This window comes from Cydia fagiglandana, chromosome 13, assembly GCF_963556715.1.
Source record: "Cydia fagiglandana chromosome 13, ilCydFagi1.1, whole genome shotgun sequence".
Classification (NCBI taxonomy): Eukaryota; Metazoa; Arthropoda; class Insecta; order Lepidoptera; family Tortricidae; genus Cydia; species Cydia fagiglandana.
Genome location: NC_085944.1, coordinates 7,644,597 through 7,876,751, shown reverse-complemented (window position 1 = coordinate 7,876,751; position 232,155 = coordinate 7,644,597). Strand labels below are relative to the sequence as shown.

Genomic DNA, 232,155 nt, shown 5'->3' with positions numbered 1-232,155 from the left:
AGAACCATTAGCTATACTCGAACCTCTGAGACATTCACGCGTATTCGGGAAACGAGATAATCACAAGATCTAGAAACGATATAGAGATCAACTAGATTTACAATAGATATCGACTAGATGTGACTTGGATATCTAAGTCATAACTTGTCGAAATTGTTCAAGAGGACCTCCAGAATCGCGGAAACGTCAAATTTGACATATCTATCTTACAAATATCGTTAAATTATCCATATCGTAACTTGTTGAGGTCTAGTAGAGATCTATTTCATTTCCCGAATCGCGCCGATTGACAAGTAGCTATGTATCTAATTATAAATGTATGCAACAACAAGTACGTATAGGCATTTAAGGAGCGTGTCGATGCCTACCTATATTTTAATTTAATGTATGGGTATTATATCATAATTTACTTAATTTAAATTACTTTTCTTCTTCGTTTCCATAATAGTCACTATCATGACAATAAAATGTTTTTTTTTAACATACCTACATAGATATTTATGTACCTACTTAGTATAAGACATCCAGGCTGTGGCCGGCGTCACATGTACCCGTGCCGCCACCGATCGAGAATTATGGCATAGTATGGAGGAGGCCTATGTCCATAAATGGACATCCAATAGAATTTAAATTATTATAATCGCAATAAAAAATAATAAATATTTCAATAAGATATCAAATGTACATATAATATAATATAATCGCAAAAAATATATAAAATAATATAGTTACATGAAACTAGATCATAATTAGATAATTTTACTGAAAAATGTAAATAGTATAAATTAATGTTTTAAAATGAATCATGCATGATGTACCGTTTTCTATTGGAATTAAATGGCTAAATTATTATTATTATTATAAATTATTATTAATTATTACTTAGTATAAATTATCAAGTCTCAGTGATGCATCTTCAAACTTTTCATACTCTGTGTTTCAAGGAGTCCTCTTTTGCGCCTGCGCGCATGACGTCAGAGCGTCGCGTCCCGCTCTCCTCCGGCCGCGCTCCGCTCCGCTCCGCTCGTCGTTCCGCTCACCGCTCCGCTTGTCACAGGAGTGCACAAAGCACTCGCGCCCACACGCCATCGCGTCGCTAACGAAATTTATTCAACTAATAATAAAAAGCGTAAAAGACTCGGGACAATGCTCTGTGGATGAAATACGCCACTCATATTTTGAAAGGGCATATTTATAAATGATCAAATAAATTTAAAAGGTGCACTAAAGGTTTATTACACTTTAAAGTAAATATGACTCACGCTAGACCGGGCCGGGGCCCGTTTTCCGTTTCAGCCGTCATAGTAAATGACATTTCGGACGCCTCGGCCCGGGCACGGACCAGTCTAGCGTGAGTCATCCTTTAAAGTGTAATAAATTGAGCGGCGCAGAGCGGTTTGATAAAATTACCTACTTCATACTAAATTCTCACTGTCTAACAAAGCAGTTAACTGCAAGTCACTAATCATTTTGTCTCTCTCTAATGCATGGCACGTTCTCTTTCTCTTTCTAGACTGTGCTCGGACCTATCGCAAGCAGTGGTACTCAGGTATTTTAAAATATAATAACCTTTTTGTTTTGCATACCTACACTCCTTTTTTTGCGCAACCGCGTTTGTAGCGGTTCACAAAAACAGCGTACGTAGAAGAAACTCGTATTATGTTGTAATAATTATTATTTTTATATATACTTACACATTTTATTACTCCAAGACAAAGGTGCCTTTTTATCCTACTCACAGTGCAATAACAGCGAGGTATTCTCATAAAGACATCAGTATTAACAAATATGACGTCTTTTGTTTTCATATGAAATACCATACAGAAAAAAAACGAACTGGCATTCGTGGCTATAACAACTGTAGTGAAGCTACTGATTTCCTTCCTAATCGCTCACGCATACACTATGCTGTTCTTAAAAATGAGCTTTATTAAGTAAACTTAAAGTTCTTTTTAGATTGAGAACATTGAGAAGCATATGAGCTTGTGAAAGTAAGGAAGGGTCTTGCTCTGGGGCTAAGCGGTATTCTATGAGGCTCGTATAAACGGAGGGACGAAGTTTTCTCTGGGCCCTTTCTATTTGGGGTTGTCATTGCTCCCCCGCTGACCCTCCGCGAGGGGACGCTATCCGTTGCCCTAAGTCACAAGAACCGGGGAATTTCTGTCCCGTATTACTGCGTCTGGAATATTGGATTCTATCTCTAATTAATATTTATTAGTGTGTAATAAAACTGCACATGTTTATATTTATGTCGCACAAAAATGTGTTTAAGTAAGCCGGTTTTACATATATTGCGAGATTTGCGAGAACAAATGATTTATTATTTTTTTTAAATCTAGAAACAACCTTTAGTCAGGATGATTTGGGACTAAATTAAGACTGTACCTATTATGCTTCATTGCCTTCCGCCCACTCAAAAAATATTTGTAACCTATATGTATTATAATGATTATTAAATAATTTTATTTCCATGGTGATTGTTCATAATAACATTTTAATTTTTAATATTGTTATTAATTGTCTAAACAGTGTATCGATTTAAGTTACTTTTAATTAATGAAAAGCTTTGCAATTAATCCGAATCCTGTACAAAGCAACTGAAACATTTGATCATAAATGCATTCGATGTATCAAAGCTCGTGCGCTTTTAGAGCGCTAGTCGTCATAATATCATTTGATGTCGGCAGATGTGAGCAATTAAGCTTAGTGCTATAACTGGAATAGCATTTATTTTATTAAATTATGCATAATTAATCTTCAAAGCGCATTATTTTAATACTAGCGACCCGCCCCGGCTTCGCACGGGCTAACAAATTATACACCTAAACCTTCCTCAAGAATCACTCTATTGGTTTCCACAAAACCGCATGAAAATCCGTTCAGTAGTTTTTGAGTTTATCGCGAACATACAGACACACAGATGCGACGGGGGACTTTGTGTTATAAGGTGTAGTGATTATAATTTCCACATAACTTGTTACGCTGTCGAATATTACTTAGTACAGTTGGTAACCGATATTTAAACCAAATATACAATCAAGTGCAATAACAAACATGATCGTGTGTCTTTGCTTTTGGATGTAGAATCTACTAGCATATTTAAAAAAAATACACAAACGTTTAGAACTCGTTTACGCGCTTACATCAATGAATCACTCGTAATCTGCGTAACGCTACGTCTTACGTAGGCGAACAACGCGCGAACGCGGCGCGGCGCGGCGCGGCGAAAGCGGCCGCCGCCGCGCCGCGCCGCGCCGCGCCGCCTGACATTCGCGTGCAAATCGCGCCGCACCGCGTTCGCAACGAGATCGCTTACGTAGGACACTTCTATGGGCATCAAAGGATTGATTTCGCCGCGCCGCGCCGCGCCGCGTTCGCGCGTTGTTCGCCTACGTAAGACGTAGCGTAATGCTTCAAACTTGCATTACATAACGGTCCCACATATGGCGACAGATACGAATAGGCATTGACATATATCTCAGGACGGGGCCTTATGGACACTAAAAATGGTGTCACTCACGTATTCGAGCCAATCATGCAGTCTAACGCAACTAGTTATGCTACGCTAATATCTCTCTGTCGCACTGATATGGAAGTGATATGATTACTTTTCAGGATGGCAGATATATAAACGATGGATCTATATCTGATTCTCTAAAGCTTTTTCTCCTATCTTTGCATTCCCTAATATTGTTTGTCATAATGATCAGTTGTCCTAACACCCTATACCCTAATTTTGCTTTCCTTAACACTAGGATAAGTAATACGATTAGGATAAGTAATCAGTAATCAATTATGATTACTTATCCTAATGTTATTAAGCATAATTTTTCTTTTTTGCGAGGGTCGCAATTCTAACCTAACCTAACCCACATGTGGCAGCAAGTTCTAACCTAACCATTTTTCAGAACAATTACTTAGGTACATTATGGAAAATAATCGTTATGACAATTGATCGTTAGGGCATGTGCCCATTAGGACTAACCAGTTAGGGCAAGTGACTTTAGGACAAACTTTGTTAGGATTTCAGAAAGACACCCAGAAATAATCGATCATAGAAATGAGTAGGTATAGTGCATTTTACCAGTGTAATGTAATGACGTTGTGTTTTATGCAACCACTTGTCGCGAGGATAGTGATTGATGACCGATGAAGCTTAACAAGTGGAATTTGGTGTCATCAAATTTATTGAGTGGGAAGCCAGTCAGAAACGCTTCATCAAATTGACGGGAAACATAAACTACATGACAAGCCGTCCTACGTAACGGATGTTATAGCCAAATCACTTACGGGTGCGATTTTTTTGATAATACTTTTTTGATGGACCCGGGTATGTCCTTAAACTACGTCCAGGACCCGGGTATGTCCTTAAACCACGTCCAAGACCACCGGTGGACGAGCAGCAGCGTCGCTCAAATTCGGTGTACTCGACTGCAATCGCCAGCCCGCCTGCCAAGCGTGGCGATTATGGCATTCACCCCCCAAAAAAGGGAGAGGCCTATGTTCAGCAGTGGACGTCTTATGGCTGAGATGATGATGATGATGACTTTTTTGATGATAATGTACAGAATGCGAATGAAAATGAAATGAATATTAAAGTAAAATGCTTAATACGTAAGTACGAAACCTTGACTTTGTAAACTTTAGACCTTAGCGGTTAGACAGGTTTCTGTGTTTATACCTACTTACGGCGATAAACTCGCTCGATATTTGATAGTAATAAATAGCATTATGTAGATTATCTGATTTAGAAGAGATAGATCAGATAGAGAGCATCAGTAACCAACTGCTGGAAAATCCCTAACATTCAAAATTACTGTTAATCTTATACTATAGAAAGTGCATATCATAACAACTACTGCACAAATCACAACAAAATGACATTTTATACCTAGTGATATTTTCTATCTCAGTCAAATATAGAGCCAAATAGAAATCCGTAACGGTAGTGCAAGGTCAAAGATATAAACTACGGCCGGACCGGCATTTTTACTGCTCCGTACCCGAAGAGTGCGAACGGACCCTATACTAATCCTCAGGTGTCCATCGGTCCGACCTTCTCTTTATCTTCATACACCTGCAACATTGCTACAGTCACCTGCAATAACATATTATGTTACTCTTCGAATGCCGCAAAAATTTGTGACACGCTCTACAAATGAGATAGTTGTGTAACGTATTGCAGGCCCCTATTTCACAACGGCGACAGGTGCGACAATTGTTGACATCACTGTTACTGACGTCACAGGCCTCCATAGACTACGGTAACAGCTTACCATCGGACGGGCGGTGTGCTTGTTTGCCACCAACAATGGTCGTTTTTTGGCGGACGTCCGACGTCCTTACGCCATAGGGCTGAATACCGACCCCTCTTGGTCCTGTCTAATCCGATAACAATTTGAGGTGACACCTTGATTTATGGTTTCAATGTCGAGACCCACTTCTCGGCGAGGATATCGTTAATAGTGCCAGGTAATTACGGGCATCATCAAATAAATGTTATACTAACCAATACACAATAGCCTGTCAATGGACCCGTAGTGGCTTTGCGGATTAGTGGCTTATTAGTTAAAGTGAAACCATCATGTTCCGTATTTGGTAGGTAATTATTAGTTATTTTTAGTTAATTTAAAGGTTTTCTTCGTATGAAAAGCAAATGTTATGTAGGTTAAAAAACTGGACAAGTGCAAGTCGGCCGCGCCCGCCGAGCATTCCGTACTTTTTAGTATTTGTTGTCATCTGTGAAAATTTCAACTGTCTATCACGGTTCACGAGAAACAGCCTGGTGACAGCCAGGCAGACGGACAGCGGAGTCTTAGTAATAGGGTCCCGTTTTTACCCTTTGGGTACGGAACCCTAAAAACGACTTACATTAACAGAAAGCTGGTTTTTGTTTTCTTAATAATAAAGTCAGCTGATAACTGTTTGTCCGTAGACTTCCATGAAGATGTGCAGTTGTGCACTTTATATAAATATACTAACATAACAAAATCTGTAACATCAAAGGTACAATCATTGTACCTAAGTTATTAATAATATTTTTAACTGCCTCCGAAATTCCGAGTACAGAATAAATTAATCGTAACTCAAGGAGCTTTATACCTACTTATCTAAAGCTCCTCCCAATGCCACCCAATGCAATACAAGAAAGTTACATTGACTGTATCAACTCTCGTTTGCCAAAATCAAATATTCCGAGAAAAATATATAACGAACTCGTTTCATCCGAACTGCCTGACAAAAATAGGCACAAATTGCTCAGTGAACAAGCAACTAATCAGAGAATACCTACAGAAATAACCACAAAGCATGTAAAATTGCCCTCGTCTACCCCGGTTGGGGAAATAAGTATGTAACTAAAAGAAACATTTGGGATATATGTTGTGAACCCGCCCTCGAATCCCGGAGTCCCGGCTAATTTAATTCCTTCCCGCGATCTCGCCTTATACAGAGCGAGGGATTTTTCACTGACTTAAATATTTATTTCACCAAATCCCCCACATTTTTGTTCCGTTGTCTAATGTTAGTAAATCAATTTAAATCTGGCGTTTGGAAGCCTGTGATGTTAATATTGAATCAGAGCGCGATCTACGGCCTGGCCCTTTGTAATATTTGATTAATTATCCTACTCGTACATCTGTGGTTGAATACTTAATAATTATTATGTTTTGTATGTCCTCGCCAACACGATTGTACGTGTTAATTTGATTGTAATAAATGATAAAGCGAATTCAAATAAAACACTGTTACGAAATCTGAATACAAAACTGATGCTGTCATTTAAGTACTTTTATGTTTGGTAATTGGTGCTCTCTCATACTATAAGTAGGTACTTGCTTATTACCTAGTTACCTACATAACTAAATGTTATGTTTATGTTTCACTAAATGTTATACATTGTATATTTGTCATCTGTGTTTGTTTGTCATAAATAAATGTATTTCTATTCTATTCTATCATATATAACGCCACACATCGAGCATAGTTTTCATATCAAAATGTCAGAATTATAAGAATGCGTAACATTTTCATTACGTAAAGGATGACTTACGCTAGATCGGGCCGGACCGGGCCGGAGCTTCCGGCGCTTCAATTTCTATGGAAAGCACCACGTGATCACCGATCAGCCGTCATAGAAAATTACTTGTCGGACGCCCCGGCCCGGGCACGGCCCGGTCTAGCGTGAGTCTTCCTTAAGAGTACTTTTCATTGTACTACTACTCCTTACATGACATAAAAATAGGAATTTGATAAGTTTCGAAATTGTATTATGACATAGGTACTTGCGTGAAGTTCGTGTACTTAGTAACTAAGATATATACGAGATATTTATAAATTAAGTTAGCCATATGCCATATGTGTGATTACCCAACTTTCCCCCACGTATATTCATTAGTGAAGTTGCAGCGAATAGTGTACATGGAGCGCAGATGCAAGATGTTGCCTCGCATTATCTTTCATTACCGTTAACACGTTCACTGCGATAGAAGGTCTAAAGACCCCGTGCTAGTACTCCCGGGCTGTGCGGGCAAAAATATTGTGGTTTCGCTCTGGTGCGGACCTCGTAGCTTATAGAATTGTATAGGTAGAAAAGAGTCCAATATATGGTTCGATTTCTATTATAACGTAGAATTTTTTGATACTTTAAAATACGCAGGAGGTCTTAAGGCCTCTCATCGCACTGAGAGTGGAAAGTGTGCGTCCAGTGCGAATAGGGGGTCTAAAGACCTCATATAGGTAGTACGGGCTTATCCGCCCCCTCCCGCACCTGTCTGTGTCTATGATAATCGAACTATGACCCAGTGATGTGCACGAGTCGATGAGCAATTATGTACCTACGTAATGTATTGCATTTGCTCGTGAGACAAAATACGTACATTCTAAGTAGTAAGCGTCAATTGTGTTCAGTGTTTAGGTTAAATACCCAAGAAGTGCTGTTGGTCAGTGAGTGATATTAACAATAAGTATCGAATGTGATGAATCATTGGTCGTGTAAACAAGAGATGTCGGAGAATTCTACAATTAGCACAGAATCAGAATGAAGTGCAAGACGCAACCTCTGTGCCAAAATATCGCCGAGTTTACCAAAAAGTTACTGCAAAAGCGAACACAGTAGTTACTAAGTGAGCCGTCTTCTATACTGCAAAACGTAATTCAAGACCAAAAAAAGTAAGACAATGTTCCCATTACAATAATTTGTTTATAAAATTGTAAATTGATTTTGATAAATAATCACGCTAAGATAATTTATTCATTAGTAATTTTACTCCTACTATTTAAAAAAGTACTTTTATTTACTTATTTGTACATAAATACAAGACGCGCTAGTAAAAAAGTGGCAACATTTATTACTTTTTTGGTCTTGAATTACGTTTTGTAGTTTAGTAGAAATTAAATCTTACTGCTATGATTGTAACAAGCCTCTGTGTCTTAAATGGTTAACAGTCATATGTGATTCACTTACCTACAGTATATAATAAAGTTATTTGATTTATCGATAAAATGCATTTTTACTAGGAACATCACTAGAAGTACATACAAATGTACCTCAAATTCAGTGCTGTAAGAGGTCTAAAGGCCTTCTAATTATTTTTAGTGATTATTCCATATTCTGACATCAGAACTTCGGGCGAAGCCAAAACAAGACAAAACAGTCCTTTAGCAACAGCATTATATAAATATCATTCACAAATTTGTGAATTTCATGAGAAAAAAAGGATTTTAATATTCTTGTTTCTTGAGTGGTCTTAAGGCCCCTAACCGCACCGGTGAAATGGTACAGTTAAGGCGTAAAGACCTCTTACAGCACTAGTTGAAAGTTAGCAATATTTTGAGCCGCAGTGAACGTGTTAACAAGGCGCAGGTTGGCTCAAGGCGACAAGATACATTCGTGAGTCAGGTCACAGACAACAATCAGCGATCTGCATAAAATTCAAAATGATATGAATATGATGGTTGTATTTGTCTAGGTGACAGCGTGATAAAGACAGTGTCCTGTAGGACTAAGATGGTCGGTTCTTATCATTTGTCTGTCTCACCATGCCTGTCGCCTGTCACGTTCTAACAAATATGTAAGCGCGAAAGTGACGCATGGCATGGCAAGTGATAAAAATGCGATCATGATACTGCTGCGTCTCTATCAATCGCATGGTATATGGGCTCGTATTTTATCGCGGGGATAAAGCCATCCACAATTCGCCAGAATACTTTTACATAATTATTATATTAGCAGGCGTGGTGACCCTAGGTATACCGTTAGGTATATCGACAACTAGCTGTTGCCCGCGACTTCGTCCGCGTGGACTTTTATCTTGAACATTTTACATCTTGAGTAGGTACCTATAATTTTCATCGATGCAAACTTTATAATACAAACTTTTAATATAATGTTAATGCCCTTTTACCAAGTTTGAAGTTCCTAGCTTGAAAGCTTGAAAAAAAATGTTTGATATTCATACAAACTTTTAACTCCTTTTGCACCACGTTAGGGGATGAATCATCAAAAACGCTGAAATGAGTTCTCTTGTAATTTAATTTAATACCTTTTTGCAAAGTTTCAAGTTCCTAGCTTAAAATCAAATTTGCATCCCAAGACGAACTTTCATCCCCCTTTTAACCCCCTTAGGGGTAGAATTTCCAAAAATGTTGCAATTACTTTTTTGTAATCAGCTATTACGCTTTTCTAAGAAGTTTCAAAGCATTTGTAATGGATTAAAACTTTCAACCCCTTTTAACCTTTTTAAGGAATTAATTTTTAAAAACGCTGAAATTATTTTTCGTCTTTTAATAATATCCTCAAATACAAAAATTCAAGTCCCGCGTTCAAAAAAAATTTTGATATCCATACAAACTTTCAACCCCCTTTTCACCACCTTAGGGGATGAATTTTCAAAAACGCTGCAAGCAGTTTTCTTGTATTTTAATTTAATACCTTTTTGCAAAGTTTCAAGTTCCTAGCTTAAAATAAAATTTCCACCCCAAGACGAACCTTCATCCCCTTTTTAACCCCTTTAGAGGTTGAATTTCCAAAAACGTTGCAATAACTTTTTCTTGTAATCAGCTAAAACGCCTTTCTAAGAAGTTTCAAAGCATTTGTGTTGGATTCAAACTTTCAACCCCTTTTTATCCCTGTTAGGGGATGAATATTACAAAACGCTGAAATTACTTTTCCTGTCTTTTAATAATATCCCTAAATAAAAAGATTCTAGTCCCGCACTCGAAAAAATGTTTGATATCCATACAAACTTTCAACCCCTTTTTCACCACCTTAGGGGATGAATTTTCAAAAACGCTGAAATTAGTTTTCTTGTATTTTAATTTAATACCTTTTTGCAAAGTTTCAAGTTCCTAGCTTAAAATAAAATTTGCACCCCAAGACGAACTTTCATCCCCTTTTTAACCCCCTTGGGGGTTAAATTTCCAAAAACGTTGCAATTACTTTTTTTTCTAATCAGCTATTACGCCTTTCTAAGAAGTTTCAAAGCATTTGTAATGGATTCGAACTTTCAACCCCTTTTTAACCCTGTTAGGGGATGAATTTTACAAAACGCTGAAATTACTTTTCCTGTCTTTTGATAATATCCCCAAATACAAAGATTCAAGTCCCGCGTTCGAAAAAAAATTTGATATCCATACAAACTTTCAACCCCTTTTTCACCACCTTAGGGGATGAATTTTCAAAAACGCTGAAATTAGTTTTCTTCTATTTTAATAATATATCTTTTTACGAAGTTTCAAATTCCTAGCTTAAAATAAAACTTGAACCCCATACAAACTTTCATCCCCTTTTTAACCCCCTTAGGGGTTGAATTTCTCAAAATCGCTTCTTATCTCTTGTACACTTTATAAATGTAATCTAGTGTGCAAATTTCAACTTTCTATCTTTTGTAGTTTCGGCTCTGCGTTGATGAATCAGTCAGTCAGTCAGTCAGTCAGTCAGGACACTTGCATTTATATATATAGATAGATAGATAGAAGATTAAATGGTATAACCATTGAATAGTTATATCAGAGATTTTTCTTGATCTTTCAGACATTAACATAATACGAGTATATATTAATGGCGGTATTAACTTGAAATAAAAACAAGACCTTGATTAGTAACGGATTCTTACTTCCTTACTTAGGTTATAAAAATATGATAAGGTACCAAGTACCTACTACCTACTCATCTTATTTTCACTTGTAAAGTAGAAGTTTCCAAGTTGCAGCGAATGGTAAACATAAAGCAAATGGTATGGTAAATACAGGATGTTTTTTTAGTCACCTGCAATAAATAATTCAGCGGTCCCATAGTAAAAGTTGCTCAGTATGACCTATATATTCACCCCGTAAATTATTGCAGGTGACAAAAAATTCTCTGTATATTATACAACGCACTATGGGCGACGGTAATCGCTTACCATCAGGCGATTCGTCTGCTTATTTGCCTCCTAAGTATATCATAAAAAATTGGTGCATCTTTGATAAATACTATACTTACAGATATCACACTGTGTGTTAGAGACAGCGCTACACATATAGCAATGTCTCACTCGCATCCAATGTGAATACAACTTTAATAAGGTGTAGGTTGACTCAAGACGAGAATATACCGGTGGGTAATGGTCGATCGGATCGCGAATCTGCATAAAGTATAAAAGGCTCGTGACGTCATTTGCTCGGAATAGGCTAGTTTGTGGACGTCAGGATGACTAGACCATAACTGAATTTGTAAGTTAATTAGATTCTCAAGACAAAGTTTTATAACCTAACGGAGTGGCTACGTTATGCTATTTCCATGTTAAATTGAGTCATATATTTTAATCACAAGATAAAGCCCGAAAGTTGTTAATTTAATAATGCATTTTGGTTTGGTTTGGCTTATTCATAGCCACCGCAATACGTGTACTAATTACTTTGAGCGTTCTATATTAGGGAAACTCAGAACAAACCGTTGAACATTTCTACTGAAAACTTTTTAAAGAGGTTGGTGTGATCCAATAATATGATAGGAGTCTAAAAGAGGTTTTATTTAAAATCGCAAGTATAGTTACCCCCGCCACCGCTATCGCTACACGCCCGCTAAAACCTTAGCCAGACTCAACGCCGAGCACAAATCCAAGTTTTGTTTGTAAGTTTTGCTGCGCACCCTGACAAGTAGGCTACGTGACTAGGTTGATGCAGCCGGTTTTAAGTGTCGAGCCGTGAACATTGAACAAGCCGGATTTGTAAGACTTCAAGAAATTTAAATAAAAGGGAAAAAAGAAACGGCAAAGTACATGCACTTATGCTCATATTTCACTAGTTTGCGTAATTTGTGTTTCCTAGCTTCCGTATGCGCTTTTGACTAATATGTACTTACTTTCTTAAAAAAAACGTACAACGACCTCAATGACCACGACTACACTGACAAGAGTATGAGACTAACGGCTCGATTCGAGAAATGAATTAGAGATTCACTAGATATGAAATAGTAAAGTTATGTGACGTTCCACGACAAAAGGTACTATGGCGGCTGGCGCTTACATCGCATAGCGCCGCAACAATATTGGAGCGACGTTAATAATCGTAAGCGCCAACCGCCATAAGGTACCTTTATCCGTTTGACGTCACATATTTTTACTATATCTTATCTAGTTAATCTCTAATTCACTTTCCGAATCGTGCCGTAAGAAGAAGATACGGTCGTTACAAAACGATTCAGAAGCGGAGACTATTGTTGGTAGTCCAAGCCTTACATCAGTGTTAAGTATTTAGCACGTCCAATAACCGTATCAATATACCCAGATTGAAAAACATACACATGCGGAACGTTGTCTCGAACTCGTAAATTCAAAAGCTTTGTCCCGGGTTAGTGATTTTAAAGAGTACCCTCGATTCCTCAGGGACGCTGGGGTGTAATTCCGAGATGGATCGCTCTCCTCTGTAAAGGCCATCAAGCCCTATTCCGAAGCACGTTTGGGTCTAGTTATCGCCAGAGCCAAAATAACGTGACTTGGAAATTTATCATACTGAACAACAATAGTTGCATTTGTTGCATGAACCCTCGAACTATGAAATAAATTACTGACAAAAGCTGTTGATACTCGCAGGCCAATTCAAACGTGCACTTGACATCAAACCGATATTAAAATGATATTGGAATCATATCAGGCTCAACTCAAGTCCATACTTGAAGTCGCGCTTGATGTATGGAGTAGCGCGCGAGATCACAACTTATGCTAGCAGGTCTGGTGTCATCAAGAGCACTAATTAGGTAATTATTATAATATTTATTGGTTGGCATGTGTATTGGTTCGCCCGTGCTCGGTAAGCCAGTGGAATGATCCCAGGAGTAAGACGTGACCGTGTGACGCAATTACAGAAGTAAATGATGCTTAACCTTAAAGAGCTTTTATGGACATCATTTAAGTATATTTTCTCTGACTCGGAGTATTATTATGAGGATATGTGTGAGCCATTTTTAGGGTTCCGTACCCAAAGGGTAAAACGGGACCCTATTACTAAGACTTCGCTGTCCGTCCGTCCGTCCGTCCGTCTGTCTGTCACCAGGCTGTATCTCACGAACCGTGATAGCTAGACAGTTGAAATTTTCACAGATGATGTATTTCTGTTGCCACTATAGCAACAAATACTAAAAACAGAATAAAATAAAGATTTAAATGGGGCTCCCATACAACAAACGTGATTTTTGACCAAAGTTAAGCAACGTCGGGAGTGGTCAGTACTTGGATGGGTGACCGTTTATTTTTCGTTTTTTTTTTGCATTATGGTACGGAACCCTTCGTGCGCGAGTCCGACTCGCACTTGCCCGGTTTTTTAAATTGTACACTTCACTGTTTTATTTATTTGGTCATATTTTATGTTATTACTACTCAGAATCACGAGCTTTTTCGACCTTCATAGGAGAAAAAAAGTGTCCCAAGGTTTTGATTTCCATTTTAGTACCATTATTCGAGCTTTTTGACACTAAACATTGTGACACAGGCCTTTCTGGCAGTAGGGTATTATGCGAATTTATGAAGCATGGATCCTTTTAGACAGCGACTTTATCACCTGAGCTAGAAGATTCAAACTATACAGTTGATCAACAATTTAACATTACTAATTACACCTGTTTTTAATTTGGATTCCTAGTGACAATTTATGACCTCTTTCCTAATTTAGTTAAATGTAAGACATAAATAAAACCTAATGACAAAAACATGATGACGCCTATACATTCTGGCAATAGAACTATCTATTATACATTTGAATACTTATCATACATAATATATTACATTCTGGACTTTCCGACACTTGGACATTATATGCCCCTAAAGGATAGGTAGGCCGGATGACGTCAGATCGCTAAAACTTCTTTACTATTTGATCTTATTTACATAAACCTTTTCTCATAATGTGAAAGAGCATACTTATGACAATATTTCCTTAAACTAAACGGCAAGGAAAAGTACTTATATCACAATTTACAAGCCACTGACTACGGAATACGAATCATTATAAAAGCGGATAGTAATAAAATCCTTGTCAATCATTCACCAAACCTGACGAGCGCATCGTTTCGAATAAAACGTAAAATTTTGCATTATGTAGGTATAGTTATTGTGGCTCTTCAGGTCAAGTTATACTAGACGAGCTCACGGTTATGAATCTTATAATGCAATAGGTTTGGTGAACGCAGTAGCAGTAATGACCGTAGGAGAATGTCCAGTCCAGTCGCTTTTTTGGAGCAATTGGTATTATAAAAGTATATTCACGGATGATTTATTAGTTAAGGGTAACTCATTCAAATATTTAAGTGTATTTTTGAATAATGTAAGTTTGCTCTAGTTACGTAATAAAACTCATGAACACTTTAGCACACTTAAACCGTTAATCCCGTATGAAATTGTACTGGTAACCATGGTAACTCCAGGTTAACCGGTTAACCCCTGGTTAGTGGGATGGTCCACGTGCGGCTAAGTATCGCAAACCCAATTTGAACGCGAAATGGTAAGTACTCGTAATTATTGAAATAAAAGTTTTTTTCCCCAAGCAAAGGATGAGTGATTGGCGCAAGACGTCTACTGATGCTGGTAGCTTGCAATTTATGCATCCATCCGAACATACTCAAGTATCAAATGCTCTATCTATAGGTTTAAAAATTGAAGTATATAAGGACCCCCATTCGACAAGCGACGTTTGACGTATCGTGTTGATCTCCCGTTGATGTGGGAAAAATCATAAGTTCTCGAATACGTACAATGTCAAAATTTGACATTAACAGTTAAGGTGACAGGCAAACCAAACCGAACCACCCTTAGTTTAGAGTTGAGTTTTGGTTGTACCAAATGATATTATCCACCGTTGATGGAATCAACACTCAGTATATGCAATAAAATCAACTGTTGAATTGACGTGGATGCGAAATCTGATAGTTGTACATGTCGAATTTGGCCCCAGGCTCAGTATGACATAGAATCAACCAAGCTTGAGTGTGGTCCAAATCCGGATTAAACTTAATAACTCTCTTCATAGCGAATATTTAAAACAGACACGCGGTGGCCAAAAAGAGACGTGAGGCAAATATGTAAATTTGTTTGGAAAAGTTATAGGTCCAATCTAACCGCACGGACAGCGGATTAAAAGGATCCATAGATTATCTCCCATAAATTTCACATAACAAAGATGGAGTCCGACTAAGTTACTTTTACACCGTTTTGAATACAATAAAGTTAGGGAGTTTCATATTATAATAAACGTCATATTTTCATAGAAATTGCCAATAGCCTTTACAAAAGTAAACTAAATGACAAAAAATAAACAAAAAAAAAATCTTATCTGATTTTAGTAAGAATAGGGCATTAAATTGCTCGTTGTTTATGGAGTTAGAAAAACATATTACTGATCACGACTTAAATGTTACCCTGTATACAGTGGTACTACTAAACGAAATTAATAATGTCATTTCTACTCTTTGCCATTGCAAATGCCATGCAGAGACCATCTTAGACCAACTCTTAGGCCCAGCCATCCAGACGTTAGCTAAGAACTACACGAAGACATTACAAAGCCACACCTCGGTCGCATCCTTTCTATATTGTAATAGGAATAACTAAAACCGCTTATATTTGTTCCTAAAACGTATATTTTATGCGATCTCACAGTTCCTGAACGTTATCGCAACTGAAAATTCGTCAAAATTCAAGAAACCAATTCTAAAACTTGGATGCTCAGTCTAGTTGCGAAGCGATCAATGTAGGGAACACTAAGGAGATTTAAAAAGGTCTTTTTGTAACAAAACCGACCGCATTCAGGCGGGTCGTTTATCTTCATCCAATAGCCGAGCTATAACAGAAGACGTGTAATTGTTTGCGGGCATCGCTCCGACTCTTTTGTGGTAGCTTATTGTTAACTTAACATGCTTAGCGTTTATGTACCTAGCTTTATCGCGATGTGGGCTGAAAACGTTTTAAGGGTCGATCCCGTGAGATGTAGGTTAGCCACCTACATCTGGAGCTTACACCTACAGCCGAAGTGGAATAGAGAGGAAAGTACGTAATCAAACCCAAAATAATGTATTGACTGCACTATAAGGTTACAAAAACAGTAACGGTACCTACCTATATAATGAACGCCATTGCCAAAAATCTTACAGCACACATACCTATAGGGTTAACCGGGATAAATGCGTCTCTTGTGGTAAATGCGTCTTTTGAAGATATCTTCCAAACGCAACATATTATAACTATTATAGCTGTTAACACTAAAATTTCAGTAACCACACTTCAAACATAGGATTGCAATAGTTCAACAATGTTCCATTTAGAAGAAAAGTTTAAAAGACGCATTTAACTCAAGTGATGCATTTAACCCGGTTGGGCCTAATTTAAAATACATATATAGTAGGTACTTTTAGTGTACTTGAACAATGCCTACATACTTAATATAATAAAAATCTCGTTTTATTTACTTTTCTCTTCAAAAGCTTTCAGCGATTCGATAAAGCCTCTCTTGTATTACAAACAAACAATGTTATTTTAGGACCCGTCTTTAATTTACGTTAGCATAAGGGCAACAACAAAGGAATATGTAATATTTGTGGTCGTCTGTACTTAACAAGAGTATAGAACGCTACGCAGATGGACCCAAACATTTATTTATATCACGACACAGATACAAGAATGAACAATAATTCAATTTAATTTGCCAAAGTATGCTGCTGAAAAAATATGACACAAGTTTTTATGTAGGTATATTGTATGTGGTCCAAAATTAACAAAAACATAAATAGATATTCAAAGAAATCCGTATATACATATTCTATAAAGACCGCCGTTTATAAATAATTAGGTAATTAATTTAAACGTAACAAATATAAAAGCCTCGGTAGAGAGTACCATTTTGTACCATTTGGAGTTGAAGCTCTAGGTCCATGGGGTCCGAGCGCGCGTAAGTTGTTCGCAGAAATCGCGAAGCGTCTGGTTGACGTAACTGGTGACCGAAGAGCTGGCGGCTACCTCGCACAACGTATCAGTATTGCGATACAGCGGGGAAATGCCGCCAGCATCCTTGGTACAATGCCTCAGGGGCCTATTTTAGATTTAAGCTAGTTATTAATTTCGTTTAGTTGTACCACTGTATAGGTATATATTGTTTGTAAATAAATGATTTTATAGATACGATAAAAAATTAGGTAAGTATAATACATTTTATATTCCAATCTTGTGTGCAGAACTTGCGTTTGTGACGCTACGCTCTGGAATGAACTGTCACCTGTGGTATTTCCGGAGCGATATGACCTTCAAACCTCAAGAAAAGAGCGTATTCTCATTTTAACGGCCGGCAAAGTAGCGTGCGTTTGCGTCCAATATCATAAAAAAATCCAAGATGATATTTTTAAAGTTCGAATGGCTCTTGAACTTGTTATACCTTATACCTACCAACGAACTAAAATCGTTAATTCAACTCCAACTTAATTTACAGAAGCATACAGAAACCCACAGATGGACTACGAAAACTCTATCCCATCATCCCAATGGACCACATAACATTAATCCAATTATCGCCAATGTTCCAAAACTGGAGTTCTTGTTCTAAACGGCAAATAATTTAGGAAACAATTTTAATTAAGGCCTCACACTTGAGTCACATGAGCGGGAGTGTTGAAACGAAAGGGTTGTAATATCAGCCGCCAAGTTAGAATATTTAGGTTATTCGAAGGTCCGCATTATTTTACAAAATTTCTTGGCATTTTGAAATAAATTACTTGAAAATTGACATGTCATTTGTATTATTGTTTAATCGTGTCACTGTCAGCAGCGGGGCTACGATCTCGATAAGTACGAGTACGTATCATATTAAGAACGTGAAGAGGATATTTCATAAAATTTCTCACAGAACACTATGAAGAAACTATAGTTCATGATTGTTGCGTCTATAAATTAAATATTGCCCTTACTATTGCGTTATATAAGGTAGGTACATTGTGCAAGTGTGCGCATTCGGTAGTAACAAAGCATCTTAGAAACACAATGTTTACAATGAATCAAGTTGCAAAATTAAAACCCCCGAAATATTCTCAGTCAAAGTCAAAGTGCAACAAAATAAAGTAGATATGAGTCAGAAGGCACGTATGAGGCCACATAAAGGCAACTACATGAAAGCATATTCCAATTTGTGAAATGCATTTTCACAATTATTTAAGTACGTATTAGCAAAGATTGATTGACTCCCCCTCTATGTCTTTTTGCAGATCGGCTGGCGACGCTCTTAGTAAAATGTGGAAAGCAGTAAAACGCAATCTGTTTCCGCTGTAAACTATGGGGCACACACAGTTCTTAGGGTTCCGTACCCAAAGGATTAAAACGGGACTCTATTACTAAGACTCCGCTGTCCGTTTGTCCGTCTGTCTGTCACTATATAGGCTGTATCTTATAAACCGTGATAACTAGACAGTTGACATTTTCACAGATGATGTATTTCGGCAACCCGCTATAACAAAAAAACTAAAAACAAAATAAAATAAATAATTAAGTGGGGCTCCCCTCCCATACAACAAACGTGATTGTTTTGCCGTTTTTTGCATAATAGAATGGAACCCTTCATGCGCGAGTCCGACTCGCACTTGGCCGGTTTTTTTAACTCTTAGACTTGAATTTACCTCTGCGAGCGATACTACATTTTTATAATACTGTTTTTTTCTAAATACATGACGTTCGGTAAGACTCAAACTTGCGACCTATATAGCAATAACTATTTCTTGTGCTCAAGTATTTCGGGGAGCGCGCGTATATTAAAATCGATTTGATATAATATGTAACGAATCTGAATATTCCTTGCGTAAAATGCTCGTGAACAACTTTGTAACTAAACTTCTTCACTTGGGCTAGTTTCCTAATAGTTGGCAAACTATCCGCGCTGTCTTCACTTCAGCAAACCTCAATTTCGTTACAAGACAGAAGATTCTCGCCCTTGTGTACTAAATTGATTCCCAACTGCCCTTTGTTGTGTTGTAACATAATAGAGCGCTTACACAACGGCGACTATAGAATGAATATTCAATTTAATTTAGTTGGCCGGCGTAGGTAATCTAACTTACCTTGTTAATAGGCACCAAACGATCTCAGTGTAGCTAAATGCGTGCATAATTGAAGCTCCATAACACAATATTTGGCATTTAGTAGGTTACGGTATGTTTAATGAAAATCTAAATGATCATATCTAAATCAATATTATTGATAATCAGTTAGGTATAATTTATCCGGCATTCAAAGATTTGAACCCAATGGAGTAATCAGTTGCAGCTTGGAATGATAAACTGCATGTCGTCAGGAAATTTTTATATTAATTATTGTACATATATTATAGATAGGTATACTATATTTTATACGCCGCGAGGCAAAGCATGAAGAACAACTTTGGACAGTAACATCTCTATATTACTTTACTCATGTTTGACAAATAAATTATCTTTATCTTTATTATTTAACATATATTTATATAATATGGAAAAATAAAACACTGATTTAATTTCACGATTTTTACTCATTACTTACCTTACCTTTACTCGCGCGCCTAGAAGATGTTCATGTCAATTTTAGCCAGTCTTCTCCGAGACCGGAGACAAGAGAGAGAGAGAGAAAAGTCGGAGGTAAATTTAAAACTTCATTTTACACGATTAAATCCCGTCGTTGTGAATAATAATAAGAGGAAAAATTGTAACAATGAGCACATACTTAAAAACGGAATTAAAATCAATTTCGCATGAGGCGTGTAGTAGGTACACAGTGGTTTTCAATTCGGGGCCGCACAAACGAATCGTTTTTCAAGATCGGAACCCATTTAAGCCACAAAACCGGTAATCGGAGGCAATTCCAGTCAAAATTACGTTCAACAGCTCTCGACGGCTCGCTCTAGAAGATTCTTTCGTAAATGTAATAGTACTACACAGTAAATTGCTTTTCTATTATTTACTAGTTAAGTGTTTTGACCATTTGCTCAATATTGTACAAAATAACGTAGTGAAAGAATTCGTACACTTTTAAAAAATAAATCTTGCAAACTTTCCTAGAGCCAGTCATTGTATGCATTAAATAGGTGGACATATTCAGAGTAAAATTATATTATAATCATTTAAATATATAAGAACTTTTAATAGTACATTACAATACAAATGTGAAAAGTAGGAAATTCGCAACGAGTGGCGATAAATTGAAACACGACACGATTGAAATCGACACGAGTTGCGAATTACCTTTTCCCACGTGTATTTTACAACGCTCTACAGTACGTACATATGGCCCTTAAAATTTTTGGCATAATCCCGCCCTAGAGCGGTAAAGTGGCACCATATACTCGTATACCTACTGTAAAAATATTATAATCGAGCGATGCCCCGAGCCGAGCCGGGGCTTTGTCAAGTCTCTTCAAACGCACTGTACTCGGTAAATTTCTCGTGGATGGTACACCCACACACTTTACAGGATTAAGACGTTTTCCATTCTGCTGGTTCGCCCGTTCCTTCAACTCGCCCATGTTGAAAAGCGATTGTGCCACTCAACATTTAGGTAGCGAGCGCGAACACAAATGTATTTATCATGATATCTGACGTTTAGTAAACATTACTACTGAGGTAGAAAAATCAGAGTGGTCTCAAAGCAGCACTCAATACAAATCTCCGTTTCACGCCCTAGTAAACCGGTAGGTTTCCGTTCATTCTCTTACATACATCACAAGTCCCGAGCCACTCACACGGAGCGATATTCTTTGAAGTCACTTCTCGAATATCGGTGTTTATTCCAATTCCCATATTTACAGTGAATAATTTTACGGATTGCGCAGTGAGATATGTTAAGGGTTATTTTTTGTTGATGTTTATCCGGATGCTCACGCATTATTATAAATAACGATACTCGAATCTACTTTGAAATTATTGGAAAGATCGGATCACTTGATCCGGTTGGCCACCCTAAGGGTTTTCTGTTCGTAGGCGCTTTTAGCTAAAAATTGGTAAAATAAACTAGTATCGGCTACAACCGTAGCGCATAGCTCATGTTGCCAGTAACTAAACAAACATTAACACTCAACAAAGCTTACTTTTAGCAATAGAAATGGAATAATTTCGCTAGTAGGTTGGAGGTGCAGAGGAAATTACATGCAGCGCTCACCGGGCCGCGACCGCCAGGTCAGGTGCTCGCGGAAATTATTGCCCTTTACGGCCTTTACAGACCGGGCGATAATGGAGCGTTTCACGGGCGCTGCTTGCTCATCTGAGTGACCATCTGAAGCGTAAAGTATTAAGAGTTGCAGTTCGTAGAAATACTCCAATAAAAACCGACCGACCCTGTCTAGTGCTGTCTAGCATGTATGTTTAATATGCTTCTACGTGTAACTTATTGAAGAAAACTATTCACATTTTATGAATTTTATTAAGTATATAAAGTAACCCGATTGCTCAGTGGCTGAGTCTGATAATCATGTATTTATAAAATATATGTTTAATTTTAACAGTCGTGTGTTCTAAAATTCTGTAGTATAGGTAATTAATAGTGATCGGTACGTAACAATGGTTTAATTTAATTTCATGGCAGCGTAGTCGAATTAAAGTAAAGGAAAATAAAATTTTTGTAGGAGACAGTTAATTAAGGTTCTTATGAAGGTTATTGACCTTCACTCATAGTTTCCAATGTTTTCATAGTATTAATAACTCCGGAACTTGTAAATGTCAGCCCATAGAAAGAGTTAATAGTTTTACATATGTTAGCATGAAAATCGACGAAAATTTCTCCTGGACGACTCATGTAGATTACATTAGTAATAAATTAAGAATACTTTTAAGCATATTTTACCATCTTAGTTTTAAAGTTCCTGCTAGCACGTTGAAATGTATTTATACTTCTTTAGTAGAGTCTATTATTAGTTACGGTCTTGACTGCTATGGCCTCACGTTTAAAACTAACATAGATAAATTAGAAATGTTACAAATTCGTTTTCTAAAGTTACTAGTTAATAAAAAGATAAAACACAGTTGCAAATCTGACTATAGACAATTATTTAAAGTATGTAAAATTTTACCAGTGGGATTAAAACTCAAATATATGTTAGCTGTAAACAGTCATGGCAGCCAGGAACACAGGGATCTAGTCAATCATAGTCATAATACCAGAGCACTAACTGCGGGCAAATATGAAGTACCTAGGGTGTATAATTATTATGGCGATAGGACACTAAAGAAACGTTTACCCTATTTACTGAACACTTTGCCCACGGATATAGTAAAAGAGCCCAAAATAAATAGATTTAAAATCAGTCTAAAAAGGTATCTCCTGAATACTCTATAGGGGATGTGTTACCCTATAGTGTATTCATGATATACCTACCTATTTCAACTACGAATGTAAACCTATTCTAATTTTTAAATTTAATTAAGTATAGTATTATAGTATACTGAGACTCCACAGTCAAACTAAATGTAGTTTTGTGGAGCATTGTATGTAACAATAAAGTTGTAACTTCTAGTATAATAAATAACTAAATAAATAAAATAAATAAAAAATTAATAAATTCAGCTAAATTTTACTTTACAGATTCTTTTAACTCAATAACGCTGCCATGAAATTAAACCATTTTTACCGATCACTTATAGTAATTAATATAAAATCTGTGGTAGGCATAGCTAACAATTGTATTGTAATTTGTACCTCCCTTATAAAATACAAAAGGTGACCTATTGTAATTTAAATATTGGGTTGATTACTATTGTTTGTGGTTGTATATAAATAGAGGTCGAAAATGCGGGATCATTAGTATTTCATAGAATAACAAGCACCGCGGTCGTCAAACTCACGGAGTATACGGATCGTGCCTACTGGTTCGTTAAACTGTGCACTGTTTTTGTCTCCCTTTCATGATTTAATAAAAAAAAAATTGAATTATTGATATGCCGTCGGAGTCGCAATATATTTTTAATTAGGAAACGTGTCTCTCTTTTGTGTGGGAACAATATCATTTTTTTTCATCAAATTTACTTCAGCATATAAATCAGTATATTCATTAGCGGTAATAATTTGAAATAATTTATATGTATTGACCATGCTTCATTAGATAATTCAATAATTATTAACAATTAAAGAGCCTGATAAAAACTGCACGCTTGCTTCTGTGGAGTTCTTTCTAATGCTAAAAAAAATGAACTATACCTATACATTGCGAAGTGCTGCAAAATGAGGCTGCTGCATAAGTAATTAAAAGTATTTTACATTAATTGACTTTAAAAGACTGTGACAAAATCTTACAGTAGGTAGGTACATCTTATCGTAGATGCATGAGCGATGCTCTGCAGTGTTAGTGCCTAAATAGGAGACCTAAGGCTCTCCATGATAAAAATATAATAAAACATGTCGCTGTTATTTTATTTTATTTTTTATTGTTATGAAATTGGCTAGTATACCTTAAGATACCGTAAAATTAGTTTATTAAGAAACGTTTTATCTGTGCTATTTATCTTAAAAGTAGAAAAACTATTATTAACTATTTCCTACATTTGTTATATTTCTATCTGCAGATATGCCGCCCCAAGTAGGCCCGATTCCCAGCGGGGTCGTGTTCGAGTCCGATACTCAGACCGCTGACTTAGGCTTGGACAAAGATGTCTCCGTTTTAAAGAAGGCGACGCCGAAAAAGCACGAGTATGTGTGGGGCAACATCGTTTGGTTCCTGTATCTACACATCGCTTCTCTGTACGGATTGTATCTGGTGTTCACGTCAGCGAAATGGCAGACCAATGTCTTTGGTAAGTTTTGTGGAATATTTCTCGGAAGCCCCGGATTTTAACTAATATTTAGGCGTTCTACAAATAAATTCAATAAGCTGACACAAATGGTACATACATACAAAGAAAAAGTAACAAAGGCCTCCAGTGCCTCAGACTGGAACCGAACCAGCGTCCTCTGCTATCGCGGCAGGTGCCTCAATAAGCTCTAGGATTAGTTATTAGACTGAGGCGTCACCGTACTCACATTTCCGCTATTTGTGATAGAACCGGTCACTCAGTTCAAACTTTCTGATAGCTTTTTGAACATATTCTAGTAATAACATTCTTATTGCTATAGTGTTAAGGACGCATTTTATAAGTCCACCAAATTTCAGTTTGCATTGGGTACCTTTTTTGTTGCAGCATTCGCAGTCCACCTGATGTGCGCCATCGGCATCGGTGCTGGATCCCATCGCCTTTGGACTCACCGAAGCTTCAAAGCTAAAACCCCTCTCCGGATCGTTCTGATGTTGTGGCAGACCATGGGATTCCAGGTAAAATTAAGTCATAATGACTGAATAAGTACTAGTCATTACAGAATTGGGTGTTTTGACTGTTTTGTTCCAATCACACAGTCACGTTGTCTCATCATTGAGTTTGAACCTCCTAACTCTTCAACCAATAGTTTTATTAATAAGTACTCTTGTTTCCCGTAATGAGCCATGTCTGATCATATCCAAGTCCTATCCATTATCTAATACCTTCACCGTCTTATTCTTAGCGCCATATCTCACCGGGCCACTAACAAAATGTATACAGCTCTGTGGAAGGCTATTTCACCAGACGGTCTAGCATGAGTTGGTTCTAGCGCGCGAGTGAAGTCGCGCTAGATGTATGGAGTCGCGCGCGAGAACGCAACCCATGCTAGCAGGTCTGATGTCCGCTTGGTTGCGCAACTAAACGTGGTGTCCGGGTGAGATACTCGTATGGCCATTGGAGACCATGTTCTATCTTTATCACTCGACAGGACTGCATCTTCGAATGGGCGCGCGACCACCGCACTCACCACAAGTACGCGGACACAGACGCCGACCCGCACAACGCCGAGCGCGGCCTCTTCTTCTCCCACATGGGATGGCTCTGCGTCAAGAAGAGCCCGGAGGTCATCGAGGGAGGCAAGCGCATCGACCTTAGTGACCTTTACGCGGATCCTGTCGTCATGTGGCAGAGAAAGTGAGCACAGTTTGTTTTTAATACCCCATAACTAGGTCCTTCAACTTCAATTTCAACTTCACCTTTTTTTTCAATTCACCTTAAATTTAAAAGAAAGGCGGTCTTTTTTAAAAGAAAGGCGTCATAGGTACTGTTCTAGTGTCCGTATTTTAATTTGTAATCTAATTGCAGTATAAAGATAACATAAGATAATGAAAGCATTAATCACATTAAAAACAGATGAAAGGAACAACTTATAAACCGCAAAGCCGTAAATTTTTACAGATACCAGTGAAATATCAAAAATACTCCAAATTTTCTCTTAAATGTTTCGTGATGAGTGCCGGTACTATATTATTTATGGGTCCCAAGTGTTCCAACTGATTATGTGGTGAAACTCAAAATTGCGGTGGTAGATTGGATTGAGTTACATCAGATATTTTTATATAGAAATAATGACTTTTCACAAATTCACATATTACCACGAGCCGATGATTAGGTATTAGAATGAACGTTTTATACTTTGGTAAGATTATTAGTTCAATAAGATTACATTACTATTTTCGTTTCATTATACTGTTTGTTCCCAGACATTACATGAAGCTGATGCCTCTCCTCTGCTTCGTGCTGCCCACAGTAATCCCCGTGTACTGCTGGAACGAGACGTGGCTGAATGCCTTCCTGATCCCCACTATTCTGCGGTACACCTGCGGCATTAACGTCGTGTGGAGCGTCAACAGCTTCGCTCACGTCTTCGGCTACAGGCCTTATGACAAGTCAGTTTTATTCTTAATTACCTTCTCAATGTATTCAAAATCGGAAAAAATATAGTTGACAACTCACAAGCGTTGAATTTCGGGGCGAACATGTCCCCTTGCCCACCTCACCCAGAAAATATTATAAGACTTAAGTATAACTCCATCTAGCCCCACAAAAACCTTAAACGGAGTTACAATTTACCTCTAAGAAGATAGCAAACCTATGCTTTGTTTGACTAACTACTGGGGAACTTTTGAACACCGGGACATAAAGGAAGACTTTTCCCCACCCTTCTACTTTTCCCCACCGCACTATTTCAGGAGATATAACATACTCGATCTTATACAGTACAGATGCTACGACCGTGCTCAAGCTAGACGTTCATCATCATCATAATCTCAGCCATAAGACGTCCACTGCTGAACATAGGCCTCCCCCTTGGACCTCCATACGTGCCGGTTGGAAGCGACCCGCATCCAGCGTCTTCCGGCGACCTTAACAAAGTCGTCTGTCCACCTTGTGGGTGGACGTCCTACGCTGCGCTTGGTAGTCCGTGGTCTCCACTCGAGCACTTTTCGACCCCAGCTCGACGTTGAATAACTTTAATACTTGATATATGGAATAGTAAAGTTTATCGGATTTGTTTTGTCACGTAAGTTATATATATACAGAGGTTGCTTAAAATCATTTTTAGACTTATTTCACGTAGGTAATGAATGGACGTACTATATATCTTGCATTAATGATGTTCTGTGGAAAACTTTCGCCCTGGCTAAATTATGTTGACATTAGAGAGTCAATTATATTACCATACGATACCATTCCACAAAAACAAAAGAAAGTGATACATTAACATCTAATTTAGACATTATAGACAATGACTAAATTGGATGTTAATGTATGCTAATTGCCAAAGTCCTACGGATGTCCTATAAACTGAAGCACACTTCAACTGTTTGAATTACTGCATAATTCAATACATTTACTTACACTAACTACGTAATTAATCCAGCATACAATTGAATATTAATCGAGCTGACACACAACGATGATAATTGTCAATAGATTGAGTATTAGTTTTGTTATAAGTTATGGCTAGGTACAATCACCTGCAATATTATGTTACTCTGCGAAGGCCACAAAAATATGTGACACGCTCTTATGGCTATACAAATAAGATCGTGTCAGATATTTTTGCGGCCTTCGTTGTGTAACATATCATTGCAGGTGACTGTACTCATACTTATGCACCATAGTTATTTAGTTTTCCATGTTTATCGTGTTCATTATGTGTGATCTAATATTATTTCTGACGTGAAACGAATGACCTATATACCTAATTCAGTCAGAAAGGGAAAGAGAAAACACGACTCCAAAGTGAGACACAGCAGACCTCATCTGCACTTGAGACTCCTTTTTAAAGGAATAGCTAAAAGTAGCTAGATCCCTAGTATATTTACTCTGTGATCTCGGTTTTTTTAGAGTGGTAGTAAATTGAGAAAGATTTTGCTCGGCATTAGAACCCAACGGGTTCGTAAATTGACAATTTTCCGCCGAAATTAACGAGTATTAAAAAACTTACCTTTCCAGATCACTCAACCCTCGTGAAAATCTAGCCGTATGGATGGTGTGCGTTGAAGGTTTCCACAACTACCACCACACCTTCCCATGGGACTACCGCGCAACGGAGCTGCCTCTCTACAACATGCTCACTCCGACCATCGTGTTCATTGAAGCTATGGCTAAGGTATGTTCAATTTTATAATACATACACTTTAACGCGAATGGGCGTTACCTCTCAAACTGATTAGGTACAGTCGACGTCAAAGATATTATGTTTACACTTTTGCACCTTACTCCTTTGTCATAAGGCGAAAAGTGTAAACATATCTTTGACGTCGACTGTACTTTTGGGGCCAAGATGCGCTGTACATGATTAGCTCATAATATGATGGTCAAGCAGATCTTGTCAGTAGAAAAAGGCGGCAAATTTGAAAGATGTAGGCGCGAAGGAATATCGTTTCAAAATTTAAATTTCGCGCCTATTTCTACTGACGACCATCTATTCCTAGCACGTAACGCCTGAAGTTCTAGGATACTCGTACTATTTGAATTGTATTCAATTCTCTGATTTTTTTTCAATCATGCACAGAATTATTGATGCTTCGAATATACTTCGAATTGACAAGCAAAAATAATACAAAATGTAACTCTCCTTCAATGCTACTAGCATATAACATGACTAATTTGTGCTCTGTACAAAATGTTAAGGCTCCTCTTCACGTTGGGCCAACGCCAACGCCAACGAGGGACGCATTTATGCGTTAGAGGGAGCAAGTGATATTGCTATCTCATTCTACCGCATGGCTGCGTCCCTCGTTGGCGTTGGCGTTGGCCCAACGTGAAGAGGAGCCTTTATCCTATAGAACTTGTGAAATCCTTAGTATTCCGAGAACGCGTTTTACATAATCGGAGAGGTAAGCACTTATATATACATTTTGTAAAAAGAACCTTTGTGACTTTTCAGATTGGACAAGCATACGATTTGAAGAGTGTCACACCGGAGATAGTGAAACAGCGATCGCAACGCACTGGAGACGGTAGCCACCAACTCTGGGGCTGGGACGACCCTGAATTCACGGAGAAGTTGAAGGAAAAACTTGGCGCCGTCAGCAACACGGAGAGAGGAGAGAAAATCAAATGTGGTTAAAAAACGTTACCACTGGGACATCAATTCCAAAGAATCTATATTTTGTATCTAAAATAATATTTATTCCGACTTTTGGTTTTCTGAAAACCCTATTTGGAAGATTTTTTGTTGTTTAATACCTATATATTATTTGTAACATAACCTACTCACATCTTACTCTGGCAAGCCAACTTACCTAGTAGAAAAAGGCGCGAAATAGGTATGGGAGATCGAACATTCGCGCCTACATTAGCATGGCATGCCAGAGTATATCTATTGAATTGATCTAAGTTTAGGTATAGGTATTTTACTTTAGCGCTGTTTGAAATCTTGGTACGTAGGTAAATATCCGCGGTTTTTTAATTTTCTTTTTGAATTTGGAATGAAGTGTCCCAATTTCGACTCCAACTTGGCGTTAAAATTATGACACGTAGGTATTTGTTTTCAAAACTTCTCCCAACTCTAATATTTGATCTCATGAAACATCATTAATATAAATAATAATAATATTATACATACTTGGAGCATATTACGATTTAAAAAAGTTTTGCTGAGTTTTTTTTTTTTTCAAGTATTTAAAGCTTAAAGTTGGAGTTCTAAGGCTAAGTACCTAGTTTGTATTTGAATATAAATTATTCTATTTGTTATATTATGCTAAATTTTACCAAAGCAATGTTTAAATTTGTAAATTTAATTTTTATATTAAAGTAATAAATATGATTGTATTTTTTTATTCTTTTTTAACAATCAAGTTAAGGTGTATTCGGATAATTTCGAAAATTAGCTTGATAGATAGAAATGGATGTGATTATGAGGTATTACCCCATATGTAGAAGTAGGTGTTCAATATTAGGTACCCAAATGGATCGGTCTGCACAAATATATAAGCAATGGAATGTGTATTACAAGGGGTTAATAATACTTATAATAACTATTTTGCAGTAATACAACAGAGACAATAGTGCTGAATTCGCATACACATACATATTGTACACTTGATGAATTTGTTTAACGAATTTATAAATTATTAATTAATAATGATTATAGTTCGTTTTTTTTAGCATTAGAAAGAACTCCACAGAAGTAAGCGTGCAGTTTTTATCAGGCTCTTTAATTGTTAATAATTATTGAATTATCTAATGTAGCATGGTCAATACATATAATTTACTTCAAATTGTTACCGCTAAAAGTGCCGGATTTGGAACCACAAGCTTACTTCTGCGAAGTTCTTTCTAATGCTAAAAAAAACGAACTATAATCTCTGGAATTATTTAGATCGTTCGAAACAAATCATTGTAAACACAGATGAAAAAAATAAGGTCTTAGGTAAATAAAACGAACGTAATAAGCTTGAAAAATCTTTCTCCAATGTTAATCGCAGCCCGCGCAGCGTGTAAGCGATAAGCGAAAATCGATACGTCCATCCATTAAGGAACAATAATTAATGCAATGCAATCGTGTTGCTAAGGGTGGCAACGACAGTGGTCATCTGGGTCAGCTATCTATACTCTACTGTGCGGGCAGATAGATTAACGAATGAAATGAACACGCGATTCGGATTAGAATAGAAGTACCTTCCTAGACTCTTTTAGTCGGAGCAGTGGGGAGACACTCCTGCCTTCGGGCATTCTCGGCTCCATTCGGCTCAGCATTGCTCCGAGCCGAGCAATTATTAGGGTTGACACATCTTGAACTACTTGAAGTCCCTTTGCGTGCACGACCACAGATAATAAAATGACTTGAATTTTGACAACCCTAAATAGCCGATAGGGATAGTGCCATACATTAGAAAAGGACAGCATGATTGGTCCCTGAACCGCTGTCAAACTTCGGTTTTGTAGGAAGTTTCCTTTCTGTACGGTAGTACTATTATTCTGTGGCCACAGAAAACCTGTGTCTGTGGCACTATGCTCGTGAGCGCATGTTGTTGTTCACTCTAAATGTAGTGGAATGACCGCTGTTGAGGTTTTGTCGAGGGACTATATTATGAGATTCTTCAAAACAGAAGTGTAGGTATAGGTTTTAAAGGCATATTATGGGCAGGCGTTCATAGACCGCTGACGCTCACGATGACTGCTTAACATCAGGCGGGCCTTATGTTTGTTTCCTACCTACGTGGTATATTTAAAAAAACGCAACGTTGTTTTAATCGCTAGATTGAGAAATACACATTTTCAGGACTTTCAGTTCATACGTTTTATATCGTTAGCAGGAGCGTGTGTAATTATCGTGATATCGGTCCGAGCTCGGTTCAGGCTCAACCTATTATACCCCCGCATCAGTGTTTAAGTACTGTACGTAGTGATTATATGCTCTTTGCTGTAAACTTGATAGGTAAGTACCTAGCTGTTCAGGCCGCGTAGCCAAGATGCTAATCGCTTACGCTTCGTAGCGATCGAAACGCAACTGTCACTGTCACGCTAATATGGAAGAGTGATAGAGAGACATAATGCTTTTCGTTGTCGAAGCGATAGCGATTGTAATCTTGGCTAGGCCGGCTGCTTGGCCATATCTATCTATTGGCAGGTAGCGTGTGGCGAAACTACCTTAGCTTAGCGTAGGTATATCTTAAGTTACTCAAGTTACTCAGTAATTTATTAACACAAGTAGCAACGGTAGATAGGAAAGATTTTAGCTTCTTATCAATCTTATCATACGCATTTGAACGTTGTATTTAATTTATCAGGTAGGTTAATGCGAGTAGTATTTTTATTTATTTATTTATGTATTTATTTAAACCCCGCAGTGGCACCCAAGCGCTGTCACAGAAGGGCGCTAAAATCACGTCACGGGTCACGGACAACTCGCCTACTTTTTATACTTCTATCCGATGTATTAAATAGAAATTATATTTAAAAATAACTGTTATATATACTAATAATTATCTGGTGCTCTATTTCATCCATGGTGTGAAATAATTTATTTTAAATACAGATAAATACCCTATTGTGCCTATTGACATAGTCTCAAAAATGAAATTCAAGGACATTGGCTCGCCAATCCCACTATAGAAATACACAGGGTGGTCTGGACGCTAGTTCTATTGTTTTACAGACTCAGTGAAAGAAATGTTAAATTCATGTCCAATGTCGAGGGCGGAGGGATGAACGAAAAAATGGCAAGCCAAATTGAGCAATGTGCAGATACCCTTTTCAGTGTTCACACCTGTAATAGTACCTACATTACGATAAGTACAAGTGCGAAAATTAGGAAATTCGCAACGAGTGGCGATAAATTGAAACACGACCGAAGGGAGTGTTTTAAATCAACACGAGTTGCGAATTGTCTTTTCGCACGTTTATTGTACAACGTTTTACAGTACAATCAGGGGTGCGAATCTCCTGACTTCGGCCAAACTCGGCTCCGCTCGGCTCAGCATTGCTCCGAGCAATTTTTAGGGTTGGCACCACTTGACTTCCTTTTGCGTGCACGACCACAGATAAGATAATCACTTGAATTTTGACAACCCTAAATAGCCGAAAGGGATAGTGTCATGTATTAAAAAGGGATAGCATGATTCGACCCTGAACCGCTGTCAAACTTCGGTTTTGTAGGAAGTTTCCTTTCTGTACGGTAGTACTATTATTTATTCTGTGGTACAATGGCCTTTAAATTTTTGACATAGACACGTAATTGTCCTTAATCCCGACCTATGGCGGTAAAGTAAGGGTAAAGTAGACTAGCACCGTGCTAGCACCATCAAATGTACTCTCAATGTACTGCAAAAGCTACAACAGACGGGCGTACCGACCGCGGTCCGGTGCAAGGCCCGTACGATCGTGTGGAAGGATCTGCCGTACGTCCATCAAGGGCGCTACTATAAGTGAGACCGAGAAAGATATATGCTGACCGGACCAAAGTCAGGTACGCCCGTCTGTTATAGTTTTTGTAACACACAATATTTCTAAACGTATCCCAAATGTCAACGTCAGATGTCAATGTCACGTCATAAAATCTAAAATCTCTATTGCTTATGCTTTGCTTTTCTCACTTTTCTGTATATCTTGCATTGCAGTTTAATTCTCATTCTCTTCTCTTCTTCAGAGTGAACACCACGTACACTTAGATCCAATTTCTGACAGGAATGCGATACTGAATACGTATAAACAGAATCATGTTGTCCTCGCTAATTAAAGAACATCAAACAAAACAAGCAGCGAAGAGAGTCATACAAGGTAAACAAAAGTGGCTTGTTTCATGTTTTTAGGGTTCCGTACCCAAAGAATCCGAAGAAAACTGGACCCTATTACTAAGACTCCCCTGTCCGTCTGTCTGTCACCAGGTTGTATCTGATGAACCGTGATAGCTAAACGGTTGAAATTGATCACAGATGATGTATTTACAAAAATTACTGAAAAGAACGGAACCCTCGGTGGGCGAGTCCGACTCGCATTTGTCCGGTTTTTGTTTATTTTGAAGTCTCAATCAGTAACTTACATTAAACACTTCAATCTAATATTTCAGAACAAAAACGCAAGGAATGCATAGCTGCAGCTAATGATCTAACACAAGCTTTAGTTGATCATCTCAATGTTGGGTGAGAAGCTTTATTTTTATTAGTACTTAGTTTTAATCTTGCATTCCATCTTCATCAATTGTGAATAACTGAATCTTCCATTCCATATTATGTATTTATGAAACAGTTTATTGACATTTAGAAGCCAGCCAGAGTTTATTCTTCATAGTTTAGCTAATTCTACTGCCAGAGGAGATCAGACGGTCTAGCATGAGTTGCATTCTCGCGCGCTACTCCATACATCAAGCACGACTACAAGTATGGACTCATGCACGAGAACACAACTTATACTAGACCGCCAGGTTTAATAGTAATACTTTCCCTTGTTTTGTAAATTTTGATGGCAAGATGTTCCTTTGGTAAGGCATCTATTGAGCTTATTTCCTAAAGGCTAATTAGCATATACTCCATATTAGGCCTCAAAGAAAAATTAAGATCACTGTTCTCCAGGTTTGTCCGCCATCTGAATATTGGATGCATTTTCCACTGAAATATTATTATATTTCTACATTATTTCAGTTCCCCCCATACCTACAAAGAAAGTAACCTTTATATTTGGTTTCAGTGTTGCTCAAGCTTATTTAAACCAAAAGAAGCTGGATGCCGAAGCAAAATTATTACATCAAGGAGCCATTAATTTCTCAAAACAGACTCAACAGTGGTTGGCATTGGTTGAGAACTTCAGTAGTGCACTAAAAGAGATCGGTGATGTAGAGAACTGGGCCCGCAGCATTGAAAATGATATGAAAATTGTTACTGACACACTAGAGAATGCTTACAAAATGGCTCAAGAACAGCCGAGTACTACACAAAACAACCAATAAGCTAATGTTTACCTTGTGACAATTTGTAATCGTTATCAACATGCAGTTCATTTGATTTCATAACGTAAGAAATACAACGTTAATAGATGAATGTTGTAATTGGATGGAATTTGCCTAGGTATAGTCTCTCAATGCTTTGTATTATGTGATTTAACCCAATAAGGCCATCATATAAGAAAATTGGCAATTGAATTTGAAATAAATAGTAAAGGAAACATGGTTATGATGGCCTTAGGAGCTTTGCTTAGGAGGCTAATAGGGGAAAAAGCACACCCTTTTGGATGTTTCATAAATAAAAAATAAAATATGTAAGTTAATCTAAGAAAACCATTTAAATATTTTTACTATAAGTTGATATGTTTTAAGTATTTAATAAAAATTAAATAAAGCACTGGTATTTATAGCCGACTTTTAAATTCCTTATAACTAATTTATTGAAAAGTCTTATAAAACTTTTCCTATTAATCTAATCTAGTAGTAGATATGGATCAGTCATGAGGGGTGGGGGGAAATGACCGAAAGGAATAGTCTTATGTATCTTTCAGTAGTAGTAGCAGAGAAAGCGCTATTATTGTTTGTCCTTGCACATAATAAATAATAGTACTGCCCTGCCGTACAGAAAGGACACTTCCTACAAAATCGAAGTTTGATAGCAATTCAAGCATGAATCATGCTATCCCTTTCGGCTATTTAGGGTTGTCAAAATTAAAGTCATTATCGCCGCACACGCACTGAATTTTCCATAGACATAATATATATATAGACGGTGTCTCAGCGAGCTGTCACTGTTGCCACTTTTGTTTAGTGTACGATTAACAATGAGGCCCACGTTGCTGTAGCCATGTCGATAAAGTCATATCGATAAACTATCGACATTTCTTGCAATTTTAATTTTACTTCAAAGGCTTAACGATACCTAAAATGACCAAAAACGCTTTTATTCTTTATTGTGGTTATCAGATCACAATTTTATAGTCACGCCCCAGCAGGGAACCAAGGGAAAGTTCAGATATTTAATTAAAATACATAAATACCTCCTAAAATATGTGTTCCGCAATAATTGAATTATATTATTATATTATAATATATTCATTATCCATTAGCATTTCAATTATGTTTATGTTTAACGAAGATATTGAAGCTTCAATTAATCGCTATTTCGTTCCGCTGTGTAGCGTTTATCGATATATAACATGATTAAAATCGACTTTTCACATCCCTAAAAGAGCACACATATACGCTTTTACGCACACATACACAGCCTGGGCGCATCAAGAAAGGCAACACTTGATTTGAAGTCCACCTTGTCAACAGTATGGTTGTCCTTTTTTGACAAATGGCATTTTAAAAGAGCGAGGAGAGAGAAATGATACTAGTTGCTGCGTCGTGAAAGAGAACAGAAAAGGTTGGGCCCTTGGAATTTTCAATCGGGTTCCATGCGGATTGACAGATGGGAGCGGGACGTTGCATAGCGCTGTTTCGCTTGCACTTGTCATCAAATAAACTTGACCAATCATAGTGTCGCATTCGCATTGCGTATGTTACCTCACGGATGCACGTGTATAGTATAGCTCGTCTATAGGATCCTACCATCTATGGTTCTGCGACATCTTTGGGGTCATCCATTAATTACGTCACACGAATTTCTAGGTTTTTTGACCCCTCCCCCCCTCCTTGTCACATTTGGCAAACCCCTCCCCCCCTAGTGTGACGTCACATTTTTTCTACGAAATCGCCAAATCGGGTTAAGTAAGTACCTAAGTATTATTAATATTTTATCAAAAACATTTTGACGATATAAATATTAGTAATTTTATAACCCAAAACTGCTTAGGAAAGAAAATTAAACGAATAAAAACGATTATCGTTTTAAAAACTTGTTATTAAATGTACAGCGAATAAAAGAATTTAAATAAATTTTTGGTTACTGATGAAGTTAAAGTGACGCCACAAAGTTTCTGTCTCCCCCCTCCCCCATGTCACAATATGTCATATTTTCTTGACCCCTCCCTCCCCCTAAACGTGTGATGTAATTAGAGATGGGTCGCGGGTATTTACCCAATTTACCCACCCAGGTAAATACCCGGTAAATACCCATCTACCCGGTATTTACCCGTATCTACCCAAATGGACGGGTAGATTCATTTCTTGTTGCACATGTCGATTTGTGTTAAATTGGAGATATAAACCGAGTTATATATATTTTTGGCCTAAAACTATTTGACTTATGAGCTTCCCAAGTTGTGATACTGCACATTTTTTTTTTATTATCATTCATAAGTAGTCTTTATTTTCATCTTTCTTATGTATATCAAAAGCGTTTTAAAACATTTCCTAAAGCCAGGGAATGATTTTACACGATTTTTATAATTGGATTGATATGTTAAAATCGAACTTCACCTCATATCAATCTTTTCGTAATTAGTTTGAACATACATTTAATGTAACATTATAAAAAATACTTAAATTAACCTTATTTACACTCACATACCATAAAACACATCAAATTTAGAAGAAAAACGAAAATACCCGCGTATTTACCCGCGGGTAGGTAAATATCGGGTATATACCGGGTAAATACCCGCTCTTGGGTATTTACCCGGGTAGTTACCCATCTCTAGATGTAATTAATGGACGACCCCTTTGCACTCGTTCATTCATTCATTCAATTACATTCAGTTTTGGTTGTGTTGTGTCAGTGTCAGTGCTGCAAACTCTCCTGATTTATCAGGAGATTACCTGATTTTTAGCATTGTCTCCAGGGCCCAGTTTTATAAAGTTACAAGTTACAAGTTTACAGGCGTTTACTGGCAACACTTCCTCCGTTTTTTACAATTTGCGTTTTATAAAAGTACCGTGTTACAATTTTACAGGTTACAGGTACAAGTGCCTGTAGCTCAACCATAGACGAAAATATGGGAGATTAATAGTTTTAAACTCATAATCGAACAAGCGTTTTATAAAAATATTGTAAATTACAAGTGTAGATTGGTAAACTTGTAACAAAAACTGACATACGTCTTGAGTCCTGTAACAGCACAACAGCAGCTACTTGTAGTGTGTCTGATTCGCTCTTTTGCTCGTAATTCTTAAGTTTAATTAAAGTTATTCGTTTTCTGAGAGATTTTAAACTGTACTCTTTATTGTTAGGCACTAACGCCAAAGATTGCGCCAGGGCATGCATACTTTTCCATGCACTGACCTTATCAGTTTTTGTTAATGTATCTGAAATATATAGTAAATAGGAAATGAAGTGGCAATATGTTTGAGATTGATTTTATTGATGATTCGTTTTATTTTATCTACTAGGAAACGGAAAGGGATTGGTGCCGATATTTGTCGTTGATTTATTAGCATTCGTCTCTTTATTTAAGTATAGTGCATTCACATTATGGTAAAGTGTACTATTCATAATTTTCGATACACAGGGTACTTATCTTTGAGCCACTACCGAAACGATACATTGTAATGTGAAACAGTACTTATTTACTTATTAGGTAAATATTTCATTAAATCTAACTTAATCTGAATCTGAAAACGGCCCGAAAAGTATATCCTTGGCATCAAACACCGCTCTCAACCACTCGATTTCTCCTTCATTTCAGGCCATTTTTCCAATACTTAACAGCAAACAATAACACAGCATTTAGTAGAGTACAGAGTATCTATGAATTCTATGACAGACATTTTTTTTAAATAGTGATGTCCTTCGCACCTGTAAATTTCACATGTAATCGAGATTGACCGTGGTGCTTTACAACTGTAATTATCTATGTGTATTTATAAAACACCTGTAGCCGTACACAGTGCATTACAGGTGCCTGTAGCCTGTACTCTTGTAACCTGTAACTTGTAACTTTATAAAACTGGGCCCTGATCTACTGCTTTGTTTGGAGAATGGTGTAAAATCTCCTGATTTTTAGGGATTCTTACCGAACTTGGTAAACAAAAATATTTTTTACTTATTTATTATTACTTTTGTTAGGTTGGTGAAGATGGATTTATTAGACATTTCATTTTTGTTTGACAGTTTGTTATCTGTCCACTGTATTTTCGCTCGCTTTTTAAGCTGTCACTGTCACTATAGTAGTCAAGTCAACTGTCACTGTCACTTCACTTTTTCGTTTCAAGTTTTTCTTGTCTATTTTATCGCTTTGCCGCGCTCTCTTACGTTACGAATCCGTGAGTCTTTCGAGTTTCGGTAAGAACTGTAAAAAGTTAAAAAGTCTTCTTGCAGTAAAAGATATATTTTTTGAATTCAAAGTTTATAGCAGAAAAGGGGTAAGTCAATTCGTTTGTTTTGCGGACCAATTCGTTTTTGTGTGTTGAGTGTGTTTGGGTCGAACTAATACATAAGTAATAATCGGCATGAATTGGTTTTTACTTTAAAAGGTGGAGGTTCATCACGATGGCTAGTTCAACAAAAAAAAAGAAGTATTCACAAAAGTTCAAGGATGAGTGGTTACATCTTGAGTCATACAAAGGTTGGCTTTCTGCGAGTGAAAGTTGTAACACGAATGCACATTGCAAATGGTGTAGGTGCGATTTTTCTGTCGCTTCGGGGGGGGAAATCTGACGTTGAAAAACACAAATCAACAAAAAAACATACAGACAATGCAAATAGTTTTATCAACCAGAGAACATTGACAGATGTTTTTGCATCAACTTCAGGGTCAACATTAAAAACAAAAGTTAAAGAAGCAGAAATACATTTAGTTTCTTATATAATTGAACACAATTTGCCATTTACAGCTGTAGAACATTTGCCAAAACTTTTGTCAGTTATATGTCCTGATTCTGATGTTGTTAAAAATATTTCCCTGAGCCGAACCAAGGCAACATATATTGCGAAAAATGTTCTGGGCAAATACAGTAAGGAGATGCTAATCGCTAATATGAAAGAAGATAAGTTTTCAATCATCATAGATGAGTCAACAGACAGAGGTGTTGTCAAACACTTGTGCTTAGTGGTTAGGTTGACTATTGATAATGAAGTTTGCGACTACTTTTATGACCTCATACCCATTGAAGGGGCATCTGCTATAGATCTTTATAATCATGTGGTAAACTCTTTTGATAAGGACTCTATACCTTGGAGAACCAACTTGATTGGTTTTGCGTCAGATGGTGCCAATAATTTAATGGGAAATAACCACTCTGTTAGCACCCTGCTCAAAGATGAAGTTCCAAATATATTCATTTTAAAGTGTATATGCCACTCTTTTGCACTTTGTGCTTCATATGCGTGTGCGAAGTTGCCACAAATGGCTGAAGATTTGGTCAAAGATTTGTATAACTATATACAAAGTAGTCCCAAAAGGATTGGTGACTTAAAAATGTTTCAAACGTTTTTACAAATCAAGCCTCACAAGCTTCTGCACCCAAGCCAGACAAGATGGCTATCGCTACATGCTGCTGTTGCTAGGGTTCTCGAACAATATAATGCCCTCAAGCTGTTTTTCATAGACGCAGTATCTCAAGCAGGCTCCTCAGCAAGTGCCCGTCATATCCTAGACAATATGAATAACCCATATATAAAACTTTACTTGCTTTTTCTAGACTTCATTTTGCCTCACTTTAACAATTTAAACAAGTTGATGCAGTCTGAGACTGTACAAATACACAATCTGAGAAAAAACATAATTTCAGTCTTGAAAACCATATTGGAATTTTATATAAAGCCTAGTTACTTAGAATCTACAGATATTGAATCGGTCAACTACCGTAACCCATCAAATTTTCTAGAGCTAAAGGATATATATATGGGAGCTAAAGTAGAGGCAGTATTAAATACAAACAATTATCCGGACAATGATATACAAGCATTGAAATTAAAAATTATGAATTTTTATATAGAAGGGGTAACCCAAATTTACAAAAGATTTCCGTTTACCAGCCCTGTGCTGAAGCTAATAGAAGTACTGGACCCGAAAATTGTAAAAGAAAAAAAATATAATTCTTTGGCACCATTAGCCATGCAATTCCCTAACATTGTTGAAGCATCAAAATGGCAGGAGTTAGATGATCAATGGCGATTGTTAAGAAATACCACTAGTATTAACTTTGAAGAAACTGACATTCCTAAATTTTGGCATAATGTTGGAAAGGAAAAGATAGGAGATGAGGAGGCATTTCCCACTCTGTCCAAGTTCATGAACTGCTTGATGGTTTTGCCACACTCCAGTGCAGCAGTAGAACGCGTTTTTTCGGCCATAAACTTGAATAAAACTAAACAAAGAAACTGTCTGAACACAAAAACATTATGTGGCATCATGCACAGTAAGAGGTTATATAACAAAAGTAGCTGCTTTGCCCATAATATAAATAATAAAATGCTCTCACTATTCAATAAAAATATGTATGAAGATGGAGATGGTCAGCACGAGGAAGACATAAATTAATTTTTAATAACTCTACTAACTACCAACTGATTTCATTTAAAACACAACTAACAATCTTAAGATGGTGACAGTGACAGACTTAGATTTACATTACAACACAAGGCATGTCTTAATGCGTTTTAATATTCCGCTTTACTAATATACTAAACCTACATTTAAAAAAACAAAATAAGGTACCCAATTTTTTCTTATGATTATTTTGGTGGGTCTATTTTTATATTTTATTTTTTCTATATTATTCCTTTTCTTTTCAGAAGTTTACCAACCATTATAACAAATTACAAATTTATGATGTCATGCGTCATTCAGTTCAGTAATACCCTGTCAAATTTGAAATGCTAAAGAAATAAGTGTTGTTAGCAAGAAAAAACGCAACAAAACCATTATTTACTAATCAATTGCACGTAAGTTTAACTTTTAATGCCTAAAAAGGTATATTTTTTAATCTACTGATTTTTTTTGTAGTCTCCTGATTTTTTTCACTATGGTCTCCTGTTTTCTTGCAGGTTGTAGCACTGAGCATATAATCACTACGTTTTAAGAGTCGGCACTTTCGAACAAGCCTTAAACCGAATTATGAACGTACATTGTGCCAACACACCAAATACATGTCAATATTGCCAACACAAAAAAAAACAACACTAGGGCTTGCCACTACTGGCGTACCTACTCTTTATCGATATCGATAAATGTGCGATACAGTCGCCATCAGATATATCGGAGCGGCCGAGGTGCTCAAAAATATCTGAACACGCACCTAGCGCCATGACAATAGAGGCGTGTTCAGATATTTGTGAGCACTTTGGCCGCTTCGATATATCTGATGGCGACTGTACATGCTGCTGTACTGTACTATAGTAACAGTAAATTTTGAGTATCACTAGGATTAATAAAATAAAAGCAAAATATAAAAATAATTTTATTTAACATATTAAAGATATGATACAGATAGTTTATTATTACAATACGCTTATGTTATGAACGTAAAGTTTGTATGGGGTTAAAGTTTTCTTTTGAGCTACGAATTTGAAACTTCGTTAAAAGATATATTACTTAAATACAAGAAAACTAATTTCAGCGTTTTTGAAAATTCAACCTCTAAAGTGATGAAAAAGGGGTTGAAAGTTTGTATGGATATCAAACATTTTTCGAGTGTTGGACTTGAATCTTTGTATTTAGGGATATTATTAGAAGACAGGAAAAGTAATTTAAGCGTTTTGTAAAATTCATCCCCTAACAGGGTTAAAAAGGGGTTGAAAGTTTGAATCCATTACAAATGGTTTTGAAACTTCTTAGAAAGGCATAATAGCCGTATGCAAAAAAAAGTGATTGCAACGTTTTTGGAATTTCAACCCCTAAGGGGGTTAAAAAGGGGATGGAAGTTTGTCTGCGGGTGCAAATTTTATTTTAAGCAAGGAACTTGAAACTTTGTAAAAACGTTTTAAATTAAAATACAAGAAAACTCATTTCAGCATTTATGAAAATTCATCCCCTAAGGTGGTGAAAAAGGGGTTGAAAGTTTGTATGGAGATCAGATATTTTGTGAGTGCGGAATGCGGAACTTGAATCTTTGTATAAGGGCATAGGTACCTATTATGAGAATACAAGAAAAGTAATTTCAGCAACCAACATCAAAATCCACTTGACTTAAAACTTCATACAACTTGCTAAAAAATGTCAACATTGCTTGGATATGAAAATTATAGGAACTAAAGATGTAAAATGTTGAAGATAAGATTCCACGCGGACGAAGTCGCGGTGTTGCCCGCGACTTCGTCCGCGTGGAATTGATATTGCATACTCGTAATTACATATATTATTTTGCAGCGCTTCTTAGTTGAGCTATCTTTGCAGCGTTCGCAGAAATTTCTTCTGTTTTAATAATATCCGAATTTAATATTTGGCACTGTCTTCTAATTAAGATTTTGGTCACAAACCAAAATAATTGTTTTTTCATGAAATCCTCATGTTCCTTACATGTCCACCAGGTTATGTTAATGTTTGCCGCAAAAAGTGTGCAAAACATTTGCCCGACATTTTCTTCATATAATAAATGACTATTTTTTTCAAAATAGTTTTTCGCTTCCTCAATTGTACGACACAGCTGGATAGATGGGTACGTTAATGATTTCTTTTCTTGCCACCACTCCCGCAAGCTTATAAATTTATACATTGGGTGATCTGTAACATCTTCCAGTTTCAGCAAATTAGAACACATTTGACAGCCTACGTTCTTCAACAGTCTATAAGCTATGTAACCGCTTAAATATACAATAGGTTGATTTTCTATGTCTGTTAAATCTGTTTCAATTTGCTCCTCTAATTCATTTTCAGGTATCATTAAAACAGGATATTCTTCTTCTTCATTGGTAGTCATTGATGTGAGTTTCTCATCACCATCAACATCATGTTGGCATAATGGATTGACAAGCAATAACTTGTTCAAATCTTCTTCGCAATTAGATCCTCGGTTATGTGGTGCATTCATTCCAGAAATATGAATTGATTTCAATGCACTTACAAAATGTGTGCAGGTAGGATTTCGATTTGTAGGGCTATTCTGTCGTATAAGTCCGAATAGGTTTTCAAGAGCGTCTTGATTCAGTGAGCGTAAATTCAAATAGTTAAATCCTTGATTCTTACAATAACACCAGATATCTTTAAGCGAATTTATGGTTACAATATAACCTTCCACGCATCTGACTCTTTTTAATCTTAACCTGCTATCTGATTTCATGAAGTCCATTGACTTCAGCTTTTTCAAAAAACTATTCCAGATTTCTATGTGATTGGTTTTACGAGACACATTTTGTCTTCGTCCCTTTATTACATCTTTTGGGTTTGATGGGCCATTAGTAGAATCAAATAAATTATTAAGGTCCCGTACTACCTCGGATGTTTGTGCCACTTCTTTTCCGTACTCTGTGTCTTCATATTTTTCTGCAATCATCTTTAGAATAGCTGCGAAAGTATTACTTAGAGTTTGAGCGGCATATTTCACTTTCATTTTATGTTTTTGTTTTGGATCTAGCATTACAGAAGATACTTTATGAAAGTACAACATTCCAGTATTTATGGCTTCTGCGTCACGTAAGTGTTGCCACTTAGCCACTTTACCGTCAAATTTCATAGACCCGGCTTCATAAAAGTTATTTCGAATTGACATTTCTATGTTGCTGTAGCCATATTTTGGCGGTGTTCCTCGTATACAATCTGTGGTTTTATTCGTTTTTACCCTTGAAGTCGAAGCATCATCTAAAACAAAATGATTTGTTAATAATAATTATGATTAGTAACAAATTGTTCATCACTACATAGTATAAAACAAAGTCGCTTCCCGCTGCCTGTCTGTATGTATGCTTAGATCTCTAAAATTACGTAAGCCCCCATTCGCACGGGAGCTTTTTCAACACGCGTTAAAAAGCGGCCAAGTGCGAGTCGGACTCACCCATGAAGGGTTCCGTAGCAGCAAGTAACATAATAAAATTGCGGTTTACGATTTATGACGTATTAAAAAAAAATACTTACCAGACCTGTCTCTGCGTGCCCATTGGCGTGAACAGCCGCAGCAACCTCGCGTTAGTCGCACACGCGACGACGTCGCTGCCCGCCGTGACGCACAGGATCTCCTCGGTATCGGGCATGGAAACGCTCCACTCCTTGCTGCTGCCGACCAGCGATATGCATACTAGTTTGCTGTAAGATATAGATATTTTTTTAATAGATTAGCTATTGCGTAGTCTATCTATAATAATCACCATTAAAATCTTGTGCATGTCTTATTCAACATAGGAGTTGGCATTACACACAATTCCGATGTTCCGGAAAGGTCATACATAATAAAGGATTTGATTGTATAATCATCTTTTTGAAAGTTGCAAGCCTAACTCTGGTACCACCTTTTTTTTAATACCAGCACTTGTAGTCTGTATCTTTAGGTATTTAAATAAAAGTAAACAAACAATTTTTACATTTTCGGGTAGTTATAAGATTTATTGGTTAACCAACCAAATGCAAAACCGCCTAGATATGTCACCAAACGACCTGACTTTAACCTACGTTATTTGATCGTGTAATGTTTTTGTTGTAGGTATCTGTAAGTTTAGGGTTCTACCCTCTTATGTTTTAATAAATCAGTTGTTGTCAAGGACTCGTGGTGTTTCATTGAATAGTACATGGTGGCAGCGGTGTAGTGCTTTATCTCGGATATATATAGTCATAAAGTGTGTCTTAAGTCACCAAAGACGCCCGATTATAGTTACGAACGTTTTTCTTTGTGCGGTGTGTGCGTAATTGTGATATTTGTTCACTACAATGGAGCACGCGAGACCACCACCGGAACTCGACATGGCGGGAGGGCCGGTCGCCCGTGCAGATGCATGGAAGCGGTGGAAGCAACAATTCACACTGTTTGTGAAAGCATCCGGAGTGAGTTCCGAGTCTGCCGGGGTGGAGGCGAGCCTGCTCGTCAACCTCATCGGACCCGAGGGCTTCGATATTTTTCAAACGTTTACTTTCGATAACGAAAGCGACAAGGAGGACGTAAAGGCTATTATAAAAAAATACGACGCATACTTTGGAACGAAGGTCAACGTAACGTTGTTGAGATATAGATTTTTTACTCGTAATCAAGAGGATGGCGAGTCCATTCAGTCGTATGTTACGGCCTTGCGTCTCCTGAGCAAAAATTGTGAGTTCAGTACTTTGCAGGAGGACCTCATAAAAGATCGTATTGTATGCGGCATACGAAACTCCGTAGTGAGAGATAGGCTTTTGAGGTGCGACGATCTCGATTTGGATAAGGCTGTCAAGTTGTGCCAAGCTGAGGAGGTGTCACAAGAGAGCGGCAAGCAGATAAGTAAAAGTGTCGAGAGTTCCAGTTCAGTGCAGGTGCATGGTGTAGGGCGGCGCGCGCGACGCGGGGGCGCCGCGCGGCCGCCTCGCCGGGCATCGGCGCCCAGCGCGCGGCGCGGGCGCGGCGCCGGCGGCGCGCGGGGCCCGCCTCGTGAGTGCGCGGGTTGCGGCGGAACGCGTTGTGCTGACAACCGGGAATGCCCAGCTTCATTCGCGACTTGTTTCGCGTGCGGAAATCGTGGACACTTCTCCAGAATGTGTAAGTCTCGTTTTGTACAAACTGATAACGGCGTTAAAAAAGTGTATGAGATCGATCAGAATGACTCGTATAGTAGTGGTTCCGGCGAGTTAGAACCGTTTTACGTGGATATGGTGAAATGTAATAAAAATAAAAGTCAGTGGTATGAAACCTTGTTATGTGAGAATGGCCCCGAGCGCTTTAAGCTTGATTCGGGTGCAGATATGAATGTTATTTCGTTAGAAAGATTTTTATCGCTAGGGTTTAATAAACAAATGTTACAACCGGTCAAAGTTAATTTAGAATCATATACCCGTAATGAGATCCCTATTATAGGTGAGTGCGATATAACTTTTTGGTATAAAAATAAACCTTATTCTCTGCACTTCGCAATCGCTAACATGAAATGTCAAAGTGTGCTGGGACGGGAGTCTTGTGAAGAGATGTGCATGATAAAACGTATTTATGCCATAAACTTAGCGTCATATTCTGATCTCTTTAAAGGTTTAGGTTGTCTACCGGGTAAATATCACATTGTTGTTGACAAATCGGTTCCCCCGGTCGTATGCGCTAATAGGAAGATACCTCTAGGGTTAAGAGACAGGTTATCGGACGAATTAAAAAAAATGGAGGAATTAGGAGTAATTAAGAAAGTATCACATCCTACAAAATGGGTTCATCCGTTAGTACTTGTTGCAAAAAAGAATAACGGTATTCGCGTATGCCTCGACCCGCGCGCGTTAAATGTGGCGGTACGTCGCGCGCACTACCAGCTGCCCTCGCTGACCGAGCTGGCCACGCGCTTGCGCGGAGCCACCTACTTCTCGGTGCTGGACGCTAATTCGGGTTTCTGGGTTGTGCAGCTGGACGAGGAAAGCGCTGACCTTTGCACATTTGCGACCCCGGGTTGGCGGAATGATACAAATGGGCCTAACTAACCTAGACGTTTCACAGGCCAACACCAGCACGCTCGCAGACAGGCTGGCCATGGTGTGATTCAGGTAGTTGTTGAGATTGATCCCGTGGTGGAGGTTGGTGTCGTGGAACTCTACGTCGATGGTCGACTCGCCGTTCTCCTGCGTGTGGCATCGGACTATGCCGATGTCGTTCCAGCACATGTATCTGGAATGGTAAAAACCATATGCAGTTAACAACATAATTTTAAGCTTTATAATAAATTAAAGGTTTTTTGAAGTACAATGAGCTGCGAATTTGCGTGGAGAAATTATGAATGAATTCATTCATAGTCGCCATGCACTTTTGCGGCTGATGGTACAAGGTGGTGAGTAACTTTGTGAACGCGAATCTAATTTGTATGTGCCGTGCCGCGACACGGGTCTTGACTCGTCTTCCTCTCTCACTGTCCCCAACCCTAGCGTTTCATTCTTGAGCTTCTCTAGTGATATAGCGTTGTCATCATCACCATTGTAGTATCTTAGATATATATTAACAGTTCTCGTACCTATGTTCAAGGTGTCCCGGGGTCGCAGAAAGCTGGAACGGCGCCTGCGGCGGCACCGTGGTCGCCGCCGGCTCGTGCCGCGACACGGGTCTTGACTCGTCTTCGTCTCTCACTGTCCCCAACCCTAGCGTTTCATTCTTGAGCTTCTCTAGCGATATCGCGTTGTCATCGTCGTCACTGTTATAGTTTTCGATCAAATTGTCCAAGTCATTACCTGAAATAAGAAATCATTAGTATTAAATAAAACGTGAAGCCATCAGGTTGGCTGTTAATAAGGACAATTTTGTAACTGGGTCCACTTCTTTATTCCCTGATAGTTTTGCTCAATTTGGTGATTTATAATTATATACATTCGGCGACAGACAGAAAGAGATGGCGGCAAATTGTCAAAGGGAAGCTGTTCCCTAGAAGTGGCCACGACCCTCGGTGATGAGGAAACCGATGCAAGGAGGCGGAAGGAGGAGTTTATAATTATAAACCTACCATCATCAGCTCTCTCCACCATTTCAACATCGTCAGGCGCATCAGCATCAGCCTTGCTGTCCTTGCCATAGCAATTCATCAGTGCACCCAGCTGCCCGGACACATCGCAATACGCCAACACACCATTTCCTGAAAGATAAATAGTTTAGATACATACCAGTGGCGGCGCGTCCATAAAAGCCGATTCCCATCGGCTTGCCTGTTTTTGGACGTTTGAGCAGAGTTGTAAAGGAATATGTAAGCCAAATTAGCCCCGGCTTGCCTATGAATATGTTTGACGCGCCGCCACTGATACATACAATACAGGATACATAGAGACTTATTGGTCTAAGAAAAAAAACGGACCTACTTCAAATTCGACTGCTGAGTTAGATGGCGCTCCGGCTCAATACATTATGGGGTACAATAAAACAGATGATGATGATGAACGTACTAATTGTACGCATTAACCCCCTTATCCATAAACGCTTACTAAAGTTGACAAGCTGATAATAGTTTGTCCCTTTCCATCATACTAATATACGTCAGAAAGGGACAAACGATTATTATCGGCTTGTGAACTTTAGTAAACGTTTATGAATAAGGGGGTAAGTCGTGGACAGACGCAAATGTATATGCAGCATAACTGTTAATTAGCTCACCACCCTTACAAATATGTATAGAATGTATGTCTACTAAAAGCATAGTAAATATAAGTTTTATATACCTTTAGTAGTAGTAGTAGTAGTAGTAAAACACTTTATTGTACAAAAAACAAAACAAAACAGGAAAAATAACATTCGTCATTAGTACAAAGGCGAACTTATCCCTTTAAGGGATCTCTTCCAGTAAACCTTTGAGCAATTGAGGGAGAATTGGAGACGGTAGACATCCGTACTGTACCAACAGCGTAAATAAAAGAACAAGAAAAGAAAATTATAATGATAATAAAAACGAAAAGTTTCTTAGTTAATTATAATATTACCTTTAGGGTTCCATGCTATCGCTGTAACATTATGTGATGTGGGATGCTCGATGATGCCCGTGCAAGTACCGGACTGTACTTCCCACACCGCTATCTGCCCGGCTATGGTGCTTGCCGCCAAATATTGACCACATGGTGAAAAGCGACATTGGGATATTGCACATTTTATCTGAAATATACAATTGCAATACTAACTAACAAATCTAACAATCGCAACTTCAAATCGTAGAAAAAATCTGGCTTAAGTAGCAGGGGCGGCGCGTGAAACATATCCGTAGGCAAGCCGGGGCTAATAAAATTTGGCTTACATATTTCTTTTACAGCTCGAACGTCCAAAAACAGGCAAGCCGGTGGGAATCGGCTTTAATGGACGCGCCGCCACTGTTAAGTAGGCTCCTTTATAATCCAATATATTATTGGAAAGAGTGAACAATTATGTATTCCAGTATAATTTGTGCACAAAGTCCATTGAATTGTATGGAGGTCCCACCTGGCCCTATGCCTCTTCCTCAGGTAGAAAACCATCAGACTTTGTTCAATATTTACCAATTACAATAACAATTTATTGCAAAATGAAAGACTGCATTAACCTCTAAGATCCACCATATAAAGTTTTCAATTATTTAATTTGAACCTTATTTGATAAGTAAATTAGAACGAATTTCGTTTGTCTTAACACGTTTAGGAACACAAGCTATTTCTTTGACCATTTTCTGTGTGTCAATGTCCCATATCCTCAACATGCCGTCCCCACAAGATGTGGCCGAATATTTCATTTGTGGACACAGTGCTATACTGAGGACTGGGCCTTTGTGTTCAGACATCATAAATAAAGGAGCACCTCCTTCTGGACTACATATTTTTGCTTCCATGTTTTCTGATGTACAGCCCAAAGCCTAAAAAAAGCAAAATATAGAATCAGCAGTTCCATAGACTTAAATGCTTGGTAAATAATCACAGGAAATTTGTAGTGCAACTCACCTCAATTTTAGTGCTTGTCATAATTTGTGTTACCGATGCAGTAAATCTAGTGACAATACCGTCTTTGTCGAAAGCCAGGAATGTGTAAGCTTGTACAGCATGATTATCAGTAGCCACATACAGCCTCTTGTCTTTAAAACACACCGCTGTCGCGCTCTCTCCAACGCAATGGGAGTTACGATCGTCGTCTTTTATGTCAACCCATATTCGAACATCTCCGTCATTGCCGCAAGTAATTATATGCCTGAAGAGTAAATATATTTGTTTATAATCCAAATACTTATAGTATTAAAACATAAGCAATAGAAATAAAAACTCACTGTCCGTCTTCAGTGTAGCAAACATCCGTATAACCCTCTGCATGAGCATATCTTAGGGGTCTACTATCTATTTTCATTTTTATCTAAATTAATCGCATGTGATTTAATCCGTAATTATTAAACTATTTTAACTTGCACAAAATACATGAACAACCTCAAAACAAATCGACTTAATTTGACTTTGACGCTTCATTTGGCGGGAACAAACTTCCATCATTTCAATCTGTTCGAGTAACTGATAAAATCGTTACAATCATTTCGAAGTTCGCAAATTGCGATATTGTCGATAATCCCTTTATTTCAGATGTCGATTATGGGTAAAGTTGACCGGCAACGAAGATTTGGTATATTTACCCATACAAAGATTAAACGAAAATAAATTTATTTGTGGAGATCATTTTCCACCACCAACTGCCTTCAACAAAAATGGAAACAGGCTAAAAAGGAATGCGGTACCAAGCCTAAATCTCAAGGCGCCCCTCTCGGACGAAATTCTATCGTCATTCCCTATTGTTCCAGAGTTTGAAAAACCGGGCAAGTGCGAGTCGGACTCACGCACGAAGGGTTCCGTACCATAAAGCAAAAAAAAAAACGGAAAAATTTCAAACTGATTGCTTATAAGTAAAGTATGTCTGTTGAAGTGACCCAGTAGATCATTTAACATTAACTTTTCAAAAACTTTACTTAGTACAGGAAGTATTGATATTGTATACTCGTAATTACATATATTATTTTGCAGCGCTTCTCAGTTGAGCTATCTTTGCAGCGTTCGCAGAAATTTCTTCTGTTTTAATAATATCCGAATTTAATATTTGGCACTGTCTTCTAATTAAGATTTTGGTCACAAGCCAAAATAATTGTTTTTTCATGAAATCCTCATGTTCCTTACATGTCCACCAGGTTATGTTAATGTTTGCCGCAAAAAGTGTGCAAAACATTTGCCCGACATTTTCTTCATATAATAAATGACTATTTTTTTCAAAATAGTTTTTCGCTTCCTCAATTGTACGACACAGCTGGATTTATTCGTTTTTACCCTTGAAGTCGAAGCATCATCTAAAACAAAATGATTTGTTAATAATAATAATTATGATTAGTAACAAATTGTTCATCACTACATAGTATAAAACAAAGTCGCTTCCCGCTGCCTGTCTGTATGTATGCTGTAACAGCTTCTTACAAATAGCTAGTATTTGAATGCGGATCCCTAAAAATATATTCACACGTCGCAATAAGTTCTTTGAAACCGACCTAATATAAACACAAAATCATAGTTTTGGTTTCATGTTTCCTTTTTTTCGGCGCCGCTCTTAGGATACTTGATCCTTATCATAAGTACGTTAGCTAAAACAAAGAGTTCTGTTGCAAATGCGTATTAAAAGGGCATAGGTTAATTATAATAAGGTGACACATACGTCATCTAGTTAAAAACTTTTACTAATCGTATTCATAAATGACGTATGTTAATGTAATTTGTACGTACATAACGTCTTTCTGTAATGTGAATTGTTTAATATTAGAGTCAGTGAAGTCAGGAAGTGTTTACATTGATCTATAATTTAGTTATTAAGAGTAATGTGTAAGAAATTAATCCTTTTATTCCCTTAGGTCATCACGTCGGGTGTTCGTTGTATTTTTTTTAGCTGAGTTCAGCGTATTTCAAAGGGTTAGGGAAGTCGTCATGCAGATACTTACTAGATCTCGTTCAAACCAATTTTCGGTGGAAGTTTGCATAGTAAATGTACATACATTTTTTTTAGTTTTATCATACTCTTATTTTAGAAGTTACAGGGGGGGGGGGGACACATTTTACAAATGGGGCTAACGGATTTTGAAGAGTTTTTTTTTAATAGATAGAATGATTCAAGAGGAAGATTTATGTATCATTTGTTAATCCGTGTGAAGCCGGGGCGGGTCGCTAATTAATAATAACTATACTAATAACTATTAACCGACCTGGTGTACTTTTATCAGAAATCTCGTATGTTGAAGTCGATGGCACGTTCTTTGGATCATAACCCTTATTTCGCTTTGAACTTGGGGAATCATCATCTTCACCTTAAACAAGATTTTAAAATTACGTTATATTTAAAGGAAAGTCACAAAATATATTTTACAGTACATATGGTCCTATTTTCCCGCACTAGTGCGTAAAACAGCACTTTTCCTGCGATGTCAAAAATTTAAAGGGTTCATATGTACTGTAAAACGTTGTACGATACACGTGCGAATAGGTAATTCGAAACTCGTGTCGATTTAAAACACTCCCTTCGGTCGTGTTTTAATTTATCGCCACTTGTTTCGAATTTCCTCTTTTCTGCACTTGTATCGTAAATAACTATTACAGTACATATGGTCCTATTTTCCCGCACTAGTGCGTAAAATAGCACTTTTCGTGCGATGTCAAAAGTTTAAAGGGCCATATGTACTGTAAAACGTTGTACGATACACGTGCGAATAGGTAATTAGCAACTCGTGTAGATTTAAAACGATATTTCTAATTTCCTCTTTTCCGCACTTGTATCGTAATTCGTAATAGTACATTACTACAGAGGCCGTGAAGTAAGGGATTGCAATAATCATGTTAAGATAATTTATTCATTAGTAATTTTACTCCTACTATTTAAAAAAGTACTTTTAGTTACTTATTTGTACATAAATACAAGACGCGCTAGTAAAAAAGTGGCAACATTTCTTACTTTTTTTGGTCTTGAATTACAGCTTGGCAAAAAAGAGTAGAAATTAAAAAGTGGCAACACTGTAGTGTCGTCCCGTTTTTTTATATAAATTGGTTAGAAAGGGACGACACTAGAGTGTTGCCACTTTTTAATTTCTACTCTTTTTTGCCAAGCTGTACGTTATCTGGAGCGGCTACCGCGAAAACCGAAATTCGCAAATTGCGGGGATCTTTCTCTTTTACTCCAACGAAGGCGTAATTAGAGTGACAGAGAAAAATCCCCGCAATTTGCGAACTTCGATTTTCGCGGTTATAGCCCAGTTTAGGCGGCCGGGAAGTAATAATTAAAGTATTATTTTAATCTTTTACCTTCTAGTTTGCGTTTTTGTCCTGAGACTCCTCCAGCAGAAACTACTGTAACATAACATTATTAAATTATGTACTTGCCTTTATTCAGTTTAAGAATAAAAAGCGGCAAAGTGCGAGTCAGACTCGCCCATGAAGGGTTCCGTACCAGCGAGTAACATAATAAAATTGCGGTTTACGATTTATGACGTATTAAAAAAAAATACTTACCAGGCCTCGCTCAAACCAATTTTCGGTGGAAGTTTGCATGGTAATGTACATCATTTTTTTTTAGATTTATCATTCACTTATTTTAAAAGTTACAGGGGGGGACGACACACATTTTACCACTTTGTAAGTGTCTCTCGCGCAAACTATTCAGTTTATAAAAAAATGATATTAGAAACCTCAATATCATTTTTGAAGACCTATCCATAGACACCCCACCCGTATGGGTATGATGAAAGAAAAATTTTTGTGTTTCAGTTCTAAGTAGGTATGGGGAACCCCCAAAATTTATTGTTTTTTTGTGTGAAAATCTTAATGCGGTTCACAGAATACATCTACTTACCAAGTTTCAAGAGTTCTTACAGTTTCGGAAAAAAGTGGCTGTAACATACACGGACAGACAGACGGACAGACAGACGGACAGACAGACGGACAGACAGACGGACAGACATGACGAACCTATAAGGGTTCCGTTTTTTGCCATTTGGCTACGGAACCCTAAAAAAAGGTAGCAAATTATGAATACTAATAAAATTTTAATACCTATTTCTGAATGATGTGGTGTCATTTTATCAGAAATCTCGTAAGTTGAGGTCGATGGCACACTGTTTGGGTCATAACCCTTATTTCGTTTTGAATTTGTGGAATCATCATCTTCACCTTAAACAAGGTTGTAAAATTACGTTATATTCAATTCAAACGAAAGTCAAAAAATAAAAATATAATTAAAGTATTATTTTTATCTTTTACCTCCTAGTTTGCGTTTTTGTCCTGAGACACTTCCAGCAGAAACCACTGTAAAGCCCGCTCCACACTCGTGCGCGAATCGCGGCGCGAAGCCGCGAACGCGAGTCTGGAGTCGATTTCGCATATCAGCGAACTAGACTCCACACTCGCGTTCGCGGCTTCGCCCGCGATTCACGCGCATAGTCTGGAGGGCGCTTAACATAATCAAACATTTTAATTTACTTGCCTGATTTTAGTTAAAGAAAAGCGGCCAAGTGCGAGTCGGACTCGGCCATGAAGGGTTCCGTACCAGCAAGTAACATAATACAATAGCGGTTTACGATTTGGTAATGGTAATGTACATCATATATATTTTTTAGATTTATCATTCTCTTATTTTGGAAGTGTCTCTCGCGGCTCGCGCAAACTATTCAGTTTAGAAAAAAATGATATTAGAAACCTCAATATCAATAGACACCCCACACCCATATGTTGATGAAAAAAAAATTTTTGAGTTTCAGTTCTAAGTATGGGGAACCCCCAAAATGTATTGTTTTTTTTTTCTATTTTTGTGTGAAAATCTTAATGCGGTTCACAGAATATATCAACTTACCAAGTTTCAACAGTATAGTTCTTATAGTTTCGGAAAAAAGTGGCTGTGACATACGGACGGACGGACAGACAGACAGACATACAGACAGACAGACAGGTATGGCGAATTCATAAGGGTTCCGTTTTTTTTGCCATTTGGCTACGGAACCCTAAAAACCGGGCAAGTGCGAGTCGGACTCGCGCACGAAGGATTCCGTACCATAAAGCAAAAAAAAATGGAAAAAATTCAAAAACAAAACGGTCACCCATCCAAGTACTGACCACCCCGCGTTGCTTAACTTTGGCCGTTTTTTTTTGCTTTTTTTTGTTTTTTTTTTTGCATTATGGTACGGAACCCTTTGTGCTCGAGTCCGATTCGCACTTGCCCGGTTTTTCAAACTCTGGAACAATAGGGAATGACGATAGAATTTCGTCCGAGAGGGGCGCCTTGAGATTTAGGCTTGGTACCGCATTCCTTTTTAGCCTGTTTCCATTTTTGTTGAAGGCAGTTGGAAGAAAATGATCTCCACAAATAAATTTATTTTCGTTTAATCTTTGTATGGGTAAATATACCAAATCTTCGTTGCCGGTCAACTTTACCCATAATCGACATCTGAAATAAAGGGATTATCGACAAGTTGTTCGCACACTATTCGTGTCCTTAGGTTACCTAGTTTTTTACAAGAAGAACCTATTCACAGAATGTTTTCGTTTTAATCAAGGATTGTAAACGATAAAAACTGCTCCAAACTAATTAAATTAGTATCTGGTAACGACTCAAAATGAAAATATCGCATAAAACATCAGTTTATCGACCTGTTGGGGTCAAGCGGAAATCTCGCCAAAAATATATCAGATGTTAATCTTCTTACACGCCTGACCCCACAAACTTCACATTTTCGCAAAGATTTGCCCCCCATTTAAGTAAAAGAGAAAGTTATTTTGTCTTATACTCAAAAATAATCACTTAATATTACCGCTGTCACGAAAATTTAAAATGACGGTTGACGTTTTACCGATCATACCAACCTAAAGAAAAGTAAGTATAATACGACTAAGTTGAAAGCAAGTATGGTATGTGCTACCAAAATGCAACAACAGTCATTTTAATTCGATAAGATTATTTCTATGCCTCAATGTTGGTAACAAGTACGTTCATAGTTTATCATAGTATGGGGTGTCGATGGGCTGGGTTGTAGTTTGCAGCACTGGTCAGTGTCAAGCGCTGCTGGTGCTGCGATTGAAGTGATGTTAGTTACTATTGATAAGATAACATTCATAAGTATAAATTCAAGAATATTGTAAAATAAATATAAGCTGTATCAGTTAGGCTAGAGCGCTTTTAGTGGTGATAGTTTTTTGTGCACAGGAAATCGTATTGTTAATTTAAAGTAAGTTCATTTCTATTCGTAATATTTTTATTTACATAAATGCAAATATTATTTCGAAGCAGGTAATAATGCGGATTTTCTTGTTACAGCTCGCTTAACCATTCAGCCAGAAATTATAAAATATGTCTGAAGATACGCCTAGAGTTCTCTCAATTCAAAGCCATGTCGTACACGGATACGTCGGTAATAAAAGTGCAGTTTTTCCTTTGCAAGTAAGTTTGCCAGTAATATCTTTCTCTACTCCAGTAGTTTCACACAATTAATAGAACGAACCGCATTTATTACTTAAGTTATTTTTCTGAATTATTTTGTCTTACATAGTAAGCAATAGAATGATAAAATAACGCCTAAATTGATAACGCCAGCTTTCTTGCATCAGGTCAGGGTCATATTTCTGTTTCGTCAACAACGTTAATAGATGAATGTTGTAATTGGATGGAATTTGCCTAGGTATTGCCTCTCATTGCTTTGTATTATGTGATTTAGCCCAATAAGAATAAGTGACCTAATTGAATGTGCACTGTATAAAACTGTAAATTATTTCATATATTATATACTGTGTCATGTTACCTTGAGAATGATATCTCTCACTATATGTGCTTTGTAAATATAATAATACCTAAAGAGTTACTAGGCACACATTGTAATTGAAACAATTCATCCGCACAGTAATTTTCCTTAATGACAACCTGAGTTTGTAGTTAGACTTCTGACTCAGTTTTGACTTCTGCAAATCTAACTAAACTAAACTAAAGAAACTAAAGGTACTAAAGAAGTTTAGTAAATTTAACTGCGAAAAATTTTGATACTATAAATAATTATGTCTTATTAATTGACATGTTACATTTTATCCTCTTAAGTTGCAGAATGATGTATGTGTTTTGAATCCATCTTTGAATTGATATAATTTGATACTTTATTCAACAGTTTTAGTGCCAAGCGCCCCATTTCCAATACAAAATCAACATGCCTGGCATGTACTTGGCAGTGAATATGTTAAAAATGTACCGTATTTGTTACAAAAGCACTTAAGAGGATTAACTTTTATCTGCCCACAAACCAAAACTAATATTTAGACAAATGTGATTATTCGATTTGTCTGATACAGAATGTGTGAAGTACAATAGAACAGAAAGCCTTTTATTCGATTTATGAGCAGCTAGAGAATAAGTCCCATGGGGATTAGGTGTACAGCTACGTTCCACAATCTTTTCAAACTTAAATAGTTTCTGGGGTTCTGTACCCAAAGGGTAAAAAGGGGACCCTATTACTAAGAGTCCTGTCTGTCTACCTGTCTGTCTGTAACCAAGCTGTATCTCATGAACTGTGACAGCTAGGCACTTGAAATTTTCACAGATGATGGATTTCTGTTGCCCCTATAACAACAAGTTTTTTGCATAATGGTACGGAACCCTTTGTGCGCGAGACCGACTCTCACTTGGCCGGTTTTTAAATGGTCTTCAAGTTTTTCTATGTCTATTTACAGGTATTAGGATTTGAAGTCGATTCTATCAACACAGTCCAGTTCTCAACACATACTGCATATAAACACATAAAGGGCAATGTGTTGAAAAATGAAGAAATGGAGGAACTCATTGATGGTCTGACATTGAATGAGGTTGACTATTACACACACCTCATTACTGGCTACTCGAGATCACCAGACTCTTTAAAACAAATAGCTGGAATCATCAAAAAGCTGAAACAGAAGAATCCTAACTTAATATATGGTAAGTCATCTCTCTGTCTTTCTAGTTGCTGCCTCATATTTAGGGATTGTGAATGTATGCAGTTGTTATCCATGCAGTCGGGTTTGTTGATAGTTTTATAGGGTTCCATACCCAAAGGGTAAAAACGGGACCCTATTACTAAGACGCTGCTGCTGTCTGACTGTCTGTCACCAGGCTGTAACTCATGAACCGTGACAGCTAGACAGTTGAAATTTTCACAGAAATTTTGATGATTTCTGTTGCCGTAACAAAAATATTTAAGTGGGGCTCCCATATAAAAAACGTAATTTTTTTGCCGGATTATGTGTAATGGTACGGAACCCTTCGTGCGCGTGTCCGATTCGCACTTGGCCGATTTTATTTAATTTGATTTTAAATGATATTATCTGGAAAGCGTCTCTTCTTTAACTTAATAAACATTTGTCTCCTAGGAGGAACACAAAATACAACGATGTATTCCTTTAGAGACAAATAAAATGTTTGAATAAAGTTAACTGACTGCCGATTTGTGGTGTCCACTTGAAAACCGGTCTCGAAGTAAAATCATACATTAGGGGTCATCCATTAATTACGTCACACGTTTAGGGGGAGGGAGGGGGTTAAGAAAATGTGACATTGTGACATGGGGGAGGGGGGAGACACAAACTTTGTGACGTCACTTTAACTTCATCAGTAACCGAAAATTTATTTGAATTATTTTATTCGCTGTACATTTAAATAACAAGTTTTTAAAACGATAATCGTTTTTATTCGTTTAATTTTCTTTCCTAAGCAGTTTTGGGTTATAAAATTAGTAATATTTATATCGTCAAAAATATTTTGATAAAATATTAATAATACTTAGGTACTTACTTAATTCGATTTGGCGATTTCGTAGAAATAATGTGACGTCACACTAGGGGGGAGGGGTTTGCCAAATGTGAGTTGTGACCAAGTGTGACAAGGAGGGGGGGAGGGGTCAAAAAACCTAGAAATTCGTGTGACGCAATTAATGGATGACCCCTTATCGTAACAATTACCATTCTCAATTTCAGTTTGCGATCCAGTCATGGGCGACAACGGCAAAATGTACGTCCCAGAAGACATATTACCTGTGTACCGGGACATAGTGGTGCCACTCGCAGACATCATCACTCCCAACCAGTTTGAAGCTGAACTAATGACTGGCCTTCGAGTAGAGAACGTAGAGGGAGCTTGCAAAGTTATTGAAGTGCTGCATAGTAAAGGCGTGAAGACTGTAGTGCTTTCGAGCACGGATTTGGGTGACAGTGACAATATGATTGCAATAGCCAGCTCAAATGGTAAGTGTTTTAACGAAAGCTTTTCTTTTCCAGTAATATGGCCGCGAATTTTAAACGGTGAATCGGTGGTGGCCGAGTGTATTATGAGTATAATGACGTCCGAATTTCAATCCGGAGGATGCGTGTTCAAATCCTGGCTCGTACCAATTTGTTGAAATCAAATGATATTTCGTACGTAAGTTTCGTGTATTCGTACGGTGTATGTGAAATCCGCATTAGGCTAGCGTGGGGACTATAGGACGTATATACTCTGAAATAAAATAAGAACGGGTGAGGTATTTTAACGCGATCAATGCTGAGTCGCTAACATAACTATTGCCGTATCTTACAACAGTTCGCATCTTATCAATTGCTTAACTTTCTCTATTCAACACTATTGTTTTCAGTAAATAAAGTTACGCTTGATTGGTGATACAGACAATTATAGTCAATTCGTTTTGAAAGCGCAAGCTATTTAAAATGTTGGATGTATTTTACGAGTTGCATTACTATCAGCAACTCTCAAGGCCTGTCTCCATATTGCGCGGCAAACTATCGAACATTGGCTCGCGAGGCAGCCGCGCGCAGTGGATACCGGGTTGGCTCGCGAGCCAACTCGATCTGATCGTGTCGATTTCCATTGTTTGTAGTTGCGGTACCCAGACCTTAGTAACCAAGCCTTCCATAGTGTTGTTAAGACTGTATCGTTCGTCCAGCAGGGGAACAATATTAATATACTGATGTACTTATACAGAAATTAATTGGTTTGTTAGGAAACATAATTCCCCCAATGAGGGCGCCACTGGACGGTCGATGCCCTCTTAAACTAAGAAAGTTTTGCGTTAGGTAGGCGACGATATATAGTCAGACCGTAAAAAGTCTGCAGCGATTTTGATAGCCCACGCAGTGCTAGTATCATATTAAACGTCAAAATTCTATGATATTATGACGTATACATAACACTTACACTGCGTGGGCTATCAAATCCACTGCAGACTTTGTTTGTTGCGACTATACAAATCAAGTAATACAACTTTGTTCCCGTCTTCCAGGTGAATGTTACACAATCCAGATTCCGAAAGTGGACGCGACGTTCACGGGCACCGGCGACCTGTTCGCAGCACTGTTCCTGGCGTGGGCGTATAAAACTGCCGACAACTTGCAGCTCACGCTCGAGAAGACGATCGCTACGCTGCAGGCCATTGTCAAAGACACCTACCAGAAAGCTAGAGGTATCTAATTGTTTCAGTGCCGAAAACCCGACTATCGGGTATTTTATGATTTCATTCTCAAGCCGGACGACCCGATAGTCGGGATCGTGGCACTACAGGTTTATGTGACGAAATTGTTGTGGCCTGGCGTGGATGCCTGCTGTGGTTTGCCTGGTGGGCAATGAATGTGTTAAAATGCCTGAAATGCGCGTATTGTAACAACTCTTGTTCCTGTGACAGGCTGACAGTGGTCAGTTATATTATTATTCTTATAAATAGCACTAAGGGTGGCAATTCTCATAAGCACAAAGCTAATATGCGAAACATAGTAAATAGAACCACCTACAACAATAACGAAACACGTGGCGTTGTATTGATTAATAAGCTTCTATAGCTAAGCTCTGAATAGTTATACTATTTTTACCTGAGTGTGCAATCCCATTCATTCATCTTTCGTTCCATTTGCTTCTCTGTATTGTAAGACAAAAGATATACCTACATATCATTTTATACTCACAATTGTTTTGTTTCTTTTCCAGGCAAACACCCTACTGGCAAGGTGCCCCCGGCGCTGATAGAGCTCAGATTGATACAGAACAAAGCCACCATCGAAGATCCGGCCATACAAATCAATGCTAAGAAGCTGGATTGTAGTTGTTAAGAAAATATAATAATTTGTTGTTGTCTAGAGTCCACCTAAGCTAACTTTGCACTAGCTTGAACAAAACAAAAGAAAGGAGTGGAGAATTTGATATTTATTATTATGACATCGCCATACCTTGTCTGGCAAATGCTAGGCAAATTTAGCGTGGTCCGACTCTACAGCTTTAAGATCGTACGAAGACACGCTTTTGTTAACAGCAAATTATTAAATGCGATTTAGAAATGTATGTTAAAGTTATATTTAGCTGACAGATGCTTGCAACTATTTGACTTTGAAGTTTAGAACGAAATTAAACTGTTAGTACTTCGCTATGGTACAGTCGCCATCAGATATATCGGAGCAGCTAAGGCGCTCACAAATATCTGAACACACCTCTATTGTCATGAGCGTTAGAGTGCGTGTTCAGATATTGTGAACACCTTGGCCGCTCCCATATATCTGATGGCGACTGTACTTCGACATAGCAAAATTAAGTAACAAATGGCCGCATAATAATGTTAGGTAAAGCCTGATCAGTAATATATGATCACGCGCCATATTGCGGAATTTCATTAGAACTAAACTATTCATACTATACTGAACTGTCGCCATATAAATGAGAATAACAACACTCTCTTGACAATGATCGTGTAACGGGTCAGGCTTTACAAACTTATGGACAAAGGAAAGAAAGGTTCAAGTAGTGCAAAACATTGTAACTGAAATTGAGAGCCAAAGTAGTATGTTATATGTAATTGTTCCAACTACAATTCATACGGCAGATTAAATCAGATGTTGTGTGAATTGTTTTCCATCGTATTTTCTAGGAAACGTTCGTATTTGTCATGCTAGTTCAATATCAGTAAGTACTTTTTGTACCGAGACTGGCTGAAATAGCAAGACACGTTCGTAATTCGTAAGTTACCGTGAAAATACGACGGAAAATAATTATGCACTACATCTGTACCTGCAGTTCCTGAGAGTTAATTAACCTTTTTATGAGTGAGCTAACAAACTATCGTCGACTTTGGATGACTTACGAATGTTAGAAGAATGACGGCGCGTAGCAAAATGTGATATAGTTTAGTAGTTAAATTGTTTTTACTTTGTACTGACTTACCTACATAATACTGGGTATATTTAAAAACAATAGATTTTACGATGCAGAATCACCTGCTAACGTTTGTAATAAAAATGGCAATATAAAGAAATCCATGTGACTATATTATAATAATGACATTATAAAGTTTTATTTTTAATTTTACTAGCTAATTAGTAATTATATAATTAGACAATGGTGAAAACTAGTTGGTCCAAACAGTCTTCCATAGGAAAAATAAAGTATAAATAATAATTATATGAATATTTCTAAATATAAATTTACGAATGTTGCAACTTTGTTATTATGTTATGTTTAATTTAGATTTTATGCTGTTATGAGTACAATTTTACTTTAAATATAATAGCTACATGTTTAAAACAGTTTAATTTTTGCTTTGATAATCTGGCTAGTCATTGCTATAATCGGCCTAATATCAAATTTCCGTGACTCCTATATTATTTTTCCCTACTACCCCACTTGGGTTTTGGTAGAAGCTTTCCTAGAGCGGGTATTTGTCAAGACTAAGTAGGGCCATATATTCTTTTACACAAGCATGTGAATAATTTTATAGAATAAGTACCTACTTATGTGAATAGTTTTATAGAAGCGGACTTGCGCGATCTCCATGCCGATAACTGGCGGAAGATGGCACAGGATCGAGACAATTGGCGTGTACTCGTGTCGGAGGCCAAGACTCATTTTGGGTCGCTGCGCCATTAAAAAAAAGTACTTATTGTGAAATTGAAGTAAGCTGCGGAATACAGTAACGAACACTTTATTAAAACAGGTTTTATTACAAAACAACTAAGTATACAAAAGGACTCTGTTCAAGAATAGATATAGAGCTGTTTTGGTAACTGAATTAGATGGCACAAGACGTCTACTGTAAGTATATTTCGCGGCAACTAGCTTGTCGAGCACTGTTTTTTAACAATCCAGTTTACCGTAACAAATAGCCATACCGTGCCATGTAGATCAGATGACAAAACTGCAGGGCTGTAATTGGGAACCACTTCGTTCGTTTATCCTTTGTCTGTCTTCTTTCTCAAATATACAAGACATACAGAGGCAGCTCTTAGAGCATTCAGTAACTGGAGACGCCTTGGCTGTCATTTTCTGTACAAAACAGTCTGCCGATTTTTGTGGGGGAGGAGCACGTCAAATGTATGGCTTTGTACATGATTCGTACGTAACGTACAAATGCCATGTCAGATGAACGTCAGTCCATACAAAAGTTTGCACAATTGTGCAAGGTTTTCGGCAGAGGGGTTAAGCTCTTAAAAGCGACTCCTGTTATTAAATGCTCTAAGGCACAGCTATATGCGAAATTTAGTTTTTCGATGTTCGCACTTCCCCCCTGAGTCTTCTATGTTCTTTGTCTATGCCACAAGGATGCAGTTCACGTTACGGACGTCACGTTAGGTACTGCTAACGGTGCAGCCATCATTGCAACTATCCTGTCATCGGACGCTTTCTGCAGTGAGGGACAAAGGCGTATTTCCCTGTCGCTCATAGCATCCACATAGCAGAAAGTGTCCTTGGAAAGAATAGATTTAATAACCCCTATCATTTATTCCCACTTGTAGACGGCCTGATGTCCTGGGTCGTGTTTTCAGGCTTGCTTGGTGCTACGTCATCAGTTTTGCTTTTACTCGCGGTAATATCTTTTAGAGCATCTGCATTCGAGACGAATTTCACTCTTGCTCTCCTTTTATCTATAGCAATCGCTGCCACGGTCAGAACTCCGAGCACCATGTGGTATACCCAGTAGATTGAATTGTAATATCTCAGGGCTACGGACCAGTCTTCTATGATGAGACATGGCGTAAGGTAGCATAAGCATAAAATGCGCATTATCGCAAAGCCGAGATCCCATGGGCCTGTTAGCTGAAATGAATAATTCGTTTTTACTAAATATTCTATTGGTTTTAAGTTTCCGTGCCCCAGTATCATCAGGTCTTGAGGTACCTACAGTAAGCTGCAGAGATAACTGTAAGTACCTACATAAAAAAACACAGATCCCGTTTCCCGATTCTTCTTCTCTCTTTGATTAAGTTTGTTTTCACCACACCAGCTCGGAAAGGCTTACTTCCCACTTCAAAAACTGATAGCAAAGTTACATTTTATTCACATGTGAGGCCAAGTAATCAAATGCATATTTTGAGTTGTTTTCTTATGTTTGCTGGTAGAATTGACTTTTAAATGATGATATTGGATGATAAATATTTAATAACATTCATTTGGATTTGATTTGGATCGATTGTTTGAAATTTTACATTTAATAATTGCTTTTGGTTGGTGTGGTGAAAAATTTTGTGTTTCACTCGGGGGCAAATTTTGTTTAACCCTCGTGCTGTGAAACCCTCGCAACGCCTCGTGGTTCAATTTTGGAATCTTTCGCCTGCTCGAGTATCAATATTAGCACGAGCGGTTAAACAACAACTTTACCCCCTTGTATAACAAATAACTATAAAAAGGTTTTATTGATAAAATTATATCTACTCACCGATTCGGAGTACAACTGGGAATAATCGGATTCCAAGTGAATGTAGACCCAGAGAGTCAGTGCCATGATTGTGTCTTGGATTGTGGAACCCGTCCATATCGTCCAAAGCAGGAATGAGCACGCACTTCTGTAATATCACATTAGACCTTTTTCATTTATTAGCAAAATACGAGTACTTATACTAATTATAATCTGTAAATTTATTTAGGGAATCCGTCTCTTGTGTTAGGAACTAAATTTAATCCGTTTCGATAAATCGTTTTAGTAAATTACTTACCTTCGTCTTATTAATTTTTAGATGTGTCTTATCAAGCATTAATTGATTGTGCAAGTTTCTACTTCAAATTTGACTGTAGATGGCGCTGTGCGTAAATTTTATTTTAAAGTAAAGAATAGAAAAATTGCGCTTCCGGCAGGACTTGAACCCGCAACCTCCGCAAATTTTGAATATCACTCGCAGACGTATCTGCATGTTTAAAAATTGATTTACTGCATAAATATTCTCCCTCGTATTTTCACGAAAACATACGAACGTGTCTTGCTATTTCAGTCAGTCTCGAAACAAAAACTACTGAGGCTGTTTGAAGTAGCATGACAAATACGAACGTTTCCGAGAAAATACGATGGATAACAATTATGCACTACATCTGTAACCCTGTGATGATGTTTGAAAATACAGTGACCAAAAACATGGCACAGTACAACGCCATCTGTTTTGGCTGTCAAGAAACGGTACGATTTTGGGGTTTACTCCTTAATAATCGATTTATATTTAAAAGCTCTGGGTAGGTATGAATGGCATGCGTCGGAGAGCTGACACCCTTACTTTTATTTGAAAACATTTTATTACCCGACTGCACGACGCAAAGGAGGGTTAATGTGTTTATAATGTTTTTTTTTCAGCAGTCACACGACTATATTAAAATTATAAATTGTTTCCGGCCTCGGCCACCAGAGGGCCACTGGCGGGGATATTCAGTGTACGTCGTACTAAAGAGAATTCGTCGTACCTTACTTCGAAGTTATTATTAATAAGGTTCTTGACGATATACTGTGCGAACCAGTACCGCGTGGCCATGTCCCAGCCACGTATCGTGTCCTTCATTTTCGGCCCCATCAATATTTTCTCGTTATCGAAACATTTGAGCATTGAAAAATTGTATTCTTCTTTATCCGGTGACAGTTCTGGTCCTACGCTGCAAGCATACAAAATTACATGTTATCTTTGGAAAGTCATAATTATGATTTTTTTAAATACGAATATAAGGTACCTACTAGTGATGTACCGACTATTGATTTGGCCGACTAGCCGACTAGCCGACTAATCGGCGCTCGAATGGCCGATTAGTCGGCCGACTAGTCGGCCAGATCATTAGCTTCGTAGAATTTAAGGTGAAAAACAATAGTTTTGCTTCTTTGGTTGCGCTATTCATCATATTAGCTTGGCTAAAAGGTGTTCTCTACAGGTTCAAAGACCTATCACGAGAATCCTGGTTCGATTTCTGTCTTTCTTTTATTTTGCGATCCTGAGCAGACCGTCAGTACCTACAGCTTGTAGGAGGTATTTCCAAGGCTCTATTTCCCGTACGTAGTCGCTAGTTAAGAACCTATCCCCTGTGGTCAGCGACTTTACGAGCAACGTGCCCTGTTTATAAGTCTCAAAATTTTGCAATAGCATTAACAGATCCCCATGGCTTCACCATTAAAAAAAAACAAAAACTGAATAGTAATAAAATCATTTAACTATAGAACTTGCACATGAAATTACACGAGAATCAGTTGAGATCGACCTGTAGAGGAAAACACCAGGGGGCCGATTTTTGAATTTCGATCGCTCGATTTCGTCACTCGAAAATCGGTGGAAAACAGAGAAATGCTAATTTTTGAAATACGAGCGATCGAAATTTGGAATCTAGTTGTATTGGCCACTCGATTTCAATTCTATTAGTAGAATTTAAACGCCTAGTAGTGGAGATATCATTTAACGAAATACACGAAATCGAGTGGTCGAATTTCAAAAATCGGCCCCCAGCCCACCAACATACGATAACGATCAAACGGTCAATTATATGAACAAAAGTTTTGTCTGCACCCTGAATAGGTATTTTGGTAAAATAGACATAAAACATAATGGCAAATATTGACTGTTGATTTCTTTTTTTCTGTTTTCTTTCACTAATAAAGTGCCGACTAATCGGCCATTTTTGCCGACTAGTCGCCGACTAATCGCCGACTATAAATGTGGCCGGATAGTCGGCTTTCCCGACTAGTCGGCGACTAGTCGGTACATCCCTAGTACCTACCTACATATTCTAAGGTATATATACCTACACAACAGCACTACGCTTACAGTACTGTAGGTACCTATATGCTAATTTTATTTATATGATATTATGGTCGCGCTTTTATCGCCTGTCGGATCATACGAGTGACTTTAGGCACAGAATAAATAATAGTTTTAGGTACAGAAGACTCGCTCTCTAACAAAACGCATCTGTCACGATCAGCACAGATATAGCCGCTAGGTGGCGACAGCGCCACGCGCGGCTTATGGCAAACCCCAAAATTGGGGTCGAACGGATGTACTTTTAGCTACCTGTAGCAAAGCGACGAAATCGCGGAGTGAGCCACGCCTGCTTTAGGTACATACAAGTATATATGTACACTGTTAACTACAACGGTGGACGTTATGCCTTTCGTAATAAGGTCCACCGATGTACAGTTAGGAGTGTTGCTGTTTGTAAGTGCTGGAGTGACATCCACAGTGATAAACTATAAACAGGCAGCCATCTTAGACCCTATGATGTGAACTTACACAGGTCTTGTAGGTCCAGCGCCCGGGACCGCCACGGACTTGGCAGGATACACGCCAAACCCCGCTCCCGAACATGTGCTGGTGGTAATCATGAGGATGATCTGGGACTCCAGGTAGTAAATCACTAGTTGTGGCATACAGAATAAGAATCGATAATCGGTGCCATAGTTTGTGTAGAACTCGTCATCTTCGTACGTCTGTGAACGTTTTAAGGCCTTCAGTAATTGCATATTATAGATTCGAGTAAGTACGATTTGCGTTACTACATTTCGCGGCATCGATTGAATTTGTTGCGACTACTTAGCCGGCAATTATCTAAAGTCGTATTCAATTTGTTGCAACGTGCTTGGAGCCCTTATGTTTGAAATTATTAAAGATTAGCTTTATTGTGGTTGTGTTCAGTGGCGGATTTTCAGTCTGTGCCGCCCTAGGCCCCCTGGGGCCTGCCCTGTAGCCGCCCTTTTCTCAGCACCCAGCATATTGACTGCATTTCGACTTATTTCTTGTTATCAATATCATTAGCGAATTTTTTGGGACAATTTGCCGCTCCTAATATCTTGCCGCTCTAGGCCCGGGCCTACTTGCCCTTAGGACAAATCCGCCACTGGATGTGTTAGTAATTAGTAGTATAGTGCGTAGTTTTGTAACAGAGCCCGGCGGCTAATCCTATTGTCTATTGTTAAGTAAAACCGCACGTGCTACTTACCTGCAAAAAAGGGTCATACTCATTCTATTTGGCACCTGAGCGCGGGCTAGTCCAACGCTCAAAAAACCAGTGTAGGTGCGCTCTCCGATAACGCGCCTTTGTTACGCATCTCGATGACACATTTTAGACTGGTTCTGTAGTGTTCGATTCGCCGGCACTCAGTAACCGAATTACGCAGGTTTTTATGCAGGTGGTTGTGGCACGTGGCACGAGCGGTTTTACTTATAGTTCGTAGGTTCGTAACTGAGCCCGAGCTAATCCTATTGTCTATTGTTAAGTAAAACCGCTCGTGCCACGTGCCACCACCACCTGCATAAAAACCTGCGTACTTCGGTTACTGAGTGCCGGCGACTCAAACGCTACAGAACCAGTCTAAAATGTGTCATCGAGATGCGTAACAAAGGCGCGTTATCGGAGAGCGCAACTACACTGGTTTTTTGAGCGTTGGACAAGCCTGCGCGCTCAGGTGCCAAATAGAATAAGGATGACCCTTTTTTGCAGGTAAGTAGCACGTGCGGTTATACTTAACAATAGACAATAGGATTAGCCGCCGGGCTCAGTTACGAATCTACGAACTATAACAATAGACAATAGGATTAGCTCGGGCTCAGTTACAAAACTACGAACTATACTATTAGTTATTCTGTGGTAATGATATTTAATCTAATCTCATTACCTAGGTACTTAGTTATTAAATATATTTAATCTCTTGATTTAACATCTAAATTAAGTAATGCTCATTACGAACAAGTCTCTCTAGCTAGATTATTAGAGACGTTAATGCTATGGCGCGGGTTTTAAACCAGCTCGAACTATTAACAATATCATATATAAGTATATTTTACTAAATAATATTTACGGAGATCGGGTAATTCGACCGCAGGGCAAAATATCCAAGCGTCAGCAACAAAGTCTTTCTCAGCTTCTGCCCAGTGACCACCCAGAAATCGCCTTGCACGCTGACAGTGCTGTTTATATGGTCGTTGAAGGTTTTCCATGTATAATACGGCCCTAAAACAAAAGTATTGGATCGGGTTTATTCACGCCCGGCTCTGCATCGGCAGTTTACTTCGACTAACATGCTTGGTCTCATCTACATGAAGCGCTTTATGGTTATGAATTGGATACTCAGCCGGCCTAGCCAAGGTGACAATCGCTATCGCTTCGACAACGAAACGCTTTGTGTCTCTCTATCACTCTTCCTTATAAGTGCGACAGTGACGGTTGCGTTTCGATCGCTACCTAGCGTTAGCGGTTGGCTACGCGGCCACGTAAGCGTTGTAGTAGGTATAAGATTGTGGCAGGTACGTACCATAGTCCACACAGTTAACTGACTTTCTAAACCTTACTGCAAATATATAAGGGCCATCAAAATGGTATAGCGTCCGTCGCCCCCAGTTTTAAGTGAGGAACGCGGCCGTACATTGTCACTGCCAAGGCAGTGCAAACTTAAGATCAGTCCAGACGGGACAATCAAATTGCCAATTTGAACAGGAAATAAATTAGCGTCAATAGCCGGGTCCACACAGAGCCAGCACCTCTACACTGCCGATCTACTCGGCTAAGGCACGTCTACTTTGGTCGTTTTGTGCGCGAGGAAACTGCCGCGCGCGTATGCTCGCTTGTGTGGACCCCGCTAATTTCATTTAACGTCCACACGTTCACAGTAAGATCGGCGATCCATATCTCTGAATTTAATTTTAGCGTCCACACCAAACAATTAAATTGACAATATAATCAGAGTCTTGATTGGCCTTTAGCGTGATCAGAGTGTCTAACAAGCGTAGTTAGTAGGTATATTTATAACATTAAATTTACCTTTATGTATGCCTATAAAGAAAAATGCATACGTGGCAATGTCAGCGGCGGTTAATTGAGTAACCTTTTCGTCAAGTAAACTCGCGGGAACTTTATGAGGAGCACTTTTGGTCTCTGTCTTGTTGCTTGTAGTTTGGTCATAGAGGTAAATTTCAAAAGCTAAGCCGACCAGCCGCAATGATAATGTTTGAAATAACCATCCAGCGTATTTTGTGCATCCAACATGGAAATATAAATATAGAAGGAACATCCATGTAAACGAGAGGCTCATTTTATGGACGAAACTGTAAATATGAACAAACATTACCTACGAGATATTTTTACCAGTAACTAAACGATATATAAAGTGATTCTTAGATAATGTACATTATTTACCGTTTATCGCAGCATTTAATCACAATAATATTTCCCGATACCAAAAAAACTGTGTAAAATGCTTTGGGACCACAAATAATTAGAGCAATCAGTATTCCTATCCCAGTACCTAATGCAAGCCGCTTTTGTATATCTTGAATATTTTTATACACGCAACCAAGAGGTACACATGCTAAAAGCGATGTGTAAAATATAGCGGTTGCTGAATCTGTTTGCATAACCGAAATTTACCCATTTATTGTAAATATAAAAATGTTTTGACTTGTGTACTTGTCAATTTTGACGATGCATTGTAATCAAAGTATATCAAAGTTACTCTATGGTTGTAATCATTGGACAGCGAAGGAGTCTTGTCACGTGAGGTTTGTCTTTTAACTATTTAACCATTTGACATTCCTTTTGAGGCCTTCGATTGTGAACCGCTTCGAGCAACACCGGCTTCCGCGAAGGTGAACCGTAATTCTTATTATTGTATGCAGATAGAATGCGTTTTCTTTAAGTATGATGACAAGTAATGCAAGTATAATATGCGACTGATTACCATGCCTAATTATAATCGTATCTATGCTGCGTACGATACAGTCGACGTCAAAGATAAATGTTTACACTTTTGCACCTTATGGCTTTGTAATAACTGTAATAAGGCGAAAGATGTATACATATCTCTGACATCGATTGGACACTTTATGGGCCTATGCTGCGTACGATACAGTCGACGTCAAGATATGTTTACACTTTTGCACCTTATGGCTTTGTAATAACTGTAATAAGGCGAATGATGTATACATATCTTTGACATCGATTGGACACTTTATTGGCCTATGCTGCGTACGATACAGTCGACGTCAAAGATATATTTACACTTTTGCACCTTATTGCTTTGTAATAACTGTAATAAGGCGAAAGATGTATACATATCTTTGACATCGATTGGACACTTTATTGGCCTATGCTGCGTACAATACAGTCGACGTCAAAGATATATTTACACTTTTGCACCTTATTGCTTTGTAATAACTGTAATAAGGCGAATAATGTAAACATATCTTTGACGTCAATTGGGCACTTTATGGGCCTATACTGCGTACGATACAGTCGACGTCAAATATATGTTTACACTTTTGCACCTCATGGCTTTGTAATAAGGCGAAAGATGTGAACATATCTTTGACGTTGATTGGGCAGTTTATGGGCCTATTTCTTGTAATAAATAAAAACGCCCAATTGATTAAATAAACAATTTACTACACATAATGTAGGTCACAATAAAAATATTTCTAACAGAGGTACGTAACACTCGCCTGATGCAGATCTAGCCTCGTCGTCTAAATGTACAATTATGTAGCCTAAACTACTTCATTACCTATCATCAGAGTGAAAAACGAATAAAAAATCTTAAATGCATTAAAAAAGAATCTACTTTTACAAACTAATTTGGCAAACCGGAATGTTGAATGAACATACATATTTTGGCGTTTGACTTCATGCTGATTTAAAGCAGTTATCGCTACTTTAGTCTCAGCCTTGTTTATCTGTATAATGGTTGTAAAATAATAGCACCACTAGACGCATTGATTCAATTTATCGTATACATAAAATTAAGAATGCATATAGTTTCTCATGAAAAAGTACATTGCGAATTAAACAAAAATGTGCCAATGTTTATGAAACCTATCACAAGAGGTACGATTTTTACAATCAAAACAACTAACCTATAATACTGCACAAACTGTTACAATAACTATAAATATTATTAAATATGTAATGTATACGTACATAATAACTTCATTAATTAAATTGATTATAACAGTTCCATAAAATCCAATTGACTAGCATCTAAATAGTTTTATATCTTATTAGATATTCTAAGCTCAATACGATATTTTCTACTTAGTGAAGAACGGCCACGACACACTCTAGTTCTTACCTCGACTTCTAGCTAATGTTGCATATTGGTAGCCCCGTGGCATATTATATTTCTCGTGTGATTATGCTGAGCCTACTATTATTCTATTTACAGTTAATTGTATATAAAACGAAAAATGAAACGATATATAACAATTATATAAAACTGCAAACTCACTGATAATGGTAGCCCCTTGGTAGCTTGTCTATGACTTGTCTGCGAGACCTCTTCAAATGTTTCAATGTTACGCCGCGTTGCTGCCTAGATCTGCGAGTTTGGAGTTCGAATGCTTACAAATATTAAAAACGACGTAAAACTTAAATGTTTCCGCTTTCTTAATAGTACACTACAGATAGTTAATGCATAGTAACTTCAGATATTAGAAACGTAAAAAAAGTACTTGTAATATCAAAATAGTGATCCATCTTTATTGCTTTTATATTGGACTCTGACTAAAGTCTATGAACTCGAGGATTACCTAACTAGTCACACTATGCTAATTCTCCAGTTGTTTATGCAAGTTTTTATCATTAATTATCTAGGAAACGATTTACATGACCAACACAACTAAAGGCACAGCAGATAATTGAAATGTCGAATGTTTACATTCTCAATATTGTATGTCACTTTATTGTTGATAAGATATTACGAGCATTGCATCATTAAAATAACGGCGTAAAACATCCCTGAGAATGTAAGCAGTCTATACAAAATATTATACCCAACTAGGGGCTTCAGAAATAATACACAAAAATAATAACTTTTGCTATAAAAACATGTGAATACGTTTCACTTTGAAAGCTGCTGGTCGAAATATAAAGATAGTAGTTTTAACTTAATTATTTCACATCATAAGAAAGGCTAGTAGACTGATTTAAGGGTTTACTAAATCTGCATCAGACGAAGCATAATAAACAAGGTTATACACATAATTGCATTGTCAATAACAAAAGGATACGACGCACAGCGGCAAAGCCAAATAAATAAATCCCCACATAAATTGATGTACATAAAACATGCTTTAAAATTTTCCTAAACGGTTTGCGATATTTTAGCCTTTACAACTATTGTTATTAACTTATTAATCACCACACCTAAATGTTGTTAGAAAAGTATTGCCTCTAAATATTACATGAAAAAAGAGTTTTATTAGATCTACTTACATTTTCTATCACTATCAATAACATTGAAAATGAATACAAAACGTTTGAAGACTTTAGAGAAAAGCAGTGTTTAAGTACCGACATGTCGTATTGTAAGTTACTATCTTTATGTATTGTTACCGTTAACTAAGGAGGAACATTATGAGAGAGCGAGACAATACAAAATAAGGGTCGTAACAGTTATTATTTGTGTGCAATAGTCAAGAGGCATTAACCAAAGTGCTGAAATTTCTAGTAGAATACAAATTGATTAAATCGAAGCTTCTAATAATTACGCACAACGAACAATTCAATTGGCATCAAAGTGGTCGACATTCTAACATATCAACACCCGAGCCAACGTTTAAGTTACATTTCATTTTAGTACTTATAATTTTCGATTCGACCTATTGCACAAACACATATTACGCGGGTATCACTAAGACTATCTACTCGATTTATAAGTTATTAATTTTTTTACATTACGTCCTACCGAGTTAAATACAACATTCAGAATGTTACATTAATAATTACAAAATTCAATCGGTGCAAACGATTACAAAAGTCACCATCGTCCACGATCGAAAATCAACGCGGGCGAACGGAAAAGTTTATACAATTTGATCGGTCCTATCACAATAATTCGTACGATAATAAAATTGCGAACGGCACTCGTTCGGTTATAATCGGCGGGACCTAAAGCGGCTACGGCCGGCGCCGCCGGCCCGCTACGGCACTAACACGTACGAGGAAAACTATCACACGAGCGGCACCGAGCCTCACACGGGCGACTCCGACCCCCGACCGAATCGCACCGGTTCCATCGAAGCCCCCGCTAATAATTTTTTAATTCACTCACAAGTCCGTCAGCGGCACTTTTACCTCTTTGACACAAATCACTGCACCGATCCGATAGGCACACAGCACTCGACGGGCACCGGGCGAAGTCGCTTCACTGCTTAAGTCCGTATTCTGGGTGCCGTCTCGAGGAGGCCCGGGGGGCATGTTCCTCCGCAGCCTACTTGATGAGCTGGGCGGCGCTCTTGGAGCGGCGGAACATCTTCGCGCCCTTGTTGGGCGCGGGAAGCTCGTGCTAGTTGTTCCCGTTGGGCGCGCGCGGCGCGGGCGAGGCGGCGGGCGCGGGCGCGCGCGGCTGGCCCTCCTTGGCGCCGTCGGTGCCGTAGATCTTGCCCGCCTTCTTGGCCATCGACGCCAGCAGCTCCACCGAGCACTTGTGCGCCGAGCGCAGCGACAGCGCCCACTCCTTCAGACCGATCTCGTCCTGGAATAAGGGAGAACACGGGTGAGCTAAATTAATATTACCATTTGTTGATTTCTCACATTATGAAAGAAGCGAGAAAACCGTAATAAAATCCCGAAACAGAGGCTTTCTTCTTCTGTATAGGACCTACATCACATTTCTTAGGAAATACCAGAAAACTTAAGAACATACCTTGATTTATAAGTTAAAAGAATGGCAGCACAGCACTACCAAATAATACTTATTTTTTAGCATTGGTAAGTATCATATAACTCGGTTTATCAAAATTAAATATTTAGTAGCAGATCCTTTATGTAGCCTGGAGGTGTAATAAATGTAAAATAACATATTTACCGTATTAGTAAGTACGATCTTCGTATCGTTCCTAGTACGGAGCACGATGCACTGCTCGCCCTTCACCGACACGAAATCGGAGGATACATCCTCGACGGAGTCTAAAAGAATCATCTCAGGCTTGGCGCTGTTCTCCAGATGGAGTTCTAGACGGTTCGGGTATAGCTTGGCATATCGCGTCTGCCAAGCGCTGGCGAATGGACCGCCGAGCTTCTTTATGTAGCCGTGCAGTATACAGTCGGACTCTGAAAAATAAATTGAACTTATTAATATTTGTAACACTACGTAGAGTTTACAAATTAAGTTAGAGTCAGACCAAGCTAAGTTGGCAGCGATTTTGATAGCCCAGACCCAGATCGTGCGTGTTAAATAAACGTCATGGAAGTTTGATGTTTAAAATAACACTTGCACGGTTTAGGCTATCAAAATCCACTTTTGCTTGGTCGGCCTCTAGACGACTTTTTATGTAGCTTCTGTTCGCACGCGCAAACGCGCTGAGACGGTCGGGCGAATGATAACAGAAACATCCGTTTTCATGTCAAAATATAAGTTAGAATTAGCCTCTAGAATACTTAATTATGTCGCACCCACTTCAAAAGTTTGGCATAAGGACATATCTCTTGATTCAAATGAAAAAAAAAACATTTATTTCGGTCTGAAAATATTGGTCTATGGTTTCATGTATTTGATTACCCTTTATAGGTATGTATATTTCTTTACTAGATATAATTTGAGTGCCACCATAATAAAACTACTATGATAGTTTGGTATACCATAGCCATTAAAGTGATTGAATGCAATTCCTTTAAAGGCGTCATGAATGTCCCCATAAAACGGAACAGCCTGCATCGTGGAACACAACAGACGCAGTAAGGTACATACAGTGTTGCCAACTTGGCATAAATGATGCCAGATCTGGCATATTTTCACTCGCTTAGGCACCAAAATATTCCATTTAGCATCTGGCATATTTTTAGCATAATTTAGTCTAAGCCAAGTTTGCACCAACTTGGCAGCAACAATATGCGCCATCGCCTTATGTGGTTCATATATTTATATGAATTTTGACTTTTGTGGACGGATGGACGTCGACGGTCTATATAAAATTGGTCAAGCAGATATTGTCAGTAGAAAAAGGTGGCAAAATTTAAATATATATATGTTTTAAGTGTCTAATTTCAAGTGACATTTAAGCACTTTTTTAACATATTTCAAAAATCTTTGGCATAATCTAGACATTAGTCTAGCATTTTTTCGAAATCCGAGTTGGCAACACTAGGTATGTACATATTAAATTGAACACTTCAATCGACAACGCGATTAAGTTAATGATGCATGATAACACGAGAAACATAAGGTACTTTAAATGCTATTGAAAACGAGGTGCATATTTAGAGTCAGACCAAGCTCTGCAACTCTGCATGGTATGTGCAATGATAAAGTAGCCATGACATTAGTGTAATTTTTTATAGAAATATAGTGTCCGACCGAAGGTTCGGTTTCGGTTTCGGTTTCGGCCAGTTTTGGCCAAAAAATCATGTTTCGGCTGTAGTTTCGGTTTCGGCCAAAAAACGGCCGAACCTTTCGGCCGGGCCGAAACTTACGAAATGGTACTTCGGAATAAGACCAAAAGTTGGGATAAGTAGGACAACAAAATTAATACCTACATATTATACTGATTCATCACCTACAGAAATTAATTGGTTTATTATAAAACACAATCCACTAATGAGGGCGCCACTGGACGGCCGACGCAGTCTTAAGAGGCTGTCAATACCTATAACGCGCACACTGTCTAATTGTTTCGGAGTGAATGAGTGATTTTACCTCAATTTACTATTGGTTTGTGTTCCACATGTCCTCTACTTCAGCTTAGCCTTTGGACTTGCTGCGCCATGCTCGGCCTGCGGTCTCGCTTTTTAATACAATGGACATTGGTTGGAGTCTGTGCTCCACTACTTATCCTGAAGCCTGAAGCACGGCTTTGACTTCGCATGAAAGTTCGCCTCACTGGTGAACTTCGGACTTTTAGGCCCAGGTGAAGATTGGTACCCGGCCTTGCGATATTGTCAAAAAAAAAATTTCGCGCTCGCGTTTTTGGTTGACCCTGTATCTACATGTTAACTTGACTGGTGAATGAATAGAGTTAGACCAAGAATATTCTGCAATGATTTTGATAGCATACGCAGTGCAACTAGTGCAAATGTTATTTATACGTCATAATTTCATAGAAGTTTGACGTTTAAATAACACTTGCACTGCGTGTGTTATCAAGATCGTTGCAGAATTATCTTGGTCTAACTCTAGTAATTTTCTTAAAAAACTGCTTAAGTAACATCAATTTCAAGTATATTGGATGTTGACAGCCCCATAATATGTGTATAAAAGGGGTTTTATGACATTTTTTCAACGATTTTAACAAGTCTACAAAAGTTTCGGTTTCGGTTTCGGCCGAAACTAGAGCCAAAGCCGAACATTCGGTTTCGGTTTCGGCAAAAAAACATGTTTCGGTCGGACACTATAGAAATATGACATTTAAATAATGAAACTACCTCACTTTGTTCTACTCAAGCCGATGTAAAGTTAGCTTAGCCGAACTTCCATGTACATAGTATGTTTATCCTTTTCGCCGCCATTGAATTAATATAATAATTAAAGTCATTAGGTACATTTCGTGTCCCACACGCCACGACTTGATATGTGATACGGATTGACTACATAATTTTTTTGACATGGCGTTGATGACACTTTTTTACTTCATTGACGTGGCGGCGATAAGGTTAATGAGTTCCCGATATTTCGACACAGTTGCACTCCGTGTAGATAGCATATCTTCACGGAGTAACTCTTGCGGAGTTAGGAGTATCTAGGAAAAACAGAAGAACTAGCGGAGTTAGGAGGATGTAGGAAAAACAGGAGAACGTACCTTTCTCGTCCGCGTCAAACTTCTGCTTCTGCTTAGACTTCTTCTTGGACTCCATCTTGTCCGCCTCCTGGTTGATGGTCTCGAAGACCGTTTCCGCCACCTCCGACTGCCATCTCTCCGATATCACCAGTGGGAAATCTTTGTACTGCATTTGGTCAGATTCCGTGAGCTGGAATTGATATAAAATAGATGTTTAGTCTCAAGAGTATGAAGGTGGAGAGGGTTACATGTTGGTAGCTTAACGCCCCTAGGGGTAAGGCCTGACTTTGAAACCGGACGTTATGAGTTAGAATTAGAATCCGGTTCATACTCGTACCTATGAATTAATTGGAATTTATCGACGATAGGTATGTCATTTGATATTTACCAGCCGCTTTTCGGTGAAAAACACCATCGTTAAAAACCAGATTAATCTCAATAATATTTTCTTGTGTTTCTATAACACAAACATTTTCATTTTTTCATGTTGCGACTCCTGTAGCATGAGAAAAATTTCACGACCCCCCGTGATATGTTATGTTTTTACTAAGGATTTTCGAGCTTCTGCGATCCCTCTATAGTTACTTCGCGAATTTGAATAACACTGCTGTAAAAGTTATAAAGGTACATCTAGGTCTATAAAATACCTTAATTCCCTTAGTGTCCTCCTCGTCGAAGCTGCCAATGTCAAATGCATCGGCCGCGTTGACTTCCCCACGCGGTGGAATCAGCGGCGGTGTATACTTCTGGTGGTACACCTGCTGCCAGTCGATGCCCGCGAAGAACATGTGCTCCTTCACCTCATCCGCGCTGCAAGTGCAATACAAGATTGTAAATTAACCCTTTAACCGCATTTTTTTTTATATACATATCCAGCTCATTTCGCCATAGTCTGATAAATAAGACAAAGATCTGATTTTGTTTTTACAGCACATTTATAACTCCCGTAACTATGCCAACCTTACTCTGCGTGGTACAAATTACTGTCGGTGGCAACACGAGCACGCTCGATCAGAAATTGCTGGCGGTTAAAAGGTTAAGGATATGACACCGATTGAAAAGTGTTATGCGGTAAATCAATTAAACCACCTAGTTTGGTTGCTTGGTACACTGGTGATCAAAAGTGCATGGAGAAGTTTCAACCGTAATATTAAGGCATTACGGTCGACATCTGTTCACGCACTTTCGAACGCCACTGTACCCTTGTGGCCTGGCCACAACATTGCGCGTATACTACGCAAACCTAACGGCCTGGCCACGACATTGACTGGCTTCGGCTAAGGTGAACGAAAGGTTCGATCGCTGTGTCTCGCTCCAACCTATGGTTATCACCTTAGCCGAAGCCAGTCAATGTCGTGGCCAGGCCGTTAGGTCTGCGTAGTATACGGTGACCGCATTAGATGGAAGTATTGTAAGTGTAAACCTAAGTTTTTGTTTTATGGCCGACTTACTTGGCGATTAAGAAATAAATATTTCGTGAACCAACATTTATAAAAGGAAAAATATACCTATATAATACTAGTATTCAACAGCCTAGTTAGTAGATATTATTTGCCTGTTTATCGCCTCTATTTTTTAGAATTAGGAATGCAGTTTTATTTTAATATATTACATATTAACCAAATGCATGACAATAAAAACGATTTTGGGTTTTCGTTTTGATGTGAACAACATAATAATTACACTAATCGTTATATCGAAGTAAAAACTCCGCGCATGTCAAGCGATACAAAACATAGGTTTCGTGGGAAATATACCATCATTGTATAACGGAGGTTCTTCCGTAAATATACCTTTTACAAGTTCACATGGTTAATAGACATTAATATTTTCATGATGTTACAAAAACTCAGTAAACGCTTAAGGCTGTAATTATTGTTCTATACAAACTCTACAAGTAGGTTAGTTCTACTGTAAACACTAAGAATGAACACCAAGCTGCAAAAGTACCTACAGTATTTTTCTATTCATAACTCGTTTTTATTTGAATATCATTTCGTGAGGGCACGAAGTCTCTTAATAAGGAAAAAAATTGGCGAACGCAAAACTACGTCAATTGTTGCATTCATATTATCTCATACGAGATATAATGAGTAGTTTGTATTCATGGCACATCATATCTTTTATAGGTATCGAGGACTCCACAAGCAGTGAACAAGCACGGTATTATTGTAAACAATTTCTGCATTCACCTTTATAAGAATTACCTAAGAATTATATATTAATAGGCAAACTGACTCATATAATTTTTTTTAGGTTTTTAACAAAAACCTGTCATTTGTAATGATATTAATTGAACAAAGTAAGGTCTCATTTCTAATGACAGTTATCATTATAGAAGCATGTACACGTACATATACAGTTGTCTTAAATTAAAAAAGGAGATCTCACTAACCAGACTCCACTTTAAGAAGGTCAAAGTTTGTTTCTGTCCTAAGGTCAGTTTACCTATTTGCCCGATTAAACCTAATATCTGGGAGACCGAGCTTTCCTCGGAAAACATATAAAAACTGAAAAATGTGCGTTTTCCCACAGACTTATCTCTAACGTCTTAACCTAGCTAGATCGATTTTTCGCCCCCGAAAACCCCATATAGCAAAGTACATCGAAATCTTTAGAGCCGTTTCCGAGATCCCCGAAATATATATACATATACATAAATATATAAACATTCAAGAATTGCTCGTTTAAAGGCGTATATAGGCACAGGATTAGCAAGCTACCAGCTACCAGGGAAGCAGGAGCACCCTAGGGGAGCAAAGCTCAGACGACCACCACCAACTCACCCCCTTCCCTTGCACCCGAGCCGCTTGTTGATGTCCCGCTGCAACAGCCCCTCGAGCAACGACTTGAGGCTTGGGCTGAACGATTCAGGCAGCTCCACGTTCTGGAAGACGTTGTAATTCTATTGCAGACATATGGGATTTTTACTATTGTTGATTAGTGCAATTTGAACACGGGTTTGGGCGTGGCTGCAAAAAGTTTTACCACAACAGACAGAGAAACCGTACCATCAGTAAAACCTGCATTATATGCGGTTTATATTCTGAAACGTAGTCCGTTAAGTGGGAAAGCGTATTAAGGTGAAAAATGTATGAAACTATACTCGGTATCTTTAGGTATTTAAATAAAAGTAAACAAAGTCTACCCTCAAATGGCTCCTTAACCCAGTTGAGGGTAGAAGAAAACATTATACGATCAAATAATGTAGGAAAATTAAAGTCAGGTCGTTCAGTGACTGATCCAGGCGGATTTGTATTTGGTTGGTTAACCAATAAATGTTATAACTACCCGAAAATATACAAATTGTTTGTTTACTTTTACTTCAATACGTAAAGATACAGACTCTAGTTGCAGAGACCAGTGAAATCTTATTGAAAATGATCGTATTAAGTCGGTTCTACTGAATTCCATATTTATTCCACAGCTGACGTAAATGGAACTGTACGGCCCCGTACAATGTACGGTGACCAGGTTGAAAAGTTCTAAGAGCTGTTTCCCACTGACGTGCAGTTTTTTGCGGGTACGGTTTTTTGCAGGATCCAGTTTTCTGTAGTATGCATGCAGGATTCCGCAAACTGAATCATCGTGTGAAAGTTACTATATTAGCACCTATACTACTAAAACGGGATCCTGCAAAAAACCGTACCCGCAAAAAATTGGACGTCAGTGGGAAACAGCTCTAACGGTTGACAATCCAGTACCACAAAACGAATGGCACCGCACGGCGTCACCTCTTTAGCTGTCGAATTTACGGTAACAATATTTACGAGTCATTTGTATTCATTTGTCTACGTATGCCACAACGTACAGGAAAAAGTACCTAAAAGGTGACGCATTTTTCAATGTTTTTCCCTGTCCTTATGGCACAACTTTTGGCAGCCACAACCTCTTATGTAATACTGAGCAAGTGAGGACAGAATATAAACATGCCTGTAGTTCTATGGAACATGCAATTATCGCACGAAGTAGAACTTTTTAGTTGTCAATTAGTATAGAACGTCAAAAAAATACAAGCTTTATAAATAAATTTAAAAGATTAATAAATGGCGATAACACAATTCTATAGAACATACAGGACGTACCCATAGTCTAATAAAACATGGTCTTCTCTTCCCAGAGTGACACAAGCCTACGTCACAATAACATGGCCGCTGTATATAGCGCTATCGCATATTATCATATAGAGCTGTCGCATGATGACGTAGGCTTGTGTCAGTCAGGTGACCTAGAAAAGACGGGAAGAGAGTACCAGGCGGAGTTTATTATTATACCATGGACGTACCTAAATATATTCAATACTATTTTTTTTATTATTATTGGAATTGACTTTTTACCTAAGAAACTTTATGTAGGTACCTACTTAAAAATTATTGAATGAATGACTACGAGTATAAGGAAAAAGTGTCTAGGTATTCTGGGCTCCCATTTCCCACACAATTTTTTTATGGATGCATTTCCAAGAATCTGTAGTAGGTTTAGTCAGCTCTTTGAGAAAATTAATAGTACATTATTGCAGAGGCCGGGAAAGGGCAATTCGTGGATGAGTTTCGATTTTGTCGGACGACGCGAAGCGGAGTCCGACAAAGAAGACGAATCCACGAATTGCTATTCCTGCCGAGGCATATATAGTGCTTTTCTCCAAACATGCGAGGAAATAAGCTAAAATAATTATTATTTAAGCATCAAGCATCACTCAAATCAAACCTTCACATCCAAAATGTCAAAAACAATTTCCCCCTTTAATTAATTTTTAAAAGTTAAAGGCACAAACTTATTCTGCCATTCAGTACCATTCAATATTCGTTCATTCAATATAATTGCGCAATATAGTTTGTCAAACCAACTTTTCAGTCAGTAAGAACCAGGAAAACTACACCCATCCTTTTCTTTTGGGTGCTAGTACTAGTGTAAGACAAAGATAGTATGATTCTCTTTGTCTATGTTTGAAATGAGAAAGTCCTTTGACAAACTATGTAAGCTTTATGAACACAGATGAGATTTAAAAAAAATATAAAAATAATCTTTGATTTTATTAAGCAGTATTCGCACGATCATACACGTGAAATGATAGCTGATCGGGTCGTGTAGAAGCGGCTCGCGGCAATAATAATTGGCTGTTTGCGTTTTTTATTATTAAAAAGTAAAAAACACTACAGTAATAAGTTATTACTTTTTAAAAATACTTTTCTCCAATATGCTCGGAAATGTTCACCTTACTGTAGCAAAAATAGTACGGGAAGTTCTTCGTTAATGTCAAACTCTAACTAAAAAACATCAAACTATCGCTGTCCTGTTCTAGCGGACGGGAAGTAAAAAAACACTACAGTAATAACTTATTACTGTAGTGTTTTTTACTTTTTAATAATAAAAAACGCAGACAGCCAATTATTATTGCCGCGAGCCGCTTCTACACGACTCGATCAGCTATCATTTCACGTGTATGATCGTGCGAATACTGCTTAATAAACTCAAAGATTATTTTTATATTTTTTTTAAATCTCATCCGTGTTCATAAAGCTTACATAGTTTGTCAAAGGACTTTCTCATTTCAAACATAGACAAAGAGAATCATACTATCTTTGTCTTACACTAGTACTAGCACCCAAAAGAAAAGGATGGGTGTAGTTTTCCTGGTTCTTACTGACTGAAAAGTTGGTTTGACAAACTATATTGCGCAATTATATTGAATGAACGAATATTGAATGGTACTGAATGGCAGAATAAGTTTGTGCCTTTAACTTTTAAAAATTAATTAAAGAGGGAAATTGTTTTTGACATTTTGGATGTGAAGGTTTGATTTGAGTGATGCTTGATGCTTAAATAATAATTATTTTAGCTTATTTCCTCGCATGTTTGGAGAAAAGCACTATATATGCCTCGGCAGGAATAGCAATTCGTGGATTCGTCTTCTTTGTCGGACTCCGCTTCGCGTCGTCCGACAAAATCAAAACTCATCCACAAATTGCCCTTTCCCGGCCTCTGCAATAATGTACTATTATTTGCTATGACGAACAGTCGTGCAATCTGAATTTTTCTACTATGTCCAAAAACAATAATGAGTTTCGTTATTTGGTCACTGCATAATTGTACAAAAATGCGAAGTACAAGAACTCAAAACTTATTTGACTTATTTCAATACTGAATGTATTTACCATTTACCATTATTAATTGCACAACGGGACTTAATCGCGTATTTAAGTTTTAAGATTTGGCTCAAGTTGACATCAACATCTTCAAGCCGCGCGAGTTTTTCGAACTACCCGCACGTGGTCTTGTTGATGTTGATGTCAACTTGAGCCGGTCTTCTCCGAGACCACGGGGACAACGCCGTCCTCGAAATGTCAGAGGTAAATCTTAAAACTAAAACACGCGATTAAGTCCCGTTGTGCAATTAATAATGTTTAATAATCGTGAAAGCTTAAATCAGTGTATTTACCATTGTGAGAGTCATCCTGTCTATTTCGTGCTTGTCCTTAGTCTTGTGCTGGCGGAAGGGCGAGTGGCCTTTCAGCAGCTTGTACAGCATGCATCCAAAGCTGAACCAGTCGGCCGACGAGTCGTAGCCGGTGCCTTTTGATAGGACCTCGGGCGCCATGTAGCCGTGGGTGCCGCTGCAAAGAAACGTTAATATCAGACAATTTCACGAGGGGGGTGATGGGGGGTCACGAAAAAATCACGACCGATCACGTTGGGGGAGGGGGGGTATAAGGAGACCTCACGTGTATTTTTCTACAGTGAACAAAACTAAGAAAAAATACTTACCACATGATTAGATACTTATTCTCGGTTTCGTTAAACATAAATTCTTCACTCCTTTCTCCAAAAATAGCGAGTCTATTTTACGAAATTTTGGGGCGCATGGCCTTGACCGGTCGGATGAAAAAATTTCAAAAATACACGTGAGGTTATGTGGGGGAGGAGGGTAGCCATAAACCTCACCAATTATCACCAAGGGTTATGGTCAAAAAGTAGGACAGCTGATGTAGATGGCGCTGTACGGATCCGTCCTTGAAAATATTTGGTTGCAGCTTCTAGCTTTACTTAGTAATATCAACTGTTACGTAACGATTCTAAAGGAAATAGATAGATTTTCGCTTGGGTGTTTATTGTTTTATTACCTGCCAAACACATTATTAACAATTTTAAATAACCTAAGAAAAGATCCTGGTCATATGAAAAACCTTCGCGGGCCATGTATCTCCGTACGTATGTAATATGAGGCCATTAAAAATAACTATATTACATTATTTAACTTAACAGCCTTGTCCAAATCCATTAAAGCAGCGAAAGACGTGACTACCAGCATTTGTTATATTTGCCCACTGCTAACTCTAATTATGCTCCCGCTCCGTGTTCATCATAAGATTCACTTAGAGCTCAACTGTTGTATAACTTGGCCTCGCGACTCGTTGTCGTTTTGTATATTAGGGATGCAGACTTATACTGGTGCGAAACGTAATACGCTCGGTAAGTTATGAATATTTAAACAGCTCAGCAATATTATGTAATATATTCTTGACTAGAATATTTTTCAAAACTGTTTTTGCCAAAGCCACTAAGCAGAGTCATAAATTAGTTTATATGCCGTAGAAGGCGTACATAATTCAGTTGGTATTTAGTATTTATTCTTATGGAGGCATTAGGTATATATCTCAATATTTCTTAGTAATTGAATCAAATTGTAACTTTTACACAAAAAAAAATCCGCATTGTTAACTGACAAATCCTAAAATAAAAAATTGCCGACGAACTAAGCCTTATAGACTTACACAAGTTTTGTACAGCCTCATACAAAACTTTCTTGTCATGTAGGGGAAAAATCACGATGCGTATACATCGGCTTTTATCCATAGACTATCATGTTACTAACAAAATATCTCGTTCTCACTATGCTAAAAATTACTATACTTAATTACATGCACTTCATAACGAAGTTACAAACTCTGTCAAAGGAACCAATATGCTTCTTAATTAAGATGCAGTAATCTAGCAGCAGCAAGCAGTCGATCTAGAGTAAATTTGATCAAAAATATCGATATAAAGCATTTACGTGCGTTTTCATTCGATAAAGCGCCTGCCAGATGGCCGTAAACAGATCAAATACAAACACGTGTCAATGTCGAAAAACATGATACTCTCGGCACTCTCGACAGCAATTAAATTAAGTAAATTCCATTTTACACATGTGTATGAACTATTCGTTCCAATGAACGTGAGTAGAGTTAAACGAACTTCATACACGTGTCATGCGTTTATTTATTAGGAATACCCGGACGCAGTTGCTCTAGTTACCTTTAACAATCGTCGATATTCGAAGAACTACGGTGACTGTAGGTTTGCGTTCGCGTCAACTATTCGTACTGTTACTCTCGAATACCTACTTGTTTACTTCTGACCGCAGATTTTACTTCTGACCGCAGAGTCGTCATATTTCGTCATTTTCGAAGAACATATGACGGTTGTCCATAGCACATTGGTTTTGCGTAATTTTTGTCTCATTATAAACTTTTTAATTTTTAAATTAGGTAGTAGGTACTGCCCACATAAACATTTTTCCCATCCTATAATACTGGTATATGGACCGCGCTATTTTAGGTTAAACTAACGCACTGCATTCGTTTCTCAGCAATAATGGTAAAATTCTAATTCTGGATGTAAACTACCGCGATCATGCTTTAGCCAGTCTATAATTAAGATTGACTTCATTTGCACATTCTACAGCCTAAACAGCTCAATAGCTGTTGTAGGACGTGCTAAAGGAGTTCACACAAATCCAGACCAGCTCAAAAAGTTTTTCGGTAAAAAAAATCATGTAACTCTCAAAACAAGTTTTGTAAACCGCTCGTCAACTGTCCACGCGTTTGCATGTCACTGCCACGTGTCGAGTAAGGGCTGCTTTTAATCCCAGAGAATGAAATGACAGCAACAAATATCCGTAAAAATATCTTTTATAAGCAAGTAGTGCCTGCTTATTGCTTTAAATTGTCAAAATAAACTAAGTACTTTTGACGGTGGTGGAATGTCTGTAGGTACACTATGTGACGTTTGTCAAGATGCTCCAAACCTTCCGATGGTTCTTTATCTTTCTCCAACGGTTTCCTGCAGTTTTGAAGATATCGTGGGTACAGTTGTTGCGGGATTCTTCAGTACAATTTGATGTATTTTAATAACAAAACTTCCGTGAGACACACACATATTAAATATACCCAAACCAACCAACCCATCATTTGACAAAATAATGCCATAAACGAGCCCCTCCCCTGCCGCCACTTAGGGTTGCTAGATCGAAAGGCGCTATTATCGGAAAACAAATATAAATTTTTCGGGATTTTGGGACTTAAATCGGAAAAAAAAAACATACAAATTAAGGTTATTATATTAAAAACAACGAGTTTTTACATTATTGACGCGCTTGACAATGGTCGCTCGCTCGCTCGACGACAGCTGTTCGGAACTTGAAATTATTGTTTGACGACCGGTCTGGCCTAGCGGGTAGTGACCCTGCCTGCGAAGCCGATGGTCCTGGGTTCGAATCCCAGTAAGGGCATTTATTTGTATGATGATACAGATATTTGTTCCTGAGTCATGGTTGTTTTCTATGTATTTAAGTATTTGTATATTATATATATCGTTGTCTGAGTACCCACAACACAAGCCTTCTTGAGCTTACTGTGGGACTTAGTCAATCTGTGTAAGAATGTCCTATAATATTTATTATTATTATTATTTATTATAACGTGAAGCTGTTTTTCGGGACAGTTTTCACTTTGTCGGGAATAGGGAAACATGCTAAAAATCGGGAAAATCCCGCCAAATTCCGACCATCTGGCAACCCTACCGCCACTGGCGCCCGTCGGTCCGTCACCGTCAACGCAAGCTCCTGGTGACACTACTCGGTACGGGGTGAAACATGTCGAGCGTTTTTCGACTTAAAATAAAGTGACCCAACCCGTTCTTAATATATTCGATGTATACTTACACGCTGGCATGAGGTTTTTTCTTAGAGAAGTCGCAGGCAAGTCCGAGATCCGATATCCGCACGTGGCCGTGCTCGTCTAGCAGAATGTTCGCCGGCTTCAGGTCTCTGTACACTATGTGGCGTTTGTGCATGTGCTCCAAACCTGTTGAACAATCCAAACGTTAATTTCACATGTTTATACAGCGATGTGAGCATTGACGTATAATATGTAAGGACTGGCCTTACGGGCACTAAAAATGGTACTAGTTCAGCGGTGTCACTCACGAATTCCAGCCAATCGTGCAGTCTAACGCAACTAGTTGCGACCAATAGCGCGCGTGATGCGAACTCATCAACCAATCCTGCGTGTCATGTGAACTTATCAACCAATCGCGTTGTAGCGGTATCACACCGCTGTACTGCCTCATTATTATTGCCCGTAAGGCCAGTCCCTAGATATCTATGTCAATAGATGTGAGTGGGAAGTGGCTTATTCACTTTGACGAAAATGTACTTAGTCTTAGTATGCGGCTTCAAAAATTTAAGTGGCGATTCGAACCTTGGTCTGTACAGTCGCCATCTGATATATCTGATGGCGACAGTACTTGTGACTTTGACGGAACTTATGTCCGTAATATCTATTATTTACCAATCGTTTTTCAGTGACGAAATACATTTTGATTAAACGTACACCCTGCGGAGAAATTCAATCCGTAATGATTTTGCGTGGGGGCTACAACCCAAACCTGTTACACAGAAAGGAGACCTGTGCCCAGCAGTGATAGGTACAGTCAGCAGCAGAAGTTGCTAAGCGGGCGAGGTGTTCAAAATGACCTTGATACGCTCTTATTCTCTTAACAATAAAGTCGCGTCAAGATCATTTTGAACACGTGGCCCGCAACTTCTGCTGCTGACTGTATATAAAAATGTTGACCTAATATAACTTCAGCGGCGTAGAACTTCATCTCCGCCTCGTTGAAGACGCCGTGCTGCGACAGGTGGTAGTGCAGGTCACCGCCGTTCATGAGATCCAGGATAAAGCATAGCTTGTCGGGCGTGTGGAATGCGTACGTCATGCAGACGATGAAGGGACAGTCCACCTGGAAAAAGAAGTAAACGATGTAGATAATATTTTTAATGGTTTTCCAAATGTTTCCTGTCGCCTCTTTGTAGAGGTACTCGTATCTGCGTCTTGGCATCAGGCCCTGTCGACTATTGGTGTGCAGTGTACACAAAACAGTATGAAAACTTATGCTTCAGTCAGATAAACAGCAAATAGTTATTATAAAGATAGTCCGTGACGTAATTATCTAGGTATATATATATGGTAGGTATTTTTTTTAATTAAGTGAATAAACGGAATTCATGAATCGCAGTAGCATCATGTTACACAATTTTGAATGTCAAAAAGTCGATCAAAAAGCAACATGATTTTTGTCACGCGATAGTATAATCGATTTCAGCTTTTAAGTAATGTCTGAAAGAGATAGGATGGCGCTGCAGTATAAATAACCAAAATGACAGTTCCAGTGGTACGAGACTATTACGCGACTCAAGAAAATAAACTTAATAAGAAAATATCGCCTGCCTTCACGTCTACGGAGTATTTTGCTATTCAGGGAGTTTTCAACCCTTAGTCTCATAGTAAAAGTTGCTCAGTATCATCTGTATATTACCTAATCTAAAAAAGTATGGATAAAGGGTGAAAAACACCCGTATAGTACGTATAGTAGGAAACAGTGCTACGCGCTACGACGTAGATACAGATCAAGCTAACTGCCCCACCACACCACGCATAACTATTATGATAATATCATATAACCGAATGTTACATTAAAGCACAGTTCGAACACTTCGAACATAATTGTGACTCGGTGTGTGTTAGAAATGCAATATTTCTTCTTGAAACATAAACCTAAAGAACGTTTACCTGCAGTTTTCAGAGACGATTAGTTAGTTCTGTTTTATAGACGATCGCAAACTTTAAGATACATTTAATCCACGCTGCAATCAGAAATCACTACATCAGCATCCCAGTTGTATCAGCCGCATCTAAATCCACTAAGCTGTCGAGATTAGAGATTACTCTTCAAATATACAGACTCCCGCCAATGACAAACTTTAGTGCAGTGCACGGAGATTTAGCTCAAGATTTTAGGTAATGCCTTGAACGCTACAGTGTGGCACTCCAATGTTTGAACTAGAGATAGCTTTGGCGATGTAAACGTTACATAAGAGTAACATAAATGTGATTGAATCTGTAAATTTTCAAATATATCCCTACAGTAAAATTGACAAAATTTACTTAAGACGAAACAGGAGCTGAGTTTTAAATATTTTAGGTAAATATACCCGTCTCGCTAACGGAAGCGGCACCTAAAAGTAGTGCGATAAGGACAAGGCGAAAAATCCTGCGTAAAAATCTCAAAAATCGAGGTTTCGTACTCGACTGTTTCCTCCTCTGAAACTTAAGCAATCGTAACCAAATTTGGAAATCTAAATGATTATGAAATTATCTGTGTCGGACCGTTTTGCTTTTTTGGCTAATTGATATCAGTTTTGAATGCCACGCCTCTCATTGCGGCATAGTCAATTAGGCCATTTTGGCCATTTTTGAAGGGCTCTAGCGCCTTAAAAAACAAAAATATCAAGAAAAGCAAAACGGTCCGACACAGATATTGACAATATTAATCTGTGTTGAAAAAATCATTGCTCTAGCTTCAAAAACCACGGAGGAAAACGAGGAGTACGTTTGTATGGAGAAATGACCACTCCTGTTGGCTCTTAAGAACCGTTTCTATAGTTCGTTTTTTTTAGCATTAGAAAGAACTTGAAAGAAGGTAAGCGATCTTGGCATGACTATTAATTGAAAAACGCTTTTTAAAAATCAATGACTAAAAAAATGAATGAATCTTATGAAAGCAGAAGAATATAAATGATTGTATTAGATTCATAATTGTTACATATTTGCCGTAACTTATTTTTAAAATGTGTTTTTCAATTAAAAGACACATCAAGATTGTTTACCTAATTTCTAATGCTAAAAAAACGAAGTATAGGTACTTCAAAAGCAATACGAGTTCCGATACATATTCTGAGGTTCTCCCATTCATACAAAAACAATGTTTTAGAAAAAAAATCAACACTGCTTAAGATATTTTTTTTCATGCAATATTCTACAATATTTTTTTTATATATAAAAGAACTACACTAAACATTACTATAATGAGTCCCATTACTGAATCGGTAATATGTGAAAAAAAAAATTTAAAATAAATATGATTTTTGTTTTTCACTAGACGAACTCCATTGCATCGGGGCACTGATTATCCATATACATAGTTGGCAATAACAAGGTAAATAAATGCAATATTTTATACGAATGACTTCATTGATTAGCATTGGATGAATGCAGGCCGCAGTTCAAGGATAACAAAAGAATAACTTACAATTTTTGATCGCCTTTTGTTCCACAGTTGAAAACCAGTGACAAAACATGGACGCTAGTAAACCCTGAATCGGCCGGCGCTAAGTTTAGCCTGCATTGCAATGCAAATGACCACAATAAACCAATGAAATAACGTTGTATAGTGGGAAACGGAAATATTTAATCGCACATTCCGATGCATTCCCCTGCACAGACGGGATGGGGACGATCGGGCGAATCATCGACTCCATGAGGTTGCTTTTGAGATTGTCTGTTAACGGTCAGTTGGATTTAACTGACGGATAACTAAATATGCTACGAATGCACTCCCTTTGTGTGGGTGGCGACGATCGGGGACGGGATGGAGACAATCGAGCGGATCACATCGATTCCATTACACTACACTACTCGCTGTGGGTTTGAGGGTAATCTTATTGCCGGTTAGTTAATTCGACTGTATCCGATAGGTATCAAAGCAAACTTTATGCTTCCGTGGATTCTTAGCTTTACCATCGGATTAGGTATACCACCTGTTTTAGCAGTGTCAATGTCCGTTTCTCTGTTTCTTTATAATTAAAGCTTAAGAATCCATTCCCATTAAGACTTTGACCATCTTCTCGCTTCCGTTATTAACATACGCAAAAAAGGTGTTGGAAGGAGTATTTAAATACTCTAGGGTCCGACGTGATAAAATCATCTTGATAGGTAGTCGATTGTTTTATAATGACGACAAAAGACAATAATGTACAACAGATTGACATGTTTTATTAAACTATAATATTGTAGATACCAATATCACATATTCGGTGCCGCACGGCTGTTAATTATGGCATATTATATATGGTGTATTATGGCATACTTGGGAATCAGTCATTAAAACTCGGAATTGTAAAAGTCAATCAATGTCAATGGTAATTATCTCAGTCGGCCAGCAATCGTTAATGCATTTCGGCTGTCGTTCTCAATTATTCGACCCATTATACTAGCGCGCTTAGCATATCCACCTTATGTGAATTGAAAAGTCATTCAATTGTGAACTTTGTTCTCATGGAGCCAAAGTATACTTTTGACATAGTTTTCAATTGAACATAACGGTGGATATGATATGTGTGGAAGTATCTGTGGCTAGTAATTGTCCCCATTGCAATGTTCCTTTTTATTTTAATTGTCTCTATGTTGCGACCGGCGACCCTAGGCTGTAACCGCGAAAGAATTATGCAAATTGCGGGCATCTTTCCCCGTCTCTCTTATTACGCCTTCATTGGAGTAAAAGAGAAAAATCCCCGCAATTTGCAAATTTCAGGGTTTTGTGGTAGGCCCCCTGGACGTATTTAAATGTAAATTATCATAATACCTATGCTATATAATTCTAATTAAATTGAAGTAATAAATGATACACACGACTCGACTTTAAACACTCGCGATTGTGACGTCAGAATTGCCCATCCTTTGTCCAAAATTACAAATAAGGTATTACAAAATAAATCGTCTTTAAATAACACAAATTTTAGAAAAGGTTCTACTTTTGGTCATATGCTATGGGTAAGATGTCATTCGACAATGCTTAATATTGAATGTATTTCGGATAATTCTTATTACGCAAGATAAAGGGAAACCGCATACCTGACATCAAAAATGTTCGCCCAATGCCATTGTATCTTTGACGTCGATCGTACAGAATTACGCACACGATTTAGAACTGAAGCACATTTTAGAAGCACCCTCCAACCATACATTATAAAGGCACGTCTTTTACCGGGGTGCTTCAAAAAGGAATGCTCAATTTCTCTTCCAGCAGATGTCGTCAAGTTCATAATTTATGTACGGGGCGTGAATCGGTGCTGCGCTCGATAAATGTTCGATAGCGGGATTTTATGTTAGTTTAATAGGCTAGGTGGGTCCGAGCAAAATCTCGGGTACCTAACGATAGTTCAAGACAGAGACATGTACCTAAATATTAAATATTTTTTTAAGAATGCAACATTTCATGCAAAGCTTTTTGAAGATTGTTGTATGTTCTGTATGGAGACTTTGGTGAGATTCTACTCCCACAGTTGGAAAGATTTTCACCTCAAAACCATTTTATCTAAAATAGACCTCATTAAGTAAGATAAGCAACCCTTAAAGGGCCCACAGATTAACAGTTCGCCGGACGATATCAGCTTGTTGCAACGTTAAATGCAAAAGGTGATAGTTTCGAACAACTGACAGGCTGATATCGTCCGGCGAACTGGTAATCAGTGGGCGCCTTTATAGTTTAAGATTCCACCTTATTAGGATTGCTCACCATGTTGTTCAGGACTGTGAGCGAGTTGTGAAAGCGTCTTGCCTTACATTTGCAACACGACTTGTTAGATGTATTTGCAACACGTCGCATATCAATCTACATAATCTCTCCATCTACGTCTTTCGTTACGTTACGTTCGAAACATTGTTTTAAACTCGCAGAGGAAGGGCCTAATACATATACGCTTACGAAACAAAATGCAATACAAATTTCCAATAGGTGAGTTTAGCGTTGCATACAATTTTGAATGTCAGCAAGCCTTATGATAGTTTCAATGTGACTACAGCTATCCATGATGTGATGAGATTCACTCTGTATAGAAATTAGCGGTTTTTATTCGTTACTTGTCTGGGCGACACGCAGATGACGAGACGGCGCCAATAAAAGTTATGTTCGTATCGTACGTAGCGAATGATGTAAAGTGCATTTAACCGTAAAGAGCTCCATCAAATTCGATAATTTTACACGTTAGTGCTCGCCGAACGAGCACGTACGTACTCGTGCAATGTTCTGATTTCAAAACTGTGGCATACTAGAGCTCGTTTCGTTAAGGTTTCTAATTATAGTTCGTTTTTTTAGCATTAGAAAGAACTTGCAAGAAGGTAAGCGATCTTGGCACGTCTTTTAATTGAAAAACGCTGTTTAATAATCAAAAACTATTACTTATGAAAGCAGAAGAATATAAATGATCGTATTAGATTCATAATTGTTACATAATTGCCGTAACTTATTTTTAAAATGTGTTTTTCAATTAAGGGTCTTTTAATCAAGATTGTTTACCTTATTTCTAATGCTAAAAAAACGAACTAGAAATAGATAGCGCTTTTCTTCAGCGAAAGAAAGAAAGATCCTCAACCAACGTTTAAACCTTTGGCAGACTGCATAGCCGATTAATTGTAACCGTTCCCTTCCACCCCAGAGCATGTACAATTGTACATGTTCAAATAGCGCTTTTGGATGGGCATGGGCAATTGCCTCCTGCTGGCGCCTCATAACAATTAAAATGAACAAAATCTGATCACAAATTAGATTGAACTGGACCGTGACGATCAATAAAAGTAACTGTGGCGCGACTACATAACCATAAACGTGAAATAAAATTGTCACAATGTCTCCGCAAAACACATAAACTTCAGGCAAAGTCAGCTAAACAGTAGATTACAATAAAAGCATAAAGCAACTCTATCAATCCGAGTCGGTAGGCAAGAGCCGACCGAAGATCTGGGGCAAAATGAGATTGATGTTCGAGTTATTCACTCTGTTTTTCACTAGGATTGCGAGGAAAATAAACAAAACTATATTTACTATGATAATAATCTCGACCTATACATATCCCACTAGACATAAACCCTCTAAACACAAGAGGAAAACTTAGGGGATAAGAGTTATAAATATGTTTTATGCTAGTAACCCATTGAGCTATATTATATAGACACATATGTAGTTCGTAACCACGAACCGTTTGTAACGTTTTATAAACTTTGTTTCAGATGGCCTTGTTAAAGTTTGGGAAGCGCTTTAGGTCACGAGGAACAAAAGAATGAATATGTACATATATGTATACCCGATTGAGGTTTACAGTCCCCGATCTTGCGGGGTGCGGGGGCGGGAAAGTTGGTTTACCGCCCGTGCAAGTTAAAGCTCCTAATAAATTATACAGCGAATGTTTCTACACATTGTTCAGGTTTTTTAGAATGTAACATTTAAATCGATTTCATTAAATTAATGTATATGCAGAAAAAGCTGTTTAAATGATCTGATAATTAACGCTTTTATTCTTTTAGCAATAAAGTTGTATCCAGAATTGTGATCATTTATAACTTTTATAAGCTAGTGAGCTTGTAAAAGTTGTAGTGAGGTACGTCTGCTGCTGATTACCATGATAAACAAGCCAAATAGCCCTAAGTTTCCTATGCGCGTTATCGAGATAAGTAGTCATCTTATCTCATCGACTACTAATCGAACGAAATGGTTCTATTGAATATATCGAGTGTCATTAAATATACATTATTCTGAAAGATTTTTTTAAGAATTAATCGATGTTTAATGAAAATAGGTGCTATAGTGGCGTTCTAAATATGATTCTTTATTTTATTAATGTCTCTAAAAGTGAAATTCAACAAAAAATCAATAATACCTATACGAACATGAACAAATCAGATCCTTTATGATTTTAGCATTATACATAACATCTTGAGGCCCACAAATACAAAATACAAATACAAATTATTTATTTGCCAGAATACAGTGAATATGTAGATGTTGACTTAAAATTAGAAGTACAGCAATTGTTTTGTTTTTGAAATTGGAACCCTTAGGCCCACTCGCACCATTCCACTAACCCGGGATTAACCGGTTAAACCTGGGGTTTCCATGGTTACGGGGTTTCCATGGTTACCAGTACAATTTGAATTAGGTTAACGGTTTAACCGCTTAATCCCGGGTTAGTGGAATGGTGCAAGTGGGCCTTAGCTTAGTTACACAATAAAATTTCAAAATAGTTTTTGGAATATGTACAAAAAATTGTACGCAGACTAAGGCCCACTTGCACTATCCCACTGACCCGGGGTAAAGCGGTTAAACCGTTAACCCAGTGTCAAATTATACTGGTAACCATGATAACTCCAGATGTAAGGGGTTAACCCCGGTTTAGACGAATGGTGCAAGTGGCGCTTAGGAGGATAAAATATAACATTATCACTGTTCAGTTGTTGTTTCCTGCATGTAAGGGCCCCCCACATCTGGCGTCTTTCGAGCGTCGGCGTCTGTCGGCGTCGGTCCAGCGCTATGGAAAATGACGTCGCTGCGCAGTTGCGTCGACGCTGCGTCGACGTTGCGTCGACGTCGGCCATAGAATTGTAGACGCCGACGCTCGAAAGACGCCAGATGTGGGGGGGCCCTAATATTTTTATCCAAAATCTATTCTATTTTATGACTTGTCTGCAACATGTTGTTGAGGAACAGTGAGCATGCCATAACATAATAAACAGCACACCTATACGATATTTATGAATAGGAAACGAGTGTAAAATAGCACCAAAGGGTGTTTTGTTTACGTTTAGCATAGTAGTGAAATGGAACAAGTTAAGATAATATTTAAAACGGCCGGAATAAAAAATTCAATATTAGCTTAATATGCCTATGGCACATAAAGTCAGTTATAGTTATAGCACAATAACAAAACAAAACTAAAGTGGGTTCGTTCGAAATGAAACTAATTTAATTAACTAGTCCGAGTTAACACCAATAGACGGATTGGTGAACACCAATGGAGATGAGAATGTAACGCCTCATACTTTAATATCAACTGTGTACCTACTAATATTTTGTAAATTATATTGAATAAAGAATAGAGCTAAGTCTCTAAAGGGGCCTACTGATTAACAGTCCGCCGGACGGTATCGGCCTGTCAGTTGTTCGGAACTGTCAAAATTTTGTTCTAACTGACAGGCCGATACCGTCCGGCGGACTGTTAATCAGTGGGCCCCTTAAATATAGAGCGTGTGATATATGTTTAAACGCTTCTTTGTGCATATGCAAGATATTATTTCAGGTAACTACGTGGGCCATATAATACTGAAAGTTTCTGGATTCTAATATATGAGACAACTTATTTTTCCTAAGTTGGCAGTTCCAGGAATTTTCAGTATGCCCGAAGCACCTCTGACGGTGGCAACTATTAGCGTAGGCACCAGTTTCAAAATAAAATGACTATTTCACATTCATGTTTAGTAATAATTACGGCAAGGGGTTTATAAATAGGCATTTGCTCCACTCGATGGTATAATAGGACTCTTAGAAAACTTGAAATTATATGATTCTCAAAATTCCAAAAAGCGCACAAGGAAAGATTTCCAAATAGTTCCGACAACTGGCTAGGCGGTTGAAAACGTAATCTTCACATCTTAATCAGACAGGTAAAAATGGATATGCAATTTGAAATGGTAAAACAAAATGCAGCGGAAGCCGATTGGACTACATCGGCAAATTGAGGGCGAGCCAATTCGTTTCAGTCCAATTGGCCGGATATCGTTTATGTTCCCGATGCCATATCGCGCTATTCCGTGTATCAACTCTTCATAGGCTCAGGCTTTTGGCAAAAAGTTGTAACTTCTATTTTAAACCGGACCTAATTCTTTCTAAAGGAAAACAATGTAAATGTTTTTGATATCATTTGATTTACACACATAGGTACCTACTACCAATCATTGCAAGTATATCTGAGACCAAACCCATCGGATGCGGGCAACAGAATGGGGCGGTCCTAAATATTGCAACAAATAAGATCCTCCTGAGTTAATATAATCACATCCTGTGTTCATAAGCCGCAAACATATAGACTGAGCTTAACCATTTCATACTAAACGATACTATAATCTATTTTCAGCTCACAGTGCGACGCGAGCTATCCTCGATGAATAATCACCTGTTTACCGATAGGGACCGCAGATCAAATCGATACAACACATTATTATCTAATCATATACCTTTACATTGTTTGCATAGACTATGATATTGATAAGTGTTAATTGACATTTCAAGGAGTCCGATAATAATAGCTAGAATTTAATTTACAGACACATAAGTGGATCAATAATAGCGTGCATATTAATGAATCAATGCGTAATTGCTGATTTAATATTTAAACTGAGTAACTCGTTACAAGTTAACTATTCAATACCGCGTTTATTTAACTTAATCCTTAAAATATTTCTACGTACGTTATCTGTATCAAAATTTAGTGTCCGATTGAGGTGTTTGTTTAAAACACAAATCGAAAACGCAATTGCATTCTGACTGCAATTTCGTCATACAAACTTCAATGTACTTTTTACGGTTAGATAAGGTTTACCAAATGTCAGTTAAGTGTTTTGTAGGGCTACCACTTGGGCGCGACACCGCCCGAATGTATGGAGGGTCAAGAGCCTCGAGGCTTTCAGTCAGTCAAACATGTTTTAATTCAAATACCGCTACTGACGGATTGCGTTTTTTAGGATTCCGTACTCAAAGGGTAAAATACGGGACGCTATTACTAAGACTCCGCTGTCCGTCTGTCTGCCCGTCCGTCTGTCTGTCTGTCACCAGGCTGTATCTCATGAACCGTGATAACTAGGCAGATGAAATTATCACAGATGATGTATTTTTGCTGTCGCTATAACAACAAATACTACAGAATATAATCAATATTTAATCGGGGCTCCCATACAATAAACGTGATTATTTTTTGCCGGTTTTTACGTAATGATACGGGACCCTTCGTGCGCGAGTTCGACTCGCACTTGGCCGGTTTTTAGCTATTTATTCGTTGCTCCAATTTTTGTGTGAACAAGTGAGAGCGAGACAGATTTCGAACTGACACCTGCCGTGAAATGAGAAATTAACACCTGTCTTCGGCAGATATTCATAGTATATATATTGTTGATAGTAGATATCACTGGTTAAAATTCAATATATTAGTTAAATATCTAAAATCTTAATAGTTGTTCAGAATACAAACAAGTCTAAACGAGACTAAATTGTCGTATATTTGTGTTCATGAACTTGGACTGACTCAAGTCTTTAAATAGTTCTGAATAGAATGATACGAACCAAGCTAGCTATAAGCGAGATCTAAAATAACAATATTATATGACTTCCATATTATACATTACGCTTTTTTACAAGCTTTTATTTGCTTTCACCTGACCGTTTTCTGTCTGTCTGTCTCTGTAATCAAATCTTGCAAGTTAAATTTGATCCACTTCCCGGTTTCCGATTGAGCTGAAATTTTGCATGCATGAATAAATCGGATGACAATGCAATATTATGGTACCATCGAGCTGATCTGATGATGGAGACAGGAGGTGGCCATAGGAACTCTGTGATGAAACAACGCAACCTAATTGTGTTAGGGGTTTTTAGAATTGTCTCGATGAGTATTAGTTGTCTGTCGTAAGAAAAGTACAGTCAGCGATAAAAGCTTGTACCAAAAATGAAATTTTTGCCCAAAAACTTATTTATGATAAAAAATTAACTTCGTACATTAATTTCACACATGTAGTAAGCTTTTGTATCGGCAAGTTATTTCAGTTCATGGCACTATTACTCCATCGTTTGGTCATCTGATTTATGCTTATGTAATTTAATTTCAAATAAATTAGTACATATTAACGTAATCAGATCGGGATGTTGTAATCCCCTGTCATCTTGTACTCAACCATTTTGACAAGTGGAGACTGTATATTCACAAATATGTGCATCAGTGTTGTCTATGTCAATAGGTATATTATAAATAAATAATAGCAGTCAATCCATCCGTGCCACCATTCGCTAAATTAGAACCAGTGAAGAAAACATACGAGTAGGTTATACGACGTATGGCATACAATTATCGACGAATCGTCGCTCCCGTACTTTAAAACACAAAGTATTGCTGTGCAGTTAAGTACATTCCAAATAAGTAATCATAAGTATAAATACAAAGACCCTTTCCCACTGAGTTTGCGCACTGGCGCCTCTTCCTTAACCTATTTCGCACGAGATACAATTCAGGACTCTGCGTTGTTCCTCAAGGGTGAAATTTCGCTCGTATTGAATCTGGGAGTATATATTTATTACAGGCCATTGGCTCTACGCTTTACGGCTGTTTTCGCACGAAAAAGTCGTTTATGATTTAAGGCAGTGCCCATGTATACAAGAAGGGGAATCCTTATTGAATATTTTTATAGTTATCGTAAATGCAAAACAGCTAAAACAATCGGGGCATGTTATCAGATTGAAAGCGGGGACTTAGTTGTATATCAGGATGATGGACAACGGATAATATATTAATGGGGTGGAGTGTTCATAATAAAAATATAAATAAAAAACATTCCTTTTCTACTTTAAATTTAGCACAACTAGTTCCAAGCTTTTATTGATAATTGTACTTTTGCAGAGTCTCCACGCCGATATGACTGAAACGAGGTAAACCTAATGGTGTTTTATTACGTTACTAAGATAGACAATTTTTCTCATTGCATCTCGTTCGCCAGATAAATCATAATTAGATAAATTAGTAAACAAATAATTCACAATCAACGCAATTAACGTACTACATATTACATACAGTCTATGTTTGCGAAATATTACCAATTTGACGATGACAAAGGCGTACGAGGGTTGCACTGAAAATGTCGGGAATAGAGAATACTGTCGCATCTAGACAGTCAATCTTTATTTTAATGCATACTTAATCTCAAACTGACCACGCATATAAATTTTCTTTTGAAAGTAATCATTCTGTAATGCACACGGCTCATAATCCCAAAGTCCTTTTTGTATGGCGATTTTGGAGCCTTAGTGGTTTTGTATGAAATTCGTGGAGTAGCCAACGGAATTGAAGTTTTTTTTACATATATATATATATATATATAATATTTTTTTACTGTTGTCATATGAATATTTAGGAATGTCGAAATCTGCCGATATGCAACTTTTTTGGCAGTCTTTTTAATTAACAGCACAAATGCGATTTTAATTTTTGACGTCGCTTTGGAATGACATGCTTCTTTAAGATCATCTATGGGATAAAATGAAAGTGACTTTCATATTTAATTTTAACCGCAAACGAGCGTACGATGAACTCTAGTTCATAAAAAAATAACAGAAGCCCATTGTAACTTTTATTTGTTCGCTGAGGGCATATTGAAAACCGTTTAAAAATTTGATCGGAAAAATCACTTTGCCAAAAATTCAAATAATGTTCGACATACAATTTTCAAATTGCCAGTAATTCTTAAATACAAATGACAACCAAATGAAATATACCTTAAAAGTTTTATAAAGAGTTACATTTTTATAAATTATATGCCTCTTTCTATTATGTTATTTCTAAGTGTCCCATTCCCGAATATTTCAGTGCGACCCTCGTACCACGACCCTTTTATTGTTTGTGGTCAGTGTCGAATTGAAAATCAGATATGAGTATCATTGTCGGTATTTCCGCTGATATTATTGTTATGTATCCTTTATTCAATTAGGGTTTTAGGTTAGGATTTTACAATGTGAGTATAAAAGTAAAATATAAAACACTTACAAAACATTACAAAAATTAATAAACACATTATAAAAAACCTAACCTAGGGTGGTAGGGTGCCGCCGGCAGCGGGGCAGGGTCCAAGCTGCCGGTGGTCAGGGCCGCAGAGTGAGGAATCGACGTACTATACGCGCCGTGTCCAAAATTACCGCCTTCTGCATCTGACCCTTGATCCAACCACCCAGCGAGAGTCTCTCTAGGTGTTGGTCGAGACTCTTCGCTATGAGACCGTTCGCTGACACGACTATAGGAACAATGATCGTCGAGTCAACATCCCACATGACGGTTATCTCGTGAGCTAAGTCTTTGTTATGTTATTGTTATGTACTAGCGCACGGGTTAACAAATTATACACCTAAACCTTTCTCAAGAATCACTCTATTGATAGGTGAAAAACGCATGAAAATCCGTTCAGTAGTTTTTGAGTTTATCGCGAACATACTTACATACACACAAGACAGACTTAGGCGGGGGACTTTGTTTAATAAGGTGTAGTGAAGTGTTATGTCGCCACATATCTACAGTTGCGTATGGAAACTGTCAGAGTATTAACAATTTGAAAGATACCGGTAGATGATTTACCATGTGATAGCCATTTGTTGGCACTTATTTTAGTATGCAATCAGAGCAAGTAAAATAAACAAATAATAGTCAGACGGTGGCAAGCCAAAGGCATCTGTTACTCGCTTATGGATATTCGTAACTTGACTTATGACTTATGAGTAAATTTAATAATTAAATGAAATAATATAGCAATTGCTCATCTACTTGCAAACACTTCGCCATCTGTCTACCCTATTGAACCACAGTGCCACGTTGCCGTTTTGTACAACATACACCGGGCCACCATGAAATGATCCCTTACAACCGGATTTATAGCATCCCTAGGGCATGCTCCCGGGAATTCCCGGTTCTCATATTCCCGGGAATTCCCGGGAATTTTATGGTATCAAAAGAACCGGTACTGAAGACCCGGTACCGGTACTTCCCGGTTCTCATCATATGACTATTTATTCCCATTTCAATAGTAGTAATGTATTAGTATTTTGGTTCGGGACATTATATAACATTTAATAATGGTGCTATGAAACGGGGGACCCAAATAACCCGATAAATTAACCTAGTAAAGTAGGCATTCGTGAAGGCAGGCCGTGCCGTCATATAGTGCTGAGTGCATCGACTACGCTACGGCCGTGTGGCTCGGCCCAGGCGGAGCCAATGTGTGCCGGTTAACTTCGTAAAATAGGTTGGAACGCCAATTAAGTGTTTGTTTATAATAAAAAAAAGTCATTTATTAATTCTTATGCAATTATTTATATGAAAATAAGCCATTCATAAAGATTGTACGCTAACAGAAACAATTTCTAAAAGTAATCAAAAGATGCCTTGAGAACCGGGAAGAACCGGGAATCCCGGTTCCGGCCATGCCCAGAACCGGGAAATGAAATTCTTGGTACCGGGACCGGTACTGCATGCCCTAAGCATCCCTTTGTCATTCTATTCCAGCGGTTCTCAAACTTTTTTGGCAACGGAACCCTTTTAAAAGCAAAATATTTTACAGAGCCCAAAATTTAAAAAAAATCGTTCGTCAAATTAACTGTGGACCAGAGACATAGGAGAGCTGGTTATTGATTTGTTTTCGCTTTTTCTCGCGGAGCCCCCACAGAGGCTTTGAGGAGCCCTAGGGGCTCCCACTTTGAGAATGGCTGTTCTATTCTATAATACACAAGGTTTTTAATTTAATTCTACTGTTGATCTCAGCAGGAATAACCGGAATAAAAGTTTAAAACGAGACAAAATAAAACACTTGTCTCTCAAGATTGCTTAATAATCACGACTGTTAAGTGGGTGGTGGCATTTCAACCCTCTAATTACCGTCGCTTAAGTGGGCATTGCCACCGATAACCAGTACGGCTTTGTTCTCTGAATATGTAGTTGTTATGGGTCTTGAAGTTAGACTTATAAAAGTTGTGGTTATCTTAAGGCGATGTGTTTGGTACGACAGCTCAGGTGATCCGACTAATTGGGCTTGATTTACCCGGCGGTGTTTCACGAATTTGTTTCTAATTGTTGCCACTGATTGTTACAGTGAAGCTTTTTACTGGAAAAAGATCTCTTTCATTCATAAAGTAATCGATAGAGGATTTTACAATTAATACCTACTGTATTATTCGTTGGCGATATTGCTGTTATAGAAAAATATGAATTACAGGTACTAGGGGGCGGAAGGGAAAAAAACGACGACTTATAAAAGCTACATGAGTGCCAAGTTTCGTGGTTTCTACCGGACAGAATGTATTTAAAGGTAAGAATATTAACTAACAATAAGCTAGCGATAAGTAACAAGGTAAACGTTTACTAGTTAAAATTATAACATTATTGAATCAAACAGTAATCTAACAAGGATATCACGTTTGGAATATGCTAATAAATAAATAACACGCATTCCGACTACAGTTGCCTCCAGAAACTCGCGAACTAAATTGACAGGTCAATGTGCACAAATGATACCACAGTTTGGCCAGTGTTGTTCATATCGATATTTTCAAAAAAGTTTGAATTAGAGAATGTCGGTATTTCCAAAATTGTGCAATTTTATAGTACCTAATAGAGACAAGGATATTGAATAAACATATTGTAATTAAATAAATATTTTATTATATTTATTTTGTTTTATTTGTTAGGAAAACTTACAGCTAGAGTAACAATTAAGTTGTAGGTGATAACATAGAAAAAGTGATTTTGGCTCAAAATACAAAAAAAGCCGGCCCAGACAGGGAAATATTTCGTATAATGTGATTAATTTCTCATTTAATTCGAGTGGTGTGGATGCAAAAATTAAATCGCCTCGGTATCCCTATGGCTTCGATTGTGAAGACCAGTCCCTAAACTGGACGTTTAAGTTGACAATTAGGTCAAGATTTATAGATGGTCAAGCAAATCTTGTCAGTAGACAAAGGCGCGAAATTCAAATTTACTTTGAGACGATATCCCTTCGCGCCTTCATTTTTCAAATTTGCCGCCTTTTTGTACTGACAAGATCTGCTTGACCAAGTATAAATAATTATGGATCAATCTCATCTACCGGCCACATGTATAAAATTAAATCACCAATTTTAGATTTATGGCGACAACCGAGCTCTTGAAATAAAGAACGGCAAGTTGTTGCACACTAACATGACACTGAAATTTGTCAGTTTCTCATCCGCACCTCCTGATTTGATTGGTAACGACACAATCTTACAATCGAATTAACCACTTTTCTCGTCACATTCAAATTAATCGAAATCGTTTGTGACCCCTTTATAATTATGACATGGGTAGTAAGTGCAATATTATACTTATCGATATCATTTTATCGACATATACCCGTGACTATTTTTTCTTTGCTATTCCTGGTATCATTTTATTTGTCAAACTCATGTCAATTTAGTTCGCGAGTTTATGGAGGCGACCTTAGTGACAATTTATGAAGAACTCATGGATTAGCGACTCTTATGTAACGAAGGGAATAATTTTAAAAAGGCATAAATACTTATTAATAACCTTGCTGCTTTACAGTAGGTAGTAGATTGTATGACAATGGACCAAAAAACCCGAAAGGGGGAAAACTGATAGGGAAGGAGAATTGTTTTCACTCCTTCTACGAAGCGCAAATACTTTAATTGAAAATGTAAAGTAATAAAGTCTCTCACCGAGGGTTCAGTACTTTTTAGTAGGTATTTGTTGTTATAGCGGCAACATAAATACATCATCTGTGAAAATTTCAACTGTCTAGCTATCGCGTTTCATGAGATACAGCCTAGTGATAGACAGACGGACCCGTTTTTACCCTTTGGGTGGGTTTGAAAGAGGGAAAACTGTTGGGAAGAAGAATTGTTTTCACTCCTTCTACGAAGCGCAAATACTTTCATCGAAAATCTAAAGTAAAAAATATACCATCGCGTGATAAACCATGGACCTGTTTGTCAGCAAGAAAATTTGCCAAAGCGCCGTAAAAAAGATAATCTAGACTCACCCCCGTACTGACTAGAGAAAGCATAATCCGCTCGTTGAGGGCCAGCGTCTCCCCCTGCTTCATTTTGATGCGTTTCTTATCGAGACACTTCATGGCATACATTTTGCCCGTGTCAGCTTTCCGGCAGCCGTAAACCTGGAACAAGATTCGTATTACGATATGCGGGAAACTTGGATAATGCTTGGTGCATTTGAAAAAGTTTGAAAGGACAATGGCCAAATATGTCGTAAACAACCTTTATTACCATAGAAATAAGGATGTGTCTGAGACTCCAGTCCCGATATTTAGGTTATTTTAACCGTCGCATTTCTTGTTGACTACGATTGCGCGAAACTTGGAGTGGATAACGGTTGATGCACTTGAAAAACATTTGCAAGTTGGACGTGCAAGTAACTGGCTTTATTCTTAAGAGTTGCATGAAAATATGTTTTCTTGAATATATGAAACCCTCAAACGTTGAGGACGAACGAAACCGACTCTTATAAGGGACCAGCCATATCATAAATTGTATGACAAAAACGCAACATTTATAAAGTATGAAAAATATGTCGCCTTTAGGTAGCTTGCTTTGCGTGCCCTGCGCTACGGGCACGCAACAGAAGCGAAATATAAGTTAAAATGTGCCTAATAAAAATCCAAACATTAGGTAAAACTGATGAGTTATGTATCTGGTGCGTTTCGGAATTCGGACACTTCCCTCGTGTATATGCTGCGAAGTTCAGGCGTGATTAGAACCTAAAAGCTGAATAGAAGCATTTTACCGTCCAAGGCTCTTGTATTCCTCATTGGTATCCTAGCTGAGGCGAGCCGGACGCGAAATTAGCGTTTTTGACTCGCTAGTGTTCGGAATACCATCCCTGTACGGACTATACGGAATGTTTAAGTAATGTAGTATGCTCATTGCTAAAAAGGTCGAATTAAGTAGCTACATTACGTACATTCCGTTGGTCACCTTATTAATTATTACAAAGCGTGACCCATTTGCACCACACCATGTTTTCTATAGGTATACTTTGTCTTTTTCGGTTAAAAATGTACTGTTTTGTCAGAGTCTGTAAAGGACTGTCGCTTTAAAGATTTAGCTACATAGATAAATACTTAGGTATCGTTAGAAATCATCCACACATACATAATGACAACTGACAAACTGTAAATTTTTCTTTATAAATGTTAAATTTACAAAGGATGCGTTCAAATCTGGCGATTGCTTCAGTTTACGAAAGGCTCCAAAACTGGTCCTGTTATTTTTTTTCCTACCTACATAGGACATAATAAGTGCAGCACGCAAGCAGAACGCGAGGGATCCGCGAATGCGCTAGCTAGAGCAGCGGCCTACTGACAAACGACAATGTCTGATACGTCAATTTCGTTATTTACAATGTGCTGGCCTCTGGCTGCTAAAACATTGCCTAGCGCTGAGCTAGAGCATTCGCCAGATGTGGACGTACCTAGGGCATTTATGTACTCACCTCTCCGAAACCCCCCCGACCGATGATACGATGTACGCTAAAGTCATTCATTGTAAGCTGAATGTTTAATTCTAAGTTTTTCCATTGGCAAAACCTTGTGTATTTGTCACTGAAATAAATTAGCCATATTAGTTACAATTTGCATGTGGGATAATGGTGGTGGGTAAGTTTGGTACAAACTTCCCTTTGGTCAATGGAACTGGAAATAAGTACTTGACAAATAAAGAAGTTTATATTCGGACATAAAGTGTCAGATCCATGGAACTTCTGGGAAGATCTTAATTATGATGGTGAACAATAGAGAACATTGACCATTAAGGCCACAGCACACCGGCTGCGTGTGGTAGACGTGCCCGAGCGCTAAAATGTTTGAGCCGCGCACGCATACGCCAATTACGTCACGCAAGCGCTGTGCCGTCTCTCAAAAGGATCTATATATTACAAAGTGCACGTGCACGTCTACGCACACGCATTCGTGTGCAAAGGCCTTAAGGCTGCATCCGACTGCGGCGCACTCTATAATGCGCGCGTTATAAAATGCCTGAGTCGATGAGACATTTTCCTGTAGATAGGGTAAGGTAAACGAAGGATGGCATTTTTTTCTCATAAATTGGGAAATGCATACTCGTCGTTGAAACAATGACTATCCATAATTTAATGCTCAGGTGGCTCGTATGCATATAGCGTACGCCGCAGTGTGAACATACCTTTAAAACTAAGTACAATCGCCTGCGCTCGCGGTAAGTATCGCCCTAATGGTGTAACATCTCGAGCGCAGGCGATTGTACCTGCCTACTACAAAATAATAAAGTGCAAAACATTTTATAGTCCAGTATTACTATTGTTATATAAATAATTACCTTTCTAAGAAACTTTTAAATGGCTCCCCTCGTAAATGTTGAAAGATTTCTTCAATATATGGCTAAAACGTTAACACAATATAATTAATACATTTATTCTTCGATATAAAAAAGAATAATACTACAATATTTTTAATATACCTCAAATAGATTCGGTGGTACTTCGTGCTTCATTAAATATTTTTGTACATGCGCTACACATTCTTTTGAATAATCCTGTAACAATGATATAAGTAGGTATCAGTATATTGATAGCGGCGCACAATAGCTAAAAGACAATTAGATAAATCGATATCCATGAATACGTAACTTTCTACTGTTATGGTACAGCTGTGTACAGTGAATCTATGGTGGGCAAAATATTTGTTACAATTACCGGCTAACTTATACCAGTTATACCTATGTTATTATCGTTCTTTGACAGCTATGTTGTTTTTATAAACATAACTTATATAACTGATGGCCTTCCGCGAATTTACCTGCCTCTCTAGTCTCATACTCATTTATTACAAGCTTTTATTTAGTTTCACCTGACCGTTGTCTGTAATCAAATCTTGCAAGTTAAATTTGATCCACTTCCCGGTTTCCGATTGAGCTAAAATTTTGCATGCATGTATAAATCAGATGACAATGCAATATTATGGTATCGAGCTGGTCTGATGATGGAGACAGGAGGTGGCCGTAGGAACTCTGTGATGAAACAACTCAACCTAATTGTGTTAGGGGTTTTTAGAATTGTCTCGATGAGTATTAGTTGTCTGTCGTAAGAAAAGTACAGTCAGCGATAAAAGCTACTACCAAAAATGAAATTTTTGTCAATAACTTATTTATAATATAATTACATATTAACGTCAAAATTGAAATCAAATGAATATATCGCTCGTATGTGCAATTTCGAATTTAGATATTCGCGGTAGACCTCTGTTTTTATTATTAATATGATCTTTGTATAGGTACTTATGACAATCTAGATCTAGGTAATCGTATTTACAGAATTTTAGATGTTTCGAAAATACGTTGTAGCGTACAAAATATCAGTTACTTTGTTTACTTAAGACTTGTTAAAGAAGTTACATTTTAAAAGTAATATTTTGCGGGCGAAGTTGGCACTACAAGAGGCGGTGAATTTGTCATGATTACGTGCAATTGAAGGTTCGAGACTGGGCAGAATGCCAACAGTCCACTGACAAGGCAAACAACCGTTACAGTGAATTATAGCACCACAAGTATATTGTGAACTATTTTTTGGAACCTAAACACCATAAATCCAAAGTGCGGGCAATATGTTGATCAAGATCATTAGCCTAAATTGTATTATCATTGTTTATTATTTATTTTACATTCACTATTATGCAGCCCACGCTTAATAGTAATACTAAAAGTTTCTGGTTTCTGATAAATGAGACGATTTATTTTTTCTAAGTGGCCACTCCAGGAATTTTCAGTATGCCCTAAGTATTTCAGAGGCCTGCTAAGCGGATTCTCTTTTCGTAGCCGTTTTTCGCTATATATATATATATACGGTTTTTCCCTTGCTATCGGCTACGCCCGTAGCGCGTAGCTCGCACTGGCACTGAATGTGTTTTCTTCATCTTTCAATAGCTATAATTATATTATTTATCTATGTAGGCCCGATAAAACATCTGTGTTCGTCAACAAGTCAGGTCATTCTCGTAACATTACTCATATTACAATGCTCAATATGCTCATACCAAGTGAATTGGAAATTTCATCAATGGGTATTAATAATCGTATACATGGGGTGTCTGACCATGGGGCTTTAAATCCAGGGCTTGATTTTACTCGCTAAACTGAGTTACTTTTACTATGGAACCAACCCTAAAATCGGGGAAATTTTTTTGGCGTTTTGGCTGATCAGCCAAAATGTATGAAAAAGTAAATTTTTTTTTCGAGATTTCGGGGTTGGTGCCATAATAAAAGTAGCTCAGTTTAGCGAGTAGAATCGAGCCCTGGATTTAAAGCCCCATGGTCAGACACAGCCTGTATAATGTGTTTTATTGTGAAAGTATGAACCAAACATATTCTAACTAGTAGGTATTGATCTGTTTTGTTAATTAAATTCACCGTTTGAAACATGGTACCCGAATGGTTAGTAGAGCTGGAGCCAAGCCACGATAGCAGCTAGCCTGCGATCATCTCATGTTGTCTGGGGATTATGTTCGTTATTGCAGAGGATTTGCAACCCCGCTCCGTTGCAGGGTTACCGTGCAATTAGTCGACGTTCACTTTTGCTATGTTTTAGGCAAAGTTAGATGTTTCTAATATTACTTATATACATACCTCGTTTTCACGCAAAATATTAGGCACAATGGTTGTCGATTTGCGGAAAATGCCCAGTATAACTAACTACTACTACTTATATGACGATATTACTTATTATTTAATGTGTGTTTAGAACGGCACTTAACATTTAAACTTGTAATATTTAGCCTGGCGAAGAGAAGTTTTTGGCTCATCTTGATTCACTTATACGGCCACTCTATTATAGGGAAAATGTACGAATATATGTATAGAGTCGGCGAGTAATGTAATTTCATTTGAACGTTTGCTAGCCACACTAACAGACACATTTGCAGATCAAGGATACTTACATGTGAGTGTGCTAATAATTCCTTCATTATAAAATTGTCATATATATCTCTCGCGATTCGCCGCCTTTCTTCTGGGCACTCTTGTTTTTCATATAATTTAATCTGCCAACAAATTAAACTATAAATAAAATAAACTTTATACTCGTACACTTTCCATTGGGGTTGTGGAGCTGTGAAATTAAGAGTCCATAATATTAGGCTATAGAACAGTAATCATAGACAAAGTGTAACTTTTGAGTAACTTCAAAATTACCTCTTCATAAAACTTTAAATGTGGCACTGGTTCTTCTGACGTCTGTTCACAGAATTCCTTAAATAATAAATAACCTGAAACAAAAGAGATAAACACCTGTTAAGTATATTTATAAATATTGTGAAATAATTAATTAGATTGGTTGAATTTATTTACAAGTGCTTGTTTACACTGATAATTGGCGGTTGAATGTTAAGTTACGGTTCGTTTACGTCACTATATTATCGATATCATGCGTGTAGTTAGACAGGTCACGTTGAAAATTACAAATTATACACTACTGTGCCAAGTTGTAATGTAGTATTTTCCGTAGAAGTTGCATAATGACACCTTTTTGCGTCTATCCTATTAACAAACTATTGTCCCTAATTTGAATGAAGTAAATATATTTTCGATAACATAGTCTAAAACCTAGTAGGATAAGGCAGGGCTAAAAGGTCCGCGAGTAGAGAGTTCCATTTAGCCTCATCGCGATATAACGACATTTATTTTAAGCTCCCTATTTCCTTTTACAAATCTGATATCATTTAAAACATATTAAAGATGCATACTGCATTTTTTTCAAGATTTCATTTATCTTAGTAACTTTTACTGTAAATTCACTTTAAACAAGATTAGTCCGTCGATTTGCATTTCATAATTTAAAGTCCAGATAGGTCGGACTGAATTATTTTTTCAGCCGCTTTTGCAGCGGACATTTAATTTCAGAAAACAGACCAGCCAGATAGTAGTGGTAATGCTTGCCTTATCGAGTAACAACGATGTTATGTAGGTACCTATAAAGTTTATCGAGATATCCTCAATGTAGGGTTCCGTAGCTGATACTAGGATTTCAATAGGTATAAAGGGTATAAACGATTTTTCGTCTAATAAATCGTGACGTATATATCTGGCACCCCACACTATCAGTTAGATGTGCAAAAAAAACCTTCTTTATACTTTAATACGACGGAGTACCCGAGTTTTTTTTTTACTACTATGTCGATATGAGTATAACTAATTTATAACTGCTACTGCTAAGGGCCTCTCAGCTGAGCCGTTGACAGACGGTCATGGCGAATCTTTAAGGGTACCTAACCTAACATTTTGCAACGGATCCCTAAAAAGGAGATAAAAAGCGTGCAATCTAAGTGCCCGTTTACACATTGATTAATGTTAAGTGCGATTTCATACATTTACCACTTGTGTTTAGTAGCAAATGTATGAACTCGCACATAACACTAATCAATGTAAAAACAGGCCATAACGTAAGTGGTAAACATTATTTCCGGGTTTCTATTGCATTATTAAGCCCAGGCCCAGTAGTTACTAACTTTCATTTTGTTAAGGTTTGTGTATACATTAGGGTGGTTCACGTTTGTATGGGAAAAATTCAAACTCCAGCTAGAAAAAGCGGCACCCTCTCATTTTATTACAATTATTACACGTGTTCTGTTGACTAAATATGCCAAGTTTTGTAATCTTATCTCAACTACAAGGGGATGCTCAAACACTTTGAAATTTTTCAAAGTTGTATGAAATACAAAAGAAACAAGTTATTATTTTTTTCAGTTTTATGTAAGTAGTAGTTTTCACATTATTTGAAAGTGTGATTTAAAAGTTATTTGATGAAAAACTATTTTTATTTCTATTTTTTATGATTTTTTAGGTGAAATTCTAAAAATCTTACTTTTCGAAAAATTATAAAAAATAGAAATAAAACTGTTTTTCTACTTAAAAACTTATACATCACATGTGCAAATAATGTGAAAACAGATACTTAAATAAAAATCTGAATAATAAATACTTCTGTTTTTTGGTTTTCATACAACATACAAAATTTTCAAAGTGGTTGAGCACCCCCTTGTAGTTGAGATAAAATTACGAAACTTGGTGTATTTTATCAGCATAATAAGTGTAACAAAATAAGGGGATGGCCCGTCGGAAAATAAAAAAAAATGTTTTTTGAACCACCCTAGTATACATAATAAGACTTGTTTAATCACATACGTTTTAGATAATACAGGAGCGAGACAAATTGTCAAGTTTAGCTCTGGAGAGTTCTTTGGTTACAAGTAAAAAAATCAGATCTGCTATTTTGACTGCTGGAGGTACCTAGTCGTTAGCGTCAGCGCTGTATCAGTGCATTCCAACCAGCTCACCAGAGGCTGAAGCTGCTTGACAAGATAAAGAAGACTAACAATTCTCAGAAGTGTGAGAGATGAGGAACTTTTATAATATGAGAAACTGTAAATAATGAAGAATAGAACTGGATTAACCTGAAAGAAGTAGAGGAAGAAGGAAGCTTGCCTGGATGGAGAATATTAAAGGCTGGACTCATATTAATGACGCTGCCAACCTGAGCAGAACGGCACATCCGATGAGGACATGGCCGGCGTCCGATGAGGACATGGCACAACAAGAAGACGAAAAACTGTAGGCGTTTAGTATGACGCTATTACTAAACACATTAAACTCATCAAATCACTAGTTTACTTTATAGTTAAAATTAGCCTCAGTTTTATTTTTATCCAAGTGTGAAATAAATCTCTTCTCAAGTACCGGCGCGCCCAATACGCCCGCCATTCATGCCGTGTCGACCTCCAGATGTCTATGCCGGCATTATTCAAATACATCACCTATTTTCATATGCCCACGTTGCTTTTGCCAGTGCGATTATATCAATTACTCTGTTTATTAGATCGCTACACAAATAAATCTCGAATAGATTACCGGCATTTCATAAATAGACGGGTGTAGTGGGTGAACGGTCGTTTATAGCATTTAGCGCTTCTTAATTGGTGCAATCTTAAAACATGCTGTAAAATCCGACAACACTAGTTCACTTTATGGCACAAACAAACTCGAATTCACTTTTACATAGTAAGATATCAGTCTAGTTGTGGTTGTGTTCTGAACTCGAGTAAAGCGAGCAACAGAAATATAAATTGAATTGAAATTAGGTAATGCAAAATGTAATTCAAGACCAAACAAAGTTGAAAATGTTGCCACTTTTTTAATAAATAAAAGTACTTTTTTGAATCGTAGCAGTATAAAATTACTAATAAATAAATTATCTTAGCCTGATTATTTATCAAAATGAATTTACTATTTAACAAACAAATTGTTGCAGTGGCAACATTGTCTTACTTTTTTTGGTCTTGAATTACGTTTTGCACTTTAGATTACCTAGTAACTAATACCTTTAAACGAGCAATTCTTGTTTATTTATATGTATATATATTTCAGGGATCTCGAAAACGGCTCTTAACGATTTCGATGGAATTTGCTATATGGGGGTTTTCAGGGGCGATAAACCGATCTACTCGTAGCTAGGTCTTATCTCTGGGAAAACGCGCATTTTTCATATTTTGTATGTTTTCCGAGCAAAGCTCGGTCTCCCAGATATTTATTTTATTAAATAGTTACTTAAGAAAGCAACCAATGAACAGTTAAGTAGTCAAGTCCTCAAGCCTTTGTAGATTCCAAAGCATCTGAGCAAGGTAAGTACTGGTTGCCCTAGTTAAGCAGCCCCGGCAATGTCCAGCGCCGATAAAGTTATTTACTGCAAGTCGGAGTGGGGCCGCCGTAAATTGCATTTGTAACTCGTCTCGGTCCACTGCAATATCGCGCACAGACGCTGACTAGGGTTGTTTTTGTAACTATCTAGATCACTCTTAAGGGGGCCACAGATTACCAGTTCGCCGGACGATATCAGCCTGTCAGTTGTTCGGAGCTGTCAAATTTAACTGACAGGCTGATATCGTCCGGCGACCTGCGGGCGCAGCACGGTTCCATTTTTATCGACTATCACTATGCGTGTCCCTTTCGCACTAACATACTTGTTAGAACGTGACAGGCATGGTGACAAGGGATAAAAACGCGACCGTGCTACGCCGCCTGGTAATCAGTGGGCCCCTTTAAGTCCGTGGACCCGTGAGGTTGTTTCCACGAGTCTGTTATAATAAAAAAATAGCTAAACGTGCGAGTTAATTCTTCTCGTTGTCTACAATCCTGCACTAAGTACAAGTTTTCTGATTGACCCAATGGTTGACTGGTAGAGAATGCCTTAAGGCATTAAGTCCGCCATTTGTACATTTTGTTATCGTGCAATAAAGTTTAAATAAATAAATAAATAAATAATATTGTACTTACATGGAAATGTCAAATCTGAGTTTTCCACATGGAAAGTCCGGGAACCGTATTTCCAACATAATTTCCCAACAAACACGTATGTTACAATAAATATAAATAATATATACAATATAAAGTAGAGTACATTTTCAATAACACCTTATATGTAGTTACCGAGATACAGCTGTTCAAAGCTGCTAGTATTTCTTGAATACTTTGAAGGGCCATTATAATATGAAATTAGATTGACAAAAATATGTATACCAGAATTATTGACTAAACAAATTATAAATATCTTACAAAGGATAACCATTAATTCGAAAAGTCGTTTAATCCACTTTAATCATAGTCGGGATAAGATATACAGAGTAGCCAATAAATGCTGGTCGTTTCTACTTATTTTTAACCTTTTGAGATTATTTTCATACTATCAAATTAGGTACTTATATTAAAGTTTCTCGAGGCACAGAATAAGTAAGTACTAATACCGTACAGAAAGGAAACTTCCTACAAAACCGAAGTTTGACAGCGGTTCCACATGCTGTCCCTTTCTAATATATGGCACTACTAGAAAATTACCGAGAGACTCAAAACATTTTAAAACATGATTAACTCGCCAGTCACATATTTTTAGTCTACTATCAATTGATCGTCAACAGGAGCAACAGCAATAACTGCAGCCAATGTAAAGGGGCCCACTGATTACCAGTTCGCCGGACGATATCAGCCTGTCAGTTAAACCCAAAAGGACCCCGCAGCAAACATAGGGAAAAAGTGGTTTCAGTTAAATCTCACGAAATTTTAGTATGATGGTAATTTGGCTCTCCTGATTATTTTTTTGTATGGGCACAACTTTCTCAGAAGTCTACTTTCAGAAATAATCAATGTAATTGTTTTATACAAAATATGTGTTTGTTAACCATTTTTACGTAATTCCTCCTCTTGACAGTTGGTGGCTGCAACTTATAACGTCAGTAACTGTCAGTGCGTGTCATAACAATATATCGATTTTAGAAATCATGTCGCGTAAATAGAAAATTATATACTTGATTATTTCTAAATGTATACTTCTGAGAGTTGTGCCCATACAAAAAAATAATCAGGTGAGCCAAATTAACATCATACCAAAATTTCGTGAGATTTAACTGAAACCACTTTTCCCTATGTTTGCTGCGGGGTCCTTTGACCGAAATGACAGGCTGATATCGTCCGGCGAACTGGTAATCTGTGGGCCCCTTAACGAATGCGAGTGTGAAACAGCACGGCTTTTCCCTAGCACTATATTATTGTCCACTATTGTATTTCTAATACCAACACACACTGTTTACACGCGAAGCACGCTAAGCTAGTTTACCCATGAATATTGCGTGTCACAATGACTAGCAAACCGATCTCTGTTTGGCCTAGGTAATAACATGTTTGCCGTTGCTGACCTAGCGTACTGATAAACAAGCTTATACAACAATTTCCTCGTTCACAATGAATGCGGGAACTAGAATAATTCATTAGGTACTGTCGGGCTCATAGTCTCGTACTGGTACTTTAGTATCTTGTCATTATAAACTGAAATGTATGTCATATAGTAAAAACCGGTCAATCGCGAGTCGGACTCGCGCACGAAGTGTTTCGTACCATTACGCAAAAAACGGCAAAAAAATCACTATTTTATATACATATTATATCCTGTTTTTAGTATTTGTTGTTATAGCGGCAACAGAAATACGTCATCTGTAAAAATTTCAACTGCCTAGCTATCACGATTCATGAGATACAGCCTGGTGACAGCCAGACAGAGAGACGGACAGCGCAGCGGAGTCTTATTAATAGGGTCCCGTTTTTACCCTTTGGGTACGGAACCCTAAAAACTAGCTGTGCCCGTGGCAGCGTCCATGGAATTTTTTTGCGTAATGGTACGGAACCCTTCGTGCGCGAGTCCGACTCGCACTTGGCCGGTTTGAAATAATTTTACTTTGTGATGTACGTGTCCCGCAGACAAGACGAGTAGCGACAAGAGGCGAGCAAAGGCAATCAAATCAAGCCACTGCTCAAAATTGCTCTACGCCACCATGTGCACTTCAGTTTCGTATTGTGGATGTTGTAGTGATGTGCAGTGAAATTTCGTACACTACCTCGGAACCGGAATATATATATATATAATATTTTTAATTATCTTATGGTCTTTACGTGGGACTGAATTATGTATTTAGGTAACAACTTCGTATTATTAGATTGCCCCATTAAAAATGAAATAATAAACCATAGAACGAGAAAAACGTGATAATACCGGTATTTTTTGTATGAAGAAAAAACCGGTTCCGAGCCTTGCTAAGGGGTATTGAAAATGGCGATATAAAATATATTCCAGCATAAACAAAAATAGAGAAGAGAACAAAATTAAACATAATTTATAACAGAATAGATGTGTAAATTTCTTGTAATGGACCATAGCGTCGATTTTGAAAGTAACAAAATGTGCATTCAAAGAATACAAGTAATACAACTCACTACAGCCAGTCGAGATTCGAACCTAGTCAACTGCGCGTGGCCACGGAACCCTAGAAATTGTTAATACGCGAAACAGCTATAAAATACCAGTAAAATACACAGACTGTGATCCATTTTTAGGCAAATAATTCCACTGTAATTTAAAATGATGAATATCAAAAATTCCCTAATATTTCCTAATTCAGAAATATTCTTTGAAACGACACATCACTAATATCACTATGGGTACACTTAAGGCTGTACCTACAGTTTATCCTCAAGAGAAATCAAGATACGTGGTCGCAGTCCGCCTCGTTTAATGCCATTCGACAACAATATGTATCAGGAACTGAAACGTTCGATTAATAAGGCAATGAAGCTATCCTTTGCGATACAGAGTGAACAATCAAAAATGTCACTTTTACTAATTTGATACACATATTCATTCACATTTAGAGACTGGTCTATCGCGAATTTATTTTATTGCCTTTATTTACCGAAGTTTCGACACAGGTTTCACTGGTCGTGGTCGCGGCTAACTGATGTCCCAGCAAAATGTCAAAACAGAGATTTGTGAATCTACCCGACGAAAAGTGAATTTTTGATAGTTTATAAAGTAACTAAACTAAGGCAACAATTTTGATGAAGAAAATCATTTTTTTAACCTGAAATAAATGGAGTTCTTGGGTTGGGTATTTCATAAAGAGCAAATGTACATCTAATCTTATATTTCATCAAAGGAAAGTGCCACATTTTGTTTGCAAATCAAAACCCAAGAACAATAACCAGCCTTGCAAGATTACAATGTTCGAATGTTGTTTTTGTTATTTTAACTTGAGTATTTCTATTCTCGACAGGCGTTGGTTTCTAAATTGATTAGTTATTACCATCGTACTTCTTTTAGTTAAGCTTTGATTTTCCCTCAATGACATATTTGCATAGCTTACCCTGTATAGCGCGAGCGAAACACTCAATTGATGCATACTATTAGAGTGCAGTCTGAGAGCAGAGTGAATTGCATTGGAACAAATTAGTGATGACACTGTATTTGATGGAACTGGTAACTCGAAGTATATAGTACAGTGATATTATTTAGTGTGTATCTAATTATTTCACACATTTAACAAAGCAAAGGATTCTAACCCCGTATGTTATGGAGCCCGGAACTGAAAACGGTAAATTAGCGAATAAGTAAAACAACTATCAATCCACTTTTTTGTTAATACACTCAAGAGCTATGAAAACGGTTGATTTTGTAAGTGTGAAATGAACCTTTTTGCATAGCTCCTAAAACGGGGACCTACAGCGCGGTAATTGTATTCCAGCGAAACGATCACAAGAAAGGTGAAATATTAAAACTTGCAAATGACTTACTATTAGCATGCAGCAATTTATTTTAATATATGTTAATAAACATGGTGTGTTTTGGCGTATAGTAAGCCCTAAGTGTGTAGAGTTAGTTAAACTCCCAACCGCAATCTCAGTAAACAGTATCAGAGAAAACCGAGTTTGGTTGAGAAGAAAATTATCCTTAGCGACATGAGCTAACTTCATTGGAGGGAGGGATTTGTCACCGATAAAGAAGGGCGTATGTGTAGAAAAGAGTTGAGGGCGGTTACGCTGTTTTGGAGTGGATTGGTAAAGCAATTGTACGCAGGGCGGCAATAAGCTGAGCGCGGGTGCGCAAACGACACGGTCTGGGACATTATTACAATCGCTTCGACAGACGAGTCTAACGCTCAGTATAACCAGTTAGTGTAAGTCTCCGATTAGGTGTAGTTCTTAGGTGAGGGTTACACTGGTTTCCGTACATCGATCGGTAAGTAAGACGAATACACGGTCTGCTTTGGCCTTGCTTACGTTTAATCTTGTTTACGATACAAATCCCTACAAGAAAGTATACGAAAGCGACCGTGAATATAAACTTCTCTCGAGATCAATCTCGTAATCCGAACGCATGAGTCTAGGGTTTAGCCGTAGCTCAGCTGGCTTACGGAGGCATCTTAGCGTAGCGTGTTCGCGTATTACAAAATGTCCGCTGTGTTTACGAATATTACTTTCTTCTTAGTCGTTACTCTTCGTAGCTGAAGGAAGTGACCGTTGTGGGATGTTTCTTAACAGAAAGCTACTTTCTTCAGCTTTATGCAAAGGAGCAGAGACAGATAAGTCCATAAAAGCTTTCATACGGCCAGGCAAAACTTACTACATACGTACATATCTGTATTAATCATGAATGTATTTACACCTGTCGTCGGTGATTCGAAAAAAAACCTGCAAATAAAAAAGTATTTGACGAGTTGAATGTAAGAACTTCGCTCGCTAGTTCAATTAGATTATTTGAATATGTCTTAAAGATTGTAGGTAATATATCGGGCATCGTTATCATTTTGGCATTCAATTTCCGCCACATCTCTACTGAATAACAGACAGTATGCAGTTCTTCGATATCCATTAACCTGATGGTTTTATCATACAGGATGGTGCTAATTTATGAGACCATTTCTGCATCGACCAAGCGGTGGGAAGTAGTTAGTAAAATATTAAACATTACTTACCTACAGACCAGTAAAGGTCAAGGGAAGCATATACATACATACATCATGATAGTGTCGGGCCCGTATAACGTGTACTTGTGTAGCAATTTCAATAAAACAAATTCTAAGTTCAAACGTACGTTCGACAAACAATCTTTTCGGAGCGTGGCTATCTCCATTGAATCACTGCTTTGTAATTGCCAATACAAAAGTGGACGAGTTTAGTCTACGTTGTTGAAAAGCTCAGACGTAAATCGTTCAAGATGAAAAGAGCGAGTCAAAGGGCCCTCCTGTTTACACAGACTCCGTACGAGCTAGGATGTTGTTCGTATCGCTTTATCGTATCGCCTCAGGAAAACCAGGAAAGTGACTACGCAATGTATCTAGCTCGGTTCTAGCATGGAAGGGATTCCATGGCAGTGGGGGTGGATTAATTGTGTGCAGGGAGATGATAGAAACACTATGTTTTACGATCGGTCACTGATTTAACGTCAAGAATGTCAAGACGTGGAAAACAATCAGTTCACAATCCTACAAAAAAGATTCATAGTACTTACTTTATAGAATAGGTACCTAATCATAATCAAGTAACTTTTTTTCAGAACGGGCTAAATAAATGAAAGGTTTTCATACCTCTTCGATGGCCACCTTTATTTGTGATGGCCTCGAGAACTCTAACGACAGCACAATTGGAGATCACACTTACGAGTCGCCATGAAAGCCGATGAATGGCGCCTGACCTTCTGGTTGGCTTGAGGCAATCAGTTCGGTAAGCATTAGCAATCATAGCTCTGGGGCACCAGCTATCGCAATCGACGATGGATCAATGATTGTTGGTTTTGGAACGAAGTTCCTTATGAGACTGTTGTCGGATGGGGGCTAGGTGAAAAAAAGTGTAAGAATTTGCCGTCGCAACCCATACGATTCAGAAAGAAGGAGAAAGAGGATGACGGACACGGACACGAAGAACATCAACATAACAATAAGCATGAGCAGGAATGTCACCAGCCTTTCTTAACTTCGTTTCAACTTTGTGTTCCATGACACTCACCATTTTATTGCCCTCAGTGGCCTCAGTATACATGCTTGTTTGTACATATTTACGGCACTGTAATTGGGGATTTTACAGTCGAATTTACAAGCCGTTTCGTTTAGATAATGAAAATATTATAGAAAATAGTATTTTCCGTCCGTTGACCTTTTCACAGACATCACTCTATAATTGAAGTTAGATAACTAAACCGGAGCTTGATATTTCACGTAACATTATGACTTCACAACAATTTATTGAATACGTTTATTGACTTTACGAATACGTCAATTCAATACGTTCATATAGGTCATAGTTCGCAAGTTACCGTACTTGTAAAGAGTGCAAAGACTACCTATTTAAAAATCTCTGACCCCACCCTTTCGACGAACTGAATAAAGTTGACTCATTCACCTTTACTTTAGAGAAGATACCGGCTGTAAACGAACGCTGAATCTCTTTAGATTTATTTAGGTTAATCATGTAATTTATCAAATTTTATCTGTTTTAATCGATTTAGTGTTGAATTAGGTATATGATGACAAATTTGATGCTTAATAGCCGCAGCGCAGCGGTTAAAGGTCGAACGACACCAGAGGCGTAATGCATCAGCACGGCTTCACGCCTGTGCACACCGGCTTGCGTGTGCGTGATGTGCACGTGCGCTAAAATGTTGGAGCCACACACGAACATGTCACGCAAGCGGTGTGCCGTCTCCTATGGGTCTGTAGGTATTAGTATACATACAACGTATTAGTATACATTTTATATTTAGTTTTAAGTTGTGTTTTGTGTTAATAGCATAATTTTAATGTACTTACGTGTTTTTGTAAATGGTTTTATATTTTGATTAATAAAAGTTATAATAGAATACACACAACGCACATTGACGTATAATATCTGAGGACGGGCTAATGGGGCACTAAAAATGGTACTAGTTCAGCGGTGTTACTCACGAATTCCAGCCAATCGTGCAGTCTAACGCAACTAGTTGCGACCAATAGTCAGCGTATTGCGGACTCGTCAACCAATCGCGCGCGTGATGCGAACTCAACAACCAATCGCGTTGTAGCGGCTTCACACCGCTGTACTGGCCCCTGTCATGCCTCATTATTATTGCCCGTAAAGCCAGTCCCTAGATATCTATGTCGATGACAACGCAACACACGCACATACACGTCACGCACACGCAGCCGGTGTGCACACGCCTTTAAACTTGCATGCATCACATGACAACCTATGCCTGCAATACGACTTGCAGTTAAAAACGACATAGATGTTCGAGACATGTTCGCTTTTCGGATAGTATGTATTTAAGTTAAGTTTAGTATTTAGTGCATAGCATAATATGTATGTTTGTGAAGATGAGCGCGATCTCGCCAACAAACTGCAATTGCAGTTTGGCGAGGAATATAATGTTTATAAAAGTGTTGTGTACTTTATGATAAATAAATTAAAAAAAAAAGATGAAAGCGCAACAGTGCCGTAGACATATTAGGTAGCTAAAGTTCGCTACATTCCGATCAAAGCGAATGTAACAAGAATGTATCGTCGGTAAGTACGAACCTACCCTACTAAGTAGCAAAATGTCACAGAGGGCATTAAGGAGCTTCCTTCCCGCTCGGGCGACATCCATTAGATGACTGCTTGGCTATTATTACACATCGCTAGTCAAATAATTGCCTCATCCAATATAATAGTGATCTCTTGTTACGCAAAATTGTTAAGGGTATAAAGGTCTCCGTTATACTGGTTTCCGTAGAGCGACTGCTTGGTCGGCAAGTAACAAGAATTTAGAGACTGTTATTAATGTACAGGCCAAAGATATTTCAACGAAATCCAGTATAAAAGTGACCTCTGAAACTGTAACGACTATACGTAAATAAGAGTTACATTTATATTGGTACGCCTGGAGCTAATGTTTAGTTACGGGAATATAGAGCATGAAGACCATCCATTAAGACCATCCAAAATAATACCTAACTATCTATACGTACACTAACGAGGCAAACGATTGAACGGTAAGTACGGGTTCCATTTACTGTACGTGAATTTAATTGAATATTTTTTATTTTAATAAAACGCGATTCGTAACCCGTTTTTCATTAAAAACGACGTATGAAACATAAACGATTTGATCTTACTCTTTGACCTATATTCTGATACTGGACTCCGCCATCCGTCCCCCGAATCCTAAGAGAATTTAATAAACGGAGTCGCCTTTAAGAGCTTACCCCGCTGCCGAAAACCTTGCACATTGTGCAATTTTTGTATGGACTGATGTTTATCTGACATGGCTATTTGTATTACGTTACCATACATTTGACCCCTCCCACGCAGAAATCGGCAGACTATTTTGTACAGAAAATGACAGCCAAGGCGTCTCCAGTTACTCAATGCTCTAAGGCCGAATCAGACGTAACGTAGCGCAACACTTAAAATATCAAAAAGAGCCAACAGGAGTGGTCATTTCTCCATACAAACGTAGTCCTCGTTTTCCTCCGTGGTTTTTGAAGCTAGAGCAATGATTTTTTCAACACAAATTAATATTGTCAATATCTGTGTCGGACCGTTTTGCTTTTTTTGATATTTTTGTTTTTTAAGGCGCTAGAGCCCTTCAAAAATGGCCAAAATGGCCTAATTGACTATGCCGCAATGAGAGGCGTGGTATTCAAAACTGATATCAATTAGCCAAAAAAGCAAAACGGTCCGACACAGATAATTTCATAATCATTTAGATTTCCAAATTTGGTTACGATTGGTTAAGTTTTGGAGGAGGAAAAAGAGGACTACGAAACCTCGATTTTTGTCATTTTTACGCAGGATTTTTCGCCTCAGCTGCAGTTGTCCCTATCGCACTAATTTTAGGGGCGGAGTCAAGTTTCTAAATACGTACACAGCCAGAAAAGTGATGGGCAATAGTCGACATTTAATGTCGATAATCTAGTGATGTAATAGCTCAATAGTGGGACCGGATTTTTGCACTAAAAGTTTTGATAATTCTAAAGTTGAAAAAGTGATACTTATCTGATATGGGACATATTTTTAAGCATATTTGCAATATATGATGAAAAGTTAGAACGAGCGTTAGATATAAATTAGGTATTTATATATTTTTAGTAATGATTTTTTAATATTGAATTAAAGTGCAATGTTTAAGTTCCATTGTTTATAATATGTATGACGCTTTATAATGTAAAATTATTAGAAATTTTTTTAACGTGCATCTTTGTCAAACTACAATTAGCTAATTATTTTGTCGATATTGAATTAAAGTTTAAATATTCCCCAACAACATATCTAAATTTTTAAGTTAATAGGCAAGCTAAAAAGCTAGAAGAATAAGATATATGCTTTAGAATTAATATACGTTTTTTGTTCTATAAGATCTAATATTGAATTAGAGTTAGTAAAAATAAGTCTATTACTATAAAATAATATACGCAGCCATATTATGGAAAATAAGAAATTTCTGTGTGTAGCTTGCATTGTAATAGTAAAATCTAGTTAAAAAGGCGCGAAATTCATACATACGCCGCGCTGGTCCGTCAGTCGCCGGCGCGGCGCTCGAGAGCCTATCATAGCCTACCTATACCTCGCCCCTCGCCCCACCTCCCGCTCAGTAACACTGTCTGTCTTTTCTTATCATTCATTTGTTTGTTTACCGTGCACATACATAAATTAGATGCGAACATTACGTGAAATTAAAATATCTTATTACGTAAAAATACCTACAGCTGGTCAATCAGATCTTGTCAGTAGAAAGAGGCGGCAAATTTGAAAAATGTATTCGCGGAGGGATATCGTCCCATAGAAAATTTGAATTTCGCGCCTTTTTTTAGTGACAAGATTTGCTTGACGAGCTATATTTCATTATCTTGACTAATATTGTAATAAAAATGTACAAGATATTCACAACTATTTTTTACTATACATAGTTTGTCAAAGGACTGTCTCATTTCAAACATAGACAGAGAGAATCATCATACTATCTTTGACTTACACTAGTACTAGCACCCAAAAGAAAAGGATGAATATAGTTTTTTGTTTTTATTTACTGACAAATTGGTTTGACCAATCCTATTTCTGGTTCCTATTGTCATGTCCTGTCCTATTCAACGTCAATATCATAATACGTATATTATAAACCAACTGCTCAATATTACACGGTATACATCCTGAATATACAATAAGGTAAGTGGCCTCACTTACCTAATTGTATAGATTAGATTAGATTAGATTTAGATTAGATTTATTTATTTCACAACATATGATTACAGTACAAATTACATTAATGTCAATTTATAAGAATCTATATTGTGAAAAGAATCTATATATTCCGTGTGGGCCGTATATGCCTATATACAGCCCACCTTAAATTAAAATGGTTTTTTTAATGAACAGGATATGAAGTATGAAAAACTCACTCAAATAGGTTTCTCATTTATTTAAGTTTCTTCATTATACCAAAATAGTTATAAAAATATTACGATACTCTTGGAAAATATACCTTTTATAAAAGTCCTATTATGGGCCTTATTGAATACTAGCAGTGTATTACTTAATCCCGCAAAAAATAATCATTTTGACAGTAGGTAATAACAGATTTTATTGTTTTTAACTTAAGAGTTATACATATACAAATAACAATATTTGATACTTCATATCGGGAGAATTTATTTATAATAAGTGAAAATAATTATTTTGGGCCTTAATAACTAAAGATATAAAAAAATTCTAGTTTTCGCGTAAATAGTAGGTAACTAAACATAAATCTTTACTAGTTACAGCAGTATCATCTTTTAACATCTGGGGGCACGGAAGTGCCCCCGCCAAGACGAGCAAAGCGCAAGGGCACTATCTACCTTTTCTCGAAGCGCTTCGTCGTTTTTTGGAACCCTCATAACTTGGGGTTATATTATACCAGATAAACAAAGTTCTCGGACTTATTAAGCATATCAATTGCATAGCTCTTATACTTTAGATTTTATTCATATATCTAAAAACTTCGATTTCGTCACTGACTCACTCACTTGATGATCATCAATACCGGGTACTTCCTGAAGTCCTCTAAAAAGCTGAAATTTGGTATGTAAGATAGTTTTAGTACACAAACAACAAATAAATTCAAAAACTTGAAATTTTTTATCCCTAAGGGGATGAAGAGGGGGTTTAATTTTGTATGGGGAATCAATAATCGCTGAACCGATTTAGTTGAAATTTGGTATGTAGATAGGTATTGTTATGGGGAAGGATATAGAATAGATTTCAACCTCAAAGTTTACCCTTACGGGGTGAAGGCAGATTTCAACCCCAAAGTTTACCCTTACGGAGTGAAGGGTTTATATGGGGAATCAGTAAGAAGTACATTGTGTAACAGATGCCCCCAGATACTTATTTCAGGATTTTTAATAGTAAATCACCCCAACCCTTTGAATTAGGGGATGGAAGATTGTCATAAGCAACTTACAAAAAGAAGTGAAATCCCACCAAAAACATTTTGATGTAAAATGTTGCCCAAACGAAACCTTAAGGCTCGCACTGTCAAAAAGTTATCAGATCTCTTGCCAAGCTTCTAACTCTACAAGCCCTCTAACTTTACTAGCTCTACACCAAAAGTATGTGGCTTGGCCGTTTCGTTTCTACAAGAACTATTGTATGTAAGTATAATACAAAAACCGCCCAAATGCGAGTCGGACTCGCGTTCCACGGGTTCCGTACATTACACAATTTTTAAGAATATATTTTTTTTAGAGAAAAGTGAGTAAAATGTCTTTAAAAAAACCCGTAGGGATCGGAAAACTAGGTACTTAAGTCCGACTCACGCTTGACTGCACATTTCTAATAGGTTTTCCTGTCATCTATAGGAAAAGAGCTAATATGTGTATTTTTTTCATAATTTTAGACCCAGTAGTTTCGGAGATAAGGGGGGGGGGGGATGGTCATTTTTTGTATTTTCTTAAATAACTTCTAAACTGTTTATTTTAAAATTATGAAAAAATATATCTGAGATTCTCACAATGAGCCCCTTCATTTGATAGTTTTTTTTTCTTCTATTTATCATTCATCTCAAAAGTGACCCCTTTATTTGAATTTCTGTTATTTACTTTACATGTATGTCCTTGGGTTATAGACTTACATGTGTATACCAAATTTCAACTTATTGGTGCAGTAGTTTCGGAGCAAATAGGCTGTGACAGACGGACAGCCAGACACACGAGTGATCCTATAAGGGTTCAGTATTTTTCCTTTTGAGGTACGGAACCCTAAAAATAATGATTTAATAAATTTTTCACCTTATGCCCATGTGGGGGTAGCGAAACAGCCAAGCCACATATTTTGACTAAGGTGTAGAGTTAGTGAAGTTAGGGCTTGTAAAGTTTGAAGCTTGGCTCGGCAAGAGATCTGACAACTTTTTGACAGTGCGAGTCTTATGGTTTCGTCTTAGCAACAATTTATATGAAAATGTGTTTGGTGGGATAATTTTTTACAGTATAAATATTTATTCGTAACAGTAAGTATTATCTTTTAACACAATTTTTACAGTACATCTGGCCCCAATTTCACATCGGTGACAGGTGCGGCGAATTGTAAAATCACTGTTGCTGACGTCACAGGCATCCATGGGCTACGATTACCACTTACCATCGGGCGGGCCGTATTCCTGTTTGCCACCATCATTGTATTATTTAAAAAAAACTTTATTATCTATACATATAATAAAGCTAAAGACGGTCGAAAGTCTGTACATGGAAGATATTTGAAAAAAAGTTGGCTGGGGATACTTAGAATCGATAATAGAACACGTTCCAAAAGTTTTTAGAATTTTTGTCTGTTTGTCTGTTTATCTGTTTGTCTGTTTATTTGAACGCGCATCACGTAAAAACGGCTGAACGGATTTTGATGAAAACTTCACTAATCTGTCGAGAAATTTCCCGGCCAGGTTATAGGCTATAAAAATTAAACCCCTAAAAGGGGGGGGGGGGTAGCCACAACACTCGATTGACTTAAGCTTGCCCCTGAATCTTATGGCGCTACTTAGGAAGGAGGGGCAATTCAAAAAACGACCGTAAATTAATTGCCCCTCATTGCACAGTGCCATCTTTTGGGGAACGAGTTTACATAATTACGTAGTGGTAAAATAAACACACATATCAACACGCGTATAATTGCATAAGTAATTATTTAAAATTATAAAAAATAAAAATAAAAAATAAAATAAATTGATTTTATTTCAGGCAAGCACCCATATAAAAAACACACAAAAATTACCTATAAAATTTAAAATGACAAAAGTGTAAAAGAAAAAAAAAGTTAAAGTTAAAAGTACAAAATCTGTTAAAACCAAAATTTAAAAATTACAATTTAAAATAAAATAAAATACAACTATTTCCGGTTCGCATCTTGATGCAGAGACAGCCAAAACCTACATATTGGACTGTTCAGATCCTCTCTAATTATGGCAAGGATACAGTTCTCAGAGCTGCGCAGCCTACTCCAAAAGGACGCCACTCTGGACCGAATTACGGCAAAGAAATCGGGGACACGAGCCTCCGCAAACATACTCGACGCACTACACCACCTTGGCAACTTCATCAGGATTCTGAAGGCGTCGTTATATTGAACCCTTAAGGTGTTAATTGCTTTCCTGGTGAAGTTGGTCCAAAGTTGCCCCGTGTAAAAGCTTTGACAGTATGCTCTAAAGAGCGTCACTTTGACCTCGTCGGAGCATCCGCCAAACCTGCGCGCGAACATGTTGCACCACACTGATAAGGCTCTTCTCTCTCGCTCGATGTCTTTGTCGTCCTTCAGGTTTTCGGTTAGGATATGTCCGAGGTATTTAAACTGCTGCACCCTTCGAACAGGTAATCCGTTTAAAAATACGTCAAGTATCCTCTCCGGACCCTTTCCCGCCTTAAATACAAGGTATTCAGTTTTAGTACTGTTATATTTCATTCCGTGAGAAATCGCATATTTCTCACAGTAATGAAGCAACCTCCTGAGGCCCTCAGCCGAGGGGCTGAGGAGCACCATGTCATCCGCATAGCTTAAACTATTAACGCAGACGCCACCTATGTGACATCCGACTCTGGTGCTCCTCAGCCCCACAATCAGGTCATTCACGTAAAGGTTGAAAAGGTCCGGAGAGGTTATTCCCCCCTGGCGAACACCGCATTCTAACCTATACTCGTTAGAAGTCGCTTCGCCCCATTTTACATAGTTCGTTTGGTTCTCGTACCAGTATCTCAACAGATTGGTGACCTCTGTAGGAACTGTAGTGTTCCTAAGCTTACTCCACAGTAAGTTATAATTGACCAAATCAAAAGCCTTACTAAGGTCGAGAAAACATGCGTACACTGATGTTTCTCGTGTAGTGTAGTAGTTGACCGTGTGCTTTAGGCTCATGATGGCTGAATCCGTTGAGAGACCAGGACGAAAACCAAACTGAGCGTCATCTATAATACACCCCTCCTGAATCAAAGGTTGCAGCAGCCGCTCAAGCACCTTACCGACCACAGTACCTAGAGATATTGGACGATAATTGCTGGCAGATCCCAGGTTCCCGGTTTTGTTCTTAACAATAGGCACTACAACCGTCCTCATAAGTGCATCCGGTAAGAAATTATACCGAATACACATATTAAACAGGTTGCATAGCCTAGTAGTAATCCACGGTCCTGCATGGCATTATAAATTTTCTCCATCATGAATTATACCTAATCGTAATTACGCACCCATATCAAATCCACATTCATACGGAGGTATCGCCTCGCACTTAATAATGGCCACGAAGGTGGGTACTTTGAAAAAACAAGCATTGACCTCTGTCATTTGCAGTGCCGGATTAACCCTTTTAAGCAAAATAAGCACTTGCTTAGGGCACCACGTCTAGGGGGCACCAAAACCAACCATCATAGGCAAAAAAACGCGCAGGCTGCATCAGCATTGCAGTCGTCGTGGAGTAGGTACCTACATGAAACTTTTATACGTGTACAATTACCCATCTAATAACGAAGGGTCGAAGGGATCAAGTAAGAGAGTGAGGGTACGTAAGAACATCTACAACGTAGGCTTTCGATTTGACCTTACGCGGAGGGCCTTAAAGTCATGGAAAAAAATCTTGCTTTCGGGCTTGCGGCCAGCCGATTTTTTCGACATAGGTTACCGATTTTATAGCGAATTTTGTTCTCTTGCACGCCAGATTTGTCGGCCAAGCCGAGTTGCTCCTTAGCCGCGATCCTGAGACCTAACTGTCAAAGTGTTATAAGGGGCCCCGTGAAAGCCGAAAACTAAAAGCATCCTATCAAATAGCGCTTTCGAGTGAAGCCAAAGAGCGAGCAATAGAAGAGTTGTGATTACATGCATAGATTCGATTTCAAGCCACTCTTTTGTAGTTCGGCGTAAGGTCTTATGCGAGGTCTTCTGCCTTATGGCAAAGTTGATCTTCTGCCTTAATTACACTTGGGCGTGGATCCAAATCCAAGCTTTCCTCTTTCGCAGCTGGGCCTTCTGCCTTGCTCACACTTCACATTCACTTGGTCAATTCCAAGCTCTGCTTTCTTGCATCTTTTCTGTATGAAAATATCGAGCCTCATGCGAAGCTAGGCTGATAGAAAACTGTCCCATCCCTTCTCTGTATGAAATCCTGGATTCGTGCCTGGTTGGGATCAAAAGTAAAAATGTACAACTGTCTATCAAATTGCGTTTTATATATCGAAAAATTACATTATAAGATATAATAAAGGTGACATTCGGGTGGCGACTGCAGCAGCTTTACTCTGTTGTAACGTTACTGCTGCAGCACTGTCAATTTTCGTGATAAAATTATGTGACTGATTTCCATACTAAAAGTAAAACAACCGGGCAAGTGCGAGTCAGACTCGCGCACCAAGGGTTCCGTACCATAATGCAAAAAAAAACGGAAAAATATGCAAAAAAAAAACGGTCACCCATCCAAGTACTGACCACGCCCGACGTTGCTTAACTTTGGTCAAAAATCACGTTTGTTGTATGGGAGCCCCATTTAAATCTTTATTTTATTCTGTTTTTAGTATTTGTTGTTATAGCGGCAACAGAAATACATCATCTGTGAAAATTTCAACTGTCTAGCTATCACGGTTCGTGAGATACAGCCTGGTGACAGACAGACGGACGGACGGACGGACAGCGAAGTCTTAGTAATAGGGTCCCGTTTTACGCTTTGGGTACGGAACCCTAAAAATGTACAACTGTCTATCAAATTGCGTTTTTATATCGAAATAAATTTCGCGCTCGCTTCGCTCGCGTTATTAATCACTTTCTAAGATATAATGACTGCAGCAGCACGTCACTCAACTTACCAAAAAAAATCTATGTAATCTCGATGACCCTAGGGAGAGCGGGCACCATGGTCTAGAAATGCTTAGGGCATCAAAATATCTTAATCCGGCACTGGTCGTTTGCAGAGTGAAACGATTTGAGACTCGCATTTTACACGCATTACCATGCCTTCCCGAAAAAAATCGAATCATTTGCGAAAGTCTCGCAACGCATTGAGGTTACAAGGGACACGTGATCTTCCTCAGGAGTCTGAAGAAGACCACGGTGAGTGGGTGGCGCTCTAGCCAGGCAGGCCGCTTCGCTTTCGCTCGCGCGCGTATAGCTTACTGTATCGTCCGATATAGGACATCTACTACTCTGTCATTTAAATCACGTGTAAAATTTGAATAAGGGCGAAAAAACTATTGATTTTGGAGTGTAGTTTTATTTAGTGGTACCTAATTGTAAAATATTTTATCTGGACTACAGTCCTCTAGCATATCCATCTGTCAACTTTACTTCAAGTTCCGCCTTCAGGGGAGAGGGAGAGAAATTAGGCTTAGAAATAAGCCACTTACTGACACAGACCGAATTCCACGCGGGCGGAGCCGCGGGCACAGCTAGTATCGGAATAAAACAGATATTTCTCCTGCGAAGTTTCTGACAATTGTCAAAGATTTAGAAGAATTGTAGGTAATTCTTGACAGGTAATGAGTTATATGTCGGAATTTCGTGACAATTGTAGTGTTTCTTGTGACAATTGTCATAAACTGAGCAAGAGGAATATCTGTTTTTTTTCCGATATCATAAAGTTTTTTTTAATAATACAATGATGGTGGCAAACAGGAATACAGCCCGCCCGATGGTAAGCGGTAACCGTAGCCCATGGATGCCTGTGACGTCAGCAACAGCGACACCGGTGCTATAATAAGCACATTAAAACACTCCCTTTGGCCGTGTATTAAAATTCGTCACTCGTTGCAAAATATCTATTTTTCGCACTTCTATCGTAAATACCTACCTATGTATTAACAAAAAAAAGTCACTTGTAAATAGTTACTGCCTTTAAAAAGTATAAGTGCCTCAATGTTATTAGACTTTTTGATTCTTTAAAACGTCTTTAGGTCAATAAAGCAAGTGAAAAATTATTAGAGTTAGACCAAAAAAAGCAATTTTGACAGCCCACGCAGTGCAAGTGTTATTTATAAGTCATAATTTCATAGAAATTTCTTCAAATCGACCTTATTAATAAGAGATTAAAAATATTCAAAATTACCTTAAAATATTTTAATCTTATATTTCATCTCATACGTTCAATAAGGCCCGGGACTGGACCTTTTTACCTGCACTGACAGTGGGCCTTCTTAGCAACAAGTACAAATTCAGAATAATTGGGAATAATAGGGAGCAACTGCTATTTTTGAATGCTGGGCCTTGTTACCCGCCGGGCCTCATATGCCTGCACCTCACCTACCTTATTTATTTGTTTTACAAGGGGAAAAGTTGTTAATTAACCGCTCGTGCTAATATTGATACCCAAACAAGCGAAACATTTTTTTTATTAAATAGGAGGCAAACGAGCAGACGGATCACCTGGTGGTTAGCGATTACCGCCGGCCATGGACACCAGAAGGGTTGCAAGCGCGTTGCCGACCTTTAAGATGGGGGTCTTTGAAGGTTTGAAGGTGGTATCGGACAGTTCATTCCACAGTTTGGCTGTACGAGGCAGGAAGTACATTCACAAATTCAAACATTCTAAAATTGAACTCTAAAATTGAAAATTGAAGTTCGTAAAGTTGAACCTTGAGCGTAGTGAAGGTTTCAAGGGACGAAGGTTAAATAAAATTTTCACCACATCAGCTCGTAAAGGCCCTCTTGATTGTTCGAAACGGATAAGAAAAGTGGCATTTAATTTGATGCAAATTTTGAGTTGTTTCCGTAGGTCAATTGGATCAGTTAGTTGGTAATATTGACGTTAAAATGATAAAAATTGAATAACGTTAGTTTGAAATTGATTTTATGATAAAGTAAATATTATCGGAGATGATCGCTCTTAAAAAATATATGTCGCTAGTCATTTATAACCTAAAAGCGCCAAATTACGCAAAATTATATTGAAATGACACCTGTGTATTGAATTTGAAGAATACTTTAACAAGGGTAGTTATCTGTATGACAATGCACCTAAAATAATTTTCAATTGTATCTATTATTTCTATACTCAACACGATAACGAATTCTACGTAAACGAAACCGCGGGCAATCCCTAGTACATATAGAAAAAAATAAGGGAAGGTAAGTTTCCATTAGTGTACTGTGTAAAATAACTATTTACCATTGATAATAATTTTATTAAGGGCTTTGCGTATTTTTAAGGGCACCGCGCTAACCGCTAGCCCGCGACCGTCGATCGCTGCCTCCTGCCACGGCGCACAGCGCGGCGCGCGCAAACGCCGCGCGTTTGAAATGTAACTTAATATAAGCTCGGAATGCATACTTACGTATCAGTATTTAGTGTCGCCATGATTTTATATTTCTAATCTTTTGTGTGAGAAGTAAGATCTTTATTATGACCGTGTAATATTAACTCTACAAACTTTAATTCAATATTGGCTATACTGCTTAACCAGAAATCAATATCTAGACAAGCACATTGTCCACATTTCTAACTTTTTACATGTATACTAAGTTGATAGATAATATCGTAATTTTGCAATATCAGCTACTCTAATTCTGTATTTGCATAATAATACGTGTTTTTACGTTCACCAGAAAGCAGCTGTTCCAGATTTCTAAAAACCGAATATTGTGAATAAATTAAAGTGTTATTGAATATGTTAAAGTTTTTTGTAACTTTAATTTTATATTTACATAGTTATTTAGCAAAAATTGAAATATTTAAATATGGCCGAACGCTCCACCTAAAATTTTCTAACTTTTTACATGAATGTTATTTAACATGCTTACAATAACATATCAAAAAAGAAAAAACTTTAATGTTATCAAAACCCATTTTTGTTCCACCGCTGGTCTACATATAAGAAGTTATCGATAAACCGTCTTGTGCGAAAATATCTAGATCCTCCTAAGACACAAGGGGTTTTGCGTTGAGAGGGAACACATTTTTGTAGTTACATAGGTACAATCTATTTTGAACTTTTTGATTCTAATATTTCAAATTAGAAATCAAAATCAAAAATATTTTATTGCATGGTTATGGGTTTACAAAATTTTTAGGTACAGTCGCGCTCCGTAATTGTCGAGCAATTTAAGGTCCTAGCTAGGGAATGCAATCTCGCACCAAGATTGGCGATTCGAGATCTCGCACGAAAAATCCGAATCGAGATTGGGTGTTTCGAGATCTCGACAGTCAGATTTTCGGGATCGAGATTAATATCTCGACGAGATCGAATTTGACAAAGTAACTAAAAATGTGTTATTTTAATCAATAATCTCTAAGAATTCCATAGATATAGACATCGTAAAATCGGGCGTATCGAGATATTCCTAGGAATATAATGAAACGCCGACATTTCATGATCTGCCTAGCGAACACCAGCCATTTTGCGCAAACAAGGTGTGATATTCTGATATTCCTATAGTCTATAGGCAAATTAAACAAAAGTCGTCTCCTTCACGATTTTCGTCGACATCTCTTCTAAATACCTAAAACTGGTATGGACGTGTTCCTCGTAGTCTCCAGAATATGAATAGACCGGTTTTTATTTTATGGAGGGGGGGGGACGTGTCGAAAAAAAGGAAGGAAAAAGTGGGCGGCCGCCCAGCATTGATATTTGTTCACGTCTTTAGTCCTATGGGACCGATCGGTTCGTGTGAGATGTCGTTTGAAAGAGTATTAAACGTGCAATTATTGTTTTATAATAACCGTAGTCATGACTGTAGTCATTTACAAAATATTTAAAATATATGATTTTTTACCGTGCATGGATGGCATAAGTACTGACAAAACTCAATAAATTATAACTTTACCGCAATTAATGTTATTATAAAATATACGAAAAATTTCATTAGCTTTCCAAAAACATAAGTTTTATTGATGTATGATATTATACATATAACAAAGTAATGATGAATTTTGTTCCGTCACGTAAATGGCGGGCGACCGACCTCAACTGATCATTATTTCTCGGGTTCTATTTTACTGATCAATTGGTGATGCATACCATTAAAAAGAATATTAAACATACTATAACCACTTGACCGTCCGACGATAGCATAGTATCCGAAAAAAATATGCTCTTAACCGTCCGCGGGAACCTTACTATCCAAAGGGGTGGAAGAAAGATTTGATTTCAGAGCCATCTAACGGAACATTTCAGCATTATTTACTAATTCTCTTGATGCGACAACGTAGCCTAACTAAATAGTTAGCTCTAATAAAATTTAGATGGCAGTGTAGTTATAATTTTTGTAGAAAATTGTGAATGCGCTGCGCGGGGTGTGCGTCGCTAAAAAACCCCGGACAGTTGACAGGAAAACAGTCTCGTGGGCCGGACGGTTGAGTGGATAATTGGTTTCTAATAACCGCAGTCATAACTGTAGTCATTTACAAAATCATTGAAAATATGTATATGATTTCTCGATCAATTATTTTACAATGCGCCCGCTATGAAGCTAGGAATATCAAAGAATGCATTGCTCTGATGGATCTGCCGTCTCTTTCATAAGGAAGATCGTGATATGCCTGGGTTAATATTAGATCAGGAAATGGTGGCGTTTCATGATACGCCAAGGATTACGATTTTACGATATGTTGCCGACATACTACTTATTTAAGGTACCTCATGTTATATTCTGAAAATAACAACAACAAATTAAATATTTAACATAAAATCAGTTTTAATTTTTACTTTACTTCTATGAAATGCTATCGATGTTAAACCACTATTTACCTTTACTTAGAAACTGCGTAACAATAATAGAGCTAAAGCCGGACACATAATAGCACTGCCTGAACAACATGAATCTAAGGTCATATATTACTTAAAACAAAGTATTTCACTTTCAGTCTTGTTCGAGATCTCGAATATATTAATCGAGATCTCGACCGAGATTGCATATATCGAGATTTTCCTGTCAACTAGGTTAAATTTCGAAAATACGTGCGAGATCTAGCGAGATCTCGAACTTGCGAGATCTAGATAGCATTCCCTAGTCCTAGCTGAATTGGTTGTTTCATACCCCAGGTAGCAAACTGACATCAGCGACGCACAGGCGACGTCATTTATAGGTCATAATAAGGTCGGTCATTTATTAGTCGAGAGTAGACGTTTTACTGACGTCCATTTGGGGTCACTATCAGGACGTACCTTTTAGTCACAAAATTGACGTTTTAATGACGTATATTTAGGGTCACTATCAGGACGTACTATTTTAGTCACAAAGTTGACGTTTCACTGACGTCTATTAGGGGTCACTATCAGGACGTACCTTTTTGGTCACAAACATGACGTTTCAGTGACGTCTATTTGGGGTCACTATCAGGACGTACCTTTTTGGTCACAAATACGACGTATCACTGACGTCTATTGGGAGTCACTATCAGGACGTACCATTTTAGTCACAAAGTTGACGTTTCACTGACGTGTAGTTGGGGTCACTATCAGGACGTACCTTTTTGGTCACAAATACGACGTTTCACTGACGTCTATTAGGGGTCACTATCAGGACGTACCTTTTTGGTCACAAACATGACGTTTCAGTGACGTCTATTTGGGGTCACTATCAGGACGTACCTTTTTGGTCACAAATACGACGTATCACTGACGTCTATTGGGGGTCACTATCAGGACGTACCATTTTAGTCACAAAGTTGACGTTTCACTGACGTGTATTTGGGGTCACTATCAGGACGTACCTTTTTGGTCACAAATACGTCGTTTCACTGACGTCTATTTGGGGTCACTATCAGGACGTACCATTTTAGTCACAAAGTTGACGTTTCACTGACGTCTATTTGGGGTCACTATCAGGATGTACATTTTTGGTCACAAACATGACGTTTCAGTGACGTCTATTTGGGGTCACTATCAGAACGTACCTTACCATTAATTACCAAATAAGTCAAGAGATGGCGCTTTGTTCCCAACGCGTCTGTTCTACAACGCGGTGTTAAGATTTTTCCGGGTTTATATATAAGGTTCGAGGAACAACAGTAGTGTAAATAGTAAATAAAGTGGTAGTTTTATACACTGTCATTTTTAGACCTCGTACATGGTCCTTCGAACGGGATAGTTGGCTATTCGGTTCTAGGATTCAACGGCAGAGGGCGTCAAGCCAATTTCTTGGCTGCCCTAATATGTACGGCGCAGTAACGTCCCTATGAATTTAGTATATGACGTTACTCCAACGTCAGTGGCTGCCCTAATGTGTACGGCCCAGTAACGTCCCCATGAACTCATTATATGACGTCACTCCAACGTCAGTGGCTACCCTAATATGTACGGCCCAGTAACGTCCCTGTGAAGTCAGTATATGACTGTCTTACGTCTGTAAACTGACGTCTTGAGGCTGTGACAAATTCACGTCATCTGCTGGGACCCCCCGACGTCAACAAATGACATCTCTTACGTCGAGCAGTACCGTAAACGGACGTCATAATGACGTATAAATGCTACCTGGGACACTTACTCTTACTCTATAGAATATAGAATGTCCAATCCTGCCTTACAAAGACGTTAATATTTATATTTGTCATGTCTATACTTCGTTTCTGAGCATTATTGAAAAAAAAAAACTTACTTGATACTAGTATTAACCACTAAGTACCTAAATAGGGTAATTCGCCAGTAACAGGCCACTATTAGTAACTGGCCACGCCAAACCAAAAATGAATTCTATTCACCTATAAATATAATTCATTTTAGTATAAGGTGGCCAGTTATTGAAACCTTATACCTACTAAAATGAATTCTGTATAGAGGTGAATAGAATTCATTTTTACTTTAGGGCGGCCAGTTACTGGCGAATTACCCTATTCGATATCGAGTTCCGTAAACGTAAGCCGGGTAAGTAAAAAAGTTCAATCGCAATAGGGTAATTCGTCAGTGGCCACCCCAAACCAAAAATGAATTATATTCACCTATAAATAGAATTAATTTTAGTATAAAGTGGCAAGTTATTGAAACCTTATACTAAAATGAATTCTGTTTATAGGTGAATAGGATTCATTTTTAATTTAGGGCGGCCAGTTATTAAAAGTGGCCAGTTACTGGCGAATTACCCTACTTAGTAGTAGCAGTAACAAAAAGTGGCAATGCAAATTGCAATCAGTGAGGTGCGCGCCAGCGCGAGTACGGGCGCACCGCACGCGTCTGTGTGCGTGCATTACACATACAAATACAGTCTCTCACGCCGCGGTTACGCCCCGTCAGAGCGACGGGTATATTCAGCTTGAAATCTCAAAATTGACTTTTAGCTCAGCTCCCGTTTCGTCTTGTTAGTGTTACGCCCGCGCTCACCTATTGTTATTGCATGGAATTGTATGTCAGCTGTCACATAGCTTGCGTGCCGAACCCTTCGCATTGCGTTACGGACACACAACGCAAAACACGTGCTGGACTTAAAACGGACACCAATGAAAGATATATTCGTTCATATATGCTACGTAAAGTTTGAGTCTGTTCAAATCTAACTGTTCCCACAAGGAAGCAGAAAAATAGTTGTGACAAACCGCTTTAAATTATAAGGTAGGTCCCCACTGAAAATCAGCGCTGCGGCTTGCCGTAGCATTACGCTGAGTGGGGTCCTTTTAACGTCCATCTGACCTATATCCGTATATCTTGTTTTAATTTAACTGGTTTTGTAACTATGATGACGAGATAAATGTATTTTCTTTCTTTCTTTCTTTCTTCTTAAATCCAGTGTAAAATTAATTATGGCGACGCAGATTAATCGACTGTTTAATTATAGCCTATTAAGGTCGTATCGGCCGCTGGCATTAGTTTCGGCTTATGATAGCATATACAGGGTGGCATAGAAATTGTTATTTTTGCTCAGGGAATACAGGAAGCTCCTAGACTTATCTCAAAAGCATCTCTTTGGTTAAACGTCACTATACTCATGTTAAATGGTTAACTCACTTAACCTAACTTAACACACGACTCAACTTGGCACTTGGCACATGAATTTAAAAACTTTATTGTGTTCGTAGATTTTTATAATGACATACTAATAAAAAACGCATAATTTAACCGATTTGCAAGACCGAAGGCTTGTACGGAGCACTAAAAATGGAATAATACATTAATTATGGAATCTTGCACATGTTAAGATTCTCCTATTAAAATCATGTATATTTCTGAAACAAATAAAAATTGTTGAACAATTGATTAGTGGTTGAGACAATACCTGAGCTGCGGTTCTCGGCATTCTTGGACGTATTTTAGGTAAACTTTAATGTGCTTCCGAACGTCACGCTGTATGTACAAAAACATTTTTTATCTATCATGTAATTGGCGATACGGGGAACATAACTCATTACGCAGTTACTTAATTATTATAAATAATGCGAATATGATAGATAGGGATGTATTTGTAAACAATTGAGCAAAACTTTCCTCAACGTATAGTTGAATTTTTTTAAGCTGACCGTTTAGGTTATGAGAGATCATACTTATAATAATAAATAAATAAATATTATAGCACATTTTTACACAAATTGACTACGGTAAGCTCAAGAAAGCATGTGTTGCTTGGGTACTCAGACATCGTTATATATAATATATATTATCCGCCGGTTAAAGAAATATAGTATATTATAGTTATTACGGTGTATATAATATATAGTTATTACGGTCAGCTTAAAAAAATCAACTATACCTACCTGCATTTTGTTCTATAAACATTGCTCCTAATGTTCTGGGTACCTATTCCTTGTACTTGTGTAACTTATGTATGTACAATGAAACATCATAATTACGTAGTACTTACTTAGTGACGTAAACAAACCGTACTTATGTGAGTAAATTAGTATATTTACTTACTATTAACGCTATTACGCATTCATTGGAATGGAATCTTGATAGAAGAAACTGTCAGTATTAAATAAAATCTGTATGTGCAACCAGGAAACGGATACCGCTATTTTTTATAGGGGAACGAAAACGGTATTATTTCGTTCTTTGTTAATTATTTCATTTCTAATTGGGCAATCTAATAATACGATGCCGTTACGTAAAACACAACTGAGTCCTACATTTTGAGTACAAAATAATCCGAAATGTATGGTTATTTCGAAGTTTTTGCAAAATACCGGTTCCGAACCCTGTGTGCAACTATAATTATAGTAACAAACTCGGGATATTATATAACAACTTAAAAAAAGGAAGATGTTATTAATTCGACCGTTATAAATTTTACTTTTTTCACTCATAAACAATATGTAACATGTTTATACATAGGTACATGTGACCGTAGTTATGCAAAAAGAGACCAATAATAAAAAATCAGTTTCGAGTTATGGACGTTTTCAGTTTATTTATTTATTTTTTAAGTTCCCTTAGTATTTGCCTGGAAATAAATGATGTCCATTGGCAGATACCAACATTATGCAGGATATTAAACAGATTTCACAAACATTAGTATAACTTTTCAGGGACAAATCTTGATTACAAAACAGTTGGTCGTTCTCTGCAGAATATATCCTTATAATATCGTTACTCACTGAAAACGACCATACCTGTAGTCGACTTCTGCTAAATTACGATATGAGACATTCGATTTTTATAGAAACGGTTATAGGTGGCTGTATTCAGTAAAACATTGAGGTTTAATAAGTAGTATTTTAATCAAAAATGCAAAAAATAGAAATTCTTTGTAAACTATCATTATAACCTAAATTTTACAAAATCAAATAAATCAAATTAATAATATCTATGTTGCCAAGCAATCAGTGAACTACTGACCTGTAAAAAAACTGGTAAGTATAACTTTTATTACAATGATAATTTCTTGAAACAATGATTGTATGTATCGTGAAACACTCACATGCTTACCGAGTTTTTTAGGATATCATTAATCAGTTATTATCTCAAAATCTTAATTTGGCACATTGTATCTATCTATATCGTCTTCTATTTCTTGGTCTACCTGATGATCATATCAAAACAAGAAAAAGACCAATTCGCGGGTAAGACGCAAAATCTATATTTTATGAAAGCGACCATCTATCTAGTCGTTTTATGCAGAATTAAATATTGTGAACATTGGCATTTTTGGTTATAGTCGAAACCGACCAGATGGTCGTGAGTGGTTTGGCCGTGTTCTGCAGATTAAAACATAGACCTGTTAGTGGAAAAATTCGACCAACTCGACCAAGTTGGCTGCTTTCAACCGGTTTGAACACACATTTTTGTTGTTGATCGTTTTAAGCATTTTCTTATAAATCTGTGTAATCAATTGCTAAAAATCAGTCGTTTTAAGCAGAATGTAGTTCAAAAAATCTATTTTATGGCAGACTAGTTAACTCATTTCAGCAAAAAATGGCTTTGGTCGCTTTCTGCATAACTATGGTCATGTAATCATGCAAGTACTTACCTAATACTTGATTGAATATTTTGTCGAAATTAACTTCATTCTTCTTTTCCATATATTTGTGCATAACACTCCGTACACTGAAAAGAAAGAAAATACATCATAATCGATGGTTGTAAATAAATAATCTTGCATTCAAATATTTATTAACATACACACACAACGAAGGCCGCAAAAATATATGACACGATCTTATATGTAGATTGTAGAACCATAGAGTAGTTACTTCTAGTTTGGAAATTTACATATTGTTATAAATCTTTGAAACTTGAAAACAAAGTATTTTTATTTAAAACGCTTTCTATTTCATCGTTGTAAAGGTCAACTGTAAAAATATGGGAGTAGCTAAATTATTCAAAAATACGTCCCATAGTTCTTAGTTCGCGGACATAAGAGCTATGGGACATATTTTTGAGATGATTTGTGCACCCATATTTTTACAGTTGACTGTGTCAGATAATAAATTTTGTTTTCATGCGGCGACTGTCCCAGTGTGGTGTATCAAGAGTGCTCACTCCATACATCAGTTTTGGTCCCAGAAATATTAGTATTTCCATTGGCAACTTTCATAGACGGAAAGTCTTATGTTGTTGAGATTAGAGTTTCCGGTCGGTGCTACATCTATTGTCACTTGACAGTACTACTACTACTCCTTAAACTACTGATAATTCCGCTACTCGATGCTAGATGTCGACTATGAAAGTTGCTATGGAAATACTAATATTTCTGGGACCAAAACTGATGTATGGAGTGAGCACTCTTGTATTACTGTATTTCTCTATGGTAGTTGTGACCTATAAGTTATAATACCTAAGAAATACTGGCGTAGTAAGTAATACTGTGGTAGCGCAGGAATATATGTGGTATATATTATCAAACTAGTTTCAAGATATACATTACATTACCAAAGTTCGCCGTTACAGGATTCCGTAAGTTCTGCTGCAACTTGCAACACGCTCTCGACTTCGCCTTTATCGAATTATGTAACCCAGTTCTTTAGCATAAGTTTAAAAGGCTATAATAGGCTTCCCTTAAATTATGTTCGTGATTATTTTATCGAGCGAAAGTCAAAAACCTCTGCACCTTAATTGAGCAAAAAATCGAACATTATAGTAGATGGTATTTATATACGTTGATAGTTTCAAAATTTTTCGTGATCTATCAATATAGTGGACTGGGTGAAACGGGGTCATGATGCGGAAAAGTGGTGAAGATGGTCACACTGAATTACTTTTCAATCCTTTCATGGGACCAAAACGAAATCGCAAAATAACAAATATACTTAGGGCATACTGAAAATTCCTGGACTGGCCTTAGAAAAAATAAGTCGTCTCATATATCAGAATCGAGAAACTCAGTATGGCCCACGTATTCTGTAGAAAACCTCGAGAGCTGAAGGTGAGTAGCCGCAACGTATGGAGACAGAGGTTATTTTTTCGGGATTGTACGAGTATGTATATAAGTTTTTGGCAAAAATGTAATTTTTCGATATTAAACTTTCGTGAGACATATTTTAAATTGTGCACGAGTGCACGAGTTGCAGCCGCCGCGACCACTCGAGCCTGAGGAAGGACCCCCGACGGGCACGAAACATGTCGCCAATAGCGACTAAAAATTCAAGTGAGTGAAACCGTTGTCGTATAAACAATGTAATTTTTGGTACAAGCTTTTATCGCTGACTGTACTTTTCTTACGACAGCCAACTAATACTCATCGAGACAATTCTAAAAACCCCTAACACAATTAGGCTGCGTTGTTTTATCACCGAGTTCCTATGGCCACATTGGCCACCTCCGGTCTCCATCATCAGATCAGCTCGATAGTATCATAATATTGCATTGTCATTCGATTTATACATGAATGCTAAATTTCAGCTCAATCGGAAACCAAAGGATCAAATTTAACTTGCAAGATTTGATTACTACAGACACAACGGGACAGGTGAAACTAAATAAAAGCTTGTAATAATGATCCTTAGTCCGATAATACCATAACTAGTTTCCTCCGCCATTGATATTTAGACCGGAAAAAGCAATGAAACGTACGGACATTTTATATTTCATCCAATAATGCCTAACGTCGGTTTACGACCCTTCCAAATCGAAGTTAAACCGAGTTTGTAAACGTCATTGCTCGGGACATTACTTTTTCGTGTGTTTTATCGTGATCCAATAATCATAAAAGGGACGGAATAACGATTACTAAGTCCTTTGGCTGATGTTACATTTATCCAGATAACTATAATAACTATAAGTACTCACTCTCAACCCTATGATAATTTTATAATTACATTAAACAACTGTACCACTATTCGGAACCTAATAATAATATTGAGAATGGCAACCCTGTTGTCGGTCGTATTGTCCTTTTCTAGCATATACGTCCCTCTCTCTCTCACACTCCCACCACACAGCAGTTTGCTTTTTGGCGGTTGTCGCAAAAACAAATTTCCAACTCATTGGCTTGCTGTTTTTCCATCTGGAAGGTCGTGAAGCTAAACTGCTGGTGAGTTTTTGAATTGTACCCCAGTTTAGCTGACTATATTGAAAAACAGTTTCTAACGGCTTTTGCCGTTCGAAATAAATATTTAAATTTAGTGTCCGTTAAACTATCTAGCAAATAAAAACGATCCGGAATAGTAATGTGTAAGTTTTCAAAGGCTGCCTGCGCGCACCGTGGCTATGCTAATGAAAATACTAAAACACATAATGGTAGAAAACACATCGAGATGGTAAAGCGTGCACTTGTCACCATTAAAATTTAATTAATATTATACCTACATTAAGTCTCTTCTGAGTCTTATTACTTATTACTTTAAATCTTTGTGTGTCTATAATAACTGTTGAAATTAGGTATAACACTTAAATGGTGATGTGTGGAGGCATACCCTTCAGTTTTCAAGTGATTTGTGTTTTCGAATACGAAAGGATCGGATAGTTAATACGTGTTACGTAGAACCTACGTATTAAGGTAGAAGCTTATAGACGTGTAGGGTTTATCTGTCCAAGTATCTATCAGCAACTTGTCGGTTTATCCCGTTCCGGGATAAATATAATATTGCAAAATGAATTTTTTGGTAATAAACTTGCTGATAAATAATGTGTACCCGCTTAGGATTCGACGAAGCCCCGCTTCGCGGGGCTTCTATTTCCGCTCTGAGGGACACAAGGTAACGAACAAACCTACATCGCAAGAATTGCATTTATTTTTGTGGAAAGTGAGTACTTCGGCACTTTCGGCAGTACGTAAACTTAAGTCTGACTAGATAAAGAGAGATATTAGCATGGCTCTGCGCAAGAATGACATGGAAATCCTTAAGTATTTCACTCCCTATCAATTTATATCTCTCTAACTAGATCTAAGGATATTGAAAAAAAAAAAGGTTAAAATGTAGGTAGATAGGTATCTCTTTAAATAAATAACAGGTACTAACAGCTTAAAAGAACTCTTGCATGTAGTTGCTATATGTGCTTGTATTATTTTGGATTTGAATAACTGGATTATTCATTCTATATGTAACTATAGGTACATACAAGACGGTTCTTTAAGCCTACCTACCTACCTACATAAATAGTACCTACACTTGTAAACGTTTTAAGTAAAATCGGAAGCCTGTGACTTGAAAGGGCATTAACGATATGGGAATGTTTAGATTGATTCATTGACGAAGACGCATGGTTTGCTTCATAATTTCAAATTATATTCGCTAACTGTAGAGTTAAAGTTTAGTTATGGCAAATCTCGTCACCGTGAATGACACTTTCTAAAAGTGCCTATTAAAGTAAATCCTTTCCCCTTGTCGAGCGAAGAACTCGCAACTACTTAAGGGAATATTACCCATAAACATAAACTTCATTTGAATGATATTCTTAAGCTATGTCTGTTATGGTTCCACCTGCGTAAGGTGTGCCTAAGAGAATCTTTTATTCAGTCACAAACTAACGTCAAGTTATTTGTGATGAAACCAATATGTTGTGTACCTATTTAAGCCTGCGCAAGGCTGCCATGTTTCCACCTGCGTAAGGTGTGCCAAAGAATCTTTGATTCATTCACAAACTGATGTCAAGTTACTGATGATGATATTACAACCTATATATAAGCCTGCGCAAGGCATGTCAGAAATTAAATGATATGGTCATAACACAGGCGAGCGAGTAGGCCACAATCATAAAAATATAACAAAGATGAATATGTAAATACCTCCTTTTGGACAAAGGACAAGTGAAAAGGGTTCTAACAAAATAATGTTCTGGGTAAAAATCAGTCGAAATAGGCTTCGTTATTCGAGGTTTCATTATTGTTTACCAATCTATTTTAAGGGTCCCGGACACCCTATTGGCTAAACTCAAAATTGGAATAATTAACATTTCTAAAATTATAATATAATAGATATGAAATAACCTAAGATTCCAGGCCTATCTCGACTCATTTTTATTTTAAAGATGAAAAAATCTTTGCACCCTAATATAAAATTGTGGTCTAGAGACGCTAAGCCTCATAACGTTGGTGGCATAGATAATACTAAGAGATTTAGTCACCTAAATTCGACCATAAGCCCAGACAGAATATTGATATTTAGAATAAGGTGTGGTCAATCCTCCAAGGTCCAGATAATCTGTGGACTCTAATTAAATCAGGCTCACTTAAGCTCACGACACAACATAGCTTACGGTTCAATTCTGAAATAAGCTATGTTTAATATCACTCATGGTGTGAAAATAAAATTACAAGAGCACAAACAGCCTGCTCAAGGTGTACAAAGGGTTCCGTTTAGCGGCCCTATGAATATCTAAAAACCTTTGAAGTCTATGCCTGCTATGACAGACTAGAAATTAATATAAATTATATTTGCCTCGAGAGCACTAGTCTTTCAGTTAACATTTTTACGAGTACCTACCTATGTAGGTACACGACATAACCAAGGTTAGGTACCTATTTAATTATTATATCCCTGACTGGCATGGTATATAGGAAAATTGTCCTGCACAAGCATGTTGGAAATAAAAATATACAAAACTGACCTAACGGGGCGTTTATGAATGATTTATTTTACATCCTTATGTCTGCCTTGTGAACCTTGAGGATTCGAACCACCTTGATCGTAAGTGCTCCTATGCACAGATTAAGTTTATTTTAAACTACCCATGCACTAATCTCAAAGGCACGTGCTTCTATGCACGGACCAAATATTGTTATCACTTAATTCACTTATCATTATTCGTCATAGTTTGATACTATACGTTTAACAAATGTACCCACCGTGGAATGTAAGGTACCCAGTCATAAGGTTTTTAATAAACAGTGACTTAATGGTTTGCACGAACGATTCTAGTATAACTTCTGGGCGACACGTCTAGGGCATGACCCTCTAGTTCTCAATTTATACAAAATTATAGCATTGCGATACTGTTTGCTTTGCACAATGTGAAACAGCAGCAAGCCTTGCGAAAAGGCGAAGCTATTTTGAAAGGCGAGTACTTTTCAAAAATACATTGTAATATATATAAATATGTTTTTGTCGTGGAACAAGTACACCCAAACAAATGCAGTCATTTATTATAATATGTTGGCAAAACTCTGCAAAAGAGTTATATAGTCTGTCTGTACAGTGTAACTTGAAGGCATCAATGCACATGAATCTCTTGAAACATGGTGGATCAATTAATTTACACCCCGTTTGTGTCTTGCTCCTATTACCAAATCCACAAGTTAAGGACCTCAACCTATATATAGGTACCCTTCTTGCTCGAGACCTGTAAAAAATGTACACAATAATTTCATGCAGTCAAGTGTCGGAAAACTAGATCCACACACTTAGCGATATCGTGAATATATATCCATGAACTCTGTATATTGCCTCCCAGTAGGCGGGATGTTATTAGACTAACCTATATAGTAGGTAGTAGGCCAGAGATATAGTATACAAAAGTACACTGGCCCAAATTAAGTAATATTATATTTCAGAATATAAAATAATTTACAATCTTGCTATTATTGAAATATAAACAAGTAACAATTATCCTTAGTTCATAAGGAGCATAAGTATACCTAAATATCTAATAGATTCGACAAAGCGTTGATTCTAGCATTGGATAAAATAGGTCCCTCTTAAAGGGCCTCTGCGCTGTTGGCTTTGGGGCCACAGGCGCCCGGCAAATGGTCGGGAACCCCCTGGTTTCCCACAGCAAATAATGTAAAATCACGAAATAAGTACATAAATTTGTATTTCGGTTAAAAGCACCTATGCGATGAGCTAGGGTTTCGAATTAAGTATCTGATTCCTTATAATTTACACACTGAATATTCAGAATTAAGCAATGTCTATGAATAGTTTACAGAAATTAAGCCACTTTAGCGGTCAGAACCAATAAAGTTTTAAGGCTTATGTCTACCAGTAGGCACCAGATAAAGTAAACCACTAAGAAACTACTCTTACTACATATATACAAATTATTGAGTAAAATTAAGGTTATGATAGCTAAACATGAATTTAATTAGAATGACTCTGCAAATATTATTGATAAAGTTCTGTGGCAATTCTACACAAGAACACCACAAAGCGTCATAACTAGTGCCACAGCGCAGTGAACAATGAGTGTTGTGGCTTAAGCTCTCATAGTAACCTTCACACTTTTAAGTAAGGTTTATTTATGTATGTACAGTGACTTGCGTTCTCGTTAGTAAAGCATATAAAAGAGTTAAATGCATTTTATAGCTATAACTATAACCTATAACCAAGTATATGGCTTACAGCTTCCGACGTGTCGGAAGCCGGTGTTGCTCGAAGCTTACAGTCATTAAATAAATTTAGTGATTCCCTATGACATTTGAATAAGTACCTAATTTTATTAACTCTGTTTGTGGTGATAGTGATATAACGAATAATTAAAATATTCGTCTACCTAATCCCGAGGGATTCTGGAAATAAGAAAGGTCCTGTCCTTGTTATAGTCCTGCAACTGCTTACTTTACTATTATAGATAATTATTATCAGATTTGATAATAATTGCGACTTATAAATAAAAACTACTCTAGTACTTTATTATTTTTATCTTTTCATACTTGAATTACATTACTCCTTATAACAGATGTTGTATGCTCTTTGAAGAGTAGACTGACTTATCACATCTTCTTTTACCTAGTTTTCACATACCTACATTTAAGTAATTATGTATAGCACCCTTGTGGTGACTCACTTATTCTTTTTGAACATTTATAAGTACATTAAGTACGTATATAAAATGTTAAGTTAGTATCATAATATAATGGAATATCAAATTGTATGCTTTACTAAATACCTCTCTCCTCACAGGTGTTAAAATAAAGGGTGTACTGCATAATTAATTAAACACTCATAATATAATAATATTACATATACATAATAAGTACATGTATAATCACATTGGCTTGGCGTCTTCCCACCACCAGGCGATAACAAACACGTCTCAATATTATTATTAGGTTCCGAATAGCGGTACAGTTGTTTAATGACAGCGTTTTACACAAAAATAAAACGCTAATTAAATAACTTACCCTATTCGGAACCTAAAGTTTTAATCCTGCCTGGTGTAAATATGTATAATTTTGAGACAATGAGTTGGAAATTTGTTTTTGCGACAACCGCCAAAAAGCAAACTGCTGTGTGGTGGGAGTGTGGGAGAGAGAGGGACGTATATGCTAGAAAAGGACAATACGACCGACAACAGGGTTGCCATTCTCAATATTATTATTAGGTTCCGAATAGGGTAAGTTGTTTAATTAGCGTTTTATTTTTGTGTAAAACGCTGTCATTCAAAAAATACCATAACAGTACAAAAGCTAGCCGGAAGAGGCGAATAAAGTGCAAATAGGAGATGGAAAATTCGACTTTAACCCGATGCAGGACGTTTTTGATTCTTTATTTCAATAGTTGGAATAGACTGCAGGGGTCTCTAAACTTTTTTATCTCAGATATCTGAAACTTTCGCGCGGGTCACCGTCGGTTTTTGCGCGTGCAAACTCATTTCCACTCTCAATTAATGCTGAACCTCTGGAGCCTGCCTCCCGCGGGCCGGACAGTGGGCACTCGCTTTGGGTGTGTTGTGTGTGTGGATTGGAATTCGTCGCGGGCAGGACTTGGCCCACGGGCCGGGGTTTGAGAGGATAGAGGAAAGCTGGCGTAAACATATAAACTGCAATGACCGACATAAAATAAATCCTCAAACTACGACGCTGAATTGAACTAAGTGTTTATTTACATAATAACAATAACAAACAAACTCATAATTATACTAAGAATCGTAACATTACAGCTGCAAGGGAAGGCGCCGTACATTTTGTGGTAACATTGATTTGACAATTACCGTTTTGACAACCTAATAGTAGCACGTGTAAAGCGATATATCGAATTTCCGTCCATAATTATAATATTTTATACTGCTTTGCGCGTCTTGTTATATTCCCTTTGTATGTATACACAAAGAGCGCATATGTAATTTCCTTGATACTACCACCGTACACAACTACTGTAGGGTAAGTTATTTCGGGCAACCCACACAGTGCATTGTTTTCAAATAACTTCGTTATTTGCTACGAACTCGATCTCGGGTCGTTTGCGTAAGCCAAGTTTTCCTATTGAATCAATACTAGACCAACATTTCTGTATTCTGGATGGCAACAGTATTACTCCGAGAGTAGGTTTTAATAAACCTACGTATAAAAACTTTAAACTCCATAAAAAAACAATTCTTGTTATCTTGGTAGTCGAATAGAGTTCATATTTTATTATTTATTATTGGTTATCAACTCGGTCACTCACAGCCACACAGGCAACTCAATATTTACTTCTGCGGGTCAAACCGCATGAGACCGCTGATCAGAGTTAACAGTTTGTTGAATCCCATCAAAAACCTAATTCATTAAAAAACATACATACATACATACATATATAGGCTGATAAACACATTACCCTCCTTTGCGTCGCGCAGTCGGGTAAAAAATGAAGTGCGCGTGGCGACTATGTAATATTAGTGATATCTGATCATATTACGCTCTACCGCATCCCCCCACGTCCTAAACTACAGGGAAACCAAATAAGAACCTAAATCCAAATAGAACCCATCCTACTGATCTACCAAGTCTGATGACCTATTTTCCACTCAAAGTAAAACTCATATCGCTCAATCCTATCTAGCTATATGTATGTACCTACAGTACAGTTGACGTAAACTATGTATAATGTTTACATTTTTGCACCGTAATCCACAAATACATTTGACATCCAATCTACCTATAATGTAACGGGATAGTTATTTAATATTTCTTAGTTTTATGATAGGTTGGTTTTCTACTTTCCTAAACTTTTTCCGGAATGTAGGAAAACGGCTGTTCAGCAGCATATACTCGTAGGTACCTAATAAGTTCGTAATATATACTTAATTAATCCATTCATTCAGCATGGTGAAGCCAATTAGGTTTTAGTTGAGTGTTGTGACTCGATTGTGTTATAAATTACGACCTCAATTTGATTTATAGGATAAAAAAGTATATCCTCAAATGCACTTTTCAATGAGGGAAGAGTTTAGCATTTTTAGAATGCGTCTAAGGTCACGTTATCAAATTTATAAGGAAAATAATAAAGTATACTAATGTAATTTTTATAGGTATATTTTCTGGAAACCGAGGAACAACAGCGGGCTTAATTTCCCATCTTCCTTGTTTCCCCAGAATGAATCTGTCAAGGAGGACATTATAATTGATAACAAATTTATATCATTTATAGCCTTTACACGTATACTTATAAATATAGACCTAAAGTTACATTTTTCTTTTTTATTTCTTCTTATCAATCATGTTCAAGAAAAGAAGTGCCTATTCTTTCAAATTGCTGTAAGTTTATTCTAGGCTTAGCTAACTTTGGATACTACTTAGTGAGATCACCCTATTTCATTTAACGAGCTAAATAAACGGCATCTCCATCACCACGATTGAGTGTTAATGTTAATTGTTGTTAAGTGTTTAATTACTTCTTCGATTAGATATTTTATTAGCTAAATGGGTTCCTTCGTCTCGGACTAACTAAAGGCTCCGTCACGCAGGCGCGTTTTACGGGCGGCGCGTGAGCGGGGCGCGCGGCTATTATATATAAAACGCTCACGCCCCGCACGGAAAACGCGCCTGTGGGACGAAACCTTAACGGTTCCTCGTTTCATGATTCATAATGTGTTGATAGAACTGATTTTTCAGGTGTCTGTGTGCGTTGTTCGACCCAGATTTCAAATCTCGGCTCATGTCTGTTATTTACCTAGGTTTATTTAATTTTATACCAAGTGGCAAACAAGCATACGGCCCGCCCGCAACTCCAGGGGTGTTACATGCGCCTTGCGACCCTTTAAAAATCTGTAAAATTCATTTTTGAAGACGCTTTACGCTCCTCGAATAAACTTCGGCAGGGTGCTCAATTGCTCATTCCACAGCCCTTAGAAGTATATTCTTTAGAGTCTAACTGAGTGAAAGGTTAGGTTAGGTATTATGTTCCTACCGATTCTATGACGGACCACCAGTATACCATAACCAACAAGTGGTATGGTAAGACTTCAAAACCAGAGGGCGTGGATACGAACCTATGAACATGAAGCCTTGTACGTATTGTACGTAAGTCCTGTCTTTGAAATTCTTAACTTATGTACGGCCAGCTGCAGAATTGTATGGACACTTTATGAATTAACTTCATTCATACAGTGCTAGATGTACCTAGGGAGGTACGAATTATCACTACTATGTTTGCCGGTTTGCTAAATATTAACTGACCCAACAAGGCCTAGTTTCCCCTCTGGGTTAAAAGGTCAAATTGAAGTAGCTGTCGTAAGACTTATTGCTTGGGATTAGGGTGCCGAATGGACCATAGGCTCCATAAGGGAGCGGTGACAAAAAGCCGGAAAAAAGCTAGGTAGAAAAGCCGTCGTGAAGCGAAAAATTAGTGACTTAGAATATCTAGTTTTCAAGCCCCGGGCCCCAAGGGTAACATAAATCTGTTTTAAAGAGCCACAAGCAACAGCGTAATAGGTATCCAACTCTCGGTTAGTAAGTAGGTAGGTCCATCTTATTAGGAATCTGTATTTTCGGTAGTGTCCAACCGAAACTGAGAAAATACCTTCTAATTCGGAAAAAATCTGGTTTCGGCTGGATACTACTGATGTGATGCCAGCACTGCCGACTGTAGATACCTATTTATTTTGTGATTCCGCTTTTCTAAGGTTTGAGAATTCGAGGGCTCAATAGCAGTAATTAATCACACACAGCTCACTGTCGCCATGTTAGCGTGTCCAAATGAATAGGAACGACATGCGATCATAAATCTGTTGTTCTAATAAGAGCGTGTGCGAAACGGTGCGGCAGTTTGAACCGCATGACCGAAGAATTGACGGAGATTACAACATGTTACGCCACTTAGATACGCCACTTTAAACAACAACGCCAATTTCCGAATTATTATTATTATGTTCCTCCCTTTTGGATTTTTTCTTTTTAGGGTTCCGTACCTCAAAAGGAAAAAGCGGAACCCCTATAGGATTAGGATCACTCGTGCGTCTGCCTGTCTGTGCGTCTGTCACAGGCTATTTTCTCGGAAACTACTGAACCAATTAAGTTAAAATTTGGTACATATTGTATGAAATCCATGTGGCTTTTAGGTATTATTTCAGTAATGATGTGCTTTCCTGCTCATTGTCTGCATGGGTCTTTGTAAATAAGATTGGCTACCAGAGCCACATGTGAGCACATGAACAATTGAACATCTTCAACAGCAGAGCTGGAGCAATTACTGTGGCTAAACCAGCCGGAACAGTATATATAGGTATAGGTATAGGTATATGGGTTAATTGGTTTACTTGTGAACACCAAAATTAAGGCAATAAGTACAAAATCATGGCTTGTAAAAATAGGCTATTTGAAACTAAATATCATAACAGAAGTGCTATCAAAGAGAGATAAGTATGTTTGTATTATCTTTGTGTACTAACCAAACAAGACCAGTGCTAAAACATTCATTGTTCTACCTATAGGCTAAAAGTTGGTATAGTGCCTACAGCCTTTTTTCAATGTTGTCAGTGGCATCATAAATAGAAATGGGTTTATAAAAGAATAATTAGTGTCACCTATAATATAAAAATAATGTTTCGGCCAAAGGTTTGGTTCCAGCCAAAAAACTGCTGAATGACCGCACTGAAATTGTCTGGCCGAATCTTTCGATGTTGGCAGGTTTTGGCATAAAAATCATGATTTGGCTGAAACTAGAGCAAAACTGAACCTTTGGTTTTGGTTTTGGAAAAGTACATAAAAAAAAGTTGATTTAAAAAAGCTGAGAGTTACTACAGTAGTCTCCAATATTGAACAACCAAGGCTTTTTATAATTGACACTATTCAACATATAATTATGATAGGTACTCCGATCGATATGGCAATGAAAACAATCTTTATTTTCATTAAAATAACAAATTGGTAAATAAGTTTCATGTTCCATTTCTTTATAAACAACAATCTGTACAACAACTCTTTCAAATTTAGAATTAATTGCATTTTAAAAGTTTTTTCAATAATTTCACTTAATTAAAGGTTTGTATGTATAAGTTTTGTATGTATAACTAGGCAAACAAGTGTCCTTCAATAAAAAACAAAATGAAGAAGAAGTCGACAGAAGAATAAACAACACATGGAGAAAATACTGGTCACAAAAAGAAGTACTTAAAGGCGACTACCATCCAAAGTTAAAAAAGATAATAATGGACACTTGCATACTACCTTGTCTGACATATGGTTGTCAAACATGGACATACACAAATACAATAAAAAATAAAATTTCCACATGTCAGCATGCCATGGAAAGGAGTATGTTGAAGTTAAGACGAATACATAAAGTCAGAAATGAAGAGATCAGGAAAAGAACTAAACTTGTGGATGCCCTAAAACAAACACTGCGTCTAAAATGGCAATGGGCTGGTCATGTGTCAAGATATACAGACAAAAGATGGACTAAGACTGTGACTGAATGGACAGGACCACCTGGAAAAAGACATCAAGGAAGGCCACAGAAGCGCTGGTCAGACGACATAGTTCAAATAGTTGGAAAAACAGGAATAAATTGGATGAAATTAGCTACAGATAGAGAACAATGGAAGGGACTCGAGGAGGCTTTTACCCAATAGGGATCAGTGAAAAGAATTAACAAATAATACAACAACATATAAACAAACATTATATTCGCTGAAATAAATAAAGCTGTAATAATAATAATAATAAGCCCGCAGGGCAGCTTGTGGCGAGCTGTTGGGGAGTAACGACCCCACGGACCCGAGTGCTCCCGAGAGTCGGTCAGGGACAACGCCAATTTCCGAATTATTATTATTATGTTCCTCCCTTTTGGATTTTTTCTTTTTAGGGTTCCGTACCTCAAAAGGAAAAAGCGGAACCCCTATAGGATTAGGATCACTCGTGCGTCTGCCTGTCTGTGCGTCTGTCACAGGCTATTTTCTCGGAAACTACTGAACCAATTAAGTTAAAATTTGGTACATATTGTATGAAATCCATGTGGCTTTTAGGTATTATTTCAGTAATGATGTGCTTTCCTGCTCATTGTCTGCATGGGTCTTTGTAAATAAGATTGGCTACCAGAGCCACATGTGAGCACATGAACAATTGAACATCTTCAACAGCAGAGCTGGAGCAATTACTGTGGCTAAACCAGCCGGAACAGTATATATAGGTATAGGTATAGGTATATGGGTTAATTGGTTTACTTGTGAACACCAAAATTAAGGCAATAAGTACAAAATCATGGCTTGTAAAAATAGGCTATTTGAAACTAAATATCATAACAGAAGTGCTATCAAAGAGAGATAAGTATGTTTGTATTATCTTTGTGTACTAACCAAACAAGACCAGTGCTAAAACATTCATTGTTCTACCTATAGGCTAAAAGTTGGTATAGTGCCTACAGCCTTTTTTCAATGTTGTCAGTGGCATCATAAATAGAAATGGGTTTATAAAAGAATAATTAGTGTCACCTATAATATAAAAATAATGTTTCGGCCAAAGGTTTGGTTCCAGCCAAAAAACTGCTGAATGACCGCACTGAAATTGTCTGGCCGAATCTTTCGATGTTGGCAGGTTTTGGCATAAAAATCATGATTTGGCTGAAACTAGAGCAAAACTGAACCTTTGGTTTTGGTTTTGGAAAAGTACATAAAAAAAAGTTGATTTAAAAAAGCTGAGAGTTACTACAGTAGTCTCCAATATTGAACAACCAAGGCTTTTTATAATTGACACTATTCAACATATAATTATGATAGGTACTCCGATCGATATGGCAATGAAAACAATCTTTATTTTCATTAAAATAACAAATTGGTAAATAAGTTTCATGTTCCATTTCTTTATAAACAACAATCTGTACAACAACTCTTTCAAATTTAGAATTAATTGCATTTTAAAAGTTTTTTCAATAATTTCACTTAATTAAAGGTTTGTATGTATAAGTTTTGTATGTATAACTAGGCAAACAAGTGTCCTTCAATAAAAAACAAAATGAAGAAGAAGTCGACAGAAGAATAAACAACACATGGAGAAAATACTGGTCACAAAAAGAAGTACTTAAAGGCGACTACCATCCAAAGTTAAAAAAGATAATAATGGACACTTGCATACTACCTTGTCTGACATATGGTTGTCAAACATGGACATACACAAATACAATAAAAAATAAAATTTCCACATGTCAGCATGCCATGGAAAGGAGTATGTTGAAGTTAAGACGAATACATAAAGTCAGAAATGAAGAGATCAGGAAAAGAACTAAACTTGTGGATGCCCTAAAACAAACACTGCGTCTAAAATGGCAATGGGCTGGTCATGTGTCAAGATATACAGACAAAAGATGGACTAAGACTGTGACTGAATGGACAGGACCACCTGGAAAAAGACATCAAGGAAGGCCACAGAAGCGCTGGTCAGACGACATAGTTCAAATAGTTGGAAAAACAGGAATAAATTGGATGAAATTAGCTACAGATAGAGAACAATGGAAGGGACTCGAGGAGGCTTTTACCCAATAGGGATCAGTGAAAAGAATTAACAAATAATACAACAACATATAAACAAACATTATATTCGCTGAAATAAATAAAGCTGTAATAATAATAATAATAAGCCCGCAGGGCAGCTTGTGGCGAGCTGTTGGGGAGTAACGACCCCACGGACCCGAGTGCTCCCGAGAGTCGGTCAGGGTCTCCGTCTCCGGCGTGTCTTCGTCGGTCGGAGTGGACCCCAAGGGGACCCGCAGGACTCTCAGCTCTGGCTTGCCTTCATTGGCCGTCCAGAGAGGAGCCGTTAGAGCTATATGCTCCAGGGGTGGAAGTGAAAGATGCATAAGACGCGAGTTGGCACAGTGGCTGTTAACAGCCACTGGGTAGAAAGCGGCGCACACCTCTCGACACCCCTGAGCCGCTCACACCGATGTTGCTGATGTTGCTCCTGGTCGTCTTCGCGACGGCAGTTTCAGGGGCCCATCTAGTCAGCGGCAAGTCACCACCTGCCTCGATAACGTGTTTTAGCATTGTTATGGCAGGTGTCCGGACTTCTCTACAATAGCCCAGTCTCATTGTCCATCCAAACTTCAATCCATAGACCGGTATACTATTCACTTTTTCTGCAATAGTCCCAATGCCTGCTGCGACCGGTTCATGGGTGTTTATTGTTGCGCCTGTGAATGGGTTCCAGCAGGCGTTCTACATGACATTAAAGCTCTCCAAGGGGCCTCTACGTGTTGGATCTATATCCCCACGCAAGCCTATCAAAAGACCGGGATTTGTAGGCCCGTGAATTCCAAAATGGAGAAACAAATATAATAATAATAATGTATAAGTTTATAGGTCTCATTCTCATGTTATGGAAAATAAGATTCACTTATTAGTCCGAGCAGTGTATGTATTATGTATAGTTGAACACATACTTTTTTTTACCACCCAGGTACTACCTCTAATGGACCCGGGTATGTCCTTACTACATCCAAGACCACCGGTGGACAGGCAGCAGCATCCCTCAAATTCGGTATACTCGACTGCGATCGCCAACCCACCAAGCCAAGTGTGGCGATTATGGCATTCACCCCCCCATAAGGGGGAGGCCTATGTTCAGCAGTGGACGTCTTATGGCTGAGATTATGACTACCTCTAATATACTAAGTAATATGGGTTAACTCAGGGGTCACTTTCTCACTAGACATCCAGCACCAGGCCCTCACTGCATTTTCCGGGACTTGAATATAAAAATGTTATTCTTTGCATGCGCCAAATTGGCCAGCTTGTGGACCGTAGTTCATTGAACCCTGGTTAAAGACAGAAATTTTAAACTGATCTGTGTTAATGTTAGTTTTGGAAACCTAGAAAGCTAAAATTCTAGTTTGTATCCATAACTTGCAACTCACAGGGCTTGGTTTACTGAACATGTAATTAAATACTAGTCTGGAGTTAAATTAAATTGTTATATTCATCAGTTCAATTGGTTTTTTTTTTATATAATTTAACTACTTTATAATTCCTATCTTCAAATAACTGACTAAACTTTTTCACAAAAATTTACTATCTTGATCATACCACTTTCTCACTAATTTTCAATGATTCATCACATCATTTCACAGAAAAGTAATGTCTTGCCTTGCTGGTATGCATTGTATGAATCCTGATTGCCAATAAAATATTAGGTAATGATAGTAAACAACTATAGTCGTAATAATAACTATTTGGCTATAGTAAATATTGTTTATCAATTTTGGTCTACATACATTTTCTACTAATAGAGCTTTCTAATAAGATAGTTAACTTTATATTATGAAGCTTATTGGAATCCTATCGTAGGATTTTTATACCATAGATTCAACAATGTGTCTTGGTTCAAAATAGAGTTACAATCCAAACGTATTTTTTGTAAACAATGATCCAGATGATAGACGTACAGCTACAACATGTAAACATACACCCTTCCGCTTCACCCAGTCAAGGAAACAGAAACGAACTTTTACCTTGGGTCTGGTAAAACTATTTTTTTACTAGCTCGTGCTGCAGGAGTGCATTTCGACTTTTCCATAGCCATCAAGTAGCTGACGTCGGCCAGCACTGCTTCGAGGTCCGCCATTTTGAGAGTAGATTTATCGCCTTCACTAGAGAAAAACTAAACAACACTTCACAACACAAACACTGCCTGAATTACTCGCGTACCCAACGACAGTCATAACCTTCCACACATGACCACTGAACAGTCTTTCATTAAAACATTTGTTGATGAATGGTGACACATGCTGATCATTTACATTTTCGTTATTTATTCCACAAATCGACACAATAGCCAACACTGTCGTGTATACATCAAATGTTCTGTATTATTTGTGTTACACATTCGCGGTTTTCAAGCCTATTCCTGACAGAAAACCACAATCGCGATCGCGACAATTAATAAATTCGCCATCACCCACCCGTCATCTCACAACTGACACGCACGGTACCATCATTACCATCGTAATCATTCGGTCGAGAATCGCCCATTGCAATAATTTCATTCATTCGTTCAATAATCAGTTCTCATTCGGTCAGGTTTTAAGCCAGTTTTACACCATCTGGCTGAAGAAATTTGTAGTGTTGCTTAAAACTTATTAATTTATCGGATCACATGTAGAATTGGTTAATTTATGAAACCGACAGTATGATTTAAACTGAAACGCTACGGTCAACATAAACGCATAGTTAAAACTTAAAAGCATGGCATGTCGTTGAAAATGTAACAAATAAAATCTTAAATTGTTATAGTCTAAAATATACTCTTTCACCTACTTACCATTTTTTTTTAAGTTCTAGTTTTTTTTTTCAAGTTATATTATTAGTAGTCGTGGAATCCGGTGGAATAGTGATGAACATGCTTAATAACCATTGAATTTTCTATAGCTTTTCTAACAGAGGCTCAAATAGAACACACCCCATTAAAAAAAACTGCTGTCAGCTGACATTGACAGTGTCATATTGATTGCCCAACAGTGTTGCCAACTTGGCATAATTGATGCCAGATCTGGCATATTTTCACTTGCTTTGGCACCAAAACTTTCCATTTAGCATCTGGCATATTTTTTAGCATAATTTAGTCTAAGCCAAGTTTGCACCAACTTGGTAGCAACAATATGCGCTATCGCCTTATGTGGTTCACATTTTCATATCAAAAGTCAAAATTCGACTTTTGTGGACGGATGGACGTCGACGGACTATATAAAGTTGGTCAAGCAGATCCTGTCAGTAGAAAAAGGCGGCAAGTTTGAAAAATGTATGTGTTTTAAGTATCTAATTTCAAGTTGATATTTTAGCATTTTTTTTAGCATATTTCAAAAAACTTTGGCAAAATTTTGGCATAATCTAGACATTAATCTAGCATTTTTTCAAAATCCGAGTTGGCAACACTGATTGCCAAGCATATAGCAGATTGACATTGTCAAATGTCACTAATAATTTCAATTCGATTTTTAGTTTCGTTCGTATTGAATGCGTAATGAAATCGTGATTAAGTATTTTTTTACACACGCGCTTTAGGAAAAGATTCGCGCTGTTGACCCGGCTTGTCAAATATTATTGTAAGTATTACGTTGGGACTTTCTTACAATAACATTGGTTTTATGTTGTCCGGCACGAAGCTTGTCTCTTTATTTATTAACAAAATATTTAACCAAAATCTGTTTCATATTTAACGTAATAAAGTATTAGAAGCTGAGAGTTCATTTACATTAATCTGCTTAAGGTTAAACGCAATCTGCTATTGCACCTACCATATTTTAATAGTAGGAAAAATATAGCAAAATTTTAAAATACTAGGATAACATGATTAGGAAACCACGTTTTTCTTTAGTTTTATATTACTAAACACGTGCAAGAGCAAATGTTCTTTATTAATGACCAAAAATTATTACAATATCCTATCGAGTAAAACTTAAACATCCTGAAATTCCCAAAATAGTTTTGACATGAATACTAGTAATAAAATAACATTGACTCGTCACTATATTTTTTTATTTATTTCAGAAACATGATGGACTACTGCCCTCCAAATGTTACTTTGGGGGAAATATGGGTGGACCATGGAATTTCCCAATGTTTTATGGAAACTGCTTCTGCAGTGTTCATTGGTGGATTTCTACTTGTTTTCGGCTTAATACAAATCATTATGTATAAAAGGTAAGTTTTGTTTGAAATAATTAATAAAGCTAATTAATCTTCTGAGTAACTTGGTGACAGGGCATGCTTGATTAATTCAAGTTTGAATAACAATTATTTGACAAGAAATGATTTGAAATCATAAATTATTTATCTGCGGTTGAAATGGTGAAGGAAATATGGCTGAATTTAATTTGTTTTGAAAATGATTAAAACGAAATAAATGCAACTCTGTTCCAATGCAAAATGGTTTACATTACATTGAAGTATTTAGTTGTAAAGGTAGGACCATGAACCTTTAGCGGTTAGATGAAAAAGTTGCTTGAAAAAGTTTTTACAAAATTAATATGAGCAACGCTGAACCAGCGCCTTTTCTGTGCCATGAGACATGGCTTAATATAGTAATAGTTAAGTTTTTGGTAATTAAGTTGTTTTGCATGTTCTTATCTTGTACTTTTCAATGCCATGTATGTTGTGGGTATGAGTAAAGAAATTATCTATCTATCTAAGCTAAATGCTGATTAGGGAATGCAAATTGGTTATAACCGTAACCGAAATATTTGGTTATAACCGAATATTTTGACAAAATTTCATAACTGAATATTGGAAACTCGAATAACCAGTTACGGTTATTTTCAGTTATTTATTTATGACTTAGATTGTATGTTTTTATCATCTAATGGCTACAAAATCCTGCCTTGTTTGGCTGTGACGCCTGTAACTATAATTTTTGTCATTCATGAACTTTAATAACTAAAATATACCAAATTTACTTCTCTTATTTTTATTGAATATTGGTGTGTTTTATTAAAAAACGAAAACTTTTACTCACATTCCCTAATACTGTAGGTACTAAAATAAAGATTTTTGTATTTTTTTAATTACTTCATTGTAAATTTATAATTTTCTTCGAAAATAACCGTGACCGATTATAACCGATATTCGGTTATTTATTGGGCATAACCGTAATCGAAACCAGTTATGAAGTTTGGCCGGTTATTGCATTCCCTAATGCTGATAGAGAAATCAGTGAATATAGAGTGACAAATTACTATATTAAATAGTTCTTTAAATGATGATGCACTATTAGTGCTTTATACTACAATACATTAATTAAATTGACACAATTAAATAACAATTATTACTGATCCACTTGTCCTAACAAGGCATTCACTAACATATTATAATAGCCTATTATAATAAACTGTAGTATGATTGTGTGAAATAGAACTTATCAAACATTATCATGTCTTATAATTGCATACTATTTATACATAGCTGAATAATTATCTGACGGACCATACATACAGTTATCTCCTACTGAATGAAGATGTTATGTCATACATCAGTTTATATATAGTCAAGATGTTTATACTATATGATAAGATATATTTACTTTTAACAAGTCACGTAGGAAGATTTATCTTTTGCAATCAATAACCCTACACAGATAAAATCTAAACAAACACAGAAGTTCAACATTCAGTTAATGGTCAACTGAAAATTCGTAAAACGTAAACCTTATTCCAAAGACGTAAGGTCCTTTGAGGGTCACTTAAGAGGGTGCTAACGCAAAAGTGTAGTTTATATTAGAGTCGGACTCGCCCACCGAGGGTTCCGTACTTTTTAGTATTTGTTGTTATAAAATTTCAACTGTCTAGCTACCACGGTTCGTGAGAAACAGCCTGGTGACAGACGGACGGATGGACAGCGGAGTCTTAGTAGTAGGGTCCCGTTTTACCCTTCGGGTACGGGACCCTAAAAACGACTATACTTGGGAATTTAGGGTGCATGATTGCACAGATTATTGAGTGCCTAATTGCAGAGTTTGCCGAATCTGTTTCAAATGAAAAGTTATCATTCAACCACACATTTAATTGACAATTGTTAAACCTTATAAGCAAGAACGATTATTGGGCAGTTGAGTGTTGCTTTTAGTAGAGTCGATGTCAAAGATATGTTTACATTTTTCGCCTTATTACAAAGGAGTAAGGTGCAAAAGTGTACACTCGCACTCAGATTTTTTAAAGGCGTGTGTACAGATTACATTTACGATCCGATTTCTTATCTCAGTGACGTGTAAAATTGATATACCGGTTCAAGTTCATGCGCTATCAATATTTTTCGCATAATCGTCATTACAGCATTCCAGTTTATATCAAAGGAAATGAATATATGTATATCTAATTTATGAATTATCTGATAAAGGTGATAGAAGAAGATTTGTCTTTTTTAGAGTTCCATACCCAACAGGGACCTTGTTACTAAGACTCCACTGTCCGTCTGTCTGTCACCAGGCTGTATTTATCTCATGAACCGTGATAGCTAGACAGTTGAAATTTTCACAGATAATGTAGGTATTTTTGTCGCCGCTATAACAATAAATATTAAAAAGTGCGGAACCCTCGGTGGGCGAGTCCGACTCGCACTTGTCCGGTTTATATTTATGAATATCATCATAGGCAGCGGGCGCGGAATTTTTGAATGCTCTACGTAAAAAGAAGCTTTAGGTTTTCGTCAGTAGTTAACATTGGAAGATGGTACTAAACCGCCATTTTTAACAAACAAAAGCGATTGCTTGATGTCTAAATAAATAAACATATCATATCATAAGTACTTCTGCCCGTGACGCATCAATTACGTAAGTATTTCACTATTTCTAACAATACGAGGGGCGTTTTGCGCACATAATAGATTCGATTTCATACCTACACCTCTACTTTATTATGTATGTATGACTAGTTGTTTAAAGGATAGGCTCTCAAGTATTTAATTTTAGTTCAGATTTTACGCTAAGATAATGACATGCGACTATCTTAAACTCTCGGATTCCACTTCGGCTTGTACAGGGCTTACAATAATTATTTGTTTTACAAGGAGGCAAAGTTTTTGTTTAACCGCTCGTGTTAATATTGATACCCAAGCAAGCGAAATATTCCAAAATTGAAAATATGGAATCTTGAGCGTTGCGAGGGTTTCAAAGCACAAGGGTTAAACAAAATTTGCCCCCGAGTGAAACACAAAATTATTCACCACACTAACCGGCTCAGGTAGTTCCTAAAACATAAAATGTATGTATTTATTTTCAGATATGCGACGGAGGTTATGGACGTACGATCCTCGCGACTATTTTGTGTACAGATACTTTTTACGCTATTTGTGCCGGTGTTAGCGGTGGCGAGGTTCCTATTACAAGCGTTCGTGTTCAAAGGAGGGCAGATATATGGATATATGGTAAGATACAAATAAATAAACATCACTCAAATAAAATATTACATTACTACAGGGAAATAGAGAACTGCCGACCGAAAGCGAAGGCATTATCTTAACACAAGGCCCACAAGTACTATGGTAACTGTAATGCCTTTCTCCTAAAATGTGTGGAAATATAGCCAAAAATCAATAATAATCCAAACTTTTAATGTACGTTGTACGTTGCACAAGACGTTCGGGCAAGGTTACTTTGTTGACCTAGGCCGGGAATGTTGTATGGAAATCTATTGCCGGCGCGCTTGGCTTGCACGAAGCCCGTGTAACACGATGCTTCGTGACCTATTATTTCGAACTTAATGACAATATTTCCCCGCATGTTTAATAAACTATTTATTATTCAACTTTAGTCAATCCATTCGCGTCAGCTCTAGACAGCACCGTAAATGGCGTAAATACCTATTATAATAATGGCGCAAATAAACTGCGTCGTTTTTAGGTCCCTCACGTCGGTGACACAAAATAGATAAGTACAGAAGTCAATCACATGTATGTACTTTACTTTTCATACCTACGCTCGGCGGTCGCTCTAGGGTTGCGATTGTTGCGAACTATGACTTATGCACAAAAACTATCGTGGTAGTGGCACTCGTATCTATCATATCGTATCTAGTATTTAGTTGTTTGATTTATTGTTGAGGATGAAACGGGAAGAATGGAAATATAAATTAATAATAACATGAATAACTCAAATAGGTATTTTAATTTTAATGTCATTGTTATATTACAAATTTGCCACAGAAAATATCTTGCGATGATTCCGAGATTGGCGAAATACACGATTATTATATTTTTAAGTGTAATAAATTCGCATTCTCATGTACAATGCGTATGCGAATTTATTAAATTCGCATACGCATTCTCTCTGAAACCACTGGTAGCTTAAAAAACGACAATTCACCGTTTAATGTTGAATTTAAACAACCGTCCACTGTACAGTTATAATAACTTTTTGTTTTGTTTCTCCATTATTGCACAAAAAAGTTCACAGACGCGTGTCTCAAGCGGATGGCACTCGCGCTCGCACTGGTCCCAACTGGTCCGAGATATCGTGTCCGTGAGCAGTGTCTATGTGTGCGTTGCTCGAGCGCGCTTTGTATGTAGGTTGATTTCTGTACCTATCTGTTTTGTGTCGGTGAGCCTAGGTGCGTGCGTAGTAACCGTAAAATTATTATAATGATGACTAAGTAAATAATAACTATTTTCATACATTCATGATCATTATAATCTGAAATCTTGGTGTTAAAAGTATAGGTACCTATACATTACTTATTAGCCGCTATTTTCCTTTCCCGTTAATACCTACTTAAGTTCCCGTCTACTGAATAAAATAATTAACTTTAGGTAGGTACCGATCTTGCCAAATTAATGTGTTTAGAGGAAATACGATTAAGGCGATAATTTACTGGAAATTCTATATTATTATTCTATTTATTAACTCCATACCCAAACAAGAATTTCAATTAAAAAAAATGTAGGTAGGTAATGTTACGCCGGCGTTTTGAATACAAAAAGCAAAATTTCTCTTAACCCTTCGTATGCAATGCGGGTTATAGGTACTAAAATCGTCGGATCAATTCAAACCTCGGCCATGCCGTATAGAGCAAAATAAATGCAATGGTACTGAAAAATGCGAGCAGAATCCTAAACACGCGTAGACGAAAGGTGCCGTAACATGGACTGTTATAGATCATAGTTTCCTTGTACTGTACCTATTTACTGTTAACCTCTAGCCGCCTAGAGACCTATAAAAAGGTCTCCTGTTCCATTCTAATTTGAACTATGTGTTGACAAAATAAAATTTAATTTTGCTTGGCAAGGTTTGACGTATGGGCGGCTAGAGGTTAATTCTAATTTGTGACACCATCCTTTCCAGATTCTAGCAATGGTAATAACGATAGTGATGTTCCCACTATCAGCATACCTGGCTGTGTTGGAAAGGCGGTTCCTTTTGCCATCCGTCCCGCCGCGGGGTCATGGGTTTGTGCTTCTGGTCTTCTGGGCGCTGATCTTTGTGTCTGAGAATCTGTCCTTCCTCAATTTGAATAAGGAGGGGTGGTGGTGGCATTTGAAAAAGTAAGTTGTGTTCTCTTTCTAAGATTTTAAGAGTCTTTTATACTACTAGCGACCCACCCGGCTTCGCACGGGTAAACCTTAACAAATTATACACAAACCTTCCTCAAGAATCACTCTATTGATAGGTGAAATCCGCATGAAAATCCGTTCAGTACTTTTTGAGTTTATCGCGAATATACAAACACACAAACAGACAGACGCGGCGGGGGACTTTGTTTTATAAGGTGTGGTGATGGATTATATGGCTTAAACAATATTGAAAAACAATATAGCTAGTTTTGCCAAGCCGACCGGCCCCAGTTTCATGAAATGGTTAATTCTACAGTCTGGCTGTCGTAGCCAGTCTTTAAAATTAATATGCACTATATATGACACTTTTAAGAAACTTAATTCATAACGTTGAGATTAGGTGACCAAATGTGAACATATTTACGATTGTATTTTTGTAACATTTGGATGAGAAGACTTAAAGTTTGAGAGTAATTATAAACGAGTGTCAATATTATAAAACACGAGAAAAATACGCCATGCGCGTAACACGAATAATAATTTGCTGTTCCGCACACGTATTGAAAGTCGTATGTGGTCCTTAAAAAGAAGCACATTCAAAGCATATACGCATTGTAATATCCAGACATCGTAAATTTTATAGTATTTTCGGTGCAGCGGAGTGGTGTTAACGGAATTGGTATAAACGATTTCAACCCTAATGATTAATTAGCATTATTACAGTAATAACCTTAATCTACCATTTCAGTTAGAATTATCTATACCATTTCCGTTAACACCACTCCGCAAAAATGCTATAAAATTTACTGTTTCCATTTTTTTTGTATACTGTCTGGTAATATTTGTTCGTTTCAGTCTGCAAGACCGTTTGGAGATGTCTCTGTTCGTGGGCCGATACGTGTCATGCATGATCATGTTTATTCTTGGAATGAAGGCGCCCGGTATCATGCACCAGTTTGAGCACCTGGCTGAAGACGACCAGCGAAGGCTCATCCCGCCTAGGGTAAGTTTAAGTTGGCTTTAGTTAGACTGAGTACTTACTGTAATAATTAGGTTACCTTGATACCTTGAAATATTAGGGAGAGTTTCCACTGGGTTCAAGTTTTCTAGATGCCAATAATTACCTATATCCATCAGTAGCGGCGCGTCAAACATATCCATAGGCAAGCCGGGGCTAATTTGGCTTACATATTTCCTTTACAACAATGCTCAAACGTCCAAAAACAGGCAAGCCGGAGGGAATCGGCTTTTATGGATGCGCCGCTACTGATATCCATATAAGTTTTGCCGAATCGTCGCAGCAGTGCAAGTAATAGGGCAGGAGTTCTCAAAGTGCCGTAGGTATGCGAAAGCGTTCGCGACAAACGACAAGTATCTATAACCACACTTTCTTTTGATTAAGATTTTGAAGTTTGAGAAATCCTGTAATAGGGCTAGTTGCCTTCAAGAGTGTCTTGCATTTTTATACGGCTGGACACTGCGTTAAGGGGCCCACAGATTACCAGTTCGCCAGACGATACCAGCCTGTAGTTGTTTGGAGCTGTCATTTTTTACGTTTTAATGACAGGCTGCTATCGTCCGGCGAACTGGTAATTAGTGGACCCTTTTATACTCTTGTTCACAATCACAACCTGCACAAGAGTGCACAGTGTGCAAGAGCCATTATGTAGGTATAATATTACCTACATGAGAAATGCAACGAGTTTTCTAGTCCATTTGTGAACTTTATAGAAAAAGTTGATTGATGTTATTATGTCAACTGTCAGTTTATTTTATTTAGTTTACGTTTTAGGTTAAGATGTCATGTCCATATCAAAATCACATTAAAGTATTATCAGGAGATTCCAAAAAAGATGTTAATCAGGTTATTTATTGTTTCCCCCATGTTGCTTTATGAGATATATTTAAAATTTGGAAAAATAAGGTGAGTAAACAGTCTGAGAAACCAATACAGCTTCCTAATTTACGATACAAATCTAACAGATTTTTTTGTAATATTTTTTGTGGTACTAACTAAGATGTATGTATATTTCCAGACTGTTTACTGAAACGATAAGAAATGGGCATGGAACATTTTTACTACACTTCTCCACCTGTGAGATATTTTTTATAACACTTTTTTTAAATTCATATTTTTATTTTCTGCCCACTGAAGCTCCTTTCGTGTAAATTTCATATATAGACTCACCTTAAAACATATGAAATGGGCTAAACTCAGAAAAAGCTTTTAATAGGAGTTATTATAGATCGTTTTTTTTAGCATTAGAAATAGACTACGTGATCTTGACGTGTCTTTTAATTGAAAAAACGCTTTTTATTTTTAATAATCAGTAAGACAGTAACTATTACTTATAAAAGCAAAAGAATGTAAATAATCGTATATGATTCATAATTGTTACATATTTGCCGTGCCTTATTTTTCAAAAGTGTTTTTCAATAAAAAGACACGTCAAGATTTCTTACCTTTTTTCTGATGCTTAAAAAACGAACTATAAGTGTGTAAATTCGCCGACAGTTCTGCAGTTTGGCGAAATTTCAATTAAGCCTGTAAAATTTGTTTATTGTGTATGTTAGAAATAAATTAAAAAAATATATTTCAGGTCGAGAACCAGTCCACATTCCGCAATGTATTCAGCAAGCTTCGCACTCTCATGCCGTACTTGTGGCCGAAGAAGAGTTGTCTGTTGCAATTTAATGTGCTCATCTGCATCCTTCTGCTCATCTCTGGCCGTGTGATCAATCTATTTGTGCCTATTTACAGTAAATATATAGGTGAGTACAATGAGTACGCTTTTATTACTGTTTACTGTACAGGCTGCTACAGAGAGGAATGATGTGACCTTCGTGTGTCATTCAGCTACCAGTTAATTTCTTTTGTTATTTTCTTTGCTGAATATTACACTATCATATTACTAATTTAGCTCAAATCTAAATCACAAAAGTAAAACCGTCTATCGAGTCGAGGTATCCAAATTTGGCTTACACATACATACCTGTAGCTACTTAAAACTTCATTTCATGACAACGATGTCGTGGAAAATTGTCCATTTGAAATTGTCATTACATTAGATTGTGACATTCCACCTAGCAAATGCTGTACTATGATGATTTATAGAAAAAGGAATGCCTGGTTCGTGTACTGTTCGAATGGAAAAACTACGTTAGATACGTACGTACGTACGGATTCGTAACGAATATTCGAAAGAAAAACCAAAGTTACCGACATAGCTCAAAGAATTAGCAAGCTGAAGTGGCAGTAGGCTGGCCATATCTCACGGAGAACCGACAACCGCTGGGGTAAACGTGTTCTTGAGTGGAGACCGCGACTCGGCAAACGTAGTGTAGGAAGCCCTCCGACCAGGTGGGATGACGATCTGCAAAAGACTGCAGGCAGATGCTGGATGCGGCAAGCTGAAGACAGGGCGCTTTGGCGCTCTTTAGGGGAGCTAGGGCTATGTCCAGCAGTGGACTAATATAGCCTGATGATGATGATAATGATGTGTTTGTGCCTGTTGTTTGTAAAAATCTTAAATTAAGTTTTGTCAATTTTTTGCAGTGGATAGTATATCAATACCGCCGATTCTATTCCGATGGGACCTAGTGCTTATCTACGTGTTCTTCAAGTTCCTGCAAGGCGGTGGCACGGGCGGTATGGGCTTCATCAATAACCTCAGGACGTTCTTGTGGATTCGGGTGCAACAGTACACCACTAGGGAGTTACAGGTGATTATAACATTTTTAATTATGGATGGTAAATATGTATGTAGGTAGATAATATATATATGTATGTATATGACATCGTACGATTGTGCATCCGTTACATTTAATTTAGGGTAGGGTAACGTATCTTCCTACCGTCAGTTTCTAATTTAAGTAGCGAGATTGTAAACTGACGAGTTTTTACAATTTTACGGTGATATGGTTTTTTTTTTCTTGGCACCCCACTAGTGGTTGGCACTTTCAATCTTATTTTAAGGCAGTAGTGATAACTTTCGTAAAAAGATGCTAAGAATTAATACATTTCAGTGCAAACTACTGAGTAGTTTATCCTACTATTTGCCATTTGTAGGTAGTTATTACGAGACTCGAGCGCTGTAAACGGTTATTGATAAAACATTTTTACACCATTTTACAATGATGTAAGGTCAGAAATAATACCTTAGTCGTGTTGAATCTCTCACTATGCTCGGACTTCAACAATCACTATCACTACCCACTCCCTTTATAACGGCCTACATATATGCCATAATATTATACCTTGTTTTTTTTTTCAGTTGGAATTATTCAGGCATCTTCACAGCCTACCTCTCCGCTGGCACTTATCCCGAAAGACCGGCGAAGTACTGCGAGTCATGGACCGAGGCACAGATTCCATAGACAATCTTCTATCCTACATATTGTTCCAAATCACACCGACCATTGTGGATATAGTCATAGCTATCGTGTATTTTGTCACGATATTTAATGCCTGGTTCGGACTTATCGTGTTTGTGACGATGGGGCTTTACATATGTAAGTAACTGTACCATAGACTAAAAGCATTTATACACCATTTTACCGAGACGAGACTGAGTGAAATAGCAAGACACGTTCGTACTTTTCCGTGAAAATACAATGGAAAATACTGTCCTACATCTGTAATTAGTTTTGGCTGTCGTGTATTTTGTGGCAATGTGTTTTATGCCTTGTTTGGACTCATCGTGTTCGTAACCACGACAATTTACAAGGTCGTAACTAACAAAACCTCGTATCTGTTAATAAAGTAGTTTTGTGTATCTTTCGTGGTCACCGGTCCGTTAATTTTATCAACCAGAGTTACCGCATGATATACGGAGCCGCAGAGCGCCATCTTTTAGACACATTCACGGAATCAAAAGAGTACATTTCTATCTTCTTCTTGATCGGGACACTCTTGACAGAGCGGTCGTGGTCATCATTGGAAGTCTCCCTTTGTGACACGTTTGACATTTCTATCTATCACTTATCAAATCACACAATAACAATCTGTTTTCAGTTGCAACAATCTGGGTAACGGAATGGCGGACAAAGTACCAACGTCGCATGAATCTCGCCGACAACGAACAAAAGGCCAAATCGGTGGATTCTCTACTCAATTACGAAACTGTCAAGTACTATGGCGCCGAGTCGTATGAAGTTATGAGCTATCGGGACGCTATTCTTAATTATCAGGTCAGTAACTAATGGGCAAGCTAACAGAAGGGGCAAGATGGTTTTTTAAACATCCTGGGCCATGTTGCATAATAAACTACAACTAATATTACAAGCGGAACTCCTTTTCTAATTTCATTTATTAGAAAAGGAGTTCCGCTTGTAATATTAATTGTAGTTTATTATGCAACACGGCCCTGAAGGGCAAGATTGAGGAGAAAAGACACAGAGGAAGGCCCAAGCTCACATATCTCAGCCAAATAATAGAGTTTCTGTCGTGTTGTACGAGGGAGTTAAAAGGCTGGCCCAGCAAAAAGAAGAGTGGCGATTACTCCACCGACATGAGCATAGCTCTTAAATATTGTTGATGAATTGTGGGTCTTGCGATTTACTTAGAGAGAGGCGAATGTAATGAATAGCCGAGTCCGAGAGCGAGCGAGGCGACGCGCGCGGGGCACGGCTACACTGGCCGTTTTGTATGCGACGAAATTGCCTCGCGCGTATGTTCGCTATGTGTGGACTCGGCTATTGAAATTACACATAGGTGAAATAGTATAATGAAAAATTATTAAAATTCCAAATTTAATATTGCGCTCTCAGTTTGATGTCCTGACATGTCGTGTTGTTGTATGCGTGACCTCTCTATAGTGTGATATCAACAACACATACATATAGCTTACGACTTGACAATATATTTAAAATGTTTCTTTTTACTTTTATTTCAGAAAGAAGAATTCAGGAATTTATTGACATTGAACATCTTGAATACGGTGCAAAATATCATCATTAGTGGAGGTATTAGATCGTATATTTTATACATTAATAATACGAACCACTGCTTTTATCCTATGTAGACAGGAATTTTTAGTCAAAATTGTGATTAAAGTTATCTTGAATTTTAACCTTTTTCTAATCATAGTACGATTCTCGACCACATACGCACTAATACAATTTTAACTTTAGCATTACGATTTAAGGTTCAAATTAGATTGGACTTTCGAGAAATGTGGCTTTTCTTCAAATGAATCATCAAAGCTGGATTAATTGGAATATATTTGGATTTTTAGGGAAAACCTTGTAAATTGGTGCTGCCTGGAAAAGGGTTAAGATAGAAAAATCGATTCAACTTTAATAGTTTTGAAGTAGGAGATAAGTTACCCTGTGAATCCAATACACTGTATCTGCAGTTGCAGTGTATAAAGTTACAGTGTATTGGATTCACGGGATACCATCGCCCTCACTGACTGTACATCGGTGGACCTGGACCTTATGCCTTTTGTAATAAGGTCCATCGATCTACGGTGGCGTTCAAAAGTGCATGGATAGATGTCGACCGTAATGCCTTAATATTACGGTTGAAACATGTTCATGCACTTTTTAACGCCAGTGTACTGTTAAGACTGTTGCTGTATGTACACTACCTCTAATATTACTACTTGTATTATCCAGGTCTGTTAACGGGGTCCCTGCTTTGTATATCCATGGTGGTCAACACTAAAGTGCTGACGGTCGGTGACTACGTGCTCTTCGCTTCTTATATCATTCAGCTGTATATACCGCTCAACTGGTTCGGGACTTATTACAGGTAAGCATAGACTAGGAATCCTCTAGACGGAGTTTAAAGTAATTATTTCAAATATGCTGCCAAAAATACAAAAATACTGGGGTGCAGGGGACGAGGTGAGCGAGTCCCGTGGCGTGATTGGTCCGTTCAAAGACACGGACGTCACACAAAGACACTTTGACTTGAAAATGGAGTAAAACTACCGTATTTGTGGCAGAGGTGGTAGCGCTACTATGCTTAGTCTGGAGGATGTCTTGTCTGTGCTGGTAAGCCTAGCCGTAACAACAGCGTAGTTAAGACAAAATCCAATGTGTTGATGTTAAGGGAATACATATCCTCCTAAGGCCCAGCCATACAAATGAAAAATGCAATATTTGCTACAGAAATTTGAACCCACAATGTAGGATATAGAGTTGATTTTGCGTTGTTCAAAATCTGAACGAGACAAAGGAAAAGCAACTCTGTTCCAATCGAATATGATTTAAATTTCATTGAACTGAATAAGTACTATAGGTGGGACCTTGGGTCTTAGGAGGATATACCTACTCAAACACAACCAACTTGTCAGTAGAAAATGGCGCGAATTTCAAATTATCTATTGGAGACCAACCCTACATTATACATTATGATTAAAAGAAACAGTCCAACGGACTCCAGATTTGATGGGCACCCCAGCGTTTTTCATAGTTTTGATGTGCAGCATGTGTAGGCAAGTTACGTTGAAGTAAAATTAGTGCTTGAGCGAAGCTGGTTACGTACGAGTATGTGACCGAGGCCAGTTACGGAGAAGTAAAAATAAGCTTCGATCAAAACCAGTTTTCCAAACTCCGGTTACGTACGTGTTCGAAGGGGTCCAGATATTCTCGTCGTCCGGTCGCATTCCTCAACCGATTCTCGTGAAAAATTTTGAGCAGGTTCAAGAATTAAATATATTTGTTGATTGCAGAGCAATCCAAAAGAACTTCGTCGACATGGAGAACATGTTCGACCTGCTTCGAGTGGATTCAGACGTCGTGGACGCGCCCGGCGCTCCTGAGCTACTAGTTCGGCGGGGCGGCGTCGAGTTTAAACATGTTTCGTTTGGATACGGGCCCGAGAGGCTTGTGTTGAAGAATGTTACGTTCAAGGTGGCTCCAGGAAGCACTGTGGCTTTGGTAAGTCAGATTTTACTCCAAAGAACATCGTAGACATGGAGAAAGACGAGACGAGACTAAGCTACTTGTATGCCGCGGTGGAATCAAGGTTCTACATTGTCCAATTCGTCTGAGAGGTTTATTCTGAATAATGTTACGTTTGAAATGGCTGATGACAAAACTGAGGTCTTGGTAAGTCAGTCTTTTTGGTATGTATCCACTTTTAGGAGTGAAAAGTTTTCGTTGCGTTTTGTGTTCTGTACCGATATTTGAGCTTCAGAGAAATGAATAATTAGGCACCATGTATTATTCAATTCAATTCAATTCAAATAATTTATTTCGGAATAATTTATGTCCATAGTTGTTAGTAACAAAAAATAACTTAGAGCTAGCTTTAGTACAATTAATTAATACACACATAACTATTATCACAGACAAAACACAATCATACATAACCTAGTGAGCAATGCAAACGGTTCCAGAGCTCCTGGAAGCGCCCCTGCCATCTCTCTACAATGGTGTTCAGTATGCTGTTTGGGCTGCCACTCGACCTCTTCACTAAGTATGCCACTCTTTTGCGCAAAATAGCGGCGAAGCTGTCCGTGTGAGAATCAGTAAGGGTCATTCCATGTGATTTCAACAAATTTGAATTAAAAAGTGTGCCGCATGATTTTTGATTTGCATAAAAAAAATTGAGGATATATTTCATGGTGGCAGAAGTGCTGAACCACCACCAGTTTTTTTTTTATATTTTAATTTCCAAGTTTTGCCCATTCGAAGTTAGCAGTGGGGTCAAATTCTTGCTTGTACAAAATCAGACCTAACTTTTTTTCTATAAAAGGTAACGAAATAATTATTACTTTTTTTGATTACGTAAGAAATGTGGATATTATACTGTATGACATAATTTATCTGAATTAACTACAAAAAAAATGGTGACCACCCGAAGTGTACACCTAATTGGTCAATTATTGCAATTTTAAAATGGTTCTTGTGCCAACCCTGGTGCGTATCAAATATTACTTTTTTCTGAAATATAATGTACTTGCCGTGTTCATCTTGTAAAATAAATATAATTGTGTTAGATCAATTACTTCTAATAGAAAATTGTAAGTGAAAATTGAGAAACTCGAAAAATGCTCGTGTTTGACTCTAAAAAAATCCATGTGGAAGAGAAAATAAAAATTTGATTGTAGTCAGAAAATATAGCTGATAATTTCGTTAGTTAGATTTAGAAAAAAAAGTTTTGTTATTTTGCCTATTTTTTGAAATATGATTTTTTTAACTGCTCGTCTCATACATTTTCGCTCTTGTTGTATTTATGCAGATTAAAATACATATGACCTTAAACTTATAAATATGAATGAATTCGATGGAAAAATATATATAAAATCCAGACGATTGAAATTTACTTTATATATTTATACAAAAAAAATCATTTGCAAACCTTTTACTTCAAAATTTTCTGAAGTTGAATAACGTCTCACTTTTAATTCATTTTGAGAAATGGGAACGAAGCTATGATAAGAACGTGTATTTTTTATGGTCCTTATATTTTTAAATCGCTCTGATAGATATACCTCAGCTTCTTCGACATCTGATTTTGAGACGAAAAAGAACTTGGTCCCATGAATTTGAACAGTCAACTATTAATAACACAAGCACTTACTACAAAGAGTTTGCACCACTTCATTATCTCCTAGATAAATACGATTTCCTATAGAACTTCGATAAGGATTATTGGGCCGTTTACTTATGTTCGTAAATTAGCCATGTAACATGCAAATAAAGCTTGTTAACAAGTCAGGAGGCGTCGGTTATTCACTACACGGCTAAATTAAGAAACATTCGCAAGTGATTCACAATCCTTGTCAGGTAACAGTGCATTGTCGAATTTCTACCCTCATTAAATTTAGAAATGAAATTATTGCCATGTCAAAAAAAATATTTGAACATAAAAAACGTAAATAATATCCGTATGACCAATTACCGTCCCATTTTTATTAATTTATAATATAAAACATTTTGTATCGATAGTTGTAAAAAGTAGCATGTTAAAAAAATCATATTTCAAAAAATAGGCAAAATAACAAAACTTTTTTTTCTAAATCTAATTAACGAAGATATCAGCTATATTTGCTGACTAAAATCAAATTTTTATTTTATCTTCCACATGGATTTTTTTAGAGTCAAACACGAGCATTTTTCGAATTTCTCAATTTTCACTTATATTTTTCTATTAGAAGTAATTGATCTAACACAATTATATTAATTTTACAAGATGAACACGGCAAGTACTTTATATTTCAGAAAAAAGTAATATTTGATATGCACCAGGGTTGGCACAAGAACCAATTTAAAATTGCAATAATTGACCAATTAGGTATACACTTCGGGTGGTCACCATTTTTTTTGTAGTTAATTCAGATAAATTTTGTCATACAGTATAATATCCACATTTCTTACCTAATCAAAAAAAGTAATAATTATTTCGTTACCTTTTATAGAAAAAAAGTTAGGTCTGATTTTGTACAAGTTGGAATTTAACCCCACTGTTAACTTCGAATGGGCAAAACTTGGAAATTAAAAGATAAAAAAAAAACTGGTGGTGGATCAGCACTTCTGCCACCATGAAGTATATCCTCAATTTTTTTTATTCAAATCAAAAATCATGCGGCACACTCGATTTGTTGAAATCACCTGGAATGACCCGTAAACATCTGCGATGCACTACAAAATCGCGGCAACCCCAACAGCATCCTAAAACCATTGTTTTGTACTGGACTCTAAGGGCCCTGAGCGCCTTCTGCGTGTAGTTAACCCACAGGCTGCAGGTGTAAAAGGTCTGACAATATGCTTTAAAGAGCGTCACTTTAACATTCTTAGAACATTATGAAATGGAACAGCTTTTTTAAAGTTATAAGTATTATTCTGCAGTGACTGTACATGGTCCGATTGCCTTCAATCTATACTCTAACCGCCCCACGGATCTCCGAATTCGCGTCCTGGGAATCAGAATAAATGGCAGTAATTTAAAAGCTCTTTCCCACTGACGTCCAATTTTTTACGATACGGTTTTCTGCAGGATACCGTTTTAGTAGTATATGTGCTAATATAGTAACGTTCACACGAGCATTCTGTTTGCGGGATTCTGCACGCATACTACAGAAAACTGGATCCTACAGAAAAACCGTAACCGCAAAAAACTGGACGTCAGTGGGCAAGAGCTCTAAAGTCCCTTGGTCAATTAGATTGCGCACTGATATTGACGAATGTAGCAAATTTATAGTGTAAGTAATTTTCAACTTGAAAGAAAGAAATCTAAATCTAATCCTTTCAGGTTGGCCCCAGCGGCGCCGGCAAATCGACAGTGATGCGCCTCCTGTTCCGTTTCTACGACGTGAACGAGGGCGCCGTGCTCGTGGACGGGCAGGACGTGCGAACGGTGACGCAGGCCTCGCTGCGCGCCAACATCGGCGTGGTGCCGCAGGACACGGTGCTGTTCAACAACACGGTCCGGTTAGTACAGACTGCAGTCACCACACGGGATTGTTATGCCATTTAGGGTTGCGCGTTGGAGGGTCTGCCATCTTGTAGCCTGAATTGGAATCATATGTGCACATGTACATTGCCAAAGCAAGTGCTACCATAGATGGTAGGTAGGTAGAACGGTAGACCGTTCTCGTCGGTACGTGTCCTTGTGCTTAGTAGGTTCTACCATCTTGTGGGCTACATCGGAAGCATAAACGACACGTTTACGCCTCGCGCCACATCTGACGGCTCCTATACTGCCCCCTAAAGTTCATGCACATAGTGACATAAGACTTTTCCCAGAGTGACACAACATTGCCACTATAATAACATTGCCACTTTATATAGCGCTATTGCATATTATTTTATAGCGCTGTCGCATGATGAGCACATTATATTATTTTTTCAGGTACAACATCCAGTACGGGAACCTGAAAGCTCCGTCGGCAGATGTCATCTCGGCAGCCAAGAACGCTGATATCCACGATAGGATACTCACGTTCCCAGATGCATATGATACGCAGGTAAATTGAATCTCCATACTCGCTACATAAAGGGATCGTACCATACTGGTGGGATACTCCAGACTTGGAAACTTAAATCCTATTATTTGACCCTCAGGTTGGAGAGAGAGGTCTGAGACTAAGTGGAGGAGAAAAGCAGAGGATAGCTATAGCTAGAACAATCCTGAAAGATCCTGCAATCGTCCTGCTAGACGAGGCCACGTCCGCACTGGATACCAATACTGAAAGGAATATTCAGGTAGGTAAACCGAGCCATTACATATATGTGACGTCCCACGGGTAAAGGTACCTTATGGCGAATGGCACTTACGCTATTATTATCACCGCTCCAATACTATTGCAGTGTTATGCAACGTAAGCGCCAGCCGACATAATGTACCTTTTTCCTTGGAACGTCACATATTATGATATGATTGTTATGTTTACTTGATCAATCAATGTTGTTAAGGTAACACCATTAATACATTCAATAAAACTACCGACTCTCGGGTCGGCATTATGCTGAGGCGAGCCCATTTCGTGGTAAACAATATGTTTATACATATATTTAAAGCTTATAATGCTACTTCTGTATGTTTGTATGTTAGTATATCTCGAAATATGTAAATGACTTATGTTTTATGATTCAATAATACTGATGATGTTACAGGCGGCTCTAGCGCGTGTCTGCGCCAACAGAACGACGCTCATCATCGCCCACAGATTATCCACCATCATCCACGCGGACGAGATCCTAGTCCTCAAGGAGGGAGAAATCATAGAGAGAGGAAAGTGAGTATTAACGCCGAATACTCTATTTTTTCTTCATGCGCCTGAAAGGGGTATAAGCGCTAAATCTGGATTCAGTAATTATTTTCTATAACAAGTTGTATTTTTCCGCAAAGATACACAGGACATTTTTGTGTAGAATTTAATAAGCTTTAATGTTGCCTTACACCATATTTTCATAGAGGTCGTAGATTTAGAGTAAAACGCAAATTTCTCCAGAATGGTACATATTTTCCAAGATGGCTGCGATTCCTCGGGGTCCCCAAATGTCAAATAGTGTGGAGATGGAAAAGAGACCTTTAATTAACATACATACCAAATTTTAGGACTCTTCTAGAGATTTCGAGGTTAGACCTAATCCGATTGTGCTAATATTATCAAGAGTGAAGAAGTAACGGAGTGACCTAGTCCCAGATGAGACTGTGGCAATTTCATTCCGAAAAATCAAATGTAAAAAAGTCTTATCTTATCTTGATGAGAGAGATGCACCGGATATTCGGTTACTATCCGGTATCCGGCCATTATGTTAATATCCGGCCGGATACAAAATAGTGACGTACTATCCGGCCGGATACCGGATAGTAACATTGCTTGATTTCGGAGTAAACAAAATTGGATTTAAGAAACAGTCCTGTCATAATCGTACTCATTATTATTTTAAAACAATTTAATCATTCCACAAACTTGCACACGCACTATTTCGAACCTAGAAATGAGTCTGCGCTAACGTTCACTACGAAACAGGCCAAAATCTGCACAATGCGCACCTGAAAAACCGAAATGTAGGTATAGTTCGGCCGAATATTCGGCCGGCCAGATACCGAATATTCGGCCGATGGGCAGGCCGAATATCCGGTATCCGGACAAACAACTATCCGTTGCATCTCTAATTTTGATCCAGTTAACTTATAAATTTCTTTCACAGCCACGAAGCCCTCTTAGCACAAGGCGGCGTCTACGCCTCCATGTGGCAGGACCAGCTCGAGAACCGAAACACGAACGGCAACGGCGTCGAAGAAGAGAGCAATAACAACGACCAGAGGCCGCAGCTCCCGCCAAATGGCTTTGGACACGGCCATGGACATTTATAGATGAGTAACACTTGACTGATCAATGATAGGTCTTATGTCCATGCAGTAAAGGTTATAAATGGTCAGTCATTTGTGTCGATGTATGTTGATGAAAAAGTGGAGCTAATCTATGAGATGTAAAAATATCCTTAGTTTGTGTGAAATTGTGTTCTCTCATTTGTCAGTAAGCTATCGAGCTTCTGTTTCTCTCGAAAAACGGGTTGCTTATAAGTTGGTGATAAAATTTGTGCCGTCGTCGATAACTTAAGGCTCCGTCACACAGGCGCGTTTTGCGGGCGGCGCGTGAGCAGGGCGCCCCGCTTTTACATATAAAACGCTCACGCCCCGCCGGGAAAACGCGCCTGTGTGACGGAACCTTTAGGTTTGTGAATTGTGTTTCGAAAAAGTCGAAGGATATTTTTCAGCATTGATTATGACCGAGTAGGTACCTATAATAAACAATGTCAACATTTTCTTAGTCAACTTTACAGAAGGGAAGGTTCTAGGCTCAGTGTTGGCCCATATGATCAAATACAGTAACAGTTTTTATTTAAGATTTAAATTACCTAAATTCGTAACGAACGAAAATAAAATGTAATAATACATTTCTAATATTGGAGTTGCTTTATCAGTAGATAAGCAGGAAAATTTTTATTTTATGATAATTTAATTGCTAAATGATTTTATTTCTCAAAACCATACATATACTTTTAGGATGTTAATAGTATACTTTATTGGCATGGTCCAACGCAAGTAATATTTGTATATTTGGTACGTTAGAGATAATACCTACATACTAACAACAATTACGCTAACATTATCGGGCGGTGGTGGTGATATTCTATGCCAATCAATGAAGTTCCATTATCTTGCAAATTAGCTCAATTAGCTAATATGTAGGGAGAACTATTTTCAGACTAGACTTCGTTGATTGGTCTACACCAGCGGTCGGCAACCTGCGGCCCGCGGGCCGCATGCGGCTCGTGAACCTGTTACTTGCGGCCCGAGTGCCGCCTTGGCTATTTTGTATGTAATAGTGACAAACGACAATGTCTCATAAAGTCATAAATATTAACAAAGTATGGCCCGCGTCACCTCCGTTAACTACTATGTGGCCCTTGGCTGCTAAAAGGTTACCGACCGCTGGTCTACAGGTTAGCTGTAAAGTATAAGTCAAGAAATAAAATTTAAGGAATGTACTGAGTGAATTTGGTCTTTTGTATCGAGTTTGTAATGGCTCCTCTACACGATGGGCCAGCGCCGGCCACTCCAAGGGACGCAGCCATGCGGTAGAATGAGATAGCAATATCACTTGCTCCCTCTAACGCATAAATGCGTCCCTTGGAGTGACCGGCGTTGGCCCATCGTGTATAGGAGCCATAATAGATACAAGACGCGTTTCGTCAACTTGTGATAGTTTAGTGTAATAGACAATTCTTATGATTCAATTATGACAAACAAGCCTGTTTTAAAATCCCATTCTCATATGAAATTTTTGTTTTAACACATTTAAATTACATTCTAGTTAAGTTATTATCGCTGTTATAGTGCAAAATCATAAACAATGTCTAAAGAGGAATTCAGATTTCGCGCTTCACGTTAGTACCTGGTGCCTGATTTTTTACGGATAATATAACATTCAATGGATTTTGTTAAAATAATATTTATATTTTATTTTCTATTTGGGACACAAACTAGGCTATTAAAAAAAAAAAAAAAGAAAATTTTCTATTTACATAGAACAACGAGACATTATACCCATTGGATTTACCAAAGACGAATCGTCTCAAATACTTAAAATCAATTTTTGTACAATTTTTCAAATGTGGTTATGGTGGATATGTTCTATACTGAGGTCAGTATAAAACATATCTGTATAGAAAGATGCACACCTACCTACTTCTGTCCCTCGCTGGCCGAATGTTCATCATGGATCTTATTATAATATACAGTAAATGGGAAGTGAGATAAATTGCTAATAATGTAGGTATCGAATAATGTTTATTGTGCCTAGTATTATTACCTACAATTAAAATGTTATGCGAAATTGTAAGTTCGGTGTGATTAAATGTTTTCTTTTGTTTTTATTATTCATCGTCTTCTTATTTTTGTCCGAAGGCCTCACATTCAAACTGGATGTTTCATTTGGCTAGACTGATGTGCCATTGGAAATTTTCCATAATTGCGTAATTTCCGCAAGAATAAGTAATTATGGAATAAGTAATTTCGAGAAATTCCCGTAATTTCGTGTGGAAATAAAAAAAATCTTTGTGCAATTTTTGAGAATTCTCCAAATATTTTGGTGACATGCGCCGCGAATAATAAAATGAATATTATATTCGAATGTCGCTCCGATTATGATAGCCCCAAATAATAAAACGAAGAGAAAATCAATGTAAAATTTATTCAATAAAATGTATGGTACGAAGGTTAATAAGTAAGTAGGTAGGTACATATTTTCAGAATGACTTTCCAGCCACCGTATCTGTAAGAAGCAAACAATTTTTCTAAATGTAACAAAAGAACAAGTCTTACTCTAGAAACAAAGTATACCTACTTTACTTACATGATGGTCAGGATGAAATTTATATTTGTAAAAAAAATATTGGAACAAGTGTTGTTTTATGAAATAGCAGATCAGGAAATAGCCATATCTACGAAATGGCTGTGATATCAATATATCGTCGACAACGAAGAATACTTAATATACTTGTACTTCATATTACAATCTAAAATTGATACCTACTGGCAAAAAAAGTTAAATATTTTCTCTATTAACGTCACATGGTAGATATGTTGTTATTTTCTTGCAGCATCTTTGCTTTATATTGTTGATTTCTCCATTGATATTCTTCGACTGACATGGAAGGTCGTTTTCTCGCGAACGCGACACTTTGCATAGAAGTTTTCAGTGATTCGAGACTTCGGGCGGGCCTCTTAGAAGACGAGATCTCATTGGTGAAATAGGGACGATAGTGTGTGACTTGGTCATCTGATCCAATATTTAATGTTGTACGTGTCAACAACATGCTATTCATCTCTGAAGTATAACGCCTAAAAACAAATCAAGTTATTAAATCTATAATACTGAAAATGTAGTCACAATATTTTATAGGGATAATGCCGTGAGTAAAGATTGGATGGCTGATGGCTGAAGGCCTGCACCCCTATATTGTAATTTGTAAATTTTGTAATATTGTAAACAGTATCAATAAGCAAATAACCTGAATTCTTTTAAAGTTGGTGCCGAGATTTCGTCCTCAGTGTCGAGGAAACGGAACAATTGCGGACGTTTGCGACTTTGGACATGCAAGTCCATGCCGGATTCGAAGGCGCCGGGTCGTGAGAAAGCAGTAGGCCTGCGAATTATCTTCGAAGGTGGGGCCCAGGCCACTGACCCTGGGTCTATGCGCACAGACCTAGAACAACATGGTAGAGCTTAATAAGAAGCTAAGCGTGCGACGATTAAACAAATGATCTTCAGATTCAGATTATGTTAAGTGCGAGGGCGCTTCATTTTACACACTTCATTTTGGCTAGGTACTTATGCTTATTTTGGTTGACTGTACGTACATTGCACATAACAATAAATTGACGAGCCTAAAGCGTAGCTCTCTTTATTTATTAAACAGTATTGTTTTGCGGGCAGTACCTACAGTCTTTAGTATAATTCTTATTAATAAAAAAAGTAACAGAAAGTTACGTAGCTATTAACCTTAGACCCTCGCTACCCGTACTGTCATTATCTTCAATTGTTTCTTTCCAATCACTGGGCTTATAAAAACCCGTTTGTTTCCTTTTTATTTGCCTTCCTGGTTGTGAATTATCGGGAACTGATAGAGACACTTTCCTAAAAAACACAAAATAACGAAAAAAAATCTAAGCATACTTTTTATTTTGCGTTTGCTGATATTCCCTACATGGTTCTATTCCGAGATTCGAAGAACTTCGTAGTTACCAAAGGGTCATTTTATTAGTTGATAAACAGATTAATATTGTAAGAGATTTAAATTGAACTGTTTTAGTTTAATTTTCTATTTTCACTTTCAGTATTTCAAAAATTAAGCCGAAAGTAGAAAATTAAATAACACAGTTGGCTGACATACCTATTTTTGATGCTGTTCTCCCAGTTTAACCTAAAAGTTATAAAACATATTTTGTTAAATACAGGCAGGGACCGTTACCGGTATTCTGACTACAGGTTATTATTGAGGTATAACCGGTGTAATTTGAATTTGGGTATTTATATCACTTAAGCTCCGAATAGAGGTATTCGAATACCGGTATTCAATAGTGTTATCGGTTTAGCCAATTGACAACAAATACCACTATTTGATAGTTTACTCCTAAAGCTATTACCGGTAATAAGTAAGTGCCAATACCGGTTGTAGTAGTACCACGATTCGTTCCTTCGCTACTCGTCAAGGACGTTGTCCGGCCCGCTTGTAAAGTTGTAAATACTTAAGATTCGGATCTTAGAATGCCCGTTTTCATGTTGCTGGTGAAATTAGCTGTTAGGTGATGATTTTGACGAATACATTTATAATAGCGTTCATTTGATTCTTTTAATTGTTTTTTAATTGTTGATTTAATTGTATTTTATTATGTATGTAGTTTATAATCTCAAAGATATGAGCGCCGATTAGACGTGCGCGCCGCCGCCATAAGGAGTACGCGCGCCGCCGCCGCCGCCGGTAGTTTAAAATTCGCGCCGAATATTTTTTTATAAGACAGTATTATGCAGCGTTAAAATATGTAATAGGTTATAGTCCGATAAGAAATAGTTGAAAATTATTGCGGGCGCCACTTCCTACGTAACTCTCACATTTTTGACGTAAAATACTTACTTAAAAATGGCAATAATTACGTACTTACGGAATTTTTCTGGTTATATAATTGAATTTCTACTATTTTATGTCGCACCAACACCATACTAAGTCATTATTTGTCTTATTACAACGTAATGAACCAAATAGATAAAAAAATATTATTACGGATTTTTTTTCCTGTGCGTTCATCAAGACATCAAGAGACAGACCCGATTTCATTTAAGAAAGTTCTTACGAAAATATTGATAAAATTACATGCATTATTGTATACCATTGTTCAGATGTTGCTGCATCCTACGATACCCCGCTAAGTTTGATTTAATGTTAATAAAATGACGCCAATGACTAGTAAAATTTTACCACCTACGAGCTATAAACTTTTTGGAAAAATATAAAAATAGTAGGTTTTACTTTAGTTCATAACATAAGTTGACATTATCAGTAAGTGTATTTGTAATTAAAAGCAATTATTCTATATTAATTAAAAAAAAAACATTATTGTATATTCGGTAAACAGTACTGTATATTCGGCAACGTCCAAAATACTAGACGTCTTTTCATTATGCAGCGTATCTTTTTATTTACACCGAACCTGGCAACATCCAACATATTTGTCATACCTATGTTTTTTTCGAAACTATTATAAATAGATTTTTTTCATGATTTTTCTACAATAAACAACCACATACCTAATAAGATAATAACACCGAAAAAATGATACTAACACAGTTTTTTAAGATTTTTTCCCTTGTCGATTTAAGGGTTAAGCATGACTTTTCATTATACGTCTTAATATTGAAAAGTTGAAAAATTCCACGCCGCCGCCGTGGATTTTTTGGTGGCGCGCCGTTGCCCAATTATTTTCGACCGGCGCGCACGTCTAGCGCCGCCCGATAGGCATTTAGCCGGCGACGGTTCGCCGGTCAAAATTGGTTGGCGGTGGCGGCGAATCGGCGGCGTAGCCTTGAAAACTTGGTTTATGCGAAGAGAATTCAAACCTTTTAATTTCAAGGATTATTTATTGAATTATGGTAGGAAAAAAGTTTTTCATGCCATGAACTGTAGATAAGCAGCACAATGAACATCTTTATATTGTGAGGTTACTGTTAATTGAATTTATCACTAATTCACTACACCTTATAAAACAAAGTCTCCCGCCGCGTCTGTCTGTAACTATATGAATGTATGTTCACGATGAACTCAAAACCTACTCAACTGATTTTCATGCGGATTTCAGCTATCAATAGAAAGATTTTTGAGGAAGCTTTAGTTTAGGTGTACAATTTGTTAAGGTTTTGTGTTATCCGTGCGAAGTCAGTGCGGGTAGCTATAGTCAAATATAATAGTTATTATATGTACGTATCGCCAGGAGAGGTGAATGATTACACACACTGCTCGCACAGAGTACCTACTAATCGCAAAAATAGTATGAATGAATCAATGAGTGAATGCGACTTAAACGTACGATATTAAAAGCCTATAAAAAAAACCTTCAAGAAACTTTTTTACAGTTGATATCAACTTGATATTGGTACGAAATACGGAAGCCTAAAAAGAATATTAATTTCAAAATCTCACTGTCATTACATGATTTTGTTGTTGTGTGCGTGACTTCAACTATCGTGCTCATACCTTTACATTCAATTGTTGAGGATATGTTCTGGAATAGACGTATTAGGTTAGACTCCATATCACCTATTTCTTATTCGTTGACATTGCCTGGCCACCGAATCGCTAACTACTGCCACATGTTTAGCTTAAGCATAGACAAGAGAAAGCATGCAGTCTAATATATATTAGCCAAAAAAGTTATATATCCGAACTTAATATAAGGTGCTAACAAATTAGCTACCAATATTTTTACAGCTGATAATACTCGACTCCTGGAGTATATTTAAGTATGAAACATTTAGGTTTTACGATGTTCTTTGAGAAAATTGGAAAACAAATTTGCTACGTAAAAACACCCTGTTAATGAGATAATTAAATGAGACCTCTTTTTAACTGGCCACTTCACGTTGATAAATGAAATGACACGTTGATGATAATGACATTTAACACAAACAATTGTTGGCAAAACAGAAAGTGTTAAACATCTTGTCAGTTAAATCATAGACAAATATAGTAAGCATAGAGTGCTCACTCCATACATCAGTTTTGGTACCAAAAAGACTATTATTTTCGTAATTGACATTTAGCATCGAGTAGCGGAATTATCAGTACCGCTACTTGATACTAGATGTCTCAAATGTCGCGACTCACGAAAATTGTATTGAACAACTATTTACAACTATTATTAAAGCAGAAGGAGTTGAAAATAAGTTCCAGTTAATCCTTGTTTAATATTCGCTGAAAGTTGTTGAGCATTAGACTTTTCGGTCGGTGCAACATCTATTGTCAAGTAGCAGTACTGATAATTCCGTTACTCGATACTAATGTTGACTACGAAAAGAATAGTATTTTTGGTACCAAAACTGATGTATGGAGTGAGCATGAGCACTCTATGTATTTTTTCTTTATGTGGTTAAATGCACGTAATGATTATTTTTAATTAATTTTATTAATATAATTTTAATTTATTTTTTTGTTCGGTAAATAAAACAAAAATATGATATGAAAAGTTTTCTTGATTTCTATTTAAAGTTAACTGTTTTTATATAAAGTACCATCTCTTAAAATATCGATACCTACAGCTTGGCAAAAAAGAGTAGAAATTAAAAAGTGGCAACATTGTAGTGTCGTCCCTTTCAAACCAATTTATATAAGAAAACGGGACGACACTACAGTGTTGCCACTTTTTAATTTCTACTCTTTTTTGCCAAGCTGTAATTTGTTAGCACCTTATATAAAAGCAATAAATTCCCGATCAAACTAATCTGCATAGCATTTGCAACGACAACGTGTGTAAATATCATCGTTAATGTAAAATTTCTATGAAAATATGACGTTTATATTATAATAACACTCCCTCACTTTGTTCTGTTCAAATCGGTGCAAAGTTAGCTTAGACAGACTCTAGTATCTAACAAGGTCACGCCGATGCCACGGCCATAGCGCAGTGTCGGCAGCGGCGACGCGAAAATTTTGGCGGCGGCGCGAAAATTTTGATGGCGGCGGCGGCGCGCCGGCGCGGCGCTCATATTTCATATGGAAATGTTTTCTGGGGTTAATTCTTTTCATTAATTCATTCATTAACCTCGTGCTTTGAAACGGTCGCAATTTCGAACCACTTGCTACGCTCGTGGTTAAATTATGAAATATTTCGCTTATACTGCGATCAATATTAGCATGAGGACTTAACAACAACTTTAACCTCTTGTCGCAAAGTTTTTGGTTACTCTTTGATCAAGTGCAATGAATACCGGTATTAAATACGATAACCATTACCGGTATACTGAATACCTGTTATTATTGAGGTATTAATGAATACCGGTATTTCATTATGTCAATTAGTGTAGTTTAGCGATAAAGACAAAAACGGAATGACAGCAATACCTCTAATTCGAATATAGGTATAACATTTTAACCGGTATTCGTTTGACAGTTTATATACAGGTATTTAATAAAACCGGTTATACGGTCCCTGAATACAGGTAGGTATTGTGAAAATATTAGATGAAATATGATATGAAACTAAATGGAACATTTTGATTATACATAAATCGAAATAAATACTTTCACCGCGATGTGATGTACCTAAGTATAAGTTTCATTTCAATTTTGTTAGGAAAACGACTAAGATATTTTACTAGGTATACGTATAAGAAAATATAGAAATATGTATAAGAAAATTATACTTTTTGCAACGGAGTTCAACGTCAGTTAATGCTGCCCTGAAAAAAAAACAATAAGATCAAGTGGGGGTAAGATGGTCGGGGTGGGGGATAGTTTATTTTGCTTGGAGCAAGACAGAACGTAGGTATTTTGGAAAGTCGTACTTTTATGTTGTATATCTATATCTACAGACGTACATGCCAGACGAACTAAACTAAAGGGTTTCCACTGTTCCCAGTTGACTACGGAACTTGGAAAATTATACTTAGCCCATACTTTTTTGGTTGCAGCAAGATTCCATCATGCTTAGCTCTTGATATTCCACGTATGGCCTCGCCGGCAAAACTAGCTGTGTCAGTGTTGTGTCTGATGAAAATAAATTACTAAGTTAGAGTAGGTAGCTAGGTACAGTCAAGGAATTTAAATTCCGACCCATTTCGTACTTTGTCACAGTGACAATCAATATGAAAGCCGCTAGAGACCTCATACGGTTGTCACTGTGACAAAGTACGAAATGGGTCGGAATTTAAATTCCTTGACTGTACCTAATAAAATAATATTACGAAATACAAATAGGTTTTCGGTACAAGCTTTTCTTCGCTGACTGTAGGTACCTACTTTTCCATCCGCATGCAACTAATACTCATCGAGACAATTCTAATAACCCCAAACACAATTTGCGTTGTTTTATCACATAGTTCCCATTTCATACAGAGTTCCGGAAATCGGGAAGTGGGTCAAATTTAGCTTCCATGATTTGACCCACACTAACTAACATACGTACCTACATGCTAACAGAGGAAGTTAAATAAAAACTTGTAAATAGGAAAACTTAATTACTTTCGCTACGTCTTACGTAGGCGAACAACGCGCGAAAGCGGCGCGGCGCCTGACATTCGCGTGCAAATCGCGCCGCACCGCGTTCGCAACGAGATCGCTTACGTAGGACACTTCTATGGGCATCAAAGGATTGATTTCGCCGCGCCGCGCCGCGCCGCGTTCGCGCGTTGTTCGCCTACGTAAGACGTAGCGTTTGATACGAAACATCAATAGCGAATAGCAGCACTATTAGTAATAACAAATAACCAAAAATAACACTAGTAAAATCTTTGAGCCGTCTTGTACAGTCATTAATTCCCGCTTTCACCTTAGATATGCCTACCTACACAATTCACCTATCAAATAGACATTTAGTGTGTATAGGTAAAAAATACTAAAAAAATAATTAAGTATACTTAGGTACGTACTTTAAAAACTTTTTTATTTCCGCTTCGTCGTCCGAATCTAACGAATTCTCTGAAATGTAGATTTTATAGTAGGTACAGTCGACGTCATAAATATGTTTATAATTTTCGCCTTATCGCAAAGGGGTAAGGTGCAAAAGTGTAAACATATCTTTGACGTCGACTGTACATTATTGCAGAGGCCGGGAAAGGGCAATTCGTGGATGAGTTTCGATTTTGTGATAAGTGATATATGTATGTTTTTCACCACACCAACTCGGAAAGCCTTACTTTGCACTTCAAAAACTGATAGCAAAGTTGCATTTTATTCACATGTGAGGCAAAGTAATCAAATGCAAATTTCGAGTTGTTTTCTTATGTTTGCTGGTAGAATTGACTTTTAAATGATGATTTTGGATGAAAAATATTTGATAACATTCATTTGGATTTGATTTGGTTTGATTTTGTTTGATATTTTACATTTAATATTTGCTTCTGGTTGGTGTGGTGAAAAATTGTGTTTCACTCGGGGGCAAATTTTGTTTAACCCTCGTGCTTTGAAACCCTCGCAACGCTCAAGATTCCATTTTTCGAACCACTCGCTACGCTCGTGGTTCAATTTTGGAATCTTTCGCTTGCTCAGGTATCAATATTAGCACGAGCGGTTAAACAACAACTTTGCCCCCGAATGAAACAAATAACTATTGATATTTCGGGCTAACTCGGGCGCGAATACGTGCGTCGGGCTCGTTGCAACGCGTAGGTACATAATTTCTCAAATTTCTATAGCGCTGATGGAAAATGGCTGCGCAGCCGGCCTAGCCAAGGTTACAATCGCTATCGCTTCGACAACGAAAAGCATTATGTCTCTCTATCACTCTTCCTTATTAGTGGGACAGTGACAGTTGCGTTGCGATCGCTACAGAGCGTAAGCGATTGGCATCTTGGCTACGCGGCCAGTTGCGCCAACGTTGCGTCGAGCAGCTACCAGAGGGCCTCCTGCGAACCACGTTCGAAGTGTTGCCTCCCTGTCACACTTACGTGCTAATTTACAAGTGCGACACAGGGGCAACACGTCGAGCGTGCTTCGGGGTAAGTAAGCCCTCTGTTGACTAGACGGCAACGCTATTATAGCGTGGGCTACATTAAAGCTTTTTGTTTTTATATTTACCTGATGCATCCGAAGACTCTTTTGATGCTAACTGCAATACTTCAGCCGGGAATGTTTCTACTTTATGGACGTATACACTTCCTTTAACTTTATCCGTTTCCATCAGGTCTGTTTCTAAGCAGTAATCGCCCCTTACAAATCTGTAACGATAGCTTGATTAATGTGTTGTTTCTTCGATCATCTACATACCTAATGCGTATCTCGTTATGATACACGTATCGTATCTTATTTGACTATGATAATTAGGGTTTCAGCATTCATACCGACAGCAGATTGTACATTCGTGTTAATTTACTCGTTTAGGTATTCATATCTATCAAGAATAATATCACGATGCTGTAAAGTATCTACTTACTTTTTCAAATCATATTCTGAGCTCACTTCTCCAGGATAAGGCAAGTCTGTAAGTGGTATGTAATACGGCTTTTCAGGTTTAACTACGAGACTTGCTGATTCTTTCACAGATACCAAGTCCTTGTGCAAGTCTTCTTCTGGCTCATACTGGTACTCCGACACATCGAAATCATTATTTTCATGCTCACTCGACAGTGAATTTAACTCATCTTGGCTCTTAGATTTTTGAACTTTTGACATATTTGGTGCAATTCCTTTTTTCATGAACCTTATAGGGCATTTATAATACATAAAATATGTGACATAAAATGCAAACACATAACACATAATTATTACTGGTAGGTACCTAGCGGTTGCGTGAAGGTGCAAATCGTTTGAAACATTATGTTCTTCTTCACTTTCAAGCATTGCATTTTCTCTCATCTGTATTGCTAAGAAAACTCTTCCAACTAATTCCTAAAACGATATAAACGAATTAATCATAATCACTGACAAATTGTATAGGGCTCATACTCGTTCAGAATCCTGTCTATACAATTAAGTAGTAAAGTACCTCCCATAACTCCTCTCCCAATGCGAATAGGTCTTCAATGTGTCCATGTATATATTCATGTGCGCTTCGATTTATCATTATATCTTGACAGTCTATGTTCAAAATTCCAGCTTGATAAATGGTGATATTTTGTTTCGGAGATTCATACCAAGTATCGACATTTTCAATTTTGCGTAAAGTGCTGTCTCCGTCTATGAGCTGACCGAACGCCACATACTTGTGTAGCATCCAAGGGGATGGTTGAAGAAGGACGAAGAATTGCGTTGAACAATCCACGTGCCTTTAATAATGTCAGCGTATAGGTATTAAGGTTAAGTAGGTAGGTACATGCATATAATTATTTTTGTCAGCATGGCCGAATCGGAGTGAGGTGCAAAGGGGCAATTTCCCTGCTAAAAAGATGTGTTGTATGTATTGTGTGTGACTCTAGTTAATAATGTTAAACATGGAAGATATTTCGATTAGTTGAAATTTTCCCGCAGTCGAAATTATTCCCCTGCACCTTAATTACCGCTTTTTTTATTTTCTCTTCTCTTTTCTCTTACATGACGTCAGATGGAGCCACTTGTTGTGCACAAATAACCGACAATGTTATGATAGAGTATTACTAGTAACCTAATTAGACATAAAGATTGTAAAGTTAAAAGTATCTAAGATATGAATTCTAACAGAGTACCCATTGAATCAAGACTGACCTGCCAGCGTTAGCCATGCAAAGCACCCCACGTTTATCGGGCGGTACTATAAAGTTTTCGCAATCCAGATTCGTGCCTTTTAAACCATATCCGCCACATTGTATCCAGCCGTCCTTCACGATCCGGTGCACCGGGGTGCCGCTGTACCCGCCTTTTGTTGTCTTGCATAATCGCAAGAAGTTCTCGCAAGTGTATGGTACTACATCGGCGTAGAGCTAAACAAATCAATACTTGACTTAATTAATATTGTTCACTTACAAAAATACTAAGCTCTTTTTCAGAGTTGGTTTTTCGTTAACACCTTATATTTCATATATAGGTAAGTTAAGTTTGAACAGGCTTGAACAGCACAAAGTGAGGGGTCGTATTTTCATAGAAATTTGACATTGATGAAGACATTATCCAGTCATTACATGGGTTATGGGATGGGTTTTAGCTCTACATACCTATATTGTCTGCACTATATTGGGTACTTGATCCTCATAATAATAAGTAAGTATACTTATTCGAATAATGGTGGTAACATTTTGACTCTCGAAATTAGCGGTAGCTTCCAGTTCCTTCATAGGGCTTCAAAGTATCAACGAATGAAGCATCAACAGGAAACGATTGTGGCTATAATATATACCAAGCCACTTACCATAAATATCATTGTCCCAATGTGTTCATCATTTATCGATATGTGCATGAAAACTGTAGGTCTCTGTTGACATATAACGAAATAAAAATATAATATTAATAAACCACTTAATAAATGGTGTTAAGCAAAATAATTCACGTAAATAACACTAGGTATAGGTAGAATAGGTAAGTAGCAGTGGCGGATTTGCCCTAAGGCCCGATAGACCTTAGCGGCCTACAGTTGCCTCCAGAAACTCGCGAACTAAATTGACATGAGTTTGACAAATAAAATGATACCAGGCCCAGTTTTATAAAGTTACAAGTTACAGGTTACAAGAGTACAGGCTACAGGCACCTGTAATGCACTGTGAACGGCTACAGGTGTTTTATAAATACACATAAATAATTACAGTTGTAAAGAACCACGGTCAATCTCGATTACATGTGAAATCTACAGGTGTTGTCGTGACAAGCACGAATATCTAATGTCACAATACAAAATTTCCTAGCGGCAACACTGAACAGCGCCCTCTGAGTGGAACTGTGGTAAGTTATTCCAATGTGACAAGTTGCAAGGTAAAAACCAATATGGCGCGAAGCGTGCGAGTGCATAAAAGTGTAATATACAGTGAGGAAGCCCACAGCTGTCCTGAGTCGCCTAAAGCTAAGTATTTTATGTTACTTGGTGCTCGCAGTGGTGTTATGGTGTCTCTATTCAATTGGCTCTTTAGTAGATTTGGTTTGCCATGTGACCTTGTCGTGGAAGATGTTGAAGACCATCTTAGGTAAGACGGACAAGGTTATACCTTATAAGAGGGCGACGGCTGTGGTCGTCGTGCCCCGGTGCGATGGCTTCAGCCGTCAGGCGCCTCGACCTTATAAGAGGGCGGCGACTGTGACTGCCGTGACTGGGTGAGTATGGTGGTTACAGTCGTCAGGCTCCTCGACCCCAGAGGTGTGCCGACGTGCGGCAGGATACCTCAACCTCATAAGAGGGCGGCGGCTGCGGTGACCGTGACCGGGTGGATGCGATACTTCAGCCGTCAGGCGCCTCGACCTGATGTACCTGCTCCCTAGAGATGAGCGAGGCCGGTTAGGCTGCTTGGTACTTTAGAGGTAAGTATACCTTGACCCGGATAGGCCATCCGGGTTCTCCGACCAAGAGGGATCGGAGTCTCCACAGGGAGATTATCCAGTGCAAGAAGCACAGGACCTAGAATATTCTGAGTCTGGCTGAGTAAGATGGTTCTCATTAGTCATAGAGTACAGATATATGTTTGGGGGTTAATTGTTTGGAGATAACCATGTTCATAGAGCAATCTAACCCACAGATCTCGGGGTGAAACAACCAGCCACCATAAGTAAAGCGAAGCAGACTGAGGCTCCTCTGGCCCAAGAGAAGTGGATCAGAGAGAGCGAGGATAAAGAATCCTTCATAGGAGATGAAGGTATGTATGCCAAGCATTCTGTTTCTTTTACACCCCCACACCACAAACAATAATAATAAGTGGCGGCCTTTCCCCTTTTACGGTCTTATTTGTATACCGTAGGTGGCTGGGGGAGAGGTGGCCACAATGGTGGTTAATGCTGGGATCCAGTAGATAAGGAATTAAGGCTTATAATATAAATAAAGAATGCAAGGCATACATTTCAATATAATCAGACATCTTTACTAACAGAAATCATAGATGGCGCTACTGGTATCAGAAGCTGCGAGATATTCTTTTTTACGAATATATGTTTGAAGTGTTTTCTTACGAAGTCTGGTTCGGCATTCATTTAGGCTCGTTTAAATAAAGAGGCTGGCATTTATATTTATTAATTGAAGATAATTTGAGTAAATAAGTCACATTTTTATTTCGCGTAACAAGCGGAATATCAATTGTACGGAATGTACGGAGTACCAACTTGAAGAAATTGCATATGGTGACCGGAAACAGGACAACTACGTTTCCGTCGAGGTTGTATTTATGATTTATTTTACAATTAGAGTATAGTTGTAAATTATCAAGAAGAGTATGGAGAGATAAAAATAAAAATAATTGCAGCATTTGTCTGTATCTATTAAGTATGATATTTATTAATTTATTATTAAGAGAAATACCATTGAGTAATAGTGCCTTCGAGTTACCAACATAATAGCAAGAATAGGCTACGCAAGGTGTCTAGTAATGGCGGAAGATGAGAGCAGGTGTTGCTACACTAAGAAGATTACCCACAAAATCAGCGGAAGGGTACGGATTGTCGGAATTATCAAGATAACTAAAGAAGATGAAGAAATCGGTTACTAAACGGATTCGACTTGGAAAATTTATGCGAGAACTGATTTTCCAATTAGACGGTTAGACAATTAAGTTATAACAAGCTGTGCCTAGATATAAGTAGGTAATTTATTTAATTTTGTGACATATTAACTGTTAACTTGTTGAAAGATTGGCTGATTTATAGGAATATAATAAGAAGAGAAATACTAGTCGTAATAACTAATAAGTATCTTATAGGAAATATGCGCGTAGTAAAGACGGGTTTGTACACTCTATATTTTACCTCGCATGTTTTCTTTTTACTTTAGAATTATAAATTTAGTTTTAAAAATTCAAGTGTATGGCTATTTATAAGGAATAAACACAAATATTGCGAAAATTACCGATAAGGGTCCGAAATTCGTTTCACAGTTTATAGAAATTTTGGGGGAATTTATGTTGACTTTGGCAACATTGAAAGTTGTACAGTACTCGTCCCACCATTTTAAATCGTTGGCGGAAGGTCACCGAACAGTTGCGAGTTCCCCAGGAAGGTTCCTTAAATTACACAGGTAATTTTGACAAATATTGTAATATAAAGTGCACCGACGAAGTGTTTAGCGTGTAAATAAGTAGGATCATCAAAAATGTCTTCATTTACGTTCATAGGTACAGTGAACTCGCCTCCGTCAACCACACCGGACGAGACAAAATTTTCATCGGAATTGACGAAAACCCCGGATAAGACTGCTTAATACCTGGAATAGACTACTTATCGGTAAGTTTTTAAGCATCTACTTTACAGCAATACGACTTAATTATTAAATAAAACAAGAAAATGCGATCGTCATTTGCTTCGGCGTGCGACGGCAGCCATGATTATTTAGTTTGGACTAACTTTGGACGTTCAACCAAACAAGGAAAATCATCTAATTTAGCGAAGTTTCTTTCGATATTTATGCAAATCACCAGGGAAATACGGGTCTATTACGTTCTTTTATTAAAATATTTTAACTTTCTAGAAATTTACGAAGTGAGATATGGTAAAGGAAAATAGACCCTATCATTATGCCAATGCGGTTCGTATTAGTCTGGTTTAGTTTAGAGTCGTAGTAGAAACTTCTGGAACATCGGACGTACATGGCCGATTTTAATATTTTCACAAGTTATAAAGAACCTTTTTGAACATTTTCTAGGGTTCTTAAGATATGTAAATAGGTATATTTTTATTTCATCATGCATCTTATTGGAAGTTTAGAAATACAACTTGCTTTCTTTCTGATTGGGTTTGCAGTTTATAAAAATAGTAATTGTGCTGTGTATATATATATAAGCTAACATCTTCTTTACAGGATATTGTGGTGACATTTATGTGTTTTTAGATATAAAATAAGTGTTTCGTTGAAGTGTTCCAATAATTAAACAAACAAATGAGTGAAATAAAACTAAATAATTAACTATCAAACAAGTGAAGTCTAAATAAAAGGTTAATAAATAAATAAACCAAACAAATGAATAAAATAAAAACGTTAACTTTCATCATGCTGCGAGTGAGCTTAAGTTAGTGACAGAAGATTTTGTATTGTGGTATCAGTGTATAAACGTCAACGTCACTTGCAGATTTTGACATGGCTTAGGCTGGTGTAATCTATAAATAAATGATAAACAAAGATTACACATTTGTATGTCAGTGTGTATGTTATGTTGCCTACCATAAATTTATTATTTTACTTCCTTTCATAATAACTTCAAATAAAGAGACATCGGTTAATAATTAATTCAATGGTTTTAATTAATTTAAATTAAAAGGAATTCAACTTTCTTTCTTTAGTTTCAAACTTAAATGGATTTTAGAGAACTTTAGTTGGATTTAAACTTAAATACTTTGAGATTATTAAAATAAATAATATGTGGAGTTATTAAAGGTTAATTAACCTAAAATATTAAATTATTTTATTGGTGTGACCGTTCATATTATTAGGGAATTAAAGTTAAACGGGTTTGTTTCTGTGCGTTACAGGCTTAGACAAGACTACGGTCTAGACAAATACCAGAATGGACGACATTCTTTTAGCAAGGCTTAGGCTCATTAACGACAAACTCACAACGGACTTAGAAGTAATTCCGGTTACTGTTAATTTAGAAAATTTAGCGCAGGCTCAGATTACCTACGGTAAATTAGAAGCATCACTGAAAAGACTTAACGGAGACCTGACGGAGTACTTTAGGCTGGCTTCGACACCCGCATCTGATGAAATCTGCTTGATAAGTGAACTTCAACTTCAAGCAGAAGAGACTTTAGCTGAACTTAAGGTGAAGATCGACCAAATATCTACATCAAGCAAACCATCAGAGAAGCTGACTGAAGCGAACTCCTCGTGCAGACTTCCTAAGCTTCAGCTGCCGGTGTATAATGGGGATGTACTGGCGTGGTATGAATTTTGGGATGCCTTCAGAAGCAACATCGATGCAAGGAACCTGCCGGAAGTGGACAAGCTTTCGTATCTTAAGACTTCAGTCACGGAAGATGCCAAAAGAGCCATTGACGGTCTAGCGACTACTAGCACCAACTATGCTATTGCGGTTTCAATACTGAAGGAAAGGTTCGGGAAAACTTCACATCTCGTAGATGCGCATTATGCCACATTATATAAAATTAAGATGGCCAAAGGCAATGCAGATGATTGCAGAAGGACTTTCAACGAAATTGAAAGGAACCTTAAGATTTTGGAATCACTAGGTGAGAACACTAATCATAATCACCTGCGCTTCATGCTACTAGAGAAGTTTCCTTCTGATCTAGTATATGAGATAAAACTTAAAGTTAAGGATGATTCCATTCAAGAACTGAGAAGCCAACTGGACAAAATAATCACTGCCAAGGAGGATGCGGAGAGGATATCGAGTAGGAAACGCCCTCTGGACTCGGAAGCTAGTACGGTCGGGATTCTTCATGTGAATGCGAAACGCGCGAGATACGCAAGTCAGTCCCAACTACATCACAGTAATCAGAATAAACAAAACCAGCAGGGAGGCTTCGATAAGAGACCGGTACAGAAGAAGTTCAAAGGTTTCAAGAAAAATAACAATAGAGACAACAGACCAGACCAAACTCCAACTTCAAGAAAGGGTGTGACCGAATCTCTTCAAGACCAAAGCTCTTCAGGTATTAAGAAAGGATTGGTGTGTGTATTTTGCAGCGGCGATCATTATAATGACCAATGTAAAGAAGCTTCTACGTTGAGAGAAAGAAAGAAGCGTCTCTTCAGACGATGCTTCATCTGTTTCAAGCAGGATCACTTGGCAAAGGACTGTAAGAGTAAGAAAAAATGCGCTCGCTGCCATAGTGAAGTACTGCATAATAGAGCATTATGTCCTTCAAATTTTCAGAAGGATACAACGGAGAAGAAACAGTCCTGACTGTTCTAGAAGAGGGAATCACTGCACTCCAAACGGCAACAGTTTATGCAAGCCCCCTAGATAATAAGAACAAACAATTTAAATATAGACTTCTCTTAGATCCAGGTTCCCAACGCTCTTATGTAACATTCCGGACTGCAAAGGAACTAAAGCTTCCCGTCGAAGAAGAGAGTCATCTAGTAGTATTCACCTTCGGTGACGATCCTCCCAGAGAGATACATAGCCCAATAGTCACTCTTCAACTACTATCTAGAACAAACAAGAACATAGTAATACAGGCTAACTGCGTAGAGCATATCTCCAGAGGTTATATACCTAATGTCAAGATGAAGAACTTACCCGAGTCATATACACTAGCGGACGACGGGTCGCTAAGCGGACCTGTACAGATCTTGGTTGGAAACGAATATTACTGCAACATAACTTACGAGAAAAAGGTACAACTGGATAGCAATTTGTTTCTAATCGACTCTGCACTTGGTTGGATAATTAGTGGTAGAGCAGAACCACAGCTTAGAGACGAGTCGTACGTAGTGACTTACACTCAGACTTGCATTGAAACGAAGCTTCATCAGCCAGATCCACCTCTTTGTAATGGAGACATAAAGAGCCTTTGGGAACTAGAATGCATAGGTATTAGCGATTCCCCAAGAGCAACTAGAGAAGAAGAAGCCATCAAATATTTTAATGATACAACTTTAAAATTAAATAATCGTTACACGGTAAGCTGGCCTTGGATAACTTATCCACCGGATTTACCTAATAATTTTGGAATGGCTTTTGGTCGTTTATCAAGCTTATTGAAACGTATGGATCAAGATACGTTAGTAGCATACAGTGATACGTTTAAACAGCAATTAGATAAGGGTATAATAGAAGTTGTACCCTCTTCAAGAACGTCAACAGGTAACGTCGTTCACTACCTACCTTTCCATGGAGTACGTCATCGAGGAAAACCTATGAGAATAGTTTATGATGCTAGCTCTAAGAGTAGCAAGGACACCAAGAGTCTGAACGAATGTTTGTACAGAGGACCACTCATGTTAGAAGACCTCACGGGCTTACTTATAAAATTTAGAACTCATAGGATAGGTTTAACCTCGGATATTGAAAAGGCGTTTTTACAGATGGCGTTACACGAGAAGGATCGTGATGTAACCAGATTCTTGTGGCTCAAAGATACCTCTAAACCTGTATCTCAAGACAACCTACTATACCTTAGGTTTTGTAGAGTTCCATTTGGCGTCATTTCATCACCGTTTTTGCTTAATGCGACCATTAAGCACCACCTGTCCAATGCAGAAGATCAGCAAGTCAGACAGAAAGCAAATGACATATATGTGGATAACTTTGTTTCGGGTACCGACACTACAGATGAGGCGATGAAACTCTACAAAAATCTAAAAGGATCTTTTCAAGATATTTCAATGTCACTCAGGGATTGGAGTTCAAATTCTAAGGAATTTATGAAGAAAGTCTCTGATACATGTAAAGAAGATAAAGTAAAGGTACTTGGCTTAGAATGGGACATCAAAAAGGATACTCTTCAGTTGAAACCTAACTTACAAGAAGAAGCTGTCACAAAAAGAGGAATACTGAAGACTATTGCATCAATCTACGATCCATGTGGTTATGCAGTACCCTATACCCTATCATCTAAACTATTTTTACAAGAGCTTTGGAAAGCTGGAGTGTCATGGGACTCACCATTATCGAGCAAACTAACGGAATAATGGAACAAGATCCGACAGAATTTAGAAGCCATTAGGAAGGTGTCGGTGGACAGATGCTACATGAAGACACCAGTGGGAAAAGGCTACCAACTACACTGTTTCACCGATGCCTCTCTACAGGCTTATGCAGCATCAGTCTTTTTAGTTTGCGGCTCGGAGAAAAGCTTCATTATTGGTAAATCTCGTCTGATACCAATAAAGGACCAGGAGAGTCTCAAGATACCTCGTCTTGAACTTTTAGGAGTACTGATTGGCAGTAGATTGATAAAGTTCGTTCTTAAGTTTCTCCAACAGAAGATAGTAAGGCAAGTCTTATGGACTGACAGCCAGATCGTCAAAGAATGGTGCAAATCTGACAAGCTATTGCCACCCTTCGTTGCCAGGCGGATAGAAGAGATCAAAACAAATAAAGATCTGGAGATCAGATACCTTCCAACAGAGCTAAATCCAGCTGACGTCGGCACTAGACCCACCTGCTCGAGAGAGGACAGGGAGAAATGGCTGAGTGGTCCACAATTTATAGTTCAAGATCCGAAGACGTGGCCAACAACTTCTGGCAGTGGACCAACCAGTTCTCTCTTGATTGGGGAGGGTCTTGGGATCCAAGAAGACGAAGAACTGATGGAAATAGTTGATCCAGATATACACAACGTTAGTCCGATGGAAACGGAGGACAGTATAACTGAAAAGGAAGTAGCGAGTCATGACAATGATCAAATGCCAGATAAGTTACTAAAATTGAAAGAAATTCAAGCTGAATACTTTCCTCTAGAGGTAGAAGGAAAGGTAACTAGTTTAAGTTTGAATTTAGGCATATTTAAAGACATAGATGAGTTACTGAGGTGTAAAGGTCGTATGAAACACGCAGACTGGTCATTTGATAAACGCTACCCTATACTTATACCAAAGGATTCAGATTTCACCAACGAAATTATAATGAAGACTCATCAAGAAAATAAGCATGTTGGAGTAAGTCACACGTTAGACAAGATAAGGGAAACTTACTGGATACCTCAAGGAAGAAGCCAAGTTCAAAAGATTTTGAAGAAGTGCTCCGAATGTATGAAGCATGACGGAGGGCCATATAAACTACCAGAAACTCCTGCGTTACCGAAAGAGAGGGTCAATTATAGCTCACCATTCACATACGTTGGTACCGACTATCTAGGACCACTTATAGTCAACAATGGGAATGGCAATTGTAAAAGGTGGATTAGCCTCTACACATGCTTAGCCGTAAGAGCCATTCACTTAGAAGTTGTAAAGGACCTAACTGCGGAAGAAGGTTTAATGGCCTTACGTAGAATGATTTCAGCAAGAGGTGTACCAACCTTAATAACGTCTGATAATGCGGCTCACTACAAGTTACTCTCAGAGATTCTTCAGAACCCATACTGCGTAGAGAAAGAGATAAGATGGAAATTTATACCACAGTTAGCACCATGGCATGGAGGATTCTATGAGAGATTAGTTGGTTTGGTTAAAAACTGTATGAAGAAAACATTACAGAAACATTTGTTGAATGACACCCAACTAGTAACAGCGGTGAAAGAAATAGAAGCAGTTCTTAACACAAGACCCTTAACTTACGTAGATTCAGAGCCGGATCATGTACTAAAACCTTCAGACTTTCTTACTATGGGAAAGTGTATCATTATGGAAACTTCAGATAAGGATCCTACAACGTCGCAAGGGACGGTGACTAAGGACAATTTAATTAAAGGTTGGAAGAAAGCACGGATAATTCTACGAGAATTTAAAGAGATGTTTGAGAACAGGTATCTCCTAAATTTGAGAGAAAGATATTCCCACCATCCTAAAGAACCTAGAGTAACATCAAAGGTAGCACCTAAGATAGGTCAAATCGTGCAGATTAAAGGTGACACGAAGAACAGGATAAATTGGAAAGTCGGGAAAATAGTATCTTTAAAGGAAGGCGCCGACGGTTTATGTAGGGTCGCCACGGTACGAGTAGGAGATACAGAGTATACAAGATCTATCGCACATCTCTACCCGTTAGAGATCGAAGATGGAGAAGAACAGTGTAAACAAACATCATCTTATGAAGAAAGTGTAGAAGAACCGGTGCAGATTCCTGATCTTCAACGTCCACCAGACAAGGATGACGTGACGATGGAATCCCTCAAAGACGTTACTGAGCCTCCATCTGAGCAAATATCCACTCAAGAAGTAAGAGATCAACCAGAAGAAATACAGCCTCATGCCTCGCCAGAAGAGGAACCGTGTTCCTCTAAACAAATATTTGAGTCTATATCTAGTGAGTTAAACGAGCCTAAGCCTAAGTCTAAGCATATGTCCGAACCAGAGCCACTCGCGGTCGTTGGCCTCGAGTTTTACGACCACACTGTTCCCGAGTCACACCACCTAGAGGAAGTTACGCCAGAAGAACAACACGACGAAGCAAGACCTAAGAGAGCGGCAGCTCTCAGAGCCCTTGAGAAGATCAAGGAATGGACCAGCAATCTAGTCGCCGTGTTGCTGCCTGAGGCGGGGTGTGTCGTGACAAGCACGAATATCTAATGTCACAATACAAAATTTCCTAGCGGCAACACTGAACAGCGCCCTCTGAGTGGAACTGTGGTAAGTTATTCCAATGTGACAAGTTGCAAGGTAAAAACCAATATGGCGCGAAGCGTGCGAGTGCATAAAAGTGTAATATACAGTGAGGAAGCCCACAGCTGTCCTGAGTCGCCTAAAGCTAAGTATTTTATGTTACTTGGTGCTCGCAGTGGTGTTATGGTGTCTCTATTCAATTGGCTCTTTAGTAGATTTGGTTTGCCATGTGACCTTGTCGTGGAAGATGTTGAAGACCATCTTAGGTAAGACGGACAAGGTTATACCTTATAAGAGGGCGACGGCTGTGGTCGTCGTGCCCCGGTGCGATGGCTTCAGCCGTCAGGCGCCTCGACCTTATAAGAGGGCGGCGACTGTGACTGCCGTGACTGGGTGAGTATGGTGGTTACAGTCGTCAGGCTCCTCGACCCCAGAGGTGTGCCGACGTGCGGCAGGATACCTCAACCTCATAAGAGGGCGGCGGCTGCGGTGACCGTGACCGGGTGGATGCGATACTTCAGCCGTCAGGCGCCTCGACCTGATGTACCTGCTCCCTAGAGATGAGCGAGGCCGGTTAGGCTGCTTGGTACTTTAGAGGTAAGTATACCTTGACCCGGATAGGCCATCCGGGTTCTCCGACCAAGAGGGATCGGAGTCTCCACAGGGAGATTATCCAGTGCAAGAAGCACAGGACCTAGAATATTCTGAGTCTGGCTGAGTAAGATGGTTCTCATTAGTCATAGAGTACAGATATATGTTTGGGGGTTAATTGTTTGGAGATAACCATGTTCATAGAGCAATCTAACCCACAGATCTCGGGGTGAAACAACCAGCCACCATAAGTAAAGCGAAGCAGACTGAGGCTCCTCTGGCCCAAGAGAAGTGGATCAGAGAGAGCGAGGATAAAGAATCCTTCATAGGAGATGAAGGTATGTATGCCAAGCATTCTGTTTCTTTTACACCCCCACATCACAGACAATTAATAATAAGTGGCCGCCTTTCCCCCTTTTACGGTCTTATTTGTATACCGTAGGTGGCTAGGGGAGAGGTGGCCACAGGTGTGAAGGACATCACTATTTTAAAAAACACGTGTGTCATAGATACTCGGTTCTCTACTAAATTATGTGTTTTTGTTTGCTGTAAAATATTAATTACTGGAAAAATGGCCAGAAATGAAGGAAAAATCGAGTGGTAGAGAGCGGCGTTCCATGCCAAGGATATACTTTTTGGGCCGTTTTCAGATTCAGATTAAGTTAGATTTAATGAAATATTTACGTAATAAGTAAATAACATGTAAATATATGTACTCTTTCACATTCTTACATTAAAATGTATCGTTTCGGTAGCGGCTCAAAGATAAATACGGTGTGTATCGAAAATTATGAATAGTACACTTTACCATAATGTGAATGCATTTTACTTAAATAAAGAGACGAATGCTAATAAATCAACGACAAATATCGGCAATAATCCCTTTCCATTTCCTAGTAGATAAAATAAAACGAATCGTCAATAAAATCAATATCAAACATATTGTCACTTTATTTCCTATTTTACTATATATTTCAGATACATTAACAAAAACTGATAAGGTCAGTGCATGGAAAAGTATGCATGCCCTGGCACAATCGTTGGCGTTGGTGCTTAACAATAAAGAGTAAAGTTTAAAATCTCTCAGAAAACGAGTCTACAAGTAATTGCTGTTGTGCTGTTACAGGACTCAAGACGTATGTAAGTTTTTGTTACAAGTGTACCAACCTACACTTGTAATTTACAATATTTTTATAAAACGCTTGTTCGATTATGAGTTTAAAACTATAAAACTCCCGTATTTTCGTCTATGGTTGAGCTACAGGCACTTGTACCTGTAACCTGTAAAATTGTAACACAGTACTTTTATAAAACGCAAATTGTAAAAAACGGAGCAAGTGTTGCCAGTAAACGCCTGTAAACTTGTAACTTTATAAAACTGGGCCCTGCAGGCGCAGCACGGTTCCATTTTTATCGACTATCACTATGCGCGTCCCTTTCGCACTTACATACTTGTTAGAACGTGACAGGCATGGCGACAAGGGATAAAAACGCGACCGTGCTACGCCGCCAGGAATAGAGAAGAAAAAATAGTCACGGCTATATGTCGATAAAATGATATCGATAAGTATTAAGTAGGTAAGTTATTGCACTTACTACCCAAGTCATAATTGTAAAGGGGTCACAACCGATTTCGATTTAAATAAAAATAAATAAATATTGGGGACATCTTACACGGATCAACCTAGCCCCAAACTAAACAAAGCTAATTTATATGAATGTGACGAGAAAAGTGGTTGATTCGATTGTAAGGTTGTGATGTGACGTTACCGATCAAATCAGGAGGCGCGGATGCGAAACTGACATATTTCTATATAAAATATTACAATATTTTTATCCAATATACTTGACTCTATTACTTACTATATAATTGCACAATTTTCGAAATACCAAGTAACATTTGTCAAATTGAGCGCGCAACAGTAGCGCCGCTAGCGGTGAATTCTCGCGATATTCTCTAATTCAAACTTTTTTGAAAATATCGATATGAACAGCACTGGCCAAACTGTGGTATCATTTGTGCACATTGACCTGTCAATTTAGTTCGCGAGATTCTGGAGGCAACCTTAGGGCGGGCGGCAAGATATTAGGGGCGGCTAATTGTGACAAAAAATTCGCTGATGATATCAAGAAATAACTCAAATTTAGTTAATATGATGGGTGCTGAGAAAGTGGCCGCTATTGGGGCTGGGGCCTAGGGCGGCAAAGACTGCAAATCCGGCACTGGTAAGTAGTTATAAAGCCGAGCTTAAATTTATAGCGGAAACCACTAAAACTGGTACAAAAACTTACACATGAGCCTTTAATAAAATTTGCAAACTGTTTCACACTCTCGTAATAATAATTCAAAGACAGATGGTAGGTGAATTTCGTTTCAATTAACTCTTTTAGTTCCTTTTCTCCGCCAATGATTTTGTCATTCAGGAATACCACGACCTGGGACGTCAAGCAGTAGGCTAGGCCACCGTATTGAATTTTTAAATCATTCCATACATGTGGCCAATCAACGCCAGTTACACCTGAAAATAAAATATGGTGACGCATAGACAAAATTTAGATACTTCAAAAATGTCACCCTGTATAAAATATGTAGGTATATATAAATATAGGTATGAATGAACACAATATTCGATGCCCGGTCCTAATGTACCTATAATTTAAATTTTACGCATTATTTTTGGCGGACACTTATTAAAATAATAAAGGACATTGAATTAGGCGATCTAAAATCGAATTTAGTGAAATTAAGTACAGTCAAGTTCATAAATATGTATACATATTTCCACCTTATTATAATGGATTATTATGTTGCCCTTTGTGGAACTATGTTGCCGTGCCCTAACAGGGCGTCACATGAACAGCTTATATTTAAGAGCATTACACATCTTATGTTCTTAAAATATGCTATGTGATAAGTATTAAGGCCTGTGCACACCGGCTGCGTGTGCGTGACGTGCACGTGCGCGTGCGGCGTTGTAGTATACAGATCCTTATGAGAGACGGCACACCGCTTGCGTGACGTGTGCGTGTGCGGCTCCAACATTTTAGCGCACGCACACGCGCACGTCACGCACACGCAAGCCGGTGTGCACAGGCCTTTAGGTACATAAATGATTTTAATTTAAATTTCATATTTATGAACTTGATTGCACCTATAACCATTCTATCATCTATAACAGCTTGGCTTGATAAAGGTTGGCGGCATGCAAGAAAATGTAGCAAAGCACCATTGAAGAAATTGCTGTTATTTTTTTTCAGGAACTTATTAGTTTTGACAAACGGCGCGATTCGGGAAATGAATTAGAGATTAACTAGATACGATATAGCAAAGATATGTGACGTCCCCGTGGTATATACCTTGCGGCGGTTGGCGCTTACGCTATTATTAACTCCGCTCCAATATTATTGTGGCGCTATTAATGTGATGTAAGCGCCAGCCGCCATAAGGTACCTACCTTTTTCCGTGTAACGCCACATATCTTCTATTTCATATCTAGTGAATCTAATCCATGTGGCAATAAATAATTCTTATTCTATTCTAAAAATCGCGGCGCCAGCCGCCTTAAGGCACCTTTTGTAGTGGAACGTCACATTTTACTATTTCATATCTATTGATATTAATTTCCCGAATAGAGCCGAAAGAATCACAGTTTTTGTAAAAAGTTGGTGTTCATCATCATCGTCAGCCCGTTTCAGTCCACTGAAACAGCTCCCTTTGCTACAGTCTAACCAAAATAACTTACCTCTTATAACGGGAGATTCAAAGTAGTCTTTCCTGTACTTATAGAGACCTTTTACCAAATTGATACAATAAATAAATTCTTTGGTAACTCTATTGCCAATAACCGTAAACTTTACTCGCTCAATGGGTTTTCCAGTACTTTTTTCTTTCTTTGCTGAATAACGAGGATTATTTATTGAATTATGTGCAGTTTTTATTTTGTTTCTGTAAGCATCTTTTATACATCTTTCCCAAGGATGACTATTGGTCTTTTCTTGTTGCAGTACTTCATCAATATCAAACATGGGAAACATTATTTTTTGTAGAAAAAAAAGTATTATTTAGGTAAATATTTAGGGCATTTGACACTGACCTGTCAAATATTATATACGTTAATATTTTTTTAAGTTTAAGGGCATTTGAGTTAGGCCAAGCTGGCAGCGATTTTTATAGCCCAGAGCAGACGTGAGAAGTGTTATTTAAACGTCATACTCTCATAGAAGTTTGACGTGTAAAAACAACACTTTCCCCGTCTGTGCTCTCAAAATCTCTGCCAACTTAGTTTGGTCTAACTCTATATTTGTTCTACTTCCTCTACATATTTAATGTTTCGATTGCACACAGCGCATGTAGCTAGAACATGTAGGCGTAGCAAGGCCCCTACTTTGACGGCGCAGCAACTAGTATCATTTCTCTCTCCTCGCTCTTTTAAAATGCCATTTGTCAAAAAAGGACAACCATACTGTTGACAAGGTGAACTTCAAATCAAGTGTTGCCTTTTTTGATGCATCCAGGCTGTGTATGTGTGCGTAAAACGTGTATGTGTGCTCTTTTAGGGATGTGAAAAGTCGATTTTAATCATGTTATATATCGATAAACGCTACACAGCGGAACGAAATAGCTATTAATTGAAGCTTCAATACCTTCGTTAAACATATACATAATTGAAATGCTAATGAATAATAAATATATTAGAATATAATAAAATATTTCAATTATTGCGGAACACATATCTTAGTAGGTATTTATGTATTTTAATTAAATATCTGAACTTTCCCTTGGTTCCCTGCTGGGGCGTGACGATAAAATTGTGATCTGATAACCACAATAAAGAATAAAAGTGTTTTTGTTCATTTTAGATATCGTCAAACCTTTGAAGTAAAATTAAAATTGTAAGAAATGTCGATAGTTTATCGATATGACTTTATCGACATGGCTACAGCAAGGTGGTGTTAAATTGTTAATCGTACACTAAACAAAAGTGGCAACAGTGACAGCTCGCTGAGACACCGTCTCTATATATTATAAGTCTATGAGGCGTAGGCTCGTAGCTCACAGCATGCATAAGTTATGAAAATTAATAATTTTGTAAGGCTCTTTTAAGGTAAAAAAACGCATAACGAAACGTAACACATGTCAATGTCAATGTCAATGTCACTGTCATGGATGCATGAGTGATTGAGTGTGGTGATGTCTCTTATGGCCCAATCTGTAAAAATATTGGTTTGTTAGAAGCATAATAAAGCTTAGATTTATATAAATAATTGCAAAAATTCAATTATTATCGTTGAAAGTTTATTGCTTCATTTACTTCTGAACGTTTACTCCATGAGCTAGTTTGTGACCCAAGAATTATAATGGGCACAAATTTACCCCGTAACTTTTCGGTAATTACCGGTGAACTGTGTAATCTTCTTTACAAGAAAGCATACGATAGAGAAAGAATAAACTTGCTTATCGATGAGCTTAATGCAAAACCTTATAAAGCTGAGTTGTTTGTTAAAAAACAGGTAAGAATTCTACAGTTATTAACTCGGGACTAACATTGTTGTATGACTAATTTAAAGTGGAATTTCAACATTATTTGAACTTTTCAGGATGCACTGACGTTGATAACAGCACTATGCTCAAACATCATACCTACTGATGAAGTTTTAGCTGCAAAAACCTCCCATCTAATTAATAGTATTGTTACAAAGCAAAACTTGCAATTGGACTCAGATTATGTGCAAAAAGTGGCGTTTTGGCATATTCAGTGCTTCAAGACATGCTCTGACATGGTTGTACCTGATTTACTTCACAATATTCAGTGTATTATTCAGTTAAATGCTGCTGCGGCTCAAAAGGTATGTAAACATTATTCATAAACCCTTATTTCTAAATACACTACTTGTAGCTTGTAGAGGTTTGTAAACCTCAATTTGTCTTTGTCTGTCATTTTGAGTTATGTATTTGTAAGAAAGGGATAAAAAATAATTTAACTAAATGTAAAGTTTTATGAATAAGGGGGTAAATAGTTGCATGTAGTATGATGTGTACAGTTTTTTTAAATGTAGTATGCAATAAAAGCTATATAAATATTTTCTGTTTCAAATCATATTATTCATTCAATTTTAAAGCACTAAGCTAAATGTTTTTATGAGTGTCTTTTCATTAATTACTTGAATTGTATGTATTTTCAGTTTTCAGACGAATTTATAGGCAGCCAAGGAGTTTTAAATAGGTTTCTCGACACAAACAAATGTAGCATGACCACAACACAAAACCAGCTCCATCTCTGCCTCAGTGCCTTAAAATGCATGTGTACAATAACTTCAGTGCCAGATGAAAACAAGACATCTGAACAACCGATTTTGAGCTCTGATTTAAAGGAACAAGTATCACAACTAGTTGTTAACTTTTTGTTGAGAATAACAAAAGGGCAAGATGAATATCAGTATTGTAAAGTAAGTTTTTCTTAACAGGTTTGAATAATTCATGGTTAGTTTCGCTAGACTTATATCGACCAGGATATGAACCATAAAAGGTAATCACTGTCCATATCCCCGTCAATATAAGTATAGTAAGTTTTGAGTAGGTATTTATTGGTTTGAAAATTTTCATTCGGTCATGTGTTGATTAACCTTTAACCACTGAAATACGAAATTTGATATGACATCATACTTGTTAAGATGTTTTATAATCATTTAAAAAAACATGTCAAAGATTAAGAGTTTAAATTTTTCGTAAATTTTTTTTTAAATTAATTTGTAGTAATTTTTAGTAAATATGCCTATATTTTTTTTCTATTTTTAGGTGGTTGTTACTGCATTGAGAGTGCTGTCTCAAATACATTTCAATGACCAGAATGTATGTATTCCACTACCAGAACTTATGGGTATTTCTCGATACTTCCTTGTCTATGGTCTTGTGGTTCAGGGTCTGAAACCTGAGAAGATCATGCCAGCACAACAAACCATTGCAGCTGTACCTAATACTATAAATCGGAATCCAAAAGGTGGTAAGGTATGAATACATTGATGTCTTATTAACCTAAGAGTTGCATCTGTAGGCAGATTTTGGCTACAAACATATTTGGCATAGTTATCATAGTTTATTTGAAGGTTACACCTTTGTGTGTTTTAGGAATCATAAAGGCCCTGAGCAACTAGTCTTGTAAAAGATTATAGTATAATAAATATATCTAGTCATATATAAAGTCAAAATGCATGACTTCACTTTTTACTTCTAGAAATATTGTTGTGAGATTTAGAGTTATATATTAGAATTTAGAAAGTCTAGTTAGAATATAAAATTAGGGCCACACTTTCTTTAAACATAGTTCTGGGTGTGGGTCTAAATAGTCTTGTAATTTAGTTTGAGTAAATAATTTTCTGGCTCAATTTGGGTGGCGCAAGACCGGTCCTTGTGGCATTCTTTGGGGGTGGCCTACACCCAGCAGTGGACATCTTCTCCTCTGGCTGATATAATGATGATGAAATCATTTTCTCATTTTTCTTCAGAAACAAAAACTGAGAAGGCAGAGAAACAATGCCATTGAAAGTTTGAAAAAGGAAATACCGGTATCAGAAAAGAGTCTAATGAGAGAGGTGGATACTTTTGAAAACAATTCAACATATCGACCGGCTAGTCAAAACTATTTGGAGCCTCAGAAAGGCAGGAACTATTGGGTGCTGACCAGCGATTCTGATGCTTCAGACGTTGAGAGCAGTAGAGAAGCTAAGCTGGTTGCTTTGAAGTCTAGAGTGAGGCAGAGTGCTGCTAATCTCTTATTAGTGTTAATAAGGGTAAGTTTGTATTCAAATCAAATTTCTGTACAGTTTATATAATTATTGAAATATATATCATTGTTGTATAAATGTATTCCGCTATAATAAGTATTTTGTATATTTTATTATCTATCTGTATATTCTGTATGGCAGTGCGAAGTCACGTTCAGGTATAGTCTGTCCGTTTTTCTAAGATCAAGTACGCCACAGTAAATGTATGGCGAACTTGATCTTAGAAATCGGACTGGCTATACAGTCTGCAAAATTTACATGGGTACATAAATCGGGTCAAAAATATTTGAACAGGCGGAGTCACAATAAATCCCCACTTTCAGTTCAGAATATTTTATATGTATATAGCCGGTCAAGCAAGTTTGTCAGTAGAAAAAGGTGCAAAATGAAAATTTTGTATGGGACCACAGCCGTTCGGGCGCTTACTTTTTCTAAATTTGCCGCTCTTTTCTGTGTGCATTTGTTAAATTAATTCAGTGAAAGCATGATAGGAAAAATGTATCTACATATAGGAGACCGGGTATGATTATCTCACGGGTTATATCTCATGAATAGAACATATTCTAGATGGTTTACTAACGAATGGCCCAATAACGTTTCCCAAAGTATCACATCCCAAACTATGTTTCCCAAATTATCATTTCCCAAAAAAATGTTCGGCAAAACAACGTATCGCATATTTTCAGTTAGCAATAGTCTTTTTTGGCAAGTTATTGTTTAGCAAATAATTACTTGGACAAGTTTCATTTTGCCAAATATTATTTAGTCAAATGTATCATTAAGTATAACTTACATGTCCCAAAATATTGCATGGCATACAATTTACATAGGTACCAATAGAGAGGAGGCTGCGGAATTTATTTGTCTGGTATTTAGCTGATCATTACATATATGTACATAGTAAAATGTAACGTCAAAAAAACATTCCTCAAAAATATGTAGTAAATTATCACTAAAAATTAAAACTCCATTTTAATATAAAATGATAACCAAATTTGTTACATCTTGCTATTTTATTAAAGCAAATAACACCAAAGTAATAATTGTAACCCAAAAATTGTAAATAACTACCAATTTTTAAACCACATTTTAGTCTAAAATGACATGCAATTTTTTTTACATCTCGTTATTCTATTAAATTAATTAATCCACTTCGATGACCTTTTTCTAGTACACAGTATTTCGTTTCTGTATGGACGGCAGTTCTAACCTAACCCACTTTTCTAATAGCATTTCGATTTTGTGAGGGTCACAGTTCTACTAACCTAACCCACTTTTCTGATAGTGGTTCCGTTTTGTGAGGATCGCAGTTCAAACCTAACCCAACCCACCCAAATTACGTAGAATTTAACGTACCTATATTAACATAACAAAAATTACTTTAAATAGATATGCTTATTTGTCAAATTTGCGAAGTAACAATTTTGACCAAACATCTTTTTGGAATATAATCATCAACTGAACAATAATAAATAATTATAATTATAATTTAATTTGTTCAAATACTTCATTGTAATATAATTATCATTCTCTTGCCCTTGTTCCATTCACTTGGGGTCGGCGCAGCATGTCTTTTTGGAATATAATATTAGACAATAAAAAACGTTTGCTAAATAAGTTTTTGTCCTAATAACATTTGACAAAGTAAAATCATGCCAAATGATAATTTGACCAAATAAATTATATGCGAAGTGTAACTTTGCTAAAGGTTTCTTTGGGAAATGAAACTATTGCGATAAGTTTGTTGGGAAGTGAAATTTGACGAAATGTATTTGGCCCAAACGAAAGTACACCATTCTAGATATCTTGCCAGGCATCCACTCAATTTCATGTCTCTCTAATTGGACGCTTTTTTCCATAGTTCTCTGCGAATAGCATCTTGTGGAAATCTGAATGGAAAGTAATGTAAAATGGCAATACCAAATTTGATTATTAATTTGAAATAACTAGGTAGTTTTTTTATAGCTCCATCTCATGAAATAAAAAAGTAAAATACAAATCTGTAAGAAGGAATTTATTTATAATTATATAGAAAATACCTAAACCAAACACAAGTTAATAAAATAGTCTACTTCATTTGGCATAACACCATCCCTATTATCCTCGCAATTTAAAAAGTCGTATGTTGTTATGAAAGTCGTATGCAGTTGTTACTGGTATATATAAGCCCAGGGGAATGGTACGAAGGGTTCTCGGGGGTGCTAAATAGAAAACCGTGCGTTCAGTACATAGGTTTATTACCGGACTGACAAACGTTACAAAAGTGCCGGCGCCAGAGGGCGCGCGGGGAGAATTAACCCTACCCTCCACCAATATACATATATAACACCCCTTTTCTTAAATAACAGTAGTTATTGAACATATAAATTTACCGTGTGCTCCAGAGCTTGACCGTGGTTCGTTAGTTTTACCTTCCATGTCAAACGAAGGTGATATCTGTGTATTCCCACTTAGAAACAGTAGGTCAAGCCCTAGGACATTTACCTTAATTATAAAAGCAATTAACAAGAATATTGTGAAACTTAATCTATCTCAAAACCAAATCTGACGGGCGGGCGTCTAACTCTTTTACTCTCATGACTTTTAACCTGAGCGGGCGGGTCGGTACTGGTGCCGGGCTGTGCGGGCGCCGCGGGCGCGTCCTGAGCGGTCTGGGTCGGAAGCTCGACCGACTGTGGCACTTCTATACCTATATCCTCCTTGTTTTTAAATTGGGTCCCGTGTGGTACACAATATTTGAATCTTTTCTTTAGTTGATCAGTATGCCTATGACTGGTGGTACCGTTTTCCCTTGTCACGACATAGTTGCGGTTTCCTTTTACCTCCGATATTGTTCCTGGCACCCATTTATCGGGGCCGCTGTATTCCTGCAACCAAACTGGATCTTCCTGCTTCATTTGATATGATGGTTTGCTAGCGAACCTTTCCACCTGCTTGCCTTGAGCTTGCCGGACTCGTTGATCGACTGTGGCGCCTGGTTGAAGTAAGTCTAGCCTACAGCGCAGAGCTCGTTTCTGTAATATCATGGCTGGAGACTCACCTGTGGTACTGTGTGGACAATTCCGGTAGTTAAATAAAAAGGACTGCAATGCCACATCCAAGTCTACCTTTTCTTTGGTGGCTTTCCGCAGAGCCCGTTTACATAGCTTGACAGCCCCCTCTGCGGCTCCGTTTGAAGCGGGATGGTATGGTGCACTATAAGTGTGTTTAATTCCACTCCGTGTCATGAACTGATCCACTTCCTGACTCGTGAAGGGCGGTCCATTGTCTGAAACCACTTCTTTTGGCAACCCGAAGCGAGCAAATATCTCCATTAATACCTTAATCACCGCAGTTCCTGTAGTCCTCTGCATTACAAAAGCTTCAATCCATTTTGATGTGGAATCCACAATGACAAAGAACATTCTTCCTTCAAAGGGGCCTAAAAAATCGATGTGTAGTCTACTCCATGCTTGCTCATGGTATGGCCAGGGCTGTGGTGCTGACTTCGCAGTTGCCGCTGCGTCTGCCGCACAGATTGCACAAAGCTTGCAAATTTGTTCAATATCTTTATCAATACCTGGCCACCAAACGAAACTGCGGGCTATGCCTTTCATTTTCACCATACCCTGGTGACTGCTATGTAATTCCTTCATAATAGTAGGTCGCAGTGTTGCTGGTATGACCATCCGATACCCCCACATAATGCAGCCAGTATCAGTGTATAGTTCTTGTCTTCGTGCAAAATATGGTTTCATTTCTTCCTCTGAACAATGATCTGGCCAGCCCCTGCTTAAAAATTGGTTTACTTTCCTTAATGTTTCATCTTTTTCTGTCTCTTTCCTCACCTCCATGCTGGTTATAGGTAGGAAATCTTGCACAAAATTTATATATGTTACTTCTGTATAGTCCTTGACATCCTGACTAGTCGATGGTAATCTTGATAATGCATCCGCTGCATTCTTAGCTGTTGGAATGTATTCAATGTCGTATTGATAGCCACCCAGGATCACTGCCCATCTTTGCAAGCGGCTGGCAGCCATTACTGGAATACCGGCTTTGTCCCCAAAGATTGTCACGAATGGTTTGTGATCGGTTCTTAAAACAAACCGACGACCATACAGGAATTGATGGAATTTTTTTACTGAGTATATGATTCCCAGTGCTTCTTTGTCAATCTGTGAGTATGCTCGTTCTGCTTTATTCAAAACTCGGGAAGCATATGCTATAGCTCTCTCTGTACCATCTGGCATAATGTGTGATATAACGCCGCCCACTCCATAGCTGCTGGCATCAGTAGTCAGAATCAGCGGCAGATCCGGTGAATAGTGCACCAACACCTTGCTGGAAGACAATAAATGTTTAATTTCATTAAAGGCCATATCACACTCCGCTGTCCAATTAAACTTCATTTCCTTCTTTAATAGTGCATATAATGGGGCCATTATTGTACTAATATTTTTTACAAATTTAGCATAGTACATTGTCATGCCTATAAAGGATCTCAGCTCCGTTACGTTGCTAGGTGTAGTTGCATTCACTATTCCTTCTATCTTCTTAGGGCAAGTATGAATACCTTCACTATTTACTACATAACCCAAGTATGTTATAGATTCCGACATGAAAGAGCATTTTTCATTTTTAATTTTTAAACCATACTTTTGTAGTCGCTCAAAAACTGCAGTTAAATTCTTTAAATGTTCTTGATCATCTAACCCTGTAATAACCACATCATCTAAAAACACACCAACTCGAGGTATGTCCACAAACATTTGTTCCAGAATCCTCTGAAATATTCCGGGGCTCGAGGATAGACCATATATAAGACGATTATATTTAAATAGGCCCTTGTGTGTGTTTATGACTGTATACTTGGAGGTATCATCCAGAACTAGCTGTGCATATGCCTGTGACAGGTCAATCTTACTAAACTTCTTACCACCATGTAATTTGGCAAACAAATCTTCTACTCTTGGCAAGGGAAAACGGTCCACTTCTAAATACTTGTTCAAACTTATCTTGTAGTCTCCGCAAATCCGGAGGGATCCATCTGACTTGACCACGGGCACAATTGGAGTTGCCCAGTCTGCTGTTTCCACTGGTGTGATGACACCTTCGCGCTGCAGTCGCTCGAGCTCCCGCTCCACTGGTCCACGAAGGGCGTACGCCAGCGGCCGCGCGCGCATGAATACCGGCCTGGCGCCGTCTCTCACCCGCAGCGTGACCAGCCCGCCATTGTACCGGCCCAGCCCCTCCGAGAATACGTCTTTAAATCTGGAACTAAATTCCGTCAAATCAAAAACTTCATTCGGTTTTACATAATGCATTAATTCTAACTGTTGCTTAACCCTCTTAATAATCCCAAATTCCTCTAACCATTCTCTTCCTAACAAGTTTTCCTTGCCATTATTTACTACATACAAGTTCAAAACTTTACTCAAGTTGCCCAAACGCACTACAGATTTTATCATTCCTGACGTAGGCACACTTTCTCCTGTCAAATAACTTAACCTCAAATTGCTGGTATCTAACACACAATCACTAAAATGAGTTTCATAAAATTGCGTACTAATACATGAAATTCGGCTGCCAGTATCAATTCCCATAAATATATCCCTATTGTTCACATTTATCATCATTTTGTACGGCGGATATTTGGAATCAGCCTTGTTTTGTTTAACAAAAGAAAGATTTGTTACCTCTAAATCATCATCCGGGGTCGATTGGTTTCCCGTTTCCGTAATAACATAATGGTGTCCCACGGAACGGGACAATCGCGGGCACATCTTCTTTAAGTGTCCCTCCTGGTTGCACACACGACATGAATATAATTTAAATTTGCATGTTTCACTGCAATGATCCCGTCCACAAACCGAACAAAGTTGACCGTGACCTACTTTTGTTCGACCATAATCAGCTGTCAGTGTCATGTCCGCGCTAGCGCCGCCATTATATCTACGCTGTCCGTTCGGCCATGCTCGCCCGCTCCCGCTTGTCGTCGCGCCGCCTCGCGTGCCTTCGGTGCGACTTGCTGCCGCTCGTGTGTAGCCTCTCGCTCTAGCCCGTAACACACCGCTCGCACTCGTTGCTTCGCTAATTGCATGGCAACCGGCCGCTTCTCGCTCGCCTCCCGGATTATTTCGACGAGCTACCTCCGCTGCGTTCAACTCCGCCGCCTCCATTGCAATCGCTAAGTCTATAGCCGTTTTTAATTTAAGGTCCTTTTCAGTAAATAACCGTAAACGAATGCTCTCACTATGTAAGCCGCACACAAACTGGTCTCTTACACTGTCGTCCAACCAAGTACCAAAGTCACAAAACCTACTTAATTTCTTCAAATCCGCTAAGTAATCTGCTACCGTTTCACTTTTTGCTTGTTTACGCTGACGAAACTTGTACCTTTCGGCCAAAACACTGGGCGTAGGCTGTAAATGATCGGATAACAGTTTTTGAATTTGGTCGTACTTTAAAGTAGACGGTTTTGCCGGCGTACACAAAGTCACTAACAGCTCGTACGCCTCTGCACCCATCAACGTGATCAGCAGTGGAACTTTCCTCTCTTCTTTGATCTCATTCACCACAAAATATTGTTCCACTCGGTCCTTGTACGCTTCCCAGCTGCCTTTGTGAATATCGAACGGCTCCAACTTGCCCACCGCCATCTTGCCGTTACCCGCCACTATTTTCTTATCTTCACTATACTGCGCAAAACAACGCGTTCTCGTGCCACTGCCAACACTGCTCGCGTGAAGCTCGAAGAATCTCGTCGCCAATTGGTATATATAAGCCCAGGGGAATGGTACGAAGGGTTCTCGGGGGTGCTAAATAGAAAACCGTGCGTTCAGTACATAGGTTTATTACCGGACTGACAAACGTTACAAAAGTGCCGGCGCCAGAGGGCGCGCGGGGAGAATTAACCCTACCCTCCACCAATATACATATATAACAGTTACGTTTTAGCTTAGCACGGTAGTATTGAAAACAAATCGTCATGTTTTTTCCAAATTTTACTGAAGCTATCTGTTTACTACAAGTGAAAAGTGATTCCATTGTCCTTGGTATGAACTAAAATAACTTCTGCACCACTTCACGACACATGAATATAATTTAATTACAAAAACGTTGTTTTTATAAATCAATTTAGCCATTTGTCACTGACTGTCATCTCGGTCGCGTACTGAGATTGCCAATCGAGCAGTTTGTAAGTACCGCCTATCGCGGGGTAGTTTGCGTTGGGTCATAATTGAGCGGACAGAATACTTCCATGTATATCATTTCGCTGAAATGAGCCCTTAAAATACAAGCCCACAGCTCTACCAACTAACTATACTATTGAAATTTAGTGCGGTAGGCTGACGTCGCAAGGCCGATTCTTATGCCCTCTTTAGCATGCATTGGGACTGTCAATGAATTATCGTCATCATCATCCGGTCCTAGCCGGTTTCGGCCTCGGCGATTGAGTACTCACTGGTTAGTGAGAGCGACGATCGTGAGCTCTCAGGTGGTTGAATTAAGTTGTGGATGAAACAGTCTACCATTCTCTATCTAATTAATTCTATTATACAGAGACCAGAAGTATGTGTTGCGCGCATGATACAGTTGCACTAGTGCTAGGGGTTTAAATCCTTCGGCTTCCTTCCCTGCACCTTGAATATTGAGTCAACATTGAAGTAACATTAACAAGTCGACACTTGTCATTCCAGGTAACGGAAAAGCGAGACATGTTCGGATACTGGTGGGCCCTCCTACCTGATTCACCAGAAGTCGACAACTGGAGCGCAACAGACGCTGCTAGGAAGACCCTAGCCTACTGTGCGGTCACTGACCCCACTTCGAATAACAGGGCGAGCGTACTGAGCGTGATATTGGCGCTGCTTTCCGGGTCTAGGATGTATTTGTCGCAGGCTGAAGTTAGGTATGTTAATATACCTGTTGGTTTAATACATGGACAATAAACTGCTAAGACCTTAGTCAACTGTGCGTGCGGTCACTGACCCCACGACTAATAACAGGGCGAGCGTGCTGAGCGTGATAGTGGCGCTGCTTTGCTCTAGGATGTACTTGTCGCAGGCTGAAGTTAGTTACTGAGTTAGGTACAACACTATACCTACTTCCGCTATCTATATCTTAGTACTGTGGTAGTGTTAAAACATTAAAAATATTATTACTTCCAGTAAAAAAGACAACGCTTCCTTCATCCCCTTCTCCGTATCACTCGGCTTCATGATCGACTGTATGCACAAAGTGTTAACTAGCATATTGGACAGCGAGCGAAGCCACGCGGTCATACTAGTCGCGCTTAAATGCTGCGCGGCGCTGCTGCAGGCCACGCCGTATTATAAAATGAGGACAGGACTTGTGAGCGAGCTGGTTAGAGCGTCCAGGAAATTCCTGGTGCACAAGGGTAAGTTTAAATCTTAAATTAATATTGCGCATATGCGCAATGCGATCATATGATCTAAAACAAAAATGTATCATCATCATCATATCAGCCTTTTATCGCCCAATGCTGAGCATAGGCCTCTCTTCGAGTACGCCACTTTCTCGGTCCCGAGCCAATCTCATCCAGAAGTGACCCGCAATCTATCGAATGGCATCCACCCAACGAGCCAACGGATGCCAGGCACTCCTTTCGTCTGCAAGCGGCCACCGTTCCGTTAACATTTCGGCCGGCCTGCCATCACTCTTACACAAAAATGTATGCGTTTCTGTATAGAGCAAATAATTTACTTCTGCACTTAAAGGTGATCAGTACCACGGATTATATCGGCACCTTGAGGAAGATAGAGGGCACGCAGCGTGTTAGTAATAAAGAAAACTCTTCGATTTTCTTGTTTAATTATTTTATTACCATCGAACTAAACGCTAATCGAATACACATTCACATTCCCACTACTCTTCGCAATTGGACAAGATTGTATCTTCCCGCCATCTCCATTGTGGTCTTCCTCTCTCTATCTTATGAGATCTATTTTTTAGAACTGTATATAGCTAGCATTCATCATATGTATCCTGCCAAGTCCTAATTTAACCTAAATTTTGTATATTTTCTTAGTACGCGTTATTGTTTCAGATGTAACATTGCAAGTCGGGGCCCTAATCACCATGGGATGTGTTCTCTCTATTGATCCCAAAGTAGACGAGGTACTAAAATCTATAGAAAAAGACACAGCTCAAGCAAAACCTGTTAATCAAATACACAAAGAAAATGATACTAATGAAGAATGTGATGATTTTGAAGAAGGATATTCTGATGATGAAATGTTTACTGCAGTGGAACAACAATGTATAGAAGAAATATGTGAAGAGAAAAATGTACATTATTTCAAAAGTTGGATTTTAGATATATGCTTTAGAAATATGGGTTGGAGTTTCAAGGATAATGAAGTTATTGTAAGTATTTTAAATTAAATGATGGGTCTTCTAACTCTTTCATAAGGGGTACGGTTAGGCTTTCGGCCATCCCACTGCCTTTTTGTGGCCGAGTTTTGAGATTTTTGGCTCTCTCGCTTATTTTTAGCGGGCTATAAGTAAGGGCCAGGATTGGAGACACCCAAATTAAAATTAAAAGTTGAAAAACATTGTCACGGTGACTGCTGCTGTTTTAAACTTGGAATTCTTGGAATTTACCATAACCTTCTAAGTTTCGGTATCTCTATCTCTCTCACTCCAATAACGACATATGTATAATGATAGAGAAGGAATATGGAGACTTGAAATTCGAAGTTTACGGTTGGGTCATTCGGTTATCGTTCGCTTCTCTCTCAGTTGCGAGACCTATAATATATATTAAGACGAAACAGGAGCTGAGCTCGTTCTCCATTTTGAGATTTCAAGGTGAACATACCCGTCGCTCTGACGGGGCGTAACCGCGACGTGAGATACTGTATTTGTGTGTGTAATGCACGCACACAGACGCGTGCACTCGTACTCGCGCCCGCGCGCACCTCACTGCCTGCTTACAAATATTACTCGTACTTAGGGTACCTATACCTATTTCTTTACAGAAATGTAAGCCCTCAGCGATCCCTGTGATACTAGAATCTCTACAAGTCCTCTCAGCCATAGCGTTCCACCACCTCCGGGACTTGCTACAACCGCACTTGACACTGTTAGCGGACGTTCTGGTCGAGATGTTGCAACACGAGCACCAGGATGTCACGTTACATGCAGCGAAAACCGTTAGCATTATTGGAGATGCTATACAGAAACTGGGTAAGTGTTTAAATGATTATTATTTGATGATATACTCGTCGAGGTCATCTCTGCGGAATACTATATGGTGTTGTAAAAAAAAGAGTAGATACAGGTTTCTAAAGAAACAGAAAGGCGCGTGGAGACCTTTGGCCTTTGGACTTGCATACATCCACATTAACCGCTTAACAGCAGTAACAGTAACTCCTTTCTTATTATCTGATAACCCTGCCGAAGTTTCTTTGGGAGTTTACAGTAGGTATGAAGTTCTTCAAAAAAGGATCGTACCTATATGATTCTAAAGGGCCGGCAACGCGTATGTGTGGCATTGTAAAGTATGCGGTAACTAAGTCTAATGCTAACTTTTGGCAATCTAGTTAACACAAAACTTATGGCGCCAAACCGTCATCTACTGCAATTATTGGTTGAAATATTTTGTATTATTTTACGGGTCTTTGTTTTTATTTTTACTTCTCCATTTTGGATTCCACGGCCCTATAAATTCCGGTCTTTTGATAGGCTTGCGTGGGGATATAGATCCAACACGTAGAGGCCTTTTGGAGAGCTTTAATGTCATGTAGAACGCCTGCTGGAACCCGTTCACAGGCGCAACAATAAACACTCATGAACCGGTCGCAGCAGGCATTGGGACTATTGTAGAAAAAGTGAACAGTATTCCGGGTTATGGCTTAATTATTTTTGCTATTATTATAAGCTTTGTTCCAGAACAATCAAATGAATCTCCACCCGTGAGCCAATGTATGTACATGTGGCAGAAACTACTAACGCCGCTGTCAACCGTGCTACAATGTCACGATAATCCCCAGTGCAAGGCCACGGTGTGTGACTGCATTGCTAATATAGGCGAGCGGTCGTTTAAGGAGTTACCGGTATGTTTGAATTTCAACTAAGTATTTTAACGGTATCTCATGACAATTCTTTTATCTGTCTAATGTCTACTAAACTCATAACATTTTTACGGTTTTCACAAACAAGGAAACTCTTATTCATGGGATAAGTTTTATGAAAAAAAAAAATTTATTAACAAGCAGCTATTGCCACATAGTTAAATACCTTAAAACTAGCATACATATTATGGGTTAATTATATCTTAAAAACTTAATACACAAGTTATGAATTATATTAATTATTATTATGTATATCAGTACACACACTATGCCAGAAATTATATAGTTTATTTGCATTGCAGCGACATTTACAAGTACTATGCTGCACCCTACTGGTGGGTTCGTGCAGCGACGAAGAGGCGGCGGTGCGAGCGGCCGCGGTGCGCGCCCTCGCTATGACCGTCATGTTCCGGACACTCAGAGAAGTAAGTACAATGCAGCGATATTTACAAGTACTATGCTGCACCTTACTGGTGGGTTCGTGCAGCGACGAGGAGGTGGCGGTGCGAGCGGCCGCGGTGCGCGCCCTTGCTATGACCGTCATGTTCCGGACACTCAGAGAAGTAAGTACACTGCAGCGACATTTACAAGTACTATGCTGCACCCTACTGGTGGGTTCGTGCAGCGACGAGGAGGCGGCGGCGGTGCGAGCGGCCGCGGTGCGCGCCTTCGCCATGACCGTCATGTTCCGGACACTCAGAGAAGCAAGTCCGTTGCATTTCAAAGTTTTAACAAGGTACGGACAGTAAAAAGGTCAGAATGTTAGAAGAATCCTATTTAGTCGTTCAGAAGACTCTTCATTAAATTTTCAATTGATGCCCATGTACCTGTATAAAGTTTTGATGTAAGGTTTTTATGACCTGACATATTTTTTCTCTTTTTGATGTTTCTCTTCCCATCTTCTCTAGGGCAGGGTTAGGTTTAGCTCCGTCATTCCTTATGTTATGAACTATGATAATTTTACTACTTTCCTTTTTAGGGTTCCGTACCCAAAGGGTAAAACGGGACCTTATTACTAAGACTTCGCTGTCCGTCCGTCTGTCCGTCTGTCTGTCACCAGGCTGTATCTCACGAACCGTGATACCTAGACAGTTGAAATTTTCACAGATGATGTATTTCTGTTGCCGCTATAACAACAAATACTAAAAACAGAATAAAATAAAGATTTAAGTGGGGCTCCCATACAGCAAACGTGATTTTTGACCAAAGTTAAGCAACGTCGGGCGTGGCCAGTACTTGGATGGGTGACCGTTTTCTTTTTGCATTTATTTCCGTTTTTTTTTGCTTTATGGTACGGAACCCTTCATGCGCGAGTCCGACTCGCACTTGCCCGGTTTTTATAAACTTAACAATCCGGCCACACGTGTATTCATTTATTTTTCGCAATGTTGCGTGACTTATCAAAATTATATAAATAAGGGTGGTATTCACCTGTCCAATTTCATTTGTGTCTCACTCTCTCATTAGGCAAAATTTGAGAATAGGTGGGTAGTGTAGGTACTCAATTTGAATAGGCATTCATTGACGGACATCCATACATAATAAATAGTTACGCAGTTATATCTGATGTAAACGCTCTCTTAATCAATTTGTTTACGAAATATAAGTACATAATTTATGGTTCATGACGCTAGTTCGTCTTGATTTGCTTCTATTAAACATTAGAGAGTAGCAAATGAGAGCCAATTATCTACTCGTGTTTTTGACGTCTACGTATTACACTATTTCTTACTACGGCTTCATAGTCTTAAATGGGGTATTTTACTGTATTATTAATTATTTTGTATATCTCAGGTTTCACTTGTGACAGAAGTGACTCCGTAGCGTGGCATATTTTTTAAAAGGTGCCTTACTTGATACAAAGTCGCTTCAAACTCTAGAGAGAGTCTAATCCTTATTATATAATTTGAATGACTCTCTCTCTCTGAGTCCTTAGGGGTTGTGCACAAATCACGCGAGGTGTTATCGGCTACTTTTTGAGCCCCCCTCCCCCTTGGTGATATTTGGTGAGGTTTTTGGCTACCCCGCCTCCCCCACACAACCTCACGTGTATTTTTGTGAAATTTTCACATTCAACCTAATTTTAAGATAAATAGTATTGTATATAAAAAATCTTGTTTATTATTCTATTATCGTTAAATAGACTCGCTATTTTGAATTTTGCATTTTGCAGAGTGAAGATTTATGTTTAACGAAACCGTAAAAAAGTATCTGAACACGTGGTAGGTGTTTTTTCTTAGTTTCGTTCACTGTAGAAAAATACACGTGAAGTTTCCTTATAGCCCCCCTCCCCAACGTGATCTATCGTGATTTTTTCGTGACCCCCCCTCCCCCTATCGAACCTCGCGTGATTTGTGCACAAGCCCTTACCAAGTCGACCTTATAGCCATTTGTAATAAGAATTTTGATTTCCAGGATATCGGTTTCGTGAGTGACTGCGGGGAGAATATACTACGTGCTCTAGCGGAGTCGTCATTGGTGGTTAGAACAAAAGGCGCCTGGGCGCTAGGAAACCTGAGCGACGCGCTCGTCTTAAATGTGTAAGAACTATGTTATGTTCTATATTGTTAGCAAAGATAATTTAAAAAAGAGGAAGATTATCAAAGTATATTATATTTGCTATATCGTCGGGTGACAAGCAAAAGTCACTAACACCATTGAAATTATTGGACAATAAACCGTGTTACAAGTGTAATAAAGTGCATTGTTACTTTTATTTATTGATAGTACTTAGTGACTTTTGCTTGTCACCCGACGATATCTTGTTAAAATACTAAATTTACTTTACTTTTACATATTTTCTATTTCTTCCCACTAACTCGTGTCGTAACAAAACAGTTAAATTCGCTCTTGTTTAACAATATCAACATGCACTGAAATTGCTTACTTTCCATAACATTCCATTATAATTTTGTAATATATGCCTACAAATGTTTGATAGTTCACGCTTCAATTACGTTTGTTATATTAAATATTTGTTCTGAACTAATCGCATTTCATTGACCGATAAGAAAACGTTAACTAAGCTTTCCTATTATAAAAGTTCTGTTGGCCTGTGGCCCCCGACTTTTCATACTATTATACACTCTATATGTATGTGTTTAAAGTTCAAGTTTACTTACAGGGATGATCCGGAGATAGACGATATCGACGATCGACTCTTGCTGCGTCTGCTGGAGGTCAGCATAAAGTGTGCTGCTGATAATGATAAGGTTAGTAGAAGAAGGAGGTATTTCTTTAGGATATGCGTGTCGCTTACGCTCTTTTAACACGGAGCACATTACTAAATTCATAATTGGGTTATTTGCCAAACGTCGTTTTCCATAATGTTATTTTTACCGCTTACGACCTTTCCGCTCTGAGGGGAGGATTATTAATGTGTTCTTACGAACGAATGTAGGAACGGCGTATGTAGTTATAAATGATCTTGTCACGTACGTTGTTTTTGAACAGGATATGTAATTATTTGCTGACGGATTATGGACACGTGCGATTTATGTTGTATTAGCCCACGTTTGCAGTAGATAAAGTGAATATTTATACAAGCAATTATGCGGCTATAAGCGGGATAATGCGGTTGTAAATAGTTATGACTTTGTGATAATGAAACTGAGCATATTTAGTTTTCCTTCTTTGATCAAGCTTTTCCCAACTGTGTGGAGAATGTGCAATGTTTGTAAAAGGGGTTGCAGTCTGTCTAGAAAAATGTAATTATTTTTTTCAATTGAAGTACCTGTGGTCTTAGTCGGCCCTTACACTGTTATTATAAAAAGAGGGTACCGTAACGTGCCACCCGGCGCAAATCACCGCTTTCGTTTTTAGGGTTCCGTACCCAAAGTGTAAAACGGGACCCTATTACTAAGACTCTGCTGTCCGTCCGTCCGTCCGTCTGTCACCAGGCTGTATCTCACGAACCGTGATAGCTAGACAGTTGAAATTTTCACAGATGATGTATTTCTGTTGCCGCTATAACAACAAATACTAAAAATACTCTCCCATACAACAAACGTGATTTTTGACCGAAGTTAAGCAACGTCGGGCGGGGTCAGTACTTGGATGGGTGACCGTTTTTTTTTTGCATGTTTTTGCATTATGGTACGGAACCCTTCGTGCACGAGTCCGACTCGCACTTGCCCGGTTTTTTTCTATTCTCGCATTCGCTTCCGTAATTTGATTTGGAAAATTAACATAGCTTAAGCCTCTATTGGTTATTTTTCTTATATTTTAGGTCAAGATGAGTGCTATGCGGGGACTTGGCAACATACTGCGCCTAATAAAACAGACCAATCTGCAACGGGACCCGCAATTCAAGGTGTTATGCGAAGCGGCAATAGCGAAACTTTTGGAGTGCGCGTGCAAAGTGAGCAACATGAAGGTGCGGTGGAACGCTTGCTACGCGATGGGGAATGCTATGAGGAATGAGGATTTGTTCACTTGTTTTAGTGGATGGCAGGTGAGAACACAAGAGTTAAGGGGCCCACTGATTAACAGTCCGCCGGACGGTATCGGCCTGTCAGTTAGAACAAAATTTTGACAGTTCCGTACAACTGACAGGCCGATACCGTCCGGCGGACTGTTAATCAGTGGGCCCTCTTTGAATTACTTTATAAAAATATCGCTAGATACTTTTAACATAATAGTAAATAGGTACGTTAATGTAGCGGCCACCATACAAGGAAAATTGGCACTCGAATTAATCAACGGTATTAGAGAGTTGAATTTGTTTTGTTTTAAATTCGAACGAAACAAAATAAAAGGAAGTCTGTTCCAATTTCATTAAGATTTAAATTTCATTGGAGGTAATTTGTACTAGTATTAGGACATTGAACCCCAAGTAGGCTGCCCTGTTCGAATAAATGAGTGAGAGGTTCGGCTAAATGGGTCAGTATGGCTTATAATAAGTGATGGTGGCCTAGCGGTAAGGGCTGCGACTTTCAAAGCGAAGGCCGCGGTTTTGAACTCTCTCCGACCCGTACCAATGAGTTTCTAATGCCTGCACCAATTCGTGGGATGAGGTTCCTAAAGCGTACCACAAGCTCATTTATCATGCAACCAAGAAAACGCTCAGAATAGAATAAAGCGCAATTTAGTTTACTGGTCAGTGCTTTAACCTTTTGAACGCCAAACGGAGTATCCATTTGCCATGCCACTGACGCCACGGGGGTAAAATTTAGTTTTGTGAATAAATAATGCCAACCTTAAAGTGGGTGCTTTTCAGTAGATCTTCATCAAAAAACGATCGACGTCAAATGCCGTCTTTGGCGTCGTTGTCACGATTTTGCGTTGACGTCAATTGCCGTCTGTGGCGCTCAAAAGGTTAATATGACTGGGCATATCTGACGAATCTACAGTTCTACACTCATATTACACCGTTTATTTCAGAGCCAAGTCTTCCAAAACCTCTGCACCCTCACCCGCGACTGCAAGAATCTCAAAGTGCGCATCAACGCAGCGGTAGCACTGCGCGCCCCGACCACCAGAGCGCAATATGGCGAACTGTTCCCGCTCGTGTGGCGAGGCATCATGGCGGCAATGGAGAACGCGGCTAATGTGGATGATTTCACCGAGTACAGGCATAAGGATAATCTGATTGAACAGGTGAGAAATATGCCTTTGTAGAGCCAAGTCTTTCCATACCCTTGCATCCTAACCAGAGACTGCAAAAATTTCAAAGTGCGCATTAACGCAGCGGTAGCACTCCACGCCTCGACCACCCGAGTGCAATATGGCGAGGCGTCATGGCGGCAGTCGAGAACGCCTCTTATTAGTGATACCTATGGTTCAAACCTGGATGAAAGTAATATTTTGGGCAGAAGTTTTGTATTAATGTTAAAAAGTCAACTTATATCGTATACATAGTTTGGAATTAAGTAATAATATATATTAGAAAAGACTAACGGTACTGATTAGTATTATTATATTCGACACGAATATCGCAGGATACCGGAATCATATCTTTTCTAGGCCACAGATTACAGCTTAAAAAAATTAAAACTAGGTAGCATAACAACAACTTTCGTTATCTGCCCCACAACAACAGTACACCAAATTAAGCGACCGAAATGAATACAAGTAAACAATAATAATGAGTGGACTAATTAAGCAATATTATTTCTCTTGAAATAGATAATAAATGGAAAAAAGTTAATTACTTTTAAATAAACGTGATGAGTTTGTGAAAATATGTAGTTGCTTACAACTTATCTTTATCAAGAATTGCTTATAGGAAAAAAGGAAATATTTCCAAAGTACCGAGTGGGAAGGTTTCTGGGACTTTACCGAGTATACCTATAGAGATCATGCAGTTGCGGCGTTAATATCAAACGCGATTTTTTATTAATTCAGCTACTTGAATTTTCTTTCGTGAATGCTGCTTACTTACAATTTTAGATATTATGACCAGGGTAAATTATTTTATACTAAGCTTCTCACAGCTCTCCATCGTGTTTTGTTGTTCCTTCCAAATTAGCAATTAAAGAAATTTTAAACTTGCTTTACGCCATTTATTGCCCTGAAGTCAAGGGTTTAGATTTGCCAGTGAAAATACGACCTGGATGTTTTATTTAGAATTACTTTTGTGATGTTGTCTGCGACTCAATGGGGCCCAAGTCTTGGTACATTTACCTATATCTCAACCCACCCACCCATCTTTTGCCAATAAATAGGGTTATTCATAAACCATTGTCAAGTCTAAAAAGCCCTTGATAATCGTTTGTCCCTATACTTCATTTTGGCATTTGTGTTGTGTGAGAAAGGGAGATAATTTAACAGAGCTTTGCTAAGTTATGAATGGTCTGAACAGCTGGCAGGCGCCCGAATTAATAATGATAGTATGGTACACTAACTAGATGGATTTCGTTGCTCTATAAATTGCAAACCTATTTCCGTAGCTAGCTCTCTGTCTAGAATAAAAGGGTTAGTAAGTACTTAGCCAATTCGTTGCTTTTAACCCGTGGAGCGCCCTACTGTCACTTGTGTGCTGGTAACTAGTATAGGAGTTCCATACTACGGTAATTTTGGGGCGCTTCATGGGTTAATGAAACGTTATTGTTACAGCTCAGCGTCACGCTAGCCCACCTCTGCTGCCTCCTAAAGCAGACCGACTTGCCCGATATCCTGGACCCCCTCATCTTCCACTTCGACTGCGCCAAGTCCCTCTTCACCCAGCTCTGCCACAAACTGCCGCCCGAGAACACCTCCTGTCTCAGGATCCTGGAGGCTGCTAAGTACGTGACAGTAGATTTGACAGCCGCCAACGATACGCAGTCTCAGTCGCTGAGTATGCTGCAGGATATATTTATTTGGGATATGTGAGCAACTGTCTATAGACCGACCGCTTAAATGAGTCCTCGCCTGTGCGGTACGGGGGCGACGGGGTAGGACGACTGAGGGTGGCGGGGAAGGTGCGGGCGCCGTACGCCTGTCGCCCGCCAGATAATAGTGGCTTGTACGAGTACAATTATATTATGTATCTGGAATACTGGAATCTCCTTATATGCTTTTAGCTTTGCGTGATTATCCTCAATGTTTTCTTTTCTTTCGTCGTCTTACACCCTCAAAATAGACACAAAATGCTAACGTTATATTTTGTGCTTATATAATTAAGGACCAAATTAATTAGTGGTTTTGAATGCTAAGGATTGGTGATCCAATACGACTGCGCCAAATAACAGTCGTTAAATATTTTTCGAAAGTGAGACCCGACATGGTTTTTTTTCGCGAGTTCCTTTAAGTTAACAAGCAAAAATTCATTTTTTAAATACAGATTTATGCAATATGCGTTAACTTGTTCTAATTATTTTTTATCTAAAATAAATATTCAATGAGGCTGATTTGAAGTACCTAGTTACTCAGCCTTGATTATTTTTATCCAGTAAGGGTAATTAATTTAACGATTTCTTTCCGTGGCCGTGCATTTTGTAGGTCAACACATGATTTGACCTATTTAAGATTTGAAATATTGTAAGTAGGTACATAATTAAATTATTTGCTTGTTATTCTTTGTTGTGCTTGTGATATTTATATTTTACTTGTGTTTATACCAACACTTCTATATCACAATTTGTATGATAGTTTCAAGTTCAAATATTGTTCTTACATTTTGTAACAGACGGTCATTATGACGTTAAATAATATGTAAACGTTATGACTTTTCTGAAAATGAAATGCAATTACTATGATGTAATAGTAAAACTAGTAAATGTGATACATAATTATGCTGGATTTTATTTTTAAGTCGCTGTAATATTGTGCACATATAAGTATTTTATTTGTTTTTAAAGGATTAAGTCCGGTTAATGTTAAGCACGTGTTATTTACTTATGGAATAAATATTTTTTACTCACTACATCGTCTTTTCACTCCGTTCCACGTAGAATTTAATTGCAATATTTGCAACTTTCGGCATATACGAGTAGATACAATGTTTAGATTGAGTATAAGATACAAACATAAACCACTGTTTAGAGGTTTTCAGAATTAGATACAGTAATCTGACACTAAGGGTCTCCTCAGATATCGACGCGCATTCGGCAAAAGCCGATGGCAATTCGAAAAAAGCTTTATGTCCGCGCAATAAGAGTGGAAAAGCAGTCGACGCGTCGGCAGGCACCGACCGAGCCGAACGACGACTTTTTCGCTCTTATTGCGCAGACATAAAGCTTCCTATCGGATTTTGCCGATTCCGCGTCGACATAACATATATCGAACTCTTACGTGACGATGAGATTACCGGCAAAATCTTATATTTATTATGTTATGAACCGTTTTTTTAACTTTTAACTTACATATTTACGATGGGATCTTCCACTCTGGGCTAAAAGACAGACCCTTCGCCATCCACACACGACATCCGCGGGAGCTCTTAACGTTACCACATATGTAGCTACGTTTCATTTCATAAGTTCATCATCAGGAGCTCTAGCAATAAGCGCCACGAATAGAAAATCACACTACACACTACAGAGTAAAGTATGTCGATGAGAAGAAAGGAGAGGTACCTCCTTCCTTAGTTTAAAATTTCCAAACAACAGAGAATTGACATCCACTGTGACCTGCACCTTTCGAGCATCAAGCTCCAAGACTTAAAACTTACGACGTTAATGGTGTACCTAATATAGAATGTATAAATATAAACAATGAAATGACCATAACATCCCGAATTCCGTGAGTCATTCAGTAGATATCTGGTTGAATCCAGTCGGTGTTTACTACATACGAGGAGATGTCACCTATGGTGAAAAAGCAACATAGATAAAATCCGGAATTATCCCACTAATTGTCCAGCGAGGGGCATTGACGCACAGCGCTAAAGTTATCATCTGTTCAGAGGTCACCCTCTACAATTATAAGTAACGTGTGGAAGAAAGACATAACATTTAAGGAATACCTATCTCTTGATTCCGGGAGTATTTTTGTCGTTATCTCGTGTGTATATTTAGTTTTTAAGAATAATGTAAGTTAGTGATGAAGTCACGCGCGTAAGTCGTGATCGAAGAAAACGTACTAGATTTACATTTTAAATGAATCTTGCTTGATTCGGAATGTTCTGAATTCTGAAATATAGTCGCCATAAGATATATCGGAGTGACC

The 232,155-nt window shown here is 37.9% G+C and overlaps 11 protein-coding genes across 12 annotated transcripts; 6 read left to right on the top strand and 5 right to left on the bottom strand.

Moving 5' to 3' along the window:
• The first annotated feature begins 23,263 nt into the window (after positions 1 to 23,263).
• On the top strand, positions 23,264 to 28,939 carry LOC134669786 (acyl-CoA Delta-9 desaturase-like). The gene is made up of 7 exons (XM_063527413.1): positions 23,264 to 23,335; positions 24,029 to 24,256; positions 24,641 to 24,771; positions 25,245 to 25,450; positions 26,020 to 26,205; positions 27,779 to 27,935; positions 28,716 to 28,939. The coding sequence occupies exons 2-7, from the start codon at positions 24,031 to 24,033 to the stop codon at positions 28,896 to 28,898; spliced, it is 1,089 nt and encodes a 362-aa protein (XP_063383483.1). The 5' UTR covers positions 23,264 to 23,335; positions 24,029 to 24,030; the 3' UTR covers positions 28,899 to 28,939.
• Positions 28,940 to 32,846: 3,907 nt separating this feature from the next.
• Positions 32,847 to 34,618, top strand: LOC134669785 (biogenesis of lysosome-related organelles complex 1 subunit 1). The gene is made up of 3 exons (XM_063527412.1): positions 32,847 to 33,052; positions 33,342 to 33,414; positions 33,959 to 34,618. Exons 1-3 carry the CDS (start codon positions 32,992 to 32,994, stop codon positions 34,215 to 34,217), a joined length of 393 nt encoding a protein of 130 aa, XP_063383482.1. The 5' UTR covers positions 32,847 to 32,991; the 3' UTR covers positions 34,218 to 34,618.
• Positions 34,619 to 43,785: 9,167 nt separating this feature from the next.
• On the bottom strand, positions 43,786 to 50,314 carry LOC134669877 (WD repeat and HMG-box DNA-binding protein 1-like). The gene is made up of 10 exons (XM_063527495.1): positions 49,921 to 50,314; positions 49,601 to 49,844; positions 49,297 to 49,515; positions 48,620 to 48,788; positions 47,656 to 47,784; positions 47,173 to 47,386; positions 46,650 to 46,832; positions 45,532 to 45,717; positions 44,147 to 44,314; positions 43,786 to 43,873 (listed from the first exon to the last, which is right to left on the bottom strand). Coding segments are annotated over exons 1-10 (1,590 nt in total). The 5' UTR covers positions 49,998 to 50,314; the 3' UTR covers positions 43,786 to 43,872.
• A 5,432-nt stretch (positions 50,315 to 55,746) lies between these two features.
• LOC134670173 (pyridoxal kinase) lies at positions 55,747 to 62,224 on the top strand. The gene is made up of 6 exons (XM_063527864.1): positions 55,747 to 55,878; positions 55,968 to 56,090; positions 57,365 to 57,608; positions 58,643 to 58,909; positions 59,941 to 60,120; positions 60,639 to 62,224. The coding sequence occupies exons 2-6, from the start codon at positions 56,001 to 56,003 to the stop codon at positions 60,758 to 60,760; spliced, it is 903 nt and encodes a 300-aa protein (XP_063383934.1). The 5' UTR covers positions 55,747 to 55,878; positions 55,968 to 56,000; the 3' UTR covers positions 60,761 to 62,224.
• Positions 62,225 to 63,392: 1,168 nt separating this feature from the next.
• On the bottom strand, positions 63,393 to 70,350 carry LOC134669784 (lysophospholipid acyltransferase 7-like). Its single transcript, XM_063527411.1, has 7 exons — positions 70,065 to 70,350; positions 69,690 to 69,973; positions 68,731 to 68,882; positions 67,166 to 67,362; positions 65,361 to 65,546; positions 64,351 to 64,477; positions 63,393 to 63,731 (listed from the first exon to the last, which is right to left on the bottom strand). Exons 1-7 carry the CDS (start codon positions 70,280 to 70,282, stop codon positions 63,411 to 63,413), a joined length of 1,485 nt encoding a protein of 494 aa, XP_063383481.1. The 5' UTR covers positions 70,283 to 70,350; the 3' UTR covers positions 63,393 to 63,410.
• Positions 70,351 to 71,288: 938 nt separating this feature from the next.
• LOC134670199 (G protein-coupled receptor kinase 1) lies at positions 71,289 to 159,128 on the bottom strand. Of its 2 annotated transcripts, none has more exons than XM_063527905.1 (16): positions 158,640 to 159,128; positions 141,593 to 141,669; positions 110,576 to 110,649; positions 110,323 to 110,424; positions 107,852 to 107,926; positions 107,711 to 107,772; positions 106,851 to 106,959; positions 105,382 to 105,516; positions 88,528 to 88,693; positions 87,615 to 87,756; positions 84,072 to 84,246; positions 80,419 to 80,537; positions 78,280 to 78,442; positions 77,654 to 77,822; positions 74,728 to 74,972; positions 71,289 to 74,394 (listed from the first exon to the last, which is right to left on the bottom strand). In XM_063527905.1, exons 1-16 carry the CDS (start codon positions 158,750 to 158,752, stop codon positions 74,206 to 74,208), a joined length of 2,115 nt encoding a protein of 704 aa, XP_063383975.1. In that variant the 5' UTR covers positions 158,753 to 159,128; the 3' UTR covers positions 71,289 to 74,205. The 2 variants fall into 2 exon arrangements, with proteins under 2 accessions (XP_063383975.1, XP_063383976.1); XM_063527906.1 differs by having other exon boundaries at positions 80,419 to 80,519; positions 158,640 to 159,126.
• A 976-nt stretch (positions 159,129 to 160,104) lies between these two features.
• Positions 160,105 to 182,010, top strand: LOC134670163 (ATP-binding cassette sub-family B member 6). Its single transcript, XM_063527854.1, has 19 exons — positions 160,105 to 160,229; positions 160,675 to 160,827; positions 163,896 to 164,040; positions 165,953 to 166,152; positions 167,017 to 167,164; positions 168,762 to 168,933; positions 169,718 to 169,884; positions 170,436 to 170,673; positions 171,176 to 171,351; positions 172,056 to 172,125; positions 172,780 to 172,915; positions 173,841 to 174,048; positions 177,368 to 177,546; positions 177,968 to 178,082; positions 178,180 to 178,320; positions 178,732 to 178,853; positions 179,776 to 180,867; positions 181,080 to 181,150; positions 181,298 to 182,010. Exons 2-17 carry the CDS (start codon positions 160,679 to 160,681, stop codon positions 179,939 to 179,941), a joined length of 2,532 nt encoding a protein of 843 aa, XP_063383924.1. The 5' UTR covers positions 160,105 to 160,229; positions 160,675 to 160,678; the 3' UTR covers positions 179,942 to 180,867; positions 181,080 to 181,150; positions 181,298 to 182,010.
• Positions 182,011 to 182,473: 463 nt separating this feature from the next.
• LOC134669876 (uncharacterized) lies at positions 182,474 to 207,801 on the bottom strand. Its single transcript, XM_063527494.1, has 14 exons — positions 207,445 to 207,801; positions 205,994 to 206,220; positions 193,160 to 193,222; positions 192,520 to 192,734; positions 191,825 to 192,104; positions 191,618 to 191,727; positions 191,273 to 191,539; positions 190,918 to 191,057; positions 189,771 to 189,819; positions 188,800 to 188,889; positions 188,547 to 188,582; positions 183,636 to 183,770; positions 183,145 to 183,339; positions 182,474 to 182,974 (listed from the first exon to the last, which is right to left on the bottom strand). The coding sequence occupies exons 1-14, from the start codon at positions 207,734 to 207,736 to the stop codon at positions 182,701 to 182,703; spliced, it is 2,373 nt and encodes a 790-aa protein (XP_063383564.1). The 5' UTR covers positions 207,737 to 207,801; the 3' UTR covers positions 182,474 to 182,700.
• Positions 194,476 to 198,803, top strand: LOC134669848 (uncharacterized). Its single transcript, XM_063527467.1, has 3 exons — positions 194,476 to 195,955; positions 196,053 to 196,161; positions 197,404 to 198,803. The coding sequence occupies exon 3, from the start codon at positions 197,439 to 197,441 to the stop codon at positions 198,801 to 198,803; it is 1,365 nt and encodes a 454-aa protein (XP_063383537.1). The 5' UTR covers positions 194,476 to 195,955; positions 196,053 to 196,161; positions 197,404 to 197,438.
• A 1,081-nt stretch (positions 207,802 to 208,882) lies between the features above and the next one.
• Positions 208,883 to 229,908, top strand: LOC134670162 (HEAT repeat-containing protein 6). The gene is made up of 16 exons (XM_063527853.1): positions 208,883 to 209,212; positions 209,300 to 209,548; positions 209,885 to 210,148; positions 210,498 to 210,707; positions 211,205 to 211,489; positions 219,166 to 219,377; positions 219,637 to 219,866; positions 220,536 to 220,855; positions 221,470 to 221,677; positions 222,383 to 222,546; positions 222,867 to 222,989; positions 224,980 to 225,104; positions 225,689 to 225,776; positions 226,793 to 227,017; positions 227,947 to 228,162; positions 229,621 to 229,908. The coding sequence occupies exons 1-16, from the start codon at positions 209,060 to 209,062 to the stop codon at positions 229,876 to 229,878; spliced, it is 3,330 nt and encodes a 1,109-aa protein (XP_063383923.1). The 5' UTR covers positions 208,883 to 209,059; the 3' UTR covers positions 229,879 to 229,908.
• LOC134670159 (uncharacterized protein K02A2.6-like) lies at positions 213,704 to 217,284 on the bottom strand. The gene is made up of 2 exons (XM_063527850.1): positions 217,162 to 217,284; positions 213,704 to 216,742 (listed from the first exon to the last, which is right to left on the bottom strand). Exon 2 carries the CDS (start codon positions 216,646 to 216,648, stop codon positions 214,006 to 214,008), a length of 2,643 nt encoding a protein of 880 aa, XP_063383920.1. The 5' UTR covers positions 216,649 to 216,742; positions 217,162 to 217,284; the 3' UTR covers positions 213,704 to 214,005.
• Positions 229,909 to 232,155: the final 2,247 nt, after the last annotated feature.

Excerpts from the sequence above, each read along its gene's own strand:
- LOC134669784 (XM_063527411.1), bottom strand. The coding sequence starts at position 70,282 with ATGCAAACAGATTCAGCAACCGCTATATTTTACACATCGCTTTTAGCA. Across the intron at positions 68,883-69,689 it reads CTTTATAGGCATACATAAAG|GGCCGTATTATACATGGAAA; the intron begins GTAAATTTAATG and ends CTTTTGTTTTAG. Across the intron at positions 65,547-67,165 it reads GCTGGACCTACAAGACCTGT|CGTAGGACCAGAACTGTCAC; the intron begins GTAAGTTCACAT and ends GTATGCTTGCAG.
- LOC134670162 (XM_063527853.1), top strand. The coding sequence starts at position 209,060 with ATGGGCACAAATTTACCCCGTAACTTTTCGGTAATTACCGGTGAACTG. Across the intron at positions 221,678-222,382 it reads AGATGCTATACAGAAACTGG|AACAATCAAATGAATCTCCA; the intron begins GTAAGTGTTTAA and ends GCTTTGTTCCAG. Across the intron at positions 225,105-225,688 it reads GACGCGCTCGTCTTAAATGT|GGATGATCCGGAGATAGACG; the intron begins GTAAGAACTATG and ends GTTTACTTACAG.
- LOC134669877 (XM_063527495.1), bottom strand. The coding sequence starts at position 49,997 with ATGAAAATAGATAGTAGACCCCTAAGATATGCTCATGCAGAGGGTTAT. Across the intron at positions 49,845-49,920 it reads TGCTACACTGAAGACGGACA|GCATATAATTACTTGCGGCA; the intron begins GTGAGTTTTTAT and ends TTTACTCTTCAG. Across the intron at positions 46,833-47,172 it reads CCGGGACACCTTGAACATAG|ATACATGTGCTGGAACGACA; the intron begins GTACGAGAACTG and ends TTACCATTCCAG.
- LOC134669786 (XM_063527413.1), top strand. The coding sequence starts at position 24,031 with ATGCCGCCCCAAGTAGGCCCGATTCCCAGCGGGGTCGTGTTCGAGTCC. Across the intron at positions 25,451-26,019 it reads GTCGTCATGTGGCAGAGAAA|ACATTACATGAAGCTGATGC; the intron begins GTGAGCACAGTT and ends GTTTGTTCCCAG. Across the intron at positions 26,206-27,778 it reads GGCTACAGGCCTTATGACAA|ATCACTCAACCCTCGTGAAA; the intron begins GTCAGTTTTATT and ends TTACCTTTCCAG.
- LOC134670173 (XM_063527864.1), top strand. The coding sequence starts at position 56,001 with ATGTCTGAAGATACGCCTAGAGTTCTCTCAATTCAAAGCCATGTCGTA. Across the intron at positions 56,091-57,364 it reads GTGCAGTTTTTCCTTTGCAA|GTATTAGGATTTGAAGTCGA; the intron begins GTAAGTTTGCCA and ends GTCTATTTACAG. Across the intron at positions 58,910-59,940 it reads TGCAATAGCCAGCTCAAATG|GTGAATGTTACACAATCCAG; the intron begins GTAAGTGTTTTA and ends CCCGTCTTCCAG.
- LOC134669848 (XM_063527467.1), top strand. The coding sequence starts at position 197,439 with ATGGACGACATTCTTTTAGCAAGGCTTAGGCTCATTAACGACAAACTC.
- LOC134670199 (XM_063527905.1), bottom strand. The coding sequence starts at position 158,752 with ATGGCGGACCTCGAAGCAGTGCTGGCCGACGTCAGCTACTTGATGGCT. Across the intron at positions 107,773-107,851 it reads TACCACCGAATCTATTTGAG|CCATATATTGAAGAAATCTT; the intron begins GTATATTAAAAA and ends TTAACGTTTTAG. Across the intron at positions 74,395-74,727 it reads AGATCGTACTTACTAATACG|GACGAGATCGGTCTGAAGGA; the intron begins GTAAATATGTTA and ends CCCTTATTCCAG.
- LOC134670163 (XM_063527854.1), top strand. The coding sequence starts at position 160,679 with ATGATGGACTACTGCCCTCCAAATGTTACTTTGGGGGAAATATGGGTG. Across the intron at positions 160,828-163,895 it reads CAAATCATTATGTATAAAAG|ATATGCGACGGAGGTTATGG; the intron begins GTAAGTTTTGTT and ends ATTTATTTTCAG. Across the intron at positions 166,153-167,016 it reads TGGTGGTGGCATTTGAAAAA|TCTGCAAGACCGTTTGGAGA; the intron begins GTAAGTTGTGTT and ends TGTTCGTTTCAG.
- LOC134669876 (XM_063527494.1), bottom strand. The coding sequence starts at position 207,736 with ATGTTTCCCATGTTTGATATTGATGAAGTACTGCAACAAGAAAAGACC. Across the intron at positions 183,771-188,546 it reads GTTGAACTCCGTTGCAAAAA|GAAAGTGTCTCTATCAGTTC; the intron begins GTATAATTTTCT and ends TGTGTTTTTTAG. Across the intron at positions 182,975-183,144 it reads CCAACTTTAAAAGAATTCAG|GCGTTATACTTCAGAGATGA; the intron begins GTTATTTGCTTA and ends ATTTGTTTTTAG.
- LOC134670159 (XM_063527850.1), bottom strand. The coding sequence starts at position 216,648 with ATGCGCGCGCGGCCGCTGGCGTACGCCCTTCGTGGACCAGTGGAGCGG.
- LOC134669785 (XM_063527412.1), top strand. The coding sequence starts at position 32,992 with ATGTTGTCCTCGCTAATTAAAGAACATCAAACAAAACAAGCAGCGAAG. Across the intron at positions 33,053-33,341 it reads AGCGAAGAGAGTCATACAAG|AACAAAAACGCAAGGAATGC; the intron begins GTAAACAAAAGT and ends CTAATATTTCAG. Across the intron at positions 33,415-33,958 it reads GTTGATCATCTCAATGTTGG|TGTTGCTCAAGCTTATTTAA; the intron begins GTGAGAAGCTTT and ends ATTTGGTTTCAG.